The sequence below is a fragment of the Phaethon aethereus genome (assembly GCF_964289735.1).
Source record: "Phaethon aethereus genome assembly, chromosome: 6".
Taxonomy (NCBI): Eukaryota; Metazoa; Chordata; class Aves; order Phaethontiformes; family Phaethontidae; genus Phaethon; species Phaethon aethereus.
The window spans coordinates 36,232,594-36,520,951 of NC_138580.1; the positions used below are offsets into that span (position 1 = coordinate 36,232,594).

The 288,358-nt window shown below is 38.5% G+C and overlaps 3 protein-coding genes across 3 annotated transcripts; all 3 read right to left on the reverse strand.

The window, feature by feature from the left end:
* Nucleotides 1–104,402: 104,402 nt before the first annotated feature.
* Nucleotides 104,403–136,452, reverse strand: FAM171B (family with sequence similarity 171 member B; the record flags this gene model as incomplete). The annotated part of the gene is made up of 8 exons (XM_082001519.1): nucleotides 104,403–105,738; nucleotides 106,013–106,136; nucleotides 106,942–107,058; nucleotides 110,711–110,878; nucleotides 112,674–112,832; nucleotides 113,139–113,231; nucleotides 113,779–114,012; nucleotides 136,284–136,452. The coding sequence occupies 8 exons, from the start codon at nucleotides 136,450–136,452 to the stop codon at nucleotides 104,403–104,405; spliced, it is 2,400 nt and encodes a 799-aa protein (XP_081857645.1).
* A 9,636-nt stretch (nucleotides 136,453–146,088) lies between these two features.
* Nucleotides 146,089–193,749, reverse strand: ITGAV (integrin subunit alpha V; the record flags this gene model as incomplete). The annotated part of the gene is made up of 30 exons (XM_082001212.1): nucleotides 193,125–193,749; nucleotides 188,742–188,869; nucleotides 175,705–175,796; nucleotides 175,100–175,214; nucleotides 173,754–173,815; nucleotides 172,107–172,152; nucleotides 170,430–170,555; nucleotides 169,130–169,174; nucleotides 168,890–168,933; nucleotides 168,746–168,802; nucleotides 168,219–168,271; nucleotides 167,612–167,814; nucleotides 165,108–165,299; nucleotides 164,950–164,995; nucleotides 164,249–164,350; nucleotides 163,435–163,493; nucleotides 162,255–162,409; nucleotides 160,591–160,728; nucleotides 159,804–159,871; nucleotides 158,473–158,620; nucleotides 157,178–157,270; nucleotides 156,063–156,142; nucleotides 153,831–153,911; nucleotides 152,697–152,802; nucleotides 151,590–151,748; nucleotides 150,046–150,159; nucleotides 147,935–148,048; nucleotides 147,733–147,840; nucleotides 146,573–146,695; nucleotides 146,089–146,184 (listed from the first exon to the last, which is right to left on the reverse strand). Exons 1-30 carry the CDS (start codon nucleotides 193,274–193,276, stop codon nucleotides 146,089–146,091), a joined length of 3,105 nt encoding a protein of 1,034 aa, XP_081857338.1. The 5' UTR covers nucleotides 193,277–193,749.
* A 14,125-nt stretch (nucleotides 193,750–207,874) lies between these two features.
* On the reverse strand, nucleotides 207,875–219,578 carry ZC3H15 (zinc finger CCCH-type containing 15; the record flags this gene model as incomplete). The annotated part of the gene is made up of 10 exons (XM_082001872.1): nucleotides 207,875–208,068; nucleotides 208,786–208,912; nucleotides 209,150–209,254; nucleotides 209,428–209,574; nucleotides 210,276–210,458; nucleotides 211,468–211,559; nucleotides 212,665–212,817; nucleotides 214,523–214,634; nucleotides 216,968–217,069; nucleotides 219,501–219,578. 10 exons carry the CDS (start codon nucleotides 219,576–219,578, stop codon nucleotides 207,875–207,877), a joined length of 1,293 nt encoding a protein of 430 aa, XP_081857998.1.
* Between the last annotated feature and the right edge of the window lie 68,780 nt (nucleotides 219,579–288,358).

Genomic DNA, 288,358 nt, shown 5'->3' on the forward strand with positions numbered 1-288,358 from the left:
GATTGCATGTCCCTGTGAAACACCGAATACAGGTACAAAGTACAACTTTGTACTTACATATCTAACTGTACAGAGTCTTGATCTTGGAAGACAACCATGTGAGGTGAAGTAAAAGCAAGGAAGCATGGCCCAACACTTGGTTTCTGTGACCTATTATTTACCAACTGAGTCAAAAAGATGCCTTATGTTTTCAAAATTACTGCTTTGGGAGACTAGGATAAAAATGAAAAGGGGAAAGGCAAAATACTAGTCAGATGTTTTCCAATTTTTATAAATCATTTTGTTACTATTCCTTCCTTTCTGAGGCAAATGATTTGGCTCTGATTTTAATTAAGATTTTCCCTTTTTCAGCTGAGCACTTAGGTCAGGAGGGGATTGTTTGGGGGTGCTGGAGTCAGAGCCTAACAGGGCCTCCTTAGCACAAAATACCCTCAACAAGTGACTGGTCCCACGATACATGTGCAGATCTACACAGAGAAACAGTTCAGACTCGGGCCACATATGCTTCTTTGACCCATATTCATAGTTCTGCAGGCAGAGGAGAAATAGTACTACTACTAGGAGGAGAAACTGCTAAGAGAGTTTCATACTTCCATAATAAAATCCTATATACAAAGATTGTTTCCCTGAAAATAAACAATAGAAGATAGAGGATTTATTACTCAATGTTCACACCATCTTTTCTGCCTATGAATTACCTGAAAAGCTGCCAGCTTTTCCACAAAATCAGAGCATACTGTCTCTGTATTATTTTCTCTGAATAAGCTGTTGGTTTTTCCACTAACAAACATGTACCTCTCCAGCAAAATATTCTGAGCCATTTGCTGCAACTTTGGCTGTAACTTTGGCAGACTTCCAGGGCTATCTATTCAGCAAGTTTCAAAGCAACCCAGAATCAGCAGGCAACTTGAAAAGTTCCCAGCCCCTCCTTGGGCTCACACATTGGCCTCAAATGGTCATACAAATGTAAACACAATAGCAATTTTTTCCAGTGTGCTTCTGGAGCACGCTTTCCATTTTAGCTTGCTTTGTTAGGCATTGGCTGCTCTGCAATGTGAGCCATTGCACAGTAAGGGGGAACGACAGGGAGATTCACTTCAAAACTGCACTCCTGATCTAAAGCAAAGATTTAGTGAAGATGCACTGTCTTTGCATCTTATTACAGACATTTACATACTTATACCAAATTTTCCTGTTAGATTTGAGACTATATCTAGATTTTTACTTGAATATTCAGCAAAAGTGAAAATCACTGAAGATACGGGCTGCCATTCAGTGCACAGATCAGCCACCCAGCCAGTTCAAGCCCTTTTCTGGAGATAGCCCTTCCTCACTGCAGAGGGAGCAGAGCATGTTAGCAAGTAGTGAAAGAAAGATGCGATTTAAAAATAGCGACACAGGCAGAGATAGGTAAAATCATACCTTTCCACAATAAACTTTTGCCTTACTTCATTTGAAATACAACATTTTCTCCTCTTTCCTGAGCATAGTTTTACATTTCTAGGCAGTTGTGAAACTCACAACAACTGACCAAAACACCAAGATTCTATTTTTATGATATACAACAGATTAAATAATCAGCTATTTGTATGACATGGACCAAAACAAGAAACCGAAGAGCAGCAAAATACACATCTTTTGATATTTCAAAGACCTGGTGATATTCACTGTAAGTTTTATGGGTGTTTTGTCTGACTACTTGTCAGCGATCAAACTGCAAATATGCACTTTACATTTAGCAAGACTTAGGTACATTTTACATCATTAAATCAAAGGTTCCATAGTTCATTCTCTAAGTCTTTAAGTGTAGATAAATTGGTAACAAAACTTATTCCTTAAAATCACCACTTAAATAGACCTTTAAGCCATTTACAACACTTAAGTATATTAAGATTTCACACTTTAAATTCTTGTTAATTCTACTGAATTTCTAAATTACTGGCTTTATATTTACTATGGCCGGGCTAAAAATACTTTATCAGTGGCAAGTAAAACAGTCTGTCACCTAAAGTAATATGCACTAATTTTAAAGTTAAGAGCTCTCAAACACAAACAGTCAGATCCAGCTGTACTGTGTTTTCACGTCTTGGGAAAGCTTGCTCTATTTCTGCCAGCATATAGCAACATGATTTTTTTTCCTGCAGTGCATTCTCTTTGCATTAATTCTCTTCTGCACAATGAATAGAAACTATTATTCTGTTTCCTGGGTAAAGACAAGGAGTTTCTATGTAATCTTAAGGAACAGATCAACCTACCTATTTTAAAATTAAGCATATTCATCTCTGTTTCTGACAACGATCTGAGTTTTTAGCTAATTTCAAAGTTAATGTAATAAATTCAAACTTGCTAAGTGAAAGGTTGTGTTCTGCCTGAAAAGACTTCTTGGATTACTATGACTGTGTTCACAGTTTTCTCAGAAGCTTTGCATCATGCATCTCACATGCTGAGACTCTTTTTTTCTTACTAGTTAAATTTGATCCAAAAATCTCAATTCACAAAAAATTGTGGCCAGCGTTGTAAGACTGAGCAATAGAGACAAGGTTTCTTGTACAGAGCATGTCATATTAAGCAGGACTTCTGATTTCGTACTTGCCTCCATGCACAAGAGTACGCATTAACTAACAGATGCTGGATTGCCCAACCGCCCTTTCTGCAAGAACACGGATTCATATTCATTTTTGCAGGTGCAGTGCTGTAAGTTTCAGCCAAATGAAAATTCAGCTTTCGTTATCTTCAACACACAACAAGGTTCTTTTAATATTGTTGTGCTTATCATAAACTTTAAAAATAAAAATAACTGACTATCATCAATAAAGTTAATGTTTCTTGATGCTTTTTGTAAAACATATATTATGTTACCAGTGTGTCTTTTTAAGTATTATACAATGAAAATTTCTGGTGCCTTGGAAAATTCCTTATCTCCTCAAAAGTTCTCTTCTAAAAATTATCCCAACAACCTTTACATTGTTTGGGTTTTTGTTCTAAATGCACTGATTTTCCATTAAAAATAAAATCTAATTGCAGTGTATTTTTAGTCTCTAAACAAAAGATCAGAACTCTAATGCAAATACTTTAGATGTATATGCGAACCAGAATAATCTGGTTTTAATTGCAATGCTTAAATCCCACCCATTTTAAAAACCTTTTTTAGGCTATTAGAAACTTAATACTTTGTGGAGAAATTGCCTTTTTTTTTTAAATGACAGAAACTCTTCTTTTTTCAGAATAATAATTCACAATAGCAGAGTTCCTGGAACTCAAGAGACACTTTTAAAACTGCCGTTCAAGCTCTCACCACCTTACTCCAAGCTCTATTTTACTATAAACCACAGCAAATGAAAGAGAAATACTTGGAGAACACATGCACAGGGACACGCACATGCGCAATGACCTTTCTCTGAACTTGCTAAGGAAGCTTCTAATGAAACCGTTAAAAACGACGACAAAGATGATGATGATATATAATATATTTTTTCTTTCCTTTTTTTTTTTTAATGGAAATTGAGATAGGGTCTTGATTCTCTGGCCCAGTTACAAGTGACACTCCCCTTCTCAGTTTATGCAATAAGTGAGTGAACTTTATGAAAGCTTCGCCCGTGTTAGGCTGTGAGACTGAGGTCATACCATTATACGGAATCCACAGATTTCTCTTTAAAACATGTTGCAAACAATGAGAACATGCTGATCATTAGCGAGTTACTCCCTTTACACAGCACAGCTAATACATGAAGGTGAGTAGTTTGTGACCCTCAACAGCTTTTTTTAAAAACACCAGAAATTTCTGTGAATCACAGTCACATGAAGATTGTTTTAAGAAGAGTACCATTTCTGGCACACGCAGCCTCCCAACCAACAATAGTTCCAGTTTTGGCTTTTCTTACTCATGAGTCTCTCAGAGCAATGCTGTGTTAAGTAGGCCAACCAAAAGAGTGACACTAATCTGTAAAAGCAGCATTTCATGTCTGTTTGTGTCTGTGATGGAAAACAAGACTTGTCTGGACTCCATGGCCAATACAAAATATTGGCAGAATAGCTTGCAGTTTTCCTAGCTGCAAGGCAGCGTGCTTAAAAAAACCTAATAGCTAAATAAAGAAGCTCCACGGCTTCTCACATAATTTCACTTTTTTAAGTACTGTTAACTTGATTTCGCTGGCTGAGGGAATAAAGTCTTTTTCTCTTTTCTGTTTGCCTCAAATGAATTAAACTGAATAACTAAATAAAATTGGCCATCTTAAACCATCTTGCTCACCACACACACCCATCAAAGTAAAATGCGAATGTGAATTAATCCCATGCTGGATTAGCAGAAAAACAACCACAGATGTTCTTAAAACACATGATACAATGAACAATATGTCTGGATACCTGTCTAGCATCAGAGTTATTTGGAAAGATTCTGGAACGGAAGTGAGCATAGTGCTGCGACAGCTCACGAGGCTTCACCAAGGAAGCTAGATTAATTCACAGCAACTGTGGATTTGTTCTCTTAAAGAATCCACAGTGCCTCCATGGAGTATTTCTCAAACCATGCAACGTTTCCTAGCTTTTCTTATCCTTTCAAGGCAATTTGCCAGGGAATTGCCGGAGCAGCTGCAGCTATAGATTTGAACCCAGTAAAGACAAAACAACAAATACCTAAACCCACAAATAAACAAATTAAGCTTGATATTAATGTTTTTATAGCTTGTGTCTCTAAAACCATAGCCTATGATTATTTCTTTTTTAAACTTCAGCTTTCCTACATAACAAATTCCATGGTAAAATTTATCCTGTTGGTGTCCTACAACACGAGTAAAGCTAACTCTATAAATACATTCATCACGGTTAAGATGGGACAAAAGTCTCTGCAAAGGTAGGAAATACTGGACTATAGAGTAGAAGTGGCACTTTGTGAAACCTGGTACATTTTTAAAACAATTTTGTCCTTCTCATACATTGTGCAGTCACTAGTGGAAAATTCCTATTATTTGTGAGGTTATAAGGCTATAAATCAAACAAAATAGGAAACATCTCCTCAAGCCCTCAACAAATAGGGTACAGCTGCAATAATAGTATTGTGGAGTGAAAGATTTGGTATATTCATTTTACAAACACCTTAAATCATTAACAGTCATCCTTCTAATTGTGTTTTACTGTGCAATAAAATAAAGTACTGTTCTAGTTGGCAGCTCCCAAGTTTAAGTTGAGAATTATTCAGTATATTTTAGCATTGTTTACATTTAATTTTAGACTAGCTAAGATTGGTCGTGTGACCCTAGTCCCAGGTCAAATAACAGACCTTTTACCATATAATGTGATTTAAAGTAAAGTACCATCTGAGCTAAAATAAGGAAGCTGAAAAGGAAAGAGGAAGCAAGTTCAGGCACTCTCCAACATGACTGATTGTAATAAATCAGCTGAACAGAAAAGTGAAAAAAATTATTCATAAGATACAGGCAGGATGTTTGTCCAGTTTTACAAAATGATGCTCAATTACTGCATTAGCAGTTTTACCCTTGTGCAATTTAATTCTTACTTTTAATGAGTTTATACTTAGCAAAACCAGCAGATGATTACATCTTTCCCATCAGTGTTTGAAACTAAAGATCAAAGACCAAGTGACATGCTTTTGTCATTTGAAACTTATCCCAGGAATCATCAGTGTTCAGCTACCACACATGGAGAACAAAGTCCCATCCCAAAGCCAAATTAAGACTTCCTACTGACTCGGGGGAAGAGTGAACATTTAGTTCCACAGAGATTTCACCTGGAATGTGGAATAAACAAAGGAGACATACTTAAGAAAAAGAAGAGAGAGGAGAAAGAGAAGAAAGAGGAGAGAGGGATGCCAGCTACAGTATAACTCTCATGGCTGTGACTTCAATAATCTTATTTTATCCCTTATCTCAAAAAAAAAAACCTGCTGTGGGTATGCTATTTGTAAGAGATTTTCCTTTTTATTTTTTTAACTTAAAGTTTATTTGTAATTTGTAGTTGAAAACTTCTCTATGCCAGAGAAGCTTCTTTTTTCTTGTGATTATCAAAGCCATAAACCTAAAATCTTAGGTTTCAAGCCCTCTCATCGCACTTGTTTTTCCTCAAAATTAGATAAAGAACCTTGATACAGGCCCATCTTGAACATCAGGCTGTCCACAATATTCTCCTGTTTTCATAAGATTCCTGAAATACACTGTAGGAGCATTAAAAAATAATGCAACTTTTCAACACAACATACAATTCCACACTGAACAAGTTAGTCAATTCTATGCTGAAACAACCTAATAAGAACCAGGCTACCAAGCATAATGTGCCATGAAGCATGTAAATTAATTAGCATCTTCTTTTTTTGACACTCTAATGATCATTCACCTCTACATCTATGACTCTAGCAATATTATTTGTATTCATTTTATTGCTAATGACATATGAGGTAATATGGACAAAAAAATAGTTGATACTTCAGAAATTATTGGATCAAAAAAATAAGTGTGTAAACAAAGTATACTGACAAACATGCATTGCTTCAAAGCACTATTTACATTTTTACTACAAGTCTCTAGAGGATTCAAAATGTTCTGAAATGCATGAACCTTACGTAAGTTACTGTCTAGGAAACAATTGCCAGATGGGTGGTATATACCTATGCGCATTAATCTTTCACATGTCACAGCCATCTATGATTTTATAAATGCTGTAAATCTCTACACAGAAGGCCTGTTTTTTTAGGCTCAGAAGATTGCCACCTCCAGGCTAGATATCCCAAGTAAGCGCACGTGGAAAACTGTTGGAGATGGCAGTCAGGGAAGGCTAATGCATATGGGCGGTACTTAATGGCTCCAAGTCAAAGCAGCAGATGGTCACAAGCGGGTTTCCCCGGGGGTCATTACTGGGGTCCGATGGTATTCAATAGAAATAATACATGAGTATTATTAATAATAAATGATCGTTATTATCAATTATTATTATTAAACAATAAATTCAATAAATTATTCAGATTATGGAATTGAACACGCACTCACCAAGTCTGGGGATCACGCCAACCTAGGAGGAGAGGTAGATACAGCAGAGACAAGAGCCACCTTAGGAAGAGAGAGCTTAGCAGGCTAGAAGACTGGACTAACAACAAATTCATGTGGTTTAACAAAGACAAATCTAAAGACTTGCATGTGGGATGGAATAAAGCCAAGCAACAACACAGGCTGGGATCTCACTAGCTGGAGTGTGGCTTTGGAAGTACTGGTGGACAGTAAGCTGAACACGAGTCGGGAGTTGTCCCATTGCAACAATGAAGGCAAACCATGTCCTGGGCTGCGTCAGTAGAATTATAGTCAGCAGATCAAAGGATGTTGTGATTTCACTCTGCCACACCTGGAACGCTGTGTCCCATTCCCTGTGTCCTATTCCCCTGTTTCAAGATGGACATTGGCAAACTGAAGAGGCCCACACAGGGCCACCAAGACGATAAGATGGTTGGAGAACTTGAGGCATGAAGAAAGGCTGAAGGAAGTGGGTTTGCTCAGCCAAAAGAAGAGAAGATAATCAGCTGTGCAATATTTAATAGGTAGTTACCCAGCAGGTGGAGATACTCTCTTCACAAGGATAAATGGTGACAGGACAAGAGGAAATGGACACAAGTAACTTCAGGAGGAAATCCATGTCATTGTAAGAAAAAAAAATTCCTCGTCGTGAGAATTCAACATTGCAACAGATTGCACAGGAAAGTGGGGGAATCCCTTCAATTCAAGCTGCACTCTATATAGAAAGTCTTTATCTTGTCCCAATTCTCATTCTTACCAAAATTCTAACTGGATTTAGGAAAAAAAAAACTACACCAAAATTGGAATAGGTAATTTCTAAATATTATTTTACAATTTACTGTGGCTACCTAGACTTTTGGTGAGAATAGGACTGTTGTTTAACTCTGTATTTATGTGTTTAAAATGTTACCTTCATGTGAACAACTACAATACAGTTTGATCCATTCATTCCATGGAGATCTAAATTGCAACTGAAACACAACATTTGAGTATTTCACTAGCAAACTTTCCCAAATGGTTTCTGTAAGAAAGTAATGTGAAATTCACTCAACAAAGAGTTCAAACTCTAAATTGAACATTTTGTTTCCCCAACATACACTCCTAGGCTTTCTAGATGTTTACAAGCTATCTGTGCTATTTTGTTAACGATAAGTTATTTACATGCTGGCAAAACTGTAATTGTAAGCAGTCAGGCTCACAAATTGAACTACATGTCATAAAGTCCATCTCTTTTTATCAGCATCAGCTATTAAAATAGCATTTATTTAAATCACACAGTAGTGGCTTAACAAGCTGAAATAAAAATCAATGTGAAATCAGAGCCAAACTCCACTGGAAGCATTCCAAACACACTGTTTGGATATGCATATAAAGACACCCCTTTGTACTGTGTGCTGGGGGAGTCCATTACTCTGATGACTTCTGCAACACTGGCTTGACCTACAGCTTATTTAAATCAGTAGAAATCTTTTTATTGACATCTTGGGCTTTGGATTAGCCCTGTATGTATTTCTATTTACTTTGTCAAACACTCCAGTTTCTCCCTACTTCACCAAGCATCTGGTATTTACTCAAGGAAATTATACTCAATGTAAAGAAATACTCTGTTTTCCAGGATAGCTGATATGAAATAATTATCAAATCTAAGCGAGACTTTGCCTTCTTCCATAAAACAGCAAACTAGCATGATCTTTTACTGTATTACAAACAACTAAAACGTTCAATAAATATGAATAGAAATTCACCTACGGAAGACTTCAGTGTTCTAATTAATATTACATTAGTTAATGCTTTAATACTGTTTTTAATATTTCCCTTTGATAATTATCACACTATATTCTTGACTCTGTCTCTAACATCCATAACAACGTCACTACTGGATGCTGAGATTCTTCAAATTTCATTTAACCAGGCTCTGAACTCGCAATGATATCAAGCAACATTTTCCAATTCTTTACAAGCTTTTCTAGAAACTATTTTTGGACTGTCAGATTCATGCCATTTCCAGATTTAGTTTCCATCTGATTCAAATACAAAAAAGACAAGAGCAGACATGCAGAATGAAAACAAAGGTAAAACAAGATCATTCCCAGTGACTGACCATACATCAAAATATGCCATTGATTTAAATTGATACAATCTACACATCTGCAATAGTTAATCTAATATTACTGATAAGTAGCATGAAAGATCAAAGTTAAAGCTCTGCATTTGGCAAGATAGGGAGGGGGACTATACAGAGATTCATCAGGTCACCGAGTCTTGTCTCATGTAAACAATCATTAATATATTCCTATTCACAAAGTTTTCAAAGTCCATCTTAAAAGCAAGTTGGGAGTTTTTCTCTCCACTATTTAGACAACAGTTAGAAACCTTCTAATTTAGAGCCTAAATATATTCATGGCTAATTCATACATTTATATGACATTGTATCAACACGTAATTTAGCTTAGATAAAACTACTCTCAATAGCTACACGAAGGGAGAAAGAGATGTTAACAGCAAAAGAGAAACCTCAGCATGCATTTTTTTTTCTAGGTTTAACCTTTGTTGGTGTCCCTTCGTAAGCTAAAAAACAGCAGACACCATAAAACTGAACCCTTAAATCAATTTGTCAAACCTATTTAAAAATTAGTAACGCTTTCACATGGTTTGAAGATACAAAATATATGACCTAAAAACCTGAGTAGCAATCTAAAAGATAGGAAACACCAAAATCTGTAGGAGCAAAATGCAACTAGTGGGGGAAGGGCTTCCTCTAACAAGTATGGAGGACTAATTTCTCTGATAACAGAAGCGGTTCCAGTCCCCAGAAACACTTTTACCAACAGAATATACAGCCCAGAAATTTTACATCAGTAAAATTTAAAGACTCTTATTTGCAGAAACAAGACCTTCAAGCCGTAGTTTACTGCAGGCCTCTGGGAACTCAGTAAAGCACAGTGCACTAATACTCCGGGCTATCGATTAGACAATTTGGGATCAATGAGTGAGAGGGCTAGGGTGACTTCTGCATTAAATATACTCTAAGTGTTCCCTTTAAGTAACGTGTAGAGGTATAACCAGAAGTCATTTGAATTCTTAAAACTAACTGAAATAATATTCTGCAAGCACTATAACTTAAACAGTCATGAATCTTTGGCTTGATGTAACCCCAGAAATCCTGCTCTAAGGTCTCTGCAATTCAGTGCTCTTCATCTTAAGAGCTTCTGTAAGCATAAGGAAGTTATATGGACCTATGTAGTTGAATGTTATTTGTAATTTGATGCCATTCTGGAGAAATGTCTCTAAAGCTGTTTTTTACTTTTGTGGTAAATATCTCTCTATATTTTTTCCCCTGCCCTGAAGGTATGATATCACTGTGTATTAAATTCTACAAGCAAACAAAAATCTAATACGGAAGTTTAAAATTTTAGTCCTAATCTCTGTGGGATTTCCCATGAAATAGGCATTTTTTTCTCACCTGCTGGGGATCGCAACACAATGGTTTGCAGTTATGCTGCAAAATTAGCTTAAAGCCGTACTGGTGAAACTGCTGTCCGCTTTGAGCGATGGAAGGGAAAATCTCCATTGGAGCCTATCAGTCCTTTAAGGAATCCTGCTGGACATCAAGCCTACCCTTGAATACAGTGCAAAACTGAAAAAATTTCCCCCCTCACCACTCCCTCCTCCCAAAGCCAGAGAAGCAACAAGAAAATCTACCTGATAGATCAGACTCCTTTGCACGGAATATAATGGCTGAACTAGAGTAGTAGTGTAGTATTGCTTTCACTCTCTTTGCAAATGGGAACGCTGGACTGTCACATCACTTTTGAGTCCAAACCCTTCTGATCTACTATCATGCTGGATTAATGTAGCTGTCAAGCAGAAACTGTGTGTGACTTCTCATGGTAACAGTTCCAACAGATTCAATGACATTTTAAAAAGGTCTTTTATTCTGTCTCACATCTGCCAGACTAAACCACATTCCCAGACTTCAGATTTTCCCAATGCCTTGCTTCCATGTCCAAGTATTCCCCTTTCCATATCTTAATGCTAAGATTTCAAGTTACACTCTCTCTTCCCAGTTAGGAGTGGCAGAATAGGATTCAATGTGTAAGCAGTCAGTGATGTCCTCTAAAAGCAACTGATGCTGAATAACAAACTATTTCTATTTCTTGCCAAAGAATCAATGCATATTAATTCCACAATGTCCCTGCCAACTGCGTATGTCCATTGCTATCAGACTGGAAAAAAAAAAAGGCTTCAATCCTAAAGGCCATACACATGCCATCTTTATGTTCTGAATACAGATCAGGACATAGGGAGAGCATCGAATAGTGATTTAAACACTTTTTTATTTTACAAAGGAACACTCTTCTGCAAAACATCATATATCAGATATTTACCAGGTAATAGATTCCTTGCACCAACCTTTTCAGGCCTTTTGAAAACAGCTCTTTACTACAGAAAACAAACATAACAGCATAACAAAAGTTACTATCACTCCCAATGATGAGGAACCATCAGAAAGTACCAACTCCTGTCATTGCCTTAAGTGAAGAGAGACATGTATTTCTTTTTGCTGATTATCAGCAATTGTCTGGCCTACAATAGATTTTTACTACATTTGTCATTAAAGTAATTTTGGAATATCATACACGTTTCACACTTATTTAAACCACTCAAAATTAAAATATGCTTGTACGTCTGTTACGTTTGATCTGATTTTTATAGTTCATAAGACACCATAAAAACACACTTTAATGTTTCAATTACTTAGGCACTTTAATTTTTGTCCTCTCAGCGTAAGGGACTGGTATTATGCTCTAGAAGCCCACACAACTCTCCAAATGATACAAATAAGCTTCATTACATTCAGAAATAGTGTCTTCCGTTACATTTAAATGCAACTTCAGATAACACAATAAACAGTGAATAAATCTTTCAGAAAATGGCAACTATCTTTTTAATTTAGAAACCAAGTTCTTTTGGGGGGACATCTGGCACTTATTTCTGTTTAAAGTATCTTTTGAGGCAATAACAGTAATAATAATGCATCTGTGTTTGCTAATAGGAATCTTATAATTCCTTCCTGATATTGTGAGATGTTTCTGTTAATTTTTCTCTACAGAAGCTCTACTGAAATTTCAAAGGTCTTGGTGTACTTCTCCTTCTGCCATATCTTACCTTGGTAAGAACTTCTTAACGTAGCTAATTGCCTCCACACATACACCTTCAGAGTTACTCTGGTATTTTCATTATGCAAATTCCTCATAATATCACAAAGTAAGCTCTAGATTCCTAATTAACATACTAGATATCCCCCTTTAACCCAAACAACTGGGAAGGAGCTTTGGGATTAATTTAAGCTGTAGTTAAACCTGCGGAACTAAATGTGGAGCTACCATTTAACTTAACAAAATGTACATGCAATGCAATTGCCAAGCATGGTGCCAATTTAGGAGAGTATCTTTTAGGTCAAATGGTAGATGTCCGTACCAAGAATACAATAAATCATGATGTTAAAATACCAAACTGCAAAAAGGAACGAACATCATACATAAATATTTCAAGATTTAACTCCGCTGACAATCTGCGGAAGAAACTGTATTCTTGCAAATCAGAGGACAAAACCTTGGCTTTTATTTGAATAAAAACACAAAATAGCAAGTTTGGACATTCTTCACATGAAAAGTTTGTTCTATGTTTTGACATCTGCAGACTGATTAATGTGAAAAAGGTGCTGCCTTTATTAACCTATATTTCTAAGGATTACTTGGTTTTAAAACAGTATTTCAGTAGCAAGGTCATGATCTAACTAGCACTACCGAATCCAAAACAGGGGCTATGTTTTGCTATTACAAGGCAGAGTCAACAATCAAAAGACAGGAAGGTAATTAAAGGTTTGGCTTAAGACCAGGCCTACATCAGTTTTAGGAGAGTCAAGGTATTGTTTTCTTAAGTCTACTAAATAGAATTAAAGCTACAGACATACGACCACGAAGCTCCAAACTGAGGCAAACCATTTGACAATCCTGCTATGGTGTCTTGACATCATGGCCCTTCTGCTTTTATGGAACTGACATCCAACAGTTCTCTTAGAAAAGGTATCCAAGTGAAGAAGCCAAAGATTCATAGCTTTTTCCCACCTCCCTGGGAACGACCTCAAATTCATCTAGAAGGGTTCACCAAGGTCTTCCTTCAGTGTTTATTCTGGAATCGGGGAGGTGGGTTGATCCACATACCAATTGTTCTGCATTGCAGCTGATGAAGTGGATATTCAGGAGAATATCTTATCAGGACTTAAAGCGGTCTGAAACAGTGCTAATGCCTGCTGGGCTCCTCCCTGTCTGCTACTCTGCAGGCAGAGCGATCTCACTCAGCATAGCAGTATTGCTTGTAATAAGGCAGGAAAAGGTAGCAGTGGGAGCACAAAAGCAAAATGGAAATAGCACTAGAAAATTCCCCTTCCTACAAATTCTCAGAATTTGCCATTAACATCTCTTCTCTTACTTCCGCTGTCTGCCACCTTTTCCGTGAACAGAAAGAAGCCAAACAAAATTCTTCCACCCTTGGGATAGTTATCTGTAGTTTTTAGAAAGGTGGAAGAATTGCCTTTGCTCCCTACTGAGACTTCTTCACAGAAATGAGTAATCAAACATGTGATTTGAAAGTTGTCATGAAAGTAAGGCAACAGGAAGTGTATCATTGATTGGAGAGATGGAAAAAAATGACAGGCAAAAAAAATTACTGGCAAAGGGAAAACAAGAATTCAAAGAGAGATGAGCGAGAAAATAAACAAGAAAATGGAGGTGAAAGCCAAGACAAATGATAGGAAAGTAGTCAATAAAGAAAAGTGAGGAAGAGCAAATGAAAGAAGCAAACAGAAGAATATATAGGAAGAGAGAAAGAAATGGATGCATGAGTACTAAATGAAGTACCACAGGTCTAGAGAATACAGAGGGGAACCCCTTCCATGCTCATCAGTAAAGCCTATATATGAATACAAACTAAACAATACATGCATTCTAAATACCTAAATTTGAACCCCAAGCTAGTAAAAATAACTTCACATACCTCAAAACCAACTGCTTTAGTCCAGAAAAATAGTTGTTTTCCATGCAAAACTGAATTAAATATTCTTCAGTCACTGCATTTTCCCTATCTGGTTTTATCACGCACTTGTTTTTTTCAAGCAAAAATAAATACTCTTTCACTGATGTGCTACAATGTGATACATCTTTAGAACTGTGAAAAAGAAATAGTTAAAATTACCTGGCATTGGAAAGGATAAAGGAGCACATACAAAAGTGGTGTCAGAGACAAAAAGTAATCAAAGAGGGAATGAGGATTTTTAGGTTTCTTCAATTATTACTACCTTATATCTTTTGTAGTACTGGTGTTTATTAAAGTAATAAGTCAATGTAATATTGTGGGGAGAGAAGACATAATTTCAAATTTTCATTCTGTTAATAATGATGAAAGAATGAACCCAATCAGAAAAAAAGAAGAACAAAACCAAACTCAAGTCAAAATATGAACTTACTTTGTTTGAAAATTCTGCTTCCAAATTAACTTCTTATCCCCACTGTCCTATTTCTACTGGGATTAAATATATAAACAGGGAAACCTGCCTCAGATTTCACAGAAACTAACAGCAGCAGCTTTTAATTTAGTCTTCATTCATGAAGGCATTTACACCTGTGAGGGACTATTTTAATCAAGAGATCCCATTAGATTATCTGCATGCTGGATTTTAACTAACTACTCACTTCATAGCTAAAGCAGTAAAATGGTCACTTCCTCCAGATAGCTAGGTAGTAAGTAAACTTACTAATAAAAAGTAATGCCATGACAACTTTTCAAAAGAATTGTTTCATTTTGAATCTCCATCTGTTCTGCTGGTGTGCCAATATGGAATCCACTTCTCATAATGGCAATTTGTTTATGAGGATGTCTGCTTCCAAGTGTTCACAGTCTGACAGAGAAAAAGTGAGCTACGGTGCAGCCAGCAAATACAGAGAATATAAAAATTAATGCCAGGAAAGATACTGCTCCCTACTGGCTCATCTAGATAAGAACAGAGAGCATTTTCCCTTCCTATTTCTCAAAGTAAAAAACTATTTTTCCACAGATAAACCACAGTTTTGAACAATAAAACAAATATCCAGAAATCAGTAGCCAGATATTTATTAAAAAAGAAGTTGATTAGATGAAGCACACAAACTGTTATGCTTTCTAAAGGAAAGTTAAGTGTGGAAAATTCCAAATATCTCCAAAGTAATTGTTCTTCACCTATAAGCTTTATAAAGGAAAAAAAAAAAAAAAAAAAAATCTCCAAAGAAACAAATTAGCTAGGATATAATAATGATTACTGTTAAGAGTAAGCATACCTAAATTCATAGCAATAGCTAGAACTATTTTACTTATTTTTCATCTGGCAGCTTTGGCTACATGTAACTTTTCACTACCCTCCCTAATTTCAACCGAGATCTGAAAATGGAAACTTGGAATACTGCCACTGCGCATTAGGCTGATTCAACTATATTTCAAAGGCATCGGACAGAAAAACAGCAACAACAATTTCATGGACTTGACAGTTTGCAAAACCTAACAAGATCTGTACCTTGATTCCAGCACATCAGAACAATCTCATATAAGGGCTTGTCTATCCAGGGAAATGCAAAATCTCTACTGACTTCCCACAAGATCACTCACTGAGAGCTAAATGGCTCATTTCGTGGTTTATTTTAAACCATTTCCAAAAGCAGTGGCATTCAATGACATGAAAATGCTTGTACTTAATCACTGCTATGAAGCTAGTAAGAAATGTCTTAGTAAGAAAAGCCTTCCATTAAGAATTTTGTTTGTGCTATTTCACTATGTAGACTCTACGTTGACCTAAATTTTGGAAAAAATCAGAACTTCTGAACGTGTACCGAAACCAGGCTTGAGACATTTTGGATGTCTGCCTTGGAAAGGCCTCTTACCTCTGGAACTGTAAGTGAGGCCTGATTTTTCCCTGTCGGCACAGACAGGAGGGTGGATTGTTCTCTTTGTTTCTGACCTGCTTGACCTGTAGATCTTTTGTTTTTTTGCAAAAACTCTGATCTGTGAACTCTGGGCTAAATCTTCACTGTGATCCAGAAACTAAGTTTACCTCTTTGCATTAAATTACACTATCAAATAACTCTAAGCCCTAAAAACATACATTTTCAATTCTAAGCTGTACTTTATGCTAACAGTTTAGTTACCTAGGGACACATTCTCCATAGTAAAACAGAATTGTTCTTTTTTTGCTGTTTTCAATGGTATGCAGCTGAAAGGATTATGAGTTGTGTTTTATTCCATGCAACACGATAGCAGATATTTCTCTTACAGTATGTTTTAGACATACAACACAGGCTACTAACTGCCTAACAGTTCAGTAGTGTTTTCAAGCTGCTTAACAGAACTGGGATAAGGAATGCCTGGGCATCAGATATCCATCTTCACAAGGTGACAGCTACAATACATTTAAATCTTACCGTACAGCCACTGAAGTAAAAATTACAGAATGGGTTTTTGCAGGAGAATGGCAGTAAGAGCCTGGTTTCTACACTTCTATGAATGGTGAGATATATTCAAATTCTTGTTGCTCAGTTGGCTGTCCAGTTTAATAAGCTGCTGTAAAATTCCATTATCAATGAAGATGTCACAGCTTATCATATCCCCCTCCCTCTGGCAACAAATCAGGTAACAAAGGCAATTACAAGTTCCAGGATCCTGCCTTTTCCCAGCTATACACATATCTTCTTCAGCTTATGGTAGAACAATTGCAGGAAATAGTGGAATTACAGCTTTTTTTTCCTAGAAGGGTACTTTGAAACTCAGAAAATAAACGCCTACCAGTGCTCTACTTACACAACCATGAATTGGAGGAAACTGGCCGCATCAAGTGGATATAAGCTGACTGACATGACAGAGAGCTAGATTGTCATTTCCTAAAAGGGATGGGCAAATACACTCCCCGGATGCACCTTCCTCTAACGTTTCCTGTGCCTTTCCCTATTAACCTACTCCCGGTATTCCACAGAAAAGTTTGGTATGTGAACACTAAAAAAGGCACACAAAAATCTTGTTCTTCCAAACGCATTCAATATAACAGCTCACAGCTCTTGCATTGGCATGCTATAAATACAGGAAGAACTGCTATAAATACAGGAAGAGCAGAATTTGAAGGGAGATAGATAAAAAGACATCATCAAGAAAATCAGCCAAACTCCTAACAGGCTCGCTGCCTGATGTTGCAAAAATACTACTGAAAACCCCAGTGTGGGGCCAAACTCATTGGAGTTAAGACAGCCCCTCAGCTTCACAAATCATGTATAACTGGAAGCTCATTAAGAGCTAAAAACACAGGGAGGAAATAGTATGTTTTATTGTAAGCCATTAGCTCCTATGGAAAATAAATTACTAACAAGATCTTAAGACACAGCTGAAATCTTAGCAAGAGCATTTTCAGATAAGGAATAGAGATTGGAGAGCAAGGCTTTTCCTGGGGATTAACGACTGGCTGGTGAGAGCTGATGGCACCTGGCTGAGCTTCAGACTCTGAATCCCAGATGATCGCTAGGTCCCATGAAATGTCTTGAACCTCAATCATTGCTGCTGTTGTAATATGACAATTAAACATGTACACACACGCATGCACACAGGTCTATGGTGTTTTAACAGGCAACTTGCCGTTTCAGTTGGTATTTTCCAGGACATTGCTGCAAAATTAAAGCTCTGTAATTAAGCCAGCTTGGATCATTTCTCAACATGCCATTCATCTTACAATAGATTACATATGGTATTGCCACTTGCCAGGCTACAGCACGGACATTTTGCATCTATTTCTACACATCTTCCTGTTTTAAATGTCTTCTCAGAGAACTGAAATCTCTGGGTCAAAACTAGATTTCCTCCTTTAATCACATTCAGCCAGACATACCAGTTCTGAATTTTGCCTGGAAGTTTAGTTGCATGTGTTTTACCCTGGCTCACAAGTGGCCCTGAGGGACATGGGGGCACAAGGGACGCACAGACCTTCAGTGCTGTCACTTGTATCCTGATATGATCATCCTAAATGAAGCAGAATAAAGCAAGTCACTTCCTTAAATTTATACAGTAATGTTCTTCCTGAAACAGCAACAGATAGTAAAGATGGAATATGAGACTTCCACCTCATCAATAAACTTCACAGGGTCAGCAGCAACGCTTGTCCAAAGCTTTTATGTAGCCTGGCCATGCTCAGCACAAAAGCGACTATTTGACCACGGCAGTTTTATATGCTGCAGGCAATCCACAGGTGAGCTCAGTTTAGTTGTTAATGTTGTGGGTTTTTTTTAAAATCACAAAGGCATTGGCAAATTTTGCCTATTTATCAATAAAGTCACTTTGCATTTTAGCAGTACTTTTTCATTCATGAGAGTTTCAGGATGCACTTTCATACCCAGAATAGCCCAGAAGAAATCTAATTTTTATGCTCATTCTAAAGAATTTGAGGTTGAGATGCAGAGGTTAAGTCTCAGACAAGGCCACACATTAAGTTAGCAGAAGAACTGGGAACAAAGGTCAACAGTTCTGATTTTCAGTCCCCTTAGCCTAAACACACAGCTCCTTGAGAACAGCTGAGAGGAATTCTCTCAACAGCAACCAACCATAAACTGTCTTTAAAATAAGATTCACAATCTAATGGTTTGTTATTAATGTGTAAACAATGGGGAACTGAAAAATGACCACATGAAGATAATTTTGCAAATTTATTGTTATGTTTAATGACAGAAGGGTTCCTCCCACATAGTTAATACTAGAATTAGATCGATCATCCAGCTATTTTTTCTCCTCCTCAATTTTTTACATCACAATAACCACACACAAAAGGAACTCCTAACATTCATATTCCTGCAGAGACAAGAGGCATCAGCTACACATATTCTTCTATATGGGTAATTTCTTCTGTATGGGTACAAAACTAGTCTTCAAGTCCACTAGCAATGCTAGGGTGCCTGTGAAACGTGGCTACAGCTAGATACCATTTCACAAAGTGCAGGCTCGCTCTTTCCTCCAGTGAATTGCCTTTCCCCACCCCCTTAGCTAGAGCTTCATAGCCATACATAGTGTAACTCTTGCACCAGGTGTGGCCCTGAATACTGAAGAAACATCTGCAGACAAGATTTGTCTCCTTTTTATGCCATGAGCAGTGAAGTGAAATTTTGCCTTTTTGCTCTCATGAGGAGAGCTCTGGGACTAATTCAATTGCAGATTTTTCCTTTTCCTCCTGCCTAACACAGACTCTGTTCTAATCTAATGACTAATGCTAGGGCCAGAAAAGGAACAAGTTTATCCCAGCAGGAACAAAACCTCAGGATGAAATAAAGGACCTATTTTGTGCAGTGCTAAGTAACTAAGGACCCAATAAATAAAAAGAAAATATTATATTAGCATCACTTACTTCATACACAGTAGTACCATTTTATTTCTCTTCTACCATACTGCATCAGTTTCTTATGTGTAAAAAGAATCTGAATGGAAATTCCATATGAATTTTGGTTGCCAAGCTTCTGATCTGCTAGTATCTCATAAATGATAAACTAGAGAATACTTCAAGTATGCTGTGCTTCAAAGAAATTTGAAGAAAATTATTAGATAGGAGAAAATGAAAGAAAAAATGTGAAAACTGAAGGATGTCAGAAATAAAATTTTACGCCATTATACCATTTGCCTCTTCTTCACAGACAAACGAACCAAACCAAACTGTTCAGGGATATTCGGGTCCAGATTTGATTTATCTCAGTGGGAAACTCAAAACAGAGACAAACTAAAAAGGAGCTAAGAATCAGAGACAGAGCATTACTATTGTAGATGGATTTGTCCAGCATGTTATCCCACTCCCTCAAGTTTGAGAGACAGAAGTCAGACTATTTCGCTGCCAGAAACAGCAACTGCCAAACTGACAAGAATAATGAGCTGCACTTTACAGAGAAGGTGATGGTTGTCGCCTCTTGTATGCTTAGATACCGGATAATGCAAAACCAGATAGAGTGGCGCCTATGCAGTCTAAGTAGTAAAGGTTGGTCAGAGCTATATGGGAAAAGAGCTGGATCGTATTAGAACACGCTTGTTCTCTGCTTCATCATTAAGTCTTTGCACAATCATTACTGCCTATAAATTCTTGGAATAAAGTTTTCAATAGCACTATGCTCTCTGTAAACACTGAGAACAGTACACACAAATACTATAGCCAAAAGGAGCCACTAAACTGCTATTAAGAGGGCACTTCACACAGAACCTTCACCGGATACAGACATCTACCACCTGGGTGGTAGTTACGGAGTTCTACATGTCAACTATCAGCATGAAAACCTCTGAAACAATTGAAGGTAACTGCGTACACGCTAATGTCCAAGAAGTTTCTGAGTCACCAGGATTTCTATCCAAGGATTCATTGAATACTATAAGGCCTTCCCAATTATTCAGTAAAAATAATAAAGAACAAAAAGGTTGCTCTCTTGTGTGCTTTTTACATTGTAACCACATCCTTTGCCACTCAAGAACAACAGTACATGCTCCACAGATTGTTTTTCATAGAGCTCTTCCAAAGTACCAGGTATTACATTTTTCTCAGTCAGATAAATGTCACTTTAGAGTTCACTTTTTCAATCTAATCTTTACACTGAAGGAGAAAGCTAATCCATTTCATGGGGCGTGCAAGCAGATGTTTAACGAAGCCACCAACAACTACCTTTTATGAAGGGATATAAATAGACAGAATGGATCCTATTTATAAGTCTCCACTTCGGAGCCAACATTTCTTTCAATTCCTCTGCCAGACTTAAAAAGGAGACACAAGAATTGAACCAACAAGAGACAAAAGTTGACCTTCAACAGTTGAGGGAAGTTGGGATGGGGGTCTGAATTTGAATGCCAGAGCTTTGGGGATTTTTTTTTTTTTTAATCTGATTCACATCTTGCAGCTTGAGATCACTTCTCAGAATAAGGAAGACCTTCAGTTAACAACCCGTAATAGAGCTACAGAATTTGAATACTAGCAGAGAACTCTGGCATCAATGTGAGTGAATATCCAAAGGATGGCAACCACGTGATGATTCTGTGAATATACTTTATGTCCTTTTCAACATTCAATATCAAGACATTATGTCTCCATGAAAGTGCATTGATTTCAGTATAAACTGGGCTATTAAGTCAGAACAGAACACTGTCTGAATTAGTTCTACAACTGATTTCTGAAGACTGCATATTTTGAATACTGCTAGTTAAAAATACAGCATTCATTTTCTTGATCAGACCATTCTTCAGCACAGTGAAGTAGCACCAAGCAAAAAAAACCAAAAGACAAACATGAAATGGTAAACCATACATTGACAACAGATACAGACTAAGAAAATCATTATGTTTCTAAAGCAATGCCTATATTTACTGAAAATTAACCAGGTTTTATACCTTTCCTAAAAAAAGAGAACAATTAACAAAGTATACAAATTATGGATAATAAAACAACTAAAAAAGCAGTTAGGACTAGACAGAAGGCAAAAAAATGACACTCTGTGTATTAGTAAATAATAATTTATATGAATATATAAAGAAGCTATATGACTTTTTTTTTACTTCTGTGAAAAAGAGATGAGCTAAGTTCTAACCAGAAGCAGACAACCTGACTCTTACCACAAGCCTGAATGTCTGAAGAAACTAACTCTCCTGGTATTTTTCTCCATTTATTATTAACTGCAGTGTTCTGAACAGCTGATGTTTTCGGAATCCAAAAGGCAAACACGTCAGCAGGAGATGAACTGCAGTACACCCAGTTATGTCAGTATTCTGCATGGCTTTTATCACTGGGTGTGAACAATAACTTCCAGGCGTGTGAAATGCAGAATTACATGCATTTCTCAGACAATGACGGTAAAAAAAATTCCTCGTATTTAAAAAGTAACGTGTACATGGGTTGTTATTGCTTTTTTTTCTTTTTTCCTTTTTTTCCTTTTTTCTTTTCTTTTTTTTTTTTTTTTAGGAAAATGCAGTGCATAAAATCAACCATTATTGCAAGAGAATTCTTTTGAAGCTTCCTTGTGAAAAATAGTGAGGTTTTATCATGTTGCCCATTGTGTGTTCAGGGAAATTTTACATAATGAAGTAACCTTGATTTTTTACCATTGCAATTCTGAAGACATGCTACAGTCCAATGTGAAGATTTTTTCAAATTATACATTTCTGCAATTATTCATAATTTTACTAGAAATATCTACAGTAAATTTAAGTTTTAACAATAGATATCTGTGTTTCAAGGTTGTTCTTATTTCAATTTTCACAGAATTATTATCTAAGTGAGAAGATTTATATTTTTAAGATGGAATAGGCTCTGTAAGTATGCACACAGCATAAACTAGGCTGTCCTTGGGCAACCTTAGCTATTCTCAAGGATTTGAATTACAATCTGTGTATCAATGATTCCCAGATTTCTTTTTTCCTCACTCCCCTTTTGTTCACACTTGTAATTCAAACTGCTTCTACAGAATCTTCTCCAGATGTCCTCTTGCCATATGAAAATCAGCTTGTCAAAACCAGCTCCTCTTCTCTCCTTCCCTCCTGTTTTGCTGTAACTGTCAAGGATTCCACCATCCTCCCTATCCCACAAGCCCTTTAGTACTGGTATCATTTTCAGCTCTTCTCCATTTGCAAATGTTCCATGCATTCAAGCACATACTTAATGTTAATCCTACCGCCTTCCACATAATCTCTCTGCAGCAAAGTTTCAAAATAGACATCAAATAAACATCAAGTGCTACAGACTGATTGAATGAATGGTGGACTTACCAGCTGCAGAAGGCCTTACCTACATCTGACAGCTTAAGAAAGTGGAAACTCTTACTCCCGCAAAGCAAGTTGTGTTTGCTTGCTCATATCAATTTTGAATCAAAAAAAGAAAGCACAACAAAAACTTCAAGTTTAGAGCCCCCAGACTGCATTTCAGTAGCATCTTCTTGATGCAAACATTTTCATAAACAAGAAAAACATGCACTCATAATGGAACATGGTACGCTAAAACAATTACGTCATATGCAGCATGAAGGATAAAGGATTTAATCTCTTTTGTTTCCTTTAGTCCATCTTAATTAAACACAAACATGTGAAAAAGACTTCCCTGTGTTCAGGTAGCCAAAGTTATCCAATATGTTCTTTATGATTTAAGAAATTCCACAAATCAGGCAAGTGTAATGTATATTCTGCATTATCATGCTCAAGTATTAATTTCAAATTATAAACAAATGTGGCCTCAAGCATATTAAGCAGGTTGCCTGAAATAAGATGAATGGGGCTTGATACTTAGCAGGGTTTTCACTTTAAAGTCAGAATTTGCTCTCATCTTCTAACCTGGCTACTGTATTTTTTCATGCAGCTGGACTGCATGAAGTGGCACACTTCACAACCATAGCATGACGCAGAAAGGGCTTTTATGAAATTAACCGACAGAAAATATCAAAAATCCAAACCCAAACACAGTGATCAGGACAGTGATAAAAGAATCCCTGTTAATATCTGAGCTTACAGCGAGCGTTGCTCTCACAGACAGTTAGAGCTTATTTAGTTTCAGCTAAGAACCATCAAATTCATGCTGTGTTTGCCAGAATTCTTAGTTATTCTTACGTAGAGCTAAATGTTATTCACTGGCTGGCAAGAGGGTTCAGGTATGTTATAGATATTTAACAATTATCTAGTACAAATGGACAAAATGTTGCCTAATCTCGGTATTTCCCAACCACTGAGCAATACAATTCCCTCAGCACTGACTGCAAAAAAATATATCCATAAAAATATTTTCAACTTACAGGATATGATCACTACTGACCGATGGATTTAACTTGTGAATTTTGATTGAGAATAACAGTTTCCAGAAGTACCCAATTCAGGCAAAGCCAAAATTCTATGGAACGTAGCACTTTTTTTTTTGAGGGGGGCAGGGGGGAATCTCAAGAGATTAAACATTGTTTCCATTGTCTTTGAACTTGCCATTTCCTAGTTAATGGCCGTTTTCATTGTCTGCTGCTCAGATCTTTTTAAGTACCATCTGAGCTTGTCATTTTGCATCCTGTCTTACTGTCCGTGACTCAGGGGTTTCTGTCTATCAGTTTAGCTCATAAACAGAGCAAAAAAGCACAGAGACATATGGGAATGCAAGTACAACTAATGACTGACTTGTTTTAGTTTCAGTCAAACTTGGACTTCATCCTAGTACTTTCTTCACATAAGCCATTATGTCACATGCTCAGGCAAAGTAAGGGATAAAGAAAATTCAATCTAGGTTAAGAAGTCAATAAAACATTTGCAGAACATCTATTTCCTAGAGCTTAGAATGACTTAACTCTCCAGCTCCCCAGATTGCACCACTGGTATTGACACATTTCTTACCAGGGAATCCATTTGAATAAAGCTTGATCATTTGTGATGTGGAGAGGTGATGGGAGAGACAGCTCCAGCCCAAGCCTGTACACAGGCTCCATTTTTCTGCAAACAGAAAACACGCCATGTCAGCATAGCCCTGGAACACAGGTCAGAAACTAATCTTCCGTCAACAGAGAAAAGTCTTCCATCAGCCACAATTGCTCAGTCAGCAGATCCCCACATAGATTTTGCAGCAGGGAAGATGTAACTGACCACATACTAACCTATCCTACCGAGGTGATATGCTTTAGAAGAATAGTAGCAGTCCACCTGGAAGAAAGCCTTTATAAGTACAGTTTAAAAAACCCTTTGTATGCTGTTTTCTGCTGGGTCTTAAAAGATTCAAAAGCTAGTTTTCTATTTATTTAGGGGTTTTGTGGCATGTTTTGTTTGTTGGTGGTGTGGGGGGGGTTTCTTGTTGTTTTTGGTTCTTTTTTTAAAGCATCTCTCTTTCATTTGCTTTCCCTGCAGGAGGTTAGTACAGAAGTTAAACAAAAGCTTTTTAGAACCTTTATGCATTTTAAAGAAAACACCAAAAAAATCCAGCTGTGAGCAATATGAAGGCAGTGTACAAAAAAAAACCCAAACACCTGAGACAGCATCAGACAAGGTAAAAAAAAAGGAAGAGTACCACAGAGAAAAATATACAGCTAAGAGTTTTTATACTTGAGAAAAGACATAACAAAATAGTCACATGAAGTAATTATTCCTTTACTACTTTGTTCCACTGGGAAGAGAATTTTTAAGTGAAGCTCACTTATGCTTGGTTTGAGTTGTTGATTTTTGTTGCTTCTGCAGGACATTCATATACTGACAGGTTTTTAGAGCCTTACTTTTATTAATTCCTCCAACTTAAATAATGGTCCTGTCATTTGAATGCATTTTCATTTATCGTATTTTCATGCTTCATATCCTAGTAACACCAGCGCTCACTGTTCAGAGGTCAGATAACACTCTCATAAACAACACATCGGCACGTAATTTTCATAATACATGGATTAATTGAGGCACAGAGCCAGTATATTGAAGAGTACAATGGCTAGAACAAGTAGGAAACAAGCATTCTCCTAAATGTCAGACTTGTACTCTTTTATTCAAAATCTCTTCGGCATTAGCACAAAGAAACAGCCCATCTTTCTCAACATGGCTCATCTGGACAAGGTTATGATTTCACTCAGCACAACAGCGTCAACGTTAATCAGAAAAATTCAAATCCCTTCAAACTAAGTACATTACAAAATCAAGTTAAGGAAGAGAATAGCATTTGTGTAGAAACAAACAATTGAACACAATACTTGGCTTTTGTTCCCTTGCTAGATTTATTGAGAAGTTGGAAGCCAAAACTCTTTTTTTTGTTGTTGTTTTTGTTTTAATTTAATGCCAATATCTAGAAAAAACATCTGGTTATTCTACACAATATTGTAACTAAAATTGCCAGAGAACAGAACATCTTTCACAGAGAGTACTGAATGTACCTCTTAATTTTCTCAGGTTTTATTTTCAAAATGATAAGGGCTGTTTGCTGCTTTCTTTAATATCTTTCTTTAGAGAGGCAATTCTTGTAAAGGATTCAGTCTTGGGACTAAGTCGCCTACTCAGTGATACCACAGGCTCAGTTTTGTTTGAGGAATGTAATTACTGGTAATTTATCTGGACTATAGAGAATCGTTCAAATTTCTAGTCTTTGTGAAACACTGAGATCTGAAAGGTGTTTTTAAGTGTCTTTTATTAGTAGCATATTTTAATATACATGTCACTGCACAAGGATGAACAAAAAAATGGAAAAAACCCCACAATTCTTCATCCTGGCTTTTCCTACAAGTTACACTCATCATCAGGATTGGTCTACTTTTTAAATGGCAACTGAAGTCATCTGGAACACCATGAAAGATTTTTATGTGTGTGTAACTCTGTTCTTACATTATTTTATTACGAATTTTGACAAATAACTGACAAAATCTTAATTATACTACACAATAAGGCTTAAAATCCCATATGTATTAAAAAATTGTCACATGCATGACCATATTTTTCTTTTTTTTTGGCTATGTCAACCTAGATACAGCCTGCAGATGTTATAACATGGAATTTGCAGCACAATTTTCAGAATTAGCATCAGGCAAAAAAAGAGGGAAGAGACCTAGATCATGTATTTATTTTGGCCATTTTTAAAGAAAACATTCTGGTTTTTATTGTTCTAAACAAATTTTCATCATTTTTCCTGACTAATTTTTTTCATATATTTGACTCTCCTTCCTCAGAATGAATTAAAAAAAAAAAAAAAGAAAAAAAAAAGAGAGAGAGAGAGAGAGAACATTGGCTTTAAGAGTTCTTTTGCAGGTTTCTTTGAACGTCTGAGTACAAATAGTTTAATACATGAGATCCATTCCCCAGCTGGTATGCATCTTTATAATACTACTGATTACACTGGAGTTATGCCATTAACATCTAACAAGTCCTTGAACCAGGAAAATTCATAACAAGTGAGAAAGCTACCAGATTAACAAGCACAGTACTTCAGTCAAATATTTAAGAATATCTGTACAAATGGTTATGCTATATTTATTTGCAATTTGGCAAAAAGTGTCCCGAGAACTTAGAATTATCTGAAAGCATGAGAGAGAGAAGGAGGGCCAATTTGCCTTAACAAGTAAAACCACTGTACTTTATAAAAAGTTCTGCAATATTATAAAGACAACAAAAACTTTCTGTCCTTGTAAGCTTGTTGCTCCAATGTAGCATACACTGAAAACGTGCAAATATTCAGGTAAAGATGAAACACCAGCTAGCCAGACAACTACAAAGTCAAAATCAGACAAGAAAATTCCAGCACCTACTGTGCATAGCAAACAGTTTGGAAGTGAGTGTCTGTTTACACACTATAATAACTTGGAATCCTTCTGAAGACTAATATCTGTCGACGAAACTCACAAATAAAATAATTCTGATACCTGTTTAGTTTGTGTCTGCGGCAAAGTCCAAGTCCAACTTTCTTGCAACAATCCTTTCTGTCTTGCAACCCAATACTACAAGTGTTCAGCTGTAAATAGAAAAGCAATATTTAAAGAGTTTAGGTCTGTTACCAGTAGGACTTGCAGCTGTTTTACAGTAACAGAAGGGATTTAAAATTTACTGAATATTGTTTCGTCCTAATACCTTCACATTTTAAAAATTTTTATTCTAAAGTGACAAGTTGATAAATCAGTTAACTTCAAAATCAAGTAACAGATAACTTTGAGTGCTGCCTACATAGAAATGCTAGCAATTAAGAGGGAGCAGAAAATATATTCACTAAGCAAATGTGAGTATGATCCTTGATGGCTAGAATATTACTTCACCTAAAATAGCAATAGGATAAGGGGAAAGACATCACTGTCCTCAGAGCAATCTCTATGGCTTGGCTGCTATCCCTCAGGAAGGCAGAGCATGACAGTGGTCTCTGCAAACGCTGACAATCAAGGTGGTTGTTCTACTCAATGGCCAAACTTCTTTTAGCTTTAACAGGCTAACTTTTCACCTCTTACCTTTTCTGTATACTGTTCATATATGACACCCACGTGATATATGACATAAATGACAAACTACAGTTTACTGTGATTCAACAAAAGTGTCTGAATAAATATGTTATATAAAAGGTACTTCCATTAAATGTTCTCCCCCTTTATTAATGACTGTATATCATCATAAGGTTTTTACTTGACTGAGGTTTCTTCCAAGTCTATTGGGTCTGGCTGAGATGGAGCTAATTTTCCCCATAGCAGCCCTCACAGTGCTGTGCTTTATATCAGTAGCAAGAAAGGTGTTGATAAAACACCAGTGTTTTGGCTACTGCTGGGCAGCATTCGCACAGCATCAAGGCTCTCTCTCCAACATTCCCCCCTCACCAGCAGGCTAGGGCTGGGCAAGATCTCAGGAGGGGACACAGCCAGGACAGCTGACCCAAACTGGCCAAAGGGCTATTCCATACCATATGACGCCAGCTCACCAATAAAAGCTAAAAGAAAGGCAGGGGCATTCGTTTTTTATGATGTTTGTCTTCTGGAGCAACCGCTATGTGTACTGAAGACCTGCTTCCCGGGAAGTGTCTGGGCATTGCCTGCTGATGGGAAGTAGAGAATGAATCACTTGTTTTCCTTTGCTCCCATGTGCGGCCTTTGCTTTTGCTTTATTAAACTGCCTTTATCTTGACCCACATGTTTTTTCCATCTTATTTTCTCCCACCCTGTCCTGCTGAGGAAGGGGGTGATAGAGCAGCTTGGTGGCACCTGGCATCCAGCCAAGGTCAACCCAGCACAACAAGTGTAACAAGAAATTATATTCGCCATACCATGGTATAACTATTTCTGTTAAAAAAATCAATTCTAATGGGAGGGGAAAAAACCCTCTAAAGATATCCTCTGACAGCCATATGCCACTTCAGTCAGAAATAGTTCTAGGAATGCATACATTATGTACTTCAACTTCAAATATTATGTCTTCGGGGTTTTTGTTTCTTTAATCATGTCTGTGTGCTGCCTCTTCTCAAAAATACCAGAAACAAAGCTTAGCTGTACTGATTAAATAGTAAGTGTGTAATCCATTAAATTGTAGTTCTAGAAGTGGATACAATAACATGTATCTGTAATTTGCATAGATCCTGCTTTATGTGGTTATGTTACTAAAGAAATCAAGGAGTTATGGGCCTGGAGTCCTCTTCTACAGTCTTTTTAAAGGGCATCAAGCAAAGTACACAGACTAAGGGACAATTCTCAGGACAGAGAAGAGTCAGGAGTGTGCACAAGTGGGTGGGCAGGAGAAGACAGTTTTATTCATCTTGGTCAATGACCTGGAGAAAGGAAAGAGTAATAGATCTCCCAGTCTGTGCATGATATCATGCTCTTTCAGGTAGTCAAATGCAAGTCGCCAAACCCTGTGAGCAGTATTAAAAAAATGGCAGAATAACTTCCTGTGTGGATAAGTGTAAGAGAACGCACTGTGATGGTGGCAGGGGGGAGGAGGAGAAGAGACGGGGAGAATGTAAACTATGCCAACATGACACTGAAATTGGGACTGGCAGTTACAGCTTAAGAAAAGGACACTGGAATCATCACTGGCTGTTCTTTGAAATCAGTGACTCAGGCAGTGGCAGCCAAAAAAGCCAACAGATCATCAGACGTCATTCAGAAAGGGTATGAAAAACAAGACAAAGTTCTTCATTTTGTGACTATATAAAATCTTGCTGTATCCACATCCTCAGTGCTGAATGCAGGTCTGGTCACCTCAGAAAGGATGGACGCCTCTGAAAAGGATGTAATCAACTTAGAAAAGGCCCATGAAGGGCAACAGAAACTATCAAGTGGATGGACTAGCTGCCTTATAAAGACAGACTAAACAGGCTGGGATTCTTCAGGGGGAAAGGGGAAGGCTGAAAGGGGACAACATAATCAAGATTCAGAGAAAGCTTCAACGAATTCATGATCTGAAACCCAGAAACGGAGACAGGTGTACCCTCTAAGATGCCCAAACCAACAGTTCTGGATGCTGAGAAAGAGCGAAGGGCATGCTATCACAGGCAACAAAACAGTTGGGGAATTCCAATCAATTTAATTCATTGTCAATTAACAACAGTTCCTTTTCTTTTGCTTCTCCTGAACTCTTATTCCTCTACTCTGGTGTGGGTTCCTCCACTGGCCACTGTCCCTTTGGGGGCTGTACGTTGTCCTATGCCTTCTCTGCAGTCCTATTCAGGCAGCTTTTCGTTCCTGCCCCTGCTCAGGCACCCTTCCAGCGCTAGCAATTCTCCTGTTTCTCCTCCCTTTCTTCAGCATCTCTTTCTCTACTGTTCTTCCTGCCGAGGTGTGCTTCTTGTTTCTCTTTTGCCCCTGCTCAGGTGTCCCTCCTGCTCTAGCACAGTCTCTAGCATCTCCTGCATTTCTTCCGCCTAGTGGCTACTGCCCTTTCTTAATTTTTTTTTTCTTGCAGAGGCACCACAATCTCCCGTGACTGGTTGTGGTGCACAGTGGGTCCATTGCAGAGCCAGGTGTGTCTGGCACAGGACAGTCCCTGACCTACACGCATAGAGGGTCCCTGCAGTTCCCCTGCTACCAAACTCCTGCCAATTATGCCCAATACACAGGGATAGCAGGAATTGTCCAATCTCATGTTCTTCCTGACCAGCCTCTCTTCTACACTGTTAGAGGTACTTATGGGGTAGACAGACCCCTGGCTTTAGACAGTATTGCATTTTTTTATTTTTAACTACGCTGTCAACCATGAAATACGTCAAAGCTCCTTCGAATAAAAACCATGACCTGAAGCAAATGTGACTTGGATACACATACTTATTCAGAGCTTTGATGAAGGCTTGACTTCATGTATGAAGATTCTGCAAAATCCATTTATCTACGGCTGTGTTACTCAAATGTATATGCTGAGCCAAGAAATAAATCTAAATGGCTGGGGAAACTAGCATTTTTAAATCCAAAATAAATGGTCATCCAGGTGAAAATCTAGAGAAACAATAGAGTAGTAATATGCCTTATTATCAAGTACTAAGTCTTGCACACCTTAATTAGTGTGCTCGTAAAAGGAAATGTCAGTCCCTATCTTTGCAATAAGATTTGAATTTCCACCAGCATGCAACCTCTATTTGTACTCAAATTAAATAAAAATAGCTTTGTAAAACAGTTTAGCTAAAACCATCTTAGTTATTTCTTACACCTTTTAACTAACAAATAGTTTAATCAAACAATTTGTTTCATGCTCTATTTTAAAGATTTATCAAAGAATTTGTGATAGAAGCTCCCCCAGCTATAAGTTTGCTTAAGATATTATTTCAGTAACTTTCTCATCTAAAAGAAAACTTGCAGCTGTTGTGTTTTGAAAAATTTTGGCAGGGATGTATTTTTATGTTGTGAATGATGTCACCATCTTGTGACAAGCTACAGAACGCTTTTGGCTGGGTCAGCTTTTGTCTAGGCCACAGTTATCCACGTATATTTTAACCAAGGGTTTAAAATAAATTTTTGAAACGTGCATGCGTGCAGACATACAGCAATGAGAAGTAATTCTTTTTGTTTGCTTCATTTAAGTAGTTAATTCACGATACCAAACAATACCGTATGCTCCTTCTCAATAGAAATATTTAATTAACACATGCTACATGGTATTAGATTTACATTAAAGCTGGGTATTCACCTTCACCGCTTGAGAAATAGTCTCCCAGCACACATTGTAGCTCAAATAATTGTTTTCTAGCAGGAGAATTTTGTCCTAAACAGGGCTGACCCGACGCATGAGTTTTAACAGTCAGCAAAGGCGGCAGCTGCCTAAGGCCTCAAAAGGGACAGCAAAATCACCATAAAGCAGAGGCTGTGTGAGAAGCTCAGGGGAAAAAGACCGTGCAGCTGTCAGGCATCCCTCCAAAAGGGCTGGGCACAAAGAAGGAGAAGAAGTGGAAGCACACAGAACTGGAGGATGAAGATTGACCAGCCTGCCACTTACACAGAATTGAATTTTGCCATCCCCAGGCCCAAGGACTAAACAAGTTAATTCAATTTGTTTAATGAGCTGGAAAGCTTCTAACAAGCCCTGCTTTTAAATGTCTGGTCAGGAATACAGAAATCTTTCCAAAGCATTAAATCTACTGCTTGCAGAGAAGAGGAAATGTTCCCTTGGGGTAACGAATAAGGGTGGTGAGGGACAGAAAAGGATATAGCTCTGTCAAGAACCTTAGCAAAGCAAAGCTTTTCTTATTGGAGCAAACATTCTTCTCAGAAATGTTAATTACCTTTCCTGTCTCCAGGATACTCTCTGCCCTATTTGGGAGCAATCCAGGTAGGAGACCGGAAACAGAGTTTCCACTCACAAGGGTGTTTATGAGGGGTTTTTTTCCCCCCCATGAAGTTTTGATTTATTTTCTTGGAGAACTACATGAGGATTCTGCCTTCAGACCATTTTCTCCCTGAAAGATAACCATGAAGGAAAAAAATAAATCGATCTGATGTTATTATTATGTACAAAGTATCCCACAGTATTTTTCTCAGACAAAGTTTGCTTCCTACATTAAAAATTCTAATCTTTACTACTTAGAAAGACATTTATAGTGGCTTTAAAGCTTACCAAGGACACTGAGGGTATATGCTGATCATAGACTACTAATAGAAGCCTGGCTTCAACTATGTTCCAATTATTCTATGAGCCTCGACACATACAATTTTTGAAAGCACACAGAATTGTAATAAAATGCTGTCAATTGCATTTCCCTTTCTTCCCCCCTCCCCGCCCCCCCCGCAGTGAGTGACATTTAGACAGCATGTTTGACTCAGGAATTTCAGCAAATTAAAGTTCCACAAATAGAATATTAGATTTCCTTCTAACAGATTATGTTGCTCTCTGCACATTATCTGTCATCTTCTAAAACAACAATTACTCACCTAGAACATTTTAAAATATATTTGACCTTTAAATTTCCAATTTTATTTATATTGTCCACTCTTTCAACTTGGCATAATAATAGGGAAAAAGCAGGCTCCACTATGTCATTCAAAATGAATTATCCATACAAAAGGAAAGCAATAATACAGAACATATTTAGTATTCCAACAAATACTGAACATCTTTGAAACTTTTCTCCAAGGTAGTTAAAGCTATTGGTACGGGTTCTGAGCGATGCAAACTCCAACCAAAACAAAGCTGAGACGCCTTCACCTCCTTCCCGCCCCAAAGTAACCATTCCACAAAGCAAGTCCTGTGCTGTCAACCAGCAGGTGCATTTCTTGTAACCATATTCCATATCCCACAATGTTTGGGTTTTTCCACTGAAGTTGTCTCCCAAACTAAAAAAAAGAAAAAAAAAAGAAAAAAAAATCAGCTTTCTCCTTTCTTTAACTTTTTAATTAAAAATATGTTATTTCTGCTCTTCATGCACTTGATGAAAAGCAGGAAAAAAAATGATATCCAAGTCAGGTGGTTCTTAAGAAAGAACTCCAAATCCTGTGTTTCAAGGATGTCAGGATTATGGAAAACCAAGCTTAATAACAAGTTTTACAGCCTATCGATAAGACAGTACAGCAATTCTGTACATCAGGTCTTTACACATGTCAAGTCAGTGGTTTTATCACTAACCCTGATCTCAGAGTTAGCATTTCCCTTTTTGCAAATGTACAAACCACATTCAAAGCTGTTCCTTTTCGTCATTACCACACCTCTTCTCCTATGAGAATTGAAATGCTATAATGGATCACAAAGCTGCTCTCAAGTGTTGTAAACTGCATATATGTTCTTTCTTATAAATCAGTTATCACTTTGCTTGACATTACTTTCCTGGGTAACATACTGTACTTGGAACACAGCAGGGGTTATAGCAGGACACTGCCCAGTATTTGTCAGCTAATAGAAACTGGGCCACTTGGTAAAATGCTCTCCAGGTTGCTGGTATAGCACAAAATCTGAAAGGAATGACAATAAGCAATTAAGAATACTGCATGGATATACTTGCTATATTAGCTGTAAAAATGAGTAGCTGATCTTCTCTGCTGAACAGGCAAGATGAAAATGCTCTACTTTTTTATTAAATACTTACTGGTATGATAACAGCCCCAATACAACCCACTGAAATGATAACAGCCCATTTTTCCTGGCTAGACACAAGAGTAACTGTTCCAGTTGCAGACACAGAATACGGCTACCAACCACTCATCCTTGTCGGTGCTCTAACATACTTGAATTACAATAGCAATATTAGCTGCAGTGGTAAAAGAAACAGGGAAGAAACAATTGAATTAGGATTCTAGAGTAAGACATTTTAGCTGTGAAAGCTATTATCATTAAACTTTTGCACAGAGCAACACATTTCTTCATTAATTAGACAAACAATTGGAATTGATGTTGGTGCCGTTCCACTCTAAGATTTCAGCTACTGACATTTGATAGAGAAAATAGAAAATACCGCCATACTCACTAACTTCATTTGTGTGTTTTTTCAAGTTTGACTTCATTTTCCTGTAATCTACAGACTGTAACCACTCCTCACCCAAATAATTTCCAGCTTGTGTCTCATTAAACTTTTAGCAACTAGTATAAAGAAAGAAAATGCTATGTTAGCCTATAAGCACCAGCAAGTCTTTGAAGGAAATGAAAGCTATATTATATGAAGGAAGAAAAGGTTCTTTCTGATACAACAGTTCAGAAACCTTAATTTTCTGAAGAGATTTGATAATATAGCCTACTAGTGCCAGAGCACAGTGCTATCATAGTAAAACATTGGTTCATAAGAGCATCACTGAATGCAGTGTTGCATTTAAAAGACAGGGAAGATCTGCTTTCAGCTACCACAAAAATATTAGAATTTTCACCTGTCCGCTTCCCATCACACACTGCTGTGGCTTTCTGTGAAAACAGAGAATAAAAAGTGAAAACAAAAAGGCATGTTATTTTGAGGGATGACATTTGAAAATGTTGATTTAAAGTCTATGAAAGATAAGAGCCGAAATCTTAGTGACCCTAGTCACTGCATCAATGATCATCTCTCCTGTGGAGGGGGATGACACACACTAAAAATCCCAAACAACCTAAACAGAGGGATGACAAATATCCATCAAAGCATAAATTCTGCTATGTCCCTCTCGCACCAGCCCTACAAATTTTTTGTGAGCGTGACAACCCCTATCATGACAGAAGGAAAATATGAATCTGAATTTTGGAATACATCGAAAAGCACAGATCATTGTCTTTTGAAATGAAAGCACTAGTTAGCAAGGCAAGACCTACGCCATCCTCCGTGGACTAGCAAAGAAATAGAAACTGAGGAAATGACTGTACACAGAGAGTTTTATTGCTTGCAGTGGAGCTTTCCTGTGAATAAAGCTAGACAGATCTGTCCTTAGAGTAGCAACTAAGACCTAGCAGAGACCCAGTTAAGTCATTGTTCATTGGTACAGGTAAAGCTACTGCAAGCCAGAGATCTTGGAGCTGGACCCTCTGATGGCATATTTACAATACCTCTCTTTCTATCTATTGACTATACTAGAAGCTTGGACAGATTAGCTGCTTAATTTACACACTTAAATTATAGACCTATAAGTGATGTGAGTATCTCCATCTGTGCATTGTTACTTATACTAACTAACATTATTTACTTCAGAGTACTTTACAAAGTACGTTGACTCCGCTTCAAATCCACTCCAACAACAATAATTACTTACTATGGAAAATCGACAACTTGATTTTCTATTTCATATCAAAGTTGGCCCAACTTAAAAAGTTCACCTATGGATCTAACCTGATTTTCTGACTCTGTCCCTTGATGTACAGATATTTGGATACTTTGGTTTGCCTGTTTTAACTGAAGACAGACAAAACTGATCATTTGCTATTTACCATAGAAATTAATCCATGTTTAACAACTGCAACATTGAGTTCAGTAGGTTCTCCGAGTTCACTATATTGCAACATGGGTTTACCACAAGATTAATTTTAAAGGATTTCAAGCTACTTCACAAAGTTCATTAAAGTTATAATCGTACTGGCTTTTTAACGTCTGCCTAACTGGCTGCGGAAGCGCAAGTTGTTGTATATAACCACCTGCAGTATACCTCTGGCATTACTGTAGTAAATTTAAGAGAATAGGCAATAAAACACAGATTTGAATCCCTTTCCTGTCATTCAAAAACCTAAGCTAATAAAGAAAAAGAAAAGAAGGTAAACAGATAATATTACAATTTTTTACCTACAGTGATTCCATGCGGTTTTTATGCTATTTTCATAGCACATGAGAAATGAGAACACTTTCCAAATTAAATTACTTACTACTGCATGATCTCTTAAAAGTATCACGTACTACTGTTTTCTCCTAGAAACATGACCTCTGCATGGTCAAACTACTGCAAGTATCATGCACACAAATCTAACCAGCTATTTCATAAATTGCCAGTGTCCTGTGTATTTATTCTCTTTCCATTTATTTCCATCTTTTTCCATCTCAGACAGCAGTCTGCATTTTCATCATACTATGATAACTGTGTCTTACTTGTAGGTACTTTATCTTTCCTGATAGAGATCATAGTCTACCTTAAAGAAGATCACAGGAGAATGAAATAGCACAGGAAGAAGAGCATAGATTCTCAGGAGAAATACCCTACCTTAGGCAGGCTTGAAACAAAAATTAAGATAGATTTCTACCACCTCACTTCTCCTTAATCAATGGGTCAGTTGCAAAAATTTAGCACCATAATCAGAGCATCTCAGCATGGCTAGATAATTAGAACTCCTGTGGCTACTAGAAGAACTTTAAGTAATCGAAGTGCAACCCTGCTCATCACCTCCAATTCTTCCTCAAAACATCATCAAGACGACTCATTTGCTCCAGCAAGGGAGCTGGGAGGTATGGAAAGGGTTTAACCGTAGTATTCAGTCAGCATTATAGCTCATCCGTGGATGATTCCTATAGCAAGCTATCCTTAAAAATCAAATCTTTTATAGAAAATAGACCTTTAGCAAACTGATACAAAATTTAAAAAACCCTAAAATATTTTGAGTGTGAAAATACCATGAAGAAAAATGAAGCAAGTATTTACATTTTTTTTTGCCTTTTGCATCCTCTTTATTCCTTTGTCTTTTCACTTCGCTTGATGCTAAGTGCTGCTATGAGACTTTACAACACTTTCTATTTTCCACAGAGTTAGCACCATCACTAGCTTTCAATGCATTACACCTTTGTTTCCTTTTGGGTATATTAATTTGTCAGGTTTCTTAGCAAATCCAGAAGAATGGTGTAATACCAGGAGTTTCTCCAGCATTTCTTATCCTAATAGAGAGCAAACAACAGCTAATGTATGCATTTCTCAAACATGATTTTTCACTTAAATTGCTTCACAGTGGTTTCTGATCCCTTATTACAGGTAGTAATTAACCTTCCAGATATTACAGCACGAGCAAATTTCTTTAACTTCCATTCCCTCATGGGACATTTGCCATTGACTTTGCAAAGAAAAGAAAGAAACTGCTCCTTCTTAATCCTTTTGAAAAACAGGGTCTTGCAAAGGACCTTCATCCCACATGATGTTCTGTGTACGTGGTTTTCAAATTCAATCCAGAATTACATTTCCACAGTGAAGAGTGGAAACTGATTCATATCAGTATTTCAAAGTGAAAGGCAGTATGGTCATGTAACTATATTTGTAGGAGTATCAAACTTAGGAATATCAAAAATAAGATATTCAGGCATATCTGTAGCCCTGAAAGTGTAGACAGCAATACACATTTCTCTTTAAAAGAATAATTTTGGCTTTATCTCACAAGCAATTTACAACTTAATGGTAGAAGCACCAAAGTGCAGTTGATGGAACTGCTTTTTCAAAGGAGAGCAAAAGGACAATGAAGGTCTTCTAAGAAAAATGAAGCAATCAGTATAAAAATTATTCCCCCCCACATCTTTCACCTGTTTTCCTTAAAGTTTAATCCATTTCTAAATATCACAAAATAAAAATATGTAATTATCACACATCTGTTATATATCAGAGCCATTACTATCACATCTATTAACATTTATTTTTTTCCCCCAAATCTCCATCCTATTCACCTAGATTATGTTTTCTTTGAGATGAGAGCTAGTTTGTTCTAGGTTGACCCCAGCTGGACACCAGGTGCCCACCAAAGCAGCTCTATTGCTCCCCTCCTCAGCTGGACAGTGGAGAGAAAATACAACAAAAGGCTTGTGGGTTGAGATATGGGCAGGGAGAGATCACGCAGCAGTTACTGTCACAGGCAGAACAGACTCGACTTGGGGAAAAATCATTTATCACCAATCAAATCAGAGCAGGATAATGAGAACTAAACCCAAATCTTAAACACACCTTCCCCCCACCCCTCCCTTCTTCCCAGGCTTAACTTCACTCCCGATTTTCTCTCCCACACCAAGCAGCACAGAGGGACAGAGAATGGGGGTTGTGTTCAGTTCATCACACATTGTCTCTGCAGCTCCTTCCTCCTCACAATGGAGAACTCCTCACACTCTTCCCCTGCTCCAGTGTGGGGTCCCTTCCACAGGAGACAGTCCTCCATGAACTTCTCCAACGTAAGTCTTTCCCACGGACTGTAGTTCTTCACAAACTGCTCCACCCTGGGTCCCTTCCATGGGGTGCAGTCCTTCAGGAACAGACTGCTCCTCTGTGGGTCCCCCATGGGGTCACAAGTCCTGCCAGCAAACCTGCTCCAGCCTGGGCCCCTCTCCCCACGGGGCCACAGGTCCTGCCAGAAGCCTGCTCCAGTGCAGGCTTCCCACAGGGTCACAGCCTCCTTCAGGCATCCCCCTGCTCTGGCATGGGGTCCTCCCCGGGCTGCAGGTGGAGATCTGCTGCCGCATGGAGCTCCACGGGCTGCAGGGGCACAGCCTGCCTCACCATGGTCCTCCCCACTGGCTGCAGGGGAATCTCTGCTCTGATGCCTGCAGCACCTCCTCCCCCTCCTTCTTCACTGACCTTGGTGGCTGCAGAGCTATTTCTCTCACATATTCTCACTCCTGTCTTCCCCTGCTGTTGATTGCCCGGGAGGTTTTGTTTTGTTTTGTTTTCCCCTTCTTAACTATGTTATCCCAGCAGTGCTACCACCATCGCTGATGGGCTCAGCCTTGGCCAGCGGCGTGTCTATCTTGGAGCCAGCTGACACTGGCTCTGTCAGACATCAGGGAAGCTTCTACCAGCTTCTCACAGAAGCCACCCCTGCAGCCCTCCCCACTACCTCGCCATGCAAACTCAATACAGATGGGTTTTCTTTTTGCAGGTGTTTCTACAATGCCGAGCACCTTGTTCCAATTTTCTTGGAAAAAAGCAGACAGCCTTTTGGTCATGGGGAGAGTTCTGCTCACAATGGTTACATGTCTAAAATGCACTAGATTGCTACAGACAGCTTATCTTTCAGATGTATGAAAAAATAGGCCATATGTGGGAGCAATGCCAAGAAAAGCAATCTCAGCCTTTTGGCTAAAGTAACAGACATCAAACCCACAATGAGAATCAATGACCTTCTTAAAATAATGAAAATAATTAACCGCTTAATCTCTCCAAGCAAGTACTTTTCTCTATGTTCTCAATATTTCTAAACACATACTAGCCTTTTCTTGATTAAAAAAAAAAAAAAAACCAACAAAAAAAACCCAAAAACAAAAATACAAAAAAACCCAATCAGGAAACCAGTAAGAATTCACTGTTTGTCCCTAGTATTTAAGCCCCAATACACAATGATTCAAGAACCACTAGCTATTTTAATACATTTAATATATTGACACATAGGTGGAAATTTTCATGGGTTTTGTCACTGACTTCAGTGGGGACAAAACATCCTGAAGTAGGTTTTATGATTGATAATGGAATTCTTGGGAGAAGAAGTTATTCCATATTTACAAGACCAACAAGAACAATTATTAGCCAAATCTAAACTGTACGTGCATAAGGCAAGTCCAAATATCACGTAAGAATAATTAGGTTACGCTAACATCAATTATTGCAAAACAATTCCTTGTATTTACGATGCCCATTACTTACAGTCTGAGCAGATAACATAAATTGGAGTTTGTAAAAGGTTGCAGTGACCATTTTCAGAAATGGACAGCCAAACATTGTGATGAGCAATTTTATTTAAAAATTGATTCTATTTTGAAATCGTAGGGCAGATCCTAAAAGCATTTGTATGGTTCCCTTTCATGTAAAAGAAATAAAATAATTGGTTTTCATTATAAGCTTATCATATAAAGCCAAAAGGATACTAACACTGACAAAAGAGAATCGGTTACAGGCCTTGTCCTACAGTAAACTACAAAATGTTATGAAGAAAGATTTCTTAATAATGGATAGTTGATAGCCATATAACGTGTTTTTACTTCTTTGTAATTCTAAGTTCCACGTGTAAGTCAACAAATGTTAGTCTAGAATCCATCCAGGTTCAACAGAAGGTTAATTTTGTGAATGTAATTAGGGGCAGGCAAACAGGCTTGGAAAAAATAAGTCTCTAACTTCCCTCAGTTTTTCACCCTGCATTCATTCTCATTCAAATCTTCAATGTTGCCAAATTTTACAAAATATTTTTCCATTTTAGCAAACAGTAAACTTTAGGGTTTTTTTGTTAGTTATTTTTGTTTTGCTTTTGTACCGTTTTAGTTAATTGCATTTAATGAACAAAACTAAATTCCCATGCTTTTCCTGTGAAAGCAGCCTATGTAAATCCCGTTATTCTATAATTTCTCAACTGTTAGTTAGCTCTTTATATCTAACAAGAGGGTCAGCCAACACAGTAGCAACAGATGGGCTTTCTGAAATTCATTACACTTTATCCACACAACATCACAGCACCGTTAGAATATACTATCCCTATTTCCCAAGTGGAAAACTGACAACGTGAGTAAACATACAGGGAGACCTAGAATTGAGCATAAGATTGCCGAACTGCAAACCCTTTTCATTATATGTGTTATTTTCTACCTCCCACCCTCTTCAACTCTGTTCCCTACATATTTGGGTCCCGTTCACATACTGCTGCCAGAGATCTGTCACTATGCTAGACCATTCTTCCCATCCTTTATAGTTCTTTATTTTATGCAGCTACAATGGATATTGCTTAGCTATAATCATCTGTGCCTTTATTAAGCAAAGACTTACAAAAAAACCTTCTAAATACTACTTTTGCTTTCCTGTACCCTCTCATTGTCTAGTTCTTTTTTTGAGTCAGAACTGTGATGTGCTATGGGAAAGGCTCAAAACATCCAGTAATTCTAAAAGCAGGAAATACTACTGAAAACCTATTTCTCAGGGGATGCCCAACCTGAACATGTGGATCTAAAAAATTCAGAGTCAAACAAGCACCTATTACTTGGGTGTTTAGCTATACAGGCATTTTTGAGCACAGTTGTGCCATATATTTGATATTTTGTTATCATCAGGTCCAGAAGTGGCTTAGAAAATCCCTTCAGAATGTCTATTAAAATACAAAGTATCTACATTATACATTATGATAAGCAAGATGGTTGCATACTACTGGTTATAGCTGTTCAGAAGGGCTGCCCACCTGCATCCTAGAGGGAGATGGGGTTGACTATGAAAGCTCTTAGAAGATGCTTAATCCTTATTGGTGACAGCACAGATTATTTTTAAAATGTGAACTTGACAGAAGCAGGCTAATGGATTAATCTATGTTGACATTACATATTACTTTTAATAAATTAAATAAGTCTGAAGTGACACGGAGGCTTTTATCTCAAGTGGGACATTATTCTATTTACCCTGAACTTCAGGGTACAGGTCACAACAACCCCATGCAACGCTACAGGCTTGGGGAGGAGTGGCTGGAGAGCTGCCCGGCAGAAAAGGACCTGGGGGTGTTGGTTGACAGTCGGCTGAACATGAGCCAGCAACGTGCCCAGGTGGCCAAGGCGGCCAACAGCATCCTGGCCTGTATCAGCAACAGTGTGGCCAGCAGGAGTAGGGAAGTGATCATGCCCCTGTACTGGGCATTGGTGAGGCTGCACCTTGAATCCTGTGTTCAGTTTTGGGCCCCTCACTACAAGAAGGTCGTTGAGGTGCTGGAGCAAGTCCAGAGAAGGGCAACGAAGCTGGTGACAGGTCTGGAGCACAAGTCTTATGAGGAGCGGCTGAGGGAACTGGGGTTGTTTAGCCGGGAGAAGAGGAGGCTAAGGGGAGGCCTTATCGCTCTCAACAACTACCTGAAAGGGGACTGTGGTGAGGTGGGTGTTGGTCTCTTCTCCCAAGTAACTAGCGATAGAACGAGAGGAAATTGCCTCAAGTTGCGCCAGGGGAGGTTTAGACTAGATATTAGGAAAAATTTCTGTACTGAGAGAGTGGTCAAACATTGGAACAGGCCGCCCAGGGAGGTGGTGGAGTCAGCATCACTGGAAGTGTTCAAAAAAACACGTGGACGTGGCACTTGAGGGCATGGCTTAGTGGGCATGGTGGTATTGGGTTGATGGTTGGACTTGATGATCTTAAAGGTCTTTTCCAACCTTAATGATTCTGTAATTCTGTGATTACCTTAAGTACTCTGGGCTACAGATCTCAGGAGCAACATCTTAACTGTTACCGCTCTAATAACAATACTCCAGTAAAAAAAAAAAAAAAAAAAAATCATTTAGTGCAGAAATGTAAAACAAAATTTACTTTTGTGGTGTCCAAGAATGCTTTGTATTTCAGAGATGCCTTTTCCTACAAGAGGCATTTTACTTTTCCATCTAACTCATCTACTGTATCTTAATTTTCCTCTGAGTATTTTCTCAATTGTATTTTCTTTACCGGCTGGTGATGTATGATACAAAAGCTTAATTTGTAGCTGATCTTAGAAGCAGACATTCAAACTCTACTGTGTAGTAACGGAATTCCTAGATTAGGATGATATTCATACCTTCTACATTGTTGCTAAAATTATATATTTACTGTTCAGAGGTAGGCAATAACAGTTGATTTTTCAGTGAAACACCGGAAAACCTGACCAGAAGAAAGCATAACATAATAGGAGATCAAAACTACAAGATGGTACTGAATTGATTTCTCTTTTTGACAAAGCTACTTCAGGCTACTCTAACTTTATCATAAGACACACCTGGAAATGAGGCACCCTCCAGTTTTTACTGGTAAATTAAATAGTAAAGGATTAACAATAAGTATTATATATTTTGAACTGCAATCAGTCTCAACCCTTTACCCCGGAAATAACTCCTCTGACTACAGTAAACTGTAGAAAATTAATTCTGTGCCTCAAAATGAAAAATTCACAACACAACTGTTATCAACTACCAGCTGCTACCATAACTGAGAATATGTCTTCCATTGGCCATTCAAGGCTGGACATTCACTGTGTCCATACAGATAACTGTCTTTCAAGTAAATAAGTCTGCTAGGAAGGAACACTGATTGAAATGCTTTCCTTTTCATTGCTCCCCCTCCACCCAAAGGAAAAAAAAAAAAAAAAAGACATGTAAAAAGCCTTTATTTCTTTTAGTATGCACTCTAGAAACAGAGAACGTGTTTTCCTTTACTGATTCAATACAGTATTCAAAGTCACATTATATTTCAGAATTAAAAAACAAGGATGGAATGATGGCTCTTTCTGAATGGATCCAAATGGATGACTAATACAGTCATGTTCAAGAGAAGAAATTTGTTTCAAATAACTATTTAAAATCTACTGAAATCATATACATTTTGCTTTAGACCAGCCAAGTGTATTTCAAGAACTCATGCTGTAGCTTTGCACATGAACGTTCTCCTAGATAACATCTAATTTGCCTCTATATTAAGTATTCAGGCAACATTCTTTTCCGTGAGATACTTCCTTAGGATTTATTTTTTGACTGATATTTATCATTAATGTAATTCTATCAAATCCACCTTGAAAGTCTTACCTTTTGAAACTCCTACACTTCTTCCAAATCCATTAGTTAGTCCCTCAACATCTGTTTCTTATCTATCACTTGGATAAATAATTCACATTTAGTAATTTGGAAATTCACTTGGATCCACATTAGCCATGGGTAATAAAAACCTGTTGTCACAAATCTGAGAGGGCATTGCCTCACCACTATGTACTACTTGGTCTATCTGGTCCCAACAGTGGCAGCCGAAGGCTAGATGTAAAGTTTTATTTCTTTAGTTTTTTCAGTTCAAAGTCAAATTCTGCCCATTCACATTGGACAGTTAGGAAGAAGTTGGTCAATGACAAAGCATGATTGAAGCAACAATGCAACAATTCCATAATTTTGAACCTACAATTTTCCTCTTTGCTGCTGCTTCTACAAACAAAAAAGTGGCAGAGTAGACATTATCTATAAATCCTACATAGCTTAAGACAAACTCCTGACATCTAAAAAAAGACAGTTATACTCAAGATCTGATTAGCTACAAATATATCATTTTAATTATTGCATGGACTTCTACCATCAGGAATGAGCAGACACTGACTATCTTCTCCTCTGCATTCTGTTAATGTCTATTCCCCATGGCATTGCAGCCCCCTTCTTGAGTCCAAGAGAAGTCCCACTGACATTTATAGAGATCAACCCAGTATGTCTATTGCTCATTGATTAGTGCAGTTTCTTAAGATTACTCCAAATAAGGCACTCTTTCCTTTCATTTCCTTTCCACCTCCCTCAAGAAAAACAGTATGTGAAAAATACTTCTATATTCGGGCCAGAGCTAAGTAGTCTTTACTCACCTGTGTTTAGGCTAGGGAGATAGCCTTAGAGGGATAAAAAGGGAAATTTTTTTCAGAGAAAGATCTATGTAAAAGACCTGAGAATTAAGATGTAACACTCATTCAGTTAGCATGTCTCTCCAAGGAGGACTCCAGTTATCCTAATAAGAGAATGATACAGCTACCTTAATGTTTTCTTTGAATTAATCATTTCTAGTTAATATAACTTCTACCTACACTAAAAACAAGTCCAGATGTGACCTTTGGCCACTTATTATCTAGAACTGCTTCTTGCATAGAAGATAAGGAGGGTGACGGACCAGAAGCTCTAAAGGCATTATGATTCTTTTTAAAGGTAGCTTTTTTATGACGTGTAAAATAAATAAAAAAACCATAACCAAGAAAAATGATCATTTTTCTCTGAGTGATGGGAGTGTTTCCACTGCCTTTGAGAGAAACAGGATTTGTCTCTAGAAGAAAAAGACATGTCAATACATAAAGTGTAACCTCATACTGAAATACTTAACATTCTGCTAAAGACTAAGGAAAATTTTGTGTTTCTATAGAAGGTACTCGCCTAAACAATTCTGCAGATGTCATCCATGTGACAACAAAGTGGACAAGCAGGGTCCAAGCAACAAAACAGGATCTGGGACTTCCAAACAAATGAAGCTAAGCAGGGTGATGCATCAACCTTTCTTAAAAGCAAAAGGCAAAGCTTAGAGCTGGCTTAAATCACTAAATTGTCATAGTTGTCACTGGCAGGAATAGATTTTACTTTTTATTAGGCACTGCCTTATATTACAGAGGTTTTACTGACTACTATCTATAGGAAGCTATTGCAGATGCCGTCAGCAGAAGTTGACACAGAGCCAGCCTCCAATATTACACTGTTTGTTTGCCAGAAGTCAAGAGACATTTGACACCTACTGGCAAACAGCAATTTGCTCTTTGGAAGCTGTGATACATTTAAACATGCGCACGCGTCTGAGATGGTTTATCTACTTTGGAAGTATAAGAGACATTTATGGCTCTTCAAAACAGTATTTTAAAAATTCTAGCAACGCTGTTTGCATTTCAGTCTAGATCGATATATATGTGTTAGAATACAAGCTGGTGATCAACAATATTTCCTGTATGGTTTTATTTCATTCAAATTCACAGAGATTCCTTGTTTCTACATGACTGAGAAAGCAATCAAGTACTGGACCTCATAATAACAGCAGAAAAAAAATGGAATTCTTTTCTCAAAGAAGACTTCCCGTCACCAGGAAATTAAATGTTTCTTCTGGCAGACAGTAAAGTACACACAGAAATAAAAATTAATCTGTAGGCTTACACTTACATGCTTTCTAAAAGTTAATTAAGAGAGGTTACCCAAGGTTCAATGAATGAGGCAATACCAACTCAGGAAATGATCTCAACTTACAAGATATGAAAAATAGAAAATTTTATTTGTTGAGCAGATTAATATATATACTAGATTCTTGTACCGTCTTTTGCTAAGTTCTCTGATTTTTTCAAAGCATGACTCTTTGAAGTCCTGTAGGAACGTAAGCATGGTTTACACTAGAGGAACACATTCTCAAAAATGAAAAAAAAAAAACCAACCCAAAAAACCAAAAGACTGGATAATTAGCATAGAACCAGGATAGATTCTGTCTGCTTAAACAGCTCGACTTACCTGGATATTAGGAACACACAGGGGGAAAACATGGCCCCAGTTTGTGTTACAGCAATTCAAGAACTGAACTACATACGTGCAAAAACTTCCCAAGTTTCAAGTGAGTGAAGATAAAAAATTAGATTCATTTGTTTAAGACTATCAGTGATGGGAAAAAAGGGATCTAATATATATTTTGGGACGACAGAAGTTTCTCCACTATCCTGTCATTAGCGACCTTGTCAAAGATTCTCACGAAGCCTTGCATGCGTTTTACCTTTTTCCTTGTCATTTTAGTCCCAACATGAAACTTAGAAGGTCTGGCAGTACAAACCTAGTAGAATACATTACTTAATCTAAGGAAAAGGCAAGAGGGTAAACACTTTTGAAAATTCTTTTCTGATAGTCATTCTAACTGTCTGCACTATTATGCTTGGATCTTCAAACTAAATCCAAAACAACATGTTTATCAGCTCTGTGCAATCCCGTCTTTGCTGAAGCTGCACTGATACTTGTAGAAGTGAAGACTAACTTCTCAATGATAGCTTTGACTATGCATCTTAGAAGTTGATGGTACACAAAGAGTTTACATTCTGGGAATTATTGTAATTAGAAAATTGGGACTAATTAAACCCTTGAGGCTCAAAACACCTGGGATGTAGCACTTAGCTCTTCTGAGAGGAGTGTGACAAAAGGCCATAGGGGGGCACTCTGCTAAATTCTGGCATACAAAGTAGCCAGAAAAAAAATTCTTCAGTATAACATTTACAGTCCAGTTCAGGTGTTTTCCAGATGACAAGAAACACAAATACTAATTTTCAAAGATGTCTCTGTCATAATGCAAAACATTGGTTAAGGAAAAGCATTTTAAATACATATATTAATTCCACTTAATTCCAATAATCAGTGACTAGAAAAAAGGAGGATACACATGCTGGGAAATCTACATTAAAATTATCCTTGAATACCACATATTATCAAAATCTAGGATAAAATAATCTAATAGATCACCAATGATATTTTAGGGTACTTCTTATGATGGTCACATACTTTGGATACTCTGTAATTAAGCACCATCCATGTAGAGAGACAGACAAACGGTTCATCACTTTCAAATCCATAGTTAGGGCTAGGAAAGGAAAACTTTACAGGCCCTTTTGAAGATTACAGCCTTGGGATTAGTACTGAACTGTTAAGCAAATATCTTAAAAACTTTAGTAGTATTGACTCATGACAGAGTTGCACAGCTCATTCTTAGATTCTTTTTCTCTGACGTTTTTGTGCAATACTTAGGCTCTAAAAATACCACACAAAAGCTGAAAAGCATAAAGCTAGATCGTCTTTTTCGTAGGACCAATAAGTTTTGTGATACACTAACAAAAAGGTTTATGCATGAGGTAGCAACATGACATAGATTTGCTCTACTTTAATAGACTTCATTGTTTTATTTTGATCTTCTCAAATGTTTAGATAAGGTCAAAGTAAAATTAACAGGCAGTAAACACCCTCTCCAACACAGTAAGTCGAAGTAAATCCATACTGCTGCTCCATTCAGAATGGCATAGGTCACTGCATACAAGTTTAGGAATTCCAGTGGGTCATCAAATTGCTTGCTAGCTGCAAAAATCAGTTTGGAGCCACTATTATCAAATGCCAGGGATAAGGAGAGAAATTTTTCATGTTTACTCCATGCTGCTCTGGCTGTGAGCCAACAATAGCAAAGGAACTTAGAACTACAGGACTAAATCCCCATTTGTCTCACTCTTATAGTCATAAAAATGTTTATGCAGATAAAAGGACTGACAAAATTGTATGAAGTGCCATGCACTGAATTACTAAAAACTTCCAAACTCCCTTTTTTAATAGAATCTTAAAGGGTTAATAAAACAGTTTCTTAACATACGGCATGGAAATTTATGCCACTAGTAAAATATGGTACATGTGTTGTCGTTCTGTGGCAGGGTATGCTTCTGGTTTATTTTGCACAAGAAATACAATCTCAGAGAGTTGCCAGCCTTATTTTACACAAGCAGAAATATAATTCAGAAGATTTACAGTGTTTGTATTGAGAAAAACAAAATTTTGTATGCAATGTGGAGGAGAAAAATAAGAATGACGGGTGGCAGATTTAAGACTGCTTTAACACTCCAGTTCTATAGTTAAAGCAAACACCAACCATTGTGGGAAAGGCTAAAACAAGCAGCAAAGAGAAATGTGAGCATTTAACTATTACCCTGTTTACTTTTGTAAGCAATGCAACACCAGTCACGTTTAATACATCAGACTAAGTAAAAGCAAGGTTAAAAAGCTAAGTTAGAAGCCCTTCTGTTTCACATGCTTTGATAGCTGCTCTCTATACCATGATCTTGCTGTCTTGTATTAGATTTTCAGAGAGGACTACTATCTTTTAAGAGCTTAAATGGTGACAGCAAATTTCCTAAAATTATCAGAAAGCAAAAGGTCCCATTTTCCTACTTTAAGTGTCTTCTGGAAGGTGTTTCGGAAGTTTAGGTATTCAAGTATTAGTCACATTTTACTTCTTACCTTCATGTCAGCATACCACGGCATAGCTTGAGTCACACGCACTATTATCATCACACCCATCTCTGATTATATGATCTTGACATAAATTTTGAAATTTTCTTCCAAACTGACCATGCTTCTTTTCAGAAAAAAACTTTAATTTCCCACTAGGTATTTATTTTGCCTTTCTCTCTACTAAAAAGATTATCTACATTTTAAATTGACCATCGAAGAAGATTTACTAGAGCAAACCCATGCGGCTTTGGTCAGATCTTCACACTTCTTCTAAACAGAGGTTTTTCTCACATCAGAAGTATTAGTAAGAATCTATAACTGGTATCTAATATGGTCTTCCTGTCTGCAGCATACAATAAGTGCTTCCATGGTTAATTTGTATACATGGTTTCACAATAGGAAAACAGTGAGAAAATCATCACAAGGTGTTCCTGCTCTCCACAGACTCCATGCTCCCTTTAAGCCAGTTCACTTAAATGGAAGTGTTGGGACACCATGTAACAGAAGGTGCAGCAAGGGCAGAGTAGGAGGATGGAGAGAACACCTTAAACTAGTATTAGCATGAAATGCTTTCACATTAAAGACTCATGCACCCAGCAGGTAGACAGTTGAAATGCTGGCTTCAGTAGCCTTCCCACATTCCCACCATTACCTTTCCCCTTCTCACTTATGCCAGAACCACTGCTATAATTAAAAGCCCAAACCAATATAGGGTTATAAAAATTAAATTCTCTTTCTTGATGTGTTGCTTTCACCCTGAATTAATTCAGATATTCACTTTGCAAAGTTCCATAAAAACAACTGCTCTGGCAGACCAGAAACAAGGGGAACTGTGATCACAAAACTTTTAAGACCGCCTTGCTATGAGAAAGGCATCTCACGGAACTAAAGAGGACATGTGAGAGAAACCAAGCCCTGCATTATGGCTTCGTTACTCTGCACAGCTGGTGACATTTCCCACAGATGCTGCTACTTAATATCAATAAAATGGAACACCACATAATAAACAAAAGAAAATTTACATATGTCATTTAGCATAGGTCATACCTCAGGTGACAATGGTTTAAGCACCAGTGCAACAGCAAAATAATAACAATAAATTTGGGAGAGGTAAAACAGAGAAGCAAACAAGTCTTTAACTCCTATGAACATTCATAATACCCATGGGTTTTTGTCAAGCATCATCAGTGTCCAGTAGTCCAAAAAAACAAAGATTCTAAATATGGATTTACAAATCTTACTAGAGAATGGAATAAGTAAATATAGTAGTGTTCAACAACTCTTAAAAGTTTAAAGACTGCAAAGGGGTCTATGAGCATCCCCCCTTCTGGAGGCTTGTCTGCCTGGGCTCAGGGCCAAGTTAGAGACTGCAGCTGCAGGCTGTCCTTCACAGACCATGCAGAGAGGGTCCCAGGCAGCACCGCAGCCCAGGGTCCAGCCCCCTTCCCCTGGGAGCTACTTTTAAGCTGAGCCTCTACCATTTACCCCTGGCCTGAGCTACACCTCCTGCTGGGATGCAGCCAAGCCTGTGCTTGGCCATGGTCACTGTTGATCCAGCCCACCTGTGCCCGATACCCTGGCCTGGCCCCAGTTTGTCTCTGTGTCCCTCCCTGGCCACCCCGGGGCTGCCTCTGACACTGCTTCCCCGCACTGGACCTGCCTTGCTTACCTCAGTTGGGTACTGCTGTCTGTATTACCACGCTCAGCTCCTGGCTCTCCTTCTCTTGTGGAGCAGCCAGCCCTCACTGCTTCATGACTGTCTAACCTTATGTTTTCTCTCAAGCACTCATGAGGTAATGTAAATGATAGAATGTGATTTACAATGGTCTAATTACAACTGAAATAACTCTTATCCAGCTAGCTTGAGAAAATAAACCTGAGAGGAAGTATAGAATAAAACATTTTTTAGGTCAGTCTGACATTTGTTGCAGGCAAATATTCCTTATGAAAATTAGACTCTGTGGTCACATGATCTCAAAATGAATACAGAAAATATGACATCTGTCATCATTGACTTGACTGCTAACATAACAGGGAAACTTCAGCTGTGTCTAGAAAGTGACATAACTGTCTGGCAATGGATATATATGGATATACTTTTGACTCAGCCGTGACAGAACGAGAGGATATAAACCAAAACAGCAAAGCTTGAAGAGAGCAGGTTCTTTCCAACAGCTATAAACTTTATAAACATCAAAATAACTTGACAATTGTGAAGGTTTAAAACTCTGGGACAAGTATTAGACTAATCTGGACAGCCTTTGGGGGAAATGCATTGCTGCTTTGGTAGTTCTACTCATAAATTGTTCAAACCTATTCAAGTCATATAGCTCTTCCTCAAGATATTCTGTCAAATGACAGGCCTGTTTCAATTTTCTTGTTTAAAGCCATTAGAATGGGACCATTTAAGTTATATTGCCAGGTGCAGTTCCAACAGTTAGAAACAAAAAGTCAAGAGCTCCCCTGGGATTGTATTCCACAGAATCTCTGTTCTGCCATCAATGTATTTTTCATGTACTTCATTTCTTAAAACATAGTTCCTTTCATACAGTCCTCAAGAACTGCAATATTATCTTTTCCACCGCTACAAGTTACTTGTGCTAGAAAGAGTAAACCTCTTTAACCAAGAGTTACTTAGAAACCAGACAGAAAGCAGAAGAATAAAACAACCTAGTACTTGGCCTGACGCAAACCTTCAAAAAATGACAACTATTATTGGAGTCAGGGTGTAAGAAAGAAGCTCATTTTTACAGTCCATAAGAAATTAACCTTCTACTGAGTATCATTTCATGCATATCCATAATCTGCAGAAAGCCTAATCTCTATTAATCACAGAAGGAATTACATATATCTAGGGCCAGGGTACCTGCTGGATCTAATAATTACTGGGGTAACCAGCAACATGGGATTAGAACAGAACTGTTCTAAACTACTGGTATTGGGCTAGTTCTCTGACAAAGCCACATTTCTCGTAAACTACACTGGTAGCCAGCAATGCTGGATCCATACAGCAGCAGGAATCATAGGAAAGCAATGCCACAGACGTAACTTTTTTTCCATTAAAAGCAACTGGGACTCTGGAAAGCTGATCCTGAGCTTTTGCAGGGAGTCGGCGCATGTTATCACATTAGCAGGGTTCTGATGTAGATAACCATCCACACCAAGTTACAAAAAAAGAAGGGTGGGAATATTACAGTGATTAGGAAACAGACTACAACAGACTACAACAGAAAAATGGTATAAGAAAGAGAGAGAAAACAAGTTTATGGAGCAAAGACAGAAAGAAATGGAACGAGCTAAGTGTGCATAAACATTAATTACAGAGAATTCAGATTACTTCAGCTCCAGACTTTCATTGCCAGTAATAACACTCATTGATTCAGCTACAGGTGTTAAAAAGGAATTGAAAACTAATCTAGTAAACACAGACAAAATTAACAAATTCCTGCAGCACGACTGAACTGAGATGAGGTTATATAGCTGGTGATCAATTTGGCCCTTAAAACTTTCATTGCTAAACACTTGCAAGAACAACTACCTTTACAGCTTAGGGGTGATCCATGACCAATTTAAATTTACTAACACAAGTGGATATTAAAATACCAGCAGCTTGATAAGAGAAATATGTAGTTTCACATAAAGCTTTAAAGTGATTCAGAAAACATATGTGACTATTGCCAGTAAAGTATGCTCTTCATACAGAGCCACTGTTTGCAACCTTTTGAACCTGCAGTAGAATGAATGCATTTAAGGCTACACACAGAAGGACATCAGTTCAGCAAGCACAATTTCTTAAACGTGTAAAACACACAGTGGATTTAATTTCTGCAGTAACAAACAGGATTTACCTTTGGTTCAGCAAATGCAAAATAGCAAACAAAGTCTCTTGCTAAAGCTAAGCTGGGAAATTCTTACAAAGACAAAACCAAAATAAATAGTTAACTCTTAATCCAATGGCTTTGGCAGTACAAAGGGGAACGATCTGTAGACATGGGCCAGGTACACAAGCTCTAACTAGCACCTCCTATTTGCTACTCGGAGAGAGAGAAAGAGGACTGGCCTGGAGAGACCATGGGCCTGACACAGATGTGTTCTATATGACCTTAACCACTCATCATCAAAACAACATTCAAACTCAGAGCCTACAGAAATTACCATCTGCGCAACTTCTCACAATTATACCCTCATCTTCGAACGCCCATAGTTACAATTGCTGGGTAATCATAAAGCAACGGAATAGTAGAGTTAGAGAGGTACTGCAGCACTGTGCTTTTATGACCTTTTTAGTCTTTACTACTTTTTAGCCTATGCAGATTATTGGTGTTCCACAAAAAGCCTACCAAAAACATACTGCACACATTCTCATGCATGCAAGCCAACAAAATATGAAGAAATAGAGGTAATAAGAAAACTTGAAAGCTTAGCCCAATTTTAATTTGGCTAGAAATGAAAACCACTGTGGCAAATTACACAAGAGAGGTTTGCATCTTGTTTTTCTCCAAACGAAAAAAGACAGAGGAATGGTAAGTTTTTAATCACATCTCTCAGGGCTACTATGTCTTCACACAAACAGTACTATTGGAATGTGTAAGTTCAAGACTCAAAGGTTCATTTCCCTAAAAAGCAAGATTAATTGACCATTTCGCTACACTCCTCACTGTTGTATCCTCAAGAATTTGATGAGAAATACTGACCATAATAGCACTAGTCTTGCCACTTACGGAAATACACAGTCATGTAGACAGAAAAGGCAAGATGGCTGCACCTTTATCTGAAAACTTTTGGGCTGAGCTTTAAGTAAGAATTTCCTTTCAGATACTTTATATTTCCTTCTTAAAAAGGAAGACTTTCTTTCTAATGGAAGGTAGGCAAAATTACACACTTAAGTTTTTCCTTAAAATCATTTTACTGATTTGAAAGGGAAGGACACATAGGGGAAAGAATTTGTCAAGTTTTGGTAACGTATGTCAAGTTTTGGGAACGTATGCAGAACTCACTGAAACCTCCCGATTTCTATTTTGAAAAATATCTAAAAACAATTATATCAGTTTATCAAATAATGTTATCTTAGAATATTTCTATTGATACCAATACACAGACACAAAACACCAATTTGTGGAAAAGTCTTACTTTGTTGTGATATGAACACTTGGAAAAAAGCTTTGGCATCCCATCCCAAGCATTTAGCTCAAATTTTTTATATCCTTACCAGTGACATCAGCTCACACTTTTCTTCTCTTTCTGCCTAGCCATTCCCCAACTTCTCCTCCAACAGTGATTAGTGCTGTTCTCAGTAGGCAATTTGCTGTGAGGGGTAATTTCTAGAGAGATGGAAAACACCTGAGTGGGAGGGAGAGCTCTGGGCCTGAAAGCAGAACAAAAGGTTCTGGACTCAGCCCACACAGTCAGGATTCAAAGGATGATGTCCCAAGAGCTCTGCACTACCGAAGAAAACCGAAAAACTCTTATATAAAAGGCAGGGCTTAGTATGCCACGATGCTCCCTCACCTTGTTGCTAGGTAGTCTCTGCCATCTTCTACCTCTTATCTGAGGTCCACATCCTCTCTCTGTCAAAGGAGAGGCAGGAGGGGAAGAGCAGGAGGACACTCCTCTGTCCAGCTCACTCAGGTGCTCTCTTCCACTTTTCTCAGCACTTTCTTCCATCTGTGATAAATCTGTTGGGGGGGAAAAGTGGTATTGAGAGATTGAGTCAAATGATTTTGATGTGTACAGGAGAAAATGCAAAACTTAAAACCTAAATGATATGAACCATATCAGAAAATAGAGAACTGTTCTCTGTTGTTGGGAAAATAAACAGCCAAACTCTCCTGACCTCAGTAGTGTAACATTAAAGTCAATACTTGTGTCTGTAACAGACTGATTTTTGAACATTTAGTCAATTTATTTCAGAAAGTTCACAAAAAAAACCAAATTCCATTCTCCCACATGTGGCTCAGACAAAACGTGCTTTACTTCAACACAGGCTCTAGAGGTAACCTGGAACATTTCAATAATCCTGATGATGAAGGAAATGGCACTAGCTCATCAATCATTTTGATTTTAAAATTCCTAGAATTCTTTTCTGTCCCCTTACAAATCAAAACTAGACAATAATCTAAATATAATGCAAAACAGTCTGTTTTAATTGTTTTAAAGTGTTCAGATGTCTATATTTAGTTTTAATGTATGAATTTAATAATTACATTATATGCATTTTTCTTGCATTCGTTTGTCACCTCATTACCATCCTTTGTAAAGTTAAGTGATCTGCAAAGATGAGGAAAAAATAGTGATGAAATACAACTTACAGCCAAAAGTCTTGGTTGACATCTTTCATAAAAAATAGTTGTCAACTCAATACTATAATCTTATCATTCCAAGAACAATTTTATTTCTTAATACTGAAATTATTCCACCTTGAGTACTTAGATCTCATTCCCTGAAGCTAAATATGAATCTAAGAAACCTGCACTACTGCCAAGGCTCTGTAGAAGGAATGGAAAGAATTCCATTGTATTTTAAGTCTCAATCTATGTCAAAATGCCGTAAGTACTTTTTTGTTCCTTATGAAAAAAGTTAAATCAGAAATTCTGACTAATTAATTTCTTACTACTCTGATTGTCTTCTGTATTTCTTTGCACTAATGCTTTACACATAAAATATTTTCTAATTTCTCTGTTTTTAAACTATGCATGGTAAGAAGACTTAGAGAAACAGATTGGATTTAGCACTTCTAAACTATCAGTATAATCTCTTCCTTCTAAAAATTAGCATATAGATGAGAAACCAGCTTACTGGTTATTTTGAAGTGAATCTGATAATATCTAAAGAATACCAGAGAAACAGATGGGTAATAGGTTTAGTGAGGAAGTATTTCATCAGCAGAGATTAGGCAAATTAATACATAAATGAATCCTTACATGTGTGCTCTTTTCATTACAGGAAAGCAATAACCCTGCTGCCAATGATTTCCCAGCATTTTCAGTGTTGAAGTGCACCTTACCAAACATTGCCCCAAGAGACTTGTTTTAGCAACAGCCTCCTATACTTACCGGCCAGATAATACAACCTTTTACATAAAAAAAACCCCAAAACCCAACAGATTCCCCATTTTGACACCCTGCTGAGGATCCCAGAGGAAGGTTCTGCTTGTGGAGATTGTCGATCAGACAAATCCAGAAATGGAATAATACGGTTACCTAAGCAGGGATTTGGAGTGTGACTTTGATGTCCAGAGATGAATGATTTGGGGGTACAAGTCTAATCTTGCAATTCAGTGAAGTGAGCAAGGAAAAGGAATAAATATCAGCTTTTTTCACTGACCCTATCATTTTCAAAAAAACCCACCAAACTGGTTTTCTCAAACCAGTTTTGTAACAGCCTAAATTCACATAATAGCAATACCTTACAAACCCTTACCATAATGTTAGCTTTCGAGTATTTATAGCTCCCACTCTTTCTATCACAGGAAAAGTATGCAGGGTCTTATACCCTGGAGAGCAGAGATCACAGTGTCAGGAAACTCAATAGTCACTGTGTTATAATGCAGGAGCTTCAACAAATAATAAAACATAAGCCTTAAAAAGGCAAAGCATCTAGTGTATGAAACCTTTTAATCTATTTTAGAAGAATTATACAACTGAGAGGTAACGATTTCACACTGGCAACTCTTTTTTCTTATCGGCTTCCACACAGAGTCATAATTTATATGTAACTCTTAATAGAAACCTATGCCAAAATGACAGCTTGAAACCCTAGACAGCTTTTCTTTCCAGCCCTTAACTGAATTTATAAAATGCAACAGGTGTTACAGTAACTGTACTTGTTCCTTTTCCCTTGAGGTAACCACGTGCCACAAAGGAACAGAGAAGCTCTTGGCTGCATTTTTCCATGCATATTGAAGGAGGCTATACTGTGTACATATTCACTAGAAATAATAACACTCATTTACTTCCAATGACTGCAGCTGCTTTCCATCTACTTCACATTAAACCATAATTATCCCTGTGATCTCCCTTTAGGGAAACCTCCACTCACCATACCTGTAACATTAAAATAACAAATAGATTTGCAGAAGTTACAACATAAGTATTCCAAAGACTAGCAGGTGGTCAACATGGCTAAAACAGGCTATTGCATTGTACATTATTTGTTACATGCATAACCTAAAAGAACAAGTCCAGGCAACCAGATACCCTGTAATAACAGGTATCTGATCTTACAGACCTTAGAAATGTGAAAAAAAAATTATTGAAATGAATAAATATGTTGATCCTTGCTCATGCTTTTGTCAGCTTCAAAGAACCTGAATAGAAATGTTGTGCTCATGATTACACTCAGCAACACACTGAAATGCCTGGATTTTAAAGCAATTTCCATCCAGACAACCACCAAATGAACAAAATGAAGTTCATGAGTATTTGTGGAAAGCAGATTGTTCCAGTGATGTGTGAACCCACTGGACTTCTCGGGTCTCTGTTACAAATTATGCTACAATTTATTTCATGAAATTATAGCAGGTGAAGCAGCCAGCTTCAGTTCAGACAGCAAATGCAATGTCTTACCAACTCTGGCCAATGATACAAGGGCAATGCATTGGCTTCTACTGTTTCTACCTGCACATCAATTTAGGAAAAAAAAGTATTTAATGTTGTTTTATGTCCACAAAGCTAATAAGGAACTGTATACCTTATGACAATCTGTATATTATAATATTTCTTATGTTACAATGCCTACAGAAATCAGCTCTAAGGTGTTGAAAGTTGGCTGTTCTACACAGCAAGATGCTGTGATTACTCAAGACATAAAAATCAGGTTGTCATGTAACTTTTGAACACTCCATTGTGGCAGTTGCATTTCATTATTTGTGAGGCCTACCTGAGGAAAGAGTCTTATATTAAAAGTTCAGTTTACAGAGCTCTGTAAGGGGTTATGAAAAAAAAATTATAGTTGTTCTCAGGCTTACAACTCTTTAGGGAGGAGACCTTTTCTGCCTCTAAAGAATAGAATGTAATTATTACAAATCTTATTAGGATCTGTCTACACTACTATAAAATTTGGTATGTTGTATACTCCAAGCCTGGTATGTCTTCAAATACATTAACTTCAGTTTTTAGTCGCATTTTTAAAGGAAAACTTCAGTGCTGAAAATGGCAAGCACGGAAATGTGTTTGTGTGCACTTCAAAAAAATAAAAACATTGTTTCTTCATTTGCCAGTACAGTTGCTGTACTTCTCCACCCTGCCCCAAATTATACATTATCTCTGATATAAATGTAAATGTATGTTAGTGACAAAGGAGAGCAACTATCATCTATGCACATCCCTGGTACATGAAGGCTACCAGACACGATGTTGCAAAATTGCTGCCAGTTTGTCCTCATGCACTTCAGAGAAAGGGAAATATGTAGATCCTCAGCTGATATAAATTATCAAATGTACAGGAGTGAATGATATTATAGTCACCAACCTTTATGCCTGTCCCTCTAGGATCCTTATCACCAGCTTTTTGATTATTAAATTATGATTGCTCTTCAAAGTTGAAGGATGTTCAGTGAAGTAGTAGTATTATTATTACTTAAAAAAATATTATACCTGCAGCTCCCAGGTACAGCCCCTACAATAACAAAGCAGAGAGCCAAACGGGCATAAAAATAAACATTGCTTAATTTTTCTGAAAACAATGTGAGTTCATTTGCAGCACTACACATTCTGGAATTATCTGTTCTTAGCTCTTCTAGAGTATTCTTATTAGATGAAACTAGGAAACTTTAAAGTACTGGTATATTTACTTTAAAATCCAAGAGCCTGAGCAGCTATGAATCACAGTTCTCCATACTAAGGCCAACTACGGGCTAATCCTTTGTACATTAACCTCAGTTTGACTTGCTATACTGACAGCAATGTGGAAATACATGATTTATGAGGTAAAGAAAGTTTAATCCATTAGAAGAAAAATACTAAGTCAAGCACACCACAGTGCGGGCTAAAAATAAAAGGCTCTTTCCCACTAGATTTTCATCCCTCTCTGGATCGAACCTTCCTGTCCAACAGCTGTCCACCCGCAAAGATCATAAAGGATTGTGTCAGCCTAAATCTTGATGCAAGTTTAAGAGAGAAAATGGGATGTTTTATGCTGGCTTCTGCATAAAGGCAAATTTGAGCAAGAATGTATATCAGATTTTTTGTATGACTCAGTTCGTTTCATGCTATTACCTAATAAGTTCTACTGCTGTCAGAAAGATGACGGAACTAACAGGTTTTGTCAGGGGGATAAGCCTAAATGATTTCCTGAGGTCCCTTCCAACCCTATTTTTCTACACTCCTATAATTTTGGAAAGATGCTAAAATTTTCATATTGCAGCAGGAATCTGAACCAGAGTATTGCTTCACTACTCTGAATGGCAAAAGTGAAGCCTCAATGCCAGAGCATCAAAGCCGACCATTGAACTCCATGACGTACAAGAAAGGAAATGTCCCATCCAACTCCCCTGCGTCCAAACTGGAATTCTTGAAAATCCTGGCATTGTTTCCTTCTTCAAACAATCCTGTTAATGCTAGGAAACCACAAGAGCCCAAAGAACCACACAGCAATATGGTTAGCAGTACACTTTGCACACTGCACAGTGAGTAAAGAAAACAGGACATAATAAAGGCGATGTTCTAGTATGCACATCGTTGGGCACAGATAGAGGAGAGGGAACTGAACTCCATTGATTCCTGTGGTAGTTTTGTCAAATCACTCTAGTTAGGTCTAAAATGCTAATTTTATTATTTTGGAGTTCTTCTGTTCTTAGTCAATATGCTTTCCTCCTCCATGTTCCAAACACGTATCGAAGCAAAGCTCACACTCTCTACGCCTTGATCTTTCATGGAACCACAGCCACTAGGAGTATCAGTGCTCATCCTTTCAGGACAGCACTGTCCAGAGGCATTCAAACTCCAAACCTTGGAGGTATAATAGAGATCTTAATTTGAGAAACAGTGCTAATTAGTCCTATTGTGGTGCGATAACAACAACTGTATGTTGTTGTTATAACACAAAGTTGTGTATAACACAACTGTACCATTTCCAGGACCTCAGCTATAACAACACACCTGTGTGACTTCCAGGACCCCGGCTAGTATTTCTAATGGCTTTATGCTGCACATTTCCATAAGATAATTTAGCAGAGCTATCGGGGGATCTCAGGATTGTTCTGCACTCTGTAACGTAAATAGATCCTTTATAGTCTAGTTCTCCATCAAACATGGGACTCTTAGTACCTACTTCTCAAAAATGCAACTGCAATTAACATTCACTAAAAATATTGCAGCATTCAGGTACTAAAATATTGGGAGTGAAGAGAGAGACCTTGGAATGAGAAAACTGGGATTGAGTAAGTAAAAAAATACACTGTTATTTTGAAAGGGATAATGGTAGCCATTCTGATATGTTTCTACAAAACAAAACAAAACTAGACCCCAGTAACCACCGGAATTCCATAGTACCAGATAGGAGAGACGGGGGTTCTCTACAAAAGGCTTAGGAATGCCTTCATCAACAGAAGATAAATGATCACACAGGGGAGACTGACACTATAATGTCAAAGGAAACATCACTCACCATAGCCTTTTGTTAGCCAGTCATTGTTCTTTCAGTGTACGATGCAGTATGTCCACAGGTAAAGCTGTGTTTAGTCTACCTTCTGCCTCAGACTCTGCAAAAAAGAGATGATATCTTCATTGCAGGCTAATGCTTTACCTCTAGGCAAAAAAAGAATGCAGCCAAGTTTCCAAAATTGAGCAAATCTAGAAAATAGCAAACCTAGAAAATGCAACATTTTGATCAAAGTAGGCTCTATCTAACCATTGCCAAAGCCATGTGAATTTTTAAAAAATCTAAGAGCAAAAGAGAGAAAATGCTAATGAAAGAAGGGAATAGGACTTCATACTAAACCATATGCCTCTGGGGTAAGATGTAACATTCATCTCTCTTTTCCAAGACTTCATAATGCAATATTAAAACCGTGGGGTTGTGAACAGATCGATACAGCTCTACTGGGTTTGATTACACTGTGTAAATGTACTGAAATATATCAGACCCTCCTTGCACTTCAACATGCATTTCTCTGTAGTGTAGACAGCTCTAGTAAGTAAAGCAGCCCATCCCGATTGACATACTTCAGCAATTCGAAACCACAATTATCATTCCGTGTTATCGTTAAGTGCATAAAAAATATTTTTATAAAACTGTTGCAAGACACAAAATACTTCTTCCCAGAAGGGAAACTATATAGTCAGAACATCTCATTGCTTTTAGAAAGAAGATAATTATGAATAATATGATGGGAACTTTCAGAACATACTGCATCAATCAAGTTCTGCATGAGTAATTATAATAATGTTTTATAACATCATTAATTTTGTCTGCAGAACATGTCTCAGATTTCTGAAATACAAGATTTCTTCCCCAAAGGACATTAGACCTCAGCGTAAGTTCTTGGTAAATTACTACGACTCTGCTGAGAACATCTGAACAGTAAAGAAACATTTGTTTTCTGGACTAGGATTGGGATGTTGAGGTCACAGAAGGTATTGCCTGCAAGCTGACTATTTTTCTTCTGTGGCAATTGTTGTTTTGAAAGATTTTACAAATGTGTACAAGCTGTTAGGTGTAGGAAGACTTATGGCAGTAAGCATTAAAATTCTTTTTCCTTCCAGTGGGAAGCCCGCTCACTTCTTTCTCTTTTTAGAATCATAGAATCATTAAGGTTGGAAAAGACCTTTAAGATCATCAAGTCCAACCATCAACCCAACACCACCAAGCCCACTAAACCATATCCTGAAGTGCCACGTCTATCCATTTCTTATGGCTATATCTTCAGATTTCAGGTTAATTTTTTATTTTTAATGTAATTATCATAAAGAAAGGAATTAATAATTTCTCTGCAGAAGTCAACTGGTTGAAAATAGCTTTACTCTTATAAAAAACAAGATTAACTGTAAGTAAAGCTTAGTTTAAAAGGGCAGAAGTAGGAAAAATGAGGCAAAGAACTAGTTTGTTACAGATAACACAAAACTAACAGTAGATTCAGAACTTATTACAGAGGTGCATATAAGCAGTGAGCCCTCAAGCATTTCATAACAATAGTGAGGAGGAAAAGATTAACTTTAAAGAAAGGCCAGAAGCTGCACAGATGCAGAACCTAAACGGGGAAGAGAGGACTAGAAAGGAGATAAGGAACTAACTGAACCGACGACAGGCCATCCATGGGGAGATGCCAGAAATGTGAGATTGCTGTCAGTAACAGTATGACCCTGGGACAGAGTCTGAGCAAGACAGTCATATAATGAAGCCTTCAGTTTTCTGAAGCAAAGCTGCTTCTGCTTATTTTATGCAGGTCTGTCTTACCACACAAGAAGTGTGGTCAGGCTGACCAATAGGCATTCAGGATACTTGTGAAATTCAATTCCTTTTTAATGAGGAGTCCTATTAAGTCTCTTGTAAATTATACTGTTTTCAGTTAAACCAGCTCTGAATTAACAATTTCAGAGACAACAAACAACACTTTATAAACCAAGAAACGTTTTCATTTTTTTCGTAAGGCACTGATCCTGATTTGAATGCCATACAAGATAGATTAGATGGCAAGAATGAGAGTTAGCCAGACCTGTTGGCAAGGAATTCAGTTCAAATATTATACTTGCTCCCTGGCAAGAAAAGAAGATAATATACGGGTTTATTCTTTTCCTCAAATTTGTATTATTAACCTCACTTCCCATCCATTCATACTTGTCTCCTCCCTACCATTGCAATGGTATACTGCATACATCCCAAAGAGATACCATGGTGTACACATTTAATTGGTAGTACATTACTACAAGAGTGAAAATTTTGATACATTTTTAACTTCGCTCATTTCAGCATAAATTTTGCTGATGGCCAGCTTGATGATTTGTTAGGCATTTCTCTACTAACTGTGATTTCTATTGCTATTTTTCTACTTGCTGTGTTTCACAGTAGTCCACATTTTTCTTGAGACACTATTAAAATATTCAGAGGACAATAAAGAAAACCATCCTTCCATTCTGTATTTCTTCAATCCCTCTACGTATCACAGAGAAATTAAGAAAATAAGGCTCCCATGCAGATGTATAACAAATACATTCTTTACAGAACAGCATGTCCTAATAAATGCTAGTGACATGAAACCTGTTTCTGATCATGTGTAGGTCTCCTATATTCCACATTCATAAGGAGCTCAGCTGTCTGCCTTTCTTAGGTAAGTTTAACTTGTACAATTACTAGTGCAATGTAAACATCTAAACATTGCAAGCAATCCTGGTGTTTCTTAGAAAAAAGGTTCCTGTGTTGCCATTCAGTCTATTGGAGTTATAGAATAAAAAGGCATCGTAAGCCCTTTCCCCAGACGTCATAGTTTGACCAAGTTTCCATAAATCCATGTCGGTAGTCCGCTAAGGATACATGACAATGAAGTGGTAGCTGTAGGGCCAGGCCTGGGAGCACAACAGGCCTCCAGAGGATAACTGTGAATAGCACCAGTGACCTCAAAATGCATGAACCCACAGAGAGCAAAGGCACCCCCACACACTAACTGAAGGAAAAAGATGTGAAGGATGATCTCAGAGACTTGATGACTTTAACCCATAGTGGACTTGGCCATCCTATCTGGTTAGCCACTGACCAGGATCTACACTATGATAGCTACTCTCCTGAGCATAGAACCATAGAAAAGCTTAGATCAGGAGGGATGTCTGGAAATCATCTGGTTCAACCTTCAGTTGAAAATGGGGCTTTAGATTAGGTTATCTAGGGCTCTGTGCAGCTGTCTTCAGTGTTTCCTGTGAGAGACAGTCCATCAGTTCTCTGGGTAACCTGTCCCAATGTCTAGTTGTCATGATGAAAAGTGACAAGAGAACCTCCATCTTGTCTATAAATAGTTCCAGTATTGCAAGACTGTGATTAGATTCCCACTGAGCATTCTTTTCTCCAGGCTGAACAAACCCATTTCCTTCAATCTTTCTTCATTTTTCAAGTCCTAGAACTGTCTAATCACCTTGGTAGTTCCCTGCTAGATCCTTCCCAGTTTTTCAATGTCTCCTGAAGCGGAGAGACCAAAACTGGACACAGTGCTCCATGTGCAGCCCAACAAGTGGTTGAGTAGAGGAGTCACGTCTCTTGATACGCTGGTTATACTTCTGCTGATACAGCCCAGGCCATGGATTTGTGGATGTGTACTCCAGAGACTTAATGTGAGGACATGACACAAGATCATGCAACAGGACATAGACAATACTGGTCATCCCAAATATCATATGTGGTTCCACCACTGAACTTCTCCTCTGGGCCCAGACCATCTGGCTGACCACAGGCTAGAGGGCTGGAGGAGAAAGGATTCCCAGACAGACATTCTGCCTCTGTTCTGCCTAAGCAAATGGAAGATCTGGGACAACAGGCAGCTGTTCATTCAAGGTGTCCCCCCAGCACAGCATCACAATCTTCAGAACTAACAATCCTAAGACTAATTTCTGCATTCTGCCTAAAAGAATACAAAGGAAAACATTTGTCAAATTATAAATCATCTCACAGATAAAAAAAAGCCTACCACACAGTTTATAATGATATTAATTCTTTTCTAGTTACTTTAAAATAGTATTAGTCTGACACTTAAAATTACGTATAATTGTGTTTACATATATAAAATTTCCAGAAATGGTACCTTGACATTCGCAGCCTGGCTTGTTCCTTACTTGGTCTACAGAAAGCACTACTATTTTTTTGGTCTCCATGGCAATTCAGGTTGGTTTTAATTACAAGGTTCTTACAGTATTTCCAGCCTAAAGTGTGCAACAGAAAATAAAATCAACTTTGAAAATAGAAAACGTTTGTGCTGAGTAGATTAAACAAATAGTTCTTATGTACAAAAAATCGTGTTCTCCCTTTCCTCATTTATAATTGCTCTGGTTCTACTGGTAAGTTGTTCTATAGGAATTTTAGCTCTCAGTTTTTTAAGAAAACCACAAAGAAAATTACATCAATAAATCTACTCAACGTATAATGAAAAACCTACCTGCGGTTTGAACAAAACATACCCACAAAATCAGAGGGAAAGGTTTTCATCCTTCTAGAACTACTTAGTTTTGAAACACTTGTAAGCAATAAAACAATGCTAATTTCACAAAGTACATAGGGAAGTGAGGGAGTAGGCCACGATGTCATATTTCCAAAGGAGTATTAGCGCTACCATGGTAGTCCTAAGTCACTGTCATTCACACTCGGAGATTAGTTACCGACATCGGACCACATGGAACAGCAGCAGCAAGGAAAGTATAGGTGACTTAGACCATAATTCAGTACAGGATGAAGGTTAGGATATTAAATCAAAAGATGATTGCAACTGCAATTTCTAGTAATCTCTTAGACTAACTGATTTATAGAAATCTATTGTCAGCCTACTAACATGGAGAAAAGAAATCACTTCACCCGTCCCAGTTAAAAGTACGTACCATTGTGTCCTTGGAACATGTAATCCTTTCAATTTCAGTACATCCTGAAGCAGATGGAAGGTCTCCCAACGAGATTTTTCCTTCCTCTGCACAGGAGTCCCTCACATCAAAACAGAGTTGCTTCTTTCCTGTCACACATTGTTCCAGTCCTGCGGGGTTAGGAGATCGTTTTGCCTAGCCAAGCATCTTTTTAATTAAATATAACCTTTTCAGAGATAGCTCTACAGCATCTTCACAAGGGCTAGACTGGGTGGGGTTTGATCAGATATGGTTGATTTTAAAGAAGCATTTCCCCTTCAGAATAGCACTATGGCCTGTGAAAGGAATGTATTGCAAGCTATTGCAGCTTCTGTAGGCATGTGATTATTAAAACTACTGACTTGTGAAAGTTTTATTTTGCTGATATTCATACAAATGTTTACTGTAAGTCTCATACTTTGACAGGAGGAACTGATGGCTTGTACTTAAAGCTCTGGACTTAAATAAACATCAAAACTGGAACTGTAAATCTAATAAAAACTCTACAGATAATAAAGATGTCTTCTTAAGTATTTGATCAATATTTGCCTTCAATATTTGTGCCTAAACCTGTGTTCCATAACTTCATAACTATGTCTTTTTCCTATAAATAACTAATAGATTTCCTTTTAAATTATTTAACATTAAATGGAAGGTAGATTCTATTCATTCACTGGTTTACATTTTTCTGAATTTAAGTGACTGGTTTAAAAAACAGCTGTCTCGGCTGCAAAAACAGGTCAAACAGAACTTTAACACCTACTGCAAGAGAATGATTTTTTTCATTACTTTACTGGTGCTTCTCTGCTTAGTTGGTCAAATTCATAATACCAATACGTTCCAGTATTTTAAAATTTCTTTTTGCTGGAGTTTGATGCAAAATCATGAATTACTCATGGATTACTCAAAAGACTTCTCACATTCCAAGAAATCTGCTTTTGAATTTTGTGCCTGTATAAAAAAAAAAAAAAAAACCCAACACAAATCGAAGCGGATGTCAGCCAACTTGGGTTGTGGTTGCAAGTATTTTGCAAAGCTGCGTTATTTAATTAGTAAATTTAATCAGAAAGAGATTGTGTGGCTTAATATCTAGTTGTGCAATAAACAGTACAGCCCATTTTGTTTAAAGTATGGATTCACTTCTGTTGTGCTGTGCTAACATAGAAGTGGCTTGAAAGTGCTGAAGTTTTGCTGAACCACCGAACTGTGTGCCTTTAATAGGGTATTCTAGTTTTATAAATGTAGGTCCTCAGGACAAACACTGTCTTGAAAAGAAACCTATTCTTGTCCTTTATGGAAAATGCTTATCTGCCATCTGAGGAATCTGTACAGGATTCAACATTTGAAATAATGACATGAAATGACATCTAAGATTTGACCCAGTGAAATACACTGACAGCCACATTTGAAAAGCACGATGCTATTATAGAAATGATAGACATGATCAAGATAAAATGAGATAAAAAGTTAAAAAAATTCTGATTCCATTAACTGCTAGGCATAATCTTCAGTGCAATAAAAGAGAGAAGCCAGTGGAGAACTTACTATTGAAAAAGCAAAATGCAGATGCCTGTCATTTAGGTCAAAGACAATTCTTCATTGATTGGCTTTCACAAGCAATATAATCCTATACAGTTAAATAATACTACACAGTTCAGTATGAGTGACATGTAAAATTTGCTGTTGTGAGTTAAATATATAATTCTGGTATCCTTGGTGATGGTTTTGCATGTCTAGCTTTGATTTTAAAACACAACTGTACCTCAAAACAGCTGGCGGGGGGATGTGGGGAAACTACCTGGCATTAGTGCTACCAGAACAAATAATTTCAATTGCTAACACAAATAATTATGGTCATAGAGCAAGCAAAGAACAGTACTTGAGCAAAACTGTAACCTTTTCTCACTGCAATTATTTCACATACAGCTCCAGGTATTTTCTTTGGATCAGCTGAGAGTCAGTTCTCGGTGTACTCCTGTCTCTGCCCCACAGTCGTTTCAGAAGCACTCATACTATTTTTCTTCCTCCCAGGAGAGTGCAAAGAAAAGGCCTATATTCTTGTCTCAGTCACAATAATACATCATATACTTGCTGTCAGTCCTTATTAATGCCTTGGTGAAAATGAAAGCAAAATGGCATCCCTACACAATAATGAAAACATACCCACAGTGTTCTTACAGAAACTAGCATTCTGGATACGTGGCCAAAGGGGCATGTAAGGAGAAGAGACTGACGAAGAGCCCCATTCTGAACCGGTCAGCCACGCAGGACCAAATTCTTGGAACTATAAAACATGGTATGTACCCAGAGGCTACCAAGGGATTCTGAAGACTCAAACACTTCAAAGAGTGGCATTCACAGCTTGCAGAACTTCACTCCAAATGCACCACTCCTTTCAGAATTCTCTGAAAAAATGGACCTGGAAAATCCCTTTACTGTGGTTTAAGTTACTTTTCAAATTGCCTTTTACTGAACAACGGTTCCGAACCATGGAGGATCAATGGTGCCACTTGCAATCTCTAATTTAGAAAAAAAATATCTCCAGGAAACAGAACCCAAAGATAAGCATGATGTTCTGTAACAATGATTTTGCTCCATGTTATTGTGTATTTGGTACAAATATCATAAGGTTGCTTAATAAACTGCGGGCCAAAAACCACTACAAAGATTTCCAGTATTAACGTTAGACACAATCTCTTAACTTCAAATTGTAACAGATTTTTTAAACACTCCAGATGTGCATATGTCTGCAGGGAAGAAAAGAGGGGCAAAGCCAATCTATGCCCTTTTTTTGATCCTGGAATATCACAATAAAAATGAACATTGAGAAAACAGTGCATGTGTCTGGATTTTTTCAAAATGTAATTAACCAAGCTTGAATCTCATGGGGGTATATTTTCAAATCCCTTTGAAAAATAAGCCAAAGGCTTTAGCGGATACTGTTAAAAACAACAAAGAGCTAATGAGAACAACATTTTTGTTCCATTCATAATGCTCATCAAACTCATAAATTAGAATAGAGGAATAAATTGTTCCTTATGTATTGGTTTAGAGAAACTGTAGTTGTTACTTACTGTAAACTTTACGTGATAAGTATTATTGTAAAAAAAATTGTTGTTAGCTTCCTGGAAATGCCACAAAGTTTATACTTTCTCTCCAGTTTAAGAGAAGGTACTAAGGAGGCCAAAGAGAAAATAGATACAATATTAACTTAATGAACTCTTACTGATATACTCTCCTTTAAGGTATTGCAGAGACACATTTTTATAGGTCACATTAGGGAATTAAAGGGGCACTTTGAGGTACTTAGGGATATTAGGGTGTGAACTTTACATTGGTAGAGAAAAATTAAAAGAAATTAGCCAGTACAATTATATAATTATTACACAAACTGATATAATTATTTATAGGCATGGTTCATTAATCAAAGAACTTGAAATATTAGTTCTATATTGTCACTATTAGCTATACTGTCAAGAAGGAAAAAAAACACCAGAAGCAATGCCTTATGACTAGAGCTCACACTGAGCTACATTCACAAACTCACATTGCACTATATTTGATTCAGGGGCAGGTGGTCTCCATTAGTGCAGACAAACGCAACATTCAAACACCGGATAGACACTTCCCGCACTTTTCTAAAGCAAAATAATTTTTTTCAGAAGCCAGCACTTTCTCAGACCACTACTGGCTCCTGGCGCATCCAGCCACACTTAAAAGCATAAGGTGAGTACTCTGGAGCATTTATGCTCCAAGGGGCCCCCAGAGTCACACACAAGGCACGAACAAGCTGCTCAAGATTCTGGGCCTTCAAGGTAAACCCTGAGTACAGTCCTAAGCCAGCAGCAAATGAGTTTGTGGGGAAGGGGACAGAGTCAGCTTAGCAGGGGGACAGGTCAGTGCATAAGCCCATGTATATTAAGGCCCTTTTATCCCCAAATCCATAATGCAACTCAGCAGACGTCAGTCTTCTGATGCTGTTGTTTCCTCTGCCTTACTCGCTCTTTTCATGCAAAAGCATACTTTAATAAGTTAGGTGGGGTGGTTTTTTTAATCACTTTGAATCACCAACCAAGATAAATCACTCATTATTTTCAAATAGAAAATATTTGAGACTATGCAGGATGTGCATTGAAAAACCTTACATCACCTACTCAGCCATCCTCAACATTTCTACTGCAATATGCTGAGGACCAATAGAGAAAAAGGTCTAGGGAGAGTGCAAGAGCAGGCAAGTGTGGTATCAACATCTCTGTCCTGCCTGGGCAGATGTGCTAACAGGCAGAAGTGATTTTCCCGCAGCAGGGATACTACACGTTTGCTTGTATCCTCTGGAGATATCATGCTAGCTACAAAAACTAACTGTGTGTGAGATCTAATGGTCATCACCTACAACAGTCCCAATTTATGGAAGTATATTTTTTACTCCATTGAAAAAACCTGAAATAATTTGCCTGTCCTGTAGAATTAGCTAGTTTTGAGAAAAATTCATACAAGTCAGTGGAAAAGAATTCCATCATACACATCACAAATCAACTACCTCAACCGTTGTCTGGCTGATTGTGAGGCAGCTTTTTAGCTGCTGTAGTAGCTCTTGAACAAGAATAACGAGTGGATGTTTGCATTTCCTTTTTTTTTCTTATTAAAGGATATTAGTGTATTCTTACGACACTTGCATTCCCTTTCTGGACTGCTCCTTCTGTTAGTCAGTGCTCTAATGAAAAAAACACTAGAATGAAGAGCTGCTAGCAATCAGCAGATTTCTACATCTAGCATTATAATTCAAATGTGGTATTATGAAGAAAAGGCTTAATAAAAAAATCTGTTTAGGACAATATTTTGCAGTTGTGTCTAAAAACTAATTTTAAAAAATTATGCATATGTAGAATTGATAAAAAAATGGCAGTTTAGAAATTACTTTATGTTCATATGTTGACAATCAATAGCCTATTCTTAAATGAGCTTTAAAAGTAGCTTGAACCTTTTAGAAAGTATAATGCAATAGCTTTATGTGAAAGAGACCCAAATTCATGTGGCCCAACTGGCTTCCATCCAGATTTCTGACTTTTCACCAGGGAACATCAGGAACAGCTGCTTGAGCAACGAAAGCTCTTCCAATGGTCAAAAGCTTCCTCTTGTGTCTGCTGTAGCCTAATGCAAACAGTTGCTGCCAGCTGTAGTTGCTGGGGGGAGAAGACAGTCACTGAAAGAAGCAGGTGCTGGTGTGAGAGTGCGATGTCAAGTCCTGCTTCGGAAAAACATGCAGAAGGAAGGAAAACGTGTCCCAGGGAGATGGGAGCAACATCTAGATTTGCCTTTCACCATGTGAGATTCAAGTACTTATATCTAAATGGCTGCAGGGCTTGGCCATTCCGATGTTTAGTCTGAAAAGAACTTCTGAAGTGTCTCTCATGACTGTACCCCAGATACCAGTTTTGCATTATGTATTGTGCCAGGCATCACAGTCTTCTTATAGAAAAGTGAACAATACTAGTGAAGGGACAAACCTAAAACATATATTCCATAGTATTCTTTACTCCATGTTTCCAGGAGAGATTTAACTGAATCTATTAATTCTTTCATATGGGTCTCATCTGTTATATAGTTTTATTGAAAATTTACAGCAAGTTTTATATCTTAAGAGAAACCATTATTGATCTTTGCTTATGTTTGCACTGTAGGCAAAATAGAGGCCTTTTAACATCTGTAAATTGTAACTGTACTAATCAGGATATAATTGATATTTGCTTGCCTTGGACACAAATAACAGTATGCTAAAATAGTGTAACTAACCACAGTACCCAAGTATCTCCTAATACTGTGACGGCATAACTGGACATAATGTATAAAAATATTATACAAATACGTGATCAATGTGACCACCAAGCAGGCAAAGACAAGTGAGTGAGTACATGTAACAGGCATTCAAGTAACTAAAGCTGTCAGACAAGATAAGCAGAACCACCTCCTTTCTATGCAAGAAGGATGATCAGCAAAGCCAAAACCAAGATAAGCAGCACTGATACACCCCTTTTGGGGGGCAGTGGGCAACAGCATAAGAGCATCACACACAGTCGAAGAAAATTAAAGAAAGAAGTGATCACCTTGATCTTGGAGACTAAGAACCACCAAGCATTTCATCATCAGTCCTAACTATGTGGCATCAGCTCTGTAGTATTATATGCTCAGTGCTAACATAAGTGTTATAAACCAACAATTTTGTATGATTACTGTCGTGGTTTAGCCCCAGCTGGCAACTAAGCACCACGCAGCCGCTCACTCATTCCCCCTCCCGCAGTGGGACAGGGGAGAGAATTAGAAAAAAAAACCTCGTGGGTTGAGATAAACACAGTTTAATAGGACAGAAAGAGAGAAAGAAACAACAATAATAATACCAACAAAGGAATGTACAAGAACAAGTGATGCCCAGTACAGCGATTGCTCACCACCCGGCGATCGACAGCCCATCCCCGAGCACTGATTTCCGCCCCCCGGCTAACTGCAGTTTATATACTGGGCATGATGTCTTATGGTAGGGAATATCTCGTTGGTCAGTCTGGGTCAGCTGTCCTGGTTGTGTCCCCACCCAGCTTCCCGTGCACCCCCAGCCTCCTTGCTAGCAGGCCAGCACGAGGAGCTGGACTGTCCTTGACTACTTAGCAACAACCCAAAACATCAGCACCTTATCAACAGTTTCTCATCCCAAATCCAAAACATAGTCTCACACTAGCTTCTGTGAAGAAAACCAGCTCTATCCAGGACAATTACTACAGTGTAAGAATTAATCATCATCAAGTGTGTTGTTGATGAATTATTTTAGTAAGGTTATACTTCTAAACACTCATTACAGGCGTCTGTAATCCCCTATTCTCTATCCACATATATTCACCTGCAACAGCATTATAATAAAGACACATTAGGCGAGATTATAGAATACATTGGCTAGTCTTCAGTAAATCACTTAAGAGCACATCAAGTGGTAAATAACAGGACTAGTCCCACTAAATGCAACAGAAGGACTTATTTTAACAGGTGCAGCATTAGGAAGTTCTGCTTATCATGGGAAATTTTGATATCAGATCTTAAATTCTTACTTTTAAATGTTCTGAATAATCAGAAAACAATTCAGTAGGACCACAGAATCATAACACTGACATAGCAAAATTCCATCAGGGACCCACCTTTCCATCAGTAAAAACAAATTAACTCCACCCAGTAGAGAAAGAAGCTATAGGACCTATCGATTTTACTATCCTGGATATCTCATGCTACCATGATCTGTGATGGTATACTCTGATGCCTCAGAAGTCTCATAACTGCAGAAGATTTATTCAAAATACCAAAATAAGAATTAAGGAACCCATTCCCAAAATGTAGAAGCAAGCTTTCTGCCCAGTCCCTTGCGAATATTTTTTCTGTTTAGATTACCTCTTGTGACTTAATTTTTGGAACAGTGTCTTGTTCTCAGCAGGGCCAGCATCATGAACTGATGTAGGCTCTGAACAGGCAAGAGCAAAACTTATGGTAGCAACAGAGAGAAAATCACCAAGCCCTATCCAATCCAGTCTGCATAGGTCACAGTCCTCTTTAGAATTGGGAAGGAAAGTAAGGAACTGTAGCTGGCTGCATGTATTTCCTTTCTCAGTTGTGAGGCCTGCTCTCTAGGTAAGCTCGAATAGGCACTCAGCATTCAAATGTGCTGGGGGGACAGGCACTGAAGTGGCAGGAAGAGAGAGTCCCTAACTACAGCCTGAAACATTTCTCAGATTACAGTAGCTGCAAAATATCAAAATGATAATAGTGTGATTTTGTGAGAAAGTTGAAACAGTAGTTGTGTCCTAAGAATTTAGGGCAGAGAATATAAAAGATGATATTTTGATTTCTATTTCTTGCTGCTTTGCTTTTTTTGGAAATTCTCCCAGGACATTTCGGGTTGGTCTCTTTACACTTCCTCAATTGGTCTTTGGGGATTTCTAAAATCCAAGCTACAAAGGAAGACGTGTATTTTATGATCACATCTAACACTGGGCACTATTAATAAAGGAAAATTTGATGTGCTTATATTAGTCAGAATCACATAATTTACACAGGCAGGCATAGGAGGTCAGGTGGACTGAAAAACTGTATTCTCTGTAGAAAGTACACAGATTAAAACACTGAACACTTCTCACATCCTTTCACAGTATCAGGCAGAGGTCTGACTTCACGATTTGAAGACTAAGCAGCAAACTCAGTAAAAACACCAATTCTTCCTTCAGATTCCTTGGTGCTGTAGTTAAACAGAGAACACTAAACTGGTAAGAAATCCCATGAAGTCATCTAACTTACTGATGGCTGGCCATGAGAAACTGTTTAAGTGACTGGATTTTCAAGTAAGTTATTCGTTTCACTGAAATACTGAAGCTTAACAGTTTTCTGTTTTCTGTTCCTGGGAAAATGGAACAAAAAGCACTCTAGGGTTCAAGAGCAAGTTTCTTTATATTTACTCCTACAGGATTGTTTCTTCTATCATCCTGACCATTTATACCTGGCTGTATCTGTCTGTTGCGTCTTCTTTTAATTGTAGATGACAAACTTTCTAATGCAGGGCCAATCACCTGTAGTGTATGCCCGGCTGCCGTGGCACCATGGATGTGGGGCCCAAGAGCCGAGTTCCAAAACCCTACAATAATACCACGAAATACCAATGACAGGCACCAGTTAAGCTGTATCTCACTGAAAAAGACCTATATCAATTTAGCATATAATGAATGGCAGAACACAGTCAAACTGAAGATTACAGCCCACGTTCAGTGAGATACTTTGGGCCTTGATTTAAAAGTTGTGTTGGGTTCCAGCATTTTAATGAAGCAGAGCAACTATTTACAAGTTTTAGCAGCTTCGCTCTTACTGAAAATCCATTTACAGACTGACTAGCCATATTGTAATTGTGTGGTACCCCATCAAGAAAAACATCTTTCAGAAGCTTCCTTAGCCACAATTACAGACTAGCATCAGATATCCTACAGTTGGAAGAGTAGGCAGGAAGGAGAAAGCCCTTTCCTTTCTCTGTCTGGTAATCAAAATGTAAAGCCTTTAGAGCCAGCCCAGCCTTTTCAATATGCATTTGACAGTGCCCAGCACAATTAACGCTGGAGTCCTAGTTAAAATGTCTACGCTCCATCACAACAGGAACGAATATGTCCTGGATATACTCAATAGACGTTAATTTGTGAAATAGCTTAGGGTTGATTCTTCTGTTTCCTAACGAAGGAGGAGGGCTTGAAAGGAAGTCACTCAGGCTGTAAACAGGAGTTTATCATATTCCACTTCCTTCTGAATTGTGTAACGATTTTTCTTTTTATGGCTACCTGATTTATGGCACCATACAAATCTCAACTGCTAAGTAAAAGTAAATCTCAGCAGCACCAGAGGGTCCCCTCCCAGATTTTAACTCCATTCTCACTATGCCCCAAGCGTCCATACAGCAAAGGTTTGCAGAAAGCAAACTGGTCTATAGATCAAGTACAGATAATCACAGCACTCAAGTCTGCATTCAGGAGAAAGACATTCGCTTCCCACATTCTGAGGGTGTGCCTTCGCAACAAAACAGGAATAAACTACAGAAGCAGCACCTCTAATCCTTTTCTCACTCAAATTCTATGGTAGGAAGGAAGATATGGCTTATGCCAGTGTATCTAACATCTGAACTTTAAACTCACACCGACGTTAAGGCACCTCTAGCCTGATCATCTGTATTTTTGTCAGATAATAAGAACAGATGGTGATATTTGATACTAAATAATGAGCTAACTTAGCAAAGAGTTGGGTATACATTTTCATAACAAGGCATCTGATGAGGCTGATAAATAAAGCTTCCCATGGGAACAGAATACTGGAAATAACACCCTTCTAATAGAAAAACGTAACTAATTCAAAAAAGAGCAAGTGAAGGTACACTTAATTATAGAAACTGTAGTGCTTACAACCTGGAATTATATTTGCAAAATGTAACTGTGAAAAGGTGACATTCCCACAGCTAATAAAAGCCAGCAGACAAACTGCTCTTGAATGTCCTGTTCTTTACCTAGAGAATCATCTGGTAGTAATACAGGTATTATCAAATAAAATAACTGGAAGTAAAGCTGGTCAGCAAATTTTTATCAAGCACTCGTCTTCAGAAAATATTCATTTTTATTACCACTAACACTCAATTTTTGGCAGAGAAGCTTGGATTGATTTCTCTTCCCCCGAATTTTCTTGAAACGTCCAATTTCTGTGACATTTTTCACAGATAAAATGAACCATTTTTTCATTATTTCATTATATTTTCATGTCAGAAGAACAGTAATATAAATAAAAAGCTTTAGGCTAACAACAGTGATCTTTGCTTGCTGATTTTTCTTTATTCGTTTTAGAACTAAAATATATTACAGATACTATTTTCATTCTTCCTCCTGAACGTATTTTTACTTAGGAAAGGTATTAGAGCCATTATAACGGTATCTTAGTTGTGCTGAAAATGAGGAAAGAAGTTTATTTTACAGAACAGGATGCAAAAAACCTTGCATTGTTTTGTCTGATGTCTTGTGTATGAGAAAATGCCCATTATTAACAATGGGTTAACAATGACTTCAGCTATAAATTGAGTTAGCTGCTAGCTCTGCACGTCTCAGAAAACTAAACCTTTCACTGTGCAGTCTTTAAATTGGCTTTCTCAAACAGATGGTACAGTTTGCGCTATTCATCTTATATGTTCTATTCATACTATATATTCCAAAATAGTTCAGATTGTTCTTACCAAGATATTCAAGATCACAGGATAACATTCCTTTGTGTCAGTACAAATTCATTGGATTTTGGTATTCCAGAGCTGAACAAATCATTGTGCCACTATCATTCTACTTGGTTCATTGCTCAGTGTACACAAATTGCGCCTGAGATTAACAGGATTCCACAATGAGCTCCGCCTGTATGAAGACCACCAAAAGGCAATATGAAAACAATAACTACATAATGGGAGCAACAGCTCATGGGCCCATCTGGTCTTTTATCAGGCTTACCTGTCTAGGAAAAATGGATTACTCATATCATTGAGGAAGTGTCGCCATCATAGAATAATAAAGTAATTCAGGCTGGAAGGAACTAACAGTTGTTGTGTAGGCCAACCTCCTGTGCAAAGCAGGGTCAATGGAACAATAATTCTATTGGTCAAATATACATTTATCTTAAAAGATATACAACTATAGCAAGTTTCCCTGTTAACGTTCATCCTTCTAAGTTCTTTAAAACTTGATAACTTTAATATTAAAGACATTAAGTAAAACTAACAGTGTGAGTAGAAAGGTCTTCCAAACATAATGCTATTCTGCTTGGTAGTGTAGTACAACACCTGTTTCTTTGGGCTTACACACTAATTTCTCAGCAGGAAGACAAGAAACAGAGGTATGTTTGTTTGAACAGCTGAAGAGCAGCACAAAGAGTTTATGCTGGGAACACTGTGACCTATAAGAACCCTCTCTATTACCAGCTGTTTTAAAAACCTGTATAAAATTTGAAACTCTCTCACATATAAAAAAGAACTAAGAATTTCTTAGTCAGTAAAGCAATAGATACAAAGTCTCTACCTGATGTTTCAAACAGAAATTAAAAAAATTTTTTTTTTCTTTTGTCTCTGTGTGTCTTGTTCCTAGAGATAGTAACCCCTGGCAAAATAATAAGGTTTTGATAGTCTTCTTCACATCTTTCAGCTGGGGACCAAGGTCAGAACAAATAATAAGCTAGGAGGAGGTAAACTGCGTGCAATCTACAATTCATGGTGGACAGGTAGTGCCTACTCTCGCATTTTGAATTCGCGGTCACAAGAAACTAGCGCTGAAGAAAATGTATATTGTTCAAGCTGCCTTCTAAAGAAAATCCACTGTTGGGGGGGGGGGGGGGAAGAAAATAATTTTGAAATATTCTTCAGTGGATAATCCGTTGCAAATGTGAGGAAAAGCATTTCTGACTTGACAACAAAAGGAGCAAAGAGAGAAAGAGTCCTCACTTTACTGACAGAAACAGGACAGAATTAATGACAGTACTTCATAAATACTCCAGTCATGAATTTGCAGCATATTTGCGTTCAAAAATATGTGTCATATTTTAAATATAAAACACTCTGATGATCATAAGCAAGCACTATATAGATTCATTCAAGTGTGGAAAGAAGAAAAGTGTGGGAAAATGCAAACGGGAGAGGTAATGAAACTTGTGCTGGTCTTTGTTCAAAGTGCCCAAGAGTAAATACAAAGCAAATTGTAGCTCACATTATGGCAAATTTTTATGATGCCCTACATTTGATTTGTGAATTTGCCTGTACTTAGTAACAGCAGCAGAAAAGACTGAGGATATAATCCCTCTTGAATTTTTCAGTAATTCTAAGACAAAACCCACTAAAGTGAAAAAGCTATTTTTTTCACCAGGGCAATGCCCAAGAGATTTTTTCTTTTATTATTTTTTTTTCTCTTTTTTCCTCTTTTTGGTTGTGATTTTCAACAGAATATTGAAGTAAATTCAACAGAGCTGAAAGAAAAAAAGCTGTGTTCCTTTTCAGGAACAAAAAACAGGTGTCCATAATGCTGTTCCTCACAAGGGATACACATAGTCTTCTGACTATATGCTTTTATATGTGCTAACAATGTTTAAAAATCATTCTTCCTGCCTTTGCATTCATTAAAGTAGTATTTCTCAAAATATATGTGCTGTTACCTTGAAAACCATTTCTTTCCTAAAAATACTACAGGTTTTTGTATTCTATTACTTTAATTCTAAGAAAATTCACGCAACAAATATTCTCAGAGACTGGAAACGTAAAGGCAAAAATTTATAAAGCCACTCCCATAGTCCTGCAAAGCCACTCAGCTGTTTACAGAGATTTTCCAGGAGCATTGCTGATGTTTTAAAAAACTTAAATTGCTGCCAGACATGCAAGATATTAAATTGGTTTATTGCTGCATGGTGAGATTTTCTAGAGAAAGTTCCTACCCTCGTGATGCTTACAAGCAGTTAATACAGACTATACAACACCACAGAAATACAGAATGTGGCTAATGTAGATAGGAGTGAAAAAGTTTTTCTAAGAATTAAGGACATATAAACAAATACTTCAAAGATAAATTACTAAGTTGTTCCCAGAATTAGAAAGAACAAGGAGATTTAAATTTCCCCATAGACAGAAACAGGATTTCTGCATTATTTTTCTTGCATCCTAATAATTCCCTGCTGATCAAAAGAAAGTCTTTTCAATCATTTACCATTTGAAACATCTCTTTTCTCCTCTAAACCCAGAGAAGAAACTTTTCTAAACCTTTTCTTCACCAAACATGAAAGAAACGATCTCCTCAGTCACAATCTCCTATTCCACTATGCAGCGTGGAGGCTTAGCCATTTTCATAACACAGTTTATGCTTTTTCCCAAGCATTTCCAAGAATGCAGTCCTCCTCCTGGATCTGCATGCTTAGAAGTGAATGAATGAGCCAGAGATGTATAGAAACCCCTAATCTGCAAGATTCTTCAGAGATTATCCAGAAAAAAAACGGACCTAGAGTTTCATTATTACTTTTTCCAAAACCTGTTCAGAGTGAGGATTCTGAAATAGGGCAATTATATTTGTCACTCTACCACAAAACGAGAGCCTTTATACAGGATGCTGGCATCCTACAAATACCAGCATAAACAGGGATAGTGTCTCAGGTGGACAAAGCATCATTATTTCATTTACTTTGCCCTGGTTAGCTGATGACTTGGGTTCACCTTGTGATGGTTCCCTAAAGAAATGAAGTTTCTCACAGAGATTTCATCCCAACTCCTATTCTATGTTTCACTGCTTAACAGTATGACCATGCCCAAGAATGGTTTTTACATCATGATTTTTACAATTATATATTTGCCAAGTACAAAATAAAATCCAGTATGGAACAATTGTTTTCTTACTAGCTGCTCATTGTTTTGACCAAAGCTTTTCAACAATTTTATATTCTATTATTTAAAAACAGTACAATCCAACAATAAGCCCATAATGAGGAGGGCTTCTTTTATCCCCCAAAAAAACCTCAACCCAACCACCCTCTCCTAGTTACCGCAGAACAGCCATCAGCGTTTATAAATTGCAAAGAACTCCAACCCCCTCTTGTGGCAAACGATCAGAAAACAAGCACAGTTTCACAATTGGATACTGTGCAGTTTGAAGCAGCTTCCATCCAAATAAAATTCCTTTGGAAAGATTGTGAGACTGGAATGAAATCACTTAGACTGAATTTTTTTTGCTGATTTCTTCCCAACTTCAGAACAGATGTCACACGAAGAAAGGCATCACAGTACAGCGACAGTATTCTGTTCCTGCTTGCTCTCTAGGTAATGGTTATTTGGGTTCCTTTAGTCATGATTCTCTCTGATTTAACTTAGATAGAAAGGTAGCCATCAGATGAAACTGCACAAGATAGGAAGTGTTTGCCAGTCAGTATGAATTCCTTCCACCTCTGTCACTTAAGGACTGTTTGTATGCCTACTATACCTCAAGCACAGGATACAAAAAAAAACTCCACTGGCTTTATGCCATCTAGGAATTTTTCCATGGCGTGGAAATCCTCGGGTGTAAGCCAAATGACTTATGGATATAAAAGGCAATTTTATTCTAAATTCTTGTTCTGGTGGTGCATAATAAACATAGCTTTCAGGGCCACCATAATATTAGCAACTTCTCTTTAATCAGAGTACTTTCCGCATAAATTCTTCATGAGTATGATTTGCAGAAGGACAAGAGACTAAAAGTGGAGGAACATATGTGAAAAATGCCCATTAAAATTTGACCTGGCCTGACGTATCTCTTTATCTGCATGTATCTAGGTATCTATATGAAACTACTCACAGACTTTGTATGTCAGAAATTACATTTCAACAGTGAACACAATACCAGCTTATACTATACTGACTTACTGACTCTACAAATGGATATATATACAGTGCCTATGTAATACTGGTGTATTGGGAAACCACCAGCACCAACTTTCATTGCTGTTAATGGAAATTTTTGAGACCTATTTAAGGTATGAGAAAGCTAATGATGTTCAGAACTAAGGCAGGATCCCAAGCAAAGGGTAAATTATCATGGTTCAAAAGGATTAGCTTGATTCTTCCTTCCTACGTAATTTATAATTCAAGATTTTACCCACAGGTAGGTAAAATAGATTCTAGATGTTTTGAGCATGCAATCCCTATACGATGTAAATTCATCCATCTTATCGTTCATTTCTTCCCTCTCGTTGCTCGGTTCTGAAAACCTGCACAGTAGGACACAATTTCCAGCCCAAATTACTCACACAGTCTACTTCTCACCCCTTGACATTTAACCCTCAGTTGAGGGGAGCTGTTGTCTGGCAGCATCTCTTCTCAGCTTCTTAGCACTCTATCTCTTGGTATAGTGCCCCGTTTTCATCTGATAATCCTAGCAGCAGACTCACCCTTGTCTCAGCAAGTGTAATGGTTTTGGAATAAATCCTGGAAGTCGTTTGTTTCTGCTGTGCAGACTTGAAGAAGCATTTGGGGTCCAGAACATGATGAGAGTTCAGAGAGCTGACAACTCTGTACAGCCATACTGGTCTAAGCTAACAAGCCTTCTACTGAGCATAACTGGGAGAGAGCCTGTAGCTTCCAACATGCAGAGCAAGAATTAAAGTGCTTGTGCAAACCACCTTCTGAAAAATTTCAAGCTACAAATGCTCTGAACTATCCCTTCATTCATTGATGATATTCCAAAGTTATCTATATAAACCTTCATAAAGATAAGGCCACCAAGACAGAAAAGCTCTCTTAGACATTTCACAAAATGGATAGCTAGGAAAGGGCAGAGTCATCACATGCGTTTGAAAAGCTTTTTTTCTTCAGAGCACCTCCAACATCTCCAGTTTGCATGTATATACAGTTCAGAGTTTCACTGGGAGCTACAGGCATCTGTATTAAGCAATACAAAGCTTTGAATAGTATTGTTAAGAATCAGTCTTCTAGAACATCAGAACTAGAAGTGTTTCATGCAATTGCTACAAACTGTAGACAAAGATCAAAAGGTTCAGAGTAATTAAGATAATCAATTGTACATTCAAACATCCCACCTCCTCAGACCTTATCTAAAATAAACTACTGGATCTCAGCAGTTCAACCCAAAGTAGTCCATGGTCTATCTTTGCTGAAAAGACTGAGCACTCAAAAAATTTCAAAGATTGCAGAAGAAAAATAATACGTGATATTTTCTGTGGAACCATAAGCATATTCCTCCAAGTATCTCTTCTTTCAGTGGGCCATCAGCTCTGAATGAGCAGTTTAAACGCCAACTGAATAAAAGGTCTCCCTCGGCCTCATCTCCTCTTCCTCTAATTTCACCATATGTCTAACTCTGGGCATTTCCTCACTGACACCTTTTATCAGGTGTCTGATCTATCAGCAAGTGTAGGTTTTTCAGCATTTGGATTTTAGCTACAAGAAGGGATGCCAAGTATGACCTACGGATTGCTGTAACGATGAGTATCTCAGTTTGAAATCATGGAAAGGTACAATGTTTTTAGCCAAGCTTCAAGCAGATCTAAAATTATATGGCCATACTCTTGGCTAAAACCATAACTCCTATTTCATTTTTCATTCAGTATGTTACCTTCCATTCTGTTGCCTGTCCTTGTTCCTACCTTGAGCCATGCTTGTCACTACTACAGGTACATATCCACTCATTCTGTCTATACAGGTATGAGCTCTGTCATGTCATGTGGTCACACATCTCTTTTCCAGCTGCTAGATAATATTTTACTGTTAACAGTCCAATTCCCCCGCGCTCTTCCATCTCCCCCAGAAAAACCTTGACAAACTTTTCTGAGGTATTGTAAGAACAGACATTTACACATCCACAAATGAAATCTGCAGTAATGATACAGACCATAGTATAAAATCATGTGAAATTGTTCAAGCACTTTCACTCGCAAGTAAAATGGACGAGACTGACAGGATCATAGCAGGATGGTGAGTGGAGGCCATCTGTTTGTAGTGGAACAGCAACATGCCATGATGGACGACTACTCACAGGTAATGACTGAAAGCTCAAGTAAGTATTATTGCTGCCCTTATTGTCCACCTCAGGGCAGTGACCTAAAATAGTGCTTAATGCCAGTAGTCTTTAGGGACAACCTCTTACCCCAGCTGGTGCCATCCCTTGGGTTAGATGAAAAGCTTTACCATGGTCTCTGAGCTTCAGCTGCCGTGAACACAACCATTTCTTCCTATTGGTGTCCCCTGCTAGATATACAGGCAGACGAGGAACTCCGAAGGTGGGGTTTGAGTCATGACATGGTCCTATTTACTCATCTATCACACCTGTTCACAAGACTTTCGTATCAGCCTACTGTTTCCATCCACACAGCACCCCAAAGTGGCAGGACACTGGCACTGGATGCTAGATCTACAGTCCTCGATGGCTAAAGCTCCATTGCTGGTTTCACATTTATAGTGCTCTAGCAATCTCAATAGAGGAAGCAAACCATTTTAAAGCCCTTCTGAAAGTATATTAAGTTCTTGGCGTAGTCACTAAAGGTTTGAAAACAAAGTTGTAACAAGTAGCGAGACGGGACCAGTTGCAGTAAGACAGGTCACTGCTGCAGTGCTGCACTCACTGGCACTGTCACTAGAAGAAAAACCCCGTTCCTCATTTACCTCAAGGCATGGTCAAGTAGTGGGCTTAACTCCCACAGATATCTGTGTGTGTTATTTATGGTGTGGCCTAGAACTTCCAGGTAGTAGCAGTACCTCATAGTAGAGCTTCAGCTGGTCCTTAGAGACAGGAGTTGGAACTCAGTGTGCCTGACCTGATGTGTTCTGTGCTGAGCAAAAGCCAGAGGACAGGAACTAGTATAATGTATTGGGAAGACTTTCCTGAAGCAGTAAACAATCTACCGGAAGCAGAAGACAAGCTGCAAATAGATCCAAATTTAGCACTAATGAACATGGTTCCAAAGTACTGGCTATCCATGCTGAAAACTTAAGGCTCTTATTAAGCCGATTTCACATTCCAAAATTACAGAGAAGGGGAAATCCCACTTCTACCAACACTAAGATGTCATGACCAACAGCATTTCATTATATGAGTTTGTTAATATACTGTACACCATTTTAATCTTGATATACAACATACTATATGTTAAAATGAGGGATTCTAGAACAAATTCAAGGCAACTCGCATCCTATTTGTTAACTGGCAGTGTGAAATTGTAGCTGTTCAGATGAACTTCACGTTCAGTTCTTTCTCACATAATCCCACTGCAGCTTTGCTCTTTACTGAACAAGTAATTATTCTTTTAATGTTATGCAGCCCCACTTCAGAAGATACCACCTGTAAAAGGCTTTAGAGGGATACCTGTACTTAGGTTATAGTAATATTAAACAAATCAACAATAGATAACCACCTTTCCCAGCTACTGAAACATACACACACAGTATACAGAACAGCAGTATTGGGTTATAGTATTATTAGCCAGACACTACCTTAGCAGAGCTCCATCAGCTTTTAACTAACCTGACGCTCTTCCTGTATTTGTACTTTGTTGAACACAAGCAGGCTCGCAGCTTCCTGTGTGATGGTGATAACATATGTCTGACTGTTGTTGGCAGCTGGCGTGAAGGGGAAGACAATGCCCTTTGACCTGTGAAAAGCAGTATAAAGCTTATCAGATCCTCTCCAGATATCACTGAAGGAAATGGGCTGGAAGAGTTGGCCCCACATAGGAAATATATATATAAAAAACTGTCACTACTAATCTTTTTGAAATGTCATTAAAAAAGTACTTTTGCAAATCTGAGTCCCTGCTAGTAGACAATGTCATTTGTACAAACTGAATTAAACTAAAATTGGAGAGGAAGAATTATACACCACACATTAAACTTAGGTTCATATCACTTGAAATGACTCAGTAGTCAGTAGTACCAAGACTGCTTCACTTTATGGTGCCAAAATAAATTTTTCTTAGCGATTATTTCTCTGCTGCACTTCTGAAGTAGACCTTTAAAGGTCATGCATTGTATGAAACATTATACACAACTTTTCCCATTAAACAGTTCATTTGAGGGCTTTGTTTATGTGCAAGGCCTTCTAGACAAACTGTTGTAAAGACGATGGACTGTCACCCACAAAAACCCCTTATCTAATCAAAAATATATTTGCAGGTTAGTGTTAGGATAACATCCTTACTGCCTTGCCAGATATTGTAGGCAGCATTAGTATATGAAGCTTTTAACAAGAACCACACTGTTTTAAATCAGTAAAACACCTATCTGATTTACCTTGCACTATATGGTTACAAAACCACTTAAAGAGCAACAACAAAAAAGTTTTTTAAAAAAATTCACTCAGACTTTTTTAATATGATTGTTAAAAAAAAAAAAAAAAAAAGCCCCAAACAAAACAGTGACAACAAACACAATGTTGAAAAGATTACGAGCAGAGATTCAGGAAACTAAGTTCCCCCTTTTGATGTGCTTATCCACTTTGTGGATATGACAATACCATTTAAAAAGTAATTTTTCAGTATTTCACCGACATAACAGGGAACATCTCTAGTCATTTCAACTGGAGATGGATGCAAGGAAAAAAAAAACAATGAAAAAATATGTATCAGTCATCCTCACATTAGGTAACTGAAAGAAAAAAAACCAAAATCTGTAGCTGTTGGGTGAGGCATCATCAACTGTAGCACTTCAAAATCTTTTCACAGAAAACATTTTAATTTGTTGGGTTTTTTTGTTGCCCCTATACCAGCGTTAATACACAGTAGTATATAATAGAGTTTTGTGTTTCACACTCAGAACCTTAGTCCTCTTAAAAAATGGTGTATTAACAACGGTTAAATCATTTAGGAGTCAGGAAATCACACTGGAGATCATGCTAATGGTGTCAATACAAGAATGTAAGCAAAGGTAAACATTATTCCCGTATTATTTAAAAATATATTTTAAAATAACACGCAGGCGAGATTATTGGCAAGACTGAGCATGCTGTGTTCCACTGCAGATCTGCCCCAATTTATCAATGCTGTGCTCCATTCCAGGTGTGTCAAAAACTGAGATTCATACTTCTGGTGGAGAGGAAGAGGGGAAGTAGGTTTTTCTGATTTGGGGTCTTCATTGCTTTTTCATATATTTATGGCTTCTTAAATTAGGTGGAAAGAATGCAGCCAGCTGATGTCTGCCAAAGATCGGTACCTGTGCAGCTTTACTCAGAAACTACCGTTGAGTTCCAGGAGCTCACAGAAGTCAGTGTTCCATTGAACAAATGCAAATCCCAAACTTACAATCATTGCTTAGTGATTATTAGTAAAGCAGAAACTAGCTGATCAGGACTCCACTGTGTCACAATATATACTGAGAACCCTAAACTCTCCCTCCTTAAAAGAGGGGATCAGTCTAAAGAGACAAGGTAGGGAAGAGGAGAAAGGAAACTTTCCCCACAGACAACTGAGGCACTGAGCAATTTTGCTCAAGGTCACTCAGGAAGATCCATAAAAGAACCAGGACGATTAGATTCTCCTCAGTTCTGGAATACCCTTAAGTCACAAGGTCATCCTTCTTTTTAAGTCTTATGATATGTAGGTTTTTTACCACTAAGTTAATATCTCTGACAAGAAATACATCTTTTATTTTCATGATTTGCAGGAGATTTCAGAAATCTAGTAATTCTTTTTGATTCCCCAAATCTTTGACCCTATTTTTCAATCTTTTTTTTTTTAATTAAAGAGCTTCATTGGAATCAAATTTCTTACTGCCCTGCTCCACAGTATTTAGGGGTTCTTGGGATAAAGCGGTTGTGACACACACTTTGGAAATAGATATAATTAATTCTCAACCAAGACAGTGAGCATCCGTCAGAATTAACTCCACAGGAAAAGAAATATTTATTCTGAAAATCTTTTGGATTTAAGCATAATGTATGTAAAGAACAGGACCTAGGCACATAAAAGAGAATACCTAACCCTGACGTGGGCACAGACACCTTCTTCTACCGAGAAATGGGGAAGTCAGTACTTCCCAGTGAGTTTCAGGGGGATGAATGGGCAAAGGGAGTAGTGGTAGAGGCATTGTCCACCCTCTGTATCCAGCAGCTGACAGCACATGGAAAAGACGACAAAATCTGCTTGGAGAAAAACAGAAATAAAGCATAAAATTTAGAATTAGGATGCTTACCTGGAAGAAGAAATATTTAAGATTATGTATTTGTCTTCTACTTGCTCCTATTTTGTACAATGATATTTAAAACATGTGCACAGACCAGTGTATAATCTAGTGAGATAAAAAGTCACCTTCCTGCTCCCTGGCCCAATAAAACCTGACTTAAAATAGCATAATTTCAACAAGAGGGGGGCAGAGTTCCCTTTCCTGTATGATTTCATGTAGCTTAAATTCTGGAAATCAGAGACTTCCCAAGTGGACAGAAAATGGAGCTTTGACCTTCCACAGCAGTGGGAATTGAAATTGTCGTCAACTTTCCACTTCAGAATTAAATTCAGAACTGGGCTCCAGGAGCATTCAAAATTACATCCCATAAGGGTGAAATAATCCACCACTGCCTGGACACTTCATGGTAACACTTTAGATAGATGAAGCCAGATGGATGATGCCACCTGTCTCTACTGCTTACAGAGTCAACAAAACTTAAGAGTTCAAGAAGCTTTTATGCACTGACATGAAAGATGGAGCTCTCATTGCCTTAAAATACAATAAAACACATCAAGAGGCACATACAGTCTCAAAGAACTGTACAAAGAAAAAAAAACTGTGCAAAACTGAACTCAAAGAATATTACAAAAAATGCACTATTGCACAGCAGTTATTTCTAAAGACCATTAATACAGCTGGTTCCTGCCACATAGTGTGAGGGTTCTCATTCTAGTAATACGTTATTCAAGCTGTTAGGCATGCTGGCAAAGATCTGTACTGGCTGATCAGCTTTGAAGGTGAAGAAAACAGTGTCATTTTCCATTCTGTAACATTTCAAGAGGATGAGGATTACGAACGCTTGTACTCTGAGGCTAGTAGGCCAAACAGAATGAAAGGTGAATAAACACCACGCCAGCACTAGAACGAGAATAGTTCAAAAAGCAATCATCAATTTGTAAGAGCAAAATGACACATCTTGCATCACATCATGGAACGGTTTGTTATCTGCGAATGGGAACGGTCTGTCATGTGTTATATATCATAACCAGATATAACAATATTCCCCATTTTCTCACTAGAATGACTCCCTACACCGTGACCTGGGAAAACTGTGGGTCCAAAATGTGCACAATGTAACTGTTAATCTGCAACATTTACTGCAGCAGATTCTTTTCTGAAGGTCTTTCTCTGAAGAAGTTCAACAAAATCTGAAATTTGCACCTTCAGATATGTTTGTAAACCTATTCTTCAAAAGTTTAGCAAGTTACATGTTCCTTTCTCAAACGTAGCATTGAGAATTGTGTAAATCACAACAGAATGGGCTGGTCGTAGCTATTCTTAAAATTCCTTTTCTCTCAAAGCAGATACTATACATTTCTGTATGGCTGTTAACACTATGAGATCTTACATCTAGTGGGGAAAAAACAAAAACAAAAAACCTGAAATATAATTTTTTTATTTCCTAAAATATCATGCAGGACAGATGACACAGCAAATGACACGAACAAGCTGGTCCAGGAGATTTTCCAAAAAGTCTGTGATACCTACCTAAAAATTACACGCTGAGGACTTGGCTTAAGAATGTTGCACCATGCTACTTTGTCTATTGATCCTCTTCCAGCTCACTACCTGTTAACTGTGTTCTGCTGGCAGGGACCTAACGGATTGGTTGAAAAAATAAACTCTAAGGATTATTTGACACACCGCTTTGTTAAAAAGAAAAACAGTGGCCTCAGCATATTCTGATACTGACTACACTCACTTCCAGACCTTATTTCATACTGCCCCTTCAATCCCTCCAGTTTGACTCATCGACTTGAGTTGGCTCAAGACACACTTCTGACCAACTCACCTGAGCCGCTGTATCATGTCACTATATCAAGTCCCTATGCAGTTAGTGCCTTCCACATTACTCTACAGTAGTTCTTCCCCAGGCACCACAGTCCCCAGCTGCTGCTTTCATGAACCTAGCATTCCAAAAAACCTGCCTAACCTTGTTCTCACCTCTGCACTGATCTGGATCAAGGTCCTGTAGCTAGATCAGCTTTTCTTCATCAACACTTTTCCTCCACCATCTGGCATGGGGAGGGGCTCATCCATTCTGACGTGGCATGGTGCCCGGCCCCAGACTCCTGCTGCCTTCCCATAACCTCATCTCAACTCCTCGGCATCCCCGGGGCCCCTCTGCTGGGTCTTCCTGCCCTTCTGGTAGCTCTGCCCCTTCCCAGCAGGGCTTAGTCACTTCTGAAATAAAAAGGCATTTCAGAGAAGCCTAGCACAGGACAAAGAGACTTTTTTATACCTTTAAAAAACATAAAGGAGAGTTAGATCCCCATTAACGCATTATACCTGTTTATATTCCAGTAAAAGTTACACAGATTACTTCGATATTATCAAAAGGCTCGTGACTATCAACTGTTTGAAGAATCGATACAAATACTTAACCTAAAGAGAAAATAAACGCTTTTTTTTCAGACTATAGGGAGTGCAACAGTTCCCCCTAGCGACTGCGACACAAGACAGAAACCCACCCACCTTCCTGGTAAATGTTTTCAAAACCGCTTTGCCTTACAAAAAAACACCTTACAGAACACTCGTGTTTTACGTGCGTTAAAAAAAGAACCGCGGAGTGCTGAGGGAAGAGAACAAATCTGGGTGAGAAAGCGACCCTTCGTTTTCCGAAAATATCTTACCGATAATGGTAAGTAAAAGTCTGTAAAAGACACGCTGCGGACAGCCGGCGGGAGCAACAAGCGAGGCCCGCAGGAGCCCCAGCTGTGCACAGCGACGGCAGCAGAGGCCGCCTCAGGGAGCGGCGGGAATGGGCCGCGCTACCGCCGGGCGGCTGTGAGGCAGGACGCTGAGGGGCTTCTGGTAATGGCGGCCGTGCGGTTGCTATGGGAACGGGCTGGCGAGGCGGTTGCAGCCGTTGGGCGCGCGCCCTCCTCGCGCGTTGTCCGCAGCTGTGTGGCGGCGGGTGAGCGGGAGCGCCGCGCGCCGAGCAGCAGCAGCACCGCCTGTCGCGCGGCAGCGGGCGCCCACCGCCAGCCTGCTGCGGCAGGAGGGCCGGGACGCCCAGGCCGCTCGGCCCGAGCCGGGCGGTGCCGCGTCGTCTTCCACAGACAGCTGCTCGCTGTCTCTGGCAGGTACTGCCGGCACCGCCGCGCCGCGCCGCCTTCCCGGCGGGGACGGGCCGCCGCGGCTCCCGGCGCTCAGAACCGCCGCCGGCGGCCGCCTTCGCGTCTCGGCTTGACGGCGGCGTGGAGGTGGCCGGGGCTGCAGACCTCAGCGCCCGCTACGCCGTCCAACTTCAACACGAGGCACAGCGCTTATTTCTGCAAATGAAAGCCGCCGACGGCAGCGCAAAGCAGACCCGCAGCCGTTTCTTCCTCATAGCGCCCGGGGGGCGGTTTGTTTGGTTTTAGTAGCGGGCGGGAAAAAAGTAGGTGCGTTTCTCTATCGGAGTAGGTGCGTTGATGTTGGAGCAAAGATAAACCCGGCCTCAAAAACAGGCACACGATGCGTTTCAGATTTCAACAGAAACCCATGCAGCTTCCACGGCAGCCCCTGCTGCACTCCAGCCCCGGAGACACACACACCCCCGCGCTCACCTGCAGCGGCACTCGAAAACCATGAAACGGTTTCCCGCCGCCACAGGAGCAGCCCCGTTCTCTCTTCGCTGGCAGAGGTGTAGGACCGGGCTGGGGCTGCGACAGGCTGAATCAAAACCCACTATTTTTGTCAGGGCTAGTTTTTTTTGGCAGTCCACTGTGTAGAAGCGGGTCACTGAAGAAATCAAACAAGCTCCAGCAGCGACAGGAATAGGACCCTTGATTCAAAATTTCAATTAAAATGTATTTGAATTTATTAAACTGAATTTGCTACCGTAATATTACTCAGCTTCTCTCATTTACTCACACAACTACTAGTTTCTCTGTAATATTGTGTAATACTCTTACAAAGCGGCTCCAGTTTAAGTGTGAAGTTAAACTAACAACTAACTTCACAGTGATGTTTTTACATACCCGATATTTTGGTTGTGAGGTGGAGGATACTGCTGAAAAAGTACTGATTACCACAAGGTCATGAATGTAAGTGTTAGCGTCTCCTATGGCTTGCCTGTACAGCTTCTGGACTTCAAATGCATTAAGCAATGTCTTCTGGAGTTCTGATAACATTTCTTTATAGATAACGGTTTTGTTCCTCCTCTCCCACTTCCACTTACAAAAAAGTTCAGTGCGCTCACGCATTTTCCAATTTTTCTCTTTTTTTTTCCCTGATATAGAACATTTTGTGTTATACCACGGATTACAACTGCAGCTTCAAAAAAAAAAAAAAGAAAATGCGGAAAACGCAATGATTTCAAATATATACAATAGAAGCTATTCATTTATAAAAACACACTGAACAATCTAATGCTCTCAAGAATAGTGGGTAGACACAAATTTGCAGTTTCATTTAATAAGAAATTAGGTATAGAACTACAGTTGACCTTTTTTTTCTGTATAGCAAGCCCTAAAGTGGTATAGCTGCAATGACTTTTCTAGCTCTAGGGTGACATTTTTACTTTCACATCATGTCAAGTGTAGTATTTCATGAATGCTGCCAAGGTCATGGAGATTCCCCCTCAAACTTATGGGCACAAGAAGAAAGTAAACTGTGCAAAATGTAATCCTTTACAGATTTCGACATATGTGGCTTTCCATCACCAAACCCACAAAACTTTCTAATCCAGAGGTTACAATCTCTATAGCCAGGTTAGTTTTCTGACACAACTCAGGATTTTAGTCTGTTAGGGGCCAGATTCTGAACTGGTTTGTTAGATTTCCTTTCCTAGAACTTGGGGAACTCAAGCAACACAAATAGCTTAAACATCCCACAAAATAATTAGTCTAAAGATCTTTTGTCAAGTCGCACCGAAGCAGCAACCTTAAAGAATGGCCACCATTCAAAAAGTTACTTTTTAAAATTACATACAAAACCAAACATCTTGTACATAGTCAGAACCTAGCTTGTATTTTTTTGTCTGAACTAGATTTTAGAACGTTTTACTGTCTGAAGGTTTGTATAGGCAAAACAACTTCAGTAGAAACCAGTGAGCTGGTTTTCATCGCAAGTCATCACTAGAGTTGGTAACTAGTTTCTGGCTATGGAATATAGTGACGTGTAGTATCAGAACTGTACCCAGACTGAGTTTCAGGTAACAGGTTCATTTGCCAAAGCAGAGGAATTGCCTACCTCACATCATTTTCGCCTTCTGAAAATACGGAAACTTCAAGTAAGGTTACACCTCTTCATCATTTACAAGAGTGTTCATCCTCTCTATATTGAGTTCAGTATGTCTCAATTACTTTTGCACATTACAGAAGAGAAATAAGAAATGGAGACCTCTTCAACAGCTTTCAGAACTATCAGCCCAAGGAGGAACGTTTAAAAGCTTTAACTCGGGAAATAATTCTCAAGAATAGAGATTATCCCTTCAGGGAAAGTAAGATGCTTGTCTTTTTCCATACTATCTATTATGACAAACGTGAAATACTCTTTCAACAGTTTCTTTACTTTAACAGTATGTAAAGAAAGGGCAATAAAAATATTTTTCGTAAGAATATACAGTAATTAATACTTCTAATAAAGCAACAAGTCATCTTCATACAGTTAAAATTAAATATACCTAGAAAATGAAGTAATTCTCTTCATGTGGTTTAGAAACTCATAGTAAAAATACTGAAACAGTATTTTCAATTTTCATAGTGAAAATATCCCATGGTTACCAGTATTGTAAAAAATGCTATCGGTTTTTCACTCATAAATATTTGGCATAACAAATATGATGATCAAAGCTTAACTGACAGCTTTATTGTACAGAAATTAAATAGATGATACAGAGGGAAACAAACCCTTTGCTCATATCTGTATCTGCCACATCAGTGCACAAGGCTACTCTATAGAAAAACTATACTACCTGAGGTAGGTACTGCATTGCGTGAAAAATCAGCGTTTAAAAAACTTTCATAAAGGATTATGGGTTCACATTCCAGGATCCTCTCCGAAATGAACTGGTACTATCCAATGGAAAGACTGAAGATCCTTCAGTGTACCATGAACATCTGTTTACAATACAGATAACGATACGGTAGTCATTCTTCTGTAGCATATAAAAGCGTCACCATTATTAGCTGATCAGGCTTTTTCCCTTACTTTCTGCTTTTATCAACAGAAAAGAAAAAAGCTGAGATACTAATTCAAATATCAATCACTTCTAATTAAAAACTCAAAAAGTATCAATTACTACCCAAAACAGACTACAAGATTAGGTTTAGAATCTATAATCCACGATAGAGCAAGATATGATCCCACAGAATTTCAAAACTAAGGTAGCTCTGCAAGAGATCACAGTATTTGGGTTATGAATTCTGAGCTCACATTTCAAAAGGTCATGAAAACACTCATAGCTTTTGTTCAGAGAAACTGATGCAGAAATCACATAAAATTCAATGGCTTATATTATGCAATTGTTCAGGCTAAATGAACACACGAGTTACTTTTTCTGGGAGGGGTGTGTGTGTGTTTACGACTGTCACTGTAGAGATCAACATCACTGCAGCTCTGGCTTAACAGACTGCTTAGCCCATCCAGTAATTTAAGGTACTCTCGAAGAGAACCTTCTGTCAAAAGACAACTTACCACCCTGAAGTATTCAGCTTTAGTCGCTGTTTCTCCAAATTTACTGGGTTTTGTTCATTTTCTTTTATGGCTAGTTGTACCCCAAAGAACATTGTAAAATCTTTACCCATCATTTTAATTACTAAACATAATTTACTTGCCCTGGGTATTCACTGTAGACTCTGAAGAGCTTTCAACTTGGTCAGCTTGTAAGACTCCAGCCATGTAATCACAAGGTAAGAGGAAAAAAAAAAAACAAACCCACAGTGTTCTCAACATTGAAGAGCCAAATCTTCACAGAGCCTGTTAACTTGCAGCACATCGGACTTGCTGATTGCTGACACCCTCCAGCACATACTGTATTGAGCGGTGCCTTAAGGTACCGCTGATAAGAGTGTTCATGTCACCAGTCTGGAAGTTTGCATCCTTGCTTAACCGTATGCCTCAGTTTTAACATCTGTTTTAAGGCACAGGAAGCATAATGGTTAAAATGGCAGCTAAAGTACTTTTTTTACAAACCAGCAAGGAGCAGCACAATGAAATATTCTGATACGTAGTTCTCCGCTAGTAATGAATCACATTGTTCCTATAGTCTGCATTCTTATTCTTGGAGCTTTGATAAGGTAAATAACATTAGAAACAAAAGTTGCATGAAGGATATGTGTTTTATGGCCACTAGTGACAATTCAAATACTCTTCACCATTATCTACCCCTACTGATGTTTACTTTTCTACAGAAGAAATTCTGAATCATGTGGTACTTTTCTTCAGAAGCCCTGTTTGCTATTCATATTCTTCCAGTTCTGATACCTTCTGCAAGAACTCAGTAGCATCTCTCAGAGTAGATCATCCTGAACAAACTTAAACGTTTAAAAAATGTAAACCGGATTATTTTGCAAATATTTAGACCCTCTGGGATATTGAAATACTGAAATCTTGCCTGTTCAGGTTTGCTAGTTTATCAGCTGAAGCCAAAATAACCAGATTCTTTCTGTGCTGCTTTATCAGTGTCAGTTAGCACCCTCCCAGTATTTGAGCAGCACATTTACATCCTCTGAGTAGTTTATAATTTCAAGCACTTAGCAATGGAGCTTTGATCTGTCTCAGTATACACTTTGCAAAAAAGAACTGAGTTTGCCTGAAAGTTGGGGAACCTTCTGCAAGCCTGCAGCAAGTTTCATAATTTGGAAAGACATATTACTTAGACAACCTGTGAAGTTCATGTCTGCTAGTTTGTACCAGCAGCCTTAAGCAAGTTCACAGAAGACAGCCCTTTTCAGATTTAGCTCAAGCTAGCTCACCTGGCCAGCAGTGTTTCTTCACTGATGATGTGACAGTAGTAATATAAATTCAAACTCCTTGCTCACTTGTAGCATCTTGGTTAACAGTCTCAGCATTTACTGCCATTTAAGTTCAGAATTGATACGGGACAGAATCAATCAAGGGGAATTAAGCTGAAAGGGAAGGCAAGCAGACTCATCACCGATTCCTTCGAGTAGTGAACATATGTGTAATTATATTAACTGTTACAGTTAAGTAACTTGATGTTTGCAGCACCTTTAAATATGGGATTTAAATATCCCGTTTCCAGCAGTCAGTAAAATTTTAACTAACTTGATTTAGCTTGTCAGCGCCAAAAACTTAGAATCTATTCGTTCTATACATAAGCAACATAGCCCCCTAGTGATCACTGAAGCTCCTCTGGGTTTGCACTCGCAACATTGGAGAAGAGGCTGCTTTGAATTACTGTTATAGGCAAGAATAATTGATTAGTCCACATTTAGCTAAGAAATATCATGCAACAACTAACCTGTCTATCTTTTAAGTTCGCTAGGGATTCTATGGACAGCTGGCTACTGCAGCAAAGAAACATGTCCTATTCATGAGTATGTTGTATACAATCCTCTTGACTTGGAAGGATACACCAGACAGACAGCGAAACTATCCAACAGGTTCTCATGCAAATGTGAGCAAACTTGCAAAGCCAGTGGAATCCGAAGTTTGTGTATCTGGAAATGGATTGTTTCTCAAGCAAGTATCATCTGAACATAAATAGGAAGTGCTCAAAGTAGCTTCAAAAAACCTTCTAACGAAGATGTGCCAAAATCTCAAAAGGATTTAATTTTAAGATATCTTAGCAAACTCCATTTAGAATCTGATCAGAACAGCAGTATAAGAATCTAAGTGATTTTTCCAGGCATGGTAAGGATTACTCTCTAAGCTCTTTTGAAACAGCATTTTCCATTAGAAAGGACAACATTCATAATATTTTGAGATGCCAGCATCAGCTTGACTGTGGCAATGCGAACAAAGTAGTTACCTTGAAAAAAGGTGGCTGTAATAATTCCACAATTCTAAGATACCCAAAGGAGTTGATTTTTGACATTGATTTTGTGCACAGCAAGCCACTCCTCAAAAAAGGATGATAATAATGTGGGAAATGCCAGCCATCAATGGAGGCTCCTAACAAGACCACCACCTAAACATACTGAGCTGAACTTTAAAACAACAAAAATAGATTTATTATTGGAAGGAATTCCATGGCATAGCAGGTCATCGTTGTCTTGTTTAGGATAACATATTTTTTCTTTCATACTCCACACACACATTTCTTAGAGACCTAGAAACAAATTAATAAAGGAAAAATGAGATGTCATGAACTGTAGGTACTACAAAAATTAACACAGTGCTGCTCAATGCTGTGAGAAATGTTCATACTACATTTTCTCAAATCAACAGAGGAACTGATACGGCTGGTACAGATGTATTTCAGAAAATAACCACATACTTGTAAAATGATCACTATTTCTTCGTTGCAATTTTTTAACCTTCCATCAAGTAAATGACACAAATAAATGTTAAATACAGAAAGCTTTTATATTCTCAAAAGACCAGTCAGGAAGCGGTTCTTATTCAGAGGTGTAATAAATGAAGCCAGACTCATTTTAACATTATTGCTGAAAAATTGTATCAGATGTGCTATTTTCAAATGCGCAATAGTAAAAGCAAGATGGAAAAGAACCTATTTATATTATCGAGTACATTCTGTAAGATCCACTCCCGTTTTCTGTTAACGGTCAAAAGAGGACCTAAGCCTCCAAATAGTATACAGAAACCACACACTTAGCCATTTTCAATCATGTATGGATGGCCAAGCCAAAGAATTCCTGAGTCTAACAATTATTTCCCAAATGGTAATATAATAAACAAATATAAATTTTAGTAATTTTAGCGTTTTTTAAGGTCTAGATTCCCAATGAGTGTAATGAAGATTTAAACCTGAATACCTGCAATAAATGTAAATATAAAGCCCATCTGAATGAGAAATACTTTAAAATCAGTTGCCAGCTGTTAATTAAACAGGAGAAAGAGATATGCAATAAGAACCTACCATTTTTGAAGTTTTATTCTGTGAATGTAAGAAAAATGGGAACACTGTTGAAGCTTAGCCAGATTTGCAGCTTGACTTTTTCCATTTATCTCATAGAAATCAAATTGTGATAACGTCTAACAACTTACTTAGAACAAACAAAACAGTATCACCTGCTCACACCTACTTTTAACTCTTTTTAAAATGAGTAATCTGTATAGTTTGCATTTTTGTTTTCTATGATGACATAGAACAAGTTGAACTGCAATGAATTTTTATATAATTATTCGCATTTACAGATCAGCCGATGACTCAAGATACCTGATTTTTACATGGAAGTGAAATGTGACAGAAAACACCATTCTCTTTTGATGAATTGGAAATAAAATTCCTGAGATTTCTTTAGCGTCCTGTAGACAGAAAGTTCACTCCATCTATCTTAAAATTATATAATGCATTTGCAATGGTAAAAACCAAAAACCTACTTCTCAGCAAGGTTGAAAACAAAAAAAATTCTTCTGTGAGAGTTAGAAGAAAACCAGTAGTTTACTAGAAGGCTGTATCTTGTCAGACTGTTAAAGGAGCGATCACAGAACACAGGCAAGTGCCCCCCACGGTACGAAAACCTTTGCCATGTGCTTGCCTGCAGTCTTGCAGGGTTTCTAAGCAATGGTGAAAATACTAAAATGTGGCTTTTGCGAAGCTTAGAAAAGAAAAAAGCTTGAGAAATATTAGCGGTAGACACAATTAAGAATAGGACATTATACCCTGAAGTTTAGCTTAAGCTCTTCTATATCACAATATTGTCTTGTTCTACCTGGATTCAAGTAATTTGAGCTTATTCATAGCTGTAATTGATGCCTTTGTCCTATGCACTGTGCAGGCATACAGTAATAATTTTTTATTTGTTCTTGGAGCCACAGATAGTCTCTAAATGAAAGAACAGAAAAGAAAGATTAGACATAAGAACAAAACCTGACGTAATACTCTTCTCTGGGTACCCCTTCCCACTTGCAACAAAATCAAAGAATAATCTTAGCTGCACTACGCAAGAAACAGGAATCAGATTTTATGTGGATACAGAAGTCTTTCTTCATTAGCAACGAACCAGAGAATATGACTGAATTAGAGTTGGTAAACTTAAGGACAATAACATTCTTTTGCCATTGGAATTATGGTGATGACAGAAATACACCTTTTTAGTGATATTTAGAAAAAAGTGTTACGTGAGAGCGGTATGTTTCTAGACAACATCGGACTTCAAAGATATTGCAATACAAGTTAAGGCACTGATGACTTTTTAAAACTTTTATTATATTGTATAAGCTATAACATTTTACAAATCTTAGTTACATTTTCAGCAACAGATACACTGATACTGTAGTAAATACAGAGATGAAAAGACACCTCTGACAAAATATAAAAAGATAGAAATACTTAAAACCAGGATGCTGAATACCAAGATAGTTTTACATGAACAATATCCATACTAGATTGTTTTTGAAAATGATTGCCAAGACAATAAAGTGTTTTTTAACTATAAGGCTCCGATGTGCAAGGTGGTGAGCACTGTCGGTGCCATCAGTTCACCTACGTTTCAGCATCTCAGAGCTGGGCTTTTTAGGAACTCCACGCTCTAATGCGCGCTAAAAAGTGCCTTTCTACACAGTGACAAGATGTTGTAAAAATATTACTGTTCCAACATGGACTGAAGTGCAACAAGTGCTTCAAAGGAATTCAATCCGTTAACTGGGGAATAAAGTACCAGGACATTTTGGGGAGGGGGAATATAGGAATGTTCAGTAAGTCTTAAACTGACTGAAAAAAATTAATTTGGTAAAATAATTTTCAAGCTGAGAGTGCTAATACTAAAAATAATGACACAGTTTTCCCCTACCAGTCTTAAAAAAACCTGAAGCCTTTTTTTTTTTGTAATCAGAACACACTGCATACGGCTTTTAAAAGATAATGAACCTCACATTAGTATCATTTAAACCACCTTTCATATAAATTCTTTAACACAAATGGAGCTGCCTACTGTTAGACATGTGGCACAGGCTAGTGCCAACTACTATAAAAGAACGCTCATTTTTAACTCTGTAGGTATAGCACTGTGTTTGTAAAATTCCACTGAAATAAAAAAAAAAAAAAGAAAAGGAGAAGCTTGGGTTATATAAACAATGCAGGTTAGGATCCATATTGAGATAAAGTCATTCTAGGAAATAAGAATTAAGTACCTATCCTCCATACACTTTCTGCTTCTACTGGCAAGGAAGGTTAGCAGCTGAAAAAAGGATTTTTATCATTATAATAATTTTTATATATAAACATATATTAATTTCATTTTTGAAGTTAAAATCCCAGTTTCATACCTGTAAATCCAGTGACTTCAAGATGCTTACTCTCGACTTACACAGTTGAATCAGATCCCATATGTGCATTTTTAAAAGATACTACTGTTCAGATTGCTAAAGATACTTTTTAATTTCTTTTCAAACATAAAATAAAAAAACCAGGGTTTACAACAATTATCATCATCAACATGCAGGAGTCAATATTCCAACATAAAAAACAATAGATCTGCCTTTCAAAATATTATAAAAGCTACAGAACTTTAAGTATTAATTTAGGGGGGTTTGGCTAACAGAAAAAAAAAAAAAAACAACCCCATAATGTGCTTTTCAGATAGTCAGGTGTCCCTCTGATAAAATAAGTCTGACGAAAGAGAGGCACTTCAGCAGGCTAATTTACCTTCAGATTTTCCTAATATGCAGTACTAGACAATGGACATGGTGTACTGCCTTTTAATTTGCACAGTGTCAGATCAGTATTACTGCCAACCTGTTTCACTTTTTAACTAACGAGAAGAGTTTAGACTGGTGCCCATTCATTTCATCCTCTTTGGTTCAAATTACTGCATAAAAACAAAGCTGACAACAAAACATTTTCATTCCTACATACTGGATAATTTTTTGTGCATGATGTCTAGCTATACCTTGGTAAGTAATTTCCCTAATCATCAAATCTGTTATGCTTTCAGGTTTGGAAGATACCAGAGTTATTTTCTGACAGTGCTATAAAGATTTTTCCTGTCAATCAAACAGAATTTCAAAATTAACCCCTCCTCCCGTGTTTTTTCTTTTTAATTTCTGCAATATGTGGCATTTGATAACAATCTGAAAATTACTGTCAGTTAGCTTATTCTAGGTCACATATCCAGATTAGTGTGCATGCAGCTGCATCCCATTTAGCCTGATCACCTCCCTTAATTTATGATACACCAAAGCACTGAACTAAGCCACATCAATTAATCTACAGAAACAAGCCTTGGCTAACTCTGTTAACCACCTTATCAAAAACAGCTAAGCCCTGGAACTGGTATACGCTTCTGCAAGAAGAATTTCAACATCATGTATTGCAACTGCAGCGGGGCAAGTGTCCTGAAGTTTATTATTTCACCTTAAATATATGACAAGGTTTAGTCTTCAGCGTTCTGTACCTACCCAACACCTTTGACTTAAAACTGTATGTACCTGTAATGTGGGTTTTTTGCAGAAGGTGATAGCTCAAGAAGCATCTTGTGAAGAACTGAGACCTAATTCTTGCAAGCATTTGTGTTCTTCAAAAATAATTGATTCCACCAAAGCACAAACACATACCAGTTTGGAAACAAGCATCAGAAAGAAGCTATATCCTTTCCAATTTTCCCCACTCATTCCCGTCTCCTTAGAGGGAGCTTACTTCAAAAGTGCTGCAGGCACGGCCCCCTTTGTGTTCTCAAGGTAATCAACATCCAGATTCAAGGAAGTCAAAACCTCTGAATGTTTCCCTGGCCCTTCCAAGAGCAGCGTGCCACGAATCTTTGCTACTTTTTGTATAGACCTAATTTTAGCACTACAATTTTAGCACTCTGTCAGTGCTGCAATACTGAGCCAACAGAAGAGAACCTTAGAAAATAAATCAGCAATTCCTATAAATTCATACATTGAAATAATGTATAGAAATATAGAAAAGCGTTAGCTTCACCACAAAGATTAAATTTAATTATGTCTTTTCCACATATGCTACGCACCGTCTATGGTTATCTCTGGAATTAAAATTTGCAGAACTCAGTGTAGTCAAACTCCTGGAATTAAAATTTGCAGAACTCAGTGTAGTCAAACTCCTTTTTTTAACAATCTAAAACCAAAAAGAATTTCAATCGCTAACGGGTAACGCAGGTTTCCAGTGCCTCAATTCCAACATAGAGCTGGAACATGAAGACTCAGGTAATATGTTCTGTAAATACTGAATATAAATATTAAGTACAACTCCAAGAATTTTAGAGTTATATAGAGTTTTTAAAATCCAAGATGTAATGCTCATGATAGGGCCAAGTAAGAATGCTTTGTCATTGTATGCTTAAAAACATCACCTGTTTTCATGTAGCATTTACCTTTGCAGATACAACTGCAGCAATAATTTATCTCTAATAATAAATTAATAATAATAATTTAATAATTTTCTAATAATTTATCTCCACAGAACAATTTTCTCATATTCTGACACAGAAAACAAGTTCCATATTTATCTTCAATATAAAACTCAAATTTAGAAAAGCCTTTTCAAGTGTTACCAGCAGCACAGGACATTATGTGATAAAAGGTACCAAGTTACACACAAAAAAGTTGGCGTATGGGATCTACAAAGCAAGCACAGACAGCTGCTGCTTGACTGGCATGGACAGAAGCAACAGCTAAAGACAGCCTTGGAAATGGCATTACCAGAACTGCAGCCTGCGCTCTCCAGAAAATTTAAATATTCCATTAAAAGAAATGCCTACACCCTCACTTGGCAAGGGAGGAGCTACTATCTAGTAAAGACACCCATCCTGGATGTGACGAGATGCCAATTTTACAGAAAACTTTATTCTATCTTTCTTCCTACTACTAAGAAGCCTAGCAGCAAGAAACTCTGGCAAGAAGGTCTGTTCCACCCTGACTTGCTTTGTTGGCAAAAAGCTGAAGTGCATCACTGATGCACAGCCTTTGAAGAGGCCATTTTGCACTACAGTATGTGCAAGGGAACGTTGCGACTAAATCCAGACAGCCAAAAGCTCCTCTAGAAGGTTGTTAGAGAACCAAACTCCGCTCTTCACTCTTGATCGGCTAGCAGAGCAACTACAGTCTGCGCTATATCTGGACTTTGGTCTGGACATAATGGTCTTTTAGCACCATTACTCTGAAGTCCCAAACTTGTAACTGAGCTTTTCAACATTTCTAATCCCTTTTCTTTGGTGACCAGATACCTACCCTGATGAAGAACAGGAACACTGGAGTGCAAAACTTCATCCCTTTGAACTCATGTGAATAAAGCTATTTGTGGTAGTCTGAGTTTTTCAATGATATAAGTAAGTTTGAGGAATTAGGTCTTTTTGGTACATACAATGAAAAAATGCATTAAAAAAATCTGCAATATATTTAAGTTACTGGAGGTGAACAAAATTTCAAGTAGAGACATATCGGTTTAATATCAACACCTCAAAATCATTAGCTTGTCAGGGATTTTCTGTTGTGTTCAACGGTGCATATACATACAAACATACATATATTCTCTTTTTGAAAAGGGACTCATCAGAACTGATGGAACTGTAAGAGCAGGGCAATATTAAACCTCAAAAGTCAAAGTACTTTTCAGAGGAAAGACTCAAAACATAGATGGATTTATAATAATGCATATAACAGAGCAAAACATGAAAATACCACCAAATTGGGCTACAGAGTTAGTCATAAACACAATCCTGTGGAACTGAATATAGGGAAAAAAAGTATTGTGAGAATGTATTCGGTATAGGAAAATTGAATTACAGTTACCTGGAAAGAGTACCAAAGGCATGCTAATATGACAAGCAAATCTTCACCTCTGAAGTAGACGAATTGTATAACTAAGCCAGATTCTTTTGGCCAATTAAAATGCAAGACTTACTGGCACACGTATCTCTAACTTCTTTTGCACTTCCATTCTTGTGAACTCAATAGGAACATCGTATTTTGTTCACGAAGCAACTGCACACAGAAAAAGTTGGACTGATGTGTTGCTAGTACCGTTCTGGTTACCTTGCATATTCCTCTAGAAACAGGACCAGACAACTGACAATCCCAAAACAACAGACATTTCACAGTAATGTTTCCTGAGTAAGTATTCCCAGAAGCCCAGCTGCATAGGATATTTCCCAACTCTCGAGTGTACTACAGGGCAGACAACTGAGTGCACCACACCCCACAATTTAGATAAAGGCATTGTATGTTTAGGTCTTGGTATAGAACCTTAACCAAGCTCTAAAGGAAATATTTACAAAGCTTTTTTAGGATGATGTATCATCAAACTGCCAGAGCCAAAATGCTGGAACTTATTTCACCAGGGAGACAGCTTAAAAGCCACAGAAAGACATTCTGTATACCATACGAAGCACATTAGGGAATGCATCTACTTTTCTGTTAGCCAAAGTTGAAACTATCACTTTGACAAGATGAACATTAAAAATAAGGAATATTCTGATGGCCTTTTCCTTCCTCTATACATATCTTGGTTACATTTCATGCATTCATGACTTTTGGTAAATTTAACTCTAAGATGAGTCAGAAGTAGTATTTATATTGCATCATAGACCAAATTTTGCAATCTGCTCTCTCATGCTCATAAACCCCCGCCCCCAACAGTTAAAGCCTGTTTAACCCCTCTGTGATGCACAACCTAGACAAAAGCAGCTCAGGCTGGCAAAATGTAGGCACATAAACCTCTGATGACATTCCATTTTTTAAAACAAAACAAAAAAGCAACAACGCCAAATTTTCCTGCTAAAGGAAACTACTTCAAAGGCATCATTTGTCTAAACTTGCGTACTTTTTCATTAGGGGCCAAACTCTAACTTACAAATCTGCAGAGATTCAAAACTACGTTGTGGAGCACAACTGGCCCAACAGCATGCAGAAGAGAAGTTTTCAACAGACAAAAAAGCCAAAAGGAGACACTGGGATCAGTAGTAGCAGCAGCTTCGAATGCTACCAGCACCAGTCTTTTTCTGCTGGATGTGGACACTTCATAGCAGATGCCAATCTTCAACGTCCACAGCTCGTAACAGAGCAGATGGGCAACATCTTAAGACAGCAGGGACCATGAACTGCAGCGGCCACAGAGCTTGTACACTTCCCCCTTCTTCCACTGCTATATGGAATGGCAACCTTTTGCACATGGATGGGCACACAGGCAGCGCAGAAAGGCTACAGAGCTCCGCTGATAAAGCCAGCAGAGCTCATCTGCTGGTGTCATGGGACTAACTGAAGAAACATTCTACATTATACAAAGAATTAGTAACAGATCCCTAGAAAAGTTCACATATAAAAAACTGTACAGATGGTCACATCGATTAGGAACAAGGCTGAGGAATGGCTTTAACCAGTCTACCAACGCATTAGCAACAAGTATGAAAAAAATCAAAAGATGTGCCTACATTTCTTGCTGTGCATTCCCAGAGGTGTGTCCAAGAATGACAGGCTTATTAAAATGTGGGCCTTCCCTATACCGCCAGCAGATTTAGGAACTGGAAAATTTTAATAGTAGCATTCCCCTGTTTTCAATTCACACTGAATATCCAGCTGAAGTTTAATAGCTCAGTCTGTGTATTAAAAAAGGTTAACATTTCTTGATACTAGAAAACATTTCCCTTGTGAGCCCAACACTGCAGAATTACAGAAGCAGCCAAGAAGTTAATAACCAGCGGGGAGAGCAACAACACAAAGCACATTGTGTTTTAATTTAGAGGAATAAGTGGCCTCTCCTCTCTTTTCTTCCAAATATTGGTTTTGCTATCTCTTTTTGTGATACATGGTCTATCCCTTTTTTTAGCAGAAGGAACACCAGATTCATGACTTCCTGATGCGGTTTGTCTTCTTAGACCTTCTTCATCATGCTGTTCTATGACTGGCCCATTCCCTCCATCCAGAATGTGCCTCACAGCCTGGTCCTCTGGAGTGCAAACAGTGGTCCCACTTTCACTGCTACTCAGATCCAGATCTTCCAAGTAAAGGATCTTGGAATGCGGCATATTTTTTATGAAAGTTTTCTCTCTCTCCAGTTTCCTACTAGGATGATGCTCATTCATGTCCACACCAGAGTCCAGACTGGTATCATTACTCTCTGTTTTTCTACCCTTTTTCAGATCTATGAAAGAATGCCTCACTTGAGCAATTGGCTTTCCATCCAGGGACACAAACCATGCTCGAGGGTGTGGAGATGGTTTTCCTTTAGAGAGTTCCAGTAACGTTTGTTCTGAAATACCTTGAAGCTCAGACGAAAATGGAGTCATTACAACTGCTTCATTCAACGTCCCAGGAACAGAGACAGATTCCAGTAAGCTGTTAGTGTACCGGCTCCAGTTTGATGTTTGAGAAGGTAAGCCCTCTTCACTATCTACTGTACTGTTTTCATCTCTACAGACGGAAGGCTGTGGATGAGAGTGCACTGGCATTTTCGGTAACGTTTGCATGTAACTGTCACGATTCATGGGTTCCATCATGGGGCTATATACTAACTGCCCTTTTCTTGGCAAAGTTGCTGATTTAGCAGGATGCAATTGTTCTGGGGAATGGAAAAGGTCAGAGGTTTGAAGAATAGCAATAGGTTGATTGTAAATATGCATTAGATGTTCTGGGATATGAGAAAGCCCATACATCTCCTCTTTCAGTGAGAGGTATCTGTTTTGGTCTGGAATGTCCCTCGGAGCCTGGGAAATAGTACTGTTACTATACTTCGGCTGCTGTAAGTGCCTAACTCCAGCATTAGGCTCCAATGAGTGGGCTGAATTTCTTGACTGACCAGTCTGACAAGATGACTGGTAAGAAGCATCCTCTGTGTAGATTTTAAAATTGTCTCGTGATTTTCCATCTTCCATGTCTACGGACATCCTCCTTTGAGGGCTGTATGAAGAGATCTTCGGCGTATATAACTGTGACTTATCCTCCAACTTTAAAGACCCTTTGACAGCACTGATATGATTTATGTGAGTTGTTGATGTTGTCTGGTCTTTTTTTATGACCTCCAGCTTAGTTGTACTTTTTTCCTTCTTTTGTGTCCGACCACATTTATCCCTATGCAAAAGAGATGCAAGGTGACTGTAGAGCATACTAGGAAATACGAGACCGTTCACTACCAGAGATGAAGATTAGATTTTGGTTAGGAAGTTATAGTGTAATGTGACGTCACAAATTTAAAACTAAGTTCTGTAATAACTCTAACTTTAAAAGAAATATTGGGCTATGCATTACAGTTTAGCCAAGGAAACAAGTCGCAACTTCAAAAGACTATTTATCAGCCTTAAATTCCATTCATGCTGAGCTTATTAGAGTCTCTCTTTTTGCTTACCTGCAGTAACAAAGAAGAACAGCAAAAAATCCAGTGATAATGACAACAGTACCTCCCAGTATGGCTGTAAGGAACACTGTGTGATAGGCTGTTATGTCCTTGGAAACCGCACTAATAATGGATTCTAGGTTGTCAAACAAAACCAGGCAAGAATTAGTTCTCAAAAACAATTAATGCTGCTTGATATGCAGAGCTACAACTAATAAATTAAACTGTACTTTCCCAGTGATTTTGTGTTCCTATGGCACTATGGTCATCCTTCCCTTTTCACCTTGCTACTTCATCAAATTAGAAAACATACCAACATTGGTTACAATATAATGGATCTTCAAAGGTTCATCTCAAGTATTAAAACCTTACCGTGACATCTACTCAATTCCACTCAAATTACATTTGTAATAGTTGCCCAAACTGACTTAGAAACATGGTCTGCATTTTCTGTTCAGTGCTTCTGTCACAAAGTGCTATCTGTTTCTCAATTTTGACATCATATTTCTTCCATAAGAGTCCCTTCATAGGTGTTTGCAAAACATGCAACAAGTCTACCTAAAACAGAATCCACTGGGACTGGTTTACCAGAGACTAATTTTCTTGTTGTATTTCCTCCTGTCAGTAGGGGATACAGTCCCGCTGACTTTTTGATCTCCATAGTCACAGTCCCCTTGCAGGCTTCATTCAAAAAATGGTGGTAGTACAAACACGGAAGTTCAAATGCAGTCTGGACTTGTCCTCCTATAGCACTTGAAGTTCTAGGAAGTGGTTATATGCACAAAGGCACACTATCACGATTCTAACAAAAGTTATCCAACTTTTGAAATTGTATATAATTTTTCCCTTTCTGTTATTAAATAAAGCAATTTAACTGACACCCTTAGGATACATTGTTACTTGGGTTGTTCAGTAATTTCTTTTCCAGTTGTTTGCAATACCTCTCGTTCCAGGCAGTGGAGCTGCTACCCAGTAGCCTAAGTGTTGAGCAGTGTATGTCCACAGTAACTGACCATCTGCTTCCTTTACCATTCCTAGCCCTCGGCTTACCCAAGCACCTGAAAAAAAGAAAAAGGACAAAATATTGCACATGCCATGCAAGATTCTTCTATACCTTAAACCATCAGCAATTAAGCTATTACCAAAAATACACAAGGTCACAAGAAAACCTGAACCTTCTGACTTCTATGCTATGTATTACACACCTTTCGCTAGACATACAAACTTGCTCCTGACAATTTCATTGCAAATATCCCTGGGTTGACGTTTACTTTGAAACAAAGCATCAACATTACTTACCTGAATTAATTTAATATAATTCATTTTCTATTAACAAATGTCTTTCACAGATACGCACACAAATAATTTGAAAAAATCTTACTATATGAGCTTAAGCATGTATGAAGGCCAAGGATAAAAAATATAATCAAAGAGCAGGTAAATTAAGCATACAAATAGAAGTTTAACAGTAGCTAGCAGCACTTAGTGGGAAAGCATTTTCATCTAATAAACTACAACAGGATAAACAATGTTTGTCTTGAATGTTTCTCTCCTCCCTGCCTCAAGGCAGTAACAGTTCAGTTAGCCCAGGGAAGGTCTGTTGTTAGGACACAGATTCCACACCATCTGTTTGGCAATGCAAAGGACAGGTATTATGGTGTGCCAGCTACTACAATTAATAAAGCACGCAGTAGAAGAGACAGAATTATACTTAACGCACTTGAACACTTTGATTGCATACCATCTGTGAAATTCTAGGGACAGAAAACAACCTCATATAAACAACCTTTCATTTTTCAAACTGCAAATACTGAGAAGGAGAGAGACCCACCAGCTTTTTTAAAAACAACAATAACCAAAGCATGCAAAAAGTATAAGTCATATAAGCCCCGTAACTTCAATTTTCCTCCAGGACCCCTTTTTTCAGCAAAGCAAAAGGAAATATCTACCAGACAGGAGGTAAAAGTGAGAACTGACACACGCAACACATGCGTGCACGCAGAGACACACACACGCGCGCAAAACATCATTCGGCAGTAAAACTCGCAGCCTTCTCCTGGTACTCGCGATGGCTGGCAGAAGGGAAGAGCAGCAGCAGCAGCCACCTCGAGCCCCGAAAGAAGTGGCTGCTCAGTTACCTGGAAAACCTCTTGTCCAGACTCAGCAGCAAAACCAGCTGGAAAAGTCTTCCATCCCTACCTCTCATATGGAGACAACAGCAACAGATCCTCAATTTCTCTGTCCTGTCAACTCTACGGCAACAAGTCACTATACTGCAAGACGATTGTTTTTAAAGTACAGAGGGTGGGCTAATTACCTGAGTAAATTATACCTCCGCCCAATATACTCCATAGAAACTAGTACGTATTAAGAAAAACATTACTATGGGATTTCTGAGTAAGCACATATTCTCTATGATTTACTGCCATTCAAACAGAGGGATATTGTTCTCAATTCACTGTTGCAATGCAAGCTTTTTGTTTTTTTTAATTCTATTAAAATCCACAAAGTACTTCTGGTACTAGTGAGGCAAAATATTTAATAAGAAGGAAGCCACATTCAATCTATACCATCAACTCCTGCACTTACAGCAGCTGGATTATAATTACAAAAGCTCATTTTCCAAGAACAGTCTCAGTACTATTACACTTTGAGTAACCCCAGGGAACACTGCACGAGCAGACATTTGAAAGCGGTTTCTATCTTTTTTTTCTCGTGCATATGGATCAGCCTACACAACATCAAACACAGACCTGTTCCCTTACCACTATCAATACTGACACAGAAGCTCTGACCACCGTTACAACGTATTACCCAAGGACTTCAGAGTTTTTAAGTGTGTGTCAGCATCTTGCTGGGGACATCCTGCATGCAGCATCTTGGATGCTAGAGCCTCATTACTCAGTGTAGTGCAGTAGTAGGTCTCCATTCAGCTCAGATGGGGGCCTCCTGCTATTTACGGACACTCTCGAAGGCTTGCTCGAGAGCTGCATTCAGCTGTCCTCAGTCACCAGAACCTTGACTAAGGAATGCCTTGCTATTACCCAGTTACCTTAGAAAAAAAGTTGTTTTGCACATGTCAGATCACAAGTAAAAATACAAGAAACCTATTTAAGAATAAACATCCAGAACAGTGAATACAGAAGCAGTTTTCCACTGTAGAGAGGGGAGGAGAAAAAGTGGAAGAAAAAGTGTTAAGAGTTATGCCCAAAAAGTCTCCCTCCTTGTCCGCAGTCTTCCTTGTCCTCTCGTCAGCAAGCAGAAGTGAAGGCACCACACAAACACTACGCCTCAGTGAGCACCCATCACAGACAATTTATGGAACCTCTATCAAAGTACACCCCTTCTGAGAGGAAAATAACAACTGTTTTATTTGGTTTTATTGGGTCAGCAAGCCACGCTCCTGCTCTTGCTCTACCCCCAAGGCCAACATGCCTGAGTAGGCCCCTCAACACCCACATACCCCCGTTACAGGGTCAGCTCTAACCTGACCCTGTGCCAAGATGCTCCATCTCTGTCAAGTTTTTAATAACACTGTTGACCTAGTTTTCCGTTTAGTGAGTTGAAACAGCTCAGCATCGGTACAGATGAGTACAGGAGCTGGCAAAAGTGGCTGCAGCAGCAACAAATTAAAACCCCTTGTGCTATTCTACTATGTCAGACTAAAACCCTTTCTTTGATGAAGAATGCTATCTCATCACCAGTTACTCCTCTGAAGTCTTCTAGATGTATATACAGACTTAATCTTCGACGCCAAAACTTATTCTATTCACTCTCTTCTCAAGGCACAACCTAGTCAATTTTTTACTGCCATGTTCTTAATTCAAATTAATGTTCTTTGGTTGTTCTTCATTAAGATAATTAGTTTCTTTCTTGAAGGTTATGTAAACAATGCTCTGTTAGAATTGGTGTCCCCGCCCATACTTCCAGCAGTTGAACAGCTTTTTCCCTTAATGACTAAGATACTTACCTCTTCACTCACTTGCATATTTCAAGACAAAGTGTGATGAAAAGTATAGGGCACAATGTAAGGCAATCACTACACTAATGGGCACACACCTAATACAGGACATCTAAATGGGATAAGTTTATGGAGCTCATTACTCACTCTTGACTAAGATTAGACTTGAAGAGATGACAAAAGGTTTAGAATGTCTAATCCCCAGCCTCTTCTTCCCATGCATACTCTAAGAATTATGTTGTTCCCTTTGATAACTTCTATTTCCCCTTCATTTCACCTTCTGAATTGCTTTTGTTAACTGAAGTAATATCCATTCCAGTTTTAGTGTCAAAGGATCTTTAGAGCTATACTCTAGGAAACAAAGCTTCCAAATATTCAATTCTGATAGGTTTTCTTCTAAGAAGGCATTCGCAAAACTACCAGGCTTAAAATTTAACATCAGATAAAATATATGTTCCCTGAACCCTTAGCCCCCCATAAAACATAAAAACCCATTACATGAAAAATCTTTTCAATAGGAACGCTAATGAATTTTACCAAAGCTTTTTGAACCAATGGAAGCAGGGAAATGTCACAGAACAATTCAAGCTAGTCAATCAAAAAACAATACAGAACTCCTAATAAAATTTCTGACTATTTACCACCACCTCATGTATTAGTGCCATTACTGTTCCATGAAATAGTGTCATATGCCCAAAACTATATACATGTGCTAAAAGGTAGAATAACAAATAATTTATCCCACTTACCAGTTTTCATATCGAATGTCCATGCAGGTATAGCATCTCCAGATTTTACAGTACTTGTGGGAAGAGGAAGTGTAATCTGAATGGGACCATTTACTTTCAGTTCTTTCCCAGTTAAAAGAACATTTACGCATATTGCAGCAAGAGGAGCCAATTCCATGCTTTTGAAACCTGATGTGTGAGAAATATCTTGTCTGTAATAATCCATTCATAGTGGATTTTTTAAAAAATATTTAGAATTAAGAATCTATCCTCATTATAATTAAAGGCAAGCCCTCATTCATATCCAGCTACACACTCTGCTGGATATGTAGAGTCAAACAAAAACCAACATATCTTCCCTTCTGGACTTCTAAAAATCCTGTGATTAAAATAAAAACCAGTCATTTCTATACCAAATAGGTAAAAGAGAAACAGACTTTTGACACACAGGCTCAATGGCTACTTGTAGAACCAATGATTAGGGAAAACTTGGCTTGGGGGTAGGGGAAGAAGGGTTTTCCCCCCTCAGGTAATTTGATTACAAAATAGCTAACCTATGTGCAATATAGGCAATAGAAGAATTGGTGTATAATTGCAATACTCCTTAGCTGGACAGACCTCTTAAACTTTCCTGTAAGGATTAACTTTCTAATTTGGCAGTTACAATTAACTGGACAGTTAATCATGAGGCTTATCAAAGCACTCAAAGGAAAAGCTGCGCACACAAAGCTTTACAATGCAGCCTGCAAGTTTTTCCTTTGTTTTCCTTATGCTAATTTGCAAATATTTCAGAATGCACAACATGACAGGATGGTGAAAGAAGCTGAAACAGAATTAGTAAGTACCAGAATAATGTCAAAACTATGCAAGCTGTTAGAAGCTGGCTGTGAGAAGACTCCTGGTGCATCAGATTATCAATTAGCTTCCACCTGCCCTAAAAGGAAGCCTATTCCTTTAGGAGTATATGAATAATTTAAAGCACATATGAGACAGACTGAAAGGAAAACTCAAAAGGCAGAAACACTGCTTCTTCTCTTACGCTTTACATTTAAAGAGGTGAACTAATCGTAAGAAAGGTTTTAAAATATATCAATATATATGATTTTAATTCAATGAAAATTAAAGAAGAGAGCATGACAAGTTCTAATAAGCCATGTAGTGGCCTCCTCACGTCCTGCTATGAATTTAAGAGCCACATGGCTTCAGGCCCACTGGGAATAGAAAGAAAGGAACAAAAGGAGGATGGAACTGCACACAGTACAATGTACCCGAGATCACTGTATTTATGCAAATAAAAAAAATCTGATAGAATGACAAATACTAAAAGATCCAACTGCATATGAGCAGAGTTATAATGACTCATGAAACTACTTACTGCTTCTCCAATGAAACAGATGCACAGAAAACATTATTACAATTGTGCTCTGTACACATTGTGACTACTTGGCTTCAAACAGGCTTACACAGATTAACCCTCTGTGAGCCAAACTAGGGCTTCCATACAATCTTTATGCTAGGTTTAAAACTCCTAGAGCCAACCATTCTCGTGAAAAAATGCAGAAAACCCCACAGCTAAAGTCAACTGCTGCAGTTTCACTGATTTCTTTAGGTTCACCTAGTTCACACTCCAGCAATAACTGTATTTTTAAGGTGTTTACTAAACAAGTCCCACAGTCTCATGAAATCCTGAACATACACACATGTATGTATAAAAGGCAGACTCTGAAGGAGTATTTCAGTGTCATAAGATATGTTATGTTCTTGTACTACATGCAACAAGATAAAGAGTGACATCCATTACTTACCTGACGGGTTTATAGCTTAGTCCTATAGAACAAAGACTTGTGATTTAATGCAATGGAATCAGGTTCAGGCCCTTTTAATTCAAGTGTATGTTTTTCTGAAACACTGTGCACACATATGCACTATATTTTGAAGATTACTTCTTTTTTCAAAAAAATTCTTAAACAACATATTTACATACCTGATTTATTTAGAAGAATTCCTGTTGTATACAGAAAGCTGTCCACTTTCAAAAATTGTTCTGGCACTGTCAGGTAGGCTGTAACATTTGTAATATGGTGATTTGTTGGAAGCTTTATTAAAAATTTCGGAAACTGAACACTTGGTTGAGATTTGGCATCTGTAAAAGAGTAATATTTTGTCTGAGCAACGGTAAAACACACAAACAGTGGTTTTATTACTGCTCAGAAATTCATTCAGCATAACAACCTATTCTCATCCATTTTCTCCACAGTTTATATATTTCTAGTCTAGCACTTGTCACAGCCAAACATACAGCTAAGCTACACAATTAACCGAAAATATGGCTTTGAGTAGATAGGTATTATGTGAGAATATGAACATGCTTGGGTTTTTTTTTTTTTGGTATGTGTACAGATGGTTATCACAAACTGTTTAGATTATGGTCTGCATACACTGAACTTACCAGACAGTTTTCCAGTAATTAAGACAGTATCTTCAAACAGCCAGATATTAGCTTGACTTTGTGGGAATAATGAAAGCGTCACAGACGAGTATACTGTGGAAAGTGATAGTATGTTACACTGTACAACCAAAACACATCCTGTAAGCTCTCGGATTCTGAAGGAATAGTGAATAGAGCAGTTGAAAAAAGACAGTATATGAAGACCAGATAAATAAGTTACTCCTGTTGTACAGAGCAGGCGTTTTAGTGGTCAGGCAGAAAGACCTCTGTTATATGTTTGCTACTGTCTCGCTGAAGACAACATGATTTTTGCCAAAACACATTACCATCCCTCTGCTAAGTCTAGGTAAACAATTTCTCAGAATACACTCACAGTATCGCAACATAACCTACTTCAAAAAGTTTATAAGGGCTATTTTCTGTTCTACAAAGAATTAGAAAAATAATAAGAATTTTTATAAAAATAGTAAGAAGTCTAACATATCATTCACTCTTACATCTGCATTGACAGGCACCACTTCCCATGACTGACTTCATTCAGTCATTTTCAGGTGAGAGTAATTACCCAGACTGCTGAGGAAGAGAAATTTAATTACCGACAGAAACAGTTTAATAATAGGCCTGTAAGACGCTTACGTACTTGGCATTCTCCCAGTCTTCCAAGGCAAAGGTGTTAACACGTAGCCATCCTTGTACGCTACAATAGTTAAACTTAATCCTAATTTGTAGGGGACTTTTATTAATACTGCTCCATTGTTTCCAGTAAGAGTCGAGTTTGTCTTCGTGTAATTAACAAACACTTCTACAACTGCTTGTCGCAGGTACTGATGACTGATGATGTCATTTACTTGAACTTTTAGTGTAAAAACAGATCCTGTTAACAGAAATTAAAAACAGGAGGTCACAATACATCCCAACTAAGGACCGTAACTTAAATTTGTAAAGAAGTCCTGGAGTTCATCCACTGCACAGTGGACCTCTATCCCAACACAGGGTAAGCTCTGGCCAAAGGGAGGGGTAATCATACAATTACATACCACAGAGAAGAAGGAAGGAAAAAACCTTGAGGCAGGGCACAAAGCTGCCAAAAAGTGTTTACCAAACTCAGCAAATATAATACCTACCCAGTTAAAAAAAAAACCAAACCAAACAAAACCAGAATTACAAAGCAATTCATGCGTCTCTTGTTTAAGCTTGAACAAGTCATCAGTGACAATGTGAGATTCAATGTGCCTTGCAAGTGCTCTGCAGTATCACACTGATAATACAGTCTTGTTATCCAAGTGTAACCCTTGGATGGGGTCACACATTTAAAGATGCACCTTCAGTTTCTAAAAACAGAGAACCTGATATCTACAGACTGTGGGATAACACATTTATATTTATAGGTGTAAAATTGTTATACAGTAACCAAATGCATCCAAACGTTTTGACTGTTTTAATCTACCATCTCCCAACAGATTTCCACTTCTCATCTAGTCTTCACCTTTCTGTATTGCAACTTCTAAAGAGTATTTGTCTACTGCTAATTAGAGGATCTGACATTCCTGTACAATACCTAGTGTCTTGCAGAGATCATAACTACAGTGACTGTAGTTGTTGAAAGTATGTTGAAGTATGTAGTTGTTGAAAGTACTGTCGAGCAGTATGTTGAAAATAGTAAGTCCACTTGAACAACAGTCTCAAGAGGCTCTGAATTACATTCACTTTCTCTCCCACCTTGATTGTAAATAGATCATTAAGGGAGTCTTTTCACAGACAGCAGGTACATGGAAATGGACAGCATTTCATGTTATTTCCAGTGTGAAATTAAGTTATTATGACAAACGAAAATATCTATGAACCACTTTGAGCTATTTCAAATAACATCAAATTTCCAATATTTTGGTTACGGACATACTACTATTCAAAACTATTGCACTACTGGAGACACAAATATTTTCAAATGCATTAACTATGAATATGCATTTCTATTTAGGTCAAATGTCAGACTAAGTTTGTTTCAAATTTATCTACATAAAATCGTAGCTCAATTCCATGATGTTATCTCCTCTGTAATGGAGACTGACATTGCACCAAGAGATTACTGCCATTGACCTTGATTTACACGAAAACGCTGCGAGAAGACAAGTGCAATCCATCAAGAAATACAGTATGTAATGCAGACATCCAAGTGAGGCCTCTCTGACATAAGTATTTATTTAGATCTATTGTATGCATGGAGCATATCACATATTAAAGCAAAAAAATGACCGGCACACAATAAAAGCTACACTGGCCTCAATTTCTTACTATTTATTGCATACACAGCAAGAACTTACCAGCCGTGCCAGTTTGATGCTCTACAGTGTTATAGAAAAATCTACGGCTCCTTGTGCAAATTAATACATACTTTCAAAAAACCAAAAGCGTTCCCAGTGGTACTCAGACATACTTAACGGCACTGAACAGAAAATGCACAATAAACTTAGTGTCCTCTGTCTTTTTTTCCTTATGCATATTTCAAGAATAAAATTGCTTTTAAATTGCTGTAGCTAGAGCTTTTTTAAACCACATAATGATTTAAAAAAAATTTATGTCACGTAAGCAAATTATGGCTACTGAACAGATCTTGCAGACATTGATCCAGCTACACATATGCTAGCATGATTCCAGTAGTTTCCAAAGCTTGATAGACAAGTCATTTGCTCTTGGCCAAAGACTATTTAAAAGGCTACTAAGTAGGGCAAACAGACTGTGTACAATATTCTGGCCCTGTAATCACTTGGAAACCAGGGCTATCTCGTGAAACAGTATTTAAAAAATTCAGAAATTCAGTAGTACAAAACTCAAGCTCATGCTAATAGGAACCAGCATCAGAAATGTCTTGTATAAACTAGTATTGTAATAGCTGGAATCAAGTCAGGAGAAAAAGAGCCTAGTATTAACTGCTGAAATAAGTCATGAAAAAATTAAAACCTAGAAGGTACTTGGAAAGACACCTTCTTACAATCACTTCACATTTTTAATGTGTATTTTTACATTTCCGCTAACAAAAAGCCTAAGAAAAACACAAGTGTAAGGGAACTGCTAGATTCCTCTTCCAGCTGCTAGCAAATTCAAATGCTATTTTGTGCAAAAATATTTCTTCCTCTCACCTCCTCCAGTTATTGCCATATTAAAGCTTACTTTTTTAGAAGCTTTTTGTTGAAAAACAGACAGACTGCTATGTAGGAAGCTATACTATTTTCACTCTCATAGTGAACTGACAAGTATCATTGGCTGCTTTTAGCCACGCTCAACTTCCATTACTTCTTTCTCCTATGGGTTCAGAAATTGCAACAGCATTTTTTGAAACTGATACTCTGCCTGAAATGGTGTTGAGAAGATGGAGAAGCACAGTTGTAAATTCAGACTGAAATCCTGGGGAGGGAGGTTCTGAGACAAAGGTCTCCCACGTGAAAACAGAGTCTTACACAACGCAAGCTCTGAAAGAGAAATTACCTGTGTATCACTGCCGTAAGTACGCAGCAGTTACTCAAGTGAAAAAAGCTCACTTCACACACCCTAATATTAAGACAAGGATTAGAAGAGACTCGATTTCTGGCTCTCATTGCTTTTGGCCTTCTCTCTTGTGCCAACACAAGAATCTTCCTGACAAGAGAAAGTATGCCAATCGGCTGGGAGTTGTTCCCTCCCTGCAAGTCATATATACGAGCAAATCGTTCAGATTTTCTAATATCAACCTGAATGTACTCTGCCAAGAAGTCACTTGAAGTTTCTGTGCAATGATTTTTGGGAAGACATTTGAAAAAAAAAAAAAATCTTTCCATTTCTCTACAGTAACAGTACAGAAAACACAAGCGCACAATATTATGCCTCTGAATCCAAATACTGGTGAAATGACAATATGTAAAAAATCCCTGTTAAAAAAGCCAGAATCCAACAGTAACAATAATCTTCCTCCCCCACAGCCACGCTTCACTGTTGTGTTAAACAGTGTAAAAACGCAGTGTACCAGAGCATCCTACAGCAGGCCAGCTGTAACAACCTAGCTAAAAGCAAAACAATCACAAGTCCTAAGAGCTCAGGCTGTGCGTGCAGTGGTGGCCCAACACGTCTGACTGACCCGCATCTTTCCGAACTTGACACTCCTTGACCAACTCCCTCCTCAAACCAACTCCCTCAAACGCCTCGCATGCATTTAGTGTGCAAATCTACCAGACGTATTTAACGGCACTGAGCTATTAACAATCTCACATTAACACTCATGACATATAATGTGCAACGAAAACCCTGGGGTTTTTTTCCTCTTTTTATAAAGACCTTAATGCATAAGTCCTTAAGCACACTTTTAAGCCTCAAATATGATGGAGGCTGCGGTACGCTTTTTTTTAATCACAATAAAATGTACTGAAAAACATTTCAGATGCAAAAATGAAGTGTTGGTTAACTGTTTAACACAACCAAAGCCGATACATTAAACAATAGATGAAATGTGGGGTTTTTTCTGCTCACTAACACTTGCCAAACACAAGTGGGTCAGCTGAATCTCAATATTAAACAGCTTTGACAGAACTCCTACAATTAGAAGAAAGAACTCAGTCTTAGCTAATTTGATTTGTGCTGCCTCAGAAGAAGGGAGATTTGTCTCATGGCAAGTCCGCTGGAAATGCCAGCTTCTATGACATTTAAACGTTTGCCGATATATGTTCATACCAATGCAGCAGTTACTTAGACAAAGGGAAATAAGGCCTTCTACCACATTTAGCTACTTCAGAAATATCACAGCCAGTAAAATGACACCTCATTTCTTCAAGCAACAACATCTAATGCCCGGAATTTGGCTTGACATCTCTGTCCTAACTCGGAAATCACATCACAGAATTAAGCCAAAGAACTGCTTGGAATTGCAAGCCAGGTACAAAACTAACAGTACAAAAAAAGTCTCTCTTTAGAATATCACTATGTAATTTGTTCTTACTCTTTACCTGCAGGTAAGTGTGTCATCTGGTTACCATATTTATCTGATATTTAACTAACATGGTCAAGGCCAGCGACCTTACAGGCACGAATATATTCCAAACTGCACGTATCATTACCTACGAAATACGAGATACAGCAGTGAAAACACACACACAGAGCACTGCTGGGAAGTATTCCGACGCGTTCTGCAACCCTAAGTCCCTCTTCCCATTTATCCCAAGGTCCTAGAGCAAAAGAGGTTCTACACCTCAAAGGTGGCAGTTACTATTCTCAAACACACAACTACCCAATTAAGCAATTATCTTATGGAGTGGAGGGAACAGTAGCTACAATTAAATTATTCATCGGTTCCTTCCTTCAGAGGAGACTTTTCTCATCCTTGCCTAGAGATGTTTAAAGCCATGCCAGAAAAGGCACACGCTTACATGTGTTTTATGGAAGCTGCCCACACTGTACTACCAGGCTCACAGCTAACCAGACAGATAAAATGTGTGCTATGCCATTTGCTTGGTCTTAGCTGACTGAACAATCATTTTTCCATCTTTTACATTCACAGAACACCGTATTTTTTTTGCTTAATATAATTAGGGATATAAAAGGTGCACTGATCTGTAAAGAAGAAATCACATGTCCTAAGAATATCAGGTTTTACTACACATGCACTATTGCAATGGATATCTGCGGGGGGGTCGGGGGGCGGTGCTGTGAAATCAATAAAATATATAATCTATACAGTCAACACACATCTGGCTTTAGGAAGAAAAGGTCATACAAAAGCAATCGCTCCTGCCCCCAAACCCCAATCATTACTTCTTAAAATTTCCTTAGAACTACAGTAATGCCAGTGACAAACTACAAAAGCGTATCTATAAAGCGTAAAAGCCTATTATACCTTTAAAGCTCATTAAAAATCCATGTACATGAAGGTGAGCTGTGGCAGCAACTAACTGACACAGGAATGATTTAATGCTGAAGTAAGCCCTCCTCACGACAGCGCACCATCAGTCTGCGGTTACCTTTATGTTCTTTATTAAGGTACAATGCATTGGCACAAAACAGGTTTTTCTGCCTTGCATAGTGTATTAAAATGACATAATAGGTGACCTCTAAATGCCGGTAGCTATTTTATGGCTATATTCTGAGTTATTGTCAGACACTAGAATAAGCTTTCTGACCAGTTTCCAATTATGCTTTGCATAGCTATCAAATAACCTGCACATCTCACTAATAACCCCTAAACCCTAACGTAGTCTTCACTTGCCAGCGATCAGCATTCTTTCATGCTGTCTTACTCCACACAGCCATTTATAGACCCTATATGCAGCTGGGCATTTACATGTATAAAGACGTTTCTAACTCTACACAAGTAATTCTATGTAGTCCAAACTGGTACAGAATATCTCTTGAAAAACTAATTATGTAATTCTTTATAAAAAGATGTTTATATGCTATTTATACGCTGCTCCTCTGAGTTAAACTAATAGCACAAAATATATGCAGAAAATTATTTTTCCTCCCCAAAATGACACAGGAATACTACTAAAATACAAAACACACTGCAAATGTTTCACCCTGTGCAATTTTAACTTAGTCTTTATTAATTAGTTACAAGTACAATCTACACATTTTATTTTCAACACATTAGAATTGAACTGAGAAGCAAAGAACCTCACACAGTTCACAAATGGTCTGAGGAAATTCAGCAAATACCTCACCAGCTGTCAAAATCAATTTATCTAGGGAAAAAAACCACACACGGAGGATAACAAATAGAATCATTCTACCAGGCTGAAAAGAGAAAACATCTGAAGCTGACACGTAGCTGAGACAGTTTCATTCTTACACTTAGCACACGGGTAAAAGTTGTACTACCCCTCTCCGGAATCACTCCGGGAGTTCAAACGTTCACCTAGTTAGCAGGCAGTCATGTAACTAACTACAACCATGAAGGGACTGGTAAAGAACATGGGTGCATAAGGACAGACACAGGTTACAGCAATGGCTAAAACTTGCCCTTGTTTACATTGCTCTTTAGGCAAAATGGCAGCATGATTACTCTCCTTTCAAAGCAAGTACGGACTGCTCCTTGAAACGCACTTGGGAAGATGATGCTGACATTTTGCTGCCATATGTCAGGGGTGCTGTTGAACAGCGTTCAACTATAGAGACTTACAGAGCACTGCTTTTAGGCAATGCAAAGATATTGTAAAAGATAAAGTATTAAATCAACCGGAGCCCAGAGCTAATCAACACGTGCTCCATTTGTATATGAACAGCCAATCTGGTGGAGGTAATACCACTACATAATCCATACAGTACAGTTCTGTAGCTTTACACTCCCTTAAAATATTTTAATTCAAAATTGAACATTAAGATGTATATTTAAAAGAACAGCTTTAGCAAAAATTTCCACAGTGGCACAGAACACATTACCGACTTCCAGGGACTAAGCAGCAAAACAGGGTCTACGAAGTAGGACACCACGGTATTCCCATTGCCTATTTCTGGTCAACCAATTTCCACAGAGGTCATCAACAAAACCCCAATTATGACGGAGCTAAGGCTAGATCCTGAGGGGGACAAGCGGTGCCGTTTACACAGAGAAAGGCTAGTACAGTCATTTTGCAGGAGACAGTTTAACCAAATCTAGTAAAATCTAGATGTCTCTAGTAAGCACTTGCTTCATATTCAAGAGAAACTGTAGCAGATTAGAAGTAAGAAAGCATTTGAACACACTGCTACCTAAGTGGGAGATTAGTCACCCATCAGGCTACTCTAGTGAAAAAAAAAGGGGGGGGGAATATTCGAACTCTGAGAGCTTTTCAAACATTTTCTTCTACATTTGCTTCAAATAAAGCCTTATTACAGATACAGAGAAACACTTCCTAACTTCAGTAGCATATACTATCATAGGCACATGCAGACCACAGTGCCAGAGTCCTTAAGCATCTGTATATTGGTAAAAAAAAAAAGGAAATTATTTACTAGAAGATCATTCATGTCGATACACACATTATTCCAGCACATGTTACAGTCTCCCACCTCAGTGGGAAAAAACAAAAGTAGTGCTTCAGAAAACATTTCACACACGATCCTGATCCCTCAGTTCCAAATCAAGACTAGGCTGCATCTCTTTAAACGACTGGATACATTTGCTTTTAAGAGCTGAATGAAACAGGAATTTAGGAAAGCTGTAAACCCAACAATCTACTGTAATCTCAAATAAAAACATCTAATCCTTGCTCCCATTGCAAGCTGCTGAAAACTATCTTTCCCATTTCCTATTTCTCCATGCCTTTCACACTGTCCTCTTTTCTTGATGGAGCTCTGCTCAAGTCTCCTTCCTCCCAGCATTCATTCCATCCTACAGCAATCTCTGTGATGACGACTCCCCGTAATATTTTAGCCCGTAAGATCGCTGATCATGAAGAAAAACCAATACTTTTGTAAGATGAGGGTTTTTTGCAAGCTTCATAAACTAAAAAGAGAGTGATAAACGCATTAGATGAATTTAAATGCATTGAATCAAACCCATTAGCACGTGCACTTTAAAAGGAGACTTCAAATCTAGCAGACTGAAAAACTACAGGGAACTGATTGCCTGTGGCAATTAGCACATGATCCACAGCAAACTTCAAGGTTCTAAGTAATTTAGTAGGTCAAAGACTAATTATTCATTTAGTCCAAAACAGACCCAAATTCCAGTTTCATGTTATAATAAAGCCGTATCAGACAGTTTTGGAGAAGTTGACCATCTACTGAAATACCTGCAAGAAATGTTACATGTTTTACAGATAACAAGGCCTCTTTCCCTTCTAACAGGGATTCTGAAACAAAGAGAAGTAAATTAAAAAAAACAACCACAGTACTTCAGAAATACTGTTTTTCTCAGTAATATATTCTAGGGTTTTTTCCCCCAGCAAAAATATTTGTAGACCTAGCACCATTTCTTTACACAAAATTAACACTGAATATTTACTGATGCATTTACCAAAAAAGTTGTTAGTGGAATTTATTTACTTGCAACAATTTTGTTTCACTTAAACACAATAATTATTTTCCTTTTATACAAAATATAAACCCCTGAAATACATTGGTATGTATGGGTATGCATACGTAAACACAAATCTTAAGCAAACAACAAGAGGAAAGAGAGGTTTGTTTTTGAAGAGGACCGTAAAGAAAATGACAAAACATTCTTCATGGACATCTTGCTCTCAAGTATTAGTTTAAATGTATCCTGCATTAGGACTTAGGCACTGCAATAATTTCCAAAGTAGCGAAGAGTCATGAAGTCAGTGTAAATCAATACGTTTATTTCCCCACAACTTTTGGAATCCATTCCTCCAAATTCAGAAGCAACTTAAAAGAAAGATTAAATTTCATCAGGACTAAATATAGCCAACCTTCAACGTTGTCAAACTTCAGCTATCACATTTTCATAGAGGATATACTTGCATAGCATGAGCTAATTGTTCAGAGAAGTGAAAGAGTTTCACTAGAGAAAAATCCCAGTATTTTTCAGGTAGACATTACATAACATTCCAGCTATCTACTTCCATGACACACTTGTACAGATACAGGCTGCAGCGCTACCCTGAGTTTGGGGGTTTTTGTTTGTTTGGTTTGGGGTTTTTTTTGTTGATTGTTTTTGGTTTTTTTTTAAATTACCACACTTCCCAAACATGCAAACTTTCAGTGCTTGTAATTATTTTACTGGATTTGGATTATTTTATGATCTGGACAGCCTTAGAGTTCAAAATCTCAACTATTGTATAGGTTAATTAACATTTCTGCTTCTTAAATTTTAAGATCTGTCATATATGAGTTGACTGATTTAATGAGTTACTTAAAGAAATAAATAAAAGTAACAAACAAAACAACCCTTTTCTACAACCAACAGCTGAGTAACACCACTGTAAGGGGCTACACTTCCAACCAACTTCTCAGACCAGATGCATAAACCAAGTAAGCATGATGCTATTCATTCTACAAATGTTGACACGAACCAAATACTGATGAAATTAAGGTCCTGCAAAATCAATAAAACCAAACAGATCATTATAGGCTACATCCTTCATCATTACTACTGTATAATCAATAAACACCCTCCGGGAATGATCATACTTGTAAGAACCATGCAAGAATGTCATCATGCTAATCCATAAAGCTGCTAACAATTCACTCACCTAGGCAGTGGGAACATACTCCCAAACACTTTCAAGTGCACCTTCTAAGATACATAAAATAGAAAGACAGCAGGCATTCCCCTTAAAATATTTTTATGAGCTACCTAAGCAGGAGCTATGAAATTTAGACATGAAGGCAGCTATGAAACTTAGATGGGATTTCTTTTTTTTCCCATATTCCTTTAACACTGCGTGGTATACACAGGTCATTAAAAAAATGCCCTGGAATATCTTAAAGTGCATATCATGTACTGCTGTAAGGTACTCATTTGGTAAGTAGTTGCATGATGTTTTTTCACCATTAGATGACTTCTTTATTCAACTTACATATTAAAATTTGAATGTTTCACCACCCAAGACAGAACATGAGAACTCACAGGATACAATAAATCAGAATTTTCTTTTACAGAACTGTATTTCACATGTCTTGCTGTACTGGAATATTAGCATAAATAATAAGAATTTCAATAAAATTCAGAACTGACACCTGCTAGTGAAGCTATGACAATTACAATTACCATAGCAACTTCACATTTTTATTTGCTGCTGTTTTGCTGCATCAGCCAGCCTGGTCCTCAGAACTGGTTACTATGGAAGATGGAAGCTGAGAAATTCACCTTCCTGGGGCAAGAGAGATATGCAGCAGACAAGACAAAATGCTGCGGTTAGGATTACTTTATTATAAAAATAACCTTCTGTATTCCTAGATAAGTGAGAGAAATTATTAATAATTACAAGATCAAAAATCTTAAATAAAACATATATTGTATGAAGAAATATTTGCAAGTGAAAGAGATTTAAATGAGCAAGGAAATAGTAGTAATAGAGCTCCTGAAGCCTGTAAAACAGAACACCTTTGCCCAGGCATTTCAGAGGCCATTATAAGATGATTTTTTTCATCTCTGTTTACTCACTGTCTAATACTAAACCTGTAAGGCTACTCTCTCTTTTTTTTTTTTTAAATGACTGCCTATATCATTCTACCTTGCATCAAAATTGAGGGAATTAACAAGTGAATATTAACAATTCATACTTTGTTATAGAATACCGGGAAAAAAGTACAGAAGGGAAACATCAAAATCTGCATAATACTCTGTTTTAAATATGCTATCTTAAATACCCACATTATATTATACACCCTCAAGAAATATGGGCAAGTGCCTACTGGGTGATAATCACGAAGGAAAATTCCTGATGCGTTCTGTGACATTATTCAATAACATGCTGGTCACTATTCTTTGCTGAAAATACTATTCTTCCCCAAAAGCTGCAAAATCTCATACTACTCCTTAAAGAAAGACATTTGCAATGTTCCACCAATGTTTATCTTGCACTTACAGGAAGAGATTCTCTAACCCCTTGGAAGAAGGCCAGCCTTTAAAGACATACACGGAGAAAATACAATTGAAAGTTTGGAGGCCAACATTTGCTACTGTAGTCCTGTACGTGCGGGACAGGAATTATTTAATGCACTAGTAAGGAAATCCATATTGCAGCAACAAAACAAGAGCACCCGACAAGCTACTATCTCTTTCATATATAAATTTTTATTAAAGTTGATTTTCAGAAAGTGAATGATCAAAAAAAACCAAACCCACAAAACAAGAACTATCACTTTAACTTCAGATTATGCAGATTCATACTAATTTTAATAAAGTAAAATTCCACAGATGCCAGAAAAAGAGTTTAAAAAAGAGAAGGATCTGTTAAATCAGGTCCCAGGAAAAAGCAAAACAGTTGAATCAAGACCACACCAAAAACAATATAAAGTCTCCTGCGTACATGGATGCCATCAAGGTAAGTGGCAATACTGAATATATTAATGATTGAGCCATTGCCACTTTGAATCATTACTGCCTCCCTAGAGCACGGCACAGGATAAAGTGCTCCAGGATCCAGCAAAGACAGTTGTTAGAGATGAAAACACTGCCCACCGTGTCCTCAACACAACCACCACCACCACAGACACACAAGTTCTCCCTTCACAGCAAGTGGCCAAATTCCTATAGGGAATAATTGGAAAACAACTTACCATGGAAACCTTTCTAGGACGATGGAAATATTTTTTACTGACACCAAGAATAAAAATGGGACAGTAAACACTGTTTTTTTCCCAAAAAACATTCAGATTCATTCAGCACCTCTGATATTGTGCCAACGGGACTGGGGAAAACAAATCCACTTAAGTATTTCTGAGACAATCTGTTCCATGAAACACTGAAGAATCCAAGAAACAGAATTGTAGAGGGACAGGTTGTCTATACTGTGCTTAGGAAAAACAAAAACAAAACACAAAGTGGGGAGAAAGAACCTGACAACTAATTAAGAGGCAAACAGCCGTGACAGATTCTTTTGCCCAACACTGCACTGAAATTATGCAGTATCACAAATGTTATGCTGGGTCTCTACTCCAGTCAACTTAATGATAGGATTTTCTCAACATCGGTGGTCCATAATCCAAAGAAAACCTCTCCTTCAGCCCAGCAAGAGTAAATTTTCTCCTTTGCTCTCACAAATGACAACATAAGCTCCTATGGTATTTATATATATTTATATTACTAATAGCTTTTGTTCTTCCAAACACACCCTCTACTGATGTCCTGCATTTACCCAACATACAACTACCCATTTCTCCTGTTCAATCACTTAAAGAAAGGCTTCACAAAAGAGCAAAAATATTTCCACGATGACCTGAAAAAACTTTTTATAATTCCATTAGTGTCTAGAATAGTTGGAGGGGGCACGCACCTCCTCATTCATTCCAGCAAAACGGCCTATACTTTCAAGTATCTTGATATCCTTGACCTTTTTTCCAGTTTAGGTCCTATTAGCACAGGCAAATTATCAACAAGATTTGCTACCTCATAGAAAATAACTTATACGAGAATGTTCCAATCAGTTTAATTTGGGAGCCTTGACCACTAATAATAAATAATTAGTAATAAAGAAATTTGGTGTCTTGCCAAAATGTCGTAACGAAAAGTCTGCGCTATGCACTAGTATCTGTTTCAACAGACTGAGCCAACTGTATACATCATATTAATAAAACAGCCCCAAATCTGCAGCAGAGGATGTAATTCCACTTTCTTCTCATTGACATGCATTACAGGAAAATAGTCTACCCAAAATTAAATGCAGACATTTCAAGAGAAACATTTGCATCTGATAGACCCCATATTCATGTACAAGTCAAAGTCAGTGATTTGAGGAGCAGACAAAATACACCCTCAAAGTCTGTAGATGGCAACGAGCTGAGGATACAGTCAATATGCTCCAAGGGACCGAGACAGAGATACGGGCCAAGAATCTCATTAAATTCAACGAAGACAAATACAAAATGTTGCATCTGATCCCTTCCAGCTGTACCTGCAAAAGACTGACTGGCAGGGCAGTAGCTCTGCTGAAAACATCAGGGAGTCCGGGTAATCAGTAAGCTAAACACTTCAGGAGGGCACCCTGGAAGGGCTGAAGGCTAACAGCACAGCGCAGTGCATCAACACAAGTACAGCAAACAGAGCAAGAGAAGTAATTAATACCTCTCGCTTAGCACTCACTAGACAGCATCTGCAACCTGCATTCAGTTTTAGATCCACTGAAAGAAATGAGTCCTGTTTAACCTCACAAAGTAAAGGCTTTTGGGGACCTAACCAACAGCTTTCCAATACCCAGGAGTTTACCAAGACAGAGCCAAGTTCTCTGTTGAGATGCGTGACAGGATAATGGAAAGCAACAGTCACAAATTACAGGGAAGGATCTCACCAGACATGAGGACATTTTTTTTTTCTACTCTCAGAGGATAAACAACCATTGGAATAGGTTGTCCAGAGAAGTCTTCTACTCTTGGAGGCTTTCATGCACTGACAGGGAAGAGTTCTCAGGTCTGAATTCAGTGTCAACCCTCCTTTAAGCAGGTGGGAATAGAGTGCTCCTGACATCCCCTCAAGCCTGAATACCTCCACGATTCCAGATCCTCACGGTTACTTTTAAATCACAGAAAATGCTGAAAGAAAAACCCACAAAGAACAAACATCATCTTCACTTGATTGTGGTTTATTTCAGCTGCTCATCTTAATACACTTGGCAAATCTGGCTGGATGCTTGAGTACAGCATCCTATGGTAATTTGAGGCTCACAACCTGATGCAAATTCTACGCTTTATCAAGTAAATGGGATGAAAATATATACTTTATCTTGAATGGCCTTATTCGATAACACGTGCAGTCAATGAAAACAGAAACGGTGGTTCTGAAAGTAAAGTCAGTTTGACTAATGACAGGCTTGCTCGAACCTGCAACTAAAATAACCTACAACATGAAACCTGAAAGCTATGTGCACACTCCAGTGGGAAAGCTCTATCATTGGATACAGGTAAAAGATTGATGAAAAATAAAGAAATAAAAGTACATTGACCACAAGAAAACATTTCAGAAGAGGAAGATGAACTATTAATGACCATCTAGAAACTAAAAAACCAAAACCAATACGCTAAATTCAACTCTCTCCTCCAAATTCAACTTCATGATAATGGGTCAGTGCTTCAATTTATCTGGCTCTAACTACACTGTGTTTAGCAAAAAAAGCACTCAAGCAAACACTCAGTTGTACAGGCTAAAGCACCCATTAATCGAACAGCACTCTACAGACCTCAGAGCGCTTCTGGGGTGCAGTGGTTATGTCAATAATGCATTTCAACAGGAGTATGCAGGGGACATGTTGAAGCGGTTCTGAGATTCTCTGTATTTTGCTGCTTCATGACCTCCTAATGCACATGGCTCAATACATGCCTCACACTCATACCTATACCCACTGCATCATATTCATCACAGAAAACCCACGCCCCACCAGAGCTATTTGGCCACCATTTGCAGGTTACCCTGCTGTAGCCGCCAGTAGTTCAGGTAAGACCCACACCAAAAACATGCCATTTTTCAAAATGGGCCAAGGAAAAACAGAAGGTAGACGGCCAAGATTTTTTTTGCTCTCTAACCCACCAAGAGCCACAATTTATTTCCGTGTCATCTCAATGAGAGGCCACCTTTTGCCTCGTGTACTGGTAGGACTGCACTGTCTTAAGTACTTGGTGCTACCAACAGTAAATGCAGAATGCTGAAGTGAGAAGGGTCACGTGGAAAGTCAAGCAGGAGGATCTGACCCTGTAATCCATCTTCTTCAACTGTCTCACTTCCACATCATGAAGGGTAACAATTGTGCCTTGAAGTCCGACTTACGTCTTTCAGTCAGTGGGGACTGTCTCCAAGCCCACATGATGAAGCATAATCAGAACCTCAGGGAAGAGAAAGAAGGACAAGAAATTGAGGGGGGAAAAATAAGCATAGCATGGGAACCTGACAGGACTCATGTTGCATTTGGTGAGCCTTGGGGCATGCACAGACAGCAAAGACATCACCCTGTCAATCCCAGCAGGTCACACAGGATGGCTCCCAGGAGCTACATCAGATAAGAACTCACATAAACAGGGTCATGCCATGCATGTACCATAAACTGCAGACCTGTCAGTATTTTGTTTACAAGACTACATAATATGCTTACAGTCAGAGGGCAAGCAGAATCATTTGGAAAGTCACGGCAGCTGGTCCAACTAAGACAGGAAAAGGAGGTTTTCTTCACATCATCTACAGAGAGCTGACAACTTCTCATGAAATTCGTAGCATACAATACAGTTTTTACTTGACGAAACTGCTGGTGCCACACATTAGTCCTGTGTTCTGCCCGAAAGCCACATTTAAGGTAACTGATGCTTTTGGAGTATCCTCCACACACTAGACTACGCCTGTTGATGTTTATCTCCTAGTCACAAGAACCTGCTCACACTGTAATATATGTGTGCTCTCTTATGGGGAAGATCTAAGCATCATCCCTTCCAATCTATGTCCCTCCCAACATGACAGGGCAATACATTCACCAAAGGTGATCCTGTGTACTGACCACCTCTTCTGTAGATGTGAAAGAGAGACATGGTGGGGCTGTATGAGCATATGCGTATGTCTGTGCTGCAGCCTCAGACGTGGTTTGGAAGGACTGCCCTTTCCCAGGGACCCAGGTCTTCTGCTGGATGGATCTGGCGTGCCTATTCCAACTGAAAGAGTGAGTTACAGCTTGAGTGAAATCTCCCCTACTGAACACCTGGCTTAGGGACAGAGGGCACTCCTAAAGATTAATTCACTCTTTTGAGCTTTCTAACCTTAAGTTCCCTAGTACAGGTTGTTTCAGCAAATACACTTTCATATTTCATACGCTGGTTGTAAAGCTATGCACACCCACATCCTCCCCTCCAGCATGTGCTAGCATGAATACACCTTTCAAACCTCATGTTTTCTCTGTAAGTGCCTGAAAGGCAAAGTAAGAAATGCAATAGCTGCTTTCCTGCCTGCTGAATACAGCTTCTTGTAGACATGCGTGAAAGATGACAGTTTAGGAGCACACATGAGGTGTGCTGGAACACCTCTGGCAAGCTAGGATTAGGTAGGAGGAGCTAGATCTGGTAGTTTCATCCTACCGAACACAGAAGTGTTATTCAAGTGTACCCTAACCCCTGTGGTGCAATGGAAACTCTTGGTCATGGGATCGGGGTGCTCCTACCGCACACCGGACTGCTAGATCTATGAATTAGGAATTAAACACAGTATCAGGAGTAATACAGAGGACTCATCTGCTCTGTCACATTGTGCCTCAAATCCCCATTCATTACAGAAGGATAGAGCAAATAGAAAAATATGCAACTTGCAAGATGACAAAGTAACCTGCACTATTTTTCTAAGTTGGACATGCCAAAAATTAAGTCTATTTTGAATAAGCTTTCTTCTCAGATCTTTGTCTCTGTCTTCAAAGACTTCATCTACTGAGCTAGTTCACAGAGAAAGCATGCTATAGATCCCCAGTGACCCAGATAGCAGTTGCATTCCAAACCCAGAAACTGCCTTTTTCTCAGCCTGAGAGCAATTCTGTGAATGTTTTTACATATCAATTGGCCTTTGATGATGCCTCCTCTGCCAACAGATTGACAACAACTAAAAAAACTTTAATGAAACAAGTAAGAACTGCAAAGAACTAGCACCTTGCAATAGGTAGCTTCCTGCCATTGCTGATTACTCTTGCTTCCTGCCACTTCTCACCGTGTAACTGAGTCCCGTTTCTGCGAATGCTAAGACACATTTCTGGCCTTGTCTCTCTCAATTCTTTATAAAGAAAGCTACTATCCACGAAAGTTTCTTGAAATGAAGTTTTCTGAAGTATAGAGCATGACACTGCATACTATATTACAAGTTTCAATAAAAGCAAGCTTTCATCTCAGGAGGGCTGCCTACCTCCTCAGAACTCCTTATCACCTTTTTGATTATATCGATTGACTTCCTGAAAAATAAAAAAGCACATGCTTCTTCATTTGTGCTCTACCACAGAAAATCCCAAACTCGTCTTTTTCTTGTATTAGCAGCTGAGGGACCTAAATCATGGAACACACGGACCCATAAATGAAATCATCTGTGAATATTTCTTTTTCATTATTCACCTCGGTCTCAAACTGCAGATGCTTTATCACTTCCCAGTGTCCTAATGCCCTTCCTGATACTTTGTTGCACTACTAAGCCTTAGAACAGCACAGAAAGCTAAGTCACTTAAGAACATCAGCTCCAATAAATCAGGACAAGTCTAAGTCTTACGTTCTTTCTGGACTTTCTTACCTAGCTGAGAAACCGTTATGGCAAATCCCAGAGGCTGAGAATGCCGAGAAAACTGAACAGCAAATCAAAGGACTTTTTCTGAGCTTATTTCCATAGGCGGAGATAGCTGCTTGCATGAAACCATTTTGCTGGGGTGAGCATGTAATACTTTCGGAGCTCTACTTGATAATGAAAGAATTATTTTTCACCAGATCGAAAGTCAGCTTTCCAAAGATGCATTAATACTTCATATAAGAAACATTCTTATATTCTTCATGTAAGAAACACATAGATTCCTAACAAATGTTTACCTCTGTTGTATCTAAACAAAACCAAAAGTCTTCTTTTAAAGACTGCACACCATCTCCTCCATATCCAAATCGAAGACAGCTACTACAATTTAACCCATAAGCTTTGACAACCTAAAAAGAAACCTTTTCCCTGACAGTAATTATATTCAAATACCTACTGGATAAGAAGGTTGTGTTGCTGGTTGTATAAAACACTTAACCCCAGTGCTGATTACAAGTCCCTAATCAGACAGCCCTGACTTCTTGAGCAGGAACTGTACCCCATGTAAACATTCAGTCATGAAAATTACTGAATTTCCTTCTTTACAGGAATGCTACAGAAACCCCTATACAGCTTTTAACTCCTCACTAATTTTCTTGGGATCTGTATCTGACCATGTAAGAAGCTCCAAAACAGAACTGGATTTATTGCTGCCATACCTATCCCCTATCCAGTGACTATAGACAGTAAACCATAAAGGTCGTTCATCAAGCGACAAACAAGCCAGTCACACAGCACTGTATGGCTTTTTGTTTTATTTTGGTTTTTTGTTGTTGTTGTTTTGTTTTTTGTTTTTAGAAAGTGCGTCATTATGTATAATCACCCAAATTCAAACCCAGATTAACAGAACACGCTATCAAAACCACATGCTCCTCTAGACACCTAAGCACCACCTACACACCAATAGACAAGTTATTAGGAAAAATATTTCACTACTAGAAACACCGAAAACAAAGATTAGAAGAGCAGTAAGTCACACAAGCATGCATCAGAGAAATATTTCTGTTCCAGTGCCTCAAATAAAAAGGAAGCATGAGAAAGTTACCTCCTCCTTGAATGATCAGAAAGAGTAAGACAACGTACAGAAGAGTTTACAAAAATCTTAACTAGGTATCTCTTCTCTAGAATACTGCTTCACATTAGATAGCAACTCATTATCACATGCAAGCAGATAGAATTGCGAAATGGGCACAGAATCAAATTCCACAGGCAGCATCCAGACAGCGTATTTGTCTCCAACAGGTACAAAAGTAATCTCTTATTTTCTTCTGGGTTTGCCAACAATCACATATTTACCTCATCAGTCTCAACAAACAGAACTAACTGCATAAATATGCACAGCAGTTCCAATTCTCTCCTCTCCTTTGTTCAGGACTGCTATTAGCTGCTACCGCTTTTTAATTTCACCCTACAAAAATTTAGCTAATCTTCACATCATACGCAAAGCCACCTACCTAAAAAAAGAAAAAACAAAAATAATTGTCTTTTTCTCTGAATTCTGGAATGTAAGGCAGATTGGGAATAGTCTATACTAAATATGATAGCAAGTCTTTCCTTGTTTATGCTGGGATTACAAAAGGTATGGAGAGTACCCACAGCATAGAACATGCAGTTATTATGACAGAAACTTCAGGAAATAACAGCTATTTTAAAACATACTTCAAGTCTAATTTAAGGTCTCAACGTGGAAAAAAAAATCCCAACATTAAGATGGTGTATGTCATCTTATGTGCCGTCTATATGTAATTTGACAGCTTCTATCTACACAACTGCTGTTTTTTCCAGAACAATCTTGTTCATTCAGTGTATGTCAAATCTGCCAGGGAACCTGATGCAGTTAAGTATCACTGGCTCAGTTAGTGGTCTCTGCTCTGCTTATTGCCCAATATCTGCATTACAACGAGAATAACACTGCACCACATCCAGAATAACCCAAGCATTGTGTACATTAAAGACTGAACCCGTACCTCCTGTAAAGAATGCGTCTCAATAAAGATAAACAAAAGGCAACAACGAAAACAAAACCAGATTTGCCTGGATCAAAGCCAGGACTATCATTTACTGAATTCTGTGCTCAAGCCCTCTGACCCCAATGCTGAGTATCTGAAGCTGCCAGCGACTTCTTTTCAATTGCTTCCACACACCAGAGCCCAGATTTCTAAACTGCCACACAGAAAATGGAAAAACTCACTATGAATAACAAGGAACCAAGACAGGTCCTCCATCTCAGCAATCGCCACCCTAACCAGAGAGGCCCATCTCTCTCTCCCCAAATATTTTTCTTCTAAAATTTGGAAGAATAGCTATATCCATTAGACAACATGAGTCAGAGTAACTCCCTCTTGTGCATGTCGTCTCTGCCTCGTCTTCAGAATTTACTTATTCCTTTTGGCAGTGATAAGTTTGTTGTTGTTTTTAAGGGAGAAGAAAGAAGGGATGAGGAAAAAAAAACCCTGTCATGATGTGCAACTACCTTCTTACCGTTACATTTACATGTCAGCAGTGGAGTCTGCACCCCAAAGCTTTGCACACAGGCTTTAGCATCTCTTCTCAGACAGCATAAGAATTACACTGGCAGAGGTCTGTTAATCCAGGAGGGAATTGATCTGTAAAACTGTGTAATTAGCCTCAACAGAGCAGGGACATCGATACAGGAACATCAAACAAGAAAAGGCTGCGGTAGCTCTGCACCTTCCCTATTTTATAAGTACAAGGCTCCTTTGCTCTAGAAACGCTGGGGTCAGAAACACACAGTATAAATCCAAATCCAGCCAGACGACTCCTGTTCCCAGCACAGGACCTGCAGCTGCTGTAGGAGTGGCCTCTTCAGAGCATTCCCCTTAGGGATTCCTCTGCTGTCAGTCTTCTGCTGGAACGGCAACACCCATTTATCGTGCCTACCTTTTGGCTGTAAACCATCAAAATACAATTTCATGGAAAGAGACATTAGTATCTGATAAAGATATATCTGGCATCAGGCTCTTCCTTTTTAAAATTTCAAAAATATCGATAGAGCAAAAATTACTTACAGGCTTTACTGAGAAGAAATATCGCACAAAAAACAAAGGTGCTCAGCAGCTTCTTCAGAATAATTGAAGTTTCGTAGCAGTGATTAGCTTGTCTTTGTAAAAGATTAATCACTATCGGCTTTTTTCAATTTTTTATGAAAGAAAAAATTAATCATGATCAAACATTAATCAAGAAAGCCAGCCAACAAGTCAAATAAAGCTTTAACTATATTTAAATATAACATAAACAAATGTTGAGCATCAGCTCAATTGATAATTTTTAACATTCATAAACTGGGATTGATTATGAAAGCTACATATTCCAAGATACTCTGAGGACTCTCATACCTCAAAACCTGTGAAGCGTTGTAAGCAAATAAAAGAAAACAACAGCCACTAAGCATGTGGGTCTACAATAACAACAGCAAACCAGCAGCATCAGCATCAAATTGTTTGGTACCAGCAAAGATTTTGGCCTGGGCTGAAGGCGATAAGGTAATAGAGCTTCTTAAAAAGAAATCAATACCTGAAACCAAAGAGAATCATTGAATTACAAAAACCATCCTTTTTTTTTGGCCACTCAATCTTTAATGAGCAAAATTGTTCACTGCACAAGTTAGAAATGCTGCCAATGCCTTTTAAGTGGGGTTTGCTGGTGATTAATGGCATATTCCTCTAAAAGCATGGTAAGAGCCAAAATAATGAAAAACCATCAGTACAAAAGGAAAAACAAGAACCAAGCTGTTCATCAAATACCCTTCTTCAAAGTCTTCCAGTTTAAACGTTTGGAAAAGGGAAAAAAAAACCCAAATCCAAACAAACAACAAAAAAACCCTACCAAACCAACCCACCAAAAACCCCAAACACACACAAGAAAGAAACCAAAAAGCAAATCAAGACATTTTAATAGTGTATTGAGAGAATTTAAGCGTGTGTTCATATTCTACCAAATCTAGTTTCTTGGTCTAGAACTTTAAGAAGTTAAACGTAGAGACCATAAATCAGGATCTTTGCTTATATTTTCTAATCAACATACATACGTCGGCAGCTTTGTAAGTTGGCTTCAGTTCAGCAAAATATTAACCATATGCCTGAAACTAAGAACATTTTATACCTTCGTGAAGTCAACTGGAAATAGAAACAGGCATATACATTAAAAAATGAAGCATATGTTCCAGTGATATGCCCAAATGGAGCCTTGGTGGTAAAAGGTCTTAAGTAATTCATGTTTGAAATAGCTTTGAAATTCTTTGATGAAAAGCAGTATGTCAAGAAAAATACTGGGTTTATCCTAATTTAAGCCTAATTTAAGTCTTAGATTTCAGAATATATACGTATTTTTAAAACTAGATGACAGAACAAACACCTTATCACTTGCCCCAGTGCTGCAAAGGGGTAACCTCACACGTTTGACTGTAACACCAAGGCCTAATAGTGAAATAAGCACACTATTTTCATCCTCTCAGCTGTTGGATAAATGTGGTATTTCCTCATTCTGCAGGGCAGATGCAAAAACTAATGAGCTCACCAGCCCCACGGCTCACTTGATAGGCTTAAGACACTGTATGTAAGGAGGACATGTATCAGCGGGGTTTTATTTGCTTTTATATTGATATAAATATATGTATACATAAATCTATGTATATGATACTTAGATTTTTGTATTTTATACATACACACGTATCTTGCTGCGGTGACTCCTGCCAGCAAACAGGCATTCGGGGGCCCACGCTGCCCCCGAGACCACCTGCCCGGCACTCGAGGGAGCACCTCCAGCCAGGTCAGAACCAGGCTGCGCGCTTACTAGGCCGTGTTCCCCAGCGCGCCGGTGACACGCTACAGCTGCCGCACACAGATCTTCTGACACTAAAGATGGATCCCGCTCGCCCCGCAGCAGCCGCCCCGGCTCCGCTACCTGCTGCGGTAAAAACGGAGCGGCGTTTAGCTTTTGCTTGGGGAACGCCGCCCGTCCCTCGCACGGCTGCACAGCGCCCCGCTTCCACAGACAAGCGGCCGCAACGCAGCACCGGGATCGACGGGCGCGCCCCTCGGCAGCACGGCGGGGAGCGGTTGAGGGCGCCGACCCCCGACTCCGAGAGCACAGGGACGCGGCGGGGCTGAGCGGGCCCCGACGGCGCGGCCCCGGGGAGCAGAGAGGAGAAATCTCCTCAGGGAAGGCGGGAACCAGGGGTGACTGCACGGCGGCGGGAAGGGGGGGAGGGGGATCGGTACCTGAGGAGGCGGCGGCCGCCGCGGCGGGGGCGCCCCCCGGCAGCGCCGCCCGCTGCTGCTGCGGGCGAGTGGCGGCGGCGGCGTCGACGGGAGGCGCCCGCCCCATCAGCAGCAGCGCGGCCGCCAGCCCCAGGAGCAGGGAGGAGAGGCGCCCGCAGGTCCCCGCCATGGCGAGCAGCCCGAGGGCAGCGGAGGCATATTGCGGGCGAGGACGCGGGCGGGAGGCCGGGACCAGCGGCTCCGGCGGCAGCGGCGGCACTGCGGCGGCGAGCGCCCGCCCCCACGCGCGGCAGCAGGCAGCCGCGCGCCCGCCCCGCCCGCCGCACGTGACGGAGGCCGGGCCTTGAGCGGCAGGCGGGGCTATCGTTGAGGCGTGGGGTCGGGGGCAGCGAGGGGTCTCCGCCGCTTCTCCGCCAGCCTCAAGGCCCGGCGGCGCGGGGTAACGGTTTTCCTGAGGAACCGCGCCGTTAACGCCTGACCGGTGGCGGTTGAGGTGTGCCGCGCGCCCCGCGGCCGGCCGTCTGGCAGAGACGAGGGAGAGCCGGGCCGGCGAGGGAAGAGCGCGGGGCCTGCCGGTGCTGCGACTTCAAACGGAGCTACCGCGGAAATCAAAGCGCGCCGTGTTCTCTTTCTGTCAGCCCTCCGGGCTGGCAGCTTTTAAATCGATTCTAACGCTTGTTACCGAGAGCATTAAAGCGCATTCGGCAGCGCCTGTGCCGCACGTCATGTTCCGCGGCAGACAGTTGCCTTGTGTCAACTCGAAAATCGCCTTCACTCAGGCGTGGTAAGTGGCAGTCCTCGTAACCATACTAGTAGTATCTCAACGCTTTGATTCTACGCGCAGGCACGTCTTCGCCTTACTTACATGTATATATGTAACATTTACATCTTAAATGTATGGTCCTGCTAGCAAACACTACACATTTTTTAGAATTAAGTACACACATGAACACAGGTATAATTGTATAGACACAGTGTAGGGTGGGATCGTGGAAGAATTGTTGAAGTTGTTCACAGCAGATGAGACCACTACACCTGAGCAGAGGCAGCACATCTGCAGAAAGCAAACTGGCCCTCAGCATGCAGCTGTCTGCATGGCTGAGAGCTTTACAACGTTATTGGGACCACCTCACAGTGAGTTTCTTGCTACTGCTGATGAGCATGCCCGTGCTGTGATTTCAGTGAGGCAAACACTTCATTCACTGTAAGAACTTTCAGAACTGGATGATACAACATTTTCAATGTCTGAGTAGTGAATATAAATTTGTAAAGTATAAAATCACTTTAATTGTCTTTGAATAAGGATTAGCCAAATTTTTTTTTTTTTTTAGACATATTAGGACAAATTCTGTGGTTTTCAGATCTCGGAAAATTTCTTCAATGTAGGGGAAAAAGGAGAGGAATAGAGTTTCAAACTATAAAGGAGTAGAAATTTTGCCATACTGAAAGAAGGAACTGCCAGGTTACAGTGCATATTTTCAACAGATCTCTTACAAAATCTACAGAAAATCTAATGTATTTTTCCTTATGATTTAATGTCATTCTATATAGTACAATGTAATTTATTCATGGCCATTAACAATGACTTCAAATCGATTTGAGATTGGCATAGAAAATACAATCTACTTTTATTGTAGTTGCTGATAGTTTATTGGCACCTTCTGGGACCTCTGAAGAAGGGACTGACTTCAGCCACTCCTGCATTATGCGTGATCACTGCCTGCGGAGTAATACTGCAGTGGGAAATGTACACCCTCCTCAGCAGGTACTCTTCCATACTTTTCTATTAGAATAGTTTGTCAGCCTCCCTTTTTTTCCATCAGCACCAAAAAAAACTGTGCCATGAAAACTTTATTTAATTTGACAGGACCTTTCTTTTAGTAAGCCAAAGAGCACAAAAACCAGAAAAATAAAGCAGTAATTTATTTGACGTGGAACTCCCCTCCAACAGTTCACAAGGAGGAGAGCGAGCCTTCCTTTTGTTTAGAAAACATTGGTTTAGTGCCTCCTTGCCTAGTTAACATCCTCTCACCCAGCTTCCTAGTTCAACCTTTTATCTGGGCACCGCAAAGAAAAAGAGGCTGCTTTTCTGCACAGAGTTGAATTCATTTTGGAATCCCTGCAATATTGCATGTTCTCTGGTGGAAGAAAGGGTCTACAGAAAGCTAGGTAATGCTCTGAGCAGTTTGCTTCCTTCGTTAAGCAATTTGTCTGATGAATGAGAATGTGGTATTGAGAAAGTGTGGATCACGTAGATGTTCATTTCCAAGTGTTTATAGACTTGGGCTTTTAGGAAGATAAGTTTAGTTGGGGACAAATAGTTGAAACAACTTGGCAGCTGCAACCTTTTTCAAATTAATGTTGATGTGAATGTGCACAGTTATTAATTTATAAAGTTCTGAAACAAATCTGTTAAATGTGTGATAAAAGTTTTATTGAAAATTGCTTCAAAAGGGGAATAACACATGTGGAAATTAATTGCTTGTACTGCATTTAGATAAATTACTGAGAAGGTATTAGAGTACACAATAACACCCATTTCAGAAGGAAAAAAAGATCACAATCAGGATTATGTTTTCTTAACCAAATTTTCTTTGAAAAGAGATGAAAGCTGATAAGTAATTTATTTCAACTACCTTACTATTTACTTGAGGAAATGTGTAGCAGTAACTCCTGCAGTCTTTAAAGGTTGCTCACACACTCTTCAAACTGTAAACAAATTACAACCATCATCATCAACCACTGAGGGATGTAACATGGCATCTGGTATTTTGTCAGGGACTGAAAATCATGTACACAAATGACACAGAAATATAAATGTAGATAGATTCTGCAAAACTCTCTGAAAAACAACACCACACAGACACGGTCTGCATGTGAAACGGTAAAGACTAGTAATGTGATATTTTACTGTCTGGTGGTTTCTTTTGTTGGTGCTCACACTTGGAAGGTCTGTGTTGTGCATTTGTGTCCTGCAAGCGTAGTCTTAGCATGTCCGGTATGTCTGTCAAGAGACATAATGGTTCAACACCAATCTTTTAGAAGGTTTATCACAAAGATGCAGTAAAACATTGGAAAAAAGGTATTGTGAAATACTTTGTGAGAAGATGGGCTGCTGACAGCACTAACCCTAATTCTTTATGTATATGAGGCAATAGATTGATGAGATGTTCATACAAATACTTCCTTAAAAACAAATAAGTCTTTTAAATTTTTCACCGTGTTCTTAAAATTACTTGAACTGGCAATTAAAAAATATATTAATATACTAAAATGTAATAAAATACTAATATACTAGTAATTAATTTACAAACTCATTAATGATAAAAGCATACAATAAAACATCATACATGCATGCAAAGAGTCAGAGACCCAGACAATTTAAAGCAGCATAACTCAAATGGAGGCAATGGAGTTGTGTTGATGTAAATAACCTCAAGACATGGACCATCATTTTGTTTACGGTGGTTACAGCATAAGATGGGAATGACTAGTTTGCTGTGATGATTCTTACAGTGACGTGCATGTGCTAGCTAGTAAGTGGTAGCTACTGTGAGGTCACTGGAAGCTGTTAATTAAAACACTAGTATCAGTTTTTCATCTTTTCAGTGTCCTTTTTTATTATTTTCTTTAGATCAACAAATTCTCTATTAGCAATCCAGAGGACTCAGTAGTTGGGAGTTTTTCTAAAGGGTTCACAAAACCACCAACATTTATTTCTAAGTCTTCTAGCAACGTAAAATAAACATGTATGCCTTTATTGTGACACAAAATATCTACTGTCACCCCACTCACAAAGATGAGTATGACTGTTAATCAGAAAGAATGCAACAGTAAGATAAAATTAGTCTAAAAATACAACAAGAAACACCACCTCTTTGAGAATTTTCCTACCAAAAGGGCAGACAAGAATTCATCATTTTCTACAGTGATGTGCCAGCTATGAAATCTTAAGTATTTATTTTTGGTATACAAAAATCTTTGTAGGAAATTCATTTTCTGGTGACAGAATATAATTTGTGACTAGATCCTCCTTCTTGCTTGTGATTACAAAATTTTTTGACTCAACGTTAATATATGCCACTTAAGCTGAGCATGTTAAAGTTGTGTGAATGTGACCTTTTCATATTTAGTGGATACTGTGGCTTACAAGCATATACTATGAAATATTTATAGGTGAATTAAATTCATTTAAAAAAAATACGCCTAGGATAAAGAAAAAAACGGAATTCCTGTTAATTAAGAGGTATTTTATTCCAAATTCTAAATATCGGAATCAACTCAATACTTAAGATTTTTCAGTTTATCCAATCATAAGATTTTGAAATTGTATACATATATAGAAAAATACAACCTAATAAATCAAATTTTAATTAGAATGAAAAGAATACATCGAAAAGAAAACCATAGCTTAATAGCTATATATTTGATATCAGTACAAAATTACTGTGCAACAATACCCACTTTTTTTTTTGCAAGATTTATAATTTAATAAAAATAAGGTGACTTCGAATGTATATTGCTCCCCTTAAATGTACCGAAGACCTTTGAAACAAGTTCATATTTACTGAAAATATTCCCATTTACGTTACAAGTATTTACTACATGACTAAGAAACCCAAAACACAGACTCTCGTTAGTATGTTAATTTTCTGCTGGTGCAAACAATGCTCTACTGATTTAATGCATGAGCAAAAACAAAAAAGGCAAAAAAATTCTATTACAAAGAAATAAAATACTACATTTTCAACATATTTGTATCATAAGAAAATACAGGTTTCCTTCATGGACTAGGAAGGGCCACCTAAACCTGTAAATGTTTTTTTGAAGATTCAAAAACTGGATTAAATCTTCATTTACTTTGCAAAAGCCAAGGGTCAAGTTAATCAACCTTTATGCAGCATATTTCGAGAAGGTCACTGCATGAAAGGTTAGATTTCCTGTGTTCTATAAAAATTCTACACACTGGAAAGAAATAAACCAAAATACTAAACACCATAATCACATGAAACAGTAGTAGCACTACAGACTCAAACCCATTATTGCATAGTCTCTAGTCAAATTTTCCACAGTGGACTTCAAGAATATTGTGCCAATGCTCAGAAACTCAACAGTTAGTAATGGATACTCTTTAGAATATACATCGTGTTTCACCCAATGTGGGTGATCAAAAACTTTCTAGACCATTCGTTTATCACCTCAATTTAACACACTGGTTTTGTTCATGTCGTTAAAAACACTGACCACTGCAAGTCAACAAATGCTACATCCCTTCTTAGGCAAACAGAAATAAGCACATGACTTGGCAGTGAACTAGAACTGATGATGTTATATTGCACTTGGGAATTAGAAGCTAGAGATTCAGTACCAAAGAGTTCAAATCCCACTCAAGACAATAACAGTTATTACAGCTCAGCGTATAATCATGATCCAAATGTGGGGTTTGTTCGTGATAGGAGGTCACTGCCAACAGAGAACTAATGGGCTTTACCCATCTCAGAAACAGACAAAAAGAACAACAAAAGAACTCATCTCTCTGCTGCAAGGCTCGTCTGTGGTCTGCCACTACCTTTTTATTTTTTGGATTTCCATTTTCCTTTTATAAAATCCCATTTTTTTTCCTCATTAACAGCCAGCAGCATTGAACACAAACAGTCACATTCAAAGCCAGTTGCAATGAATGTCAGGTTTTCTGTGACTTCATTAGACTCTGGAATAGGTCTTAGTCTCGGCTGAAGACAAGAACTGACTAGACTGTCACCAGGGTAATGCTGCTCTGTGACTATCTGTGCTATTTGTGAGGGTGTAGGAAAATATGCTGCAGGGCCTATGCCAGGGTAACCAATAGCAAACCCAAATGTTGGAGAAAAAAACCTAAAAATCTAAGTGCAACATGAATCCTTCAAATCACCAAGAACATGCTGATTATAGCTGAAATATTTTCAAAATACCCATGAGAGTTTACATTAAAGACTATTTAAGCATGGACATAAGTTTAGAAACAACTACATGTTAAAAATCTTTGCTTGGAATAAATGTTTTATAAAGAAATCATATATAGGAAACTTTTCTTAACATTTCCACAAGCATTATGTGAATCAAAGATCAATGTGTAAATCAAAATTTCAAACAGAAAAATAAGACAAATAAAATTATAAACTTTATACTGATATCTGTGAGCATGTCCTCAAGGATTTCAACTGACATTGATAAACGTACCCTGTATTTGACTTTGCAGTTATGCTTAAACAAAAGCTATCTACACAATTTGGTAGTTTCTTGAAAGAAATGTAAACCTATAAATTAGGTTCCTTGCTTTACTTTTTCTAAATATTGTCAAATATAGTAATAGATAATATGCATTTTGTAAATCAGTTCTTAATATCGATCATGAGATGCTGCAATAATTGCAAACTGGAGTACTTACAGAATTTCATGTTTCATTATAAAAGATATAGCTCTTTTTAAATGTTTTCATTCTCTAAATAATTACATAGCTGTTGATTTTATATTCATAAAAATATGCTTCTGAAACATGACTCTCAAAAGGACTAATTCTCTGTTACTGTACTTTTTTTTTTTTTAACGCTTATATTATGCATCTTGCACACATCAATTTTGACTCACGGGCATTAATTTCATTCCAAAATACATTTTTTAAAGTTTGTTTAAAAGTTTTAACATCATTCTATAGTATTTGCTATAAGAATACATCAATGCCTGTATGTCAGTATGAAATCTATTTTTTGGATTTTTTTATTTACAGGATAGTCTCTAATCTTATTGCTGAAGCTAGAACGTGATATCAAAGGTTTCCTGCACCCTTGTTCAGGAAAACACCCTGTTCAAAATTTTCCTGAAACACAAATGTTACTTTAAACTAAATTTGGGGTGTTATATCTATGTTCAGTAAGTAACCTGTGTACTTCATTTACATATGCTACTGTTGTTTGCTTTTTTAGCCAAACTGGAAATTAGTGGACATTGGAGAAGCGACTATTTGCTTTTATTCGCCAGTAGAATGCAAGAAAACAAAGATCACTTAAATAAGTCTTACTTTATGTAACTTCAATAAATGGAAGAAAGTTTCCGTAGATACAGTAGTTGTACCAATAAAATGTACCTTTTTATCCTGAAAAAATCAGCAAAATGAGAATTTCCAGTTGCCACAGTAAAATTTAGATGCAGTTAGCACTGGTATTAACAATGCTACGGTATCCCTTCCGTGTGAGCTGAAGAGATCTTGGTCATGCCTTTTTTAAAATTTTACTTTCATCTCCTTATAATGCCTAGACATGCAAGTAGTCTATTAAATTTCAAGTCAACACAGTGTATACATGTAATGAAAGCACACATGTAAAGAATTAGAGCTATAATCTGTCTGACAGTCTCTTAAACCTCTTAACCTACTAAGATTAAGACTGGGTAAAAACAATCTCCTTGCTTATATATTATCAGTTGACAAAGTGTGTGAACTAGAAGCCTGTGTAAGTAACTGAAATTGTATGTTATAAAAGTCACATTTTGAGGTCAGGATCAAAGCGTGACTCCTGATTCTTTTCTATATGCCTAGTAACAACACTAGAAGTAATGACAAAAATAAAATGCTGGCCACACTGAAGATCTTGACAAATCAGTGAAAGCGGAATTATGCCGTATACCCTCTCATATAAACTAATCATATCTAAACAAATTGTCTAAAACAAAAACATGTAAATGGATAAATATGCAAGCCTACATCTGATATACATACTGGCCCCCACAAACTTTGTGCCGTCTCTCTTAATGACTCAAACGCCATCACGGTTCAGTGAGTGAGAATGGACTTAACAACGAAAGCCATTTGTGGATTCTACATCTCAAAAAGGATGCAGAAATTAACAGTTGAATCAAACTGTTCATTTTGGCTAATTCTGGGTTTGCTGGGCATTGCATTATTTATGGAGGAGACACAGCTTTGAACAAAAGCCCCAAGATAAAAAAGCAAACCAGAGTTGTCCTTTTAAGAGCTTGCCTACATAGAAATCTTCCTGGTATAATTACAGAAGTCCTCCTTTCTCTATGTGGCTGCATACAGGGAGTTTATAATGTAATTTATTCCCTTTTTGGAATAAGGAATAAACAAATCTCATACAAGGCACCTTTGTAATAGTTAAAGTATGTCCCCTCCAAGATTTCTGCAACACAGCTACACGTGGTTGCAAGCCAAACAACCTCCCAATTTGCAGTTACATGTCTACCAAAATATCTATAAGACAAAATTCTTGTGTTCTCTTGTAAGTATAAAAAGTTCCATTTTACCACACCAGTACTGAGGGAAATAAGCTAAGAATGACATAAACCCATGGCTTTAAACCACTGAACTTTTCAGTATGTTTAAAAAACAAAAATGAAACAAAATATTTAGTGTCTTCTCTGGTAATGAAATGTATTGAATATAATGAAATGTCCTGTGCAACGAAATGTCTTTGTGCAGTGAAACGTACTATGAATGAAACAACGAACGAATGAAATGAAACAAGTCAAATCAACCTCCTCTTTTCAAACCCTTTCGCACTGCCAGCTGTGCTCTGCTGCTGTACTCTGCTTCATTAGACAAGCCTGCTGTTCTCTCAGGGCAGGTGGCAAGGCAGGCGTGAGTGTGGCTAAAGTACTGCTGTAATCTAGATACCTTTGGCTGGCAGGTAGTGTAGTTTAAACAGTCCCTGTATTACTCCATCCTGCACTTGGACACCGTCAATCACAGAATGTGAGAATTAACAACAGCTTCCTTACAGTGCATCAGGTAACCTGTCATCAAGTATTCCCTCCGTCGCTTTGCCAGAAACAGAAATTCAACCCAAGTAACATACAGACTTAACTTCAAACCCTGTGGAGGTTTGACTTGTGAACTTAAAGGCTACGGGTTTCCTCATCAGACATGTCCGTTGGCAGCCACAGTCCAATATCGTGTCCCTGTCAGTACCTGAATGGATCCAGGCCGCCAGGAATTCTGTGGAACAGCTGAATCCTGCTCCATGGAAATACACAGCAGAGTCACTGGATCCTGCCCTGAATCTTTTCACTAGGTCCCATAGAAAGTACATCACCCCCAGCTTTCTACTGCTCACTTCCGTTCCTGTAGGCTCCGTCCCTACAGTAAGAGACCTAGGGCCTGGAGAACAATATTTGTAAAGTCTAGAGGGAAACCACAAGACAGATGACTGAGCAGGACGGGGAACAGGCATGCAGAATAGGTATCGGATGTGAATGATTCCACTGAATAATCTCTTTCATGTTTTTTGTGCAGGAGGAAAATTATCAGCAGAGTTAACAGGTCAAAGAATATTCTTCAGTTTTGTAAAACAAGCTATGTTCATTTTTTTGGCGCAACTAGCTTTCAAGAGCTAGGAAATGAAATGTAGTGTACTCCAACAAAAATCAGTTGAAACTAAATGTGTAATCCAGCAAGTATCTATGGAAGCTGTTAGCTTCAAGAGCAAATGCAGAATTTGTGTAGCAATTCATGTAAAGTTGATCCATGAATCAAAGATGATGTCTCCTACATCCCAATAAGCACAATCATAGCACTACATATTACTTTTTTCACACACAAATCAGTGCAGACGCGTTAGTCACATGCAGAAACATAATTAATACAAAAACGGCGGATTTAAGTATATTGCTCTTATTTTGTATGTGCTGATACCTTCTGAGACCAGCAGCTTTGCAGTCATGAGTGTTTTTTCCTTAAGGGGAAACCAGTATTTGTAACCAAGATGTAGGCATTTTAAAATTTCAGAATGTCTTACAGATAAAACTCTGCTTAAGCTTCTGATGTTCCTTCCCCATTCTCATGTGGTTGCAGTTGTTCTCTTTCTTGCTCTTCCTGAGGTGGTCTCACGCGTTTGAAAAAGCCCATCTGTGATTCAGAGAACAATAAAGAAATTGCATTGTCATTTTCAAAACATATACACATCCTTTCTCTTACTCCTTCCTTCTTGATCAGATCTTAACTGATAAGCTATTTGACTTTTTCCCTCCTACTCTCTTTTCCCCTATTTTTGACCTCCAAAGTCAATAAATATCAGCTGAAAAATTAAACTGAGGAATTCAGCACAATCACAGACATTCTCTTTTATTAAGCATCTTCCTGACAAAGCTGAAAAGTTTTTACAGTTATCCAAAAACTTAGATGATTCAGATGATATGGGGACCAAGGTATTTCTGCAAGATGCTAGTACTAGTTGAAGTAATACATAAAAGTAGGGAAAAGAAAACAATACAAAAAACCCAAATATAGTACTTACCCTGTACATAACAAACACGAGAACAGCCAAAAGCAATAATCCTGCTAGGACAGCCAAAATTATAACCCACACTGGCACAGGCATAGGCTGTGGTTGAATGCCCCATGTAATATTTGTAGTAACCTAATAGAAGAGCACAACAAATCACACTTTGCTCAGCAGTGACATGCCAAGTTCACTCATGCAGTTTAAGTTTTGCATATCTTTATTCTCTACAGTATAAAATAATCTTAATCCATCATAAATTACTTTTTATCGCCAATGTGAGTAAACAGCTATAGATTAATAATGCCATAAAGGCTTCGCTGACCCAAATTCAATGGGGTTTTCAAATGAAGTAAAACAGGAGTTTGGGGGCTTGGGTTTTTTCCTTTGGGGGGTTTTGGTGGGGTTTTTTGTTTGGTTTGTTGTTTTACTATCAGTGATACCATGGCAACATGTATTCTGTAACGCTTAAAAACTTTCAGTGGAACAGCAGGAATCTGGAAATATTTGGGAATTGCAGAAAAAAAATTCAGGGCTCTTCCTTTTTTTCTTAAAGGGCAGTATTCGTGAAACAAAAAATCAACTCCACGAGGCTTAGGAGAGAAGAAAGAGTTAATAACAGGCATTAGAAGCTACATTAAAAACTAAATCCATCACAATCCTTTCTTAAGATCTTTTATGTTATAGTGCCTACCAAACACTTTTTATTTGGCAGCCCAAATAAATGGCCTATATCTTGGTTTCTGTTTGCACCCTGTCTCCTTTCTCTTTGAAACCCTCTAGGACACAGATGGTCTTTTTGTTGCACATTCACATAGTACTTCATATAATGTAAGTCCACTATTCAAGCTCAAAGGGCTACTAAAGCAGAAGACAAATTTCAAATAAAATATTGCTCTAACAAGAATGGCATGAACAAGAACATTAGGACTGTTCAGCATTTTTTTCATTTTCAGTTAACTCTCTAAAGCTACAAATATTAACTCTAGTTTTAGGACAAAAATATTTTGTTTTACCCTCAATTGTATGTGTAGAACTGAAATTGATATATGAATCAAGTGTTTGATAAAATTACAATTATACCAAGCCACTAAAGTCTACTCAACAATCATTGTTTTTGTATTAATTTCCAAGCAATTATGTATGATAACTCAAGCTGGATGTAAATGACTTACTACTGTAGAATTGTGGATATCTTCAAAGGAAAGGTTCTTATAAGGGAACTCTATAACATTGAAAGAAGCAGACGATTTCAGAGAATAGGAGTGATTCTGATTTTCTTTCTGTGTAAGAAAAAGCAAAATTAGTATTGCATGTGGATACAAAAATCACTTTTTATGTTTCACAAGAAGGGACAGAATATTTGGAGTCACTCACATTCATGAAAGTTTGGGTCCAAAGGCGTGATTTTAAATACAATATTGCGCTCTTTCCCCTTTCCAGGTGACCAACTTGACAGACTATCTTTAAACAATCAGCAGTTCCACAGCCCTGCATATAAAAATAGGAAGGATATTTCAAATATGAAAAGTCATTAAAGGCATTACTTTACTCATATACATACTTCATTGTCCTATTTTCCTGGAAAAGCACCATAACATATTCAAATATATTAAATAAACCCCAATACTGAATAATTACTTATAGTGTCCATAAGTCTGCATTCAGAAAAATATTACGTGAGCCACTTGAATCCCAAAGGTGAAACAGCTGGCAGTAGCTTTAAGGTATGTAGTTTATCTACATAGGTAGGAAAAAATGTTGGAGATTGGGGGAAGTGGTTTCTGATTGATTCACATAACCATCCTCCACATGTTTTCCGATAGGAAAACTTATGGCAGTTAACTGCACTTGGTGCAAAACAAAAGCAAAATAATGCTTTGTTGCGTTCAACAGAAGTCTTCAAACTTGACTGACTGACCTAACCTATAACTTAGGACTCCAGAAGTTCAACTGGATTTTCTCAACCACATTTCTATTAAAATCCATCAGATAATATTGATGCTAAACCATCAGGATTTCAAGAAGAAAGCCAAGCAAAAGAAGGCTTTCTTTTATAATTGTGATTTTAGCTGTACGATAAAAGCACTGTACGGTGTAGGTACATCTGCCAGTGTAAGTACAACTCAGTGAAATTATTATGAATACTGGATATTAGTCTCTGGGATGAAATCCTGCTAAGTCATTGGGAAGGTCTGGCAAAAAACAAGGCCTTTAAAAACAAAAACAAACCAGAAACTTCAGAACTGTATTTTACAGATAATGTTGAATATTTGCAGCTTATATCTAGGAAAAAAAAAGTCACTTTTCTCAATCAGAAATTAATTCCTATTTTCACTTTCTTTGCTCAGCCCTTTTTTTGTCCTCTCCAAAGCCTAAACATTTCTGGAATCAGGGTTGTACTGCCTGAGTCCCATTAGTCCATCCTACACTCCCAAGCATTTCTCTCTGCTGCCTTGCCCATAGTGGAGATAGGCTCATTTCTGCAAGCACAGTTACACAGACAGTGATATGGTAATGTATTTACTTCGTATTACAGATTATTTCCAGTCATGTTTGGAAAGGACAGGTTCTCCACGTGTCTGACTGCGGAATGTCAGCTGATCAGCTAGGAAACACATGTTGTGAAATGAACGGTCATGTGTGGGAAAGATGATGACTGCAGCACTCACTTCTTTGCAGTTATCCTATTTTACCAGCCTTCCTCCTATGAAGTATTCATTTTCAAATTTGGGGAATAGCACAATACAGAACACTGACACTGAATGAAGTGCCCAACTTGACCTTTGTTTTTAAGGACTTAAACATAACAGGACAACACTGTAGGCATATGCCTCATTGGCTGACTACCCTGTCAGGTAGTAGGAAAACTGATGCACGTTGGAAAAAGAACAAAACAAAACAGCTCCAGAGCATATGAATTTTTTGTCTGTTAACTGTTTGAATGCAGAACATGCATTTTCTGAAATGATTTTTCATCTCATGGAGTTTTCATAGAATCACAGAATCACTAAGGTTGGAAAGGACCTTCAAGATCATCAAGTCCAACTGTTAACCCAACACCACCATGTCCCCTAAACCACGTCCTGAAGCGCCACATCCACACGTTTTTTGAACACTTCCAGAGATGGTGACTCCACCACCTCCCTGGGCAGCCCGTTCCGATGCTTAAGCACTCTCTCAGTGAAGAAATTTTTCCTAATATCTAATCTAAACCTCCCCTGGGGCAACTTGAGGCCATTTCCTCTCGTCTTATCTCTAGTTACTTGGGAGAAGAGACCAACACCCACATCGCCACAACCCCCTTTCAGGTAGTGGTAGAGAGCGATGAGGTCTCCCCTCAGCCTCCTCTTCTCCAGACTGAACAACCCCAGTTCCCTCAGCCGCTTCTCATAAGACTTGTGCTCCAGACCCCTCACCAGCTTCTTTCATCTCACTGGTAGAAAAAAAATGAAAATATTATCAACATGTCAATGCTGAAAGCTTACCAAAGTATGCACATCTCCTTCAATGGCAGTTATATCCCTTCGAGTGATGCGATGATCGTGGTTATCTTCCCTGCTAAGTGTTTCATTCTTCTCATCATCTTTAGAAGCAGAAATCTAAAATACACAAGGAAGCCCAAATAATACATAATTCTTAGATTTAGAGATTTGCAGGCTTCAAAGTTAAGGTCAAGAAAATGTATCATTGATCAGGTTCCTCTCTCTCTGTCCTAGTTATTCTTCAGAACTTGGCTTTACCTACAGCTGTAATTAAAATGTTACTCCTGCCTTTTCTAGATCACTGATACAAATTTCTACTACTCCTAACACAGAGCCTTGAGTATCTTAATTCTTCTTCAACTCAGAACTTTTTCATGTGTAAAAAATAATTCTTAGACTGCAGTAAATAATTCAATTTTGCAATCTTTTATTAAAGATTTGTCCTCAACATTTCCATTTTTAAGTCTAAAAAATTGTACTAGTATGGTACTGATGTACACATACCATTGTACATGTGTACACACGGCCAGACATACAAAAACTTTTTTAGGAGGGGCTTGAAAAAGTATACAGTAGGTTTAATAAATTATTTCAGTAATCCCTTAGAAATTCACAGTGTAAAATTGCAAATTTACATACAGGACTAGGCAGACATTTGTTATGTCCTCTACATAACAAATTTATAGAAGAAAACTTACAAGAGAGTTGTGAAAAATGTATTATTACAGACAGCATAGCAAAAGCACAGGAAATTTGTATTTATAGATGCACTAAAGTTGCTTTCTGATTATCAAATATACATGAGTATTCTTTATTGTTCTATACATGGAATATCTTCCTTTAGTCTTTTTATACATCTCTTTACTTAAATTCCTCTAGAACTAATATACTGGTTTTTACAACTTGTTCTAAACTGTCTTTGAATTCAGCTCTGTACTGTCAATCAAACTTGCTGCGTTTTATCTGGTGTTCCTTGTCTAGTTCAACTTAGGAAAAAGGAGTTTCTTCTGCTCTGTGCTCTGCAAACTGCATGTTTTGCTGGCAGTGATAGCATAGTTTCAAGCCCCACTGAAACACCCTTATTGACCTCTGTGGCATTTGGATGAGGGCCTAGAAAAATAAGCTAGTAACAGAAAAAATAGTGCCATTTTCTTCCAAGAAATAAACCCCAGAAAATTTATATAAACAGCCCAGAAGCATCTGGAATGTTTTTGTTCACAACCTCATTCAATATAATTCCACTGCTTTGGACTTACAAGTCATACAGTACAGTCTTCAAAAAAAAAAAAAAAAAAAAAAAAAAAAAAAAAAGGTCCAAAACAAAAGGAAACAAGACAAATTTATCTTTGGGTTGACAATCTATTGTCTAGCTTTTATTTCTAAGTAAATTATTATCAAAGTATTAACAGTGCAGGCTTGTTCCTCAGCAATAGATGAAAACTTAACTCGGTGTTGGATATTCTCAGGGATTTGGGCAGTTTGAGTGTGTTTCCGTAACAAATAAACATACTTCATTCCATTCAAGCAAAAAGAAAAGTCCTGCTTACCTTAATTTTCAATGGATTGATTTCCATATCAGAAGTGCAGTTCATAGGCCCATCAATTTCATACTGAACAATATACAACAGTGTGTAGTTTTTGTATTTGTAAGGCCACTGCAGAGTCATCATCACCTTGCTGAATGCACTTGGACCATTGTTCCTCAGCTGATGATGCAAAAAAGTTAAGAAATGTAAAAAAAAACAATGCCACCTTCTTTGTTAATGTGCATACAATTGTTACTTTATGTTTGAGCCATAAATGAGGCTGCCGTTACCCCTACCCCCAGCCAGTTACAGTAATAGCATCGACAACTTCACCTAACAAGGAGAGCCAAACTTTAGCCCCACAGCAGGCAAAACTTTAAATTACTTCTGTAATTTGTTAAAAATTACTTGGAAGAAAAGTTATATGGCATTAGTTTTTTTGCCTTGAAGAGATGTAATTTTTTTTCCTTGAAAAATTTTATTTCTTTTTTTAGGGTATTGCATGAATCACAGCCATTGTACGTGTCTTAGCCCTAAGATACTCTGAGCACAGATACACACACCCGTAAGTTTCTTTAGATAAATGGTCTCTTACGTTCTAGAACAACTTTGAACTATTCTTATTCACACAGCACTCTCAGTACATTTTGTTTAATTAAACAATCCATATTAAAGCTGTGATCATTCTTCTAAGGAAAGTTTAAGTATTTTTTAAGAATTTTCAAGGCATAAGACTTTACAATAATGATCCATAACAGTTGGAATACAAATGAGGATAATACATAATTTACAGCCCTGAGTCATTTTCTGGGTTCAAGTTACTTGAAATGTTTTAACTAGATTTCAAAAAGGCTAGAAAATAAAATACATGCACTAATGTAAAAAAATCAGCCTCTTCTATTTGGGCCACTCCTGTTACACTAATGGCAGGCATTTCAACCCTTCTTGAAAATACCAATTACTGACCCAGCATAAAAAAAAACCCCCAAAACCCAACTTTGTTCCCATGCAAGAACAAAATGAAGAAAAAAAAATTATCATTTACTCCAGAGAAAAGCTACTCCAAAAGATTTCTTTCTTCTCCTTTATCACAGAACTGTGTAATTGAAATTAGTAGTAATTGCATACCTCATAGATATGCTGAACTAGAGGCCCAATATCATCTTCTGTTTCTGGATTCTCCTTCGGCTGCCAATTTGCAATAGGAAGGAATATGTGATCAGGAGACGACACACTAAACAGTGGAGCAAACAAATCATTATTATTAAGTACGAAACAATAAATGTCATTCTCTAGAACGCCTCAAAACAATCTCCCAGTTTTCATCCTCTGTATATAAAACTACAAAGAACAGAGGCTGAGTGGCTTGTATATTAAATATTCATTTTTCTTCTCTACATGAAAAAATGAACCTTGTATTTAGAAAGTTTTTTTCCTGTCCTAAACTTTTGATTTGTCCTACAACATCTAGTAAACCATTAACAGAATACGTCATACAAAAAACACTAAGTGTGAAATACTTCAATAATGAGAAATATTGATGATGTAGAGACTCATCAGTACAGTCCTAAGAATAGCTTAGCATGCACTGAAAACAGTGAAGCTAGCAATAATGCTTTTCAGTTCTGTCTCCCCCTCACCTCTCAAATATTAACAAAATTAGATCACAATACTGAATGTAGTGGAAATTTTAAAAAACGACTACTCAGGAATCCAAGTTAACTGGCTAAGCAAGAGAACGGTATAGCTTTAGATGTGAAGTATACATTTCTGGTAAGCAAAATGGAGGTAATGGAGTCATACAAAATTAATGCTATGCTTCAGACTGAAGAAGGTGAGGGCATTGCAAACTTATCTTCAATAGGATTTTCGACTTTGGTTTTAGAAAAGGTTTCAAGTTTGTGGAGTCTGTGGAGGAGGAAAGTGATCTGGAGAAATGTGTGCAACTGCAAAAGTGAAGAGTGATTCCCGCCCCGCCCGCCCCCCCCCCCCCCCCCCCCCAAAAAAAACACAACCCTCTAGTAATAGAGGCACAACATTCCTTTTCCTTTTTGGAATTCCTTTTTTAATTATTTAGAATTATGTAAGATCTGAAAGCCCAAAGGGTGGCTAAAGAAAACCGTATTTTCTTTATTATTAAAAATTTTCTAAGGGTTCCTGAAAACTTAGGCAGACCTGAAAGAAAGTTCATTAAATTATGAAGATGCAAACATGCAAAGCTCATTTGAGAAAGACATTTATTAGAATAGTATCAGTGCTTACCCTCTAATTTCAACAGCTGCTGAAATGGCAAGGTCAGCCTGATAGAACGCCACCGGACTTAGATTGTCATACAGGTTAGAACTGCAGAGAAAAGAAAAGTTAATTTCTTAAATGAAATAAGGTATTTAAAAAATCAATCAACTTAAAATAATTGTATGTAACATGATAACATGATTTCTGAGCCACTGCAGGAAAGCACATTTACTAAAAACTAAGGAGCACATTCCAGCAAGTTCTCACTTAAATGCCTGCCAGTCCCACCCGCAGCGCAGTCTGGAGGTCCCTCAGCAGAGAGGAGTCGATAAAGGACACAAAGCTAATTCTGACTCTGTTCCTTAGCTGCCACATGTATGAAAATTCAAATGCCAGCACTGTGGGACAACATCAACTTTATAGCTAGCAGAGCCTTCAGTTCCACTTTAGGACATCTATTTTGCTCATGGACTTGTTGGCCTCAAACTAGTCCCAAGGCAGAAAAGTATGCTAGAGCTACTTTTGCCTACCCCTCTTCACAGCGTTTAAACCAGTAAATGAATACAGTTAACGTGTGATTCCTACACTTCAGATACACCAAGAGATGACAAATATTAAGGCAGGTAGAGTCATTCATACCCAAAAGTTCTTTGGACTTTCTTTGTAAAGAGAGAAAAAGAAATACAAAGAGCACTCCTTGTTCCCTCAAAGCGAAGCTGGGAACAGAATCCTGATCTCCTTAGACACATCTGTTTATTCTGTCTACCTAAAGAATTTCCTTTAAAAAGATCTTCTTAAAACCTCCACTTATTCTTCACTGCTACTGTAATCCAAAAATACATGCAACAGTATTTTCTCCTCGATCTGTAAATACCTCATCCTAGACTAGAGTTGTCCTGCTAAGAATTGTGCCAATAGCTTTGTGAGTTTAAGACAACTAGTGTAATCTTTAAAACCTCTTCAAGATAATATCTTGATAATGTCTGTCACTATAAACTGTGATTAGCACGTTTGATTGCATCATTGTTCTGGCATTCAGAAGTCATGCAAAGAAATTCTTTCCATAAAAGGTGTAAAATGTTACAGGAACTTCCTTTCTCTTCCATCAAAAGAGAAGTTTTGCTTTTCCTCCAGTTAGTGACTGGTGTTAGCTTAAGGAAGACAACAGGCACCCCAGAGAAGATCACTTTTTGTACAGAAGAACTGGAGTCACATGCCACTGGCAGAGCTTACTACCTCATGGAGAAAAGGGAAAAAATTGAACAGAGAGCAATGTGAGATCAAAGAGATATTTAATGCTGCCAAGGTCTTTGATAAGTATGGCAAACCACTGTATCATGAAAGTAGAATAGCAGGTTTAAACTTATTTAACTCTTGTAGATGAAAAATGCGTGCGTGGACGAGAGTAATTTATTTACTACGTTAAGAAAAATGAAGCCCTTAAATGGAAAAAAAAAAAAAAAGAGCTTTTGGTCCACCATGGGGCAAAAAAGCAGCTGTATTTGTATTGTCTGTTAAGCAACATAAAACTCTATTGGGTGAAGAGATTCCTATTGATCACATCCCCAAATCTTAAATTATCATCTCCAGTAGGTATAAAATCATATTTATATATCATATTTACATGGAAGTGCTGTGCTCATCTTATAATTAATAGGAACACTATTGTTTTGTTCCATGTAATTTTCAGACTCTCTTAATGCTGGCTACTGTGCAACACCTAAAATGGTTCACTGCATACTGCTGCTGCTCAGACCGTCATATGCATTGCCTTTTCTGAAAGACTTATACCTCTCATCCTCGAAATACATAAAACTTAAAATTCTGGCTTTACATCAGAAGGAATGCAGAGTTCAAACATCAGTTTGAAAACAGGGCTAGAAATGCAAAGACACAAGTCATTCTGCGGCACTACACAAGCGTTAGGAGATCACAACAGCACGCAGGTACAAAAATACAAAGTTTTTCTTGAAACACTTTAAATGGTTTTGTTTCTCATTATTAGTATTTCACTTGCACCATGACTTGTTGAAAAGGTGTAAGCAAAAGAAACTGCATTCAAACATAAAACTGTGGTTTCTTATATTTTTTCCTTTATTTTAGAAAATGTAATTCATTAAAAAGATGTGTTTATTTTTTAAACAATTACCGGGCGAAGACCAAAGAGTTAGTCTAGAGTGAAACTAACTGCTCGGTTCAGAGTCTATTTACTTAGCACACTATCTACCAGGTGAGGTACATACTCATAGATTTCTGTACCTTCGGATTTGCAAGTCAAACTTCACAGAAGTATCCATTTCAGACTGCTGGTGCACACTGAAACGCAGGCCAGCTAATAGCTTTAGGAAGAAAAAAAATTGCCATGGTTCAGTGGAAGCACAATAAAATACATGATAAAAGCTTCCTAATACTATTATACTACAACAAAATTGCTTGAGGCACATGGTTATGAAGAGAACACACGCAGGGAACTGGCATATAAAACTTGTCCAGTTTGCCAAAGACTAGAAGTCTCTCTAGACTTCAGCCAATGCATCACTGCCACAAAATAGAAACCTAAGGTTTACATCACGCTCACCCCCCTTCCTTCAGCCATTTTTACACTTAACTGAGCATCCCTGTGTGTTGCAAAAAGTACTGTAGAACAGGGCACACTTTTAATTGTTAGAAAATTCAGTTCCCAAGGTTTGTTCTAAGTCAGTGCACGATAATTCCTTCAACATGTGTACAGTTCAGCTTGATATACTTTGAAAGACTTTGCAAATAGCATTTATTCATCTATACAAAATGTCTCTTATAAGAAAAGCACCAAAGTGTTCCTAATTGTGACTGATTTTCACTTTATTTCCTGAGAAAATAAGACTTACTATGTCATATCATCCCAATATCTGCCAAGACCCACTAATACTTTTTAATTCTTCTAATTTCAGCTAGATTTGCTGGAATCGCAGAGGTCTCAAGTAGACAAAACTCTCTCTCAAACTTCACAAAACCAGGCATAAGAGAGAAACACTGTCTGGTTTCCACTAAGAGCTAAGTGTGTTATGAGCTAGCTCTTTATTATGTACTAAAAAATACGTATCAGGTAAATCTAAAGACGAACTCACGAGGGACTAGAGTTCATTAATTCCACTGTTTAATGAACTACTCCTTTTGAGTTGCATCATAAAACTCATGAACACTCCTTTCAGCCTTTAATTTAGCTAAAAAGTTGAAACCAATTACCACTGAACTAACCAAACATGTGGGCAGCTAAATGTCAGCTAGATCTAATCTTAACTTCCTGTGAGTAAACATCCTGCCCAAACAGGATTAAGAAAAATGCCAACTGCATCTGGTTGGAGCTACCAGACACCTGTTGGACCAAACCTTACCTTAGTTCCTGCTTTCATGGGATTTCCCAGGTCACAAACTACCATGCGAGTTTGATTCTCTGTTTTAAACGCACATGACAGTCTTGCTAAAGCCTGCAATAAACCAGAAAGAAATATTAAGGAATGTCATTCTTTACATCTGGACACCTGTATGAAAGTCTGGAGAAAAACTCTACATATGCTGCCTTATTAATTCTAATGTAATTTCTCAATCCTAGCACAATCAAGCAATTAAATAAAAGCTGAGTATGAAAGTCTCCATGGAGAGAAATATTTTTGATATAAGATAGATGCTATTTCCAAGGTTATAAAAAGAGAAATTCAATACCGTTATGTCGGATAGCACTAATGATTTTTGTGACCTAAAGCACTTCCCCACATGACTCTTTAAAACTTACGTAAAGAAACTTTGGCAATCGGGCAAGGGTTAAAACTCTCCATAGGGAAATACAGATTGGAAGGCAAAATAACACAAATACTAGCTTACTCAAAAAGAGGTCTTCAAGGAGCTACCAGATCTTGGATAAAGCCACATCACAAAGCTCTGGAGTAGCAGAGGCAAACTGGAGAACCAAACCAAGGCATGGTCCGTATATATGAAGGATGTGTTATCAAAGTTGGAATCCTTCGATATAGGGGGAAAATAGTTTTCCCCTTGACATTCTGCAACTTTACATATATATTGATTGATCATAGATTATACTGAATGAAAACAAGGATGAAGAAAATCTGAAAGTATATTACTTATATATAGCTGTAGCGGGCTACAACAAAATTTGGGCTATACCCACATGTCTTCAAAGAAATAGAAGTTAGACAGGCATGTTATATTATAACAAGGGAAAGTCAAGAAATTAATTTTCATACCTTGTGTAGTCAGGACAACTGACACCCAAGACTTTCTACGTATTTAGGTGGAAGAGAATAGCAATATCCATCATCACTTTTTGCCTCACAGGCGCCCAGCTCTTCACCTAGCACGTGACATGCTAAGTCTAAACTCAAATAAATTAATAAGGGCACTGTTCAAATAAAGACTTGTGGCAGGTAAACTCTGTGCACCAAGCTCCATAACACAGATGATTCTCCTTTATTGCTAGCAGTAGGCTCTTAAACTGGAACCATCCAGCCAGGTGTTATATAGCCTTGGGGCTTGGAGGAACCTTATAATTTTTTCGGTGCTTTGCTTTAAGACTGAAGCATAAAAAACACCATTCATGGACCCTCTCCCACAGACTTCCATAGCTGCACTTGGAAGATGCCTACCCAAAGAAGAAAGATAGTTGGAATTTTACCTCGTTGTTACGAACAACACCAATGAAATCCGCTTGGGGAGGAACGATGACAAAGAGTTCTGCTTCATAGGCTCCTTCCCCTTGATTCTCAGCACTGACAATTAGTGTCAAGGGATTGTCATCACCAATGTAGATCTGCTTCTGATCACTACAGAACATAAGCGTAAAAATGAGCTCTGCATTCAGGTTTTAAAATGTGTTGAATTGGGTGAACTTACAGAAACTACAGACATCCTGAAATCGCACAAAGACATCAGAGGAATCTAGAGGCAGTACTTATACTTCAGGACTATCAGGAGAGCTCTACACTATGTTTAAAACAAAAAAGTGTCCACAATCACAAAAACGGAGCAAATGTTACATGCTGTTTTGTAAGAATCTTTTTTATAATATTTACAATAAAACACAAAACAACTGACACCTTTTTTTTAACAAAGAACAATTATGAGCAGCTAAATGACTACATAAATTTTGAATTACGTGCCTACTTAGCAGAGATACGAGCATACATTTATAACAAAACTTGATGGAAGGTTCAACTACAGAATACAACCAAGACTCTGTAATACATTTGTTCCAGAGACAAAAATAATCTCTTTCCAAACAATGTATTTTCATTTCAACAACAACAATGAAACCTAACTGTACCTGCACTGATATAAAATCTATCTGAAGCATTTGCATCAGTGAGTATGCTTGGGAACTGTACTACCTACATACAGGTGCATATGCTATAGCTCTGCACTAAGGGCATAAAAACCAGATGATATTTATGAGTAGATACACTATGAATGGCTTTTGGGCATACAAGGCACAGAAAGCTCAGACTCATGAAAGAATTATGAGTTAAAACTTGTTTCTTTTTCCCAGGTTTAATAAAAGGTATTACCAATACCAACAAATCTTTTCATACGTGTGACAAGAGCGCCATTGCCCACCCCTTGCTGGATAAAATCATGCCTGTGCACACCTTCACGTGTCTTAGCTAGTATTAAATAACAGAACAGTGGTACAAGTGCAGCTAATGCTGGTTTATGCTTGCTATGCATATGCAGCTTAGCAAATATACAAATAAATACTGGGCACTTATAGTGGGGTTGGGGTGGGGGGAGGTGGTGTGTGCTCTCCCTGTATTACATGCTAAAAACATTAGGTTACAAAGCAGAAAATGGGTTTTCCTTACAAGAAATAAGCATGAGTTTAGATTGCATAGATTGAGGGGTCCCACTTATTTCAATACACCCTTTTAATAACAGTATTACAAACTCTTGATGTTTAGAATTCAAGGAGGGAAGTTACTTTTCCCTGTAGTATTTTTCTCATGTATTTACCTTTCTACTGAAACCTCCAGCTTTGGTTTGCAGACATTATCATCACCACAATCCAGCAGAATATGTGCCTATGCAAAAATCAAATGCATATTGTTTTAATAATTCCTGCATCTGTTCTAACATACATTTCCAATAATACTGTTTCACCACCAAATAATTTTTTTTTCTAAGTAGCTGGTTATGAGATACCTTACTCTCATTAGTCTCAGAAGAGAATAAATGAGGCTTTATATATGGGGGGCACTGTGCCTAATCCTGCCACATTGCAATTCTAAAACAGATGTCTACAGATCTTAATCCGCTTTCCATACTTTGAATAATCTGTTCATCTTGAATTGCATCTCCAACATCCTCTTTGCAAACAAGTGTAAAAATCCATATAAAGGGCAGAAATAGAAAAACTATGTTTATTACCCTAAGGAACTATAGCTATAAAGTACATAGAGCAGCACAGTAGGAGCAATGGATGAAACACTCCAATCCTTCAAGATTAACACCTTCAGTACTACTCTAACTGCTTTTCTCCAGAAAACTGTTAATTAGTATATATGAAAAGGAAGCCCAGCACTAAGGAATAACACGTCAAAACAAGAAATTTAACACAGAGAGAAGGAAAAAAAGTGGTGACAAACACAGAATAACCATCAATATTTCTATAATTCAAAGACTAAAGCCTACATGTATATTTTGGTATCTTAATTCTTCGGAAGTGCTAAGATGAACACAAATATTGAAAGCTGAAAATATGCTTTGGGTTCTCTCATCACAGACTGTGGAAGAAGTATACCTGTCTGCTCATATTAGCAGGAGTGAACTGGTTGAGGATAGGGTGCAATCCTGTTGCATCTGCAGCTGTTTTGTAATCCAGACGATATTCCATAAAAATAGTAATGGGAGTTAGTTTGTCTCTAAATTCAGATTCATCCTGAAGAAACCAAAGATTTGAATTACAATTAAAAGATGTGAAGAAAACAACAACAAAATATCCTTCAAAAGTCTCTACAGGCAACAAACAATCCTCCCAAGAGAAATACTGAGTGGTATTTCAATTTATTGTTGATGTCGTAGTAGCAATAAGGAAGCCAAAACAACATTAAACCTTCTGTGCTCTTTTCAAATTAGAAAATCTCTTGTCAGAAAACCTACAGTGTAAACTTGGAGGATGGACAATTTTAGTAGTAACATGCCTGTCTTACAAATGGAAAACTGGAGCATACAGAAGTATTAAGTCATAGAACTGTAAGAGCGAGGAACCTAAAGAGCTATACAATTCTACTCTTTCCTGTCAGACAAAATTCAGTATGCTGCTAAGATCCTTCACAGATATTAATCTTTGGACTTGTGATTTTTGTTCCTCAAATTATTACTTTGTACTTGGATTTGCTGACTTTCATATTGTTCATTTCAAATCATTCTGGTTGTTAAATGTTGATCCTGCCTTTCAGAGTTCTTATAAACCATCTCTTAGCTTTATGTTAGCCCCAGATTTTATCAGCGTAAACTCTGCTTCATTATTCTCATTTCTGAGAATAATGAGAATTACTGAACGTAGAACAGGCCATTGCAGGATCTTACTTCAGAATCTATCTCCTATGGGCAGAACCCTATTGATAACTCTCTTCCTTAGAATTTTCAACTGTTTTTGCATCCAATTTAACATAATTTCATATAGGTCATGTGTCATTACTTTATGAGAATGTCGGGTGCAAAAGCGTTAAGGCTTTACTAACACTGAGATCTGGGGTGTCCATCTCTGTATCTATCCCACTCACAAGGCCAGTCAAAGAAAGGTATTGCCTATCCTCCATGAACCCTTAATGATTACTAGTATTTTTATTGGTTTGGGGGTTTTTTTGAGAGAGGAGATTTATAAGTACTCAGCAATAAATCTGAGCTGCATCTAAGTTACATAGCTACACTTTCACATGATTTTCCGTATTTCAGCCAGTGCTGCTTTTACTGGCTTACACTTTTTAATTATGTTAGCATCTGTCCACATTTGCAGGGACTAAAGCAAAAAGACAGAAAAAGCAAATTTAATATTTCAACCTTCTCTGTCTCCGCTGTTATATACTGATCTTTGCTTTTTACTTGCAGATCCATATTTCTCCAAAGTAGAAGCACAAGCTCTGCTTATTAACTCTCACGTTCCTTGGAAATTGTAACTAATTTTGTGCCTAGACAAGTTGTCCAAGAAGTCCGTAACAAAGTTTAGAATTGAATTTCCAATCCATTTAGTGACCAGGACCCTAGTCAAAATAATAAACATGGTTCTTCCTCTGACAGCACTGATAACCCAGGACAGACATATGGTTTTAGTAATTTTAAGTGTATCCATTAGGCATGATGTTTCCCTAGCATTTCTTCTATTTTTTTTTAAACACTTAACACATGGATTTATAACAGAAAATGCTCCAAAACTTATTTGGCTAAAACATAAATGCTACTTACCCTCAAAAAGGCATCAAGTTCTTCACAATTCATTTTGCCTCCCTTTGTAATAGTCATGTTCTTAGAGTGGCTAGGCTGTTTGCTGTGGAGAAAGAGAGCTCTCCTTATAGCTCCTTTCTGCTTAAGTTTATCCAACAGCAGCTCCACTTGGAAATCTGTCCAAGCCAAAGCATTTAGGTTAGGGATATTTGATTCAATTAAACACAGTGCAGATTCCCATCGGAAATGCAGCTAAAAGCTCATTTCAGCTACAATGAACACCTAGTACTTGGAGCTTTTAAAACTTCCAGTTCTTTCAATATAAAATCTGTTACTACAGCAGTTCTCAATACAGTAACTAACAAGCACTCTTGTTCTAAATTAGACTCTGCTTTTTCCTTAAAAAACTGGAAACATGTAAGACCACTGATACATTTAGAATTTGTAATCGCTATAGAACTGCAAGAACAACAATTAATTTCCCCCCACAAAAATTTTAAAGCAATCTGGCACATAATTAGCTGTATTGCTAATCTAATTACTTCACATAGCTGACATAGATGATGAAATTTAAAATATGTAACAACTATTTACATGAATCTTCCCAGATGACAGTACCTCTATACCTGCCACACAGAAAATAAGGAAAAAGCTTTTGTAAACAGTAGTCAAAACCTGATTGTAACAGGCTGTGTGCCACACTACAAAATCTTAGAAACAACTTTAAAACCTGTTTGAAACAATTTTTTCCTGATTCTGATCCCGAGAATCCAATGCAAAAATCAGTGACTGATCAATCAGAAGGTCATGATTTCAAGAAAAATGTGACAAGCCTCTAGTGGCTTTTCCATATTTCTGAGGCCTCATAATGTACATACATGAATATTCTTGTCTAAAACTCCCCTCAACGAGAGTTGATCTCTCTTCTGTAAAATACAAAGGACTTTCCAAGACTAGTTGCACCAAGTGGTTAAACATATGCTTAAAGTCCTAAGTACGCTCAAATCCCACCAACTTCAACACAACTTTAGCAAAACAACTGCTGCAGGCAGTCATATAAATGTATATGGTTACTGAACTGGTATGATTGTGCTGTAGAAGGGTAGCCAACTCTTTCAATAACGAAAAAGAACAACGACCAGTGCTCATGTCTGCAAACAATATAAAAAGACTTTAAAGTTTTTAAACTAGCAGAACTTACTGAGTGAATTAGGGAGCTTTCCTTTGCCATCAGCTTTTAAGCAGAACTTTACTTTGAAGCTGTTTGGGAGGAAAAGAAAAGATTAATTTCACACACTTTCTCGCTCGTTTTCTTCTAAAGTGCTTTATTGGTCTTCTCAGTTGAAAGGCATTCTCTTTTGAGACTCTAGCTCACTCCCGAAAGCTATTTTCTACTGGTGGGACAGAAACTACAACCTGTAAGTAAACAGCAACGCAAAGCTTTGGAATCTCGATTCATGTAGGAATAGTCACCTGTGAAGCAGAAAGCGTATTCCTGAAATCAAATGTGGCTCATTTATTTTTAAAGCTAGAAGGAACAGGCATGCTAAATGGAAAAGGAAGTTAGCACTAGAAATGACAAGTGGGTTTGGATAGTAGTCCAGGAATAAGAACCAAAACCAGGCTGCAGAGCAGATCATTTTCCAAGTGTCTTCCACAAGACCACTCTATTTTTCAGCTAAAAAGTAAGTTAATGGGTAAAAATATGGCAAAAAGCTGTGTGATCCATTACCATCTTGGGAAGATCTTACTCTAATCAACACGGACAACTGTCAATCTGTGCAGGTAGGATATAAGTTAGGAGTCAGTTTAGCGTCTATTGAAGACAATGTTGCTCCTCCCATGTTATCAAAGAGTTCTTATTTTGTATTGCGTATTCTTTCAGAAAAAGTCTGTGTTTGCCTTTTTTAATTAGCTGACTAGACTTCCTGAATCCTTTCAAAATTGAAAGCTTATGAAACTAAAACCCAGAAAGGTCCCTCCCCCTCAAAGTAAAACAAAGATACCCTGCTTACCAAGAAACTTTTACATCTGACAATGAACAGGCTTTGTTTTCTGGGTTTAGAATGGTTGGATTAACTTCCAGGGCAGCATTCACTCTAATAACTGGTCTAGCCCTGCAAAGAAAACATCCTTTTGAACAGCATTCAAAGCCATTATTAGACAATGCCCTCCCCATCAAACTGTGAAATATAGACATACACACTTTGACAATATTTAGTGAAACTGCAAGAATAACAAATAATCATTGAATAGATTAGGGAAAAGCAGGAAGCTTTTCTGTGCCCTTTCATTACCCTCAGAGTGAGAACATGGACAATTGTGTTAAGAGGATGTCCTACCTATTTTTAGCACAGACAAATAAGGTATTTTCCCAAAATGAGCAAGTTTGGATGAGAACATGGGGATTGCAATGTAATAGCTAGCAGCACCCTGTATGTGTCAGAACCTAGAAAACTGTCACTCAGAAACCCATGAAGACAGGTTGTTTATGTTTTCTCTTACCTATAGATTATTGAGAATGATAAATAATAGCTAGCAGACTTTAGATTTACTCAGTGAAAACAGCAGTATAACCCTTTTTTACCTTCATCAGTTTGGAAGGCGGAGTGGCGGAATGTCAGACTTCCCTGATCTTGCTTTCTTTTGTAACTCAAGAATGCCGCTGAGCTTTCACTCTGCTTGCACTTACGTAAAAGCATATAGGGATACTTACCTATACAAAACAGCTGTGTCAACACCAAAGGCTCCAACAATCAAGTCTAGAAAGAAAGGTAAAATATTACACATTATAATTTATGTTTTAAAATATGCTCTTAGCACAGGTGGGGCTACTATTAAGTTATTCTAAAAGTGACATTTAGAGCAAAGGACCTGGATATCCATTTTTGTCCACGTCTGTGGCTCCTTTCAGTGAGTACCCAAAGCTGGGTGGCATAGTACGAGCAGCCCACTGCCCTTCAAGAACTTGAGATGGGACTGCATTCAAACCATTTGCTCTTCCATTGTAGATATAGACAAGTCCTCTCTTGTCCTCTCCGCCATACGGTGCAGCAACTGCAATATCTGTAAACCAAAAGAACAATTGTCAACATCTCCAGACACAGACTAGGAGAACGTATTTGTGCTTACATCAACGACTAACTTCTGATAATACAATGTGTGTCAGTAGGGAGGAAATGCAACGGGCCTACGGGCGTTTAAAACGCTCATCAACAACCTTTTATTGTTTTTTTTTATTTAGATGCTAAATAGTATAAATGTTTAACAAGAACATGTATCATAGACTTGTATGAGGAGGGAAAGGAATAGTTCTGCAAACACTTCTGCACTTCAGTAACTGACTTACAGCCAAAGCATATGGATTTGAGATGCTTTTGAGAGTATTAAACACCCAGAATTAGTCACTGTTGGCACCAAATCACAAAACTAAGCGGGACTATCTGCCCATTTCATTAACATACTCATGTTCCTCCAAAGGGTGTGACATTTTAATAATTCTGGAAAATTTAAATCACCTAAAACAATGGTAAATATCAAATTCCAGTCTATCCTGATCATGGCTTGGCAACCTGTTTTAAGGAGAACGTTAAGTTAGTGCAATTATGCTATCTCTTAAAGCTTAATAAATTTGACAGTACTCATTAATAACGACTAATAAACAGTAATAAACAAAATGCTAATTAGACTATCTGTAAGGACACCTTTAGAAGTGTACACGTGATCTAAATTCAACATTTCTGCAGTCAGTTCAAAGACCAAACATGAAAATGTTTAAACACTATACAGAGTAATTACATTATGGAAACAGTAGAAGTTCCAACCTTGGCACCATGCAGTGATGGAAAGCATTTTAATTAACAGTCCCAAAATGAAATAGAGCAGGGAAAAAAAGACTAAAAAAAACCAGAATAAATAATGGCAAACTAATTACCAAGAGGCAACTTTTGCTATGATCTTCTCACCTACAGTGTATTTCAGACTGAAAAATGACAGAATCAAAACACTGTTTGGATAATCTCATCAAGTGACCAGATTTTTGGCTATCACCTATAACCTTTCCTGTAACGTCTTCTATAAAGAGTTGCAGTAACTTGCAGTTGCATCTTCACACTAATTCTGTATACTATTAGCAATTAAAATCTAAACATTTACCTCATCAAAACCAATGGCATAAAATATTTTGAGCTACAAAACAGACATCGTGTTCAAACTGGTACATTACAAAAAGAGACTCTGAAGTTAACACACTTAGGGTTGGTCTAAAAATCAAGTTTCATCCGTGGATGGATAAGTCCACTTCATATCGCTTAATGGATAAGTTGCTGGAACAAATTATACTGCTTTCTACATCTCTTCTGCATTTCTTACAGGGTTTTAAAATACGACTATTTTAGATATAGAAAGAGATCTTTCCAAGACAATTAAAGAAAGCTGAAGATGAGAGAAAATGCCAATGATTTCATTAAGAAAATAAATTAGAGCTATCTGGGAATTTGAAATATTAGCCTATTATAATTTTTGATCTTTCAGAAAATATTTAGCTTGCAAGCAGAATGGAAAAAAACACAAAAGAGCATTTTTTGTGGAACTTAAATTCCTGCCACTCTTTAGGAAACACTTGGGTATGACTTGCAAAACAAAGCATTCTCCCTAGGATTGATGGAAGTCTCTGTCCCAAAACTGTGATTCTTGTCTGCTTTATTGCTCTGCATTCCCAAATGAAAGTAACAAGAAGCACTGGCAAAGGCTTTGAGAGTCCACAGCTTCAGTTGTATCAGACTCAGACTTCTCATCCAAATACTTGCTCAGGACACCCAGCTCTTGGTACAGTTGGCTGTTGGATATGGGATATTTTCACCAGACTCCTCCATTTTGAAATTAAAAATAATAATAATAATAATAATAATCTATACTTTTTACAGGAAAATCTCTTCTATCAGAACATTTTTAACCAGCTCTCTGAAACAAAACCTTCTTTTCAGTCATCACTGTGTTTCTGGAGAGGAAAATTGTCTTTAAGCAATGGAAACAGGAAAATTATATTGAAGATGTCCTAACAAGTTGCAGTGGAGAGTCAGATATTTCATCAAAGTTTCTACCGTACTTATCACTCAGAAAGTATTAAACTGATCAGCGTAACAGCCAAAATAATCCATGCTGTAGTTTAAATGGTATAGTCTCTGCTCGATGCATACATGTAACTCCTGTTAGCATTCTTGGGAGTAGCATACAAGCATCGAAAGGAGTCTAGACCTTAGTGTCCAACATTCAGTCATGGTTAGAATTCCTAATGTTTGTGTGCAGAATCCACATTCAGTGTGCTGTCTAGATTTCATCTATGAACCAAAAACACTGGTCAATAAATTATGTCCTACCATTGAAGCCATCCTGATCTAGATCCCCCAGAGGTGCAATAGAACTGCTGAATCTTGCAAATATCTCAAAACCATTCAGCTTTGTGATCTGAAACCCTCCAGAGGCTCGTTGAAGGCAAATGGAAACTTGGCCGACCTCTTGAAGCTTCCCATCAGAACCTCGATCCATAAAAAGAGGTGCTCCAATAAACAAATCTGTGTAACTGGACCAAAGAAAGATAAGGTTCTTCAATAAGAGCATAAAAATTCACTTTCATTCTCTTAAGCATCCATTAGTAGGACTAACTCAGCACTGAAGTCAGTATTAAGAAGAAAGTTAGCTATCTTTAAATTGCAACTGAAGGCAACATAAGCACAAATATGCCAGAATTTAATGCATTTAAAGCGTGCGAATATATACATGTGTATTTATGTAAATAAATACAAAACCAAATTTACAATTGTTAAAACAAATGTTGAGTGCTAGTGAGGAAGTGCGTTGCACAGATACATGTTGAACCAGTCATGAAGACAGAAATCTATATTGTAGGAAAGACTTTTTAATGAAAGCTGCATTTTTTCTTTCCAGAAACGAGTTGGAGGGCAGCAGAGAGCAGAGGGCACTTACTTGTCACCATTGATATCTGTGGCAGCCACCGAATACCCAAAATAGGCAGCCATCTGGAAAACAAAATTCCAACCAAACTTGTGAGATGTAGCGATATAAACACACAAACAAGTTTATACAAAGCCGTACAGAAAAGATGTTAAGGAGATGATAATATATACCACAAAATTTTTTGTCTCCTTTCTCCTTTTAATTTCCTTTCTCTTCCTTACTCTGTTAGAAAGTAAACCGATCAGTTACCTTCCCCCACTCCCCCTTTCCTGATGCAGTCCTCTTTCCCAACTCCCAAAATAGGCAGCACTTCCTTAACTTAAGCAAGGCTGGTTTTCTAAGTAGTACTACAAAATGGGAACTTGCAGAACATACATTTTAAAGATTCCTACAGACTTTATAAAATTTTTCTTTGGCGCATAAGCTAGTAATATACAGAATTTATATGTTCTAGTACCCTAAATACTGTCTCAACATGTCATCTTTCTATAGGAATAGCCTCCCAGCCACCCACCATGCTGAATAAAGCTACATACCTGCTCTCCAGTGAAGTTGTGCATGGAAGACATGTTTTTCCCATTGTAAATAGACACCTGCATATGAAGGAATACACATTACAGCATACCAATAATATTAATCTCTCTCATTTATTGTGAAGATTAATGTTTCAAATTTCCTACCATGCCCAGAGTTCTCGCTGCTCTTGGGACTCCTGATACAAAGTCTGAAATATAAAGCAAGACACTGAGGTAACATTCAGGTCCTAAAGTCCAAGGACTTTGCTTGAACAGAGTAGCTCATTCCTAGTGCTTTCTGCATTTTCCTGTGCACTGCATTGTTTGTTCTATACCATTTATTTGAAAGACCTGCCCAGCATATTAACATCTTTTTTTTTTTTTTTACTGAATCAAGGGTCTTACCTTCTATACCATCACCATTGAAGTCTCCAACAGCCACCGAATAACCTGATCAACAGACAAAATTATTAAATCACTTAAAAAATCTTATTAAATCTTTCATCTCTTTTTACACTCAGAATCACACAGAATCACAGAATTATTAAGGTTGGAAAAGACCTTTAAGATCATCGAGTCCAACCATCAACCCAACACCACCATGCCCACCAAACCACGTCCTGAAGTGCAACGTCTACACGTTTTTTGAACACTTCCAGCGATGGCGACTCCACCACCTCCCTGGGCAGCCTGTTCCAATGCTTGACCACTCTCCCAGTACAGAAATTTTTCCTAATATCTAGTCTAAACCTCCCCTGGCGCAACTTGAGGCCATTTCCTCTCGTCCTATTGCTAGTTACTTGGGAGAAGAGACCAACACCCACCTCACCACAACCCCCTTTCAGGTAGTTGTAGAGAGTGATAAGGTCTCCCCTCAGCCTCCTCTTCTGCAGACTAAACAAGCCCGGTTCCCTCAGCCACTCCTCGTAAGACTTGTGCTCCAGACCCTTCACCAGCTTCATCACCCTTCTTTGTACATGCTGCAGCACCTCAATGTAGTGCTTCTTGTAGTGAGAGGCCCAAAACTGAACACAATATTTGAGGTGCAAATATAAAATTTGCCTCATCGTAAGTCTCTATGCACAGTCCTGTCACTTTGTCTTAAAATGCAATGAAATAAATATTGCCTCTAAGCAGCTTAGACTATGAACAACTACATGAGTAGACTGTGATTCATCAGCATCCATGAATTTGAGATCAGAAGATGAAAATTTTACAGCTACCATCTTGGGAATTGTCCTGGTCTACCCTTGCTTTTTTCTGAACCCAGTTAGACATATATGAAGCCAAATCATGATTTCACCCTCCTCTAAGGGACTCTCTTCATTAGTTTTCTTCCCAAACATGATTCCTTCACATTTCTGTTTTGTTTTGGTAGATTATGTAGAAACAGATGCTTTTCTAAAAAAACAGTTACGTGACTAACATCTCATGTAAAAATCGTACCTCGGCCATTCCCATATTAGGCCTGAAACACAGAGCACAAAAATTCATGGAAATATTTCCATTTATTTTGTCATCGAGTGCTTTCTGAATCAAGCCTATGGCAAAATAGCTAAGCCTCCACCATACAGAAATTACTGCATTTTCAAGTACATAGCTCTGTAGTTATCTGTCAAATGCTGAACTAATAGTAGTGTGGTATGAACAGCACAAGGGAGTTTTTCAAGTACAGCTAGGTTTCCTTCCTTTTCAAACTACGCACCCAAGTAGCTGTCATCAAAAGCAGCACTGGCAGGTCTGGTTGCTAACTGGTCATCATACTTTGTACTGTAGACTTTGGAGTCATATTTAGCCACAATTTCTGTCACTCGATCAGAAATAAGTTGGCCTAAAAAGAAAGAAAACAGCTTAAAATCACAGAAAAATGTGCGTGCACACATTCAATAAGCAACAGGAGTCATTTACAGAATGCTTGCTTCTCAAACAACAACTGTTCCACAATACTGACCAGAAAATAGCCAATAGCAGCAGCACTAGATAGGATATAAGTGAAAATTTGGATCCTACTTCAGCACAGATTTATGCACACATTTAATCAAAAGCACACAAACAGTTGTCACTGAAAATAGAAGCCACTCCTACATGTAAGTAAGCCAGGACTTAAATGGGACTGCTCAGTTAGGTAACAGCTAGCACATGCGTATGGTATTGCAGAACTGAATCACGCGTACATACCATGACAGGAGAGCTTATTACGGCAGACAAGAAGCTAGTAAGATGAGGACAGTATATTACTGCAGTCTCTGTTTTCACTTTGCTAGCCACTAGGTGGTGACTTCATTACATTCTTTTCTTTGAGTTTAAATTAACTCTTGAATCACAAAAAAAAACTTTTTCAGAAGAGCACTTCACATACGTATTCATACATGTATGAAGTATAGGGAAAACTACTCCTCCTCCAGCATCTCAGGATGTGGAATAAAAATTTGAGGTGAAAAATCTAGTTTTTAGAAGTATACTATTGACTTCTATTCAGAGTTGAGATTTTTTTTTTGGTAGTAGTAGAAAAAAATAAGGTTGTTTCGGTAGATGAGCTGTCACTTTTGCCAAAAAGAAATAAAATTAATACACAAACATAATCTACATTATACTGTATCTGCAGTTTAGTTTCCATCATTTCATTTTGTTCAGAGTTTAAAACATAGGACTGGAAACAAGCCGCCTGTGCTGCCGCACCTACGTGTAGGCTGGCGTGATACAGAAAATCTTTCAACATTGGTATTTACATTAAAAGACAGGCAAGCGAGTCTGACAGCTATGTCTTGATTGTAGCAGCACCATCTTTTGAACAGAGAGCTATAGCTAAACGCTGAATGATCCTGCAAATAAATACTGACCGAAGCCCACATTAGCAAATATAGAGGTAACTTTTCATGTAAACAGTGCAGCTAGAGGTAGAACGTGCACCATGGCACAAACAGATCAATATAAACAAATGCAATACATCTTTGCCGTCAAAGGAAAATAATGATAGTTCTCTTTGCAGGGTACATGTCTCATTGAAAATACATGCTTCGTATGTGTGTCAGAAATCACAAAACACGTAGATTTTGAAACAACAAGCAAGATAGCCTAGAGCAAACGTATCCTGCTGGCGGAAACAAATTCCACATTCCTGGGAAAACGCCTTTAAAATTACCATAGACTTATTTAAAAGACAAAAGATACATCTATACAGTTAATCACTTTGGCTTTAATCTGTGGTTGCCTTGATTATTCAGGAAATATTTTGAAGGATGAAGAAAAATTATTTCTGTTAGTTTTCTTACTGATGAAGACTTTGACAGTGGTTGGAGGAGTGTGGATACAAATGACTCCAGAGAATAAAGAGCGAAATCAAACAGGTCAACTTCTCTGTGACTTAAATGATATATCTCACCTTGCCAGTAGAAACTTCCAGGTCCTCCAAGGAGCACTCTGTCTCCCTTTGCAGGGGGGAGAGGGGGAGGGAGGAAAAAGCACTCATTAAGCATATCTAAAGACAGGAGAACGTGTCCTATGTTTACAGGAAGTAATCTCATTTATGTATATCACCGTAGCTTCACTTACCCCAATACATTTTATTTCTTTTCAGAAATGATTAATTAAAAATGCATCTCATAAAATGCTAAAATAACAAACAGTATGCCTTCAGTGGCTTGCTTAGCTATTTCACCCATTTAAAATTCCTGGCAGAATTCTGCTTTTATTGTAAGAGACTGTTCTATCCACATAAATCTAAGACAACAGAAATACACTTAGGAGAAAACTTTACAACTGCTACAAGGCAATCATAACATGTTTTTAGGTCAGTACACAAAACTAGTTTCATTTTCTGCCCCCGGCACTTTCTGTAACTTATCTTTAGAAACCTTTAATTCAGAAAATCTGTGATGCAATTTCCCCACTTCGTATTCCTTGGTACAACTGCAATCCCCTAACTATTTTATGAAACTTTAACCACATTAGCTATCCCAGTGCTGGGAATTTGCTCCAGAAGTACTGAATTGGGCCATAGGCTTTGCTGCATAATTAAGCCTCTTATTCTGGTGTTAATCTTAAAACTCCTATATTCACCACTGAAAAATCCAGGGCAGAGATCTGGAGATACCTTATACCCAAAGCCTTGCCCACCCAGCTAGGGTTTTGGATTAGAGCCCAAGGTTGGTTTTAACTGGGGCTAGAGTCTGCACAGTAAGCCCGAGGGGTGCATGCAAAATAACTGAAACACTTACAGTCCTATACTGCACTTTGCATGTTTCCTCTGGAGGAAAAACAAGAGCGTCCTCGGATAAAGACTGAAGGGATATGACTCCATCATAAGATATGAAGAACCCAAAAAATTGACACATCACAAAAAGGACTTGTGTGGTCTTATCATGTCCAGCCTATGCTAAACAATTTAACTGTACAACATAAAAAAACCCTATAGCTAGTTCTCAGATTTGTGCACAGTTTTATTGTGCTTGGATTTAAAACATAACTGTGAATTTAAAAAAGACGAACTATAAAACACAGGGAGAACATAAAAGCAGAAGAAACAGAAGACAGATGGCAAAAAAAGAAAAAGTCTGCTTCTGCTAGCTGATGAGAAAAATAAAATGTAATTCACAAGAACATTGTTTACCAGTTCCCTTTTGCAGTAAGTTATTCTTCCTCAAGAAGTAGCACTAGCTATGTACCAATCCTTTCAAAATAAGTGTCTCAAAAAACCTGACTCCTATAGTTTATTTCACGTGAGGACTAGCTGCAGCAGAGTTTTATGGCATGAAGCTGGAAAAGCAGATTATTTGTTTAGGACATGATTCCTACAAGTTGAAAGTGTGCTGCTGTGAAGATGTAGAGAGAAACAGTTTTATAATACCTAAGTGGTTTGAAGTTATTTTTGTTTATTTACAAGGATGTGTTTGGTTGTGGTTCCCCCGCCCCAGGAATGGTAGTTTACATTTAGTTTCGTAAGAGCTGTGCTCGTACGTGATCCGTACCAGGGTTGTTGTTAACTTGCAACTGTCTGCTGACTCGTAGGAATTGAGGAAGAATCACATACCTTTGTAAAGTCAATACTAAATCCACCTTGACAAAATCCCTGTCCATCTGCATCAATAGTGGCTACAAAAAAAGAACGAACAGAAAAGAGAGAGCAAGATAAATAAAATAAATATTATCAGTACTAGACCAGATGATTCTGTGGATGCTTTCCAATGGATCTTCCTAAGTAACCTTTCACTCCTGAACTTGAGCCTTGGAATTTTTTTCTCCTAAATCAGTATTTTCTCTTCATCCTCACAACCAAATGCTGTAACAACTTTAGGGCTGGCATAACATACGTATGACATGAACATATGTTTTAGCTTAACACAGTCAAAGTAAACAGCAACTCCATATTCCTTTGTATTTAATCTTCAGAAGTTTTGGGTAAAAATATTTGCAATTTTTATTTGGGAAATAAAGTATCTGGAAAATAGGGAATAAGTTTTTCTTTTGGTATGGAATAAAAATCTGAGAGGTACATAACCGTAAGTTGTTTCAAGTATTGGTTTAAAACAAACAAACAAAAAAAAGCATACCTGGCTGAAAAAATCTGTACATACTGAGATCCCATACCAGCAAGAACTGTTATGGCTGAGTTAGTCTTACGATTATACAGCTCCAGAGTAGAAATTTTGAGACACCCTTACCTAGAAGTGTGACTACTTAACTAACATGTTTTACTTTAATACATGCTTATTTAACTTCTTATGTTGGACCACGCTGCATTTCATTCCTGCTGTTCACCAATGTTTTTCAGCAAACAAAAAAAAAATCCTAGCTTAAACATCAACTTTTAGACTTCTGTATTTTAAAAAAAAGTTATAAGCATCTGAATAGTCTACCAGCTCAACTACATGATATGGATGCAAAGCGTTTGGAAAATAAGACTCAAAATGTTCAACAGTGAATATAATTAAAACAATGCATCACTACGTATGTGTGCATACATGGATATCAGAACCTACTTCTGCAAAACCTTGCCTTCTAAAATGAGCCTTCTCTTTAAGTTACTTGAATAACAATAATTAAGCTTCAAAAAATTCTAGAGCTGGTCTTTGCTACTTAATTTTGCTCGAGTGATTATTACAGAAGTGGTCCTTTCAAAAATTGAAGTCTTGGATTCCAATGATACCTGGATCCAAGATCTTCCTCTGGCCTACAGCAGAGAAAGCAAGGTCAGCATCATGAACAACAACTGGAGGAGAATTCCAATGTCCGGATCTAGCTTGGTTTTTTTCTAATTGCTATGAGGCGATACATGGAAGGGGGAAATACCTGTAAAACATCCTGCTTCAAATGTACACAAAAATATAACACAAAAGAAATTCGAAACAGAAAAGCAACGAAGTGCTCTACACTTACTTGACCTGCAGGGTGCATATTCCACAGATTTAGATCCAGCAAGCAGGTAACAAGTTCCTACAGGCTCTCTCTCTTGTTTTGTTTCAGTCCTCCAGTGGTACAATGGCGCGCAGGCCTAAGGAAGAACACATGGCAGTGAGAGAACAAACTCCTTTTCAAAATGCTGGGCGTATAGAATAATACAATTACAATTTTCTACAGAATAGTAACCCAAAAAAATTTTGGTGGTCGTACCATATGTCATTAAGAGAAGATTTATACTATCAGCACTGGGGCAGAAGTATCACCAGTTTGTATATTTAGAAATAGCTGATTTATCACAAGAATTTTAGAAAAAATAATTTCTTAAATCAACAAGTTGTAGAGTTCATAAAAAAATTGTAACACATTCTAACTTCAGGAAAACTAACCCTACTACTTTCCTCAAAACCAGACAAAAATGCTGCCACCTTTGTTTATAAAGTTAAAAAGGCTATCCAATAAGTTCTCGAAAAGACAAGCTATATCGATTAGTGGGATTTTGTTTAAATTCTGAGTTACCTTTTCACATTTTTTCCACTAGAGTAACCTAGTACTGAGGCATTTGAAAGGCATCAAAAACCTACCAGAATTTTATCATTTCTGGATCTCACAGAGGCTCCAAACCACTGATGAGACTTAAATTCCAGTGGATCATCAGGAGCAAAATCTCTGTTGCCTACAAAGACAATGAAAAAGAAGTGTAATTTCACAGGAAACTGTACAGTAAGAATAATAAAAAAGCTAAGTCATTGGTTTTGATGCATACAGAGAAAAGCAGAAAACAGTAATGTTGGAGAATATCACCCTTTCATGGAAATAGAGGCTTTAAAAGGGATTTATTATTCATTTTTACGTCTAGGGCCATATACAGCTATTTTTAGATACAAAACATTTGTACAGTACTGATTTCTTGCAAGAGCGCAAAGTTCATAGCGTCTTTGACAGCGACACAGTAAATACCTCATACTTGAGATATTTGACTTTCAAATAAGATTACAGCACTGCTCAGGAATCAGTGCCAAAGCCAAGTTAGGACTAATGTTCCCAGAAGAAACATCGCCCTGATTAAATTATGTGAGTTTTGCCTTTGGCTAGAATCAGGGCAGAAATTTTTCTAATATTCTACCAAGAGTTAACATCTCTATTCTGAATGTCACCGCAGCGTACAAAGCATGGCAACTAGTATGCGTACAAGCTACGAGTAAAGTGAAAGGGTATTCAGTAACAAAAATGTTAGAGAGTTTGCCATAGAGAAGAGTTAAGTTAAAGAAGGGATAATTTGCACTGGTGTGTCTGTGGTAACTTTTCAGTGATGAAGGCTGGTAGAACCAACTTAATGAGCGGTATTTCTGGAAGTGCCAATGTTAAAAGTCTTTAAATAATTTACTGTTTATGTACTTTCATCGGAACAACAACAGAAATTCGGCCAGCCTAACCAGAAAATGGATATAGCACTCTGGAAAACATATCTTTAAAAGAAGTCACCTAAATCGCTGGTTTACAGTGCCTAAAGCTAAAGGAGTCAATGACGTCAACAGCCATACATCACTTCTAGACTGCCGGGGGAATCCCCGGGCCCCACCCTGCTGTGAATCAAGAGACCTGTGACCACTTGAATCAAAACTTCCTCGCTTGTCTTAGACCTTGTGAAGACTGTTTTGACACAAGAGACGGAGTTACTTCCATTCGGAAAATCCCATGAAAAGGACAACAAAAGTGATTCTCACCTGCAGTCTGCCAAAACAAGCAAGCATCTGAACTACTTTTGCTCTTAGACCAGAACTATGTAGAAATCAATGCCCAGCACCTAACATCACAGAGAACTACTCTGGTTTTCCTAATTTCAAAGGCAATTAAAAAAACCCAAACATTTCCTTCTGTCACCCCCTCCTCCACTCTCTTACTGAGCAGTTGCTGAAGACACGAAGGGCCTGACAATTAGCACATCTGCACAGATTTATGTACCCTTGAACATTTATACTGTCACTCTTGCGCAGACAGAAATGTGGTTTGGAAACCTGTATATCACCTTCTCATAGTACAGAAAACCAAAATCAGATCCAGATGTTCTCCAAATCGTGAATTGTCTTCAGCACACTTCTAAAACCCCTGTTTTACCATCCTCTTTTCCCTTCCTTGACTTCAATTAATGAAAATCCACCCAAGGACAGTTCTTCTCAAAGGATGCACTTGCATGACTGGGTTCATTTCAGATGAAGCTGCCACCAAAAGGGGTAGCAGTTCCCATTTGCTCCTGTCCATGCGTTCCTGCTGCCAGCCTCTGTCTTGGCACTACTACCTTGTGGTCACATACTCACAGCATGAACCACCTAAGAATGAACCCTACTAACAAAAAAATCCAACTGGATCAGGGACCAACCCAGCTGACTGCATGGGGAGGGAAGTAGTGCTAACCCACTGGGCAGAAGACAGGAACACATGGCTGGGAGCTTTATCTTTTTTGGCAGCATCAGAGACTTCAAACTGGGTCATTCTGCTTGTGAGCACACCCAAGGTTACACAGCCTACAAAGAGAGATTTGGCTTCTACCCTCTATTTGTCCAGCTACTCTCAAATTCAAAGACACCTCTCAGCTTTACTTGTCAAACAAGGCTTGAAATGATAGGCAACTTGGGAATAGGTACGGCATGGCATTTTACACCTTCCTCTACTGTTGGATACTTACACAACGCTATACATCTATGACTGAAATGAAAGGTAGTATAGCAATTTTATAGTGTAACACGAAATCCTATTGTGCTAGGTACTACAAAGGCATCTAAGATGTAAACTTCCCATTTAAGTTTAAAACAATAAGCAGCAAGTATAAGGAATGGTCTTGTTGCAATAGCAGGTAAGCAGCCATTCAGCATTATCAGTAATCTGATTTTATCACAGATGTCAAGGAAATTAGTTCCCTCAAGTTACAGCTGAATACATCAGGGGAGACAGCATAAAGCAGTAAAAAAAAAAAAAAAAAAAAGTCAGATCACTAGTTGATGGTGCCATCTACCCACAGCCTATGTTGGCTGCCCTGGAGAAGAGGCGAACCAGTAGTTTAACCAGCACATGCTGCCAAAACAGCCCCTCTCTGCCTCTTCCCTGGGCGTTCTTGAGCTGCAGGCGCTGCCCTCTCCCAAGGAAGAATGCATGTCCGGGACAGCAGCTACAAAAAACTCCTCTCTCCCTCAGTCTTTAGGGGACAACATCATTTTTTCTACAGTACTGAAAAAGACCCAATTCAGCTCTAAATTGAACATAATATTAGAAACCACTCTTCAATTTTATTTTAATAGGCAGACATCTAGGCTTGGAAATATAGTCAGAAGCTGGCATATAAAAAAATAAAATCTCCAAATCAGAAAGCAAATGAACACGACCCCAAGTTTATTATGTTCCAAATGTCATGACTTCAGAAGCTAGCATCATAATTTCTGAAGGCCTAAAAAACAAATTAGGAATTCTTCTGTTTAAAAAATGCCCCAACAACATAGTAAAATGCGCTGTTAGGCAATTTGGTTAAATAAATTTCATTTATTTGTAGTCACTACTATTGCAAAAATATTTTACAAACATCTTAGTCAAGTTCTCTAACGTCAGTGCAGATGCACATAACATAAAACAACACCTGTTATGAGGTTATGCCACCTTAGACTGAATTTATCCTCTATTCAAAGCTTCTTTAGGTTCTCTAAAACTAAGTGGGGGGTCCTGGGGAAGAAGGGGTTGCTGTTCAGCTTGAGACCAGCTGTAACAGAAGAAAGTGCATTAAGGCACAAAAACTAGATCAAGTACAAAATATGTACATTGGAAATGGACTTGTCAGATAAAAAATTGCAAACGTTACATACAGCCCAAATCTGATGTTACATCTCCATTGAAGAGCAAAAGTAACCTTTATTTACGCACAGTCACTCAAAATTCTCCCCAGGAAAAAACTGTGTAAATAGATTAGGAGCCTTTCCCACAGGTCCAGAACAGAAACTCATTTTATGAGGAAATCTGGAAAACACCCTGTCATCAAAAATCCCCTTGTTTTAAACAACAAACCATATGGGTTTCTGTTCCTGACTGGGGAAAACAGACGTAAAGAACACTCAAACGTGAGCACTCACTGAAGCAAATTAGAGTTAAATAAGGTGTTTAGCTATACTGTGAAGTAGATTTGTGATGGGAAGATATAGGACTGACTTCAGCATTTCTGTGTTTTAGTATAAAGAGCCTGACATTATTATTATTTTATCATGGCATAACGTTTCAGTGGTAGTTATTAACAAGAAAAAAAAAGAAAAAAAAAAGGTACCTTCCTCTGTACCCTTTAAACACAGTACCTACATTACAAGCAGCAAACTGTAACTCAGGCAGAATGAATATGAACACAAGCCGGCAGTGCGCCCAGGTGGCCAAGGCGGCCAACAGCATCCTGCCCTGTATCAGAAATAGTGTGGCCAGCAGGAGCAGGGAAGTGATCGTGCCCCTGTACTCGGCACTGGTGAGGCCGCACCTCAAATACTGTGTTCAGTTGTGGGCCTCTCACTACAAGAAGCACTACATTGAGGTGCTGGAGCAACTCAAGAGAAGGGCAGCGAAGCTGCCGAGGGGGCTGGAGCACAAGTCTGATGATGAGCGGCTGAGGGAACTGGGGTTCTTCAGTCTGGAGAAGAGGAGGTTGAGGGGAGACGTTACCGCTCTCTCGAACTACCTGAAAGGGGGTTGTGGGGAGGTGGGTGTTGGTCTCGTCTCCCAAGTAACCAGCAATAGGACAAGAGCAAATGGCCTCAAGTTGCGGCAGGGGAGGTTTAGACTGGATATTAGGAAAAATTTCTTTCCTGAGAGAGTGGTCAAACATTGGACCAGGCTGCCCAGGGAGGTGGTGGAGTCACTACCACTGGAAGCGTTCAAAAAACGTGTAGACGTGGCACTTCAGGACTTGGTTTGGTGGGCATGGCAGTGTTGGGTTGATGGTTGTGCTTGATGATCTTAAAGGTCTTTTCCAACCTTAATGACTCTGTGATTTAAACATACTGGGATTTATAAATCTAGACCAACATTTTGATGTAATATAGTCAGACTTACTACTATAGCGGTTCTTATGGCCACTGCTGGTTTTCTGGTATTTCTAAACTGTTTTAGAGAGTCTCAAGAATACCTTAGAAATGTCTTTAAACCAATGATGTACATTTTAAACAGGCATTCAAACAAATACATCTAGGCAATACAAATTATGTTCCATGAGATCTATTCAAGAAAATGTTATGAGTTGTTACACAACGCTATTTATCAAACTAAAATGGAGTCGCTACGGGGACGCCTACCTGACGGGTCATTAATTCCAGGATTATGTCATTTAACCATAGGGTCAAATTATTTTCTATCTGTAAACGCAGCCTATGTGATGGTTTTTCCTTTGCTCCTTCCTATTGTAGTAGACATCATGTGATGATTTTACGTAACTCTTTCATTAGGGGGGAAAAAGGACTGACATGACAAATCTCACAAAGTACTTTCCATGTGGGGTAATAGGGTTGTCACGGCAGGAGCAGAATTGCTTTAAAAAAATCCATTACATAGGTGCATTGTTGCTGCAAGACCAGTGGAACATTGTCACTTTACTGTGTTACATCGGATTTAAATTTATAAATTGGAAACTAATGTGGAGAGATGCTGAGTAGAAGTTGCAGAAACAAGAAAAAAAAAAAGAAGAGTCTAAGCCATCTTCCAAATATAATAAAAAGATCAGAAGTTCTTTCTTTGTGATGGATTTCTGTTGACTACCAGCTTTGGATAATTGGTGGTTTCTTTTTCCAACGTAAATGTTATCAGTTACAGAAACAATGGTGTTACTACAAAATGACTGCAGTTGAGTAAGTGGATCGAGCTGTAACTTGCAGCCCACCAGTTCACATGGTAATGAGAAAACGAACCTAAAACATCTGCCCCTGATCTTGAGTGCCAGACTTAACTGAGATAATCATGAGTCAAGAGGCAGTGAACTGACAAAGACTGGTTCAGTGTCATCATGCTATGAATACTTAAGAAGTTGTAAAACTTAAACAGTCACCCAATTCACAGAATTTCCATTAAAATAAACCTCTTGGTAGCTGTGCCAGTTCAAAGTAAATGATGTTGCCCCTTCTAGATAAAGGGAAACTTTATGCAGCTAGCCAAAAGACAGACGAACTTATAAAATGTAGAAGAGCACTGTTTTCATAATATGAGAACTTTATGTGGTATAAAGCTAGCTGTCTTCCATCCAAAATCTCAGCGATTTCAACCATAGTTAATGAGGCACGAGCAAGTGAGTACAAGTTTATCTTCACTTGAAACTCCCCAAGGTGTGAGGCAGCTGATGGTTTAGCAGCCTTGGTTTAGCCACAGTGTTTTGTTGATGACTCAGGGAGACAGGAATACAGAGCTTCCCACTATTCCCCTTCCCTCTTCTGAGGTATGAATCCTGCTTCTTTCCCTGGGCGGTGCTGGAACAAAAGCATCTTTTCCCTTTGCCTAATATAAGTTAGACACTTTTTTTTTTCCCCCAACTAGTCATACAGTTGAGATCCAGCTACACACAGAGCCAGCAGTATTCACGCAGGAGCCTACCTAATCACAAAAGCATGAGCATTTTTCCACTGTAAGCTATAACAACATGCGGAGGAGGTTTTATACATTCTGCTGCCCTCTTTTGTATTCAGAGCAGCACCCAGAGCCCAATGCAGACTTCAGTTATACCAGCACACACGGTAACAACCAAACTTCAATGGGACTGAGGTAATGACAGATTTAGCGAGATAAAAATCAATCCATTTTACTACAAATGAATGAATGGTCTTCACAAGATTTATTGCTTTATTGTTGACTAAACTGATAGCCTTTGAGATTGAAATGCCCACACAGGTTGCACCCTAGTAGCAATAAAACAATCAGCTAATAATAAAACAGTACTTCGTTAAAGCACGCTGTTTTCACAAAAGACCGACCTATCCCACACTTCCTAATCCATCTCCTTATTCCAGAAGTGGGAAGAATGGAGTTATGAACAACAGACTCATTTGCACAAATCATCAAAATCTCCAAAAGGCAAATATCAGCTCACAACACCCACTCCAGTCATAACTTCCCAACATGAGCAGATCTTACGCTGTGCAATGCTACAGCACGAAGCTGCACAAGGCAGTTAAAATACCCACTTCAAACTAAATAGGTCACAGATAGACACAGGCATGCCAAACTGGTGGTTTAGGCTTCCAAACAAAGACTCCTATTGTCTAGAATCACCCACTTGGGGATGGGGGGGGGGGGGGGGGGGAGCGCCAACGTGGAAACATAAGGAGGAATCAGGAGAGGATTTTTTTTATAAGTATTTTCCTTTTCAAAAGCTTTTCTCCTCTTCTAGCACAGATCAAAATAACCAGCCTTAAAAGAATTTAGTCTAAATACATTTAAGAACAAATCATTTCTCTAAAATTACTCTGGTGCATCAAAACACATGGGAAGGGAGGGAGAAGAGGGACAGTACAACTGTCAAAGTGATAAAACTTTATGCAGCCCAGAGGCTACACTGAATTCTTTTTCCAAAGCAATAAAAACACAGCACAGAGCTGAAACCATTTGAGATGCTCTTAGTTTTTAGTATTCAACAGCTTCTGTAATTTTCCCCAATCTTGAATTTTGAGATCTGCTATAGAGAGTGAAAGCAGTAGGGAAAGCTTTTACTAAAAAGAAAGAATGGCAATTTATCAGTGCATCAATCTGTTATACTATGTGTCTCAGCAGAGCAAAACAATACATTGTCTGAGCTAGCAGATCTTTCTGCGCTAAAAACAAAATCTGCTTAAGAAATCTGCAATTCATTAACATAGAAGTTCAAAGTTGGTTTATGAGCATATTTTCCTTTGTAACAGTTCATAGAACTGTCTGCATTTCATCAGATTATTCTAAATGCAGAAGAAATACTAAGACTATTCTAAACAGTCTTAGTACTGCACTTTTCAAGCATCCTGTATTGGAGCAGGTACGTTTCTCAATTAAAGATTTATTAAAAAAACTGGCAGTTTTTTGCAAGAGGAACTTTATCATCACAAACGCATTTTGTTACATTTTTATGAAGAGCCATGGGAACATGAAGAAATGCTATCTCTACCAACCCACTTCCCACTATTCTCAACTCATGAAAAGCTAGGGCCCCAAAGATTAAAAGTAAAATAATATGAATAATTATGAAGATTGTTTCCTTTTGGGAAACAAGCACATAGGAAACTCATTTAGTTTACATTAATTTGCTACATATTGCTGACATGTGCACAGTCTGATTAACTCCAACTGGTTACATGGGTCTCTCAAGAATTTTTTGTCTGTCAGAAAGAAAATTCAGAGTCATCCTGCTCTCTAAAATTCCATGGCCAAATAATGGAGCTATTTATGTAGATGTCAGACTATTAGCTAAGTGTATCCACTCTGATATTGCATGCACATCAAACTGTAAAATACAGAAATAAAAACACAAAGATGACTTGCTGGCTTTCCTAAAAAGCACACTTGACCAACCCCTCTGCTCACTGGTTTTGTCGTCTGGCTCAGTGAGGTTTTGACCCTCCTCTTGCACTAAAAAACATGTTTAATTTTATACACAAAAAATGGACTGCTATACAAAATAAGTATCACTCGCAGAAAAACCTTTAACTTTTCAAGAATTTTTTTCTGAGCAAGATCATGGAAATACTTTCAGTAATATTTGGTACTATCTATGAAAGCTTTGCTGTGCTTGTTGAGGAAGGCTGTGGAAGGAGAAAAGGGAAGGGAGAATAGATGTGTCTTTAAAACAAAGGGGTTTAGACCTTTGTCTCAAAACTGATCAGAAACAGGAAAGGGCCTGCAATATTAAGTGCATTCCTTTTACGGTTTACCCACAAGAAATATGTTTTTCCTGGAAAAAGCTGCTAAGCAGCTGGCAGATGAAACCAACTGTAAAGCTTTCCAAGAGAGGAACCACCTCTCCAGCCAGTCTTGTAGGAAGAGTGGTACTAGGGCTCACCAAGCTGTAAGAGCCGTTTTTCCACCATTTGCTTTCCCAGATTCTTTCTTCTTTAAAAGATTCAGAACATTGCCCTATTGCTACGGATTAAAAATTAAAAAAATCATCTGGCATGGAGAACGGGTAAGAATGAAGACAAATAATTATCCACCTTGACCTATAACTTACAGGTTTTCGTAATTTAAATGTGAAATGCAAAACATCTTGCAAAGGAAAGGATTTACTAATATTGTTTATGCTTACGACAAATGTGAAGAATACAATGTCTTGAGAATGTAAATTTCCCCCTGGTGCTTGTCTTGAAAAAATACAGCCTGCTACATATTCTCTGAAACTCTGAAAGTTAACTGAGACAAAGGGGAAAAAATCCCAAGTATTTTACATAACAATTCAATTGAAATTGTGGTAATGTTGTGGCAATTGTACTAAGAAGATATACAAGAATACAAATACCAGAAACTTCAGTTTTGTGACAACAGCACATTTAGCTACCGAATTAACAAGGTGAACAGGAATAAAGCAATAAAAAAATTCAGTGCTTGCGTAGCACTTCTTCATCAGATGTGTTTCTAGATACTTTAACAGGTTATCCTGAAAACGTAACAGATAGAGGCACTGCTTCATATTTCAGTTTTGCAACAGGATCAGCGAAAGCATGCGTATGAGGAAGCTTGGTCCGGTGGTTGGTTCCTTTTTAACTTTAACCTTTATGTGCTTCTACGAGTAAAAGCCAGCCTGAAACGTATGCCCAATGACACTTGAAAGCCTTTAAAAAAATTTACTCTAACTTTCTGGCCATGTACACACAAGCACATGCAGCACAGATATTTGCACCCCTGAATTTGGGGGCATTTTCTACCACACATGTTTGTTATGCAATTTTCACATAGTCATAACTATGTTAAATCAAAGCCAACTGATGTCAATGCTAAAATGCTCAGAAGCCCCACAGCGAAGCATCTTTACATTTGGGAAGTGTTAATGTGCGATATAAACATTTTGCCTTCCAAAGCCACCATGTATACCAGAATGTCAAAAACAATTAGTATAATATGCACAGAAGTACACACACACAAGACATATATACAGAATATTCTCTAGGGTATTTTTACATGAGTGTAACCATTGTGCTGGGAGATCTAGGACAAGGGGAGATTCCCCCTTCCCCTTCACAAATATATTGCTGTTTCAAATGAGAAAATATGCTGTGTAGGAACAGTGAAAGAACTTTTTTTTTCTGGTCAGCAGTTTAAAAATTGTAATACACCCTTTATTGAGAGGTTTTTTTATGTTACAGGCTGGTGGGGAGGGCATGAAAGGGAGAGAAATACATACTTTTTCAGCGTGAGAGCTACGCGAGTTCTATTAATGGACTCCTATTGCCTAGCTCCTATCCAGAGAGCGCCGAGTTGTCATGCCCAGGAAGGAAGGAACAAAGTAGTAAGTTTGGTACTACCAAGTACTACTATCAGTTTAATGACTTAGTGCTTTCCTCCAGAGGAGCTGGGGTGAGGGTAAATGCAAGTAACAAGCAATATCGGTATAAGGTAAGGCCTTGCACTACTCCTCCTCCAGAGATTAACATAAAGCAGCTAGTACCTTCTCTGTTGGGCTACATAATAGCGCTTGCATTTGACTCTTGTAAACAACCACAATTCGGTGCCAATATGATATTTAAGCCAAAAGCAAGTGTTAGAAAATAAAGCCCAACTCTGTGCAGTCACTGCTGGGCAGCTGACCTCAGTGTGGCCTTTGTACAGATGGGGAAGAGAAAAGGACCCAAGAAGCTGGAGGAAGACTTAACTAAAAACCTGTGTTTGATAAAAAAAAATTATAATAATTGAGAAACAAAAACACCTTGCGTGCTGGACCTGTGTAAAACCCTACTCTCATGATTGTTTCACAAATACATATGAGACAAGCATACAAACACAACCTCACACAGTCAGAACAAGACTCCGTCTTTCCTCCATCCCCTTGCTAACCTTCACAGCACAGAAACATGTCCTCTTCCTTGCTCTCAGACACTGCATGCAAGGCGCAGTGGCTCGGCCTGGCCTGGGATCTGCCAGCTGTCTGGCACAGGGAAACAGGAGGAAGAATAGGGGCATGCTTTCTAGTAATTACAATTTTGCAGCTCCACATATGGAGCTTGGCATTGACAGGTAAAGACAGAAAAGCCACAAGTACGAATGTTGTCATTATTTTCACAGGTCAGATTTCTCACAACCAGAAAAGAACTCTGAATAAACCCGTCTAATTAATTATGCAGAACCTGTGCTGCTGCTTCTATGAAGAAAACAGATAAAAAAATCTTGGGGGGCGGGGGAAGTCCTCCTTGTATTGCAGGGCTAAGCGGTACCTTTGGAATTACAAGTCACATTACACAAATGTTGAAGTAGTGATGGATGAACCAGAATTCTTGCAAAGGTTCCATTTAGTCATCTACAAAAAGCATCTTCACGTTAGCACTGCAAATCAGCAGTCAAATCTTCTGCTTCTTATTTCCTGCAAAGTGAACCACAAGTCTTTCCTACCCCGCTACCTTATGAGGTAGAGGCAGGCAGGAGTGAGGCTTTATACCATGTTGGCAGTAAGACATTGTTGTAACGTACGGAATCAACCATTGTGTTATGCGCAAAGAAAAAGCCGTTTTATCTTGTCTCAATGCATTTATTATTTTATTATGCTGAAATACAATGCGCCTTTTCACCCAGAGAAGAATTGACAAATGCACGATTTCCCAACTCATTGCCACAAAGCTGGAACGAGTTAAAATGCGCCTGAAAGAAATCCTCTTAAACCATTATGACCTGCTACTTTTACAGTTAAATTTCAAGCCATCAACATGCCCATTACTTAAAGGCAAATGATAAGCAAAACACTGTTTGCTTGCCCAGCAGCATACATCTTAAGCACAGACGGACAGCAAAGCAGCGTAGCCTCTGTATCTATTGACTGTGCCTGGCACATGCTATTGCAAATCGCAGTGTAACAGATAAACACAATGCATCTAGAACCCACCCAGGTGGCTCATCTTTCCCTACTAGAAATTTTTTGGCTATTTTATTAGTGGTGATTATTATTTAGGGACATGTAGAGCCTTTCTTTAAAACAACCAACACATTTGCACTCTAGTTAATAAGCCCAAAGGAGGAGGGGGCGTGGAATTAAAACCAGTTTTTGCTGTCTTGCACTGATGCAGACAAACTGTCACACTTTGAGCTTACTTGAGATCTTAAGTAATCTGGCAAAGAGGTTCCTGTAGACTGAAGTGATGGGACTGATAATGACTAGGGGTTTGTGTGCACCATTATGTACTTTTTTTCTTTTTTTTAGGAGAACTGGTAACATAATAGTTTTCAGAAAAATACATGGAGATTTCAGAAATCTGAACACCAACGACGTTTTTGTGCTGTACCTTGATAATGGAATTGGAAGAAGAGCTTCTCCACTGTATTGTACACGATTTATGAAGGCTGCATAAATCTAATAGCCTTTAGACTGCCAAGTCAAAAGACCAGCAGACGCAAGAATGAATTATAACCAACTAGACCTTAAAAGCACAGGTGTTTCCTCTGCCCTACCACATGGGTCTTGCTAATCCACTCCCATGACATGGAAAGGTTTTTCCGCTGGCCTGAAACATGCTGTGGAAAACAGGATTCAACGCCGAATGGCTCACGCAGAAAAGCAAATGCAGCGCATTCTCATATGACCTGCCATAGCTTGTGGAAATCACTATGTGTACCAGAGCATGAAGACTGCGTGAGATGTTTAATGTCAGCATTGTTGGTGCTCGGCTTTAGTACACTTCAGAAATGGGTAAGTAATGCCTCTGACCTGAGGCACCCTGAGTGCTGCTATCATAAACATCACAAATACTATGAAGCTACACCGAATCATAGAATAATCTGGGTTGGAAGGGACCTTTAAAGGTCATTTAGTCCAATCCCCATGCAACAAGTCGGGACGTCTTCAACTAGATCAGGTTGCTTAGAGCCCCATCCAACCCGACCTTGAACGTTTTGAGGGATGGGGCATCTACCACCTCCCTGGGCAACCTGTGCCAGTGTTCTACCACCCTTGTGAAAAATTTCTTCCATATATCTAGGCTAAATCACTCAAGTGGAAAAATAAAAAAAGAAATTTTCCCTATAGTTCGAAATTTATACTCCCAGTTTCCCATTAAACTTCTGAGTATTTCTGCCTATACCACCTTTGCTGATATTAAAAAGTACCTTTCCTCACATGCCATGTTCTTAACAGGCAACAATCCCCTTGGGGTTTATTCTGAATTCGGTTACTAAATGTTTTCAGATTGCTGGAAAGCACAGAGGAGAAATACAAACAGGTTAAAACAAAAGAAGAATAATGTATGCTCACTCAGGCTTTCAGGACATACCAAGGACAACAGAATTTTAAGAGAGGAAAGAGAAAAACAAACAAAAAATCCACAAACAAGCTCTGACTAGTTGCCAGTCCAAAAACTGCTGCATTCACATCAACTATCAAGAACCCCCACATGAACCCACATCCCTGCTGCTCTCACACTAGGATTAGAGACACCCCACCTCCCCTCATGGTTACCTGTGGAGTCAAATATAATCGGCTGGCAGTTTCTGTTTGAATTCCAGTTACATTTGAGCACCTGGCCTCCTTCTACGATGTTGTGCTGGGTAGTGTTTGCTTTTGGAGCTCCCACCAGAAGAAATATCCTGCAGTAAAAAGAAGAAATAAAACAAAGGCTCCAATACCTAAGGCACAGACATCATTGCTTTGTGACCTAACATGAAGAATTATAAAGCAAAAACCTTTGCCCATTCAAATCTAAATCTGACTAGAACTACTTTGAGTTGCAGAGAAAGTCATACTAGGTTTTAGTCTTGGGTCCCTCTTCTCTGCAAGCAATAGCAGGCAAAAAAACAGCATTTACCAAAAAGAGGAGACAAAAGGAGATGAGAGGAAATAAAGTATTCTGTTCTAGTTAAAATGATATTTAAAAGGAGATAAACACCTCCTATTCTTTTTTTCCTTTCTAAAATATGTATGTATGCAGTGGAACAGGAAATCACGTACTTCTGTAACTTAAGAAAGTCATCGGCTGGCATAATTTCTGGTTAATTTTGTACGTAAGAGTAATTCAAGGAAGTCAGTCAAAAATGGAAACAATATATAAACAAAAAAGACTAGCGCTTCTGAGCTCAGAAGGTACTAAGTGGTGAGTCAGCTTAGTATTAGCAAATGCTCTTTTAAAAAGAATCTCCAAGTACCCAAGTGACTGTCAACCACAGGTTTGTACATCAGTGGATCTTTACTGAAATTAATTACACAGTAATCATTTTCTTATTAAGATCTGTTGTGCTTTTATAAATCTCTGCATATATGAACACGTTAAGTGCACTCTGAGCAGGAACTGCTACAAGATTATGTCTGTGCGGGTGGTAAAATTCAGAAGTTGCGAAATAATAACACATCGAATTAAATGCCAAACCAAACAAGGTTCTCGGCATCTTCCAACAAGGTTATTGACATCTTCCAGGAACTCTGACACCTCTGAGACACACTTGACTCGTCAGCACTTTCCTGAGGAAGTCAATTTGAAGTATAGACAAAGATGTGTAGAACGCATAGAACTAAATGCTTCCTTTCATCGGGATCTGCTCTGTTGTTTCTGTTTAGCCTGTTAAGATAGACTATAGCTTGCAAGAGTAAGTCCTATCATCCCATATCAACCATTACGATTATTTAGTTTTGAAATTGGGTTAGCTGAATAAGCTGCAAGACTGCTTGGAGAGAATGTCTACAGGTAGGCACATCCAGACGTACTAAACTTGCTCTGGTTTTCACAACCATCTTCCAGACTTCCCTTCAGTACAGAGCTAAGGTACTATTTCTTAACACATACATACCAGGTATAAATATGTCACACCTCAGAGCTCAATTCATATGAAGACCGACATAAGCTACTAGTTCTCAACTGATTTGAATTTTCAGAACCGTCAAAATTTCCTGGTGTGGACCCTGATAGAAAATCCAGGCTAGTTGGTGATCCATTTGTTTTCCTTAGTTGCCATTCAGAGGCTCTCGAGATTCCAGGAACAAGAATTTCAAATGCTTTAATCAACTTAAAATGTTCTCTCTGGGCACAACAGAAGTACTTAAAAATAAACATTGTAATGCCAAGTAAAGAAACACATTAATTATTATAATTACAATCTATTAAACAAGTGGTAGCTTGCCTCCCATTTTACTCTTGTATCACAAGCTTTTGCAAGGCCCCCAGATTAAATATGTGTTTAAAAAAATAAATCATTCCCATTCTAATCATATATTTTAAATCTTCCTTAAGATAATGTTTGTGATGAAGTTCATTAACAAGATCACCAACAAAGGAATTGTTATGGGACTCCACGAAAATTTAGTCACCTCTTTTCCCAAAGCAACAAAAATGCATTTTTAGCATCATAGACCAAACAAGCAGATTTTTGTCACAGGTCTTAGAATAATATACAGATTACCTAAATACAAACAAGTCCCTAGTCCACATACTTTGGGAAAGGGGGAATAGAAGGAAAATTGTGCTTTCCTGGGGGATATACCAGCTATGCTTTGATAGTGCCTATCTCCTACATGATGCAACAACCATCTGCCCCAGCACAATGCTGTGGGCAAGACTGGGAGCGTCCTGACATCCTCAGCAGTTCAGCCTGGGTAGGTGCACTTACAGGAACCATCACTTGCCAGTGCTTTGCCATGGGCCAATGAAGAGAAACGGGTATTTCCACATACTTGTATACTGGAAGACAGACTATCAAACGCAATTATTTTAAAACATAGCATCTACAAGAGATCTTTTTCAGTTTTTATAAAGTTATGTTCAGTCACTTAGTAGTATAGCTTTGCCTTCCATCAGGCACCACAGAGCACCCTGACACAAGACGACCTCTTTGACTCCTGGAATAGGTCTTTCATACTACACTTCTAAATACGCTTTATTTTGGTATCCAGCAGGTCAAAACAGACTATGAAACAGCAGCTTGAGCTTTCAAGAACTAGTAACACTCCTTTGTTGTCAGGCTAGTCAATCCAAATAGCTTTAGCTCAACTAATTTTACTTAAATCTCTAGTACTCCTGTAAAGAACAGGTGATAAATAAAAATTCACCAAAGCAACAACCAAGGTGTAGGAACCACGTGACACACATGACACTCAAGAGAAACCATATAACAAGGCTCATTTTACTAAATACCTTTTTCTAATCACACCACAAAACAATCCACTCCGTTATCTACCTAACATTGAACTTTCTTTCCCCTCCAACAGCTTGATGGAACATGCAGGCATTCCTGTCTGCCTTGTGTGCGTTGATCCTTCTTGAAGGATGGGTAAAACACCGGCCTATGTCTGGAGGACGCTGCATACAAGTATTTCTGGCCATTGCAGGAGGCCAAATATCAGTCTCCATAGGCAGAGACTCAAAATTTAACACCATCGGAGCCTGTTCACGTACAAGTTGCACAGCTGCTTTGTTTCAGTTACAAGCTTCAACTGAAGATAAAGTGTAGTAATATGGTTTAGCTTAGTACATACAGACTAACTTCTAGTCACGTCAAAAATTTGTGGAGAAAATGCCCTTAAAAATACAAAGGAATCTTCCATGCTGTCCAAAAACCACTAGTGTTCAAAGTTTCAATAAAAAGAAAAGAAGCCGACATTGTTTTCTTTTGCACCCATGCACTTTGAGGTCCATAGTTATTCTAAAAATAATGGAAAGATTCCAAATAGTGATTTCAGCAAGAGCTGGGTCACGTAATCCTTATCAGGAAGCAAGGAAGAAAGTTTACTACATGCATTTACCAGTCTCCTGATAACTTTGCAGCCACACATGCTGACTGAAAAATAAAGGGAGGGACACAAATAGAACCTTTTTTCTTTTCATCCTCAGACTTACAGGATTAAGATAGCACAGAAGGATGTTGCAACACATGCAAGTTAAGACAGGATAACTTCTATATTTGTAGGCAACAAAGAAATGCAAACAAGGCTAGCTGATGTACTGCAAAAAGACTTGCTCAACAGCTATAGAATTTGTTTATAAAGTTTTACGAGCTCAAGATCGAGAGAGAGAAAAACCCCTCGGCATGACGGAAGCCAGCAGCTTTTCCAGCTTTGCAGGCCTTTCTTAGGATGGGAAAAGAGGAGGAAAAAAAGTGGCAAAAGCTGGATCGTCATGTGGCCCGCGCTTGAGAAATACTGATTAATTCATTATGGCAACACCATGACTTCGAAGCTACCCAATTTTCGTTTAACACGAAATGAGAACATGCTCAGAAAGCTGATATGGAGGGTATTTATGTGGAACTTTTCCTTCCCCAGACTGCTCAGCAGCTCCGTGACCCGCACAGATGCAGGACGCGCAACTCAGACGCGGCACTTCTGCAAAGCGCAGTCAGAAGGGAGAACAGCAGAACCGCTGAAATTGCACGGGACAAAACCTCAGGTGCGAGGGACGTAATGAGGCAAAGTCCCCTACCTTCATCTTCCTACGCTGTATTTATCATTACCGTTACCCGCACAAACCGCAGGCTGACGGTGCTGTTGAGAAGAGCCAGCAGCGCCAGGTTCAAGCCGTGGCACAGCCTGCCGGCCGCACGAATCGGGCTTCGCTTGCCGGTAGAAGGGTCCCAGCAGCGGGAGAAGACGCAGCCGAGTTTGAGCGCCCGGCAGCAGAGCGCGGCGTCCCGCTGCGGGGACCCGGCCCCACGCAGCGCTCCCCAGCCGTCGCTCCCGGCGCCTCCATCGCCCTCCTCCTCCTCCTCCCGGCTCTCGCACCTCGCCGGGACAACGCTGGCCTCGGCGGCCGCCGCCCCCGCACCAGGCGCAGCGCAGAGCGGGGCAGGGGCCCCCAGGACGGGGTCCCCCGCCCCGGAGAGCGGCAGCCGCGGCAGACGCCCGGGCCGGGCCACTTACGAGGATGGGTCGGGAGCGAAGAAGTCCACGGCGAAGCCGAAATAGCTGCCCTCGGGGCCCGAGTAGACGGCCGGGCGCTCCGCGTCCAGGTTGAAGGCGCTGCCCGGGGCCAGCGCACCGCCCAGCAGCGCCAGCAGCCACAGCCGCGCCATGGCCCGGCCCCGCGCTGCCTCCGCCAGCCGCGCACGGCCGCGCAGATCCGCCCTGGGAGGCGCCCGGCCGCGCGGCGGCGGGCGGGGGGGGCGGAGGGGGCCGCGCGCTGCCCGCGGCCGGGCGGGGAGCGGAACCACTTCCTCCCGCCGTGCGCCCCGCGCCCTCTGCTCCGCGGGACGGGGCCGGCAGGAAGGAGGGGCGGCATCATGTGGTGCCGGAGGCGGGCCCGGCCCTGCCCCGCACCGGGCCGGCGCCACCGCTGCCGCCTTCCGCCGGCACGGCCCCGCGCGGCCCGGCCCCGGGGAGGCCCTCCCCGCGCCGGAGGCGCTGGAGCTGGAGGGCCATCAACTGTCAGTTGGGGAGGCCGGAGAGGGGGAGGAGAAGGTCCCGCGCCGTGATCTGCCTTTGGTTCAGGCAGCCGAGGGCTAAAACGGTTTCTGCTGGTCACGCGCGCTCGAAGAGGTCGAGTGCTGTGGAGAAGCGCTGAAAATAGGAGGAGGAGGGGGACACATGGGTGCTTGGTCTTACAAAGTCTTTCCTGGTAGGGCTCCCTCAGTAGAGCCTCTCGTGCCAAGCGCTGGAGACACGTGTTTCAGGAAAGCTGCGAACACAGGCGAGGAGGGAAGTAAGTGCCGGTGCGCACCCCTCCAGGGAGGAAACAAACCGATCATTTTCCAACTCGTAGGATATTGAATGAAGGAATTTCACGTCCCGGGTGGCGGCAGAGCCCTGCCGCACCTCCACCAGCGGCAGGGGGGCCCGGCGGCGGGCGCAGAGCTGGGTCTGTAAAACCTCCGAGGTGGACATCTCGCCTCCTGTGTTGCCACCGCACCACCCCGCTGCGGGAGAAGCGTCCGGCTTGAACCTCTTCAGCCGCGGTTTGTGGCCCTGCCATCGTCACTCACGAGAAGAGTTTGGCGCCGTCGCCGCGGCAGCGTAGGCTGCTACCAAATCCCTCGGAGCCTCGCCCGCATCAGCCTACAGCCGACTTCAACGTCTGCTCGGTACAGCAGTGTTTCAGGAAAAAGAAAACATCCCGGCAGACGTAGAAAGTGGGATTAACTCTCATTAATTCAGAATATTAATTCATAAAACCCAATACTGTTACCAGGTAATCGGTTTCACACTGTTGCCACCGAAAGTCTAAACTTTTAGCTTGCTCTCCTCATGTGAGCACGATAAAAACTAAAGGAACAAATAATCATGTTTCAAGCCCCAAATACAAGTTAAAAACATCCCATATATGTTTACCGCGGGACAGATTCAGAGTTAATGGAATCCTGAAAGAAAATAATTTTATAAAATAAGCATATGAAAACCCACAAAGTTAAACAAGAAAAAGCCTCAGGAAACACATCGTGTTGTAGAGAGATTATGCTGAGGGCTCATTAACAGAAGTGATGAATTCTAGCACAATAGCCACAAAAAGGAGTTGAAAACCCTACCTTAAAGGGCTTGTTTAATTTAAAGAATGGAAACTACCTCAGTTAGAGTGCCTTCCTAAAATTCTGGTATAACTCCCCCCCCCAAGCCTTGGAACTGGGTATGGGAACCACTGTTGAAATTTTGGACTTAGATTCTACAAAAGATCATTTTAGTTTGAAATCTGTTAAATTGACTCTAAGCGGACTTTTGCAGACTCACTTCTTAAAAAAAAAAAAACCCAACAGGTGCAATGGGTAAAGCTAATAAGATTCAGAGCAAGCAAAATTAGAACCCACTGAGAATGTTTTCAAGAAAGAGCAATCACCGTGGCAAAAAATAATTAAAATAATCAGAAGCACCGGTAGGCCACTTATTCAATACAGTCAGAAGCATAATGTTGGTAGAAGTACTAGTTAACCTACTGAAGAGAGACGTGATTTAATCATCATTAAGTATTCCTGAAGTTTTAATGCAATAGGCTTAATTCAAAGTAGACAAAGTAGTATACTAAAACTTTGAACTAGGCACATTTAACATTGTCTGTCTTCTGTTCCATTTAATGAATTGTTCCTTCAAAGAACCCAAGAACCTTTTGCAAAAAAAAAAGTCCTTTCTTTATCACCAGCTAATGAATCACATCCCAGAATTAGTACCAGTTTCCCGTTTGACCTTGGAGTGCAAATTTACAGTCACTGTTGGTTGTTTTTTTGTTCTGGGGCTTTTTTTATTATGTCCAATCAGCCTACATTCACTGATACCATGGTTTTTGGACTTACAAAAAAAAAATGTGTAATGTATAAAGGAATCCAAGGGGAAGAACTCAACATTACTACTGGCTGATAATTTCAATTTCATACTACATGAATAGAGAAAGTTGCTTTAAATTAAAAACTTGACTATTGTTATAGTTTAATACAGTCAGCTTTTATGTTGACATGCAAGCTAAATGAAGTAGTCCTGAAGCCCGCAGAAAATACAACCGACTAAGAGAAAGAGGCTCAGTAAAGGCAACCTTTTACAAGCTGGTTGTAAGATAGGTAAGCTGTATTGTACACCATGGATTCTTGACAAGCCTACCACTACTAATCCACTATTTAAGTTTTTTTACAAGTTCATTGGGAAAAATTATCAATACGAGGGGAAAGGAAAAAGAAGGATATAAAGTGAGAGAGGATTTCACAATAAATGGTTTTCATTGAAAAGGGTTGCAAATTGAGAGTTTGCCATTTAAAAAATGCTTTAGGTCTGAACTGTTTCCTCCCAGCTAGAAATACATGCGTCGCCTTGATACTTGCGCAACCCTGCGGCACTGTTGCTCCACTGTAACCAGTAAATTACACATCTTTTTCATATTTCTGCTTCCAAAAAAAGTGTATTTTAAGGTTTTTCAGCAATCTCATGGTCTACAAAGGAAGACACCCCCAAACATTTCCATTTATTCATTCTCACAACTTCCCTTCTGCAATAAAGTATATCACAGCTTGACAAACAGCAGCACACAGAAGGTAAGTGGTTTATTAAAGAAAATCCATGGCAGAGCCAGAAAGAAGAACCAGGTCATCCTGTGTTCCAGTCACTTGTTCTTGCTACCAAGTGATAATAATAATTCCTTAAGGAAGCCAACTCAAAAATTCTTGTTCTATCAAGAATAGGAGGAGAGTTCCTATACCTAGACTTGATACCTGTTGCTACTTTTCCTAACTTTGCTGCCTTTTCATAGGTAAAAAGAAAAATTAATAACATAAACTTGTATTGTTTTTTATTGACTGCTCTCACAGCTGTTATACTACAGACCTGATCAAAGCAAAACTGCACATGGGTCAATAAGTTTTCCAATTCTAGCAAGTAGACAGTGCAAGAAACTAAAGGCAGAAAAAAGTGGTTTATGTGTACTTTGATCAGTAAGTCATTAGCTTAGGGAAAAGGAGGATTTATTTTGTCTTCTTGATTGTATAACTTCACAACATGATACAAGCAGTGAAGGTAAGTCATTTTTAAGATATTAGAATCACTTTACCAAATGATAAATTTTAGCTTTCTCGGGATTGGCTGTGCAGTACTACTGCTGCTTGTCAGCAAATTGCTAGAAGATAGGCCAGAGGAATAACTCAGACTTCACATCCACTCAAGGGTTACTCATCCTTAGGGAAATCTTCTTTTCAAACCATTTCCTCTCTTCAAGAAGATAACTGCTTTTTCAACAGCTGTTTTGTGCATATCTTCTTTCTCCCATCGTTTGGGCCGAGAAAGGTGAAGCAGGCTGTTGTTTTGCTGAGTCAGCACGGAGCGCCCAGCTCCGCTCCCACCGAGTTGAGTCACCAGTTGCAAGCGGAAGCGGTGGCGTCGCTGCTGTCTGGCCTTAATTCAGAACACAATCCCAGTCTATCAGTCTAGACAGCCTGAGAGCGTAGCCACAGTTCCCTATATGGTATTATACCCCCCCAGCCTCGACATGGGCAAAAAAAATGAAACGTACAGGCTTGGGATTATACTTTTAATCGACGCCAAGCTTACTGTAAATGAAGGAAAGTACTTTCTGTTGCAGCAGAGACTGAGCCATTGATTCCGTTGCTTGCATTGAGCTACTGTGTCTGACAGAATCACGTACAGAGGAACGAAAGCCTAAACCAGACTTTGCTATTCACGTAAAGCAGGAAACACTCTTCCAGTGAGGATGCAATTTTTCTTCACTAGCCTGTTTAGTTCTCAGCATGACTAATGACTAGGTAAACAGCAGCTACTGAGACCGTATTACAGAACACAAACAAATGAATTATGTGTCTCTGTATTTACTGTCCTGTTATCTCTAGTTTTCAATTTACAGGCTGCTGACTAAGATGTTCAGTGGTGAAAATGAACCACTAAGAAGCAGGCAAAAGGACTGGGATTCCTTTTAACAAGACAGCAAAATTTTTGGTTTTATTTATAACGGAATAGAATTATTTTGGAATTCTTTGGAGTCTATAGAACTGCTTTACATTATTCAATAGGTAAAACCAATGTCCTGTTAAAAGTTGTTAGTCTTGTTAGTTTTTACTCATACAACTAGTAATTAACACAGTTGAATAAAACTTCGCAAGACGCAAAGCACTTTTGGCAGACAGGTACTCATTGTTTTGCTACTCCTGAGTCTCCAGCCTGGAACATGGATAAAATATTTCAGAGTACTTTTCCGTTGCAATTATGTCTCCTCCTCATGTCGTGACACTCGCGAGCAAGAAGTGGACAGAGTCCTCTAATTTGGGAGAAATCGTGAACGTGCAAGCCATCATGGTCCAACTTAAAGGCTCAGCAAGATGTCCTGTGTGCAAGCCATAAGCTTCAGCCTCGTAGCTGATCCAGTGCTTTACCGTATCAGTAGTATTAAAATCTGGAGCAAAGAAAGGCTTACCACTGATTTGTTCATCAGTGCCACTATTTGACTCCCAGAAAGCCTTTATCAACATATCTAGTACGTATTTTGCTCTTGTGTCATCCAGACACTTGGACTCGTAAAGAGGCTTAGCTGCCCTGGACAGACCTTTTAAGAAATAACTTGGTTTCTAACAAGGCAGTAGAAAGCAAGCCTAACTTGACCAAAACGGTGGACTTTATGTATTATTTTGGTTTGGTCAGTTTATGCCTGTTATTCCTATTTTGTTTAATATTAATCTTTAATGTTAATTTTCTTGAAAAAAAACATTAAATCTGAAAACTACAGAAGCATTACTGGGTGAGAAACATGAGGAAACCCCTACAGTGGTGTGCTAAGCTTGATTTGCCTTACTGCTCTTACGAGCGATTCACAACATCAGCAGTATCTTATTCAGTTGTTACGCAAAAGCGGTCCTTAGCCCAAGGCAGTGTTTTGTTTAGGACAATGAGAATATGACTATGTTTTTAAAGTCAGCTTCTAGCATAGAGTTCGAAATCTTCCAGTTCAGAAGGAAGTGAGTTGTACCAGAATTTTTTCCTGATTTGTTCAGCACCAATAGCTGTATTACTTCAGTATTAGTCAACATCTTTCCACCATCTCTTTTTGTGTTTTATAGAATACTCGTTACTCACCCGGCCTCTTTTTAGGTTAGGATTTCATTGCATCAAATTCAGGGACAGCTCTGCTCGATTTACAAACGGATTCGTATTTCTTCAGTCTGACAAAATTAGTCCTTATAAATCATGTGTCAGTTTTTGCTTCGCAGAGCACTTCTGCAGATCTAACAAACAAACATATCCAGATGTTGCTCAGTAACACCCCCAAAGACTTAAATATTTTTAAAAGCTTTTAAAATGGCATTTTTACTCTAGAGAAAAGGATCGACAAGAAATAACGTAATAAAGGAGAAAGGGATCAGGAAAAAAGAAAACCACCTCTGTAATATTCTCTACACAATCTCAATAAAAATGTTTTCATCATGTCCATAGGAGATGAAATAGCGAGACAAAAAGTTAACCACCACCCTGATCCATTAAGGGGTGGGGTGTGGGAACGCAGCAGCCCAGAGGAAAACGCCTGGGAAGTCACCACACCTACCTCCAGAATCAGCACGGCACCCTCAGCTCACCACGGTGAAGGAGCTTTCCGGAGATGGGCAGGGCGAGAGGGAGGATCTCGTGTCTTCTGGTGGGAAAGGTCTCAGCAGAGCTTTCTAGAAGGGGATGGGGAGAATTTGCTAATCCAGAGGGTGTAATGGAGTTGGCTTTCTGCTTCTAGAGTAGAAGAACAAAACAGATGAGAGGAAACTTCAAAATCACAGGCTGTCTTTGCTCTTCCATCTCGCGTGGAATGTGCATATTGTGTACAGAAGGTGTTTCTGTTGCTCCTGCCCTACTGAAGCGGCTGACATGGCATAGCACGTACGTCACCCGCTAGATGAAAAACCTCCAGCTCCCTATGCTCGTTCCGACTCCAGCAGCAGCTCCTTCACAGGCCGGTTTGGTCAGACAGGACTGCGCTTCTTCCCTTCTGCTTTTATCCTGCCGGGCCAGTAAATACAGAGCAGGCATAATTAAAACAAGAGTGCCACTATTACGCTTGATTAAATAAAGACTGATCCCCATTACCTATCCATCGCTTTCTCCTCTACCTTTTTCTTCCTGTCCAGAGAAAGTAAAGTGCTTTCTGCATGCCATGAATTTTAACTCTACCTTTTTACATTCACAAAAGATCCTCTAGAACACACTGCTTTCATGCAGTTCCCCAACGGTGAGGAAGAAACCATTATTTGTCTGTCGTCTTGTTCTTCTTTGCGTCTAAATTTCTTTCCTAAGAACTTTTCCATTCTTTTGCCTGTCGCCGTTCTCATGCGATTTTAAGTACTGTCCTTTCTGATGAGACCCATCAGCCATAGCAAATGCGTACAGAACACATTGCTGGAACGTGCACAGCTTTTATTTAGAAAGTGGAAGTGACTGTGCCCGGCAGAAATACTTATGAAACTGTATTCTGCCAGGAGCAAAGAGAAACAGAACACTTCCCTGCAACCAGGACCTATAGGCATAGAAGACAGGGTTCTTTCCAGCAAATTTCCATTTATGGAGAATTTCCAGAAGACAAAAGGCATTTTCTAGTTCTCTTACATTCTTGCCTGCTTCTGCTTATACAGAAATACCAGAGATCACTGCTTCCTGCTATAGAGATATTGCCTCTCTTGTCTTTAGTGCAAATAATCTTCTATTTGGTAGAAGTGTGACAGTTGGTTATGTACAACTTTCTTCCTATTCCCTAGTTTGAGAATTTTTCACTGATTTTTTCTATTATCTTTTTTATCAAGATTTTTTTGAAGTAATCTAACAAGGCTCAGTCTCAAAGAGCAATCATCTTTGCTTTTTAATTTACTATTCCAGAAAGATAATGCCACATCTCGCCTTGAAGCATCCGTCCTCTAGTGCACTAACACTTCTACGTTCCTCCTAAAGGGTTTGGAACAAAACCAAGTTTAAAACTTAGGAAGAAATCCCTGATTTAGCAGTAAGAACAAAACTTTGTCATACTGCTCTATGCTTAATAATGACTTCAGACTTTAAACGTGTTGAAGAATTACACAGCAAAATAACAATAGGACGCAGAGCAAGCAGGATTGAGCAGCAATGGAGCGGAGCCAAGCTCCTTTCTGTCTGACACTCTGAACATTCTTTTACATTCAAATACAAAAGCACTAAAAGATTACAGTGAGACAAACTGACATTGAAAAAGCTGTTTCCCTCCCCCTCTCTCTCAAAAAGCATTTCAAGCGTTTGAGCCCAGGTGTCCCAGGCCTTGGTAAACCAGCTCAGCCATCAGCTCCAGCGGACACGTTGCCATCTTACGGAACGCCCCCGAGATCAAACTTCTTCCCTCTTCCCTGTGCAAAAATCCCCTTTCTCCCAAAACAAAGAACCCTAACTCTCCCTCACTTCGAAAAGCATTCTATTTTGATCCTCTGTATCCAAGGAATACTGTCCTGTTGGGCATTAACATTAAACCAAAGCATGTTGTCACCTATAAAATGGTATACTGGTGACCGTCTTTGCTGGGTTAAAGAAGGAGTATTTGTGTCAAGGAATAAATCTAAATAAAACAGATCAATACAGAACCAGGTCTTGAACCCTTCTAAAAGAGGGGGTAGCGTCTGGCGTGGGTTTGTTGTGGTTTAAAAGTTTTTATTGTTAGCTTCTAAGATATTAGCCTGCAATTGCCAGGAGGTTGTTCCAATAGACTCCCAACTGAGTGCTGCTGGTGAAAGATCTTTTTTTTGATACATGCAAAAGTAGTCTGCCAGTTAATGCCGACAACTGTCATCAGGGACAGAAATTGCCGACAGTGCTGTGCCTTGAATAAAGAGCACATTTAAAAGCTTTTTCCTTTTTGCTGTCTTGGGGGAAGGTTCCTCATTCCACTTCTCCCTGCCTCCCCATACATACAAAGAACGGGCACTTAGTTATGTATAGGAAGTATTTTGCAGAACTGTAACTTGATCTTTCTGTGTGGAAGACACTCTGTGAGACAAAATCTAGAACTGCTATTTATAGAATACAGACTCTTTGTATTGACAAGAAAAAGACTGAAGAGCATGTGATGCAGGGCTGCTGTTACTGACACAAAGCGTAGTTCTGATGCCTACTAGGTTCTCATTCAAGCAAAAAGTTTGCAAAGGTGAGGCGACAGTGGTTAAACTCCTTTTGATCCTTTATTGTTTATCCCCTTCTGTTTTGACTCTAGTCTGACAGACATTTGGCGAACGAAGATGTTCGCCAAGTCCTTTCTGAGCAGCTTTCCTAATCCTTCTCCTCTTCATTTTATAAACAAAACCCCAGAGTGTTCAGAGCCACAGCAGGAGAGGACGCTGCTGGGCAATACTGTGCTTTGCTCCGTGCCTGTGGAGGGAGCCCACAGGGAGAAGGCAGGCAGCTGGCTTACACGACGATTCCCAACATAGGTGATCTGGATTAGACAGGACAGTCAGAACAGCCTCCCTTACGCAGTGTTTAGACTTGGAAGAGAGAGAAGACAACAAAAGGAAGTGAGGAAGAGGGAAGATTAAAGACTTCTTAACTAGAAACTTTGCTGTAATCTGAGTTTAAAGGAGGCATGAAGTTACAGCTGTAGAATTTTTCGCATGGAGGTCAATTCATCTTTTTATTCAGCAGTCTACTGTTCCCAAACCACAAGAACTAAACTCCTTGACACGTCAGACATGACTAATAGTGGTAGAAAACATTGTCAGAGAGCTTGCACTGTATGTGTATTATTGTATAGAGAGCAAACTACCATGATGGCTTCGAACCAACCTTTACATGCAGCATTCAGTACACAAGACTGACAGCCTCAGCCTCAGAAGGTAAACTGAGGAGTAAAAAACAGGAATGAAGATGAGATATGAATAGGACGAAAGCTCTGCTAGAATAGCAGACCTGTTAAAAATTTATGAGACCTGAAAAAATGTAAGGTTGTAGCTGACTTCCTACAACTACAAAAGATTCACTACACCCATGTTATATGCCTACAAAACAGTTTCATTCCCAATGCGGGTCCAAGGATGCAGCATCCGTAGAACACATTCCTGTAATGGCTGACTGTAATAAGAATACTGTTTCGCCTTGTAAACCTTCTATACTGATTTGCTCCTCTCTTCCCTTCAGGAATGCTTCTGCTTCCTTCCAGGCTTTTCTTCTCTCTCTCTCTTTTTTAAAAGGAAGGCTGTGATACTTGCTTTTCCGTTGTATCTTGCTTAAATTTTGGGAGTCCATTCCATTTTTGAAGTCTGATTGGGTATACTTTGAGAACATTTCTTGAGATTTAAGCCAGAGTTGCTCAAATCTATGTCCACATGTATTTCAACACTGTAGCCATTTTCCATCACAAACGTAAAATAAAGATAGTACCTCTGAGGTGTCTTCTATTAAACACAAATGAAATGCTGCTGTTTTATGATCGAAGGAACTCATTATTTCTGCCATTCTTTTCAATAATGTGCTATCAAGGAGCCTATTGTGGTCACATATTAGGGCTATAACATCACAAATGAATAAAACATCTTGGCCTTATTGCTAATACCAGCAACAGCCACTCTCTGTAATAAGACAGAGCATCTATTGAAACGAAAGAACTAAAAGTGACAGGCTAAGTCAACGTCAATTCTAAGCCTCTAATAGTAGTGCGAATGGAAAAAAGAGAAGGGCGATTTGCAGTTATCACTGTAAAAGTGCTTAAGGTGATCATTGCTACAGAAAACAAACCCAGTATATAACCAGGAACAAAGACATTTGCTTCATTAAAGATTTTGCCGATTAAGGATCATTCATAGTAAAGAATCAATCACCTTGAGAGATAAAGTTTCTAACTTCCTAAAAAAATGTTTCTAGTACTGAAATACGTAAAGAGATTGTGTTCTTACCAACTGAAATATATCAACTTCTATTCTTTAGTATCCATTTTCTTTCCTCGGCATCAAATCAAAGCAAAGGCAGGCGTAGGACATAGCTTCCGCTAAGTACTCTTCCCCTAGAGACCTAGCAATACAAGCTAGTAGGACTCGGGTTCAAAACAAGATGTGGCAGAGCTGTGGAACTGTTGGGTTTCTGAGAGATGCAAGAAAATGTGTCAGGATTCAAGGGAGAAACAGGGAATGAACTTGGAAGAGAAAGCCATCATGAGCTACATCCAGTAGAGGAAGTCTTCTAGATAAAGAATTGTTGGCAGCTACGTATGACAAGCACTCCTGAGAAGTACACAGGCTGGGCCTTTTCCTACCTCTTTCTTCCCCACATGTCTGGTTTTTGGAGTGTGATAAACAGTCTCTTGGTCTGATGCAGTGCGGCTGCCGTTAACCATTGGTTTTGCAGTTCCTACAGCCTTCATAGATCTCATTTCTCCTATTCTCTTCCTATTCTTATTGATGTTATTCAGGGGGCATTTCTCCCGAGATACTTCAGGCGAATACATAGAGAGATACTTGCACATGAAAGCAATCTCATTCTCTCAGTTTAGGACCGTAATAATTTCACCGTGACGCAAGTAAAGATCTAACCTCGCAAGATATTTAGTCACTTAATCACTCCACAGTTTCAGTAAGTTATTAAAAAACAGCAGACGGAAAAAGAACATTCTTTACGAAACTTCCAAGTACGTTATTTGCAAGATACATAAGCTCACAAAATATTTAAACCTGTGTGGCTTGTTATCTTCAGGTAATGTTTAAGAAGGGGCATAAACACTGCAAAATAAGTTGAAATCAGCGTTCAGAATGTCTGCAACATACTTTGACACCTGTTATTCCACGCATCTGATCAACGAACTCTGAAAGAAAATAGATAAAAACATACTAATTTCTAAGTTGTTTCTGTACAACCCATTTGCTAAATAAACACAATGTATTATGGCAATACTGAATTGCCAAGCAAAGTACCACTGCTTCAACCAAAGTTTATCAATAGTAAAACCTCCCCTTGATAAAAAGCAGTTGGGGAGCACTGTCCGTTAAGAAATACCAACATTTCTGTTACAAACAACTAATAGATAATGTAATATTTAAGGTAAGTATCTACATTTTTTTTTTCTCCAGATATTTTCCAGGCCTTTGTCAACAGTGTTTATTATAAAACAAGTAGGGAGCTCCGAGTTACACAGCAGCGGTAAGCATAAAATTTTATTGCACAGGTCTCAGAAAAATCCTACGAGAACTTAAAAGCTAGCCAGTTGAAGCAGGTCAAGTTGTTTGTGTGTGATGGAAATAGGATTTTAACATACATCAAAATCTCAAGTCAACAAATACTCTACTCCCACAACTCAAGAAATGTGGAAGCCGTAGCTATGTTGTACTTCTCACATCGTACTCATTTAAGTTACGAGAAAACCAAGACGATAGAGATAGTGGTGCAAGCTGCAAGGTATAGGAATGAACTTTAGTGCAGAGGTGTGTCTTATCTGGCTTATGGTCCTTTACAGCCTGACCTCGACCTAGTGCATGTCTTGGACCAAGCCTTCGTGCTCCTGTAACAGTGAGATACTGTATTTTTGACCCATGCAAACTTGACGGTTGCTGAAGTAAAAATGTTATTCTAGGATTCAGGTTTTAGCTCATTTTTCCATGAGTGAATGATCCACTTTACAGCAAATTAATTTCAGGAAACTTCAATCAATAGGAACCAGTCAGTGTTAAGTCACACTCAGGTGAGCTCCATTCTATCACAGTGCTCATCTCCAAAATATTAATAATTGATCTATCCTACATAAGGCCTTGGCATCCATTTTTAATTGAGCATTTATTGACTGAAACTCCCTGTCAGCTGCAAATTTACACTGCTTTAACTCACAAGAACATTTAACAGGTTATAATTCAGGCCTGTCTTCAAGCAGAAGGATCAAGTAGTAGCACATTGCTACTAATCCTCAAAAGTATGCCTGAATTCTATACTAACAAAGGCTTCTTTAAAAGTAGTCACCCTGCTTTCATGATTAGAAACCTCGATTGACCAACCAAGCAAGAGGCTAGAACAAGTCCAGTCAGGAAGAGTGCCAGAATAAGTTGAACGGAAAGGGTGAACAACAAAAAGGGCTAGTGAACTATTGTTTCCTGACCATGCTAAGTAATCAGTCAAAAACTACTGCCTATGAAATTCAGTTTTTCTTCAACTAACGTACGGATATCCAACATACTTAAATACTATGCAAGGCAACTGTCCTAATGTTTAAGCGACACATGCAAAGGAGTTAATGCACCGCAACTGAGCCCTTACGACCCAAAAGGGCGCACATGCACTCTCTCTGCCCATCTACTACAGTGTTTCATTAGCTGAAATTAGAATGAGTTACGTTGTTGTTCCTCCACTATAAAATGCAAACAGTTAAAAACATTGACACACTTGTGGCAGAGACTTAACCTATTTATATCAGTGAAACAGTAGAAATCAGTATAATATACAATATAACAGTCTCTCAGACACAAAATATAGAAAGCCATTTTCATCCTTGATAATGGTTAAGTTGTTTTTATTCCCATTCAAAATATACAACTTGGAAAAATTATGCATCATACATTCAATACGAATTGCATTCTTCAGAGATTCTATGTCCAGGTACCCTACTGCTGGCCAGCGTAGTACAATAATCTGTCAACACTGTTTATTCATGGCCATAGGAGAAAAATCTCCATAAATAAGTATTTACATCTAATATTGCAGCTTGTCCTTTAACACTTACATTTGGAGGTCAATTTCAGTAGGCCCCTTTCCCCGAAACACTGCTTCTTGTTCCTATACGAGAAAAAAAATTCCACAAAGATCCCAAAAAGGGCAAAAAATGTCCAGGTCAGCTATTTTAGAAATAGCATTCAAGACACAAGAGTCAATTTAGCAGTGTCAGAAATAACCATTAAAGCCAATATTACCACCCAAAAGCAGTTCAAGAAAGCTCAGTAACTATGAGACCATTCTTAATGGTCTTTAAATAGTCATTTAAAAGCTTTAGAAAAATCTATACAAACGGTATCGTTAGTACAGCAATACTATTGCAGATACTATTAGTAATGTGGCAAGAAGGCATAACCTACAGCGCCCCTGGAAAAGCACCATATCTTTATGGCAAGGATTCAGTGAATTTTAAAAGGACACGTTAACTTCACTTAAATCTGACCGTAAGTGCCGCCTGCAGGGTACAGAACACAGGGTACAACACCGCTCCCCTCTCAGTCAACTTACTACTGCATAACGTCGTGTTAATTATAGAACACCAAAGATACGACAGGCGTTTTTTAGACTGTAATATCCTTGCTGTGCAGAGCTTGAAGTCTTCGCTACTGTACAAAATACAGTGGAGAAAGAATGCGACTCAAATAGCAACAAGTGATCTACGGTATGTCTTAAACCAGTTAATAGATGGCTAGGAGTTAAGAACAGTGGGCGAAAAAGTCAGCTGCTGAATTTTACATGGCATGAAACATAGGAAAAAAATTGTGATTGCAGTTAGCCCTAATTTAACTGAAGCCAACATCATCACTTCTGTATCAAAACTGCAGAGAAAAAAATGTTACAAACTTCTTTTTCTCATACAGTGATAAACAGCTTGGGATGATAACCTAACTTAACAGAGGAAAACCAAACACAGGTATTTTAAAGTCAATAGTTTTTATTTACAGTTTTGTTGGCAAAAGGCAGTGGGGAATTTTAAAACATTTTAAACAGAGGGCACCATATTATATTGTATGATGTACCAGCTGACAATCTTCAGTATCCAGATGATCAAAGAAAGCTAATAACCACTTAAAGAAGCATAATCTGCATCAGCTCCATCAGCGTAGTCTGCCTAAAAACACTTCAGGCAGTTTCTAAATCAACACAATCACTAGTCAAAATGCAGTTCTGGTGAAGAATGTATACTTTGATTTTTATACTGTACCTGGTATCAAATTGCCCACTTATACTTGCATACCGGCAAAGCAGTTATACTTCCTACTTTTAGTTGAAGGTTATAATCTCATTTTCCACAAATTCAGCTGTCAGGTAATTTCTGAACTACTCTGTATATTTTACCGTGAGCATAGCCAAGACTGGAGTAGATGAGATTGAAGGAAAATATTCCTGGTATATGACATGCCCATCAAAATCAGCTGGGTAACCATCAACATCCTGTTTAAGAATTCTATTCAAAAAGGAGAAAAACGTAGTCAGTTTTCACTTTGTCGCATAGATTTAACTTGTCACTTGAGCTTTTCAATTCATTCCTCTAAATCAAGAGTGTTTAGCTCTTCTTCTAGTTCATCCAAGTCCTCTCCAGTAAAAAGATTTTCATCAACTGGAACTGCATCAATTACTCCATTTTCCAACTCCCCATCTCCATCATTGTCTTCCTCTAAATCATTTTGCTCACTGCTGTTTATATCACCACCAGAAGCTTCACTTAATTTATTATCTGAAAATAAAAATAATTCTTACACATTTCAGCATCACACGTTTCTTAATCACTAATTAACAATCCTACTAAAAGGCTTTAAAGTTTTGAAACTATAAGAATTTACTGGATTTGAAATTTATGTAGACTTATAGTGGTTAAATTGTATGTACCTGTCTAATACTTTTTATTTTAAAGCAGGTTGAAAAAAACACTCCAAAAAACTCTAACTCACAACTCCTTGAACTCCTGTTTTCCTAACTGCATCAAACTTGATGAGCTGCTTCTGCTCAACATCTGCACTTAAGACTTAGGGCCTGAAAGATCAGGGTATGCATTCCACAAGCGCACCAAGATCAAGACTTGACTCTAAGAAGTTACAAGATCACTTTTTCTAGCTAGCCTAAGTTAAGAAAAGCTTGGATTTTTATTGATGTTATTCATACAATCATTTTCTAAATCTGGAAAAAAAAGGCAACTGATAAAGCAAACATCTTAAGGATTTACTTCAAGTAGCCGTAAACACTACCTTTTATTTGAACTTGAATTAAGAAGTGCATGGCATTTAGTACAAGCTTTTTCTTTAGCAACTACATGTGTCACTGATAGTTATTTCATTCTCCCACCCTTTTTAAACAAATACTTCTTTTCAGCAGATCAAGAATTCATTTCTATCTACCTTTTGGGAAGCTCTTAACAATCCAATGTGTATTCATGATGCCTAAATAATGAACTTACCATCTTTTTCTATTGAACTGTATGTGCTGAATCGCTCAGGACTAGCCACAGTAATACCAGTCTCATCTACAGCCTTTGGGACATACAGGTTCAAATCTACATCATTTATGCACACAGGGTCTTCCATCTGAAAAATAAAATGCTGTGCATGAATTACTTTTGTACAGAAATACTCACTTCTGGAGGATTACTAAAAAATTTTTTTCATCTTCCTTTTGACACCAACATTTTGACAAAAATATACTTTGTAGCGGTGTTATATTAAGAACCAAACTTACTAATTGCACTGCAAGAGCTCTAAAATCCTAAGTTTTCAGACTTGACTGTAACTTGAAATATTACTCCAATTAATACTGTTCTTTACCTCATCATCTTCTCCCGTTCCTTGAATATAATGGGTGTCATCTGCTTCTTCATCATCTGCATCAACCAACTCTGGTCGGAACTCAAATACTTCACGTCCACTAATCTATTTGCAGAAAAAGAAATATTATTTTATAACGTAATAAAATTTATACTGCTGCAAAAGACGACAGACAAAAAAGAAAAAGCAAAAAGCAAGGCAATTGCAGGCCATCTACCTTATTACAAAAACCTATTTACTCTATCTTCTTACATTAAGAATTGGAGTGTAGAACATACCACCAATGCTTTGCCAGCTTTAAAATCTGCTTTCCTCCTCTCCATATCTTGCTCGGCCTTATCAATTTTTTCTTGTCTTTTTCTTCTCTTCCACGCAATAAAACACTCTAGAGTGATTTTGGTAACATTTGGTCCTAAGGCAGCACGCTGTCAAGTAGAGACACTGATTAATGTTAGAAACTGTTTCCAAAGGCTATAAGAAATCAGAGTTTCAAATACTCTTTTCCAGCAGCTAGCCGAAAACCTATCTTTCTAATTCCTTCTTCACTCTCACCACTGTCAAACATGCACCATCAACTGTAAGTCGGACTCAACGCACAATTTTCTGGTTAGCAAGGTAAGTCAACTTTAAAGTTAACACAAAAAGTGGAGGAGGAAAAAAGCCAGTGATAATAGCTCAGGTTCTCCTCAAATTGACACTGCCGGGCACCGGTGACAGAAATAAGCAGAGCAGCAACATAATGCCTTCAGAAGGCCCCATTCATCTTGGTGTTGCTTCCTCATTACAGAGTTCTGTGAGAGCTAAGGAGGCAGTCAGCTGGGGATGAGAAAAGCCCATAGAAACAGTTGTAATAGATAAAAGAAAAATAGCAGTAAGAAATAGAAGCCTCCTAAAAGAGGATTAGCAACACACACACACTAAGTATGCAGCTGCAATATAATCGATACAGTAGGTAATTGTTTAGAAACAAAAAAATGAATCAAATACTACACATCAGTCACCCTAGCTCATACAGCTATAAAAGCATCTTAGACTTCTTAATCATTACGTACGAAGTTATTTACAACTGTCTCTTCACAGTAATGAAAACAAACACCACCAAAAGGTACCTGTCTGCCAACTTTACCTCTTTTTCTATTAGATCTTCTAAAGAAATTTCATCTTGCTTTTCCTCCTTCTTTTTGTCCTTTTTTAATACAAAACCTGGAGGGAGAGCATGGCGATACATGCAGTTGTCTCCGCCACCTGGACAGACCCAAAACCATCCATATTTGTTGTTTTCAATAGCATCAAGGAAATATTTGCAGACCTGTATAAAACAATGGTTGTTAGCACTGCACTCTCTTCAACACCACCAATTAACACTACATGTGTAGCTACTTCATGTCAAAGCACACTAATTCAAAGCCAGTTGTGCTCAAAACTGAAGAAACATGTGAAATGCATTGCTACTAAAAAAAGCAGACAGGAGAAGCACAGCTAATTAGCTAAAACTCATGTAGTGAACAGCTTTTCCCACCCCCCCTTAATGTAGTCTCAATCTAAAAAGACAGGATGACTCAAAAGCCTGGCAACTGTGTACGACTGTAAACCCAGCTGCATGTGTAAAAGTATGCTGACAGTCATCATCTTCCTGCTCACCACCTTCAGTATAGTTTTAACCAAAATAAATTTCATCTGCCTCAGATATGAAGCCTTCCAGTTCATGATCCTGAGGTAAAGACGCCATTCTGGGACTTTGAACAAGCAGTTCATAGTTCACACTTAGCCATATCAAAGCTTAACTTTTGCAAATTTAAGTAGTATCAATAAGATACTTAATTATTTTGTGTTGAAAACAAGGTGACATAGTTCTGAAGAATGCAAAAGAGTCAGGAACTACAAATGACTCAAGTAGTAAATTTCAGCTTACAGGAGAAAATTTAAACTTACATGCTTATATGTTACCCAGTACATAAATAAGCCAATATATATTGCAATTGCTCGAACAAAGTGACAGACTTAACTAACCACAATACTTCAATCTTCTAAGCAAGCAGGATGTATTAGATACATTACCAATTCCTCTAGCATTTATATTTTGAAAGCACTTCATGTACTATCCATTTATATTTTACATGTGAAAAACACCTTATGACTGCAAGAGCTTTGGGGTTTTTTTTTTTTTTAAATACATGATTTGAAATACTATCAGCTGTATATTCAGAATATTGTTACAATACTCCGTTCAAAATCTTCAGATAACGATAACCGTTATCTAGTATCAGTCTACAGTTAAATTCTCTCTACTACAGCTCAATTAAAAAAAAAAGACATACTATTTGAGTTTTGGGTTTTTTCTTTTCCGCCTCACCATGCTTCTTGTTCACCACTTCTTCCAGCTTCTTCTCATCCCAGTTATCCATTGTATCTAGAAAAATACAATGGAGAGTTCCACAAAAATTCCAAATACTAAACAGTGCTGTCAAGATGCTTATCTCCCCAATAACAGTTTTAATATGCAATTCTTACATTTTAGCTAGTTTATAGAATGGGAAATAAACTAAGGCTTTTATAATACAGTCTTCAAACTCTCCTATGCTGCTCAGAAGACCGTGTCCTCAAAAGCCCTAGAAATTCATGCTTTGACATGCATAAAGTCTGTTTCAGTCAAAGATCAAAAAAATGTGTCATGCCATCTGTACACTACCAAGCATGGACAAAGAAAATGAAGAAAAGGATGATGACTAACTAAAAGAGAAGGTTGGAGGCTAATGGCCAGAAACACAGATGTTGTAACATGAGGATTGAAAGAGATAATAAAAAAATTTTCTAAGTTGAAGTTAAAAGAGGGAGCCATCAAAAGAAGCCGCATCGCCAATGATAACAGCAGTAGTGACTCTATGGGACCTTATCATATTTGTTTAGGATGACACAGGCTAAAACTCTATGAAAGACTGAGACATGATGAATTGTGAAACGACAAAAGAAATTATTGTGACTATAAAATCTCTAGCCCCTGCTAAGTACAAGTCAAATCCAACGTACTTTGCCAACAAATGATTTGGCGAAAGGAGATACAGAAAAAATTCCAAAGTATCCTGAATTCTAAAACTGTGTACGTTTGGACAAACACTAGTAATACTTTTGGAGGGCAACTATGGTTGCTCATTACACTTGCTCCTTTTTCACTTCATTTTATAGAACTTCTTTTCAGAAGAAACTAGCAACTCTAGGAAAGACCAAACACTGTACACAACTTGCTACTTGTATGACTAACACATTACCCAGCAGAATCAAAAACACACCACCCAGTGTTTCTAGGCGATACTTCTTCTTCTAAATAAGGTGTAAAGAATACTTGTGAGCACACTTTTTAAAGCAAGTTTCACTGTGATTCAAAAGTTGGAACACAGTGGTATGGGTTGCCTTGGTCATCTTCACGATCATAGCCCCAACACAAGAAGACTCCTAATGTTGAAAAAACCCTTTCACAATCAGAATAGCTTCTAAGTCATTTTCTGGAAGTATTATACCTTTTTCAAGGTCTTCATCTCTTGCATCAATATAGACACTTCGTTTTTCACACTTCCTTTCCAAAGACAAATCATGAGAAAACTTGCACTTGTCTCCTTTAGTGCACTGTCCTTGCTTGAAGAAAGCACAAACTACAGATTTGGGGTCAGCACCTGAGTGAAGAAAGTTTTTATGTTTTAATAATATTACTAAGCAGAATACAGTACTGGAGCAAAAGCGGTACGTGAAAAGTTCTGAGAACACCACCTAGGATCATACAATCTTTAGCATGTGTAGAGAATGAAAACACGTTTTAAAAAGAAGTGAAAGTTATGTCATGGGAAGTTCGTCATAACTAAATACTCCATGTCCTGAACATGTCATATTTACTTTGTGTAGCATGGTATTTGCATTAAGTATCAAAGCTGGCACTTGACTATGTGGAGAAATACAGACAGCAGTGTGCCTGAGTGTATCATTCATTCCTGCAACATAATGCATACGGGACATCACCCTGTGCAACTCCTTCCCGATACGATAGGCTATTTTTGCCTCTAATACACAGTAAAGCATCTTCTGGATGTCAGCCTTTCTTTAATAGATCAACAACACACTAGAATATAGTAATCTAACCCGCACTCATTAAGACCCCTTCCTTTCTTTAATAACAGAATAAGACAGCTCCTCATAGACCCCAAAATAAGCAACTATTGTTACAGTATGAACTATTCAATCAGACTAACTACAGTTTAAGTAAATATCATCCCACTAAAGGAATTATTTGACCATTACGAGGTGGGAAAAAGAAGTGAAAGCAGATAGAAAGGTTAGAGACATGACTACATCAGAAATGCTTTACTTGTATTAAGTGCTCAGGTAAGATTTTAAGCTCAAGTTTTTTACTTGCTGATTTTCAGCTTGGGGCAAGTCACCAGTGACTAGAGTATGTATAGCAACACCTGTTTAGAATCTTAACTAAAAAAACCTAGTTTTTAAAGGCTGAGCGGTTCCCTAAAAGAACTTCAGGTAATATAGCTCTCCTTGTTGGTCATCTCAGTAGAAAGGCAGCGCTTTAATTCGGACAATATTAGTCTTCTGAAATAAATTTAAGTCAAGAGCTACTTTATTTGGAGAAAGCTGACCACTGCAGATCATAAACAGAAAACTGGCCTTTTTTGCTACTAGGTGACATAATGAACAAATATCAGATTTGCTTTAGACATGCATGGAAATTACACTTGCTTAGTCAAAAATTATCACTCATAACTTCATTAGTTCTAGAAGATTAATGAAGCAGAAGAGTTGATAAAAATAACACTTTTTTCAATAAACTAAATGTTTCTCCCACATGGCAGCCAACCGTAGAGCATCCGAGAAGTACCACACACCCTTAAACCTACATTTCATCACAAAACCGGTTTGTTCAATAACCGAGTTAAAGTAAGACCACACTTCCAAAACCAAGTCCTACTTGTTTAACTGTGAGGTGGGACAGAAGTCAGCGGAAGATTTTTACTGTTTTGATGTGAATACAAGTTTTCTGTGAAGACAGTAGTTATCATATTATATCGCTTGTAATATCTGAACGTTCACGTTTCCCCGGTGAGATAGGCTGCTTTAAACAAATACCATCACACACACAAAAAAAATCATGCCCCTCATCCAGAAGCATCAAATTAATGAACCTGATAACCCCAGATGACTTACAAAAAAAAAAAAAGTCAAATCATTACTGACAAACTACTTCGTACATTAGAGAGAAGGAAACAGACATATCTACTTTATTAAGAAAAGAACTGGCATTTTTAACGGGTTATTTTACCTGAAGTAGATCTATGAATAAGAAAGCATAAATGAAGAGAATTCAGTTACTCATACCTTTACTTATTTTCTGTGCAGCAACCACAGGCTTGAAGAGTTCATTTAATTCTTGTAATTCTTTTTTCTTATCTTCTTTTTTTAATTTCTTCTCACTTTCTGTTTGAGCAGCCTATAAGGACCCCAAATTTTAAGTTGTTAATATATAGTTACATTGACATAACTCACTTCACTTCAACTGTACGTTAAAGTGGCAAATAACTTCACATTAGTTTATAAGGGGAGGAGGGAAAGAACCCGGGATTTCTGAATTTCTCAGAATTTCTGCTCTTGCATGAATGGCCAGTGCCATCTAGTGGTACTGACCTTTCAAACAGTTTCAAATGCAATTTGTCAGAGATGCTGGTAGGTACCATTAGATAACATAGTTACCTCTGGTCCACCTTTACAGGCTAGGAAATCAAGTGAAAGGTACGGACACTGAGAGGAAAAGCTAGTTGCTTTTTTGTGATACATTAGCAGTGGAAGTATTCAACAGTTACTTCAAGACCTGTGCAAAAAATCTTTAGTCCCCTAGACGCTGCTGCTTTGTTCTTCCTCTTCACATCTATCAGCAGCACTTCCAGGAAAGCTGTCTGCAGAAGTTCAGAACTGCTTTTAGAATACTTTTTTTTTCCTGTTTGAATTTCTTTCAATTCATTGATAACTAGCAGTTTATAAGACAAGAACACTCATTGTATAGGTAGTAGTGGCCAAGGGCTGGAAAAACAAGGAAAACCTTTCACCTAGGAAAACAATAGTTTGCGTATAAAAAAAGAAAACCAAACACCTGTGACTCCGCCTTACCCTTTTTGGATAAGACAGAAAAGGCCCGTATCTATACCAGAATGGTAGTGAGGGGTGAAGACAGATGAAGGAGGACATGGGAGAAACATTACTGGATCATTTGACTCTTATCTTTAAGGGAAGCTAGTGAGACTAACACCAGTATACAAATATGTGGGGTACTTCAGTGGTAAAATACAGTGTAATATTAAAAAAGAAGCTTTGTTCTTACAGTGAATTTGGCAAGAAAATGCCAAATTGTTTTGAAAGGGAATTGTTTAATTTGGTCCACACACAGAACACTCAGTTTTCATACTGAAAGTCCACAAGTGCTATTTTATATAGTATGCAGACCCACACATGTCAACTACAGAAAGCAGTACTTAAAGAACGCTTTTGTTTCACCCTAGGGTTCTAAAAAGCATGAAGATGAAGCTTGCTTCTTTCTTCTCCTTTTTGAACAAAAAACCACGACAACTTTTCAATTTGTATCTCAGGGCACAACCATAATCGCTTTAAAGTGTTGGTTCTTCCTCACAACCACCCTAGTTGGGTAAGAAAGGTATGATCAGGTCCAAAAATTAGCTTCCAATATCCATCAGTCAATAGGTCAGAGCATTTGAGAAACAAATTATTTTAGGCAGGCTAATTTACATACCAGTATTCCATTTAATGCTAGAGATTCAGGAATTTTATACAGAAAATTCAGAAGCGTTTAAGTAACACTAACGTTTTTGAAGTGACATCAAGTAGTCCTTCCTAGTACAAGAATTTGTTAGATCTAATGACCCGAACATCAGCTTTACCTTTTTAGTTGTACTTGACAATTGTTACTTCATCCTTATGTTATGCAAGGAATTTAACATAAATCATGACATCATGAATTTAGCTGTTGCAAATGTAATATTCTACAGGCTTATTCATAGAACAGGAAGCTGCATGAATACTTAGCAACTAGCTTCCCTAGCACCATAGGAATAAGAGACCTGGCTCACTTGCACTATAAAAATATTTTCATGAACTTCGTGCTGACTAAATGTAATATAAACATTGCGTCTCAGACACATGACATTTTACTTTGTCATACAATAGAAGAGCAGAGTAGTAGACAGTGGCTCAACATTTCAGTTTCTTTGATCAGTTCACCAAATAGATGCAGACTTGTTTCCATTTTAAGTTATAATAAATACTTCTTAAAGTAGAACAAGGAGCACATATGGGCTTATACGTTTTTTTAATCTTTCCCAATTCCAATTTTAATACTTCTAACAACTACTCTTGTTTTTAATGGTTCACTATTTTTTCAATTAGGTGGGAATTAAAGAGGGAAAAAAAAAAAAAAGAGTACCAGTATATATATAACCACACTTTGCCGATATGCCGATAGCCAATTTCCACAATTTACTTGCAGGTATACCTCATACTCAATTATGTCACTGTTAGAACGCTGTGTAAAGAAACACACACCTTATTAGCTGAGTTTGAGGGTTTTGGTACATAATTCTCAGCTAGGCAAGCTTTGCAGGAAGACTATCTAGTTCAATCTGCACTAGTCACAATACATTAGGCAAGTAACATCTCTACTTTTTTCTACTTTTTCAGCATTATATGACAATCTGTATGTATAGTGAAACAAGATCTCACTATACAGTAGGAAAACATTACAGATAAAATGCTTACCTGACGTGGATTTTGCTGACCAAATTTAACCTGGTGAGTCACAGCCTTGATAAATTTCTGTTGTTTTGCACCTTTTTTATTCTTTAGGCCAAATGTTTTGTCCTAAATCACGAGATAAATACAGCCAAATTAACTGAAACTGTCCAACAGTTTGAAAACGTTTAAGTTGTTACCAAAAAACCCCCCAACTTGCCACCCCTCTCAGGTTTTCAGTTAAACACAGACTCTACCAACACAAGCAACCCAAGAAGCGTTATGTACAATATTTCAACTCCTCGCACCTTCTTTAAAACTTGCTTTTCAACAGAACCTACTAAATGCTGCTATTTCTGTGAGCTATTGGTTTCATCAACAGACCTACCGATGTGCAAATATTAGCTTAAGCATGTAACACAGTGTTTTCAGGCCCCTCAAAACAAAAGGACAAGATGTTTTCGGTGGCTACCCAAGTAACATCTGAGGAAAATATGACGACTGAATAGCCATAAATAAGGATTTGTTAAACAAAGGATTTCTTCCCCCCTATTTACCTGAAATCAATTATTACTCTTACCTTCATGTACTCGTAATTGTTATATACTCGTTATACAGATTAAAAAGTAATATGCGATGTGTAGCAATATTATTTTAAAGTATTTTAAGCTTTTCATTTTCTAACTGCACTAGTTTGAAGACAAGTCCTTCCCCTCTGTCAAGACCAGACAGGTGTTTGTACTTCCTAAACTCCACTGCAAGAAGTTTCTGTTTACTGCCTGAAACAATTCTTCCTCTACACCTCTACTTTTATTGTTAGATACAAGTTTCTACACAAAATCTATTAAAAATTCCATTAAAAAAAAGATAGATCACCTCTACAAAATTATCTAAAGCAGAAATTACTTTTTGTAACCAAAATACCTACGTTAAAGAAAATATCCATGCCTTCAATTCTTCTTTAGGGGGTTGGACTGGATGACCTTAAAAGGTCCCTTCCAACTCAAACATGCTATGATTTGGTACCAACATTTTTTTCCTCCCAGGAACAAGTAACAGATGTTCATCCAGTGATAATACCTCATTTCAAACATACTTTTGGCAACCCTAACAATCAAAAAATATATTATAAAAGAATTACAGAATAAACAGTTCCAGATTTCCAGACTTACCCTGTTTTCACTCACAATGTATCCCCTATCAATGGCAGCTAGTCCTCCATTACTTCACACTAATTTGAAAAGTCTGTAATTTGTCAAAATAACTAGTTGGTAAAGAAAATGGATCATTCGCACACTTGATTTCTGTGGCAAATGCCATATGCATTACATAATCTCTCTGTATTTGAATTATGTAATAAATTATTGTTATTAATAAATGCAATTTCTTTCCCTTTCAACTGCATCTTTTTCTAACAGAAAGCAGAATTTTCCTACGTAGCTGGATTCAGCAAAAACAAAAGAAACACTGAAGGCAACAGAGAGAGAACAACCATTCTAACCTAACGTTTCCACCGAAGACAAAAACAGTATTCTGCAGTGCTAGATTTTAAAGAACACTTGCATTACATAGATACACTGTCTAAGCAGCTCAGCAGCTACTACTAACTTGCTTGCCCATATATGCTGGCAAACATTTAATTTTCTATAACTCTCTCTCCTTTTAGTCTCAACATAGGTTTTTTTTTTTTGTATAGTGCAAAATTTGACTATCTTAGTAACTAAAACACATACCCCTCTAGCACGTTTTTTCAAATCTAGTTTTCGCATCAGAATTTTCAACAGAATACGACATATTACTGATTAATCTTCAAATTATTTTGCATTCCACTTCTATGAAACATTTACTAAGTTGTTGTTCCAGGAAAGTCCTCCCTGGCCACACAGGTCAAATTGTATGGAAAAACCTCCCCAAACCAACCACACACAGGTTTTAAACTGAGAAATGCAAACCTCCAACTCAGACAGCCAGACTCAGAAAATACAGGAATACAAAGAACATGGAAAGGGGAAAAGGCAAGAAAGAACAAAAAACCACAACAACAAAAACAAGGCAAGGCACTTTTGTTTGACAACCTTCAGTCCAGAGGCAGCTCTGGGCAAAAAGGTCCAGGCTGAAAACCCAAACCCCAGTGCAAGAAGCGGCCACCAGCACCACTTAAAGAGCAACGGTGGGTGGTTTGACAGGTCTGGGCAGCGCTGGGGCGGCCGGGAAACCCGCCTGCCCCGGAGCGGGACTGCGCACCGGCCGGGTGTGCGCGCGCGGACCCCTCCGCGCACACTGGCTTTCTTGGCTTTATGACCATTTCCTTGGCCGCTTCAGCGGAAGAGGCGGCCTGCGGGCCCGACCGTCCGCGAGCCGGGACGGCGAGCTTGCGGGGAGGAGGCCGGCCGCCGGCAGCAACGCCCGTACCGCCGCAGCCGAGGAGGCGGCTGAGGGAGACGCAGGGCGAGAGTTGCTCGCGTCGGAAGGGAAACGGCAGGAAGAGGCAGGCCGCAACAGGGGCAAGGAGCGGCCCGGCCTCGGCCCCCTGGGCCCGGTGCGGCCCTGCCCGCCTCACCTCGATGATCTTCTCCTTCTTCTTCTGGTCCGCCTTCTTGCTGCCCCCCGCCGGCTGCTGCTGCTTCTTGGGGGGCATGACGGGGAGGGCGGAGCGGCTTCGGCTCTCGCTCGGGGGCTCTCAGGGCCGCGGGGCGGTGCGGGACGGCGCCGCCGCCGCCGGGGAGGCGCAACCGATCCCGCTCGCAACGCCGGCGGCCGCGGGGCAGGCTGGGAAAGCAGCGCGGGGCGCGCCGCGCGCTAGGAAGCGAGCGGCGCGCGAGGGCCCAATTATCTCCCGGCAGGCAGCGCGCGGCGGGGCGACGGCCGGGCGCTCTGTCTGACGTCACAGAGAGGCGGGGCTCACGGGCCGGGGCCGGGGCCGGGGCCGCGGGAGTCTCACTCCCGGAGGCGGGCGCACGTTAGGGGTGGGCAGGCAGCCATTGGCAGTAATGGGCGCGGCCCGCCCGCTCTCCCCCACCCCCGCGCCTTCTGCGGCAAGTGGTGCCCCGCCGGCTGGGGAGGTGGTAGAGTCAGGGGGGGTTGGCGGCCCCCGAGGGCTCTCCCCGGCCCAGCTCGTGCCCGGCGGTGGGAGAGCCGCCATTTGATGGTCAGGGGGTGGTCCGGTTCTCCCCATGAGCGGTAGCTGGATGGAGAGGCACTTGTGCCATCCCCTTCGGGGGCAGTGGCCTGCCAGCGAGCGGGATGTTGAACCTGCTGCCGAAAAGGGCCGGAACACAGCCCAACACTGGCAGTCCTGCTAGGCAGCCTGCCCTTACCTCCGCCAGCTCCACAGCTTCGAGGAAGCAATCCGGAAAGCAGCAAGAAGCTTAATTACTGCCTGAACGGGTGCAGAATGGTGTCTGGGTACAAGTTTGCGCTACCTGCAGAGGGGCGAGGGAAAACTCGGGACAAGGGTCAGCCTTACGCAGTCGGATACTCTTACCAGTGGCACCACGCAGCCCTCATAAGGCCAAAGGGGCAGCCTTGCTGGAAAAGCAGCAGATGGGTGAGCAGCTGGCAGTAGGACAACAATCAGCACCCACCGTAGGGTTGTTCATCTGCAGAGAGCACCCGAGTGCTGAACCACTACTGGCCTTTATGGGATATGTATTTTACGGAGGGTGTGGGGATGAGAAATGTTACCGAAAAAGTCAGGAAGAAGACCCTCTAACACTTAGTTTGAAGTTTTAGAAGGCAGGCATTCTTTATCGCAGCACTGGATGCATGGGGGATTGCTCCACCTAAAGTGCACATGCTGAAACAGAAGTTCATCCTTTATACACCTTAAAGACATGAATATTCACACGTTTTCTGAGAAATCTCCACCTCCCTGCCTATCTACTACATTTACATAACGCTGGCATTGCAAAACTACACTATGCACGTGCAGGGGTCTCGGGTGGTCGTCGGTGGTCGTTTGGGGAGTTAGCGCCCTACTCCTTTTTCCCTTTTGTGGTCACAGGTCTCCTGAAGATAGTTTCTTCTCCTTGGATGTTTGCCCCTTCTGCTGTACAGCAAAGCGATTCCTTCTTATCATCCTTGTTTGAGAACTCCTGCTGGGATGTTACTATTATCAAGGTTAAGATATCTTTTTACTCATTAATTTCTCAGTCCTTGCTCTTAACTCTTCTTTGTTTTGATTTCATGAGGCCTCTTGGTTAGCATTGAGGCAAGTATAGCCTAAGAACTATGGGAGTAGGCTGTTAAACATAATCACACAGTTATTAAGCTAAAGAAATCTGTACAAAAGTTAAACTAATCATGTAATCAATAATGCTCCAGAAAGTACATAAATGTATCGGTAAGGTGGTAGTACATTCATGCGCACACGTACTCGTATTTTTTGCTGCAATCTCTTTGCCAGAGGAGGGGAAGCAACTGCTGTATGAGGACACAGGACACTTTGCTGCTGATTAACAGCAATGATTTCTTTAGGATCAGCCACAAAATAGCATCTTAGAGACGTTACAAACTAGGCAATTGGCTGTCAGGGAGAAAAACAGGCTCTCCCAGGCTACTTCCAACACTCAAGTAATAAATATATCTGAAGTCAGCTACTTGCATGGTGATCTTTTTCCATCTGAATTCCACCTGAGAAGTACATGTTTCTCTAAAGACTGACAACAACTACAATGCTGAACTCTGATTCTATGTTGGGTGCACTGACATGCTCACTAGGGATTAATGGGAGAGAATTTGGTACTGCAAAGAGCTCAGATGTTTGAACATTAGCTACCTACTGCTCAGGAGAACTCTGCTGAATAAACCATCCCTTGTAAGTAAGGGAGCTTTCTGTGTGCAGAACTATGCTCTACTTCATGAGAACTGGGTCAGTCTGCTTGAGGAAAGATAAGCTTTCCATTTATACTCTTCATTTACTTTCAAAGAGACAAGGTTGGGGTTTTTTTTTTCCCTCACTAAGAATGGCACAAATCTTTCTGTAGGAAGGGTGAAACAATGCCACATTGACTCCAAATGCCTCAGTAGGATCACGGCCTGGTACATAAACGCCATGGAGTTTCTTAGCCGTGACATGCACTGCTGCTTTCTCAAGCTATGGCTTGCATGCATGTTGTCTTGCATCATGCCATGAGTGTCATTTTTCCTTTGGTTTCATGAGATGGGCTTTCATGGCTCTTTCCTTCCCACATGTGGAAGAGTTTCTGCAACAGAAAATGCAAAACTTCAGTACAATGTTCGCTGTGTATGAGCGGTACCTGTTTCATGTAGAATGACTAGAAAAAATACTTTGGAAAAAAGTGGAATGTATAGGGGGACACGTGTTGTCCAGATTTGTCAACTTCTGATTTCCGAAAAACGTTCCAAAATAAAAATATTCATTGCTGATAACAGATTTTAAGGTACATCTCTTTCAACCACTAGAGCACAAATTTCCTTTCTCATTTTGAGTAAGGAGCTTAAGTCTTGCTATGACTTAGTTTCATACTTTGTACAGTACGTACACTTTCTTCTGTTCCTCACCCAGTTTAGTAGTGTCCTGGTTTCCGCTAGGATAGAGTTAATTTTCTTCCTAGTATCTGGTACAGTGCCGTGTTCTGGATTTGAAATTAAAATAATGTTGACAACATACCAATGTTCTCAGTGGTTTCTAAGCAGTCACGGGTCAGTCCTGATTTCCAGGCTGGCCTGCCCGCAACGAGGCTGGGGGTGCACCGGAAGCTGAGAGGGGACACAGCCAGGAGAACTGACCCAAACTGGCCAAAGGGATATTCCCTACCGTACGGTGTCGTGCTCGGTATATAAACTGGGGGAGTTGGCCAGGGAGGGCCACTGCTTGAGAACGAGCTGGGCATTGGACAGCGGGTGGTGAGCGATTGCATTGTGCATCACTTACTTCGCATATCCTTTTATCATTTTTTTTTCTTTCCTTCCTTTTCTGTCCTATTAAACTGTCTTTATCTCAACCCACAAATTTTACTTGTTTTTCCCCCCCTGATTCTCTCCCCCATCCTGCCAGAGAGGGGGGAGTGAGCAAACAGCTCTATGCTGTTTAGCTGCCTGCTGGGTTAAACCACAAGAAGTAGTTTCTGGTACAATCTGCATCCAAAAATATTTTGATAACAAGACATACTTTAAAAATTATCTGATGGACCAGAGGTAAGAAAACAGGGTGTTTTGTAAGCAAATACCAAGCTGTTCCTACAAGGTTTCAAGCACCCACATAGCAACACAAAAGATCCAAGTAGTTCAATGAAATACCTTAGTTTTCACAGTGTTTAGCTAAGTAACCGTACCAGCCATTTGTTACATATGTCACTACTTGTATGCTCAAAAAGGATGGAATATTTTGGTTCTACATAGTCTGCATAATACAGGAGAAAAATTTCAGATTTTGTGTTTAAGATCAGCATCACAAAGAAGCATCAGGCAGTGGAAGGTCTAAGGGGGTAGTCAGTTAACATGCATACTTTGTTACATGGGGTGAGATTCGTAATAACTAACCATTTCATGATCCATCAGAAAATATGTAGCAGCACCCAATGTTTGGAGCATAACACCAGAGGAGTTCAGTCTAGATATGAGCATATTTTGTTTAAACTATTGGAACAGCTTGCTGCCTTAAGACAATCAAGCTCCCGCTAATGTCATAGTGATTCCATTGTACCAGAAGGCAGGTCATATTTTTCTCTGCTGTGTAATGTATTGCATTTGCAGAAAAATTCATCATTACCTTCCAACTTAAAGGAAAAGTTATTCCCATTTTGTTGCCTCCTTTCATCCTGATCTGAAAGAATTACTGGAAATGAAGATTATCGTAAATATTTGATATAATAGCCTGCGCTGTGGTTTGAGTATATTCAACCACTCATTTAGTTAGTTCATGCCCTTCATTGTTGCAAATTCACATCATGAATTCTTTATTTTGATCACTTGTTCACCCAAGAAAATTCAAGCTACTTCTGAGACTCAGAATGAAAGAAAACAATCCCAAAACTAAACACTAAGGCCCAATTCTGTACTAACACATACAGAACTGCCATAAATTTTCATGCAAGTTCATTTTTAGCAGAGGCTACAGATCTGTATGTGTCTTACTGGTTCTTCAGATAAAACTGAAGATCAAAAAAACCTTCTTGCCAATGGTATCTGGCAAATTTGAGACCTGAATATCTGAAAAATGCTATTAAAAACATAAACTGCTAGATACTAAATATTGGGGATTATGAAAAATATAACTTCATCTAAAATATATTGTAGGAACCAATCATATCCAGAACTTCTAGTGCTGAGTAGGCTAATCAATCCTGAACAATAGTATTTTATTTCTAGTTTCTAGAAATTTGTGCAGCTTGGTTCTAGTTTACATCCAGCATTAGATTTAAAACTAGCAGAGTCTAGAATTATGAGCCAATACAAGTCAGTGCTACCTATAATATTTAAGAATCCTACATAACAACACAAATATCTGGCTTCACATGACTCAAGCTTTTTGATTTTTTTCCACTTCTCCTGCTGTGCCTTAACCATTAAGCTAATTAGTTCTTATTAATTGATTTATGAATAATTGAATGAATGACAAGTGAATAATTAAGGTATTTTTAGTAGTCCAAGAACCCACCATGCTTTACTAAATACTCTGTTTCACGATGTTATGCATGTATCTTTCACAATTAAAAAAATAAGCTAAGTGTAACACATTGTACCGTTCTTCTCACAGGAATAGAAGTCTAGCCATGTATTTCTGTTAAGCGAGTATGAACTTACAAAAGCACAGCCAAAGAACTACAATTAGTATCCAAATCGCAAGAACAAACAGTTTTCAGACCCTTTCCTCTCTATCAGAAATTTGCTGTGAAGTTGTAACTCCTACTCACCTGAGGGTTTTTTCATACTTGAATAGTCAATTCCACCAACAAGAACACTCATTTAATTCTCTTCACCTTCTCAACTACGTGTTTTTACAACATTTGTACCAAAATAAGTTCTTAAACTTCACTATCTCTGACAGATTTTCATGAAACTGAGTAATAGGTTCAAAGCTGTCAGAAAGAATCTGACCAAGACAATATGAACAATCTTTGTTCCTCTATCAAGATAAGAGGCGAGGCCGGGCCGGGCCGGGCCGGGCCGGGCCGGGCCGGGCCTTTCCCCAAACCCCACCAGTCTCCCAGTGGTGGGTTTTATAAGATAAAATCTGACTTAATTGCTTGTCAGCTGGAGCCACTCTGGCTGATGGTGAGAGCCAGCTGGATAACGTTATCTATCAGCTCATCTCCTGGGGGACGGGCAGGGTATATATAGTGTGCTTGGGGGGCTCACAGGGAGTGTGTAGTTTCTGTTAGAGGTTTTGTGGCAGGTAAGTGTTGTTAGGATTGTTTTTGTGTTAATGTATGGTTTTTGTTTTGCTGAGGGAGTCTGGGAAGAGCTTGGGATGGGCTCGTATCAGTTCAGGGTGTGAGGTGCATGGAGGTGCCAGGTAATGGGGACTGCTTGCCTGTGTTAGTGTGGTAATAATGGATGAGCTGTGGTATCTTTCTGTGATCTCACTGACCAGGAGATAGGTCTCCTAGATACATAGTGAGGTGACAGCCTGTCACTGTTTACTTCTGCCAGGAGTCAATCAGTGTGGCTGTGGTTGTGCATGGAAGGCTTGAGGAGGTCCTTTGGGTACAGAAGAAGGCCCTTGGCAGCGCTGCCTGCGCCGGAGGAAGCCCTTCAGCAACTGTGACTTTGGAGGGCGGTGAGTGACTTATGCTCCATAACCAAGCAACAGTTTACAACTGTGAGCTTTCTGCTTTTTGTGTTATTTAGGCTTGAAATGGTGACTGTTTCTCCCAGCAAGGTTAGACTTTTCACCTGAAATGGGTTCTGAGGTCTTAGGTACCATCTTTTTCCTTTTGTGAAAAAGAAAAAGGGAAGAAAGCAAAGAGCTGCCAGTAACTTCTTAATATCTCAAAACAAGAGTGTGGTGTGACAAATGGGCAAGCCACACACTAGCAATGTTAAGGGAACAGACATGGCAAAAGCCCATTTTGCTGCTCCTCTGGGATGGTTGGACTTGGCTGAATTTGAAATAACGTGTTCTCTAGAGAAAGATCTCCACTCAGCAAGAGCCGCCATCAGCCCTCTCCGTGAGGGAGTGCAGTGCCTGAGGAGGCAGGATGGCTGCGAAGCTGTTAGGGCAAACCTGTGAGTGTACGTGCGCCATTTTGCTGTACCTTTGTCCTTGTTTGTGTGCATCTGATTTCTTGTGTGGCTGTGAAGAGGGAAATTTTGTAATTTCTGAGGCTGGGCTGCAGCCACAGGGTCTCCGGATATCAAGATGGAAATCCTGGTGTGGCTGAGACATTGCAGAGCCTGGAGAGAAACGCTGTGGAAGCAGCGTGTACACAATTCTCCTCCGAGAAGGCCCCTCTGCATGTTGCTCTGTGGGGAAGGGGCCTACAGTTACTGTTTCGTACAATTAGGTGTTTAAGACCAACAACCCCATATGAAGGTACCAATGATCTGATTTTTCAAGGCTTTTTTTAATCTGTGCTGAGATTGGTTTATTATATTGGAATAACACCTTCTGTGTAGAATTACACAGCTGATTAGAGACATTTATTTCCACAAGAGGGTGAGGGAAAGGACAGCATTACAGGCCTGACAGGTAGCAGGTATCAGCAGGTGTGTCCTACTGCAAGCCTGTTTTTAAATCTTATTACTTGACAAGAACATGGCCTTCCTTACTTTCCCCACAGCAAAATTCTTAGAAATTGGAGTCAGCGCTTAAAAGAACATCTTGTTTCTTCCTACTTTATGTCAAAATGTTGGATTGTTACAATGAGCCGTACGCGTTAGAATACCCTCCTTTTTTCATTGTTAGACCAGTGCCGTTTTTACTGCAGTAGTAGATAACCAAAGAGTGTATCTATCAAAAATAGTATTATAGAAATAAACTGCTTTCATGGTATATTGCACTTTATAAATGAGATTTCAAGTACTTCAATGACACTTTTTTTCTCAGGTGATTTTTTTAGCTAGCTTGTAGGTGGAAATAAAGTAGTAGTCTTCTTTCAGCGGGAATGAAATCCTATGGAAAGATGGTGCTGGGTATAGACAAGCTTAACTTTCAAGAGCGTGTTCCAGGCTAGGATGCGCTATAATTAATAGCACTTGCTATTTTTGCATCGCTTGTAAAATGTGCGATAGGCTCATTTAAAGAGTCTCAAGCAACAAGCAGTCAGATACAGCATTTGTATAAATATAGCTGTTTAGTATTGTGTTTTCCATTACTTGCAATTATCTTGTTCTGTTCATTAATGCACGCAAGAAATGAGAGTTCTGAAAATGCACTGGCTTAAAGTATGTTTACATATGTATTATTATTTTTCTCACCAAAGCACTATGTTTGATATACCGTTTTCACAGGAGGTGAGCTTTGGCTTTCTTCACTAAATTTCCCTATGGGAAAGTTTTGTGATGACTTGTCATGTAGGTAGTAAAGTCTGGACCTAGACTGCTGCAGGGAGAAGTTATCCCCTAGTTAAGCAGCATTCATTTTAGGAAGCTGTAATATCACACTGTTAATATTAATTGCATTGTTAAGCAAAATGCTGTTAGAAAGAACATGTCTTGCCACACCAGTAATAGAATTATTTTTATGTCTACAAATAGCCATTTCTCAAACACACAGTTGCTGGAGGTAATTCAAGTTAAGACATGTAGGAGAAAACTTCTCTGTTAGTAACCTATGGTTAGGTTAATTAGCTGTGAGTTTATCATCAGCTTAAGTTTCTTCCTTGGCACCTAAAGTTGCGTACTTCATTGGCAGGGTTGTGTGAAGACATTTCCATTTCCTGGGATTTACTTTGTACTGTCCATTTCTCAGTATGGGCTCTTCTAAGTCCCCAAGGCCTTCCAGTCAAATATTGTCACGGTATTCCCCCATCTTTAAATCTGGGCAACAGAATTTGTTTTTCTGAACTTCTGTCTCTTGGAATGCCCCCATATGTATATCATCACAAGCATATGTGCCTTTTAGCTAAGTGTTAGAACCCAAAACACCTGCTTTAATTAACTATGCCTTGTGACTTCAAAGAAGGTTTTTTTATCTGCAGAGCAGGTAACTGCCTCTACAAACAGTCTGCCTTAAGTCCTTTGTCCCCATGAAATGGGGGGAGTAAGGATAATGTGGCATTCTGGAAAGCTATGAGGTTAATATATTGGCCTTTACCATGAAAAAGACTATTCATGTTTTCTTAGGTGAAATGCATTTTTTTGCTTTTATTTGTATACAAATCTAAGTTAATGTTTTTGAAAGCAAGACTTAGTGTGTGCTAGCTCTCCCGGGAGGAGCTGTGCAGCTACATGACTGGGTTTTGACAATGGAGCATGTTTCACTAACCTGTTCTTCATAGCTTTCCCTTTCCCAGGTAATTGTGTGATTAATTGAGGGGGGTTGTGTCTCAGGATTTTTCAGAGGAGTTTTGGGAGGTTTGCTCAAGAGCAGAGTCCTACACAGTAAGCACTGTGAGATCTGGCAAAGTTGATACGGAAAAGGATGCTGGAATTGTGAATATAGGCTGGGGCACTGTTTTAGTTCTGTGGTGAAAAACTGGTTAGCTTTAGCTATCCTAAAGCCATTCACCATGTCCTAGCAATTGATTTTAGAATAAGCCAAGTATGCTCAATGATTATTATAAGTACTAGTGAGATGCTGCTTACACCTTGTGCAGAGGTGTGGTTAATTCTTTACTGTAGGTGCAACTTACCATCCCTGCTGACTTGATTAGGAAGGGCTGTGATGAGACAGGTGCTAAATAACACAAGGCACTGTTGGTCATTGCTGCCAGTGTATCTTAGTGTGTTACAAATAGCAAATGAAGATGTAGATGAATCAAGAAGGGGCACAGAAAAGATGATAAAACTTCCATCTTCAGCAGAAGGATGCTGAGGTGATTTTGTTTGAGCATTGCGGGGCTTGTGTGTGAGAGCAGAGGTAAACTTACAGGAATCCAAATAGCATTTAAACTGGTTGTTTTGCTTCTGTTAATGCTATGGCCATGCTTATTGAGGATTTATTGTAGGTCATATGCAGGAACAGCCATAAGGTGTCAGAATTCCCTCACATTCAAAGTAAATTGCCCAAGAAACTGTGTAGGTTGTATAGTTGAAGTCTGCTGTCACAGAGGAATTACAAGTTCACAAGTTGCAAGTCAAGATTCTGAAAAGTCTTATGTCTGCCATACATACATGAATCCCTTAAGGAAATTTTAGCTATTAAAAAGGTCTTTTTCACACTAGGAATGAGGCACAGAAAATAAATGACAAAGGATAACTTTTTGTTATGTAACAAAAATGAGAATTGAAGTAACTTCAAAGACTGCAAGATTCAGACAAAGGTTTAGTGAGGAAGGCCCCAAGGGATGTAAACATGCAAATCACTCCCTATTTTTTTGTGTGCCATGCTCTTGGAACCACATACATGGTACCTGGAACATGATGAGTGCCAGCATGAGGGATGGGGATGAGAGGGGAGGTATTGCCGCAGGCAACAGCACTGTGTTCCCTGCATTTGCGTCAGGGTAGCAGCAACCTCCATGTTGGGAACAACCCTGTTGTAGCTGGGTTCATATTGTAGGGATTATATACTGGACAGTATTGACTTGCCAACGCTTGTGCTCTGGGGAGTATGCTGTAACCTTTATGGCTCATTTTTGTACCTCTTCCTAACCATGGCTGTGGTATTCTAAGTGTTCCCTATGTATATTGATTTGGTTTAGGATTCTTAGAGCTTGCACTGTTCCTGTAGAAGAATCTTAGAACATTGTAATCTCTCTAAATAATTGTGTATGATCAATTCAAAATAGTATTAAGACGTAACAGTGCCGAAGCATGGAAGATTAAGTAATTAGGGAGGTATTTTTAAGAGGACTTTAAAATACGAATCAGTTTTAGAATTGAATGGATGCTTTTGTCTAAGGTTCTCATGTATTACTATATCTGTCAGCTCCTGATACCATAGCTGTTTTGAGACATGGTGTTTGTGTCATTTGAGACTGCCAAATTAAATGTTTCCAAAATTATGGTCATCCAGTGTCAGCAGTATTGGGTTTATAAGATCTTTGTAGGACTACATGTATAAGCTAATGATTAGAGATAGTATAACACCGCTTCCTGTTATGAAGAAGGCATTTTAATGAATGCCATGGACCTAAGGGAAAAAAATGAGGTTGTTTAAAGGTTAAATTTTTCAGTAAGTTTTCATAAAGTCTAAAAACCATGTGATTTCCTAATTTAAAAGCTGAAACCTATGCTGATACTTTATTGCATATTAAATGTGGTAAGGACACTAAGAAGAGAACAGAAGTATGTGTCTAGGGAGCCATGATCATCTGCCACGACCAGCAGAGGACCTCTCTGAATATTTTGACTGTTGAACTGGAAATAATTATAACATTTTTATGGTAAATATTATGCATGACAAAAATGATAGATGAAGCAGTTGGACAGAATAATTTGACCATTCAGTGACCTGTGCTAGTGCAAATGTTTTCTTACTGCCTAGTGTTATTTTTTCTGGAAACAAGAAAACTGCTTATGAAAAGAGGCTTTCTTTGGTTACAAGCTACTTTCTGAACAATACTTAAATTTAGTGTGAATATTTGGTGTGACACTTTGGCAAAGATGACCCAAGTGATGCTAAATGTGTAAGCAGGGGAGAGCTTAGCTGTAGCAGGGAGCACAGTTGATATCAGTATTAGTGACATCTGTGTTAAATAGTCAAATTGCTGTGAAAGGATTTGGGAAAAAAATGTGTCAAGGGGAGAGAGAGCAAACAGTCAGTTATTAAAGAAATGGAGGAAATGTGCCCCTCTGGAGAGTGTGTCTCCAATGGCCATGAGGTTGGACTCTTTTTCTATTTTAGTGTATAAATATAAAAGTAACTGAATGCTTTAGACTTATTTTTACACCCTATGTATAAACATAAGATGGAAATCGTGAGTACAAATGGAACTCTACTTTGGAAAGGCTGGAAATTGGAGCTAAATTAGTCTAATTGGCAGCTGGGCAAAACAACCCACAATGTTTATAGTGGAGATGCAGTAAATTGTTTTCCAGTTAAATACGGATAGAATTTGGGAAATGGGAAGTTAGTTATATGCAAGTTATTTGTATTCAAGATAGGAATGAAGTATAATAGTTTGATGTAAAGGTCATGCTAATTGATTATTTTATTTCCTTGCCAAAGCTCGGCCTCTCTTGTGAGCCTGGGAGACACATTTTCTGTCCTAGAGCTTATCAGGCTCCTCAAGTGGGTGCCTGTGAAGTGCAGCCAGTAACTCTGATCCATTATCTGTATAGTTACTCCGTTTCTTTATTACAGGAATCTGTGTTCCTGGCCCTCTTTTTGAAATGGGTCTTGCCGTAGCAAGAAACTAGTCAAGACTTGTGCCACTTAGCTCTGCCTAAGTGAGCTGGCACAAATCTGGAGTGCATCAGTATGGAATTGCTCAGGCAATTGTATTTAGGTGCTATTATTCAATTAAGTTTACTTGAAATTTTTATGCCATGTTAACCCACCCTTGTGCTATTGATGCCTGAATTAGAGACATCCATATTAGACACCAAACTTGTTCTAAAAGCAGTAATAAAAAGTAAGATGACATAATAAAAATGTTTCAAAATACTGGAGACTAATTTGTTAATTGGAATGCATAAAATGTAATGTATAATTACATGTATAATTAGTGTATACTCTCTTAGCTGCCAGTATAAATTAATAATTACCCATAGCAGTGAGAAATCTGCTGTTCTTACACTGAGACCTGAGGGAGCTCCTATGTTTGAGCTTATTAGCAGTTATTAAAAATGTAATAGGACATCCTTCTACTTTAATTTATTTTCTTAGTCCCTTGCAGCTCTTTTCATTTCTTCTAGAAGGATGTGACAAAGCAAATACTAAAACACTTTGTTGATTTTTCTTGCAAGATACACTCCTTGCAATGAAGTAAGGCTTCTTCCTTCTCTACTTTTCTGCACCTTCTGCACTCTAACCCTTGTCATCATATTATGTATGATATAAATGCTAACTGGGAGAAAATGTGCAGTCTTGTATATTATGTTCCTCCTACCTCGTTTGGCAGAAGTGGCTCTCTTTAATGACTGTTTTTAGTGCACCAGAAATATTTCCTACTGTATATGTTAAATGAAAGTATTAAATTTCTTTTTCAGCAACTTTGTGGACTAAATTTCTGTCAAAATTCTGCAGAGCAGGATGCTATTGTGTATAAGTTCAAAGTTTGATTGTCTTAAAGTGAATCTCTACTGCATTACAGTTCAGGCTGGCTTAAGAGATGTCATCAGTACTGTACTGGAGTCCATGCTCTTTCTCATGAGGTTTCTGACATTCCTGTGTTTTGACTATTTTACAAATAGCATCTGCAGAACAGACTTAAAAATGAAATGTGAAACAGATGTGTTGAGTTCTTGAAACCCTTGGTGTAATTCTATGAAGTTTGAGCTTGTTTTTATATCAGAAATGCTTCACCCAGGTCAAGTTATCAAGGAGAAAAAAGGTATAGTTAGCTTAGATTTTATTATACTTTTGGTAGAGGACACTTGATTCCTTTCAACTTTGGTAATGACCCTATCCATATGCTAAGGAGCAATGTGTTCTAGGTTAAGACTGACAGGTACTCCTGAAAATGGCAGTAAACACCATTTCTGTAAGTGCAAATAAAGTTCAGAGCTAGTGCAACATGATACTGCAGTTACTGTCTACTTGATCCTGTTAGTATAAGGATTCCAGTAATAGAAGAATGGAAATGGAATTTGCAGGTACACATGGCCACTTTTTAAATGTTTCTTAAATGCTCTGTGGAATCTTGGCCATGGTATATGTAGTCACATACATGATGGTCTCTCACTAGATATATAGTGCCCTCAGGTGTTCTACGTTTATCTTTGTTAAGCTCCAGTTAAGTAGCTACAATGGTAGAAAAGCTAAGGAGTTGCAGTAATAACAAAATGTCTACATCTGAGAATCTTAGTAGGGAAACTGTGTTTATTAGGTGAGACCCACTTTTGAGATAGTACCAGTGTGTGACAGAAGGAGGCAGCATAGATATTTCTATTGTATAATAGGTACTTGAGGTAGTGAAAGGTCAAGTATCTTGTCTAGTGTCATCCAGCAGGCTAACAGGTGAGCATGCAATCAAAAAAAGAAAATATGACACCACAAAACATATTTTTGTCTGTAATGTGGTATTAACTATGCCACCCTGCTCTGCCTTCAGAGGAAACCCATTATGTGTATGTTCGGGCATGTGTTAAGTTAGCCTTTGTTCCTTAATACAGAAAAGAAAATGAGCTTTGTAGAGGAGCGTCCAAAGAGTAAGGAAGAGAATCAGAGGAAGTTGATAGTGGAAAGAGAAAACTGTGGCTTATGATTCAGTCTTCATTTTTGTTACCAAGGATTTTGTTTAGTTCCAAGGTGACCCATGGCCAATGTAAACTGCCTGTGAGAGGGAGTTCAAAAGACTGTTGCTGAATGAGAATGCCTAGGTGTTCTTGGAAGAACTCTGATCCTAAGAGATCCTGTAAGACAGAAGTTGCAATATGTGAATCTGCAAGATGTTATCTTTCATTTGAGTGAAGAGTAATTGTAGTCAGAAACCCTAGTCATCAAAGACCATTTGAACGTTTTGCCTGTAAAAAAAAAATATCATGCCTTCCTGAATAAGCCAACTGTAGATCAAATGTCTCGCACTTCTGGTAGCATTTAAGGAGTATTGAAGAACTTCTGAGGAAGGCCAGGGTAAACTGTTTTCCAGAAAATGTAAACCAAAAGAATTTTTTCAGGCTAAGTCTCCTCCTGGTGCTCTTGAAGCATAAAGTTGCAGATAGATCCAGACTATCCAGAGCCCTGGAAGTGTGTATTGGTTTTGATGTTGGACCTTGTAATAGCAATTGAGGAAATGTTGTTAAATACCTAAAGTGTTTTCAGATGTACAGCCTCTTCTTGCCAATAGTGCTCTGCCTGGAGGTGGCTGGCTTCAGGCCAGGTCTGAACCAGAAGTTGAGGAGCTGTTGTTGGTGTAGTACTAGGTTGAGTTGCTGAGCCTGTGAATGCCAGGCATCTTGGGTTGAGTCCACCTCTGTGTCTCTTGCTTTCTGTGGATCTCAGACTGTTGTACTCGGCAGCAGCAGGTCTTCAGTCACTGCAATTCACACAAGGTCTTGGCAGTACAGTTAGATATCAAAGTTCCTATATGGAACCCATATACCCATAGCTACGTTTACAGAAGTATATTACTGCTAAACTAGATGTTTAGTTTCATGTCTGCATACTGGTCAAGGATTTGCTGATATCACTTAAAGGTGAATTTGGGGTATGTGAAGTTCTTCAGAGCTGTTTTCTTTAAACTGACATTGAAGCAATATTTATGTTAATTTAGCCAGCTTATTTTGATTTCTATGAGTTGCAGTTAATGACTGATATCAGGGTAAGAATAAAAATTAAATGACCTCTAAAAGAAAATCCTGTAGTTAGTATTATCCTGCACAGTTGAGCAGGCATACTTTAAGACATAGCTATACCAAAGCGTGTTTTTGTCCTATGAGGCAGGGCACAGTGATACTGGTCTACTACAAAAATACTTGTAAATATTATAAGGTAACCTAAATATTTCATCACTAGCTCAGTACTGTCAAATATCTAATGTTCTACTGTAATTACAGTACATTTCAAATTCCTCAAACAATCATTTCAATGGAATTTTACGTATGGAATACATTTGTGAAGGGCATCTCATGAGAAAAACACCTTTGGTCAGTGAAATATCTTAAAGTAATACAGAGCTGGCAAGTGGCTTCTCTGTGAGGCTGTGTTTCGAATTTTCTTTTTTCCTGGTTTTCTTGCTGCTGCTGCCTGGTTGTACAGATAAGAACACTGTGCTGGTCATTCTGTTCGAAGTGTGTTGTTCATAATCTCAGTAGAAGTCAAAGGCATCTCCTGTTGACTCTTGGATGTATGCAAATATTGGCTGTTGTGGTGTTCTATCCAATACCACTCTGGTGTGGTCTTTGTAGCAGATGGGATCTGTGGTAGTGCACGTGGCAGGATTGCTATTTTGTCTTTGGGGTGGAAAACTCCTAGAACATGGCTTTCTTACCTCAGTAAGATTGACTTAAGCTTGTCTCTTCTTGAGTTAGAAAATTGAATTTCATGGAATTCATGAATCCCAAATTTTGGGTCCTCCTTTGCTTGCTTACAGATTTAATTCTGAATATGGAATTGCCTGCCTTCTCTCCTTTGATGCTAGTCCTCTGTTGAATAGGAATTTCAAAGTCTGATGGCAAAAAGCTAATAGTTTATGGGAGTGTTGCTTTCTATACAGTACTTTTTCTTCTCCCTGTCATGTATAGTTTATTTAGAGAAAGAATGCCATACTGGAAACTGCGGTTCTCAGTTGGGTCACGCGAAAGCCACATTAAGTATCCTTATGGAAGGGGAGGAAGTATTCTCTATCTGTCAGGGTGTTATTCTATTCCATTAGCAAAAGGAAAATGCCTCAGAGTTCACTAGTTTGCTTAGCTGCTGCTGTAGTGAGTTTATTAACCTTGTAAATCGGTAAGCATTCTCTGAAGTCACTTGATTGTAGCTTTTCTTTGTTTTGCAAGAAATTGCATGGCATGACATTGTCTAGAAATGTGTGTTCAAAACCAGAGTAATGTGTGCGGTCTTGCAGTAACAATGTGTTTCCCTTAAAAAAAAAAAAATTACACTTTGAGTATGTGTTCTATGTGTAACTTAAATGCTGCACATAGCTCCCATGCTTGCTCAGTTCTGCCCCCCCCCATACCATGTCCAAGCAGGTCATGAACCTACTACATGAATCCAAGTTGTGAGTTCCACCGTATCTTGCATAGGACAATGGAACTGGCATAGATTGTGCTGCTTTCTCAGAGGGATTGTAATCAGCTTTTGATGAAAAGAGTAAAATATTGCCTATTTTTAGTTATTGCTTTTGAGTTTTGCTTGCGTTATCATGCGTACTAGGAGTTAAATTGTCTGCTTCAGAGAGCCAGTTTTTCATTTATTATTTTTGTCTGATCTATGTCTATGGGTTCTTGATGGATAGCTATTTAAATGTATATTTGAAAAATACTGAGGAAGTTGTTGAAAGACTTATTAATTTATAGTGATGTGCAAGTGAAAGATTACTTTTTTCAGTACAAATACTTTGTGCCTAGGCATGAATGTTTTCATGCCTGCTTTGCAAGTTTTGGTATGCATGAAATACTTTGGAATGGATTAAGTGGTTTTCATTTGCTTATAGCTCTAAGGAAATTTTGTTCTTTGCTTAACCATTTACAATATAAAGTTTAGTTTGCTAGGTTTTTTAGTAAGGTTAAATGAGGAATTGGCAAGGACTCATCTTTGAAAACAGATGTGATTCTTCTTGCTGTGTTTGAGGTTTGAGTGCTGAAAAGCTTGAGATGAAGCTGCTGGTAAAAAAATTCAGTTTTAAGGGTCATCAAGGTCTAAATGACACAGCTGCTGTCTTATGAGTTAGCTATGTGAGCAAAAGAGTTCTGTTTTGTATCTCATCATTTTGTGGTAGAGATAACATGGAGCAACAATGTATGTATCTTTACATCTGTGAACAGCACACTTAGGTATGTGTGAAGTTTTTCAGAATAATCATGGGCTTGCAAGTCCTGCACGCTCAATGAGCGAGGCATATATGGTCTATGTATGCCTGTCTGGATGCCTGCGAATACTACTGCTACTTAAATGGGTAAGCTCATTCAAATATTAAATGTCTTGGTTGCTTTCAACTGAAATATTTCATAGAGGGAGGAACATCAGCTGAGAATAACAACTCCATAATATTCTTGTTTTGGGGTGAAGTTGCACACATTTCGTAATCCATTTTGTAGTACAATGCACACTGGAAAATACAGAAATAGTTGTGCTGTGCTTACACATCTATAGTTTATAGTTTAAGATTTAAAAGCCAATAATTTTGTTGCTAAATTAACTAGCAGGCATACTGAGTAATGTAACTTTAAATTGATTTCATTTATCAGTCTAACCAGACAGTACTAAGACTGTCAGGCTGATGTATAGCATCTAATCAAAGGAAGAACACCCAATTTCAGATTAATACCGTTTAATGCTTCGGTGTTTCATATGACAACAAATCCTCAATGCATCGTCAAGTCTTTGATACTCTACTGCAACAGTAATCCTCTAGTGGATTTATTATGATAATTTTGGTATGTTTTTCTTCTCAAAGATTGTTTGAAAAGCAAATTATAATTGTTATGAGTCCTGGCATCACAATTAAAGTTCTAAAATATAACACTATTTTGATGTTATAAATTGTTTCACATTAAGATCAAAAGGGAAGAAAACTAAAGCAGTATCAAGGGCTGGGGACTTCTTACTTCAATGAATAATTTCCGACCCCTGGGTTGGGGATAGACTTTATTTTTTTCATTTAGCATAGATTAACTCTTCGGTTGTTACATCTTTGTACTTGAAACCTTTAATTTGGTGCAAAGCGTACTAGCTTTTGATGTTTCTCTACTCTTAAGGATGCACTGCATCCCTGGTTTTCAGGATTTGGCAGTTCTAATTTCAGCCTCAAAGTCAGAAATTATGTGCAGGGTAGAGTAACTTGGGCCCAGTAAAAGTGGGACTACTGTGTAAAGACGTTTGAGGGCCATTTACTACTTCCTTGAAAAACAGGTGCATATCAAGAACCTTTGCTGCTTGGCTCTAGTCGTTAATATATTCTGATTGAGTCTGAAATTCTAGGAGGGCTATATGGGGAAAAAACCTGAGATTAGAGATGCTCCTGATACCATATGGTTTGCTGGAGTGCAGTAATACAGCTCAAGGTTTAACATTCACGTGTAGTAACTATCTCTCACCACTTGCAGTGGTGAAAGCCTCAGTTTGAGTCTGTATATAAATGGTTTTCCTAGTAAAAATACTATGCTGTAAATCTAGAATGAAGGAAATTACTATAGTTTCTGGTTTAGAGCAATTAAAAATATTCAGATTTTTTTCATATTTGGTTTCTGTTTGTTTTCCATTGGATTTTCTTTGAGTTCTGAGAATGTCATACAGTTTTCCTACAGAAAAAAGCTTCCAATCCATCAAGAGGTGAAGTTTGGAGTGCAGCATAGACTTCAGCACAGAGTTGAGCTTTTGGGAATAAACTTCATTTTCCAGCCCTGCTGTTGATGACCATAGCAGTCTCTTTTTAGTGGGTCACTTGTGATAAAGGCGCATAAATACAAGTCTTAGGTGTAAAGCTGTTAGGCAAATTTCCCTTTACACACTGATGCAGATCACATGTGGTATCTTCTTCCACACTTCCAAGGCTTCAGGGGCTGGATGTAAAATGCTATATTAAAAATGCCATTTGAATTTACACGAAATCTGAAGTTTTATACTTTATGGACAAAACATGTTGTTTTGTAGCCCATCTTCCACAAAAGTAATCTTAACATTTTTTTCTTTGGTGTATGTGTAGCTTATTCAATGAAGAAAAATGGAGAGGTGAAAGAAATGCTTAACAAGTATGTATATTTTAAGCTGAGTGGATGTATAGTAGCATCTCTACTGAGAAAAGGTCATTCTAAATTGTCTTACCCTCAAACTATCCTATTACTTTTCAAGTGTTTTAGGTCAAAGTGTTTTATGAAAAATACACTGAGACTTTGCTTAAGTCAGCATGGCTTGGAAACAGCTGAAGGGAAGAATATTACACTTTGGCTGCTTGTGCACAGCTAAAGGATGTCCAACGGGTATACTCAACATGGTGCAGTCAGCTACTACAGATGCATAAATCCCTTGGCTCGACACATTCATGTACTCATGTATCACTGCAGATGGTCAAGTCATGGGGAGGTGTTACACAGGGAATAAAAGAAGGCTTTTATTAGGCCAAACTTAATTTTTTCCCCATTGGATATTAATGTACTGTATCATACTATCACTCAAATTTACATAGACTGCTTTTCCCATGGCTTTTTTTTCCTCTGACCTCTCAATGAATTTTTACTATAGTGAAATAAAAAGTAGCAGTACATGTGTCCTTCAGAGTGTCTTAGACTTCCATACTATTAACTGCACAGATGTTTATCAAGCAGCTGGTAAAACAGGATGTGCTCTACAAAGGTCACATTCAGTTTTGGAAGTTTTGTGTTCTTTTTTCTTTGGACCTGTTTGTCAAAAATCAAACTGAAGGTTCAAAATAGATTTAAAGGGGAAGCTGGAAGAGAATGTGCCTTTGAAGTCAGGTAAGGGTAAAACATAGCACATTAATGTGCCTTGAAGTTTGCAGATGATACCAAGTTGCATGGGAGTTACGATGTGCTGGAGGGTAGGAGGGCTGTGCAGAGAGAATGAGGCAGGCTGGATGGATGGGCCGAGGTCAAGTGCATGAGGTTTAACAAGGCCAAGTGCCGAGTCCTGCACTTTGGCCACAGCAACCCCATGCAATGCTACAGGCTTGGGGAGGAGTAGCTGGAGAGCTGCCTGGCAGAAAAGGCCCTGGGGGTGCTGGTTGACAGCCGGCTGAATATGAGCCAGCAGTGTGCCCAGGTGGCCAACAGCATCCTGGCCTGTATAAGCAATAGTGTGGCCAGCAGGAGTAGGGAAGTGATCGTACCCCCATATTGGGCACTGGTGAGGCTGCACCTTGAATACTGTGTTCAGTGTTGGGCCTCTCGCTACGAGAAGGACATTGAGGTGCTGGAGCATGTCCAGAGAAGGGCAGTGAAGCTGGTGAGGGGTCTGGAGCACAAGCCCTATGAGGAGCAGTTGAGGGAACTGGGGTTGTTTAGCTGGGAGAAGAGGAGGCTGAGGGAAGACCTTATCGCTCTCTACAAGTACCTGAAAAGGAGTTGTGGTGAGGTGGGTTTTGGTCTCTTCTCCCAAGTAACCAGGGATAGGATGAGAGGAAATGGCCTCAAGTTGTGCCAGGGGAGGTTTAGATTGGATATTAGGAAAAATTTCTTTGAGTGGTTGGAATGGGCTGCCCAGGGAGGTGGTGGAGTCACCATCACTGGAAGTATTCAAGAAATGTGTGGATGTTGCACTTGAGGATATGGTTTAATGGGCATGGTCATGTTGGGTTGATGATTGGACTTGATGACCCTAAAGGTCTTTTCCAATGTTAACGATTGTGTGATTCTGTAATTACAGAAAACAATGTTGATGATGCATACTAGTAAAAATGCCACACTTGTTTTAAGGAAGGATGAAATATCTGAGGTGTAATCAGGGAATGAGAATGCCTTAGATGGGAACTGGGGACTCCATCCTTTTATTGCTCCCTACAGCCCTCTTTATTTCCTATTGTGCATTTAAGTTCCAGAGGAAAATGTCTTGATGTTTGACTGCTTAAGCAAATAGGTGCAGAGCGAAGTATTGGGTGCTGTGCACTCAGGGGGAGAGAAGAATTTTAATGCAGTTTAGGTTGCCATTTAGCATCTGAAAGAATATATCTCTTTCATGGAAGATTAGCACAGGATTAAGATTTTGAGCTATGTGTTTTTAAAGCTCAGGTAGCCATCTTCTGTCACTGCAGTTCTCATTGCAGACTTGACTTGCATGATGTTGATTTTTTTTTCTGAGGTGAAGTGGTAAGGGATGAGGAAAAGGAACAACTCTATTTTTCTATTTTGACAAGACCAGAGCTACTGTAAAGATGATGAGACACGAAAGCACATGCCATTTTCTTTCTATGGTGCTGATTACAGAATAAAGGGTGTATTGGTCTGTTTTAGTTAGTTTTCAGGTTATGACTTGAACCTCAGTCTTGATGTCTTGCCTTGCTAAAATACCTGGGATAACTTGGGGATAACTAGCTTTAATGTGAACCTTAGGACGACAACAACAGAAGACATAATGAAATGGATTAACTAGAAGGTGGAACAGAAGATGTTGATTCCATGACATAGGGGTAGTGGCAGCAGGCAAATTATAACAGTAATTAGAGAAAAGATTTTGTTTTATAAGGATCAGTTTAATTGAGGACTTGGAATTTGACAGTTGATGAATGCACTGTTTCCTCTTATGGGGACTTGTGTGCAGTATAAGACCACATGCAATGTATGATAGTCGGGGGGGAAGGAGGACTGGAGAAGGATAATTGGTGATAGGAATAAAAGTGTAACTATTTGAAGGGTATGATGTTGCAAGCTTTGATCTAAGGCATTATTTGGCTAAGTTGTATTAACACATATTTAAGTTCATAGTGAGTGAATGAACTTATGATGAATGCATCACTAAGTTCACACAATTCATTCATAGTGACCATTCTTAGGATGATGAATCAAGCTAGTTCTCATGAATAAGAGTAGCTCTTCGTTTACTCTCCTTTACTCTGACGCTGTTCTTTGTTTCCTGTTTAGTTTTTGCACTTGAGAATGTTGGAGTTAAGGGCAATGAAGGTAGTATTTTTATCTTTTTTAAAGAGCATGATAGTGTCCAATAATTCATCTTAGTAACTTCTAATGGCAACATTTCGTGTATCCAGTGGGAATGAAAAGGTTGCATTGTGCTTTGTGTGGCATGAGGTGACATGGACAAGAGTTAGAGCACAGTTTTCTTCAGATATTTCCAAAAGTGCTATGCTTTTAGAACTGTCAAACACTGTAGAATTGCTTGAAGATCTTATCTTAAAGCAAAGCTGAGTTAAGGTGTGGTGCTTAGTGAAATTAGCGGTGATTGGAGGCCTTAGCTAGGTTACAAGCTTGTGCCCATTGCAATTAGAGTAATGAGATTGTAGGTAAAATGTATGTTTCATTTTTGTTTGAACTTGTAAAGTTGATAATTGATAAACTAATCATGTTTGAGAAAATAACTGATGTAAGACCAAGCTTTCCTAAGTGCATTCCCCCACCTTTGACTTTAAGAAATATGATCTGAAATATGAACCATTCTGAAGTCTCTTTGGGGGCAGTCAGAATAATTTATAGCTTTTAGAGTATACCTTACAGTTCTCATTGGATCAAAACTAAAAGGTTCTATCACTTACCTTCTCTGTTTCTTAATTACTGTTTAGAACCTTAAAAATTATGGATGACTTAGAGTAACAGAATAGGTAGGATGCTATGATGATGTAACAGTGTAATCTTTGATAACGAGGTGACTGTGCTCATCATGTTAGACAGGAAAATTTGTAAATGACTCATACGTGTTCCTTAAATCTTGAAAAAAATACTTCAAAATACTCCAATGACTACAGTTATGACTGTAGTTTATGTACCATGGGACAAATACTAAGTGCTTTACAGTTCAAATAGTTTTGGTAGGCTATACATTAGTTGGGCTGTAGTGACTCTGTTCACCCTATCTCAGTTTTCTCCAAAATCCTTTTGTAGCACCACTGATGCCAAATACAGGTGGAGTTGTAGAGGTTTGCAGTCCCTCAGCAGTATTTCCTGTGTTCTGTGATGTGACAGAAGAAATAGCTCTGAAAAGGTTGTAAGGACTTGTCCAGATGGGCATTCCATAGGCCATCTGATCCTATTCTTGTGTATACCTCTTCTTTGTGTAGCCCTTACAGTGAAATGGTGCTGGCTTTGAGAAGAAGTAGCAGTTCTCCTTTATATGGGGACAACTTCATGTTCACAGGCAAGTCAGTGGCAAAATTTGTGTTTACTTCCGTTGGCAAAGAAGCTTCCATTGATCCCCACACAAAGGGTAGTTGAGCAGACTCTCAGTAATTGCTGTCTTGAAGTCAAGTCTACCTTCAAGAAAAAGTGTCACATCTTTTAAGGTATTTTCTCATATGCTCCATACCAAAATTTGTACTGCAGGTGATAAAGCTTTGATGTGCAAATAATTCAGGTCTGGTCCTGTTAGAGATGGCCACTGTTGGTTGGGAAATAATTATGTATTGCTAAAATTATAACCTCCAGCTATTTTTGACAGGCAGGTGTCCTCATAATATAGAGCTTGGTCACCAAGCGCTTGTGAATAGTACAGACTTCCAACTGCTTTTTTATTCTATTTTTCAAAATAAGTGAGCAAATCTTTGTGCAAAATATGTTGGAAGCCTCTTCTGCCAACAGAAATAGCGTAATCTTTATCAACACTGGCAATAAAGAAGCTTAAGGTTCTCATGATTTACATGACTAGGTAGTCATGTTAAAAATGTGCTAGGAACTAAATGGTAAATATAATATGCAACATGTCAAAGATGGTGAGAAAAATTGAGGAGTCTTGGCTCTCCCCAGCCATTTGCAATGCCCTGCCTTATCAAAGACATCTGTGTGGGATTGGCAGATAGAGCACAAACTACAGGAGACTTGCATCCCTCTGGAATGGCAAGTGAACATGAGACAGGACTCGGCTGCAACAGTACTAGATGCTGATGCCTGCACACCTGAAGGGCTTTCTCGGACCCACTCATTGTGTGCAGATAGGGAGAATTTCTTTTATGTATGACCCTATTGACTTACGGAATGGTGGAGAGCTAGGTGGCACAGAAGTTCTGCTTGGCTAATGATGATGTGTTAGCATATTCTACTATTTTTTTTATTGTGCATGCCCCCTCCTCATTTTGCTTGAACAGACTATACAGCTACTTGTTTTACAAAGTGTTATTTGGAAGTTAATCATTATCAGTTCATAAAAATAATTTAAAGACCAGGAAACAAAAATACTTTGAAGAATTATGAGGAGTATTGAACTACACTTGAAAATTATTTAGATTGTTTATCACTCATAATCATCAATCAAGAAGATAATCCATATTTTATAGTACTTGTTTTGCTATGATTACAAACCTTGGATTAATTATTTTGCACATAGGTTTCTTTTATCAGTTAATTGAAATTGTAACCCGGTCAGAAAAATATGTAAGAAGATATGTATTCTGTATCGAACTAAACATGGAAGATGGGAAGTTTTGTAAGTAGGTGGTAACTGGTTGAAAATAGAGACACAAAAAATGCTGTGGTCTCCAAACTTAAGAGCATCTCTAAGTCTTTTGAATATGTGGAAATTGAAATGCATCTCTTCACATGAGTCTGTAACTGCATATAACGTCTTAAATCAAAATGATGTTTGAATAAGGAGCCACATGACCAATAGTTTAAATACAGAAAGTAAGGCCATGGAAATGTGACACAAAATGCAAGACAGTGGGGCATCTGTGAACTGAATACACAGGGTTTGAGGTGAGAGATCGCCAACTGCAAAACAGACTATGATCATGAAGTCTATTTAAAAATCTTAATGTCTGCATCCTGGAATTAGTCAACTCTTTCCACAGTCTGCCAGGAAATATGCACAGCCTTAAGTGTTGCCTGTGTGGGTTCTTTTTTAGTGATCCTGTTTACATGTCAAGATTCTAAGAAGATTCTGATATGAGTTCTAGTGAATAAAGTAACCTTCCTGTCCTTGACTTCAGTCATATAAAGTAACTTTAAATTGTATTTCTTCATGTTTGTTTGATACCGGGCTTGGTTTTGTCCTTATTTAGGTTTTGGAGAAAAAAAAAATTTCCAGCATTCAGTTATGTGAGCAGGAAGTACTAAGTTCTCTGAATTTACCTATTCAAGATCAGTGGGCTGCGTGCTTTGTCTTGGGCTAATTGCTAAGACCTAAGATAAGCTTCTTGAATGCTCTTCAATGTTCCTTTGGTGCCTAGTATTTAGTAAGTTTATCTGGTGAAAAATTTCCCATGACTTTCACTAGGAAAAACAGGTTGGCTAATAGAAACATGCTGTACTCCAACATGAAATTATGAGTTTGAAGGAGAAATATAGATTGAAGATTACAGCTAATATAATGTAGATTGTCATAGCATCATAAACATCATGATCATATTATCTTACGGAATTAATAGTCAGTAAGTCTATTAATCTTCTTGCATTTCAGTGTAGATAGCTTGTAAGCTCAAGTGGGGTTGTACTTCAAAGCTGTTTGACTTACATTAATTTTTAAATAACAATTATTTCATTTACTGCTGAAATAGATGACAGTAAGGTATTCAAAATGTGCATTTCTAAGGGGCAAATGTTTTGATTTAGTTTTGAAAAATTATTATCTACTGTACCTCAACTATTGTGAGACACTAATATCTTGCTGAGGGAAAAATGCTTCATGTAACTGACTATGTGAAAATTGCTGACAGTTATATATTCCGAATGTATATGCCTGCAAAGGGCAGACTGAATAGTTCTATTTCTAGTAGAAGATATGAGTGTGCTTATGTGTAAAAAAGCTTCAATATGATAAAAATTGAGGTAGTGTTTCTTAATAATTAAGTTTCTCTCCAAATCTGCTAGAAATAATTTCTGAAAGTATCAGGAATGATATAATATACTTCAGATCTGTATGTTTTTCTAATTATTTTGGATTAAGTTTTGCAGTGTGTGTTTAGATTACTTATGTGCAAAAGCCGCCTGTGAAGAGATTCTCTATGTGGCTGTGGGGTGTAGACCTGGATCTTGAGTATAAGATTCCAAATAGATTAAATAGCAAGAATGTTCTTGAATAGTACCTCTTATAAAGCTGAGCTATCAATGAGATGTTATCTGCATTCACTACTTAAAGTAAAAAAACCCCTGCCTTGTAATGTACAAAGGCCAAGTATAAAACGTGCTGGCTGGGTAACAAAATTCTATGTAATCAAGTGTTCCTCAAGCTCTTTCAGGAAATTTATACCCAAATGTCATTAATGTTTCTCTATTTAAGTCACCATGATGCAGCTCTGGTTTATAATTGTAGCACAAGAATTATCTTATTGTCATTGACTTTGAATGTTGAATCTAGCTTGTGTTGTATTACTGAAATAACATAACCTAATGTGGATAATGATTGTGGGCTAATGCTTTAAATGCTACATAACTTAAAATTATACCAGTAGTAATGCTTTAGATGACTTTTTACTCGCGTATCACATGAATAGACCAATTATGCATTTCGTTTGAGACTTGATACTTGAGCAGGATACTACTATTTTGGTGGAAACTCAACTGTAACTTTGTATACGGAGAGGTGAAAAGATGGAACTTTGGTCAGTGGACGGATACTGGGTGAGAAGTAGATAGCTGAGAAAACCACAGCGGAGGGGTTAACAGATGGAATTCTGGTCTGTGAGAACTGCAGTTAGCACAGGAGAAAATGGATGGCTGGGTGAGAAATAGATGCTAGGCTGGGTGAGAGAAAACAGCTCACAGAGATAAGTTGATCAAGGCTGGGGAGGATGTGGAAGATGTGCAGTAATGGAGGAATAAAAAGCACAATTCACAATTTGTTTGCCTTGCAACTTTCTGCTATTGGCTTGAGCATAGTTGATACGTGACTGCTGGATTATGGTAAGATGCCGCGTGAACAAAGCCTATGAACCAATAGATGGGATGGCTGTGGCGCGTGCAGCACGCCTGGCCAGCGGGCGCATGCGTGATAGGCTCCCTGTGTTGAAAGGTGGCAACCGAGGCGTGTTCCGACACTCGCTGGCCATGTGTGTCGAAACCCGTTCCTCTGCAAATGTATAAATACCGGGATTTCCCGAAGAGCAGTGGGCCGGTGTATGGCAAGGTCACTGTTGCCTCTGTGGGGATGCCCACGTAAAGCTGGCACCTACCGACTGCTGCAGTGGGCTTGCGGCACAAGACGACACAGGAATGTACAGATGGTCCATCTTCCTCATGGTCCTCGGAATTGCTTTGCAAAACACCCTTAGTGCAATGTGTGTCTGTAATTAATAAAGTGCTTGCTTTATTCCCCTTGTAGTGTGTGTATGTGTTTACCCTTCTCGGGAGTCCTCAAAACCATGCTAAACCAAACTTTGAGGCAGCTGGGGCAGAGGGGAAGTATTTAACAAGAGCTGTTCACAAAGTTGACAGGATCATCTAGGTATCGATGGCTTCTGCTTTGCTGTTGCATGGCTTGTAGCTCTAGTGATAAGATAATGGAAATATTCAGGCAAATAAGAGATTTGTCTCCAAGGTACAGTGGAAGGTACCACTTCTTAATATGTAACCTCTTAGGTTAAAAAAAACCTAGGGATGAAAATATATTGTGCATCTTCATACTTAAATAATGATTAAGAAGTAATTTTGACTTTGCTATAGACTCAACGATCTACACTAGATGTTTGCATTGACGAATTACAGAAGTAATGGATGCTTCTGAAATGTCTTTTTATTGGCTATATCATAGAATAGGGTTGCTACAGAATAACAGGCGTCATTTGTGGGCAATAATCCTTCTAGGAGGTCAAGTCCTGGAGGGAATTTCACACAAATGAGCTAATTTAACAGACAAGAAACTTACTAAATGCAAGAAAGAAAATATATTTTTGACCAATTGGTCGATTGGTACATCAAACCAGTAGCTAACCTAAAACTGGCAGTGGGACATGTGAGTGACTGTAACCGTGAGAAATAAATTTGCACATAGATCACATCTTCCTTTCACACTTGTACTAATGAGGAAACTGTTATAACTTTCTTAGGGTATGTTTAAGAAGCTTTTCCATATACGCAAGGAAATGATCTGGAATGTCAATGTGTGAAGTGAAATTACTTTCTTTGCATGCTTAATTAAAAGTATTATTTCCTATATATCAGGAGATATCTTGAAAATTTCCTGGATGAGCACAATAAAATTCTGTAGTAGTTGTTTCATATAAGGTTTTATCAGCCATGCCATGTAGCTACTATTCTCATCAATAGGCAACTACTGCATTTTCGAAGGCAAAGCAGAGTAAACCTCATTCAAAACTTAGATTACCTATATTATAATAATTTTTAGGTTTCACAGCAAAATTCCTGTGGTTTACATTTGATGGTTTTCAAGACTAAGTGCCACTTTATACTGGTTACAATAACAAAAGAAAGCCTGCAAATTAGTTTTGTGTGGGCAGTGATTGATATTCATTGATTAAATAAATGGGTTGTGGTTAAATACGATGTGAAGTGTTACATATATTTATATTTATTTTAATTTATATGCAAGTACAGAAAACCTCTGGCTTTTAGGTAACTTTATTTTTCATTTTCTTGTTTAACTGATGACATAAAATACAAAGCATTTTTCTAGAAAATTGATGTTGTGAGGAGTTCAGAGCGTTGCAGAACTGCACTTTTATTTGCTTTATATATCAAAAAATCTGTATTGTAGTCTGCATATAGATAAAAAGTTGTTTGCTGTTTTATCTAGAAACTGCAGTGACTCATTTCTAGTATTTCTTGAAATGGAGGGAGAAATGTCTACATAATTTGTGATTAACTTCAAGTGTGCTATTGCTAAGTGTTAAAGGGAGTAGCAATGTTACTGGCTCTAATTCCTGGCTGACTATATGGATACCATTTGGCATTGCGGCCTTACGCAAGCTTGTAAACTGAGGAGGACCAGGCTTGCTCTGACTTGCATCCGAGGTCAGGAAGGGACACGGAGTACTGCTGGTGAAGGTGCCAGTGACTCATTAGGTGGCACTTGACTACTTCTCTGTAGGAGTCAGTGTAACCAGTGCTTCTGCAGAGAGCTGGATGGCAGGGTGCTGCTGGTGGCACCCTATTTTAGGTGGGAAGTAAAGCTTTGGTCTTGGCTGTCTGCAGTCACTAAAGGCTCTATGGCATGGTTTGCAACAGGAGGGGTGTTTGCCTGGGGTCATGGTGAAATCGCAAAACCTGGTAATGGTCATTACAACTTACCTCAGATGTCCCTGGATGTTTTTAATTTATTATAATTTTTCAGTTGTTGCCAGCTGGGTTTTCTTGGAGGCTACAGAGTACCTGCCACAGCTGATGAAACAGCATGCCCAATATTATTTTTTATCTCCTACCTTCTATGTTTTCTTACCATACGGAGATGAGGAAGCTCACAGGCTTACATAAGGTGAAATTGCAACAGGTATTCCTAAACTCTCACTAAGTGGGTTACAAGAGAAATGGCAGCCTGTCATCTGTCTGAACCTCGCAGATCCCTTAATGCTTGTGTGCGCTTTGGGAGGGACTAGAGTAGGCAAAATTCTCTTTTAAAACTCAGTTTGGAGTCTTGATGGGTGACTTGTTAAAGCTGCTGTCCACGTTAGGGAGTAGTAGGTGTAAGGTGCAGGATGCCTTCTCTGCATAATGTCTTCCTATTTTTTTGATGATGGTTTTAGTTATCCAGGATGGGACAAGTGTGTGCCCTCACCAGTTTCAAGTACACTGGAAATGCAAAGTTCTCTCAAAAAAGATATTTTCCAGATACATGGTATACATGTGGCGTTTGATTTCTAAACGTTGGTTTTCAAACATCCTTGCAAAACAAAATACTACTACTATTGTTTTAACAAGCTGAGAGAAAGTGTGCTTCAGAATCTAAATAATAGGCAGAATTAGGTGTGTGACCTCAAACATCTGATGTGGAAATCCTCTAGTACTCGGCCTTTTAGCCATGCTAGTTGCCAACATCAATGAATAAGTATGCAGTGTAACTGACAGAAAACTCGAGTCTTTTCCTAGGTAGATCACTTTGAAACACGCATTGGTTTCTTCCTTTCCTGTAAAATATGCCAATAGACTGGCACCGGAGGATAGGCTGCAGTTTAATAAATAACTGTTTTGGCTATTTGAACTGTACAGAAAAGTTGGATTTTAATGGAATCCTAGCCTAGTGAAGTATTTGGACTGAGAACTGCAGTGAGTTTGAAATTACAATAGAAAGAAAACATGTGACTGTCTCCTACCTGTCATTTGTTTCATGAAAAAATAGAATGAAGATCTTTCAGTGAAGAAAAAAACCCACATAGTTGTCAAGTGCCAATCTAATTAATGGTTCTGTCTTGCAAGAATGTATGAAAGACTCAGGACTTCATATAGATTGGACATAAGAGTGCTAGGTCTTACCAGTATTTCCCTCCTCTTCTCCCCAGTGAAGTGCACTTTCTGGAAGTCAGTGCAGTAAGGAACAGATTTTGTCATAGTTTTAGGAGCTGATTATTTACACCTCTGCCAGGTATTGTGCTGTGGTTCTGTACCTGAGTGTAAGAATAGTTTTTCACTTTTTGCTAAGGTCAAAGTAGCTGATCATACTGAAAACATGAGCTTTCTGAAGTCAAGTGTGTATAAAACAAAAGCAGTATGTATATAGCATAATGAGAAACTTCTTGTACTGTCAGGGGATGGCTATTCTGTTTCTTTTTTTTACTGAGTTTTAATATCAAAAAGTGGTTTTAATCTTTTAGAATATTGACAGTAAATTCTGCTGTGAATTGACTGCCAGTTGAATTACATTCAGCACAGCTATGGGCTTGTGTTAAGGCTTGTTCTGTTTGTGAAGTGAATAAATGTAGCAACCAGAGAGAAACTAATGAGGAAGCATTCACAGAATGCTGAAGTTGTACCCAATATCAAGCAAACAATGGTAGACCTTATTCTTTATCTACTTCATATTTTTAAATAAGCTGAGAAGTTCAATTCAAAAAAACCCAAGCATGCTAATGTTGAACTAAGTTTATCTAAATCAATATGCCAAAGATGACTTTTAAGGTAGGTTCAGTGACATTCAAGCTGGTGCCAAGCAAATTGATAACAAAGCGAGAGCTCTGGAGGGCGTAGTACAAGTGTTAGGGCTCACTTCATGCAAGCCAGCTCCGGAATGGAAGGGGTGGGATGGCACTTGCATGCTGGAGTCCCATAAGGATGCTCAGCAGATAAGGGCAACCTTATAAATTTGGTTCTGAACCTGAGCTAAAAAGTTCCTAAGAGGCTTCACCATGCTGGGTCAGGTGGTTCTCTACGAACTCAGTCTGGTGTGTGTGTGAACCTGTCTAATGCTCTGTTGTGAAGTGACTGTAATATGGCTGTTAAATATTAGATTGCAAATAATTCTAATAACCACGGGGGATTACCTTTTTTAGAAAGTTGCCAAGGAATTTCTGCTGCAGTGATTGCCATGGTAGGGATGGAGAAAGATTACTATAACACTACAGAAAATGCTTTTCAATGTTTTTTTTGATGTGCCTGTAAAATAGTCTTCTATTTTGATCTTAAAATATTCCAAATGTTTTTTTATGGTGCATATATATTTCCTTGGATTTCTCATTTAAAATGGAGAAGGAAATTATTTTCAACTTCTTACAGAGAGAGATCCAGCTTGGAAAATTTTGGGCCTCAAAGTTTTGTGTGGAGATTTATAATGAATTTTTTTTTCCAAATCTAGCTCTAATGTTGGCAGCTGCTATAATTTCATAGACTCTATCCAATTTGCCCAGTACAATGCTTTGGAGAATACATGTGTCTAGAACATAGAAATTCTGGATCTCTTAGGTTTTCTGTATCATGTTGAGAGAAACAAATCTGGGGCAAGCATGATGTTTGTCATGCTTCAGTTCTTAGAGGTCTTCTCTAGGAGTTCTGTGTGATGTCCTCTATGCCCAGAAGTCCAGAGAAAATAAAGTCCCTCAGGCAGCATTTCCTGAAGTAAATATCTGCCTATCAATATACAGGTGGAGCAGACCTGGATTTTATTAGACAGAATAACCTGCATGGTTGACCTAATAGCCTGGAAGAGAATAAGTCATTACTTTATGTCTTTGTTTAACAAACCTTCGATAACTCTAATTTAGTTAGCGGAACATAATGAGATGAGAATAAGTTGGAGGGTTAAAGAACTGGCTGAAACAAAAGCTGTTGAATGCTGGCCTCTGATGCATGTGTGAAATAAGGAGAGATGGAAAGGAGGCAGCTCTTGGGAATGGAACTATTCCTGTAAGCCTGTTAAACGCTGACGACTTGTACTCGGGAGGTAGGTCAAGCAAACAGTATATTGTGTGCCATTGTGGTTTCATGGATGACTTGGAGATTGCTGCCCACTTCAGTGATGTTGGTCAGAACTTACTTCCAATGCAGTCATGTGGAAAGAAAGCAAAGCTGAAAAACATGGATGCCGTGGCAGTGACTTCAGAGCTTGTCAGCATCCTCAGACTGTCACGAGCTAAAGAGTTTAATTTGTTAATTCAAATGCCTCAGGAATCTGTTAAAGGGCAGGGTATAATTGCTAGAGAAAATACCTCCTCTTCTGTGAATAGCTCCTCTGTTTAGATGTCAGAACTGTTTGGTGTTCTGAGGTGACTTGCAGTGGACCTTTACAAGGCACAGGAGTCATCCATCTGTCTGTCCCTTTAAGGAGAACAGTTCTGGGCAGAGACCGCTTACACTCTGCGGAGGTAACTTGTTATTAGGCAAGTTTATCCAAACAAAGATTTTGACTAAAAGTCTTTTCCAGAAGAAGGTTACTTACAGGAAATGTTCAGGTATTCAGTGCTGTGAGTGGTGTTCTATTTGGACACCAAATTAGAAAAAGGGGAAAAAATAAGATTGCAGTTACATATGTGGACCAGATTCACATGTAGTTTAAATGAAAAGTTCAGAAGTCCAAGATGGAGGGACAGAGTAACCTGAAACTGCTATGCAAGATTTATGGGAGGAGAGTGTTAATCTTTCTGGAAGATTACTGTTCATGTATTCCCAAACTAATGCATTTGGTGTGTTGGACATAATCAGCCAATTTTTAACATGGAGGTATTTTGAGGGAAACCCTCTTGACACCAAGAGGAAAGAAAAGGTTTTGTGGAAATTGTGTGGTTTTAGTATCGCTGCTAAAAGAGAGGTGCTATTTTGTTAGCGAAGTCAGTGAAATTTAAAACATTGTGATTTCCTGAGGACTGACACTATGAAATAGTCCCTTTGTAAAGTACTTAAGTCATGTTCAATTTTTGCTCTGTGCAGTTCTGCCCATTTCTCTAAGGCTAAACCTGTTTAGTGGATGGTCCATATGAGGGGCAACGATTTGGTGGTAGCAAAGAAAGGTGACACTTGAATGATCTGGATAGAGAAAAAGGAAAGCAAGAAATGCTGTGAAATACAGGCACGCTGTGTTTGCACACACCGGGAAAAAGATTTTTATGTCATAAAATAGACAGGCACCTGATTTAAACTATATTCAGTCGGTTAGCGTCAGTACTAACATTGGGATCTTTATCTCTAAATTTGTATTTAGCCTTTATATATTTTCATGTCCATTGGCTTCAGTGAAGTAGCAGGAGATGGGAACCTGAAGTGTGGTTCAGTGTGAAGTGTGTTCAGCAGTGTGGTTCCTTGATTGTACCCTCAGCTGTATGGTGACTATTCTATAGAGAAAGTGGGTAGATCTGGGAAATGCTGAGCCTTCTAGTGTAGGGACTTTTGGTGTGTAAGTTCATAAATCCATGCATGGCATGGAGATATTCAGCCCACTTGATAATTTGCTTCCAAGAATCTAATTTTTCTAAGGAAATGTTACTGTCTCTGCACATTTTTAACTCTATGGCTATAGCTGCAAACATTGTTTAGTCTGAATAGTATTTATGCAATTTATTGTCTACTGTTCCCTTTGACTTTGTGGAACACAAGTAAACCTAACTGTCTCAACAATGAGTTATTGCTAGGCAATTAATCAGCATCTCGTGGTTCAGACAATTGCTTGCTGGAACTTAACGTAATTCATGTCCATTAGCTGGTACATGTAGACTTTAATCGCCTTACAGTATTGGTGAATACAGCAGCTAATGAAAGGATCTGATTGCATCTTTTTGAGCTAAGCAACATATGAGTGTTCTGCCCCTGTTCTTACTCTACATGTTTCTCTAACCAATGTCATGACGTGGATTGAGGACTTAGCACTAGGGTGCAATCGGGAGCAGCTTTGTCAAAGTGAATAGTGATTTCAGACTTGCAGTGTGGAAAGAAAAACTCCCCACAAGGCCAAATGCGTAAACTCCTGAGCATTAATAGGTGAGGCAGTAGCAATTATCCTTTTCCAGAACTATTTTTAAACATGAAGATGAAAAATCTAACTACAATGGTTTACATGCTTAAAAGTTCTGAATAAATCTCTACCTATTTCACTGAGTAAAATTCTCTCAGCTTCATTTTGGAGCATTGGAAACGTTTCCGAATTTCAAAGTACATGTGATTATTTACCTGGTAATTCAGGAAACTATCAGATTGGTTTAATGTACATGTTGTTTCTATTCTAGACCCGAGACACTTTATTTGTCACTTTGATTACTGTATTGAAGTTCACTGACAACAAAAAATGTGATTCTATTTCTTCAGTTAATAAAGTTGTAGTAATTGCTTTTTTAGTCTTTATCTAGATGCATCCCTGTTCCAATGGGGAAAAAAAATGTTTTTTAAGGTACAGTGAGGTGGAACACTTAAAATAACGAAAATTTAGCCTGGCCTTTGAAACAACTAGGACTCCCTTGACTTCAAAGGAAAAAGCAGCATAATAAGTAAACATGATTGATGGAAAGAAGAAAATGAGAAGCCTTGATTCAAGCAAGCTTTGGAGCAGAACATAAGGAGATGAGCGAGCTCAGAGTTAAGAACAGGGAAGATGGAATAGCAATATTGTTCCGGATAGCTAGTACTTAGAGTATAGGCAGATGTCATAAGTGTAGGATGATGTGAAAATAAGCTACAAGGGACAACATTTGAAAGTTTATGTAGTTTGAACTTATGTAGGTGGTTCAAGCAAATTCTGTCACGGTTTTGTGGGAGCTGTTTCAAGTGAAGGTAATGTGCACCATAAACACTGAAGTCCCCTAATTTATTCTAAATATGGTAGGGAATTAGCCCCTTCATCATAATGTCTGGATTTGTACTTAAAGAGAACCTCTATTGAAAGAGGTTGTGGAGCACGGCCATTTTGAATGACTTGTGTCCAAGGCATCTAAAAGCTGTGGTAGCTGGTGTCTGCATGGCCTCCCTCCTCCTAGGATTTTCTGTTAGTGTTAATAACTGAAGTTACTGGCAGGCAAGGCGTTCTTTGAAGTGTCTAATTCATTGTGGCTGCCTGTTTATTGGCAAAAATGTAGGAGCTGCTGTAAATGGGCATGATCCACAAATCCATGATATTTGCCAGCTCATCACCATCCATCCTTTGAGGAAGAAGGGCAAATCACGCTTCCATCTCTTTTGATGTCCTTAACGTTGTATATCCCCTGGAGATATTTATTATCTCTACTGAGAGAGAGTAAGCTTGTAGAGAAAAAAATATGCAAGGATTTGTTGAGTACTGATCCACAAAAGGTGTTCTGTGTATATATGAAACAGGTTTCACAGTAATTGCATAGATAGAGCATTTTAGTCTTCTATAGTATGTCGTTGTGACAGGTATTGCTATGCCATGAGATAGTTACAATTCACATAACACTTTTGAAGCACCACTAGTAAAAATGATGTGCAGCACAAGCAAGTTGGGATCTCTGTTACTTACACAGTAAGAGATCCTGGAAAACTCCTTGATCTTTATCTCAAAGAAAAGGCTGAATATTGCTGATGGAGGCTGTAAGGTTGGAAAGATCATGTAGTCAGGAGAACCTGTTTGCTTATAAAGCAGTGGTAGCTAAGTGTGAGAATATTGATTGTTTAAAACTGCTTTAGCATGTGGAACTATGACTTGGACTAAACTATTTTTGAGGTGATAAAAGTAGAGACTGTTGGTGATATGGGTAGAGCAGCCCATTTTTCCCCAAAACAACAGGGAATGTTTTACTTTTGAAAGAAAAAAGCTTTTTGATGGCAAGTTCTTAGTTAAATGGCAAACTTCCTTTAAATTTGGAGGTGACTACTCAAGCAAACTTTTAAATTTGGAGGTGACTATTCAAGCAAATATTATATACAAAATATGCAAATAAATGCACATTAATTATTAGCAATGCATTATGAACTAGAGACTAATCTTCAAGCAGTATCAATTTACTCATGGGACTGTCATCTTTAGAGATTCTTGTAAATTAGCTGTGGCTGTCCTACATTCTGCCTGGGAGGGTCCCTGCCTGGGTCCTGGCTACTGTGAGTAACACATGTGGTGCTTTCCCCAGGTGCTTTTGGCAGCTCATTCCATTAAGAGGTAATTTAGTAATTATGCTTCTACCTTTGGGATTGCCAGAAGGTCTATCTACTGCATAGCTTGATGTTGTAAGTTTATTTTTATTTTGTGTGTCAGTATATGCTTTTTCTGTCCATGATTAGTTATTGTAAAGCATAAAAAAAATTCCTTTTCGTGTGTGTGTTACTTAATTTCATGGGGAAAAGATGAGTGTAATTATACAAATGATTACTATCAGATTTTCTTGCAACTTCTGTTCTACTTGTATGATCTTTACCATTGCAAGGCAAACTTCTTAAACTTCTAGTGGGCCATGAGGTGTTTTTAGTTCTTCTGTAGACCATGCTTCTCCTGCCTTCCTTCCATGTATGCCATTTCATTTTAGCCCCTACAGGGCTAAAATTTGAGGAAATACTAAGTTGCTAGTCAAGAAGACCTCATGTACAAAGAAATGAGGCCCACCTGATAATGAATCAAGCTGTTTCCATTATAAAGAGGAAACACCTGCAACTGCAAGTATAAGTGGATTCACAACAGCAGAAAGATTCAGATGTGCTTCAGTATACCGTCTCTATGCTGCATGGTAGGAGAGGTCTGAAAAATGAACATAAGGTAATATGTGAGATTTTTTGGTCTGTGGCTGAGTAAAACTTGATATGACTTGATTGTTTATGAAAAAAACATGGTAGCTGTTTTGTGTAAGACAGTAGGCTAGGAGCAGAGGCCTGGAAACTACTTTTTTAGGAAGAAGTGGTTCATAAAACAGGGCAAAAAAATCTGAGCTGTTAGTAGAAGATGGGTAGAAGAGATTTTTTTCTTTGTAGTAATAAATCCAGCTGGTGTATTTTAAATGCTTTTGAGTTTGGGTTATTATACAGGTATCAAGCTTGTCTTGCTGTCTCTTTCTTGGTCAGGTTTATAACATGCTCCCCATGCTACTCAGTAAATGTTAAATTCTTATGTAACTGCTTAGTGTTGTGGGGGTTTTCCCCCTATGTGGAGTGGAAGCCATTAGCTCTGCATTGTGCATATTTATCCAAAGTTAGAGAAAGCCCATGATACTGCTTGTAGTACTTGTACCGAAGCAGATATAAATGATTACAATTATGTGTTTGCTTCTTCAGTGGCTCTTAGCTTCTGTGGGTTCCTGTTTGGCAAGTGCTTGACTGAAGAATGCTTTGTGTCTTTTGTTATAGAGGGGGAAGTGAAACAATTGGCTCATGAAAAAAAGCTCTGGGGCTCATCTTTTGCTGATAACTCAAACACCAGAGAAAGATTGTCATTAAAATAGCTCATTTATGACCTCAGTTTTTTCCTTTTTATGGTTAAGAGCATTTTTTCCTTAGATGAAGAAATCTTCTTACTATAAAACCATAAAAAGGAAAATGTTGTTGAAACTGGATTTAATCTATATAGAACTAAAGACTACCTAATGTTGGAAAAAGTCTCTCTTCTGAGTGTAGAAGGGCTTCAGTCACAGGTGTCAAAGTCCTCTGAAGCCCATGTTTGTCCCCTATTAAGAGTACAGGGAGTCTCTTGGGATATTTCCATATGTATATTTTTTTGCCTGAAATTCCTTTCAAGAATTTTCCCCTTACAGAAAATGAAGGTAATATCTGCAACTGATTGTTTATAAAGAATAAGCAAGTTAAATAGTTGTATCTCAGAAGGTACTTTAATGTTTATTGGATTAAAAAACACAGAGGTTTAAAAGAGTATAGGTGGTGGATCCTGGATTTGGAAGAGTCCAGGTGTGCTCTGTAACAACATGCAGGTGGATGAGGTGGTGAGGGGCTCCTCACCTTAGCTGTATTTTTTCTGGCCTTGCTTAACTTAAGATATTGTATATGCTGGAGAGATGAAATGCCGCACTGTGCAAATGTTTGGAATTTGGTGTTTGTCAACTTGCTTAGAGTTTTGTGTGATATCTCATGGATGAGAGATTGAAGTAGATAGGTTTTTACTTCATGGTAAGCTGTAAGTGTGTTTCGTATTGGAGGTGTTAGCTTTGGTCCCTCTTGAGAGTGCACTGGCTTCTATCTGAACAAAACAGTACTGAAACCTGGTATATCTGAACTAAAAATGTACTGCAAACCTGTACGCAGGTATTGATATAGGCATAAACTGATTTCTACATGTCAATATAACACTAAAAATCGGTGTCCTACTGGGACAGATCCAGGCCCCACCTAAAATGGCCTTCTGTCTTTGAGAGTGGCCCCCACCAGGTATGTAATAAAACCGAAAAGTATGATAATTCCCAAGTACCCCAACAGCGTCCAACACCTGTAGCGCAGGGACTTCCTGAGGCAGTTTGTACAGAGTAAATGTCAACGGGTTTTTCTTCCATGAAACAGTCCAAGCTCTTGTTGAACTTGAATAGGCTTTTCACATTTGTGTGGTGTGTTCAGACAACAGAAACAAGAGGACATTGTATATCTTTCCGAGATGGAGGACTATCAGTTCAAAATGACATGATAAACTGAAATATATTGTGGGACGTGGAAATTTGAGTACAGGAACCTTGGTCCTCTACACAGATCAATATCTGCTCCTTGAGTATCAGTTCAAGCATCAGGCACTTTGACTATTTAGAAGAGAGGATAAATGTCCTTTTGAAAAACAGCAAACAACAACAAAGGTAGTTCAGAGCTTTTATCTTTTAAAGGTGCTTTAGTCATTTAGATTTCTCCTAATTAAAACACTGGTCTTCAATTTTTAAAGGGTTTTAAACAGTCGATGATGCTTAGATATTCTTTATGATGTCTTTTGGGACAAGTACCAGCCACTGTGTTCAGAATAGAAACAAGATGCAATAACTATGTGGAGACTAAGCATATTTCTCTTTTGATAATCCCATGTAATGAATTGATCAAAGATAGGCAGTTTTAGCCTTCAACCTTGTTAAAAGTTCTTTGCTTCTTTTTAAAGCTAAGCCTGGAGTAATAGTTGAATATACAACTTCTAAAATATGGTTATACAGAAATATATACTCCAAAAATGACTGTAAGGGGACACATCAGGGTGGACAAGGGCAACAAGTAAAGCAGTTTTAACTCCAAGAAAGCTGTCCAAAATGCAACAAAATTTTCACATAGTGTTGATTTGACCTGCCTTTTACTTAGCACTAAAATACACCTTGACTTCTTCAGCTCCTGGGCCAAAACACCATTTACTGCTTGTCAGTTATGTACCTTCAAATTCCAGGAGGAAAAGATACAGCTTTCAACGTTGTCTTTTTTTTGTGTTTTATGCCCTGCCTGACCTCTTAATTTCGATTTCAATGTAGGAAAAAGCGTAGCAGTTGGAAGAGAGAGTAAGTCCTAATTTGAGAAACTTCTGGGTGATCAGAGAAACAAATGGTGGTTTTGCTTTTTTTCCCTCACTTCCTTCCCCTATCTGGAGTATTTACATTTTGCATCAAGTACTTTACTTTGTAATCATTTAATGGAATGTCAACAAACTTGAGAGTGTGTAGTATGATACTTGCATGTGAACTGTGTAGCTGGTATCATTTAACCTATCTGTTATTGCCATATCCCAACTATGGTGCTTACCAGGTGTGGTATGTTTACTTCACATAGCAGCAGCAGTTTCATGTGGCAGTCTTCGAAATGAAAAAATTAAAAAATGCTTTAAACTGCCAATTATATTTTTCATTGCATGGCAAGTGATAAATCCTGAGTATGTGTCCCTCTTAGTATGTTTATTGCTTGGAACTACCTCTTCCTTCAATTGATGTTAAGTTGTCATTTCCAGTAGGAGTGTTACAAACTTCAAGAGATAGCATAGTCTACATTAAATATCATCAGGGATGTGAAAATAATTTTCTTCTCACTGCCTAATCTCTGTTAGGTTGTTGGCCAATAGGCTGTGGGTTTCCATACAAAGCTGACCGACATTTTGAGTAGTTGCCAAAACTTATCACTTTGTAATTTCTGCTAGAAACATTTGTTTAGCTCTGGAAATTACACCTGGGGAAATAAAACTAGTTAATGGCTTGGGAAGTATCTTCTGTTTGAGGGCTGGCTTTGTTTTATATGAAGCAGCCAAGGAAAGATTGTTCCAGAAATAGCTCCGCTTGGCAGAGATGCTTATATCATCTGATTAAATAGTAAGTAGCTCTAGGATGGGGAGATGAAAAAGCTAATTGCTGCAGGCTTTAGATGGGAGTGCAGGGTCCTGTCAGCAAGGCATGGAGGATTGGTTTTCTTTTTTGTTGAAATGAGCTCTTTTAAAAACCATGCTCTTCCATGTGAATGTGAATTGGTATCTTGTGGACATGTCAGACCCATCTCAACAGGCTATCTTCTGTGTACATGGTGTCTTTCAGAGCAGGGGAGCAAGCAAGAGCTGCTTGAGTACTGTTTTGTGTGGGTTTTTGTATGTGTGTGCTTGAGATGCATTTTCTTACTCTTCTGTGGCAAGTGTTGGAGGCTTGTGTGGCTCAGCAGTTATGCCCATGCCCCTTATGTTTTGAGGAGAAGTGTACTTTGGCTGTTCTCTGAAAACTTGATCTAAACTCATTAGTGTGAATTGTGAGGAAACCTATGAAGTTACTACCCCAGAATAATATGATAATTTAATTTTAGGACTAAGTAATGCTCTATAATTTTACTGTGTCACAGGGACTCTACGTTTTCTGTTGTCAGGCTGGAATTTGACACTGATGCAGCTAAGTGATTACTTAAAAACATTGGTGCACCAACTTTTTCTCTCATTGCTCCCCATATAACTTCTGAAAGATGCCAAAGACAAGTGACTCATGCCTTTTCCCATTTCCCCTAATGGCTAGAAACTTGCCTATTACTGTAAGTGGGGAGGCATCTCCCACCAGTACCAAAGAATCAAAAAGGTTACTTTCCATACTAAAATGCAGCATATAGCTGTGGCCTCCTTTGTGGCTGTGAACATGGTGTCTCTTCAGAAGGTGTGTGGTTTGGTATAGCATAGAAAAAGAGAATTTACCTTTACTAAATGCCTGTTCAGTTGGAGTTAGTAGTTCAGCTGGTTGGCTGGAAAATGCCAGTGTCTTAGCAGTAACTAAGAAAGCAGGACTTGCATTTAAAATAAAAAAGGAAAGGGAGCAGGGAATGCAAACGGAATGCAAAGCTAGAAGTGAATAAACTGCCCCTCCTACCACATGTGTTTTGGGGGTAGGTGACCCATTTCTTAAACATTTTATTTCTAAAAGCTTGCTTTGACCTGGATAACATCTCCTTTCAGAACCTAGATGTTATATTTTATCTTGCATTTTCCCTGTTGATTTTAATTACTGTATTGTCAAAAAATCAATATGCTTTTGTAGAACTTAAGTAGAAGCTGCTTAAGGTATTTACTGAGTGCCTGACTCCAGTGGGGAGGGAGGGAAGAAAAAATGTAAATACTATAATAGTTTGTCTCCTTTAAAAGCTCTTCTAATATCTCTGTACTCTGGTGATTTCTGAATTTAACTGGAATCGAAACACATCTCAAGCCTTAAACCTGGGGACTGCCAATGCAAAATTACCTAGTGTTTTTTACACAGTCTCTAGGAAGACCTATTGGTGCATCAGAATCCGCTTTGTTTTTTCAGAAGAATCAATACTTCATGGTATGGAGGAAAATGTCAAGTCATTACTGTGCCAACCTATTACAGTTAATATCTTGGCAAAAAGAATCCATTACACCAAGCAATTTCAAAGGATTTTTTATGCCAATTCTGCAGCAGAAGGTCAGAAGTGTTGATTAACTTGGCTTGTTGGAAGAGTAGAGACTGCACATTTAGTAGTCATCCTCCTTTGGGACGCTCATGTCTGGGTTACGTCTCTGTGGCTATCTGCTCACAGCAAAACCTGTTTCAGCTCTTAGCCTGACTTACTTCAGCCTGAACTTGGGTATCGCATAACATATCTGAATTTTTCTATCCTTAATATATTAATATATTGTCTACCGATACTGCTGCTACACAAATTGATGAGACCTTTATTAAATGTCTAGCATAGATGTGGAAGATTAAGATTAGACATGGTTTCATATAATTGCAATTTACATTGCAGTGTGTTTTACAGTCTTGTTGGAGTATCTTTCCCCACTACTCACCTGGCTGTAAAAAAACATGAGTACCTAACTGAACAGTTAATTACCAGTAGTCTGTTGTATATGATCTCGAGAAGGTAAATCTTTTGGCTCTGTTTACCTTTATCTTATTGCATAAAATATTCATGCTCATAAGATTTTCAGTGTAGAGACACTGATAGATGAGCCAAAAGCGGATGCAATAGTTGCTCTGAACTCCACTGAGGCACTCGGGAGTCATTCTGATGCGTGTCTAGGGATTTCATAAGGATCTGACATGCTTGATCTTTAGCTTGTAATGAATTGTCGGAGCTTTTTATCAGCTTTAGAAATCGGTTGCTACAAACTGCCCAAAAATAGCAGTGTTGGTCTTTCAAACTGTTGCCTTTTATGTGTGAAATCAATTGCACCGAGAGCATGTTCTTTTCACAAGGAACGAAAAGAATCATGTTTTATAATGTCATCCGGTTTGTTTGAATATGTTAGCACCTCTCATTTCATAATGCTTTTTGTGTGTGATAAGGGTGTGTTTAAACTTAGTCTCATAAAATTCTTGGTTTGAGTAAAGAAATCTGCATCTGGATACTTCTTGTAAAATCACCAGAAATACACGATTTCTCTTTATTTTAAAAATTGTTTTTATGTAATATGTTCTATGAATCCAGTTGGATAAAGAGAGCACTCCCTTGCTACTGAAAGTGCTGTTTTAAAGACTGTCGTCTTGTCTCTCTTGCTGTCAGTGCAAGCCTGGTACTTAAGAGCTTGGAACTGCTATTATTTCAAGCTATTTTTCTCTTCTTGCCCTCTTTGCTGCAATTTAAAGAATAGGCTCTGTTAGATGAGTCTCTGTCACTGCAAACAATACTTTCTCTTTAATGAAGAGAAAGTGTGTAGAAACGGTGGAAACCTAGTGAAGCTTTCTGCAACTGCCACGTGGCTCCTTATGGCCATGTATTGCTAATTGAGATATTGCCGACCAGTGATGTTCTGTGTTGAACAAAGGTGGGTGTACCACGGTAGAAAGGCATGCTGCAGCTTCACCTTCATCGGTGTGGGAAGAGCATTGGTGGCACAAGTGTTGCGTGGGGAGCACGCATATGTGCTCCACTGCATGCTCCTTTGTTAGCAGCCTGACGTGGCGTGTGTTAGCTGTTGCTCCCGCTTCGGCCACTGGGAATGACCTGTAGGAAGTCTGTGAGGCTGCCCAGATCTTGCTTGCCCCATGGGATGTGAGGAGTTAAGAGCAAGACTGAAACAGAGGTAGAGATCTTTGTCTAACACAAAGAAACACTGTAGACCTTATTAGACCTAGCAGACATGTTCCTGTCCTGTCTCTTCTACTGTGAACGCGACAAGAAGAAAGATGCTGGTGTTATAGTGCATTTGCTGAGAGAAGGAAAACGTAACTTCTCAGCTTACTTTGAAGTTAATTGTTTTCAATAGTGTTGATATTTTGGTCATCTGTTTGGATGTGGCTACTCACATAAACTGTGACTTTTTGCAGCAAATGTAAATATCTCTTTTGGCTCAGGTTAGGGGAGAAATATATTTTAACATGTCTAGCTGTAATGCAAAGTTGTTTAATTTGTAAACTTGATTTGTAAGTGTTGAAAAGGTGAAAAACTTAGTAAGCTTTATTAAATGTAGAAAAATGTTATTCTTCAGAGAATTGAACTATTATATATTGTTAGAAACCTGTATTTTCAGAGATATCAGATGTATTCTTTCCTTTAGCAGTAGGAAGTACTACTGCTTGTCTGGAGAAGCCAAGAGAGTAAACATGAGAGCTGGTCAGATGAGACAGTTGACATTTCTGTCAGTTCTCAATGGCTTGTGATCTAGATGAGGAGCTCCACAAAACTTAAAATCAAACAAGCTGTGTCCCCCAAGCCCAAGAAATGCTCTAAATACCTTCAAACCCCTCTTCTGTGAGGGAAACTTACTCTTTTCTGTTGAGTGGAGATTTAGAAAACATTTATTTAGTGTTCAATTAAGTGATCTCTGTTTACCAAGACTGCAATTAATCAGTCTGTCCTGTTCTGTATAACTTCCTGTCACAACAGAATATATGAAGTTGGAAAACAGATTGATGTAAAATTTTGTCTTGCCTGATCTATAACGTTGAACAGGGTGTTTAATGAAACTTGATGGTATCCAACAGTTTTCAGGAGGCTCCTGCTGGTATCATGGAGAACACTGCTTCAAAGAAAGACTACTTCTTTTTTTCCTGTTTATATTAGTAAAACAATAATGTATTTCGCTTCCTATAGTGAACAAACTGACATGTGCATGTAACAGTACTGCCTGAGCCTCTGGTAGTTCCGTACAGGAATGTCCTTTTAATACTGCATGGTAGGACTACACCATTTTACTGGCAAGCTGTCCGGTATCTGTATGATGTGTTACTTTGAAGTGTATGGATATGCCTTGATCTGGCATATCTTCTCTTCTAAACATGGATATCTGTTATTACAAGAAACGTTAACAGTGCATTCAAGGAATGATGCGATTTGGGAAACTTTATCTTTCCAGAGAAAAAGGTCATTTTTTAGGTCACATGTCTTTGAAATAGCAATAAAACCCAGAAGATGCTGAACATAATTTGATGCCATTAATACATTGGTACAAATCTAACAGAGCTGTGGGCTTTTTCTTGTGTATCTAATATGCGGCTGCAAATGTTCATTTGAATATTCATAGTGTAAAAGTAAATACACATATGCATACTTCTAAGCATACGTATGCATGTGTATATCTGCACAGAAAGTGAGTAGCAGCCAAATGATTTCCTAGCTGGTAGAATAAAAGGAATAGTTTCCCGAAGGTCGTTGTTGCTCATAAAAAAAAAAGTTGACAAGTAGAAGAATTTGTATTGAGGTTTTAATTTGGGGCTTCAAGTAGATGTGTACAGATAGTCAAATATGAACCGAATTCTTAAGCAGCAAAATCTCTACAGAAACCAGTTAGACTATGTTAATGTGTATAATCAGATGATTTGCCCCAAGTTATTTTTGTTATCAGGTTTGTCATTGTGCGGTTTTAGAACAGTGAATATTTTGTGCAATTTTCGATTCTTGAAGACAAGTGCTTTAATACAAATCGAATAATTTCCCTTCTCTAAGAATAGGAAAAATAATCCTGAGTCAACGCTAAGGACTCCTTTCCTTCCCCTTCAACATACAATTATTTTAATTCATCTAATGTTTTTTGAATAATGTGCATATGAACTTTGTTATCTACAGTGATAGATTTTTTATGTTTTACCAAACTCTACTTTTAAACTGCTCTTTCAGCTTCTGTTGAGTTGACTGGGACTGTGTACATGAGTGTGTGAACTGAACCTTTATTGTTAGCCAGTGCTTTTCCAGTTACCCCTCTTACGCTATTTATGGTCTCCAATTAACTGTTGTTCACCTACTGTCTTTGCAAAACAGATGTTCGTCAGAAGAGTCACTTCAATTCACCCAGTGTGACAAATATAAGCATTTATAAATGTGTACAGTAAGGAAAGTGCATTGTCATTGTTGTTTACAGCTGTCAAAATAGGTTTGACAGTTGTGAGAAATAGGAGACAGCATAGCTACAGCTCTCAAATCTGCCTTTTGCTGCATGTCCCTGAGTTCAGTTTTTAAGTTAGAATGAGTTGGCATGTGCTAAATAGGACCCTTTATCTTAGCAGGCCGCTACAGGCTTTACTCCAACACCTAGCAAAAATCTCCTTCATTCAGTCCTGAAGAAATGAAATGTGACACTGGGAACTGCAGCTATTATCTCCCACGCTTGTCTGTCTTCCTTTGCGAGAAACTTCGGTCATTTTACTCATTAGACTGGTAAATCCTTTATAATAGTCATAAGGTTCTCTCATCGGTGATTGGGTTGGTTTTTTTTAAAACTGAAAAGGTTCTTTAGTCTATGAATTACATGGTTTGGAACTATTCCAGAAGAATGCTTAACTGTTGAAATACTACTTATTCTTTTTCTGTTTTTTTGAATAGTCTATACTAAGCGTTGTGCGGAAACCAGTGCTAGAAGTGCACGAATGAAGGAGAGCAGAGCTGACCCAAAGGAAGGTTCTTTTGGGAAATCCTGTTGTACTGAAGGAAATACAGCAGGTTTTGAGCGAGGCCATTTGCTCGTACATGGATCACAAAGCATGTGAGACAGGATCTGGGAATATCTTGAATACGGTCAGGAGAGGCGGGAATTGGAAGCCGACACTCCTTGGAAGTGTCTGTAGGAGGAGCCAGCTGTGAGCTGCTGGTTTCAAGTGACTTGTAAATGTAACTGGATCAGTGTTACTCCTGCCTTGTACTGGAGCACAAAACTGTTGATCAGTTGGCCAACATGTTGCTGCTCTGAAGGAATACTTCCAGATTCTCTAACCTTAGCTTCCTTTAGAATATAGTGGGACTGTCATTAACAAAAAATGAGATGCAGTGTTCTATTGCATGATCATTATTTCTTTCTAAGTCTGAGTTCACATCTTTTATTTCTTCAATGCTATGAGTAGGAGAGGTTCACAAAACAGTCCTGAAACTGTGCTTGTCAATGGTGGGTGGTTGTTTTTATTTTATCAGGCCAGTGTATGTTACAGCATTGGTAGCAAAGAGATCAGGTCTGATTTTTTTTTTTTTACTGGAGATCAACATGCTGCTGTACTGTTGGGAGAAATTGAAGATGCCTGAGTATAGGTTCCCAGATAGTCTTAGCAAAGTAAGGTGGCAGACAGACCTTTTGTCAACTGGAAGATAACTGCCTGGGGAATAAAGCCTCTTAGTTGCGATGATTTTTTTATCTGCTTTGTTCTCTTAAGGTAGCTGTGTGCCAAATCTAGGTTAAGGGATCTGTGTCCAGGAGAGAAGGAAATGCTGGTGTCTCATTGGATTCTTATTTTCTTTTCTGAGTTAAAAAAAATTTCAGGGACTTTGGGGCTGAATCTGGTGTCCTTTAGTTACGTAGACTTCTTAGATAAATTTAATACATGCTTTGACTTGCTTATTACAGAGAAGAATAGAAATCTTGACTATAAAATCAAAGGCAAAACTATGTAGGTCGTGCATATAGTTCTCTTCTCTTAAAAATAACACTGCGGAGACTGTCCCTGGTAAAGATGTTGGCAGAGGCAGCAGACCCCCTCTGCCTTTTAAGGAGCTGGGCTTCAACTGTGGAGGGATAAATGCAGCCTTTTCCTACGGCCTATAAAAAAGGTGGAGTGGTGAGTGTACTGAATGGCATAAACTAGCATTTGCAAAACGTGTGAAGAGCAGTTTAAGTTGTTCAAACTTCCTTCCAAGAAGTGTTTGTGATTTGGTGTCTCCTCTGAAGAGTACTTAGGTAATTTTTCTTGTTCCCCTGCATGGGGGAAGGTGTTGAAGAAGGAAGCAGATATGAAAAGCACAAATTGAACAGCCAATATTGCTGGTAAATAACGTCTTGAAAGTTTGTTTGCAGCTTGTGAATTAAGGATACCAATTCTGCCTTGCATTGCAGTTAAGAAAATAGCAAGACAACTTAAACCTAGTGGCTGTATGGAGACACGGTAGGCTCTTTAATTGGTACCTTTTCCCAGAGGTCTAGAATTAACATACTTCCCTGAAAGCAGGAACTCTTGTATAGAAATACTGAAGGTAATCTGTGGTTGCTTAAACTATTTCCATTTTTTTTACTACAATTCCAAGTTGGTTGGAACCTATTTTCTGTTTGCCTTTTGAAAAATATAGTAGACTGCACCTTATATTTACCTATGGAAATATTAGTGGGAAAATTAAGGAAAACTGCTAGATTCAATTGTGATTGAAACTCAGTCACAGCTTAATTAGTAAGGTAGTAGATGATTTATATTTAAATAGAATCTTGTACTGTGGTGCTCAAAATGTATCTGATATGATTTTTAGGGAGGACTTGAGTGGATACAAAGTATTAGATGTGTCTGTGGTGACATGCTTTATTTTTGGGGGGGTTGAGCCTCTTCTAGCAGCAGTATTGCCTTACAGTTTCTGCAGTCAATGATCTTAATTAAAATCCATCAGGATTTTATTGGTCATACAGAATATAAAGCAATTTAGTCGGAAGAAAAATATGGGTATAATTTGAAATGTTAGTCTGTTTATAGAAGATAATGATTATGCTGGGGGGGATGGACAGCAAAAGATCTGTTAGATGGTCTCTATTCCTTTCTTAAAGGATCAAAGTGGTTTTTTTGCTAACTAAGGGTTATCTCACTATTGATGTAAAAAGGTTTTTCCAAGTAACATGGAATGCGAGATTATCTTGATGCTGAACTGCACTCTTGCTATAGTAGCCTTCATTGCACAGTGCTGATTGAGATAATCTATACAGTCTTTGTAGCCTTGGGTTGAGAGTGCAGGTCACTTGGGTTCAAGTGATTGCTGGAGACAGTGTACCTGAGTTTGTTTAATCCTTCTGATGACCAGTAATTAAACTGGAGGCTGTGTGCATCAGTGGTATGCTGGTGGTGGGTGGATGTTGTGGCTATGCAACAGTTCGGGATTACAGGAAGTCACTGGCAAGAAGATGAGGTTCTCTGCCACATGAACCCAAGTTTAGCTTTTATTTCTGGTACCCTAGCTCAGGCCAGCTGTTGAGCTGTCTAGTAACCCTCCCTGCAGGGCGTGGGAGCAGGTTATAGTGCAGGGGGGCTCTTGCTAAGAGCAACGGGCGAAGATGGACAAGGTGGAAGATGCTGCAATTGAGTTGTTGCTCTTGAGCATTGAAAAAAATAGAAACTTGTGCTATGAGACAGATGTCATGCTATGCATTTTGGTTTACTTAGAACAAAGACAGGATACTTGAAGATGAATCCGCAAGCGATTTTAAGGAATCTGCTGACAAGCAATGTTGCTTTAAGCAGGTTAAGGTGAGGCAGGAGTAGTGTTCAGCTTCTGTTTTCGAACGAGGGCGAAGATGACACTGATAATAGAGGATAAAACAAGCTGTGTCATATGGTAAAGTGTAGAGAAGATAACACTGAAATATAATAGGCATTTTAAAACTTAAAGCTCTACAAAATGACGTGGGCTGGTTGTAGGTCTTACGGCTGTTACTATATTAATGGTTTACAAGTGCATTGCTCTACAAGTTGAGACAAACTAGGCTGGGGCAGGTAGGGCATGTGCCGTAAATGCTGCTTCATGGCTTTACAAGTGTGTGCTCCACAGAGCTACTAGAGAAAGTTTTGAATCAATTTTTGGCAGAGCTATGTGGTGCAAGCATCTCCTATAACTTCGTCAAAAATGATACCAAGATTATACACCTCTTGAATCTGTCATTGCTTCTTTTTCTTCAGGCTGTTTTTATGCATACATGCATCAATATAAATTGTATAAGGTGTATGTATAGTATACAAGTTACATGAATGTCTTGGGTCCCTGCAGGTAAAAGGAATTATTGGACATATTGTTGGAAAAAGTGTGTATAAACATATACAATCCCTCATCTTGTACAGCGACTTTGTTAGTGTATTCACCTGCCTATGTTTATAAGAGAGGTCAAGTGAGTTGATGGGGATCTAAGTTATGCATGAATATAGACATGGTCTTTAAAAAGTACAGATATTGCAAGGAAACTGCCAGAAGTAACATGATATGCTTGGTAAATCTCTTGGGCTGAGTGGTACTTCTTGCCTCTTAGCAAAGGGTTTTAACTCATATGTCGGGCAGCTGAAGAGTTAATTGCAGCCTGTCACCTCCTTCAGGACAGTACTAGCAAGAATGGCAGCCTGCAGCCTGTATCCACTCTGAAGCAGATCAAGTTTGGAAGTTTGATGCTGGTACATTAGACTTAAGTTCTGTACTTTTCATTGACCATTAAATTTTGTAAGAAACTTAGGCCTGTACTACAAACGCTTAAGTTCTGCCTCCCTCTTCGATATGTGAAAAAACTTGCGTAATAAGCAAATACTTTTAAAAAAGGTTTGATCTGTGTTGATCCTGTACTCACTGAAATGAGGGAGGATCTGAACCATCGGTTGTGTTGGCACAGACTGTAGGTGTGGAGGAATTAGATTTGTTTGCTCCTTTATAGTGTGAGAGAGTCCCAGTCCTGCCTTCTGCCACTTCTGAAGGACAATAACCAAACACCAAGACTTTCTGGTGAAGAGATTTGTGACACAATGTTTTGTGTTTTGGTTCCTTGTTTAAGACTTAATGAAATCCACTGCTCTTCAACAGAGGTTGCAAGGGTGCACGCAGGGATGTGTCAATTGGGAAAACCCTCTGTACTAAAGAAATTGAAATTGACTATAAATACAAATACGGAACCTGGAACTTTAAAGAGAACAGAAGTGCTGCACAAGGCATTAAACGTTAAGAGTATTTGGAACTCAAAGGCATCCTTGAGTTTGGAGCAGTGGAAAATTTCCTCGGGGTCTGCAAGAGGTAGTAAACTGAAAAGCCTTCTGAATGGACAGAGGAAGGGGACTGTTGGATGTAATGAGCAATAGTAAAAGTAAAAAGGGAAGTATTGCATCTTGTGTTTTACTTTCCATAGGAATGAGAACACAATACTAAAAGTTTAAAGTTGGCATAGGTATTTCCTCCCCCTTTAGTGCAATTAGGTCTAAATTCAAATGAAGTTACAGCTGAAAAAACGAAATGCAGGGTGGAGTAGCATCAGAAATGAATAGTTATAATGTGTGTTACCCTTCCTGATCCCATTTCATTGTGATAGCTCTTGAGATGGGGATGTTTCAAAATTGCTGCTAAGTACATGGGAGTAAAAAAACCTCCCCAGACCAGCTACCTCTGTACTTCTACGAACAGCAACGTAAAAAGAAGCCTCGTGTCAAAAGGGCACAAAAGTTAGTAGCGACAAGCTAACTTTCCCCATGTTGCATAGCAGCAGTAACAAACTAATTGCTTAGAGCACTGAACAAGTAATTAGTTTATAGATAGAATCCAGAAATGCAGGTAATTATGTGATGTATCTTTCAAGCAGAGGGATACTCTTTTCTCATCATTAAAAGCAGACAAGTGAGCTATTTATACAGATGGTACTAATGAGTTAACCTAAACTTGTAATAAGTCAGACTTCTTTTTTTGGCTGTGTATCTGGTTTAAGGATAATGAGCATGGGCAGTTGTTGTGGCTCCTAGAGTCAGAACTGAAACAGCAGACCATTAGTAACTATTTGGCTGCTTTTGATTGTGACACAAAAGTCAAGAACAGAAGACCCCTGTGACTAATTACACAAGATGTCTTTTATATTGCTTTCATTTACATTCAAAAAATAAACTGTAGTTTTTAATAGAAGATAGACTATGCTTAATTAGCACACAGTTTACAGTAACTAGTCTTTGTAGTCGGTGGTTGCTTACTCTTAGAATAAAATCTAACCCAGAATATTTATAAAGCCTAAATTTTTGTAGATTGTGAGCACTGTAAACCTTGCATTTGGGGGTCAGTCTCTGTAAGGTGTATCTCCTTAAATAGCAGTAACTTTGTCCTGGTTATCCAAAGGATAGTATTACACTTAAATAATAACATCAAGTGTATTTGTTGTGAATCCTTAACTAATCTTTTGGTAATATGTATGAGACCAGGTGAAAGGTGTGTGGGATTTCTTTTTAGGAATGTTAATTAAGGATGCACTTGGTCAGAGTGTGTTTTACCTGGAAAATGAGGTCTCCTGTTTACTGGTGGAGCTAGTACTTGATAAGCAACTTTAGAACAAGTTTGGTTCTAGCATCTACCTTGAAATGATGGTATTTCTAGATGGTGGGAGAGAAGACTGTCTCACTATCCATCCTAAAGAGATCATCAGCAGTACGGTAAACTAATGAGAGCAGTGTTTGAGCTTGAAAGCGAATAAATACTTATACCGAGTATTCAGTCACTGAAGTAATGTGTAAACATTAACAATTGTGGTTTATACTGGGAGTGAGATTCACTGTCTGTCAGTGGTAGTATCCAAGTGCTGCTCAATGGACTTTGATCAGAGCTATACAAAGACTTTTGGTACCCTCCTTGCTTTTTTCAGTCATTTCAACTGCAGACTGTCACCTGAGCAGCAAAGTTAAATTCTTCCATGAGGTGTCCTTTCAGAGCTGTTCCTCCCTTTCCATGTGCTCTGGATCAAGTCCTGTGTGTATTTCTGTCGCACCAGTGCATAATGTAAGAAACATTATGGTTGATGGGGATATTGAATCTTCTGAGCAGCCTATGCTCCCTTCTAATTTTTGATTGATGTTCTTAAGTCTTCAGAACCCTGCTTCCTTTGTTCATTGAGAAAATTCCATCTCCATCCTAGGTCCAGCAAGGAGGCAGAAAATGTTCAATGTCAGAGAACTAAAACACAAAACACAAAACCTCCTGGGCAGGCCTGTTCCCTGCAACTCTTGAGCTAAAGATGATACTGTAGTTTCTGTTTTGTTTTGAATGAAAGTAGAAATGAGAAATTCACCATATTGCAAAGTAATGGCTTAGTGTCCAACTGATAAAATGAGTTTTGGGGTACAAAATGTGCTTGAACACTGGAGTTAATTCTGATTTTTTTCTCTCTAAATTTTTCTGTGGCTGGCAATAGGATTTGTAGTATATGGCAAACTACTTGAATTTTCCTTGGCCTCTTAAAAAATACCACCCCACCCCCCAAAAAAACCCAACTGTACAACATAACTTCTAAAATAGTCCAATTAATCTGTTCTTACGGTGAAGGGAGTGCCTCTGCTTAACTTTAAGGGAAATGCTGAAGTATCTGGCCTTGCTGCATTTGTATCTGAGGATGGTTTTTATGTAGTAGTTGTTTTAAGGTGGGAATATATACTTTTTCAAAGAGTCTAGATAGTGTCTTTGAGTAGACTGAAGCATCATGTAATCATGTAACTCCTTCTGGTGATTGACAAGAGTGACAAAAAATTCTAGATGTGTGTCTTGTGAAACGGATGCCTTATTGCTAAAGACTAGAATGAGATCATCAGCTTACTATTACAAAGCCTCAGAAAGTAACAACTAGTGGTCAGTACTGAGCTGGATTATATTTGAATGATTCATGATATAATGCTCTGCATCCAATTACCGATCTCCTGAAAAAATCTTTTCCATGCAGTTCTGAATGACTATTTTTGGAAATGCTGTTATTAAATGCTTATGCTGCTTGCAAAAAAAAGCAGTTGTCAAAAGATTAATTTTTATTCTGTAGCCTGATTGTTGTAGTTCTGTTTAGAGTCCTAGAAAACATAGCTTTTGCCTAAATAATAAAGGCTTCTGGTTTTCAAATTGCGTAAAAAAAAAAAAAAACAACCTGGCTGCATCCACTGAGACCTCTCCTATGTGAATTCTTGGAGAGAAGTTACAAGTGGTTATGCAATAATAAATGCTTTTAGAGTTTCTTAGTAACTAAAGCTGTGTGGGATAACCCACCCCAAAACAAAATCAAAGAATACCGATGTAATGTTGGTTGTTTTTTAATGGATCAAAAGGTAAACCTCATTTAGTTATGGGGCTAGAGATCTCTAAAGGATTGGACAGTGAATATTTAGAATGCTGAGATGTTAAATCAAAGGAAAGCTCAGAAATTAAGGAAAGGAATGGTTCAGACTGATCATGAGGAAATAGTCTGTGCTCTGGGATATAGGAGACTTTTCCCAGAGGATATTAAAAAAAGCATAAGTTCTTAAGGATAGTGAGAATTCAATTTCGAAACAGCAGCGAGTGACATGGGGAATACCATGATGTTGATAGAAACCCTTTCAGCTTCCAGGCGCTTGTAAATGGGAACAAGTGATAAGTCCGCACTAAGCAGGAACTGAACTAGAGTGCAATATGTTCCTTTTCTAGAGTTTGGAGAAATTTTTCTCTGTTTTATGAAAATATCAGCTAGTGCCTGATGTGCAGCCTCTTATTACCTTTTACCCTAATATAGCTGGTTGAAATACTCTTGGCAAGACTATTGGTTAGAAAACAAGGTCAGGTGCTTTTACCTTTTAGCTGGCCCTTACACTGCTAATGTTCTTGAAAGACATGACTCTACTTTTATGAACTGTTCAACATTCTTGTTTATCTTTTTCTCGTGTGTCTGTTGGGAACTGTGGATTTTGTTTGCTGTTTGAATTTGGTATCTAAAGATGTTGTCTTGAGGTTTTTATTCAGATTTCTAACTCTGGAATGTTTTGTGTACTTGCACTACAGTTAGTGTTTCAAAATTTCACATTATTTAAGTGTTGATAGAAACCTGCTCCTTGCTTCACGAAAGGATAAGCCCTGGGCTGATGGAAGATGTTCACTTTGCATTTCTACCTCTGAAATGGGACAGCAGTATTTAGAAAGCACATAAGACTTTAATGCTTGAATATAAATGGAGTATTACCATTGAGAAAGATGGTGGGTTGAGAACTACTGTTGATTAAGGCTATAGTTTAAATAGCATAGTTCTCAGAAAGATTTCTATCAGTTTACAAAGTTAGCCTTGGGAGACCATGCTGCCATATTCAATTAGGCACTAATCTAATGATATGGGGTAGTTTTTCATACTGCTTGACTGTCATGAAAGCCATGATGATGATGCCTTTGTCAGAAAGGTGACTTTTAAGAATAGAAGGGAAAGTTTCAACTTGTCTCTTAAATTTTGAGACACTTTACTGTTCTTAATACCGTTGTAAAAAAAGGAAGAAATGTTCTGTGAAAAAAGTAAATATTGAGGAGAACACTGCTGCATTATTTGGTGTAGGTCGCTCATACCTTGATGCAGGGTGAATTTTTTTGCTTACTTCACCTGGTCTTCAGGCAGGTTGTTCTTGAGAAGGAATCATATGCCTTGTAATGATAAAGCTGTGTGAAACCAGATACTGCATATGACTCTCCTGTATAGTTTTCCACTATTCCTACATGTTTTAAATCTTAATGACAGCAATCACGTTACGTGTATGCCCCCATAGACCTTGCACATGGATGTCTCTTGATTCAGATAGGCTTTTCAAACATGACTGTTTTAGCTGAACAGTGTTTTGGGTAAGGTTACTGTTTTGTCACACTGTATTCTGATATCTTTTTCAGTTGTAAACTCCACTTTTCAAATTATTTCTTTGCATTGTGTGTGTAAAACCAGAGTGTAAGTATTACATCCTTTTGCATTGATGCTGTTGGCAGTTCAAGTCAGGAACGTCCAAAGTCCAATGTAGTAATACAGTTTAGAAAGATTTCACCAACATTTGCCCTGCCTATTGACAGTGTTATTTAAATCACTAAAATTGCAGTAGTTTTCTTGGAAAAAAAATTTCCAGATGTAAATGTAGTAATGAATTACTCATGTAAAGCAGGATTTAGTTTTCTGCCCCATAGCTTACTCAAACTGAGCGTTCTGTTATTACCAACAGAAGTAAAAGAAAAAAAAAATCAAGGTTTTCTCCTAAGTTGTGAGCCTTCCCTGCCTTCGGATTTCATGAGTATATGCCCTTAAATTGTTGTTACCTAATGTAATTAAATAAAACACAACTGCTATTATGATGAAAATAATTGGATAAATGCTGTGAAACAATTCTTAGTATTGGAAACCTTTCTCTGAAGAAAATGCTGTCCTATCCAACTTTGGAAAAATGGCAGGCAGGCATCTTCTATTATCCTAATTATTTTCCTCTCATAGGTGGTGTTATCTATTTTCAAGAGCAAATTCTAGATACCAATGAGAATATTTCAGTGAACTATTAGAATTGTAGTTTCATTGTGGTCTACAAATATATATGCTCCAGTTTAAATACTTAATTTTGGAGGACCTTTATTAGATTTTGCTGGCAAAAAGGTATTTTCTGGAAAAATAAGTGTTTAATGAACTATTTGAATTAAACACTGACAGTAATGTTCTGTAAATATGTTCGAAGTTATTTTATTAACACACGTATAACTTGACGTAGAAAATAAATTGGCTAAAACTTCTGAGGTCTAAACTGCACAGAAGGATATGCTTAAGTAGGAAATAGTTACTTGTCTTGCTGGGCTTATAATATTAAGTTGAGTCACAGGGAAGTGGGCTGCTCTTAAGCATGTGACTATTGTCTGCTTTTTGGTGTTCAAGTCTGAGCAGGAGTTTGCACTGGATGATGTCCAGAGCTTCCTTCCCACCTCATCTGTTCTGTGATTCTGTAGCTGCCAAGTACAGAAATTGTCTACTCGTCCTTCTATACAGATCTCCTGTTCATAGTTTAATAAGCAAATGAATGCATTTCTTAAAATCCCAATCTGGCAATAGGAATGTCAGGCAAAACTTTAATGTTTGATAAGATTTCGTGGAGGAATGAAGCTGTTTTTTGTGCCAGTCATCTTCCCAGTGAGCTAGTCCCTATTTCTGGTTTAAAGAATAAATTTGTAGAGCCTGTGTTTCAGGGGTCTTTTAAATCTAAGTGATTATTGGGAGGGGACAACCAGGTGTTCAGAAGGAGATTGACTTTACCTAATTGTGTTGATGACCTAACATTGGAACTGTTGTGTATTCATTAGTCATCCTCTTCCAGCAGCTGCTGCTCTTGGGTCATTGGTAGGCATCTATAGCAATCACTGTCTCTGTACTGAAATACTGGTACGCAGCCTTCTTAGACTAGCTTTCTTTTAGCCCAAACCTAATGAGCATTATCAAACAGCTCAAACTGTAGCTTGCCAGAAGATGTCAGCCTTGTTCATGTAATGTATGTGAGAAACACTGGCAATAATCTTCCCACAGGTTTGCTGTCTCTCTCCTAATCCCACAAAATTTCCTCTGGTGCTCTGTAAAAGGAAACACTTTCATGAAGCTTTGTCTTAAGCCTGACAGGTACTGGAAAATTACTACAGGCACCGGCTTAGGTGTTCCTCAGTGCTCTATGTGCTACTTAAATCAGAAAATGCAAGCAAACTGACAAGCTACCTAGATAAGTGGTGTCATATGGTCCTAATGGCGAGCTAATAATCTGATATTAAATTTGTTTTAGGTGTACCAATCTGTTGTGTCACTATTAATGTTCTAGTACTTCTCTCAAGCATGTGCAATTTGGTAATAATGTCTCACAAAACATAGAGAAAATATGCAGCAAATGACTTAGTTTTTCAATAATATAATTGATGCTGCCAGCAAAATTCCACTTGGGGGAATGGTAGAATGTTCCTTAAACTTGTTTTCAGATTGGGTGAGAAAGCAGCTGGTGTTCATGTAAAGGGCATTTTTAAGAAGTCACAGATATTTAACCTAGTTGGAAGGTTATCACTACAATAATGTTATTTCATTGTATTGTGTATGGAAATGCTAACTTACTGGTTATCTGAATGTAAGATTGCTTAATATAAACCTGACATAGGGATAAAACAACCTCTCTTCCCCCTGGAAAACACATCTGCTTGTGTACACTCATTCTCGCTCTGCCTGTAACAGTAAATTGAAGGTCGTTCTACAGCAGCATGGTTCATGTCTTTGGCCTTCACACTTACTTGTAATGACAGATTCAGAGGGGTGGCTGTCAATTCATGCCAGGCTGAACAAAAGGCATATGTACAGTGTGATTTGTCAAAAATGTGGGTAGATAAGTATCTGACCTCTGAGTTGGTTCTTTATTTTATGACCTATGCAATCATTAACTTGAAAATAATGCATTGTGATATGGAGAGCTACTTAAGAATATTAACCACTAGGACTGAGGACATTATATGATGTCCTGTAGTCGTCTTCATACACACGAGTGACTCGGGAGGGCATTGGGGCTTGCATGCCTGCATTTGGAGGAGGATGAGAAGATGGTGTGCTGAGGAAAATAGAGCATCTTAAAAGCAGTGGGTTTTTTTCTTTAAAGTTGTCTGGTTTAAATCACCCAAAACTCAGATTTGTTTTCTTTGGTTGCTTATATAGTTAACTGTAGAGTGAAAAAATGTTTCAATGACTTTGGGGAAAGGGAGGGGAGGAGAGAGGGGAAAGAGTGAAGATGTCTTGCTGCTGGTTTATTTTCTCATTGCTAGTGTTTTGTGTATGTGTGCATATACTGAGGGAGTGTGAAGGGGTCTGTGTAGCTAATGAAAACGAATTACAATACGGCTGACCCTTCCTAAAGGGAGATGGGAGACCCTTATTTCAGATTCGTTAGTACACTCATTTAAAAGCAGACAACTGTAATGGGGAGAGTGAAGGTAAATTCTGTGGCAGCATTTCTCTGCAGGTGAAATTAGAAGTGCTTGCTTTTTATTTTAAGTGCTCCAGAACTACAATTCTGTAGTAACAAGCACAGAGGAGAAGAAAAGAAATAAATTCTTTCATTTCCTGTTTTTTTCCTTTCCCAAGACTATTCCTTGTGGGATATGAGACTGCAGGTTGAACAGGAAATCTAGGCTGAGCTTGCATTACCAAAGTGTTGCTGTTGTGCTTGTACCGTCAGAACCTTATTAGAGCATATCTGCTGTGTGATTGGGATAACTACATTAGCACTAGGCATCCTGTGGGCTGAGTTACAGAAGGAAAAAAACAGAACTGGGTACTAAAAAGGATCCTATGGAAGTGGATGTGCCTCTCGGGTTTTCTGTGGGGATTATCACAGGGTAATTACAGTGTTTTCATGTAAAGGATGTCATTTGAAGATGACTATCTCGTCTCAAGCTTCTTAAGAACTTTAATTCCAACATAAGCTTTAAAACAAGACCGGAGTAATTATGGAGAGGTGGGAAGCTCATCACACACAATTTTCATAATGTTGTTCTCTATGTTGTTCTCTGCTAGTAGCCTTTCCTTCCCAACACAGGCACTGATCTGGATTGCTGTTACTTGTTGCCTGCATGTGAGAAGCTTATTACATTTGGTTTTCTGAAAATTACTTTTTTGCTCTTGTGTCACCGATTACATTTCACCTCTGGTTTCCACTGTTACCATTTCACTTATTGCTAAAGCACCCAAAGGCCGCTTGTGTCCTTGAGACCTGAGGCCGGTGCTTTGTTGCAGTAGTTGTTTAAAAGGATAAGTGAAGGAGCAATTGTGTAGGTTCTGTTAAAATTCTGCTACCTGTTGAAAGGTGAAATTATGCTGCCTCTAGATTTTTTTCACTCCTGTATTTGAATCCTTCTATAAAACATCTGTCAGATTACAGTATGTTTCTGGAAGCTGTATCAGTACTTCTGCAAAACTAACAATTTTTCTCTGAAATACAGTAAGTATTCCTAGGCTCATGGCTCACTGTTGCCCATAAAAAGAGCCCTGGGGATGCTATGTGGCTTGCAGTTCTTCTGTTCCTTGATGTTGTATTGTTTTCCAGAGTGAGCTAGAAATCAGATGAACTATACTTTTATTTTAATGTGAATCAATGTGGTACATTTTGGTCTGCTGTATTGGTGGAGTTCACTGGAGTTGCAGACATGAATGCACGTAGTATTAGGAAGTAGTGTAGATTTGTCATAATGGATTAGACAACTGAGCTTGGCTAAGATGACCACGTCGATAATTATGTCTCTAACCATGGCCAGTATCTCAGAGGATAATGATATTGGGTGCTTTAAACCATTCTGCAATTCAAATGCATTCTTTACTACCAGCTAAAAAGGAAATGAGGCTAGAGAAAGGTGAAAAACCAGTTGTTCAGACTTCTCGAGAAAAATTTCCTCTTGAGAAATAGTTGAAGGTGACAAATCCTTGTCTCGAAGATAAAAACAAATTTTGTTTAATAATATCAGAAATTTGTCTTACTTACCAGAGCCTAAGTAGCGTTATATATAATATATATAACTGCGAGCCGTTTCTGGCAACTTTGGAAAAAAACTCAAATTTTGGAGCTCGTGTGGCTATATTTGCTATTTGACTGATGTATCTGGAATTTAATAAGTGTAGTAGTTTTGTGAACTGCTTGGCTATAATTCTGTACTGGCAACCTGGTGCTTTCCATAGTAAACTTTTCCAATCTGTCTTAATTATGTTCTCATTTGAAATGTTCTTTTTGTTAGATGAACAGGATTATGAAAACCCCTGTAGAATTATTATGATTGCAAAAGATATTGCTTGAATTGTATAGAGCTTTTTCAATGCAGTCTTCAAAAATGGTTAATTTTAAAACCTGTTTCTCTCAAGTAATTCATCTGGTTGGTAATAACTTATCAGTAATTGCAGAACTTCTTGTGAATGTGTTACTAATTTTATATTGAATGGAAAGGTGTATACAGAAATGTCTGTGAAAATGTATAGTTAAGTGGAAGGTTACTAGTTTCTATGCGGGATGATGGCTACACCCAAAAATAGATGCTGTTTGCATTGTCACGGGAACATAAGCATCATTTCGGAGCAAAACTGATGCAGATTAATGGATGTTATGTTTTCTTTCCTTCTGTAGTAATTTAATATATTTTGCTTCCATGGGATGAAAGCAATTATTCACTGTAAAGTGGGACTTACCAAAGTAAAATTACATGGATAAAGCAGCATTTCACACGGTTTTAAATAGCTTCTTACAGGTATGTGACAGTTAGAGAAGTGCAGTTACTCTGATTGCTTTCTTACAAATTAGAAATGAAGAATTTTCCACTGGCTGTAAATCAATTACTCTTTAGTCCTGCCAGTGATGTATAGAAGTGAGCACCTACGTGAATTTACAGAAGTCAAAGAAGTATTGCCAAACTAATGTAACAGTAGGAAGCACTTTCAAGTTGGAATAAAATTTTTGGTGAATTAACTTGCAGAAAACTGCCACTTCCAATAGAGAGACTATTGGAAAAAATGAATATATTCAGCTGGGTTTTCAGTAGCTAGTGGTAACTTTCCTTTTTTGGATACTCTGTGGTCTTCCTTAGCAAAAGAGCTTTCTAAGTTGGCTGAAAAGCAAGGCATTGCTTCAAAAATTGCATTGTATTTGAAACACTAGGAGGGAGAAGGCCATTTGAAATGATGCTGCTTGAGCAAATGGTTCAACTAGCCCTGTTTCTAGCAACCTGCCAGCACATTTCTCTGAAAGGAGTGGAACTGAAAAGATGTTTGGTTACTGCCACTGATGTCAAGATGCCAGTTTCCATTCAGTCCATAGTAGCAATCCCAAATTTTTTCTTTTCCTTTTTACTTTGTCCTTGACAGTTCCCTTGCTGTCCTCAAGAATGAAAAGCCCTGGGACTAATGCTCTTTTTTCTTGGAGACTTGTTTGATGTGCAGCTAAGTTAAAGCTTGAACTTCTAAACTTGCCTTTAGACTTCTGTGCTCTCTGTAGGTTTTTCTTAAACAGCAATCAGTTAATAAATCACCATGTAAAGTATGGAACAAATCTTTGAATAAGAATAAAAAAAAAATGTGATGGTGTAAAATCATAATAGCTCTGCTGAACACAGAGTAAGCTGCTTAACATGAGCTGGAAAGCTGGCTCAAGGAATGCACAACAAATTGTCTTTTCTCTAGATATGTTTAAAAAACTACAAATGTGTTGAAGTCGTTACAGAAAGACTAGATAAAAAAATCACTAATGAATGCCTATTTTTTTTACTTTCCTGTTTGACTTTTTCGAGGATACTGTTGTGTTTCCTACCTTGAAATTGTTGACTAACCTTCTATGAAAATCTTGCAATCTAGAGCTTACTGTGAGCAGTTGGCTGGGACTATTCCTAATGCACTACTCGGGCTGTCTTGGTTAAAAATGTCATATGGCCTGACAATCCTTGATTATGTAACTCTCGCCAGAACAGCCAGTAGACTCTAACTAGTAAAAAGGTCCTTTAATCAAGTTGATAAAGATGCAGTGCATAAACCATGGCATGTTATGATGCTAAACAAATGCAGCCCTTTGAGTACTTCATATGTAGGGTTACCTACTTAAGACAGATTTCTTTCTGGAGATAGCTGGAACATGTCTGCTTCCCACCTTGATGCAGAAAATAGATGTCTTTAACCAAGGCAATGGTTCTAACGCTTTAATTCATAAAGGTTGCTTCAGTGCAATATCGGGCATGAGGCATCAACTTACCACGTAGTACTGACTTGCTCCTCTGAGATAGCGTGCATATTTTGGGATCCACCGTTGTAGGTTTTTTTCTGCCCATAATGTAAAATTAAAAACTATTCCCCCCAGTTATTAGGATTTGTAATGCCTTGTGTAATCTGAGGAGAACGGCATGAATTACCTAGCTGGAAATTTAGAGTTTGAGTGCAATTTCTTTTTTGTCTGTGCTTGGATGGTTTATTTTAGCTTCCTATTTGACCAAAAAAAAGTATTTCAGTTTTCTGTGAAAGCAGACAAAACAACCTTCAAACTGGCTAACAAGCCTTAATCCTGTCCTGTGTTTCCTCTTGATCATCAGTGTAACCACTAATCGGAATCATTTCAGTTACTAAGCAGATCTATGAGCACGTATGGAGAAAAAAATCCTTGTGAGGTGAAAATCTTCCCAGGATAAATGGTCATGGCTAATGGAACAGACAGAGGAGAAAAGTCAGTAAATCTTGAAGAAAATACCACAGATCAACAGCTCTGAAAGAGTCTGGAGGGACTTGAACCATGCAGCTTTTTTGCAGGAGAAAGGGAGACCTGTGGCAATTATTCTGAGAACTTCTGTTTTGCTTACCTTATCACTTTTCTGAGTTCTTCAATTTTGAAATGATGCAAGACAAAATGGCAGGGCAAAACAGTTCCTTTCAGTTACCTTAAAAGGTTGTTACATTTCACAAAGTATGTGCTATTTTTCTGTGTTTAAAGTCTTGGCTGAATGGATTTTAGTAAGCAGTGTTCTATATCACTCTAGAGTAATTCCAAGTCCGTGGGTTATTCTTTCTGCTCTAGAACAAATAATTCAGTGTAAGAATTAGTGATGGGAGGGAAAAATGTTCAATTACGCTAACCTACTCGCTCTCCATTTAATCCATTTTTGAGTTCTGTTGCAGTGATACTCGCTACTGTTTCCAATAATCCTCTTCCCAATGGAAAAGCACTTTCAGTATCAGAGGGCAATTTTCAGTATCTGTATTTGATTAGGTATAGGCTTCTGGTACTTTGACCAACCACGCTCTGCTCGCGAGATGTACTAATAGCGCACACTTTTTTCATGAAGGCAGGGAGGAAAAAACCCCATTTGTTAAGCGCGATGCTATATGGCAACAGGTTACTTAGTTGAACTTAATTGTTGTAATACAATGACCAAACAAATTGTGGGTAAAGATACTTTGGATTGAGGTGGTTATGCCATTAAAAGACTAAAACATGGCATTTCCGTATGTCTAACACGTTGAAAGCTTGAGAGTAATTTTAATACAGATCTAATGAAACCAGAAAGACACTGTTGGCTACAGGAGTAAGTTTACTGGCTAGGCCTTGTCAAAATTATGACTTGCCACTCATATCTTTTTACGTTTTACAAAAAATGTAACAAGAAAGTGGCTGCTAGCATTCAGAATGCTATAAATAGAAATGTGACAGCAACTTTGTGGGTCTAAGCATTTATTCTTCTAAAGTAGTGGTAATAGATTTAAAGCCTATTACAGATGTAATTGCTAGATAACCATTGGGCCAAGAGAAACATAGTTGTCAGAATTTTTTTTCAAGTTCCTAATTTTCTTTAAAGAAAGTCCAATCAAGTTACAGGTAGGTCTGGTTTCTTCTAGCCAAAGAACAGTCAATAAGGAAAAAATAATTCTTTTCTTATTTAGTTATGCAGATTAAGAGAAATCTGTTGTCATTAGAAAATGTCACTTCCTGATGATTAACTTACCCACATGCTCTTCCACTCTTACATGGTTATGAAGCATTTAGTTAGTTGTAGGCAATGACCCTGTTCTACAAGCTCAGAGCTCTGACACAACTTCTAGAAACATACCCTTCTAGTCCTGCTTGCTGACTCACTAGTTAAAATTTATTCAAATTTCTGTAGGCTGGCAAGACCCACAAATGAATAACAGACTAAGTTAAAACAGTCAGGCGCAAAGTAGTGTCTGCTTCTCCAGAACTAATTAGAGTAACTTCTCCCTTTTGAATCCTTTTACTACTCTGAAATACATTATCCAAGCAAGCTGAGCGCTGCATTAAAGGATTATTTTGGCACTAAGGCTGTCCTCTTAAAGTAATGATTTGAAATGTCTTTATAGTGCCCAATAATTTCTTTCTCCACCACGAGTTTCATGTTTCTCCATGTGTTTCAGAAAACATGTTGACCAAAGCACTTACAAGTTACTGCTATCAGTGAACCAAGAGAAACAATGACGTGCTTACAAAGGGAAATGGTGTTCAAATTTTGTGCTTGTCAGTAGGTGCTTTCTGTAATTCCTTTCTTGCAAGTGCCCAAGGATCATAAGAGGGTTCCTGTTATTCTGTGTTTTTGAAATTAATGCATGTCCAGTATGACTGAAGATTTCAGATTTGAATGGTTTGAGTTTACTAAGCTGTAATTAGGCTGTTGGGTTTCATTCACAAACCACCAACCTGCATTTTGGTTGGGCATTTGAAGTTCTGAAAGATGATGTGCTGTGTGAAATGGAGAATTGAGGTCAAGCCTCGTATGTGCCTCATAGAAAGGAGTTCACTCAAAATCACTTTACTTGAGCCATGTCTTGATACTCTGGGCAATGTGTGGAGCGAAGAGAATTGTTAATAGCAGTTTTAAACTAATTTCAAACATCTTTTTGTGTTAAATTGTGCCTATGAATATCCTAATCTGAAAGTGTGCCTAGCGGTGATATGTATTGTGAAATTTCTACTCCTTGTTCAAAGGTCTGAACTCTTCTACCTCTCATTCACAAAAGTTTGCCTCCACTGTCTGAAAAGACCTGGTAACACTTCATGGCTTTTGGTTAGGTATTACGTCTCTGCCCCATTTCTCTTCAGCACCAAATACCTCTTCTACACGCTTACTTGGCTGATGGGGTTTGGTACCAATGCACTAGGTCTCTTGTCCTTAAATGGTTTAGGTTGGTGCTGAGCCGGTCATGTGTCCGGCTGTGCAGTTTGCTTTCTCGTGAGAGAACCTCTATCCCCTGTTCAGGAAAATGGATTCTTGTGATCCAGGTGCCGATAGCAATATAACCTCAATTACTTGCTTTTTTGAGGTAAGATCTTCTTGGGAACTCTGACAAAATGGTCTACATAACTTATCTCTGAAGCCTGGAACATTCTTAATTACTAAGAATAAATGTTCTTAATTGCTCATAAAAGTGGAGACAAATGTTTTAACCGTGTTTGAAGTAAGAGTCGCTAAAGGCAGATGCCTAAAGCGGTAGTGGCTGTTTCTGCTATAAATTCATGTGGATTACACCAAACTGCACACTGTATTGGTACCATTCATCGCGTTGCCTGTTTTTAAAAATAAGGTGCATTTCTGTATAAACAAATAGCTTCCATGAAAATAGACTCAGCTGCTTTAAAAAAACTTGTCTTGCTTCCTTACAGATGCATTGGGATGTGCCAGAAGCCCTTACAAAGGGCTAAGGTACAAATTGGTCACACTTGTAAGTTGTTGATCTACTTCAGGTAGAGAATTTGGGGAATAGGTTGTCTCTTTGGAGAGGTCATGTGTTTTTGTATTGGTAGGCAGAAGTGTAACGAGGTTCAAAAGCGATTTGTGTGTTTTGTGCTCAATTTTTTGCAATGATCTTTATGTAGCAGAACTAGTTAAACAACTTCTGCAAGTGTCCTGGACTTAGGATTTGTGAAGTTCTATCCTTTGTGTGTTGAGTTACTGTTTTTTTTGTTGCTTCTGGCAACTTTTATTGTGATTCTAGGGAAGCCCTTCATTCTCCATACTAGCACACTTATCCCTATGTTTTCAACTGAACAAAGAGGCTTTTTCTTCATTTCTCTGAAGAATTACAGTAAAATGAGTTTAATGAAACCTTTCGATTTTTATTTGTATGCATGACATGGACTAAAAAGAAGTCTTGGTAATTGTGTTTTCTAATCCATAGGCGGCTGTTCTTGAGCTAGGCAGTGGATCAATATGCTTTAGCCGTTTACAAATCAGTATATTAATGACACAAGTGTATATTGTCACTGGTGCGGCGGCTATCACTAGAGAAATGCCAGTGAGAACTATGTAGCATTGAGCAAGCAAGATGAAAGGTCATGGGCAAGAAAGAGGAAATGGTGGAGAAACTCCTTAAGGCATTATCTGTCCTGTCCCTTGGAGTGTTGGAGCTGCCTTTATGTCCTTTTATGAGTTCCTTGCCTGTTTCAGTTGTTCATTCAAATCGCTGCTTTCAAATTGTCTGAGTGATGGGTTTAGCCTTCTGAAAACTAAAGCTAAATGCTATTTTTCTGGATAACATGAAGAATAAAGGTAGGGCTCAAAGCAAGTGAACAGTAGGGACGTTCTGAAATTAGTGACGCCCACAAACAGAAGTAGCCAGAGGAAAACATTCCTAATTACTAATAAATACATAGTTCTTAAAGTATAAAGGGGAAAACATTTTAAGAGGGTGACAAGCAAGTCCTCGAGGTATGAAAATCTCTAGCATGCTCTGCAGAACCTGCACTTAAAATGTTTTTCTGAAATAGCAATAGCACTTGGAGAAGAAGCTGGTTTCTAACCTTTCCGACAAAATAATGTGGTAAGAAAAGGGAAATAAAAAAAATTACAAGTTAATCAGCTTACCAAAGACAGGCTATTCTACACCCAAATCAAGGGATTTGCGGTTCTGCATGAAATCCACAAATGACTTGGCTACTGATGCTTCCCCTTTTTAAAAAGGATGCAGATAGCGAGCAGTACAGGCACATAAAATACTTAGTGGATAAATGAAGTCACATCCTACACGGACAACTTACGGTGCATCGGTTGCCTGGTGGGAAGGGTCAGTGACATGCCATTAACCCCAGTTACCTGTAGTTTCTGTGCTGTGGAGCTGCTGAGGGGCAGATATGGGTATGTGATTTTCTCTGAAGTGCGTTGCATTTTGCAAACCTGTGCCTGGTGTTCATTTGTATTAGAAAAAACTTACTCCTTAAAGCTGTGGCACACTTCACTTTAAACTTTACTGCCATCCTATGTTAGCAGGAGATGAAATTAACAACTTGATAAGGAAGCTACGTAGAGTATGGTGAGAAAATACAGAAATAACACCCAGCTACCAAATTGCCGTTACATAAAATGGTATACGTATTCAGGTGCATAAACATAGAGTACAGCAGTAAATTATCTGCCTTGCTTCTTTATTATACATAAAATATTACGATTGCCATATGTGACAGTCAGCCTTTCCAGCCGTATGCATGTTCGTTAGAAATGAACAGCAGCTTTAATGATTAAGCTACTTTGATAATTGCTGGCTGGCAAAGTTGTATGAATAAACCAGACTGAGTTGACTCCTCTTCATGGAGGCTTGGGAGGGATAGTAGAATGGGAACTGCAAAAATAAAAATTGATGTTGCTTTTTTACTCTAAGCTGAGAAAGTAATTCAACAAGAGTTCAGAAATCGGGCACAAAAAGCTTAAGTTGGAGAAGCTTTGGCAATTGTGCTGTAAGTCACTGAAAGGTTGTCAGAAGTTAGAAAAGCTAGAGACAGCTTGGCAGGATGTTTGGAAGTGTAATAGGAAATGATAACTAACTCTTGTAAGACCAGTGTTAAAAACAAGGCTTCAGTTGAGTGATTAAGTATTCCTCCTCATTTCAAAAGGACCAGAATTTTACCGGTAATCCAAATGGACATAAATCACGGTGAGGTATTTGAAGAGGATGGGTGTGTCTTCCTCAGGCTTACAATCATTGTGAGAAACCTTGTTTACTGTTAGCTGATATTGGGGAGTTGAAATTGAATGTATGAAGTTTCCTGTATACAGAGTGCCTTTCTAAGAACTCGGACATTGAACACTTAATGAACCCTCATACCACATACTTAGTGTATTTTAAAGCTCTGTTGGACTAGTTCAGGCAGATGGTGGTCACACCTGAACTGAGACTGGAATGGAGAAACTTACTGGCTTGACTTTGGTTTTCAAAACTAAGATTCGAAAATCAATTTGAAACTTTGACTTTCATAAACCTTAATTAGGAGGAGTTTCCAATCATTTAAGAGATTAAGGTAACTAGAATTTAGTTGAATATTTTAAAAGAAAAATAATTTTAAGTGATGATGAACTTCACTTGTGAACTTGAGAGAAATGCTTTGCTAATAGTTTAGCTTTGGTATGTAGAAGACCTGTTGTAAGTTAGTTGAAAGGAATGTGTAAAGCTTGCACGCTCGGTCTCTCTTCAGCAAATGCCTTCTACAAGTGTCAAAGCAGTTTGAAAGCAGCGCTTGTTTGTGTATGGGATGGTTAAGTCTACAGATTGTCATATTGCAGTAATATTAACTAACTTCAGAATGCAAAACAAGTCACTTGTCCCATTTAAGAGAACGGAATGCTTGGTCCTTCAGGCAGAGCAATGTTTTGCTGCAGTATGAAGTAGCTAAGTCAAAACTGTGTACTAGTAAATTACTGTCTTGCCCTCAAGAGGGCCGGTTGGCTTTGCTACTACTAATGGTCCATCACTGACAGTCAAACACTGTCATTCTTAAGTTGTATCTGTGACACCATTGAGAAAGTATTTATTGGTGGATGTAGAGAGAGGCAGGACAG